This window comes from Xiphophorus hellerii, chromosome 18 (assembly GCF_003331165.1).
Source record: "Xiphophorus hellerii strain 12219 chromosome 18, Xiphophorus_hellerii-4.1, whole genome shotgun sequence".
Classification (NCBI taxonomy): domain Eukaryota; kingdom Metazoa; phylum Chordata; class Actinopteri; order Cyprinodontiformes; family Poeciliidae; genus Xiphophorus; species Xiphophorus hellerii.
In genome coordinates, this window is record NC_045689.1 from 16225017 (window position 1) to 16513374 (window position 288358).

The window sequence follows — 288358 nt, forward strand, 5'->3', positions numbered from 1 at the left end:
AGCGTGTTGTGTGTCTGTGGGATGTTTTTGAGTTTGATACCCGTCACCATCTCATCTTTTTTAATTGTCAAACATAGGTTTTTGTAAAGACGGTCAAGGTTAACATCATTGCCTCCTCTGTGTTCCTCAACCTTTTTTTAAAAATTTTTTTACACATTTTCTGGTCGGTTAGATCTTCAACCTGGTTGGACTCGATTCTGGGTTTGTACCTATTTGGTGAATCACAGCAGCTATCAGTACGCCTACTGAAACTTAAATTACAATTGGGAAACTCAGAGGTTGCTTAAAAACCTTGAGATAATTATCCAATATGCAGCGACTACAGAATGCTGTGAAAGTGGCTAATATAAAGCATTCAATATTTATTAGCACTTCTAATAATTGTGGCAAACTCAGTGCTTTAAAATACACTATAAATAAAATCTGCTGGAAAAAAGTGAAAGCAGTTGGGAAGAACTTCAACTCAGCCACAAAGTGAGGTGAGTGGACCTTGAGGGATATATCTTGAAGACAAGAGCAAGTCTGGTTGTTATGTTGGACCTCTGTTTCTCCAGACTTAGGCTCGGCTCCTTGGTTTCAGTGAAAGAAACTCTCACTGCTGCAGGATACCAGTCCATTTTGAAAAATTCCCAAACTTTGTGGGAACGGTTCCATAATGATTGTGAACTCGTGCAAGACAAGGTTCATCCAGACACGAATAAGCAGGTTTTGGTTTTGAAGAACCTGACTGGCCCAGACAGAGTCCTAACCTGAACCCAACAGAACACCTTTTGGATGAATTAGAGTGGAGACCGTGAACCGGACCTTTTTCATCCACCAATCTTTCCTGGACAAAATGGTCAAATAAAAAAAACGTTGTGGAAAGTGTAAATCAAACTCGAATGTGTGCAAACAAGACTAAGGACTTTATTAACCAAATCATTTTCCCCATAATATCCACAAATAAAAGTGTTCTCTTTATATATATTCACATTGTATAATTTCTCAGAGTGACAAAATTATCTTTTTTTTTTTTTTTTTTTGGATTTCCAGCCATTCCTAGTAATTGTCATTTGATCAGTCGCCATGCAAGTTGTCAGAGAGTCTGAAAAACATTTCGATTGGTCAGCATTGGCGGTCCTGTCTGGCATCACGCTTCCTCCTCTTCTATCGGCTCTTCGCTGTGTTAAAATCTTCATTGTTACCCAATCACATATTTCATTACACTGCAACAATGAAAAATAAAAATAAATTAAGAAAGCAACATTCTCCTGCAGAGTGCTTCAGAGTCCTCTTCAGTTTCCCTTTCATATTTTTTAGATATTTTCTGTTTTTATACAATATTAATAATATTAATAATGACTATAACTGTCCTTGATATAAATTCAATATTATTTTTTTTACCTTTCTCAAATTTTAAATAAATCATTTTGGCCATCCTCTTATTTTGTCACTTTAGAATAAAAGAATACTCAAGTAGAAAATAAGAACTGTGAGAGAAAACCTTTCTGAAGAGGAGCAAGTTGTGAGAGAAAGAAACGTGTGAAAGCATCAGTGAAGAGCAAGAGAGGACAGAAAGAAAAGAGTCAAAGAAAGAAAGACAGACTCAAAGAAAAGCATCCACTTTAGACGCATGTCAGAAACAGCTCTATGTACAACAGTTTCTGTTGTGGTAATCTGTCCTTCCTGTGCCGGTCGTCTGTCTTTTGTTCTTCCTCTCAGATTGTGTCTGCAGCAGTCCTGTTTGTCTGAAGCAGTCCTGTGTGTCCCAGTGTTATACCAGAGTGTAAGACTTGGCATAAGGGTTGTTGCTCTGTTTCAGGTGTCCTCTGGAATCCAGCAGTGACTCCTGTGAGGTGCTGAGCTTGGCAGCCTGTGCTTGGGCTAAATCTCCTGAGGGGGGCGCCTCTCCTCGGACCTCGCCCCGGGCTTCCCCCCTCTCCCGGACATCCCTGTGTGGAAGGGTAGAGGCAGTTCCTGGCTGCCACTGTTGCACCTCCCTGGGAGAGGGCACTTCCATGGGTGTGGGCTCCATCGGAGGAGGCCTCTTTAGGGTACGACTCCTCTGGGGTTCAAGGCAGGCCTGACCCATGGCTCCTCTTGATTCCCCGGCAGCACCAACACCACCTCCGCTCGGTCCTGCAGCTCCTGCACCGCCTCCCCCGCTGCTACTGCTGCCACTACTGCTGCTGACCCCCCCTCCTCGGGCTGGCAGAGGCACGCCACGGTTCAACAGGAAGTCCATACGGAGGTACGGAGGTAAGTGGACCAACTCTCCTCCTGGGAGGCAACATACAGAGAAGCAGGAAGTAGCATTAGAAATAATGTTTGGGAAAATTGAAAATACAATAAAGCAACAACATATAAACATTAATGGGGTTGATTATAATTTTTCTAAGTGAGATTCTGGTAAATAAGTTGGTCAGGAGGCTGAAACTAACGGCTAGCGGGCAAAGCAAGCTTGTACCTCAAAAATATGATGGGCAAAACACTATTTTATAAACTTTTGTAATGTCGCTCATTTACATAGTGTTGGTATTTGAAGCTGATGATTACATAGATTGTACATGGCGATGGGAGGTAGTGCTCAATCAATGATCTTCCTGTCTGAAACATTTACTGAAAACTAAACATGTAGAGTGTTTCTGGTCAGAGAAACAGATTAATAGAAAAGTAAGGCAGGACAAAATGTATAGAATAGCAATCACCTAAACCTACACAGTCCTAACTAGAGCCTGGTACTGAGATACTTCTGGGTTATTGGTGCCTGACTGGAAGAACCCATATGAACTTTGAGCAAGTTTGGATGTTTCACGTGGACACAATTAATCTTATTCCTTGCTGTCAGTTTAAAATATAAACATTTGTTTCACACAAATTCAGCTGTGACACTTCCTGTCACTCTGGTTGTTATAACAGAATAACATGAAAGACTTAATAGAAATGTTATATTTTCTGTAATTATCAGAAACTGATGTAGCCATGACGGTCAATGTTTTGGATTAGAATGGGGCTCAGGAAATGAGCTTTTTTTCTAATATAAATCAATGTGTACAACTTAGAAACTTCATTGGGTTCATTTTAACCCTTCTTTCTGGTGACATGTTGGATGTACTGGCTAACACACCTCAGCCATAATTAGCGGGGTCAAACTTAAAATGTGTGTTAAATCAAGATAAGATTTTATTTTTTTAAAAATCTCATCAGATACGTTAAAGGAAAAGAGGATGAGTAGACTTTCCTTTTCCTACATGCATTGCCTTCTGTATGTAATTCAGCACAAATATAATTTCAGATGTCCAGAAGCACTTGAATCTCTCTGTAGCATCTGTGCAGCTCAGACAGAATCGACATTTTACCATTTCACAGATGCAGAGATCGGCACATAATTAGAGAGACGTCATTCACTTCTAAAGTTGCTCTTAACGCATTATCTCTCCCACACATGAAGACCCTCACACACACAACCCACACATGTACGAATATAATGTCGGTGTGCTATATGTGCACAGTCACAGGTCCTGCCAGAATCTCTGCGCTAATGCAAGCTCAGACAAGGTCGCCTCTGCACATTCAGTTACTGTGTGTGACCTCAGGGGATGGATTCCAGGGTTCACAGGAAGAATGAATAAATTACTCTGGTTATGGATAAGCCCCATTAGTGCCGGCAAGCATGATGAATGGCTTGAAGTGTTAATTGAATTAAATATAGATTCAAGTGTTTCCCTGGGAGCTCATTAGAAATGAAGTTTGAAAATTAATCAGTTCGTAAACTGTGAATGGTACAGCAGTGAGACACCAAAGTGCATCATCTAAACAGCATTTAGTATCTGAAAGATATTTACAGGCAATGGTCACATTTGTGTGTCATACAACACATTTACAGGACTACCTAAAGGTGACACCTTCCTCTGTTGTGCCGCAGAGGGAACTAAGTTTCTGAACACAGAAACTGAATATGCATCTCATAGATCTCATAGTCATGTGAGCCTTTCTGACTCAAGCATTAGCTGTATTCCTGTATCTATAAAACGTTGCATCAGCTTAGCTCACTCAGTGATGTAATAGAGATGATAGTAAAGCTGAAGGTGCATCATTCACTTAGTGTGAGGCACATCAGCAGCTCTGCTGGCTCTGGATTTCACACTGTAATTCACCCAATTAGGTTCCTCTGGTTGGGATATTTGCAAATTCACGATCTGGCATTTGTTACACTAATTTTGTTTTCACGTGTAGTAATTTTGTAACTTCCTATTTACATTTCATTCCTGTACACAGACTGCCGTGTATCTAAATACTGTTGGATTTGATCAGTTTAACATTATCTCTAGTTAATCATTTTCATATATTATTATTGAGATGGATAGTCCAAGACTAAAACCTCACATTTAATTTGATTTAACTGCATAGTCATTCCTATTTTCATTTGATTCTGGTTCGAATCGGAGCAAGTAGACTTTTGAAATGTGAGACTATGACCCCTTAACTACACAAATTTAACATGAAGCCAGTATGGGTGTCCAAACCTTTGCCAAAAGTACTATTGGGCCACAAAAATGTGATTTTTATTTCCACTTTTTATTATTAGAAATAGTTTTGGGCTTAAGAAAGGAAGAGAGGAGGAGCAAAACATTAAAGGGAAAGAGGAAGATAAAAATAAAGGAAGGAGGAAAGAGAGAATACAAGAAAACACACGAGTGTTTTTACACCTGCTGTACACATAATACTTAAAGTGTTTTGTATGTAGCGATACACAATTATTCAGTTTACATTGAAGTAACCAAAAATATACAGTGCAGACCAAAAGTTTGGACACATCTTCTAATTCAATGGGTTTTCTTTATTTTCATGACTATTTATAAGGCAAGAAATCCCACTTATTAACCTGACAGGGCACACCTATGAAGTGAAAACCATTTCAGGTGACTACCTCTTGAAGCTCATCAAGAAAATGCAGAGTGTGTGCAAAGCAGAATCACAGCAAAAGGTTGCTACTTTGAAGAAACTAGAATATAAGGGGTATTTTCAGTTGTTTTACACTTTTTTGTTTAGTGCATATTTCCACATGTGTTATTCATAGTTTTGATGCCTTCAGTGTGAATCTACAATGTCAATAGTCATGAAAATAAAGGAAACTCATTGAATTAAAAGGTGTGTCCAAACTTTTGGTCTGTACTGTATATATTTTTTGTAATATGTGATTAATTAACACCACAAAAATGTAACAGCCAATTAAGATCCTAAATCTCTGCATTGTATTCCCAGTGTAAGTGACACCACAGTGTTCGCAGTCGTCACTCTGGTCTGATAAGCAAAGAGCCTGTGGTTATCCTGATAGGTCTCCCCTTTATCAGCAAAGTGCTGTTTTGTACTCAGTTACAATACTTTGAGATCAGGTTGACAGATAGCCTTTACCTGCCCTCTCTTTGCTAGACATGCCTGCTGTCCTGTGCACAGTACTTCATGATATAATGAGACCTGAAACTTAAGAGGGAGATCTGATGTCTTCGGCTGCTGTCTCACGGGGAACCTCCGGCACATTTGCAGACCCAAAGTTCTTCCTTTGCTCCTCGTAAGAGGAGACCTCCAGCACCGCTAATTATCAGCGGTCCCAGACAGACTATCACATGAGAGCAGGACGGGTGATGGACGAGCTGTCCACATGTGTCAGAGAGCACAGTGTTTTTCAGTTTGGGCCGTCTGTGCATGGCGTGTGGTCAGCTGCCTCCGTGGGGCTGCCGGATCAAGTAACTGATGGGTTTACAGAGAAGCTAAGGTTCATATAAGGTAAGCTAGCAACCACACAGCATATTCACAGTTTGAAATGGCTTTTGAAACAAAGCTTTAAATGTGTAGTTATAATAAAAAAGGGAATAATTTCTGGAAAAAAATTCCCTAACAATAAAACATATGCCAGGGGTGCATTAGGAAACCTCATGTACTAATTATGATTTCATGAAGTCTGATGGGCTTTGTTTGTCTGTTAAGATGGAAAGCTCCAGATAAACAAGGCAACTGAAGGCACAGAAAGCTCTTCTAATATAAATCGAGTGATGGTTAATGAGACTACCTCATTTTCTAGCAGAAGTCTAAAGACTAATGAGACACACAACAGAATGCAAAGCTAAACCAAGTGCAATTAAAAGAGGAGCTGGCCAAAAGATAATTAAGAAGCTGTCACAGACAGGCTATTAACTAGCTAATAAAATGTGTTTCAATCTATTTTCTTCCTTTAAAAGTACAAATTAAGGAGGATTACTGTGCAAAGGATATATAACATAAAAGAATAAGGGTTATTGTCAAACTGTTCATACAAAATATACTTATAAATGGTTAAATATGCTGTTTTATTGTCCTGAGAAATAGGTTCAGCTACAGCTATAGCTATGTTGGAATAAGTCTCCAACAGCTGGATGCTGAACACTTTTGATCTACGCCACTGATTCTCAGTTGGACTTTAACTGGGCCATTCTGACAAACGCTGTAACTCTGTGTTGTTGTCCAAGCTCCACTTCCTCACCTGGTCTGTGCGCCTTGGGCACGGCCATGTTCATGACCCTGCTAACATCCTGAGGTTTGGGCGGGGAAGCGGTGAAGCGGCAGATGCCCGACTCCGATGGTGTGCTGGAGGTCAGGCTGTCGGTGTAGTCGTTGGTCCCTGCTGTCATCTGCTCGGACGACGTGTCAGAGATGAAGCACTCTGTGATGGTGAACTTTGCATGACGGAGCTGCTCCTCCATCTTGGCGTGCTCATAGGCTCTCGCCAGCTCTTCGTAGGTGGAAGATGCACTCTCTGTTGAGACCATGCTGCTCCGTGCGCGATCTGATAATGAGGAGGAGTGCATTTCAACACACGTCTCGTGTTGCATTGGATTTCTTTAGAATTAAAGGTAAATTTTGATTTATTGTTCTGCTGATATTGTGTGTTTTTAAAGGGATTTTTGACTTGTTTTGACCAGTGCTGCAAAACATATTGGGAAAAGTAAAGATAAATGGAATGGGTTTATGATGGATTCATAATGTAATAAAATTAGGTAGGAATGGGCTACACAGTCTGAGTTTTAAAGAAAATAAAGTACCAAGCCAACGTTTTTGGATTAAAACATGAAAAAACAAGAGTTGTTTTCTTCCCTACTAATGCATTTTGCAATCTCACAAAAGCAATACAACTTCTGACATATTCCCAATACTTTCCAGCTTTAAAAATAGACTGAGTTCATGTTGTTTGTGTATTTTTGGTAGTATTCCTATCCGTCTTTTCTGGCTCTACCTGTGTCCTGTGAGGGGCTGACGCTGTAGCTGTCACTCTCTTTGTCCACAGATCCAGTGGCGCGGGGTGTGGGGAGTCTCCAGTCAGTGGTCAAGGTGTGTGAGGAGCTGGTGGGATGCGGCCGGTTCAGAGTCCACTGGCTGGCGTAGCGGCTCCGTGCTGCAGCAGGTCCAGCTTTGGCAGTGCGTCTGGCAGTGGGGTCTAGCAGTGATTAGGGGGGTAAAGGTCAGTTGTGTTGTTCAGTGTCATGAAGTGCGGGTGGTGTTGGTGGTGAGGCAGACGCAGCGGACCCAGGTAAGATGAGTTATGATGTTTTTTTTAAATGAAAATAACTAGTCCAAACAACGAGCAGCAGGCACAGGGAAACACTGACGACGAATAGGCTAACATTGACGAGGACCCGACGACGAACAAGGAACACAGGTGGAGTTAAATACATGGGAGGGTAATCACAGAACGAGACACACCTGGGAACAATCAAGGGGAGGACAGGACAACGAAGAGACTCAAGGACACAGAACACTCTAAATGAACACAGAAAACACAGATCCTGACATTCAGGCTAGCAGCTGTCAGCTGAAAATCATCGTACGTCAACACTTCAGGAATAAATAATCAATCAGTAGATATGCAAAAGTTCAGGACTAATTTAAATAAGGCAGAAACAATAAAGTGCTTTGCCCGGGACATTTTAGTGATGGAGCTAGATGTGCAACCCAACTATACAAATATACAAATATAAACTATACAAATTTGAAATATACATTATAAAACTGAGTCAAAATTTAGGTCATAATTTTACTTTAATTTTGCTGCTTTTGAATCAAAATCCTTGCATCTCCGTTTTAATCCTTTAAAATGGAGATCTGCGTTAACTCGCATCCATCTTTAGATTAATTTAGTGAAAAAAACTCCAGCAATCTATCAAATATTTTAAAACTGGCAAGATAATTTCTTATTTCCCCTGATTCACACGGACTGTCAAGTTGGTGTGCTCAAAAGGAGCACACCAACTTTTTTTAACCTAGATACCATAAACCTTTGTTGGACTTTTAGCAGTAGTGACCAACTAGTTAATAGTTCCAAAACCTTAATTGGTCAATCTGTTTCAACAACTTGTTTGGACTTTATTTTACTATGTTTGTAACTTTATTGTTTTCTTAATATATTTGTGCAGTTAATTTGGCAACAGGTCTACCACAGTTTTTAAGTTTCCGTGTTTTCAAGAAGCTATTTGTGAAAATCGTAACTTGGTCTGTTGGAACTTCTTCACATTCACTTACAGGATATTCATGAAACACTGATGACGTGCATTATTTAGAATATTTAGGCAGTAGGAAGTCTTGGCTTCTGTTTTGATACAGTTCATTCTTTTTGTTTGCTTTCTCTGCCCTCAGCAAATATTGTTTTTATCACTGTCAAACTCCAGAAACCTAAAACCTTCGTCTCATTCAGCTTGACCCTGGCATGCTGCAGGTGCCTCATCCTCTGCCAGAGCAGATGATAATAAAACCATTTAGAAAAGGTCTGAGGCCAGATCCATGCAGAGAGAAGAATAAAGCTGGTAACAGTAGTCAGCAGAGATGGAGGGATGAAATGACAGAAAGAAAGAAGAAAAGCTCTGAGTCAGCTATGAGTTCACTCTGGTCAGGTCATGTGACTCATTGCTTGTGTGCTAAAGGCCATGGTTAAGACTAGAATGGGTGCCAGTGTTTGTGAGTCTATTTACAAAGATTAAACATTGTTCTGTCTCCTGTCTTCACATTTGTTTATTTACTGGTGAACTGGCAGATCAGCTGCGAAAAATTATAGAAAAATAAGAAAGAACTAAATGTTCCTAATCAGCTTGCAGAACTAATTGTGTACCTAAATGTGCACCTTATGCTGTTTTAAACAGAGTGCTTTGTGGGCATCAACGGGAAGCTTTGTTTCAAAAAAGAGAAGTGAAGATCGCTACTCTTCATCAGTTTGGCTTCAGAAGAGCTTAAACACCAGAAACAACTTTGTCGTTGTAAGACAACTCACCGTATCAGGGCCATTTTAAATAAAACGGGTGGAGAGGCTTAATGCCTTGCATATATTTCAGATGAAAATGCAGTAAAGCTTTATCACCTTTGTGTATTTTGTGTAGCTGAGCCAAGTTACTACAGCACTAAAGTCTGCAAAAGTGTATAGAGCTGTAAAAGCATTGATACACCTTGGGATTTTGTCACAAACGTAAATGTGTTTTATTCAGATTTTTGTTACAGACCAACTCCAAATAGTGCAAAGCTGTGAAGTGGAAAGAAAGAGAAAGTTTTCAAAATCTTTTATAAAAAAAGAAGCGAAAAGGTTGGACAACACATAAAAGATTGGTAGAAGCACCTTTCTCTGAGCTACAGTTCTTTTCCTGTGTGTCTCCAACAGCTTTGGACATCAGGAGACATTTTGACTCTAGCCCAGTCAGTTTGGATTTGAACACAAAATCAGTTTTAGGTCTGTACATTGACTGGGTCAAGTGTAACACATGGATATGTTTTCTAACAATCCCCTTGTAGCTCTGGCTGGACTTTTTGGATAATTGTCCAGCTGGAAGGAGAACCTCCACCCTAGAACCTAATCTTTTCCAGCCCCTAACAGGTTTTCTTGCAGTATTTACTTATATTGAACTCCGTCTGTCTTTCCATTACTTCTGGCCAGCTTCTCATTCATTTCTGAAAAAAAGCTTTCTGAAAGCATGATGCTGTCACCGCTACATGAGGTTGACATTGTGTTTGCAATGATGTGCAGCAGTAGTTTTCCACTGCATGTTTTATTTTGCATAAAGGCCAAAATACTAAAGTTTGGTCTCGTCTGACCATAACACTTTCTTCTGCATGTTTGCTGCATAAACTGCATAGCGTTTCACAAAGACCATATTTATTGAGTGTGTGAAAAATAGTTGGCCAGTCAATATATTCTCCCACCTTTGTTGTGGATCTCTGCAGCTTCTCCTGAGTTACCGTGGGCTTCTTTCCTACTTCTCTAATTAATAATCTAAACCAGTCTTAAAACCTAAACTAGCTTTAAACTGCTCCACAACGTCTTACCTAACTTGCTGGTGTTATTGTGTCTGTATGATATTGTTTGTTCACTAATGTGTTCAAATGAGCTAGTGAGGCTTAGTTGTACTAAAACTTATATTTAAATTAATTTACACACTGGTGGACTCTGTTTACCAATTAGGTGACTTCTGAATGCACTGGTTTTTATTTAGGATTATCAGAGTGAAGAGGCTTGAATGAAAAAAAGAACACTTGTTTTTTCAAACTAAAATACAATTATTAGTTTTTTAAGTTAATTTTGCCTATTAGTCTTCAATAAATTTGAGGTTGTGGTTGTAACATGAAAAGACTGTATGCTAGATTCATAGCTACAAATCAAGAACATAGAACAAAATCGCAGCATCACTTGCACAACCGTTTTGTTATTGTCATTAACACATAACGACACATTGTTAGTAGTAAAGGAAATAAATGTTGAGCACTGACGGTGGTGGGACTCACTGGTTCCAGGCCTGGCATCGGATACGTCCACCAGGGGCCCAGTGGCCTGGGACAGAGACTGGTAGTGGACTGTGTGGGTCACCGTGGAAGACTTCTGCTTATTGGTCTCCCCAAAATCATTGTCTGTCAGCAGCACAGTGGACCTGTCGTCTAACAGAGAGGAAGCAGGGTTTAGGAAACTGTGAGAGTGGAGAACATGGTGACTGAGAAAAGCAGGTTCCACCCCGAGCGTTTTACCGATTGTTTCCATTGTGTCCCTCTCTTCAATGAGGAGCTGCGCTCTGGGGATGTCAATGTGCATTCTCAGTGTCTGCTGCTGCTTGTTCACCGTGTCTGGCGTCCGTGTGTTTTTACTGTGAAGGGAAAAAAAAAAACGCCAGGTAATCTCCTCAACTCTTGTGTTGCAGAAATGCAAACTCAGTTCCACTTAAACTGACAAGAAGTTGAATGAAGGTGAAAGGACAGCACCAACAATATATTTGATTTTTACTGAACGGGGTTGTAACTCTGGCTAGCAGAGTGATTTATGTTCTGTCTGAAAGCAAATGAGTGTGCACAAATCAAAATTAAGAATACATACCTCATCAGCATTTCTGCCAGGCTTTTGGCATCTGTGAAGTCAGCAAAGAGGTGGTTAATACCATATACAGCCCCGTCGGAGTTGTGAAGGTACAGAACTGGTAATACTTTACAAGCATTGATGATTCCTCTCACTGAAAGGTACTTCAGATCTATTAGAGCCTGGCACAACACGCACTCAAACTTTCTTAATACAAACTTACTTTAGCATCATTCTTACCTTTATTGCAGTTGTTTTTATAGACTTGAGCATTCTGAAGATTTTAACAACATTCTGTACGTATCATTTGGTGACACTTTATTTGAAGGGCTGTGTATAAGACTGACATTACACTATCATAAACACCACATAACACCTGTTGTGAACATGAAGGAGCCTTCATGAATGTTTATGACTGTTGACATAAAGTGTCATTTGGTAAATAATGACACATTTAATGCAAAGTTACACTAAAAGTTGCATTAAAAGTGTCAACTTTACATTAAAAGTGTCATTATTTACCGAATGACACTTCATGACAACAGTCATAAACATTCATGAAGGCTCCTTCATGTTCATAGATGGTGTTATATTATTTTTATGACTATTATGTCAGTCTTATGCACACCCCTTCAAAAAAGGTGTTTTCTATCATTTTGTGCATCTCTCAGTTTGTCTGCAGTTCATATTCATCAGGGTTCACACACAGTTTCTATTTTTCCAGAATAAAATGCAAACGAATGCAAAAAAAAGACATTATTGGGTTTTACTATGTGTAACAAACAGGTTAGCTGATCTGGAGATGTGGTAAAGAACACTGCTTTGTGAATTGAATCAGCTCTTTAACAGTTAGATTTTTCAAATCTGAATGAAGTATCAAACATTAAACATAAATTAGAGCACAATTTGAATTTTTGATACCTATAATCTGTTTAAGGCTTAAAACAATGCAGTGAATTGCAGCAGATGATACACTTGTCCACGTATTTATTGGTGAATTATTGGTAAAAACTTACCTCTGAGTCTTTTGAGCCTTTGCTCCCTCCGTCTCCTCTTTAACACCATTAGCATTATAAAAACCAGCACAGCCACGACTAGAACGGAGGTGATGGTCACCACCATCTTCAGCCCTCCGCTGCCTGACATGTTGTCTGAGATGGGATCTCCTGTCTTCAGCAGAGGAGGGATGGTACCTTGGCAGAAATGAAAACTGTTAGATATTTCCTGTATAATTCAAACACCATCCTCATCAGTGTTGACCTTAAAACCTGTGGAGGAAAAGAGGAATAAGTTTTATGTATCACAGTAAAGCATCATTAGGATCAAAAACTCCTGGGAAATATAGTTTGATAAGTAATTTTCCATTTGCACAATTTTTATGTGCACTTTAAAATCTAATCATTCCTGGATATTGAAATATTATATGTTCTTTATTACACTGCAGATACTATTGAATTTTCCTCCTGTCCATTACACAGTAGAGTGCACTGTTTAGTATGCAGCGGCTCAATTTCTCCCTCCCTTAAGACGTAGGATTTGTAAGATTATTAGGTAAATGTGCACTGAGACTCTAGTGAAACTTTATTTTTCTTTTTTTTTTTCACACTTTATCTAACAGCAATCAGACAGGAATGGGGGAGACGTGCAGCAGAATAACGGTTGACGAGAGTCCAACTCGGGGCCGGCTCTTTATATGCAGCGCCCGCTGCGCCACACGGCGTCCCTGTAGTGAAGCTACACTGAAGCTACTCCCTAATGACTTGTCCAAGTAAATTAAATTACTGCATTAAAACCAATGTGCATCAGAAACAGTAGAACCTTCCCCATTCTTTCCTACCAGTCACACTAACTGTTAGTATTCAACTGTTAGAAAACTGTTAGAAATATTAAATAATATTAAATAGTACTAAATATTGAGTAGAACTAAAGCTATGTTCTCATTTCACTTAGATGTCTGTTTTATGATTTCTCAGATCAAAATATTCTGACTTGGAAAGTCTCAGGTCGCTGAGCAGCCTCAAGTTGAATATGTAACGGCAAACAAGGCGGCACTAGCTTAAACAATCACTTTCATTATCTATGTGTATGACTCATGACCAAGTCCTTCCAAGCTTGGTAAATCTGTCAATAGGTTGTTCATAAACCTAATGGACTCAGTGAAAGGTTTCTCTTAAGTTGGTTGGTAGAGAACTTGAGTTTTTCATGTATTGTACATTATTAGAAGTATGGTAGAAGGTGTCCATACACAGCAAAAACTAGAGAGTTAAAATTTCAGGGTTAAACGTGTCAGAGTTAATTTTAACTCATTAAGTGTTTTTTTAACATTTAGCGATTTAAATGATGCCCAGTGTTGGAGTTATTTCGCAGAGTTAATTGTGTTGGTGTTGAATCAACTCTGCTGGGAGGAAAATAAGCTCCTCCCCTCTGCTTCACAGTCTTCGTTTGCGTTCAATCTGAACACGGCTCCATTTTGTTCATCTCCTGTTCTACACGGTAAGTGTCCAACTTACTAAATCTTTTGTCCAGCACTATTACATTGACAGAGTGAGTGATTTGACTTTTTCTACTATACCACATAACTGAAAGGCAGCTGAATATATCCATTTTGCAACAATTTCACACAACGTGTTAGCTAGTAGCCCACGTGGTAGCTAGTAGGACTTACACCTGATATTATTATCATGGTAATTCTTACAAAACATATTTTGTCGGACCATATACTCGTGAAAAATATACTTTTATTTTTTTGCCGTTTAAAATGATAATTTTGGCCTTGTGAATGTAAGAGGTAACGGCTATTAGCTTCCGTGGAACATCAATGAGCCGAAGTCACGTGCCACAAATAGCAGAGGAACTACAGTGAGGTGAACTCTTGACCTATATCTTATTTTGCTTTGTCTAGGTTTATCCCATGCTTAAACAAAATGCTGATCCATGTAAAGTATGGCGACCTGCAAAAGTATGTGAAGTTGGAGGAGGTCGAAGGGCTGTTTGACTTTAATCAGTTTCAGGAGAAAGGTTTGTTATTTATTTAACATCTGTGTGGGGCATGGGCATTATTCTTTTCAATATATGTCTATTTAACACATATTTTACACATTTGTGGTAAGTAAAAAGAGTAATCAATTGTATTTTCATTAATATGTTTCATTCAAATCACATGATCAATATCAAGTAACTGTTAGTTTAAAAAATCCAGCTAATTACAGAATTGGGCTCTAAATCTTGCCTCGTTTTTTCAGTCATTGAACGATTTTGCCTGCCACCTGATGGCAAAGTTACATACAAAGATGCAACAGATACTGAAGTTGACGAAGAAATATTCAGTGACCTCCTTAGACAAGGCAATGTGGTACTGACGGTTTTCTGCTATGATGGTGAGATAACAAAGCAAATTAAATCAACTGTTATACAGATTTTACCAAAGAATGTCACTGATGTCTATTGTCTCTTCCTTCAGAGTTCTCAGAATGGTCATCTGCTTCTGAGTCTGACTCGAGCTTCAACTCAAATGCATCAACATCAACAATACTAATGGATGAGATACCACGCAAGAAGCAAAAAACTGAGAATCCTAATAACTCAGTGTCTGCTAAGAATGTAACAATATTTTTTTTCTGCTTCTAAATTCTGTTTTGTATGCCCAGACATGTTTTGTCCTATTTTGGTAATCTGCATATTGCATATTTCCTGTTTTGTTTTCCTTTTTTTTATTATTAATTTTATAGCTGGTTGAAGGTGTCCTACAAAGCAAGTCTGGTGGTGAAGAAATTTTGCAGGAGTATGAAACTACAGAAACCCTAACTGATGCCACAAGAAGACAAATGGTGAACATATTGGTGGCTGACATGATTGATAAACATGGGTATGTTTGTTTTTACACTATTTAATTTATGTATAATAATTGAAAAAAATGTTTAATCACCAATTTAAAATCTGCTGTTAGGCACCTCCCTACTAAAGCAATCAGAGAGAAGTATGCCTTTGGAATAGTGACACTCTTCCCATCCCTCAAGGATCCATACACCAAAAAAGGCTATGTAATGTTTTTTTTTTGTTTGTTTTTTTTCTACAATCAAACATGCTCTTTTATTTTGTGACTCAAAACTGTGATTTTGCATTTAATTTTTTTTCTTTTTTTTAGGAGCACTTTTATGACGCAGCAAGCAGCACTGGGTACATTTCATGGCGTCTTAAAACGGTCCAAAGGAAGATTCAAAGAGGATCTCTTGTGCCACTAAGTAGCACCAATTACATTTCATCTGGAGGTCCAAATATACAGAGAACTGTGATTGTTGAAAATCAGCTTGATGGGAATGCCTGCCAGGAGGCCATATCTCTGCTTAACCACACCACAGACAGGTCCGTGATCTTTCAGAAGATGAGAGAGACTTTTGAGCACCGTCACAAGCTTATTTAAGATGCCAGTGGAACAAATGATATTCTGACAGCGTTCAATAGGTTCCTGGACACAAAAGGATTGGTAAGTGTTCAAGTGAGTTGTTAAAGTCTTTAAATGTGGATTTTTACCTTGTTATAATGGTTTGATTTCTACATGTTTTCAAAGATTGATCAAGACTTCAGTCTTCTATTCAATGAAGAAACCTCATCCAGACTGCTGCAGAAGTGGGATGATGACCAAATGTCATCAAGGAGGCTAAGCGTTTCACTTCTACACCTGAGTTGAAAAGTTTGGTGCAGTCAGCGGAAAGTCTTCAAAGTGATGACCTCGCTAACACATCTAGTAAGTACCTAGATCTATCTAAAGATAGTTGACTGTTCAGAGTACTCATAAAGTTCTGATATTATATCTGAAAACTTTTATAAATTTGTCCTCAGGCTATGACCAAGAAATGGCCTCGCTGTTACTTCTCTTACATCTCCTTCCACCGCAACCAGGAGGACAGAAGTCTCCAAAAATCAGTGCAAGTGATGCAGTTGAGAGACTTGTTGTCTTTCATAAGGTAATTGAAATTTAAAATATGCAAAATTATTTGTCTTTTTCCTTTTATAGACATGCATAAATACAGATGTTTGAATGACAGCTTTGAAGATGTCTGGGCATACTTCAATTTATTTTTTATGTAACATGTATCGTAAAGCTGTATGTTTTGTTTCTTATGTTTGGTGTATATTTTTTTAATTTTAGTCATGCTGCAGTTTAGAGGAGCATCTCCGGGGTCAACGGGGTCTGCAGCCATACCTCCTTGCTGTTGGGCGTCAGAAGAGCAAGATTGACAGCTTCTACATCGTCATGGATAAGTGCCTCATCCCATGCCAGACAAACGGTTCTCTTGGAGCATTTGATGAGCTATTCAAAGCACATTTTGTGTTTAATGTCTCTTATGATGCTGCATTGATGAATTTCTACACATTTCTGCAGACAACAGTGTATAACATTGACGTGGGCAAAATTAAGGAATCGCCCAGAGTTAGGGACATGAGAGCAAGGCTGCTAAACCAGTCCCTTGTGCTCTCTTGTGAGTAAGTCAGGCTAAAAAATGTTGACCTGTTTTATGTGTCAAAAACTGTATCCAAGCAGCCAGAAGTTGATTTCACATTTAAGACTTGAACATAGTTATTGTCCTGGACCAAAATTCAAATTGTTATGTTCTCAGCGTGGCTGCAGGCATCAGTTTCTGACATACACAGGTTTTCGAAAGCATCTTAATAATGTTCATAGCACTGTTCAGCAAATTTCACAAAGTTCAGCTATTCCAAGTTCTTCATCTTGTAATACAGTTGTGACATGTCAAACAGATGTTTTGGATGACCAGTTAACCCCTTTAAATCAATGCTGTTCTTCTGATTCTTCTCATGAGAGCATCTCCTCACAGATTTCTAAAGATCAAACTAAAGAGATGTGTGCATCAATAGTGGCTAAATTACAAGGCAGTGGAATCTCTGGCAGTCTAGTGTCGTCAATTGTGGGGGATTTAGAAGAACTAACAAACAAGATTCACTTAAAAGCAAAGGAAACGGCTATATCTGCATTACCCAAAAGTGATCCCAATATTTCTGTGATAAATGAGTCATTTGAACAATTTGAAAACCCATTCACAAACCTAAATACAGAATGGAAGCGAAACAAATATTTCAACCTTAAATGGGGTGTTGTTGAGCCTGTGGAGATAACACTGGGAGTAAGATATGATAGTAGGTGGAATCAGAAATCTGGTACATATGATCAGGTACCTGTGAAGGATACGTTTGTATATGTGCCGATATTGGAAACATTGCAGTTCATGTGCAGAAATCAAAACATTTGTGCTATAATTAAGAAAGAATATGGATCAGAGAAAAACACTTACACAGACTTTTCTGATGGAAGCTATTATAAAACACATCCTTTGTTTTCAACAAAAAAAGCTGCATTACAAATTCAAATATTTTATGATGATTTTGAACCAGCCAATCCCTTGGGCTCAAAACATGGAATTCACAAGATTGGCTGTCTCTACTTTGTTCTAAGAAACCTGCCTCCTAAATTTAATTCAGCTTTAATGAATATTCATTTGATATCGCTATTTCATGCACAAGATCTTCACAAATATGGTTTTGATTCTATTCTGGAGCCATTAATGAAAGACCTAAAAAATCTGGAAAGCCAAGGCCTTAGTCTTCCATTTTCTGATGAACCAGTATATGGCACAATATCCCAAATCACCGGAGATAATTTAGGGATGCACACAATTCTTGGTTTTAATGAATCTTTTAGTAGTCACTACTTTTGTAGACTTTGTTTAATAGAAAAAAGTGACTGTCAAACTGTATTCAGTGAGGATGATCCTAAGATAGTACTTAGAGAAAAGACACATTTTGAAATGCTTTATAAATCTCTTAAAGAAAACCCACAGCTAAAGTCTTTGTATGGTTTGAAGAAAGAATCTTCACTGAATTCATTGAGTTATTTTCATGTTTCTAACAATTATTCCTTTGATATAATGCACGATCTTCTTGAGGGTGTTGCTCAGTATGAGATCAAATTACTTTTTGAATATCTTACTCAAAACTTCATATCACAACAAGATTTACTTTCCAGGATTTATAGTTTTGATTATGGGTATTTAGAAAGAAAAAACCGTCCCACAAAAATTATTTTGGAGAGTGCTGGAAATAGTATAGGCTTGAATTCTGTTCAGACATTGTGTCTTGTCAAAAACATTCCACTTTTGTTTGGGGACATTATTCCTACAGGAGATAAAAACTGGTACTTGTTACTGTTGTTACTAGAAATAATGAACATTGTCTTTTCTTCTATTCTCACTATGGGTATGACGATATATTTGAAGCATTTGATTGTTGAACACCATAGACTCTTTAAGTTCTTATATCCACATCGAAATTTGATACCTAAGCATCATTTTATGATCCATTATCCATCTTCCATTAGGAAAATAGGTCCATTGTTACATATGTGGTCTATGAGGTTTGAGGCTAAACACAAAATGTTTAAAGAATATTTTAAAAACTTTAAAAATATAACCAAATCACTTGCGAAAAAGCATCAGATGGCCATAGCTTATCATTGGGAAACAATAAGTATTAAAGAAAATGAGCATGGGCCTCTCAAACCATTTTCACTTAAAGATGAAGATGTGGTCAACAAAGAAATGCTTCAAATGATTTCATCAGGAGATGTTTTTTCAACCAGCTGGGTTAGAGTTGAGGGTGTTGAATACAGACCAGGACTTGTTGTTTGCAGCACAATTCAAGATGAGATGCCAGTGTTTTGTCAGATAAGTGATGTACTTTTAGTTGACAATACCTTTCTTTTGTTATCTAAACAGCTATTCACAGAAACATTTGATGATCATCATCATGCTTTCAGGATTGTTCAAAGTGAAGAAAGGCATTTAGTAAAAATCCCTGAACTTAAATTTCACAAGCCTTTTGATATTCAAAACTCTTATGGCGTTTCAAATGAATGTTTGTTCATCGTACCACAATTTAAAATGTTGGAAACACAGCTGCAAAAATAAAGTGTTCAAAATTGATGTACTTGTGTCAATTGTTTTTCTTAATAATTATTATAATTAATCATAATTATAAAGTAACTTTTTTTGGAGTAAATAACACTTGAAAGTGTTAAATCAACACTAACAAAGTGGTACATTTTGTTCTTGGATCAGTGTTATCCATTATATCCCACAGTGTTAAATGAACCCTGTTTTGGGAGTTAAATAAGTAACTCTGATAAAGTGTTAAAATTTTAACTATATTGAAAGTGTTAATTTAACTCTGAAGAGTGTGGACTATATAAACACTGAAAAAGTGTTAAAATCAACTCTGTGGGAGTTAAATTAACACTGGACTTTTTGCTGTGTACCGGCCTGCGGTTCTTCATTTGTATAAGCAAGTCTTCAGCAAACAACACAACCTGTCACTTCCTCATTATTTGTTTTAGCTGGCAGCCTTCGCAGGTTGAGTATACTGACATCAAAACCGTAGAACATTCATTTTACAGCATCACAGAAAAGTGCTGTGGCTAGTATGCAACCTTTCTATATAAAGGACAGAGATTTTTTGTCATGGGGAATTGTGTGCTACACTTATGAATTTTTCTGAACACCCATATTTGATCAGAATCTTCCACAGACCTTCTCAATTAATTGGGTCAAGTGGTTTGGTTAGATCTGATGTTATATAAAAATCCATGTTTGACACTTTGTTCCTGACATTTTTTCTGAAGCTGCGTGGCAGTTCCCAGATTTTATTTGAAACCGTTTTCTTGGACCTTGTTTTATCTTTATAAGTGGCGTAATTTTTAGTCATCACATGTGGAAAACATTCCTCCAAGGTTTTGGTTCATTTTGCCATGATGACATTATGCAATTGCTGCAGATTGTACTCTACTTGAATGAAATCTGATGAATTCACTGGGATATTCAAGAAACCAATTTGAGAAAACTTCAACTTTGTGGCATGAGCATTATTCGATGGGAGGTAGACATCAGAAGATAGGAACAGCATAGTGTTTGTAAAAACCATGCTCATTTCAGTCACTTTAATACATTTTCCACCATTCTGATGCTCAACTGAGCTCAACTTTAGCAAGTTGTCTTCAACGTGTGTAAATCCCTAAATGCCTTGACTTAACAAGCATAGTAGGTGTTCCTAATAAAGCGGCTAGTGAATGTGTGTCTTTCTGGTTAAAATAGAAAAGAGTTAAGTCACAATATTTGTAGGAGAATGCAGAGTTTGTGTTAGCCTGAGAAGCAGAGCTATCGATTCACTGTCAAAGTGACAACAATATCCACATATATGCCTTAGCCTGGAGACACAAACATGCGCTCATGACAAACTAACAGACAGCATACACAGTTCTGCAAATACACAGAAACAAGCAGAGAGTCTTGAGTGCACCTCGGGGGCGTCACCAGTTCCCTTCATTCCTGACAGGTTATATGGTTTTTTCTTGCTGAGCTAACACAAAATGCAGTCCTGAAAGGCATATAAAGCAACCCAATGGCCTGCAGAGACTCTGATGGTCACCCGAGTTTTCTTTCTGCACTTCCAAGGCTGGATGCAGGCAGAAGTTTGCAATATAAAAACTCTAAGCCTGTTATTGATCTATAAATTAGACTCAAACAGCCTATAGATTTATCTTGGCTGCTAAAGACACCTTCCTACTTTCGGACTGCTAATGCCTCGCATTAAACTTTGTTTAATATCACATGGAGAATGGTTTTCCCTAACAATGCTATACTGTATCAGGAGCTTTTTTTTTTTGCTACGTATCTTCCACTGCTTTTAAAGAGTTTGTGTCAGTATTTTCCAAAACGTGATTTACAAAAAAAAAACTTCTCATCTCATGTTCTCAAATGAGTATTGTCTCCTCCAGTTGGACTAGTGTTGACACTTTTTTACTTTCCCACATCCCTGCTCTTCATCATCATCATCATCATCATTCTGTATATCTATTCCTGACTTTTTCCAAACCACTAATTGCACAATCAAATTTTTATGAATATCACTGAGTGTTGTACAACAAAACAGTTTCTACTTTAATTGTTGTTCACTGGCTCAGAGAAGAAGGATCGTGAAACACAATCACAAACTTTCCTCCTAACTTACTTCCATCGGCATTTAGAGTAGCGAAGGTGACCCGTTTCTCCGCGGAGCCAGCGCTGTTGGTGACCTTCATCTGCAGCTCGTACCATGTCGCCTCCTGCAGGTCGTACAGGATGTAACTCTTGGTGAGCGAGGTGCGCTGGGCTGTTGTCCATGTGGCTGAATCCACAGCGCGGTATTCCAGTATGAAGGAGGTGATTGGACAGCCGCCATTGTTCCAGCCAGCCAGGTTGAGCCTGGCCCTGGTGGAGTTGATGCTGGTGAAGATTTCATGTTCTTTGGCAAATTGTGGTTCTGAGGAAATGACAGAGAGCAGAAACTGCTTTACATCTCAAGTTTTTAACAAAATATTGATTTACCTAATGTTTGATTGTAATATCATTGTTTTACATTAAATCAAAAATGTTTTAAATCTGTTATAAAAACTAAATGTTCTCAAATCTGCAAGTTTTACCCTTGAAGATCATAAATGATTATTATGGCAATTTGTTTAATTTGAATCTTAAAAACTAAGGAAAAACTACAACTGCACTGTTCACCTTTCCCGTGGGTTTTTGCTTCAATGATCTCGCTGATGCGCCCTGGGCCCACGGCGTTCTGGGCCGTCAGGGTGAATTTGTACCATGTGCCACACTTCAGGTTCTCTAGACGATATGACCGCTCACTGGGGCTGATGGGAAAACTGCCCCATTGTTCACTGTTGTCCTCTGAGTACTGCAGAATGTAACCTGGAAAAATGGAAGGGGGAAAAAAAGGAAGAAAGTTTAAATAAATCAATATTTGGTTCAGAATAAATATTATTTTTTATTACTAATTTGAATGTGAAAGAGTCTTATTGTGTTTGCAGAAACATGCAGGAAACACTGAGGTGAAAATCGCATAATTAAACCGCTATTTACAGTTTTATGGTAAAAGTCAAAATCTTAATTAGAAAGGGGATGTGAGGTGTCTCTTGTTTCTGAAAGAGAACTTCTCTGCTAACAGATTAAACATTAAACTTTGACACAATATGTGGTAACCTACTTTATTTCAAGTGAATTGCATTAAATTCTACAAGCAAGTAATATATTTGCTTGTATGGACTTTTAATGTCCTCACAGACCGTTGTAACCAAGATCTTTGTGGATTATATCCAAACAGCCATAACTTGATCTCCTAGAGATTTGTATAGTAAGTTCTGGTGAGTGTGTTCTGGTGATGGATGATGTTATGTGGAGGAAAGCAAAGCAAATATAACAGAGAAAGCATCTTGAACAGCTGCTGTGGTGACTACAACACAAAAGAAAGGAGCAGTTTGGTTAGGAGCAATGATAAATCACCACAAATAGTCTTGTTGTGATTGCGCTGTAAGATGGAACGCTTTAATCTTCCTCTAAAAAGAACCTAATCTCTTCTCCTGCTTTTTAATCTAGCTTTTAGGACTTAACTGTTGTGCTGGAGCAGCAAATAATGAGACCCATTCATGGAACAGCAGAGTTAGACCAAAGTGCAAGAGGAAGGGACAAAGGCTATCACAAAACACAGAAGGGAGATGATTGTTTTCACATTTGTATGAAGCTCCTTATTAATGGCTGCGTCCGTCACATTCAGTTGTAACAAACTTAAATTTTGCTTCAATGGTTGTAGATGATTATGTATGAGTTTGCTCAAGGGTAACAACGTCACCTCTGATAGAGCTCCCGCCATTGTCTCCAGGTATCCATGACAACGTGATTGATGTGGTGGTAGTCTTGGTAACCGTGAGACGTGGCTGGTCAGGGGGTACTGTGGATGACAGGTCAGTATATTGATCAAGTTTCGGGTTATCATTCTTTTTTTGTGGTTTTGAAATAATATAAAACAAACTACACTCAACAATTATAATATACAGTGATGTTAAAAAGAAAATACATCGGCTTTAATTTCTAGTGTTTCAGATATTTTGACTGACTTTTTGTTGCACATGTCACACCAACTTTTTCACTTTGGCTGTATGTTTGTTCAATAAATGATAGCATGGTGCAGTCAGAAGTTTGTGGTTTCTAAAAATCCATGCTATATTTTTTAATATGTTTAAAGCCTGGAACTGGCAGAACACAAACGTTCTTTTATCCTGACTGTAGAGATGATAATAATGATTTTCTTTTTTTTAATGACAAGCAGCCTTATGAAGACAGAAAGTAGAGGGTTTATGGCTGGGATAACTTTCATCAATATTAAATCAACACCAAAATAGCACAAAATAATACAATATCTGCATAAGTTGTTTCCAAATGAGAAGTGGTATTAAATTAATCACAAGAAATCCTAAAACCTTTGAGTCAACGAATAACAGAAGTTTTTAACTGCTACATTTCTAACTTCCTGTAGCAAACACCAGAAACAATTAAATTAAGTTTAAACTTATGAGTGCTACTCCTAAACATATTTTTGTTAGCATCTCTCCTCATGATGAAAAACTTTGTTGACTTAAATTGTTGTGACTTTTTGTCACCACAAGGAGGCTGCCGGAAAGTGTGATATTTAATCCTTATAATAATAATCAGCATGAAATTTCCTCAAACTCCAGGTGTCTGCTGATGCATATTCTACAAACACCATGGGTCATAATGGAAACACTTTGCTGGCATCCACTGTCATTTGGCTGTGATTTTACAGTATGAAGCTATATTTAAAATACTGTGATAATAACCAGAAGGGAATGAACCGAAGCTTAACATTAGCTTACAGTAGTAACAGTTCAATTCAAAAGCCACGGCTAGCAATAGCATCAGCAAAAGATGATCCCAATAATTGAAACTGTTTAAGTAATATTATGACTGATAATGTTTAAGATTTGCACCATAAATAAATTTATATCGATCACATGGGCAATATTCAAATGAACAATTCAATATCTGATCGACAGCAAAAACACATTTGTATAAAAGTAAAATCATACAACAAAAGGTTCAACTGGTATGTTTGAATTACCCATTTTTGACTGCCTAATGACACTGTTTCATTTTAAATGACATATTATGATTAGTTACTCAGTACTTGAGTAATTTTTTACAAAATACTTTATTACTCTTAGTTGAGTAATTTTATGATGGCTTCTTGAGTACAGCTTTCAGTACTCTTTCCACCTCTTGTTTTGTTCATCTTTCTTCTATGTTTTACTCCAGTGTAAGTGTAAGCACGTTTTTTATTTAAACTTAATTTATTTAGATCTTTGTCTGACTTTATTTTCTTTATGGAAATATTTTTGCATTACATCAGTGGTTCCCAAAGTGTGGGGCGCGCCCCCTGGGGGGGGCACAGTGCCATTGCAGGGGGTGGGGGCTGCGGGAAATGGTATGAAAAAAAAATCTTTGGGAACCACTGCATTACATAAACATAGCTCTGTTTTTCCCAGTGTTTGAATATACTTTCTTAAACTATTTTGATTATAATAAGGACATCCCAAACATTTTTATAGAATTTCAGAATTTACTTTACAACCGGTTATTGTGCAATACCTGAAAAATATTAATCACATCTGCAATCTTTATATAAGACATGTAAATCCAGTCATTTATAAAATGGGATCTTTAGATTGCTTTGTAGATTGAAATGTTAATCTTAATCATTTAATTTTTACCAAGGCATGTTTAACCACTTGCCTTGGACCTGCAGGTTCAGTGTGATCTCATCTGACCCCCAGTTGTTACTGGCCACACAGCTGTAGTTCCCAGAGTCCTCTGCTTTCACTATGCGGATAATGAAGCTCCCATTCCCCTGGACGCTACGGCGACCATCCACAATAACAGGTGTAGGTGTCCCATTTGTGCTGGAAATAAACAGGAAAATTCAACACTCCAGGAATAGCTTAGATTGTGGCTGTAATGTGACACATGAAGGCTCCTGGCTTACTTTCCCTTGAGCCACTTGATGGTGGGAGGAGGGTCCCCGACAGCTTTGCAAGGTAAAACAATGTCCTTCATCCAGGGGGTGGTGACTGTGCCATTAAATGTCAGAATCCTAGCTGGAGCTGAGAACAACGGAAGCAAAAAGATACTCACAAAAATCCCTCAAATCAAACACAATTCAGTGGAAATCATTGAGTCGGTCTTTATCCGACACATATTATCAGCAAAATCAGTGGAGGATCAAGTACCTTTAGCCAGAGGCTCTACTGTGATCTTCTCACTGTTGTTGCCATGCCCCGCAGCAGTCACTGCCACCACCCAGACGCTGTACTGTCTGTTTCGAACCAAATTTGGGATCATGTAAAAATATTTATCGGGAGAAGCCTCAAACTCACTCATCACCTGTAAACCCAAGAGAGGATAAAGGATAATGTAAAACAAGGCTGCAGCAATATTTAGCAATTTGGAAATTTGCCATTATTGTCTTGGACAAATCTAATCATATAAAAATGCTAATACCATGGGATGCAGGTTAGAGCAGAAGACAATGTATTTTCTGATGATGCCATTAAGTTTAAGTGGAGGTAGCCAGGAGACAAACACAGCCGAGCTGCTGTTAGCCGCAGCCTTCACTCCTGCTGGTGGGCCAGGAACTAGGGAAAAACACAGACATTTAATAATTAACTCCCCAACAGTAAACAAATTAAGATAGGTTTCAGAAAATGTTCTTTTTCTCTTACCATCCTCTTTGGTTCGAACATAAATCTGTTCACTGCGGACTCCGTCTCCGGCGTTAGTGAAGGCTAAGACCTGGATACTGTAATTGGTGTACTTCTCCAAACCATTCAGCTCCAGAGACGGCTGATCGGTTGTCACATTCCTAATTTCACCCAATTCTGACACAGACAAGGAGATTTGATACCTTAAGGTGTGGATCTGCTGCTGCTTCAGGGAATTAGTAGCAATTAAAATAAAACAGCTTTGACTGGTTTGTTTTACTTAAGCCACAGAGCTGGTTTATTCCAGGAACAAACTGAACATATATTGTTGTAAGCATCAAGATGAAGCTGGCATGTAATGTCACTTGTTATTACTGCCTCGTCATCTTTCCTAATTACTTTTATGCCCTTTCCCTCAGAAATTAAGCAAACGTTGCAACAGACTGGACAGACAGACAGAAGTGTGATCATCGGTACCTCCATCAGGCAGGTTGGCCCAGTAGATTACTCTGTAGCCCTGCAGGTTCCCATTGAGAGATTCTCTGGGCAGAGACATCCAGGACAGAGAAATCACCTCTGGAGACTTGGCCACTGCCAAGACGTTTTCAGGAGGTCGAGACGGCACTATGAAGGATAAAAGAGCAGAGTTTAGGTCTAATAAAGTTTCTGAATGTTTGATCAAGTACTTCTGAAGAGACAGTTTTAGTCACTGGATGGAATCTGATTAAAAAATCAGTTACATAAATAACTACAGATTAAAGATACAATTTGAGGAGTTGATGTTATAAATGTGAACATTTTTTACAATAGGCATCTAAGACAAGGAGTTATTGAAAAAATAGTTGAAAAAAAAAGCAGATTTAGTCATCTTGGTTCTGAGCAATTCATAGAGGTCTGTGTGATCTTAGTTATTTGATCATTAAATAAGCCAATATATCCAAACTGCTGCTTGCATTCGATCAGGTAAAACAAAATTGAAAAATAAAAAATCACACAGTCAGCTTTCTCTTTCTAACCAACAGTTTCCTACCTTATAATACTTTAAAATAATTCCCTTATTGTTGGTAAACTGCATGTTTCTACACAATTTAAGAGCACATATCTTTTTAGTTTACTGTGTTTTTGTTGCAATTTATTTCAAAGGCTCAGTCTCAATTTATGTTTTACATTTCTGATTTGATTAGTCATGGCATACATTCTTCACTTGGTTTATTTCAATGTAGCACACAGGCAGCAATACTTTATGTAAAACTAATAACATTTGACATGTGAGACAGGAGAGCAACAGACAGAAAACTAAAATTGTGAAAGCTGCACTTCTGTTCAAAAAGTGTCCAGTAGATGGAGGCCTTACACAACAATCTATGCTGTATAAACTCAGCATGCAATAGTCATGAATGAGATTTCTTACATTAGGTTTAAAAACAGTGTCTACAGTGACATTTTGATTTTCCCACATTCACATTAAATTTGTTTTTTAGGAGCTTATGTGATAGATGTATTAGATTGTATTTGTAAAATAACTAAAACATTTTTGTCCTTTTCTTTCCATGCCATCAAAAAAATCAACTTCTCTTGAGCAATAACCTACAATCCTAAAGAAATGTATCTTTTAGTGGCCGTGTGGCAAAATGTGAAAAGAGCATGAATATTTTCCCCAGGAACAATAACATTTTAGGACCTCCTCATCCCCAGCTCACCATCCTCCAGGGTCTTGGTTACCACCTGCTGTGAAGATGGTCCTGTTCCAGCTCTGTTTGCAGCCTGGACCACCACACTGTACTGAGTGAACTTCTTCAGGTTGTCCAGCACGATGCTCTCTGTGGTGTCTCCTGTCGAATCCACGCTGATAATAGTAAACTGGTGACTCCCACCAGGACTGTACTCCCTGTAGCCCACCTGGTAGCCGCGAATCACACCGTTCTGCAGATGCTTCTGGGGAGGCTGTGGGTGTGGAAGACATGAGGTGAGGAAGCACAGACAGGTGAGCATCACATCTGATCATGTCTTTTAACCCCCCCTGTTTTTATTGTCAGATAGTGGAAAATAATTTTAATATGCTAACTCTTGCAATAAAAAATATTTAGTATGTTCTATCATTCTCACATAGTCAATATATCCAAATATAACCATTACGAGCCAAACTCTAGCTGACAAAATGAGACATTAATTTATGAGTGTACCTTCCAAGACACTTTGATGCTCTGTGGGGACGTGGGCTCCAGAGTGACATCTTGTGGAGGGCCGTCAGGAGCTGTGAATGACGCACATTATTTACCATTACCACAACTCTGCACAGAAAATAGGAAAGACAACAAAAACACATTTTCCCCACTAGATGGTGCTCTTGAGCTAAGAATCGCTCCCTTCAAGGTCTCACTCTGTGATAAACATTAAAGCTTTCTCCACAAATCAGTAAAGATTTTTTTTTTAAATTCCAACATCTTCGATTTACCATTTAAATAATGAGACAAAATGATAATAAAAGCTCTTTATAACTACAGTTCAGTTATTAATTAGACCAAATGTGCCATTGCAGCAAGCCATAATGCCCAGGAGGAACCATTATAAGCAATTGAGGATAAGTGAACACTTACAGGACTAACTAAAGGCAGTAGTGAATGAGTATTTTTCTCATTTTATGGAATTATAGGCTCAACAGCTATGCAGTTATTATTTTTAGTAGGATCATAATTCCTTGGGAAATTGTCTTACTAAGCATCCATCTAAAAGCTGTCAAAACCGGAACCAATTTTGGCCAATAACCAAAACTTAAAAACACATAATTATACATATTAACTTTCTCCAGTAACAAATAGTTTGATTTACTTTTGCTTGTCTTCAATGTAATAATTTACATAAATACTGTTTCTTTTGCAAGATGCAGAACAATTTTCTCCATTGAAATAAGTGTTTATTTTAACCCTATTTTAGATGTAATATCTACTTTATCACAGGAGCATATTTTGAAATGACCACTAACACACTGGTAACTTATGTAAGTAAATGTCTATTTAAATGTATTTTAATGAGTTATGTTGTTTATTAGTGCTCATGTGACTCCTTTCATGCAACCACATGTGTTTATGTCTTTTTACCTGTGAGTGTGTATCACCAGTTTCTGTGTAACTTAAGGAGTGTTTCCTGCTTTGTTGGATAATGCAGTACGACCATCAAACCTCCCATAACTCGAGTCCCTCTCCCAGACTGGTAGTGGAGTCTGTGATGACTCCCTGTGTTTAATAAACTACAGGAAGGCATTTTGACTCTAGATCAGGTTTATGGTAAATTATGCTATTTTTTTTTATCTCCACAGGATCATAAATAAAATATTTAGATTTTTTTTTTTGCTTGGTTTGTGTAGTTGATCATCTCTGGTTTTCAGAAATGTCAGAGTTGGCAGTCGTATATGTAGGATATTTAGTCAATGCTAACTAACCTGCTTCATCAGTAGTGATGGTGAGTTCGTTGCTGGGGTTGCTGTTGCCAATAATGTTCTTGGCAACCATGCGGATGTTGTAGGTGGAGGAAGGATGGAGGTCTATAATAGTGGCTTGGTTAAGCTGTGGTGACACATCTTTGGTTACCTGGGCTGACAACCAAGAAGCTGGAAGAAACAAAATGGGAAATTGTGAACATACGGTTAACTTTAGTGTAGTTTTCTTTTTAATCTCCTTCTTTTCTGTTTGTACCTGATTTATTCTTGCACTCAATATCATATCCTGTGATAGGACTGTTGCCATCAAACCCCATGGTCCAGCGGAGAGCTATGGTTCGATCTTTCACCTCCCGGATCTCCACCTCTGGAGGATCAGGTGGTTCTGAGGAAATTTAAACAAAGCAGTATGCTTAGAGAGAAACAGGAAGATGTAAGCAGATATCCGCAAGCAGACAGGCACAGAAGAAAGACAAAACTAATGGATTCATTCGTTGTAATATTACCAGTGAGATCATATAAATACCAGTAAGTATGGCTTAAACTTTAATAAGAAATAATAAGAGAAATCCTTTCTACTATGAGAAAAGGTTTTATTCTACATCTCCTAAAAACAACCTTCATGAGCTTAAAGGAGTCAAAATCTTACCTTGCACTGTCAGCTGTATGATGCCTCTGTCCTCACCGAAGGAGTTGATGGCATGACAGGAGAAGAACCCTGAGTCCTCACGAACAGTTGGCATGATCTACAGAAATATGCAGTACACTCTGCTGGACTTTCAAAAAGGAACAGTTCGACTACCACTTCTAAATATAAACTATTCTAGTCACTCAATCAGGTAAGACTTTTCCCTGCACTTTACTTTTGTACAGAAATGAAGCAAAAATCTTCATTTAAAAGCTAAAAAGGAGAATTTAAACTAATATTTTCTAAACAAATATGTGCTGAACTAAAATATTACACATTGCGCTCACACCTGATTACAGGTTTCTTCTCCTTTTGCCTTTTTTGTCACTCAAAGTTTTCAGATCATTAAACAAATTAAATTATAGTAAATACATGAAGCATTTACCAGAAGATGTTTTTTTATTTATCAAAACAAAAAACTGCCAAACTATATGTGAAAAGGTCAATTTACACTTTTTAATATAAAACAGCAAAAAAAATTAAAAAGTCTTCATTTTGACAGTGTAACATGGTCTGCTCTTGCAATAAGGCATTGAGCATTTGCCCTAACTGATGACATCATGCTCTATAAAAAAAATCTTGAAATATTATTCTAGGACATCAGTTTGTGACTTTATACAGGCTTCAGCAACAAGTCCGCCTCTAACTGGGTCAAAAGAAGAAAAGATTTTGGAGTCCAGATAGGAATCTGATTGACATGGTGTGGCACAAACATAAACAGGCTGTTCATACTTGAAAACACTCTAATTTGGCTTCAGTGAACTAAGGAGGGCCAAAATGTATCAGCAGAGAGCAAAAACGTTTTACCAGGTATCACATAAGCTTATTAGCACCAATAAGCACCAAATGGTGGTGCACGCCATTGTTTGACCTTTTCACATTTTGTCCCCTTAATTAAAGAAATTATCATTTGAAGACATTTTTTTTGCATTTACAAGTCCTTGGCATTAAATTTACTGAAAGATTTTAAACTTTTGAGTCAGACAAAAAAGTAATATGAGAAGAACTCTGTGGGAGGTCAAATACTTTTTCACAGTGCAGAGTTTTTTCAACTCCAACCCAACTCTTCTTCTTTTCCTCTTAGAGCAACATCACTCCCCTCACATTCAGTTTCACAGTCACACTGATTGCTCACCACCAGTGTTGAGATGACGTCGTCAGCCACCTCCTTGACAGTAACCACGTATCGGCTGGTCTCGGGGTTGATGATTCGCTCCTCTTTCTCCCAGCGCACCATGATGGGTTTCTCCCCGTGAGCGGTGCAGCTCATCTTCTTCTCCTCGCCTTGTGTGGCCAGAGTGGTGTTCGGGTAGGAGGTGATCATGGCTGGTACTGGGGAGCAGAAGGTGATGAAATAAAATTAGAAAGAAGTGGCGAATAACATAACTGACCTACTACACAAAATAAAAGAAATGAGATAAATCTGTGTGAAACGCTTAACATTTACATCTTGCTTTGTGCAGAAAAAAATCCACGGCTTCACTTTCTCTGAGATAATCGTGACAACCATTAAAACACTCCAGGGACCATCATGAAGTCATGTTTGAGTCTGCCTGTCTTCCCCAATGCTGAGAGATTGAAAAGGAGCCCTTAAGGTGAACCTGCGACTGCTTTGATAACGACAGCAAACGGTAACACGCTGCTTTTCTGAAGATGAGGCAGAGGGATGGGAAAAAAAGATTCGACTACTGTGTGAACTCCCATCAGTCTGAGATGGGACACACACCGAGCTCATTAGCAGCAGATCTAGTCAGTGTGTGAGTGTGTGTGTCGATCAGTGACATGAACGTATGCTGTGAACGTTTCACCTTCTTTCAGTTTGAAATCACTAAACACTGAAACACATGCATACTTCTTACTTCATCTTTTTTTTTTTTCTTTTTGAAGCTGACTTCTGATCATAACACAGACTGTTGGATGATGCTTTCAGGTTTTTTTTCATTCTAAAATACTGAATTGGATTTGTGTTTTATGTCCTTGTGGAGATTGATGAATATAAAAGATTTACTTTCTTCATCTTGCCATATCTTCTCTTGTCAAATTATAGCCAACGAATGTGATCACTCAGACATCCATCTGTTCACAAAGAATGTGTAAAACAATATAGCATTCAAAACATTTGATCCATTAAAATACTTTCTTTTTTTCATCATAACAACTTTGACTTACATCATCAGCAAATGTATAAGTAATATGTCTGTCACTAGTCGTAATTAACTTTGAATATCACAACTATTTTTAAGATCTAGCTCTTTGCAGTAAATCATTAAGAGGAATGATTCGATTCTTTCTTGCATTTCTGTGTCAGTTCACTTTAGAACATTTTGCTGCGCTAAGTGTTTGCTGTATTTCTTCCAGCTTACACATCTAAACACTGATTTTATTTTATTTTATTTTTTTTACAAATTCTGCATTACAAAGAAGCTCAAACTTGGACAAGGAGCATCTATCAACAGCAATATCTAAGTACTTTGACTAGGTCGTTCTAACATACAGTAATCATGCTTTGATCTGACTCTGTGTTTAGGATAGTTTTCCTGCTGGAAGACGAACCTCCATCTCAGTGTCAAGTCTTCTGCCACCACAACACAGGTTCTCTTCTAGGATTATTTTGTAATGAGCTCCATCAATCTTCCATCTAACTGGGATCAGTTTTCCTGTCTCTGCTGAAGAAAATGATCCCAGGAGCATGGTACTGCCACCACTATGTTTTATGTTGTGAAGGATGCTTTCAGAGTGATGTGCAGTTTTGTCTTTGTTTTGTTTTTTAGCCACACAACATTTTGCATTATGTCAGATTGTTGTTTTTGACCGGACCACCTTCTTCCCCCCACGGTTGCTGCGTCTCTTACATGCTTAATGCTAAGCTGCTTACAAGTCTTCTTCCTAGTCTTAAATAAAGCTCAGATTAGTTGAGCGCATGACTAATAAGTTGCCCAGTCAAAATATTCTCCCACCTGAGCTGCGGATCTCTGCAGTTCCTCCAGAGTTACCATATTAATATGTTTCTCAGATTAATAAACTACCTGACCAGACAATAAGCCTACCTCTCCTCCAAACTTCTCCACAACATTATTCTTCACTTCTCTGCTGTTTGTCTTCATAATATCCCTGCTTGCTAATGAAGCCTTCACAGAACAGCTGGATTTGTCCTTTTTTAAATACATTACACACAAGTGGAGTTCCTTTATAAGTGAATAACCTATGAAGGTATTGGTTGCATCGAGTTTTATGTAGAGATTTCAGAGTATAAGTGCATGTCACACTTGAATTTAAAACCATTAATCATTTACTTTTCACTTCCCAGCTATTCACCTGAAACTGAGTCTAATTATTTTGTCTTGGTCTTCATAAATTAAAATGTTCCTCATTTTGTTCCCAAATGATTGGAGATTAGCTCAGTAAAACAGTTGCAAGTCATTGGTTATGACACAAATAATATTTTTTTGTTGGTTTGATGTGCAAAAGCTTCTGCACAGAAAATGTATGAAACTTATTTGGTGTTTGTGCTATGAGAAGTAATTTGTTTTTTCTTGATTAGATATTTTTCAAAAAAGAAAGTTTCACAGTTATTGGGAATTTGCAGGGTTTTTTCAGTTTGTTTGTTTTCTATCAAGCTCAATGCAATTTTTAAAAAATCCTGAAATGCTAAATTAGACTTCGGGTCTTCTAGGTTTAGGAAAACTATGTATTCCTTTGCCAAGTTACACGTAATAAAAAATCATGGCTCATCTATTTTAAAAAAAGGCTCCAGCCAAACTCGTTGTTCACCTTTATATATATTTGTAAAAGACAGTCTGACACTTGATTGTTATAACTTGAATATATTATTATGATATCCATTTAATGTTTATGATATCTGGGGAGCCAGTGTGATGTAGGGAACACTGTGTCACTGAACAGAACAGTAATGTCAGCTACATGTGGCAGATCCTTGTGCAGCACTGGTTAGAGGTCTTTGCTTCCTAGAAAAGATGCAGTTTGTGTGTCTGAGTCAGTGTAAATGTCTGTACACTCCTGAATAACATATCAGGTGAGCAGGAGTGTTTCACTATGTGTGCATATGCACGAGCAGGGGTGTGTGTGTGTGTGTGAGTGGCTGTGTCTGGGGGAGCTAAGTGGGCGAGCAAAGGGAGCAGAAAAGACTTGTGCTCATGACACATCTCAGCCTCGGTACACGATGGAGAAGAGGGAGAGAGCATGTACCCCTGCAGCGTTAACTATGATCCCTCACTCACTCCCTCTATCTCCCTCCTTAGGCTCCCACCAGGACAGCCATGATTTAATGATGAGAGAGACCACTTTGATTATTCGTACACAGCAGACTAGTCCGCTGGCCGTGCCGTTGTCTCTCACAAGCACAAACACGGACATGCACGCACGGAGACAAGCAGATACTTTCGCATTCAGAAACACACAATGACAAACAAAGACTTCCTGGGCTGCTCTGTGCTGTGCATCTGTATGCAATGATAAAGAAAGAATGCATGCAAGTAAAAAAAGTAAAATAGAAGTAGAGACATGCTCACACTGTCGAAGACACATGCTGTACAGGAGTTTCATGGATCAAGCTGCATTTATTTTGACTCTACACATGAGCTGCAGTGAAGTGTTAGTAAGGTTGCATAGTTTCAAAAAATTAGAAAATAATGTATTCTGAATTTGTTTGCCTGACGTAACATCTTTCATTTGGCCAAATAAATGCTGTGGATTATTTTAGTGATGCTACAGTAAACACAATTTCAAAAGACTTCTGATATTTTAAAGATTGTATTTTATCCCATATTTACACACAAAAAAGATACTAGGTTAGTTCTTTAATTCACATATAAGGTTTATGATGTTTGGACTGAAGCTGGATAGCTTTAGCTAATCACTGACTCCATTTGACAGTTTGTTATGATATGAAGGAGGACAGAATGAGCCTCATTGTTTTTCTCCAGCAGCCATTTTGGACTTGGCAACACCCTGATCAGACTTCACTGAACCTCTTCCACAGGAGGAAATGAGAAATGATTGAGTGGTAAAATTATGCTGTACAATAATGTTAACCTTAGTAGGTTTTCTTTATGACCGTAGTTCACACAAAATAAGAAAGGTGGATGACTTAAGCTAACATTAGCATTTTACCAGATAAGTGACTAGCAAAAGTTAGTGCTAGGTTTTTTTAATTCTTCACACTTTGACCAAAGCGTTAGTCAAAAATAATTGTATTATCTAAATTCAACTCTAATTAGACACTGTAAAGTGTTGGTTTTTCTTTTTAAACTGTTAATTTTAATGGAGAAGTTAGGTTGACTGTACTCGTTTATAAGGGTTTTCCGATAATAATGGTTACATTGTCCCTGCATTTTTTTAAGACCTACTTTTTTGGGGCTGTAAGTGTGAAGTGTGCAGAATCAGGTTGGAAACGCAGCATCTGAAGACAGACAGTCACTGGTTGCCTCACAAGAGCAACTCTACAATAATCCAACCCACCATTTGTAAAAACTCAAAAGAGAATTAGTGTATTTGGAGATTTAAGGACAATGTCAGACTGAGCAGTATGTAAACATACCATGTCTTCCATTATTGTTTTGCAGTATTTTTAGGGGTTTTTTTTTGCCACATACAGATTATGTTGCACTACTTTTGATTCCATGGAACCGCCCAACCATATGACAATCTACAGGTCACCCTTCCATCAATGAGGAAACATTGAGAGATACAAGACTAATACCCAGGTGTAGCTTAGAGTTTGCAATTAACCTAACAAATGTGTTTTTGGACTCTCAAAGAAGAATAGTGTCCTTGAAGAAAAACAACTCATTGAGGAGGAAAACATGCAAGCACCACACAAAGTTGACTAGATTTGATCACAATGGATGGACCGGTGCCTGCACACAAAGAAGTTATTGATAACAGTAAAATGTAACAGTTGGTCTCTACTTTGTATGCTAAACTCAGATCAACAATTTGGAAGCACATGTTGCACACACACAAGCACACATCCTACGCACAACATCCACCCACACAAACAATCACACAGATCTGCCTTTGTTTCCACACGCTACCTTTCCATGCTAGAAGCAGAAAAAGAACAAAATCAAAGAGTTGTGCTATGTTTATGTTTATATTTACATGTGAGGTACTTGTATGTTAGTGTGGTTTTTGGTTTGTGTGTCAGACTTGGGACTGCCTATGTTTAAACCTCATTTCTTATTCCTATCCAGCCCCGCCCTCTCCCTCGATCCCCACACCATCATTGCCTTACTCACTGCCCCCGCCGAGAAAGCTGTTGATTTATTTTGCATAGCAACTATGAATTTTAAGTGAGTCCTATAACTGTAGTTTCCTCTGCCCCTTCTCTAATGTTATTGCTCCTTAATGGGAACTTATTTCCCCATCCAAATCTTAGACCTTGGCAAAGCGAGTTTGCATCAGTGAAGATCATGTTTGCTCATTTGAGCAATTTTAAAAATAGCACCAATGAAAATTTTCAGTGTTTTGCTGCCTACATTACAGTGTGACTATATTAATTTATCTGTGCAATAAGAGACATTTCAGTCTCTCTTTGACCTTGTATCAATATGTTTGTGCAAGTGTGGATGAATCACATATAACATGTTATCTGATCTTTACTGATCTTAGTTGTGCTTCAGTGCCTCACGCTAAGGTGAGGCTTTTTCATCTTCTCATCTAATCTCCCTGCATCTACCAGGCAGCACTCATTTTGCCCCAGGCTAAATGTTTTCATAGTCTGTAATTGCTCCGTTGATGTGTATTTTTTAAAATGCAGCAGTAATACAGGGCTCTGATAATAAAAAAAAACAGATGGGAAGAGAAAAAAGTGAGTAGGAAGACAAGAAAAAAAGGGAACGGAGAAGAGGTAAAAATGAGACGGAAGTGCTGAGAGGTATGGAGGGATCAGGCCGGAACAGCAATTGGGGATGAGTTTGGGTGTTCATCTCCTATGACCGCGCAGTCACCTCATAGTGTCAGACATTGCCATTTTTTCTGTAGCACAATAGAAGAATAACGCTTGAAACATTTACTTAATACCAAAAAACATCAATTATCTACAAAACCATCTATTTTATAACATAATTAGTTCTATAGATCTCTGGAGCAAGTAAATTTTTCACTTCTGATTTTTGTTTTCACAAATGGCTATAATAGTAGTTTGATCAGTTTTACACATGGTTTCTTACACTTCTTTTTGTCTTCCAATAAAAATGAATTTAATAGCTAAATTAGATATAAAAACGTTAATGAAAATTATACAAACTTCTTCACCTTCCCGAAAGTATGAGAAAAATAAGGCAATGATCAAAAATTAGAAAGTGTTTCACTGGCCTAAAGAAACTATGCAGTAATTTTTCATAAAGTAGAATATTATTGGAAAGTTCACTTATTTAACTCAGTTCAGTTTATTTAACTAAGTAAAACAAATTTTATAGCTTAATTATACACAGGGTGATGTTATTTTTGTTAATTATGACAATTTTTTGCTTACAGCTAAAACAACATTCAATAGCTAAATATACATCAGATCAAAAAAGAATAATTCAGAAATGAGGGCTTACTGAAAAGTATGCTACAGACTGGTTAAAGGTTGAACTTTTAATCTGACAAATGAGCCCCATCAGGACTCATATTCTAATTTAGTAAATATGGTTTGTTATTGGTTTCTCCATTGGTGACTGTATGATGATTTTTATGACTTTGTATTTTTATATTTTTATGATGCAAAGCACTTTGTTGCTGAAACGTCTTGTACAAATAAACGTGTGATTGATTGACTGTAGTACACAGGAAAAATTATAATTATAACAATAATTTAGGTTTCTCAAACTGTATTTTTTTTTACTTCACACATTCTGTTGTGAAGGTATGAAGGACATAATGTTCACAAATCTACCAATACTCAACTTGACTCCCTGTAGGTCCCATAGTAGAAAATGTTTAATTATTTTTGAAAAAAATCACACTGATGTTTTTTTATTATTATTCCAACAGATAATTGCAGACATATTTATAATAAAGATTCAAGCATGACCTAAGGCAATTTCAGTTAGCAATGAGTATCTATATCAGATTACAGTTTAAAGGAAGAAATTTACATTAAAGTAATGCTTACTCACTTTGAGAAATGTTGCAATTATTCAAAATCTGCTAATTTTGAATATTGTCAGCACAGCAATCCAAAATTTTCCTTTAGATATGAATATCACCATTAAAAAACAAACCTTTAAACTTTTTCCTCAAACAAAGCAAGCAATGTGTTGTTTTACCTTTTGAATCTTTCTGTACCAGATGGTGGTGTATAAACAGAGAAAGACAGAGTGCAAATAAAGCAGGGAAACATGCAGACTACTCTCCCCTTGAGCCCCATGGCAGCTTCTAATTGAGGTATTGACTGATTTAAATGAGGCAGAAATGCACTCAAGAGTTCAATCGTCTCATGCTGGCATTCACAACTGCACACACTGCATGGAGCCAGAATACACAGATTGCACCACGCATGGATACACCAATATCCTCAATAAAAAAAACACCCTCAGTGAGTATAAAGACTAAAATATGTCCATGCAAGTAATGTTTGTTTAAACATGAAAACAGAAAAACAGACATGATAGTGTTGGTGACCAGGAATACAGTAATACATCTTGTATTAAATAGTACCACATGCTTTTTAGTGATGTTGTTTATGTTACATATCCATATGTTGTTTTGTCCCTGCAATTTCACGGCTATTTATCCTTTTCTCTCTTTCTGCAGGAGTAGAAGCAGACTTCTAGAGGGTTTTCTCCCTCCTCTATTCTTATTTCCCTCTTTGTCTTTTCAGTTTTGTCCATCTCTGCAAATTGCATTTGAAATAAACACACATATATAAAACAGTGGAAAAAATTAAACCTCATGGTTGTTCCACCAAATATTGATTTTTGAACTCTTCCTGAGTCAAAACATTAGTATTGTTGTTTATAAATGTATATGAACTTGTTCTCTTTGCATTATTTGAGAACTGAAAGCACTGAATCTTTTTTTGTTGTTGTTGCCATTTTGGCCATTTCTCATTTTCTGCAAATACATATTACATCTTTGCTTGGAATTTCGGAGACATGTTATCAGTAGTTCATACAATAAAAGAACAATGTTCATTTTACTCAAAGATATACCTATAAAAAGTCAAATCAGATAAACTGATCATTTTAAGTGATCTGTTAATTTTTTCCAGAGCAGTATAAATCTTTGTTGTACTGTTGTGAAGGTAAATGTGTCGGGTTTCTCCTGGGCACTCAATTCTGAGTGCTACACTGTTGGAAAGGACACACATGAAAAAAAAAAAAAAATACAGTAATGGTCTCCACTTTTCAAACCGCTCATGTGAGTAAGTACTCCTTTATTGAAAGCATCTTGAATACTTAAGTACATTTTGGGAATTGAAATGTGAAATGTGATCTGCTGATGAGTGAAAAGAGTGTGGCTGAGCCAGCATGTAATGACTACAGACACCAATAACAGCAGAGTTAGAATAGCACATAGAGTATTATCTCAGGGCAGCAAGAAAATAGGGCTGCATCTGAGCTAAACTAACTCATAAAAGACGTAATATTGCAAAAAAATTATTATTCAAGTCTAAATGCAGGGCATAAATTGCAACATTTGATGAAATTTGATAATGTACTTTTATGTGTAATTAAAGGACAATTTTAGTTTTGCATCTATAAACACAATTAATGTAAAACTAAATTATTAGTAAATGACACGTAGTATCATCTCCACATGAGCAAGCAACAGAATTTAATAAAAGTAAGAGGAAGACAAAATTTTATTAAAAAAAGATTAATTTAAATTAAATGTTTTTTAACAGGAACCATAATGATTCTAAATAAACACAATCAATATTACTTTAATTATACAATATGCAGCTTAAGTTATCCATACCCCAAAAACAGCATAGAAACTGAAGCAAGCAGCTGCAGCAAAGTGCACTTAAATCTTATTTCTGTTTAATGATGCGTAAATAACATAAACAGCACTAAGATCAGAGAAGTTTTACCTTAAAACAGATTTTTTATTTAATCATATATTATATTGTATGCAATATTTAAAATTCTACAACAACCTTTTCTTTTAATGCTTATTTTTATTTATTAAATCTTACTTAATGTTGAGAATATGTGAATATACAGTATATATACTGTATATTCTGAAGCCTTGTTGTAAGAAAATGTTATTTGAGTGGACCATAAAAATTTAACTAGATCCCTGCTAAAGGTTTTGTTCAGAGATTACAACACTGTTGAAATACAAAAAACCCTAACAGCACTTTCTGTTGCCCCTCATAACAAATAAACCTATATAAACGCAGAGATAGACACATTTTCGCAGCAGAGATACTGTTTCAAGTCAATGGAGCAGAGTGAGAAAAACATATCGTCATATCCACCCTCCTTACATGTGTGTGTAAACTGCATGTGCATTCACCAGCAGGAGGCAAACAACACCAGTATGAATAAACTCATGAAAAAACTGATGTGCTTTTCTGACAGTAGCAGAAAAGCACATCAGGTTGGTCTATAAAAACCAACCATGTGCCAAGAATATCAGGGCTATGTGACATTACAGCTGCTTTTTGTAATCCTACTGTTAAACATATAAAGTATACTTATTTAATAAGCATGATTTTTCAGTTGCAGGTCTTTATGACCTTACATCCATTTTGTGTGTATAATTTAAGCTTGATATACAACTACAAGTCGAGTCCACAGCAGCTTTCTTTCTCTGTGTGTGGTAGAAAGTAGATAAGTAAGGTTAGCACAGCCATAGGTCAGCTTGCTGCATAGCAACTGGATGCCACAGTCAGAAAACTGACCTATGAAAACACAGTATGTTTGTTTCTGAGTGGGCTTCTGCAGTGCTGACAGCTTCCCAGCCTTGAACACTGGGAGACATAATCACAGTGACACATAAGCATCTACAGCATGTCAACGGATATTACTGATATAAAAATGCAGATTTACCCACGAGGAAAGTTCCAAACATATTCTCTTCTTTCAGAGTGACCATGCACCGGGTCAGACCGAAACCCCTTTCTTAAACAGATAAAATCTCTTCTATTGTGGTGATGATTAGTAAAACATACGCGCTTCCATATATCAGACGGATGAGGGGAGAAGGAGACAGAGAGGAAGATAAAACAGAGACAGGACTGCCCATCAGCAGGGAGGCTCATACTCCAGTTTGATGACTGTAAGTGAAATAAGCTCTCCTCACATCTAAGCACCATGAAAATGTGCAGCCACTCCTGGCACTGCAGGGAGGACTGGGGGGGACATGCTGCTGCTTAGTAGAGTCTGTGATTTTTATCACATAAACTACTGAAGAAAGAATTGCTGCGCTTGCCATTGTAAAATTGACAGTTTTTCAAAACCCTGAATTTGAGTCTTAGATTTTGTTTTTTCTTTTTCTACTAATATGCTTAAAAGTGGTGATCATTATCAAGTTTATTTTTACTACATGGCATCAGAATCCCATTGATTCTGAGCATTTAAAATATTTGTCTTAAACTTTATACTCGTCGATAACAATTGCAAAACACACAAACTCCTCAGATTTTACACTTAACCAACATAAAGCTCATTACTCCTTCAAAATGTCCAAACAATCCTAAAATTAGGCAAAAACTAAAATAGGGCATAGGGCACTCTTTTTATCTCCCACCATGATATTCTGGTGCCAAAGCTGGTTCTGAACTATAATCATCTCTTTTTCCTTATTGTGAAAGGAAAAAGAGATTATATTATCTAAAACCCCTTTCTTCAAGATAATGAGTAAAAGATGAACTTCAATCAGTTAAACTAGTATTTTCAATTAACTAGTATTAATTCCCAAGTCTACCCCTTACAGTCCAAAGTAGTAGAGCAGAATTAGTTTGTTCTTCCTTGTTGTTATCCAATGATCTATGAACTCCAATACAGTTTAACAAGGCTTACTCAAACTATACCACATAATCTAATTTTGCCAATGGAGGTGTGATGATTATTATGAAACAAACGAACAGAAACTACAGCTCATGATTAAACACAAGTTCTTACTTTTGACGGTGAGGTACATGGACTTGCTGACATCAGCTCCGACGTCGTTGCTGACCTTACACAGGTAGAAGCCACTGTCGTCCTCCAGAACATGTTTGATAAGCAGCGAGCCGTTGCTCAGCAGCTGGATTCGAGAGCCGCTGTTCAGAAGGATGGGCTGAAACTGGGGGACGCCGGCACCTGATGCAAGGAGAACATTTTTTTTAGGAAAAGAAGATTTGTGTAGCTCATACCGTACATAGAACATATCTTACAGATTTCCTGTTACATTTAAAAGTTTTATATCATCAGACAAACTAAACTAAAAAAGCTATTTTCAAATAATGATTCAAATTATTAGGGGAATCCAAAACACCTAATAACTGGCTGTGCCATGTTTGGTAGCAACAGCTGCAATCAAGCGTTTGCCAAAACTACCGATGTGTCTTCTGTGTGGAGGAATTTCTGGCCCAATAAAGAGTTGTTTCATCCAGCAACATCAATGATTTTCTGAGCAGAAACACACAATCTAAGGTCACGCATGTTAATTGGATGTAAGTTCAGACATAGGCCACTCCAAAACCTCAATTTTCCAGAGGTTGAATTCCTATTGTGCTTTGATCATTGTCATAACCTGAATTCATTTGAGCTGAAGCTCATAAAGTGATGCCTGATAACCTTGCAAAATATCATATCAGAATACATATTTTTAGCCCTAAAACACATTCTGTTGTGTACTTGGAGTCTCCATGAGTGCAGAAATGTTGAATTTAGTCTCTTCTGGTGCTGCATAGATGTACTTATATTCTGACTGGGTAAAATTTTTCAATCAGTTCAGTGTTTTCTATTTGCATCACAGTATTTGCTGAAAAACTGACGAATGATATCAAGGACTTCCGCTTACCAGTTTTACAAATCTGCCATTTTTATTTCTTACAATGATTTTCTAGTCAAAGTCCAAAACTGCCAAAGTCAAAATGTTGTTCGCTGTATTAACACACAATTCCTCACACTGTCCCCCAACATCAGAACCTTTTCAAAGTGCCTGGTTAAATGTATTTTTTCTTGGAAATGTAGCCACATCAATGAGGAAAGTCCTCTTTGTTTGAGTGAAGCACTTCAACGATAAGTGCTTCAGCAACTTCCGCCAGTATTAAGACGGAGTTGCTGAAAATCTTTATCTGGTTGAGGGGTCAGTTCCTTCTGTCTATGGAAACAATGGACACAACAAAGCGGTAAGCAGCAAGTCACATAGAAATGACAAACTTTCTTTGTCCTGACTGTTTGTTGCTTTGATAGCAGTAGCATCGTGCCTTCTGCTTATGTAAGCGCTGTGAGCTCGATTTCAGGTCCTTGAACACAAAACCGTAGCGCCTGTTTTCAATAGTATTATTACATAAACAGGTTGGTATTGTTTTTTGTCTCGGGGAACACATGCTCCAAATTCATTTAGTGATGTTCTTAACGCTGGTGTTAGATAACTCACTAAATATGTTGAGATCTGGCCGTCAAGACATATTTATTCATATTGTGGTAAAATTTTCTGGTGTCTTTTAATCAATTTGGGAATAAAAACTTTGTGTGCTGCTAAATAATCGTATTTTTGCTGTCATATTATAAAAATGGCTGAATTTGTCAAAAGCTTTGCTTATTTACTCAGGATAACTTTATCTCCTTTGAAGATCTAAAGCATTTTAGAAGAAATATGAAAGAAATCTATAAGGGGGAAAGACTTCTCGCAGTCCAGTATTTGCATTGCTGCCATGTTTATCTGCCCATATAGAAATACAAACCAAGTTATGCCTTTCATTTAGGTGTACAATGTATAATGAAAATGTATGTTAAGTTGGGTGTTTGCTAATATATTATTGAACTATTGAATCTATAGAAAATATGATAGACATTCCAAAGAACACAACTAAAGCAAAAAAAAAATTGTAATAATTTCCTACAGATCTTATTTTAAATATTACAAATTACTTTACTAATTACTCAGTCAGCTCTAACCATTCACTGTGATCCAGAGTAAGCAAGGCCTGACGCCTGCCTCTCATGAATTCACAGACAGACAGACAGACCCCATCAAAGACAGAAAAACACATCTGATTCTTTTATTCCTTTGATCATTGAAGCTGGCCGGCATACACACACACACGCACACCCCCGCACACACACTTATTCAAAGTCACTCTACTCTGTTGTTGTCCTTCTTTCATCCCAGGTTATATGAATGATGAAGCAAACATCTGGGCCCCCTCTTCATCTGCACTGCTCAAGTGGCTGAACGCACCTGCTGCCCTGCTGTTTCCCACTCCATCTGTTCAGTCAGCCTGCGTCTCTCCCTGATTTTCTGTTGATTAAGGTGAAGACTCTGCGAACCCTCAAATCATCTGTGCTTAATGTACCTTTGGAGTGTTCCCAAACAATAGTGGGTGGCGGATAGCCTTCAGCAGAGCAGTTAAGGGTCACAGTTTTCCCGTAGATCCCATCTTGATTCTCAGGCTGAACCACAAACTGAGGTGGAACTATACACAGATACAAACACAAACGAAGAACAGTTTTTTATTGTGCACCACACATTTGATGTCTTTAACATAGGGAAGAGTGTATTTTTAGAATATTTGTTACAACAAAAGACTTTCATTGGGGAAAGTGAAACAAAGAAATGCACAGACACATGCTATTTTTGTTTGCACAGATTTGATCAAAGACTGGTCAGAAACTCAAAATTATAATATTTTTTGTTTTTTAGAATTACAGAAGTATTTAAAAATTAAGTCAAAGAGAAGAAGAAATGTGTTTGAAAGAAAACTACTTCCTCTGAACATGTATGCTAAGTTGGGTGCTTGCAAATATATTATTGAACTTGAAATTCATAGAATATATGATAGACACCCAATATATTTTGTATGTTTGAAGTTCAGTCAGAAAACGATAGAAAACTTAGTACACAATAGGAACGTTATGTGGTAGAAAACAGCGCTTTTAAATACTTTTGAACTTTAAACCTACTAAGAAAGCAATGTGACACAACTTATGCTCTAATATAAAATAACTATCACTCTTAGGAAAAAAATATTTCTAATTGTCTACAATTGGCAGCAGAATGTAAACTCTCAGAAATAGACTATACAAGACTCATTGGTGAATCTCTGATGAAAGTTGAGGGTCATACCAAGGATAAAGTTGGTTTGCTTTCTTACCTCGAACAATAAGCTGACTCTGATGCTCCACAACGGCGGCCTCGTTTCGGGCGATGCAGGTGTAGTTGCCGTTGTGGTCAGGTGTCAGGTTGTTTATTCGCAGTGAGCTGGTGAAGTCGATGTTGTCGACCGTCACACCCAAGCTGGCGGGGATTGGCCGTCCATCTTTCTGCCAGGTGATATCCAGCGGCCGGTCGCCCGACATGACCACGCAAGGTATGAACACACGCTGACCGATAGTGAAGCGCTGAAACTCGAAGGGCTGGATGTATGGAGGGACTGTAGAAAAGAGGAAAAAGAAAACACCAAATGCCATTTTTAGGTGCTGATCTACTGTAGCTGCAGAAATAATCTTAACCGACTCATTTATTGTTTTGGCTATTTGAAATTGGATCATTTTGACACAGTGTAAAATACTGTGTGAAGCCTGATGTCTGTGAAAAAAATCCATGTCTGGAGCAAGCAAGTCAGGTCAAAGAAAGGGATATGTTCGTTAGAAGATAAAACGCTTTGAAAAGGACTTACAAACATTGAACCTTCACACATTTTTATTATGTTACAACCAAACTTCAACATAATTCACCAATGTTAAGTGGAAGAAAAATTATAAATTCTGTTTTTATATATATATATAAAATGTGCTGGACACAATTTTCAATAATTTCACATTAGATTTTCTTTTTTATCAGTTCTCCCCATTAAGCTCTAAACATTCAAAAACTCAACTGGTTTATGCATACATTTTGTTTGTTCATTCATCATACAGTAATTGAGTCTAATGTAGATGTAAAACATAATGGTCTCATTCCAGTGCATATACTCAAGTCTTATAAAGTAGAGGCTGATTCCTAAGATGACTCCACTGCTGAGTGGGTCAGGAAACTGAGTCTGGCTGCAGAATCACACAGTTATATAATAATAATGTATTCAAATTGCTTGCTCTGTATTCACTGGGAAATCTCCGACCATCGCACAAGTCATCAGCTACTGTGTCCAAGCGAGTTCAAACAGCACTGAAATACTCAGCACTTTAGCAGCTTATTTAATTCAAAACAAAGTGGAGATAATGGACTCCAGGGATTCCCCCAAAACACTTCCGTATTTTAAGCATGAGCAGAGTAAATTAACAAATGCACTTGCTCGCTACAGCACCACAGGGAAGGCTTGCTTTATATCATCACTCTCTCCTATGCTATCAGTCTCTTTTTGCCCCGGTTTTCTTTGCTCCACGGGAAAGTGTTTTATAGTGACAACAAGGCACCTTAATGGAGGCATAATGGGGAAGCCCTTTTTAGTATTACCTATTACAGTTGTAAGATCTCAGAGGAGATCAGTCATTCAGCCCAGTAATATCATGAATGAATTAAACAACTTTATATGCATTGATACAGTGAGTGTACTTGCCTAATAAAGTCAACTTCTTCCCCTGGGAATTTTATCCCATAGATTTTAATTTACAAATTCAATCATGTCTGTTTATTGCATGTTGCTGCTTTTGGGAGTAGAAAGGTTAAAGACCACTGACACGTGCTCATCATAAAGCTCTATCAAATAAAGCAAGTGAATGGAAACACATGATCTCATACCTACCTTAACAATTTATTCAAATTGTTGGAAATACAGTGGGGTTAACAAAATGTTGTGCTGAATGATCAGGCTATTATTACCAACACAGGTCAAAAACAAACTATTTTGTTTCTGGTCATGTTGTAGGACCCTCCACCACCATTTAATGACAACAATATTGTTCAAAACAAAAACAATTTGGATGATAAAATAAACCCCCTCGGCAGGATATAGTAAAAAAGAGGGAAATAGTTTGCTTTACACTCAATTGATTGTATTTTGACTAAAAACAAAGCATTTTAAAAGCTCACCAGTGCTTTAATGCACAAATGTGAAATAATAAATTTTAAAACAGAATTGCTTTCTAAAATATGCTACATCTTTAGGTTAATACCCTCTTGATAAATATATAAAAATGTCCCATTAAAACTATAGAATCTAGAGTGGACCTTTTTTACTGATGTTTACCTTACAAATAAATCCCACTTGAACTAATACGTACTAGATAAAAAATGAATCTAATATGAACAAAAAAAATAGACTAAATAAACAAATCTCTCCTCAGCTTCACATATGTCAGCAAGGTGGTATGTGCAACAGAAAAAAACAAGGGTAAGGTTTTGTTTGTATTGAAAAGTTAGATCCAACAGGATAAAAAATATTTGCGTCACATTAGACCTCAAAAACACCTGCTTAAACCACTTCATGCAAGTTTAAAGGCAGCATTGACAGATTACGTAAAGGGGTTTGAAAAATTTGAATGATACCTTTTCCAGGTGAGATTAGCAATTTGAGATACAATAGCCGAATTAAAACCTTTTGCTTTATTAAAAGCATCACACTGAAGCCTCCTACATTAACATGAAACTGAGCAAACCTTTTCACCTGTAAAAGACTCACCTCTAACCCGAACATGGACACTTTGGTTTTCCATCTTGTTGGGCTGAACCGTCACCTTGCAGTAGTACTCCCCAGCATCCACTTGCTGCACGTTGCTCAACTTCAAGGTACCGTTATTCTCAAAAGCTCGCTGTCGGTGATTGAACGGGAGCAAAACTGAGTTTTTGTACCACTTTATGGAGTAGTACGGGTAGCCAATCACACGGCAGTGAACAAAGGCGTCCCGTCCTACAATCGCTGTGATGTTTTTCATTGGGCGGATGCTTGCTAGGCCTACAAATGGACAGAGAGTGAGAATTGGTTCTCAGTTCAAAAATACTGAAAGAGACTGGAGTATTAATATCACATCCAACTAGCTGATAAATTGGCTCTGCCTTGTTATTTTATTTTGTAAAATAACTAAGTATACTGGGAACAAGTAATTGTCCTACTTACAGTTTTGTCACACATGCCTCAAATCATCAAAAGACTCTAATATCAGACAAAAATAATCCGATTAAATACAAAATTCAGTTTTTGAAATGGTATATTTAATGAACAAAAAAAGGCTACCATTACCAACATGCCCCTTTGATAAGTCATAAATTAATTGTGATTAATCATATTTTTCTATTCAATTCCATTGACCACACCTTGACTTGTTTCATCCTAGCCCTGAAAAATGAGAACCTGACTGGAAACATGAAGAGGGCTGAAAATTCATGAGATGAAACCTAAAGAAAATCAAGACCGGACAAGGAAAAAAGGCATTTACATCAGTCAGTCTGGAACATGTTACAAAGATTTTTCTAATGCTTTGGCACTCCAGTGATTCACAGTGAAAGACATTATTAACAAACCAAAATGACTCCTAGAGCACATTAACGACTCATCACCAAGGTCACAACAACTAAGTCATGGGAGGCCTCACCTGCCTCAGTTAAATTCATAATTGCACAATAAGAACAGTGCGAGACCAAAACCACGGCTAGCCATAAAAACCATCCCAAAAATCATCCTGATGAAAACATGTTTTAGACTGAGGAGTAAAAAATGAAATATTTTGAAGGTAAGCATCCTGGTATATTTGGTGTAAAACTAACACAGCATTTAAAAAAAAGATCACACTGATAGTCAAACCTGTAGGTAATAAGATAATAACCTGAAATTTGCTGCTTCGCGATCTGAACGACTTGCCCTTATTGATAAAGCCATCAATTCTTCTGTCTACCATTTAAATTCATGCACATACCAGGTCTAACTGTGACAAGATCACAAAGAAGCATGAAAACCTTCCAGTGGGAGTGAATCAAGACAATTCTTCAAAAAAGAGTTGGCCAAAACTCCTTCACAGTCAAAGATTTACTCAGGTTGGTTTTCTCTTATGCAAAAACGTATTTGATGAGAAACATTTAGCTGTGTACCTAAATCTGTAGGTGGGAAAATATTTTGACATACCACGATATAATTTCTGTGTAGTTTCACTTTTGCTACTTGCCACCAAATATACAGTAAATCTGCTGTTTTAAGCTTCTGTTGCACAAGCTCTAAGTGTAACTATGCAGAGAGGCGGTGAAATGACAAGCAGATTAAAGTACGCTAACTATCTCAAGGAAATATAACATTTAAATAACACTCGCTCTTTAATACACTAAGCGTCAAATAAAATGTAAAGCATTCAGAGTCTCATCCTGTATCTATTAAAATGGAAACAGAGTAATCTCTTTAACATCTGTTAGAGAAAAGCTGGGCTGGCTGCTTGAGTAAATACATGCAGACACAGACACACATGAATAGTCACTTGTACTCACAACCACATTGCAGATGAATGTAGTCAGACAGAGGAAATATATTTGTCTTCTGGCTATTTACAAACCATATTCAGATAAATTTATGAGCTAAAAACCCAGATAATTACGTTAACTTATGAATACAGCTGTGATCAAACTGTAATAATTCAAAGAGACAATAATATTATATACTATTCAAGGCTGAAAGAAACAGAAAGAGACAAACTAAGGCTATTGAGTGAAGATTTAAAGGGAACACCACGTAATAAGATTTAATAAGGCAAATAAAATTAATGTGCAAAGTACTGCGCAAACAAACTCAAAGAAGCCTTCAGACAAGTGCCTAGGGAATTAGAGAACATCAAAAAATTAAAAGGAAATAAGCTACAGTTCATATTTCAGACAACCGCATTTGTTCCTTCACTGCAGACACACACAAAGAGACACACAGTTTGTGTATTGTTGTTCTTGGAGGAGCTGATTTGACAAGCACCTCTTACGTTTATTCGAGCCTGGTGGTACACGACCCCGGCCGAGTTGCTGCACGTGCACCGATACAACCCGCCGTCCGGCACCTGAGTGTGGGTCACGTTGAGCTGGCTAACCACGTGGCCCTCATGGGTCTCATAATGGCCCAGGTGGTGATGGGCATCTTTGATGACGGGGTCATCATCCAGCGACCAGCTGCACCTGGGAGGCGGCGTTCCCTTCACGTTGCAGACTAGAAACAGGGGTTCGTTGGGGTTCACCACCTTCTCGCTGAAAGAGGATAAAATTTTGGGGGTCCCGTCTGCGTTGGGGGATGAGGCAGAGCACAGTGGGAATGAAACAGAAGGTCAGTCAACCAAAGCATTGTGTTTGGCATCTGTCTTTTGACTTGTCTCCAGATGGTACAGTATGTTTTGACTTCAACAAAATTGTTTCTAGATCCTTCTGCATGCTTAAACCACATAAGTGTAAAACTTAGACACTCAAAGACCCAAACTGTTTAATTTAATTTTAAGATAGTTTCATTTATTGAACACAACTCTTTAAAATTATTTTAGCAAAATCCCCTTCAAACAAATCAACTAAATCACAAGCAATTAGCAGCGACCTGGTTTGTCAGATCATCTTCACTATCTCCAGTGTCAGTATTTTGCTTGAAAAAAGTCAGAAAGTCTTTCTTCTGAAAATAGGAGATAGAAATACAACTTTGGAAATATTGTAAAATTGCACCAAAAAAAATATAAATTAATAAAGGTGTAGCATGAATTTATTCATATCTGACTGTATTTTAAAGTGTGTAAACATAGGATATAAAGAGCAAATTCAATAACTTTACACATGTACAGTACATGTCTGGTCAGAAGTGAATATAAATTCTAGATAATGTCTTGGCTTTTGATGATGCATTTGAGCTCCTTTTCTCTTTTCAGGATGGACTGATTCCATCCATTGAACTTCAATAAACTTTGTAAGTAAGTCTGAGAGCACAAATTTATTGTGGATTTAGATGAAGCTATCTTCTTGAGCTGTATTTATACAACTTGTATTTAATCAAACCCTCTTTTTTTCTTTTTTGTTCCAGGAGTTTTTCCTCTCACACATTCAGTGTAGTTGGCTTTTGAATTCTCTCTGCCTACCTGCAGTTTCTCTCTGGTAATCCAGGTTTGTTCTATGTGATTATAGATGATCAATATCTTCTTCTCATGCCGGCCCAACAACAGAGGACAGTTGCCTAAGCAACGGCACCAAGGTTGATCATGAGGATTCACGTGCATGTGCTTTTGTCTGCGTTTGTGTTAAATCTAGCGTGATCGTAGTTGTGGTGGATTGGAGTCACTGCTGCATAAACTCTAAGTTAATATCCAACTCATTGATTATGCATAGAGCAGCTGCTAATTCGTTTGCACACATGGGTTCTTAGATTAAAGGGGCATTTTACCTTCGAGAATAACCTGTACGAAGTCTTGTGCCGACATCTTGACCTTCCTGGCGAAACACTGATAAGCTCCGCCATCACTTTTCGTCATTCCCTCGATGATTATGTTCTCCCGGTTAAGCCCCATGAAGCGAACATTGTTTCCAGGGTAGATGATCTCTCCGTTGCGATACCAAGACAGCTCGTATTCATCGGAACCGCTCACGCTACAAGACAGAGACACCTTGCTACCCACACTGCCTTTCACTTTTCGAGGACTGACCATTGCCTTCAAGGGCTCTGCAGAAACAGAAAACAGAATTACTGTTGCAGAAAAGTTGTTTCCTATCACTTTGATGGTAAAATTGAAGTGTTAAGAAAGATTGTCAATAAATAAATTTGATAAGACTTACGCTTAACATACATGCGTCCCATGACCTCTGCGTTGCCATAGCTGTTCCAAACTTCACATACATACGTTCCCGAGTCACTGGGCTGTGCATTCTCTATGAGCAACCCTGAGATGGTCTGGCGAAAGCGACTGTCTGGCTCCAAGGGGCTGTTGTCCTTCAGCCAGCGGTATTTGGGTGTGGGGAAGCCTGAGGCCTTACATGGCAGCTCCACTCGATGATTAATCTTCACCTCTTTGTGGTCAAAGCCATCCAAGATGGCTGGCTCAGCGTTGGTGGGGTCTGGACAGAGGAGATAATTTGGGTTAATTAGTTGTGAGCGTCGCCAAATCAGAATGTTGGACGCTAATACAAATAGTTGGGGTAATTTTTTTTTTTTTCCAACATCATCTGTGGCACTTTGAAAAGGTATTCACACCCCATTGATGTTTTTCACATCTTATGTTACAACCATTCATTTCAACAATACACATTTTTTTTTTTTTTATCGGAGAAGCATAATGTGGTTGTGAATTGTGTCCACTTGTAGACAACAGTTGTGATAGAAGTCCTCCATCCTCCTGAGCATAGCATCAACCAATCCAGGGTCAAGCAAGATGGTATCATGCACTAGAAGAAAACCTACAGAAGACTTGAGATGAAGAAAAGGGTTTGCCTTCCAGCATGACATCTCTAAATATGCCACCAGGAGCTGCAATGGGATAATTCAGATCAAAGTATGTTCAAGTTTTAAAATGACCCAGTTAAAATCCAAAGCTAATCCTAATGCAGACTGATTGGTTCACAGATGTTGTTCTCGCTAACTGAGCTTTAGCTATGATGCAAACAGAGGCAACAGTCTCAGTTCATTGATGCACAAAGCTGACAGACACATAAAAGCAAAGAATTGCACTGATAGTGGCAATGGCAGGTTGTTCAACAAAGTATTGACTCCAGTAGGATGGGTAGAAATGCATGCCGCACTTCTCAGATATTTCTTAATTTTAAAAAAATATAGAAAACTATTCTTTTACTTTCTTTTTGCCATTATGCCCTACTTTCTGATGGTAATGTCCTTGCCTCTGTGGTTGTGATGTGACAAAATGTTCAAGGGGTTTGAAGACTTTTGCACTTTCAATCTAGTAATAAATCAAACTAAGACACATTTTAATTTATTTGGTCAACGTGACTGAAGGGTGAAACCAGCATACTGACCTGACACAATGAGACGCGCGCTGTTGCTCTGCCGTGACTCACCGGTGTACCGGTGGCGTGTTGTACAGCGGTAGTTATTTAGGCCATCCTCAGGCAGGACGTCCACAATGTACAAGGCTCCCGTAGATGTGATGAGATATCTTTGTCCTGGAGCAGATAGGAGAACAAGGTGAGAGACATGAAGAGCAGCAGTTGTTAGACTGCTACACAGTATCAAAGCAACTTTTTAAATCATAAAACATTCATTCACTCAGGCATATCTCAAAGATTTCTTTCTCCATGGGATACCAGTTAAGAATAAATCTCAAAGCAAACAAAACCGTTAGGAAGCTTCTTTGAAGACAAACAGAGTTTGTTATGTACATATTTAAACCAGTAATGTTAGTTGTGTTGGAACATAAAACACACACTCTCTTCGTAGCGTACCAGCAGTGTCAGAGCAATAAATTCAGATCTGCATATCTCACGCATCTCTGATCTTTAATAGCGTTCATTGTCTTTGTGTTCTTGCTTACAGTGTAACCTCCCCAGTGTCACCGTTTGATAAAGAAAGCCAATTTTTCTTCGGCTGTCACTGCCAGTTCCTTAAGTGCAGTAACATTATGTTAATTCAACAGATCAAACCAGGCTGAGTGGGGTTGTCAACATCCATGAAGAAATAAACTTTCCTCTGCAGCATCAAATGGATCCTCACATTCCCATGGGAGCAGACTGATGTCAGAACTGATTGAAAAATGCAATTTTAAGGAGACTGTCAGTGCTTTGTAAAGGTGAGTATTATAAGACAGAAACTGCACAAAAGGCCTTATAGCACAGGTGTCAAACTCCAGTCCTGGAGGGCCACTGCCCTGCAACTTTTAGATGTGCCTCTGCTGCACCACACCTGAATAGAATAATTAGGTCATTAAGGCTCTGGAGAACTGATCTACACAAGGAGGAGGTAATTAAGCCATTTCATTCCAGTGTTTTGCACCTGTGGCACATCTAAAAACTGCAGGACAGCGACCCTTGAGGACTGGAGTTTGACACCCCTGCCTTATAGGCTGGAGAAGGGACAGTTTCAGAAACTTTGATAACTACAGAGAAGGTGACAGATTGAAGCAGTAGCACACCACTTAGAGCAAGGCACCTAGTTTTATTATTCCATAAATATAACAGTCGGAGCATCAAATTTCATGTTTAAATAAAAAATAATAATAATTAAAAATCACTGAAATAACAGCATTTTCTGATCAGTTTTTTTTTTTTTTTTTTTTTTACTTTTTGGGGGGATTTTATATCAACAAGTTGTTTCTCCAATTAAGTAAGCTTATTACTGTAAAAAAAAACAACTTAATCTCTACCTAAAATTTTGAACTAGTAGAAGACCAACACAAACAATGGATGACAGATTAGGATAATAACTGGTGTTATTATACTGAAACAAGTAAAGTCTATACTGATTGCTGAAGCATCAATTTGAACATAAAGACTGGAGGTATAATGTATATTCATCTTTCTGCGGAAAGATTTTTGAGATAAGAACAAACATGCATCTTGTAAAGTTCTGTACAATATAACATGTTCTGCATCCTTATTCTGCAATCATCTATATTTTTTTTTTCCTGACTGCACTCCAGTTAGACATAAAAAGGATGAACAGTAGACAGCATTAAAGCAGTAATAATTAATTTTATTTTCTGTGTAATTTCCAACAAGACACCAAAAACAAAAGCGAAAATTAACAACATTTATTGCTTTAATCTTTTTTGTGTGCGTGAAAAAAACCCCAACATCTTCCAAACAGACATGAACAAGCAAGTGGATGGTAATCTTGTCTCTGTGTGGGTGACCAAATTACATACAGGCTTATTTAGGCCTTGTAACATCATCCCCTATAGATCAGACCATATGTCAGGCTGTAATTACAGTCTTTCTCAATGTTTCATGTTTCTGAGGCAGGCTGCTGTACTGCACTGCATTACAGCATTTCAGGAGGGATATGTCAATTTATGACACCGTCTGGACAAATTTGCTGAAATAATAAAAAGAAAAACACTGAAGGGTTTTGCACCTTTTTTAACAAACCGTGCTTTACTTTAATATTCATCCGGAGACTAATATTTACAAAAGAAGCAAAACATGTTTAATCTGCTAGCATTTTATGTGCATTTCTTTTATGTTTACACAGGCAAAATGAATTCATCCTTGTGGGGTTCAGCAAAGTGGGGGGATTGGTGAGGCGGGGGGTACACAGAGGGCGGGAGAAGCGAGACGAAACTGCTCAGCTATTGTAAGGACTGACCTAGATAGAACCGACAACGGATTCCATGGATATGATGTCCTAAAGGGGTTTCACGGGTTTTACATACAGGGCTGTTAGACGGGCAACCAGCAAGTGAAATCTATAAACAGAGGGATGGAGGGTGTGACTGAAGGCGTGGGTGTGTGGGGGGGTATGTGTGTGTGTGTGTGTGTGTATCTGTGTGCCCAGCAGCCATGTACGCATACCAGAAAGCCATACAATTGGTAAAAGGAGTCATTTTCACTGCTTAGGAAGGCTTGTTTTTAATAATTATTTTTGATATTCTGTTTTATTCCCACCATTTCCTTCATGTCTGCTCTGAAATAACTACATCTCGAAAGAGCGAAATCCCTAAAAAATACACATTGTGATTCAGAAGCAAAACCAAAATTTAGGCATCTCCTCCAAATCTATCCCCATCCATGCCTCACTTCTCTTTCTCGCTTCTGGCTTCTCCATTTTGATTCAGTACTGGCCCTCTGAAATCTCACTGTGGAATCCATCTTGAGTGAGACAAAATGGTATTTCACTCCAGCCGCTGTGAGCTGCAGCAATTTTCTCGTCAAGCACCCCTATGCTCCTGCAATACCTTTTAAGACAACAGAGCTCAGTTATTGTGTTATGACAAAATAAAGTGCAGGCAGAAAGGACACTGCAGCAGGGAAAGAGATTCAAAATGTATGCTATTGTGCTTCTCTTCTTTAATTTAGTTGCTCTTTCACCTGCTTACAGCATCAGCTTTTAGTAGGTTTTTTCTTGCACACAGGAGTAGGTGTTGGAAAAAGGTACAAAGTAATTTAAACACCTTAAATGCACTGTGATGCAGTACGCTGTATAAACTGCTTTGGCTTAACTAAGGAGCTAATAGAAGTCCAAGTTCCCAGATGCATTAAAAATCCTCTTAGAAGATATTTTGGTGATATTGTCAGACAGTGGAGTCCCTCTCTCCATTCATACACAGCAGCGCCGCTGCAAAGTGAAAAAGTGCTCCACTGCACCAGGCACACTTTATCTAATCATCTCCACTTTGCCAGAGACAGGATCTAATACAAACAGCGGGCTCTTCTTCTCAGCAGGCTAAATAAGCCCGGACATACAGATGAACTGGTGTCACACTGCCAATGTGCGCTCTGATGTCTCTGTGATTCAAATGAATGTCAAGCTGGTTTGATCTCAGCTGACAATTTTAAGACTAAATTAGACAAACTACCAGCATTTTTAGCCTAACTGGCTATGCAGTTTGCATCTGTTGCTCTGCATGACCAGAAGTGATTCATAAGTCTCCCAAAATGCCCCAAAATAAACATATTTTTAGTGTTTATCCTGGCTTTAAAAAACAGCTTGGCAGGATGTGAAAAACATATTTACTTGAATAAATATATAACATTATTTTTCAAGTCCCTTTACAGTGCTTAGCAAAAGTATTCCCACCCATTTAACATTTCACATTTTGTCACATTACAGCCTCACCAACTTCAGTGCATTTTACTTCAACAAACACAAAGTATTACATAGCTGTAAAGAGGAAGGAGAAGGATGGTTTTAAAGATTTTCTTTTACCCACAAATGTCTGAAAAGTGTGGTGTGCATTTGTATTCAGCTCATCTAAATCAATACATTGCAAAGTGCTCTCAATTACAGCTGTATGGTTCTGAGTGCAATACAAATACGTTGCAGATCGCTGCAGGGTCTCCTTGCTGCTTTTTTGACTAACGCTCATTTTTCATTAATAACTGACTAAAGCTGGTCTATTAGTTACAGTGAATGGCAAGTTAGGCTTCATATTTTTAAGGGACCAAAGCTTTGATATTGTTTTACAACTAGACCTTGTTTTAAACTTTCTCACAACATTATTCCTAAGTGTCTGCTCTGTTTCTGGTACATTATGATGCTGTTTGTTCTCATTAAAACTACTGAGGCCTTCACAGGACAGCCATACTTATTACTCATTAACACAGGTGGTCACTTCTGAAGACAGTTGGTTGCATTGGTTTTTATCTACAGCTATTAAAATTTTCAATTAAAGACATAATGTCTGTGGCTGTAACAAGACAAAATTCAAGGGAATTTAAGATATTTCTAAGGCACTAAGAATCCTATTAGAAAGATCGCATTGAACTTTGAAGGTTCAGCAACTCCAGCCCTCAAGGGTCTGTGTCCTGCAACGTTTGGTTGTGTTTCTGGTAAATCACATCTGAATCAAATGGCTGAGTTACCTCCTCAGTATGCAGTCAAGTTCTCCAGAGCTAATGACCTGATTATTCGAGACCTGAAGCTGCAGACTCCTGCTCTATAGCAGCTCTACAGGCTCGGTATGAAAGTAACAGGTTTAAAAAGTTTAACAACAGGAATTCACTTCTGTAGAGGCTTGGAGACTTGGTGAGTTATTGCTGTTGTTTAAAGACAATGGCAGCTTTGCTTCTCAGTATATTGTGTACATAACACAGTGAGGAGGGCTCCAGTTCCAGTCGGGCCAGCAAAGCCACAGAGATGATGAATGGTCTCATGAATGTACCACGTCTGTGCAGCGACTAGTTTTACCCACTTCAACTTTTCAGTGTCCGTTTGGACAAACCAATTATTTACAAGTAGTTGTCACTGGCTCTCATCAAGCATAGAAGATGTTAGAAATATCCACTTAATTTACCCTCTGATGTTACTCCTTCTTTGAAAAAGCAGCAGAGGAGATACACCGCTTTGAAGGAAACAGTTTTTTAATTTCTTCCAGCTTTGAGTTACATTGTGAAACAGGTCACAGGGGGGCAACAAGTCAGATACCAGCTTTAATCTGCTTTGATTGAGGTCAGATCCCTGGACTGAACTCTTTACCTTAAGGCTCCTCTGGTTGATGCAGAGCTGCATGCAAAAAACTGAAATCAGTCCAATGACTATTCTGCAGGCAGAACATGCTAATGTTAAACTCTGACTTTCTAATTATTTGAATATTCAGCAGCAAGCCATATTGATAGTGACAAAAGTTAAGTTAAATGTAAATCATTACGTAGCCATGCATCACCTGCCATAGTTGTTTGAAATGATGCTTTCTCATCTTTTCATTTTATCATTATTCAGTTCTTTTAATGGAAGTCCTGGTTTTGCTAATAGACCCAGGATATACTCTGTTCTCACCCAATGGCTGCTGGAGATTGCCACCAACCACCATGACTTTACAACATGCTAAACCTTGTAGCATGTTGAGTGCACATACTCATTCACACCTAAGGGCAATTCAGAGTATCTACTTAACCTAGAAAATTTCAAGCTTTTGTTGCTTTTTAGAGTATACCTAAGGTATTTGCTGTAAACAGTTAGTCAATATGCAGTAACACTTCTGGTACTACATCATCACAAATCTGAGTAAACACTATTTGAATCTATTGTTTGTGTTTTAAAACACCTTAGAGAAGGAAGAATGTCTATTCACACAATTGTTGACAAAATGTCAGACAAATGCAATATATACTTTGAATGAACAGTAGATAAGCAATAATAATGTGCAGAAAGTTCAAATACAATTTAGGCTGCAAAAAGCACCTGTAAAAGTCATCTGAAAATTTCTTTTTATCAATGCACCTGCGCTGTGAATAGATGTCCAAAATACAAGTAAATGACAGAGCTGCCATTGAAGGCCGAATGAAGAAGGCATCCTTGGTTCAGCGAAAGTTTTGGCATCAGAGCTAGAATGCAAAGAGACTCTCTGTCAGCCTCAAAACAACTCTGTGTTCCTGTTTGGCTCATTTTACTTCCTTCTCCTGAGCTCTCTTTCTCTCTCTCTTTCTGCCTCTCCCGTCTCTCCCTCTGTGTGCTGAATCCTAAAACAGAGGCTGGCTGTGTGCGAACACTGCAATGAAATTCTGCAGTCTCAAAAGTCCTGCATGGAACAATCACCTTGTCTTACCAAAACAAAATAATAATAATCAGGCTACAAATAAGCAATGTTGTCCAACATTTTTCTACTATTTATATTAGAATTATTAGAATTTAAATATATTATATATCATTTTATTTTATATAGTATTATATAGCATAGTATTTTAAGTTTTATAAATATGTAGTCCCTAAATAAAACAAACCAATAAAATACAGAGCATGAACCGTTTTTATAAATTTCCCTAAATAAACATGTAAAATATGTGCAATAGTATGACATTCCCTCGAACCACATTCATATTATGGCTTGGTCCAAGTTTTCGAAGCCGTCTTATGAAAATTTATATCAAATATATAAGTCTAAAAACACATATTTTTGTCCATATTAATGAGACATTCTTCTCAATATTTAATATACACAACAGAATACGAGAACATAAAAGTACTTTTTTCCCCCTATTTGTATGAACTGACTCTATTTTGCAATATAACTGAGATTGTATTCACAATTATTTACTTTGTACTTAAAAATATTACATAAATCATATGACCTAAACTAAGGTATTTTCCTATGCTTTTAGGGAGAACAGTTTCCAAAAAGGCAACAGAGTGAAATACACTGAATGGTATTTTAAGGCCACCGTACTCAGAATTTCATCATTCATTTTTCATTTTTTATGAATAATTTGTGCTTTATAATTCATGCAAAAATGTCCAACTGTCATGAGATGAACAATAAATTTTTAATGAAGTACAAAAACAAGTGAAAGATGTCATTTTAATAAATAATGCCTTCCACTCCTTTATTTAGATAAATGCATCTGAAGTTGAGGAGGTGGAGCCTGTTGACTGAAAACAGAGTTGTAGCTTCACCGCCTGGCTTAAGTGTGAATTTTATAGGGTTCTCAGGAAAAATATGCAAATAAATAAATATATTTTTGTTGTGTAAGATTGACTGTGGAATAATGAAATAAACAATTCTACCAAGAAATTGACTTTGTTCAGGGGTTTGCTGAATTAATTAGTGTTTTTTTTAGTCTTATTTTTTAAGTGAGATTGAGCAGATTGGTTATAAACAGTCACTTTACCTTCACATATGTCACTTTTTAATCTAATCCCATATTAATTATTTTATGAATCACTGTTGCTTTAGAATAGGTTTCTCAACCGAGCAATACTCGTTTTGTTATTCTGCCTTATAAAAATCTGCAGTGACCAGCAGATATTCCAGTTTAATACTCAAAATTCTACAAACTGCAACAGTATGTGAATTAAATAAGAATGAAAGCACAACAAGATACTTTTTCTAAGAAATGTCTACATGAGTCAGATTGCACAGCAAAGACCAGGTACGATATTTGAGTATAAAAACAATGGTGTCCAGCCACAAAAAATACAGGCAACAAAAATGTATCTTAGAAAAGTGACAGGTGCTTGATGCCACTGGAAAGTTTAAAATTTGTGCTCTTTAACAGATATTGTTTAGATTGATGTTTTCTATTGTTAAATGTTGACTGCTCAAAAGTATCTCATAAAACAATACTGAATGAATGCATCCAGATTTAAGAGAAATAATCAAACTATGTAGAACCAAATAGTATTTAAAGTTCTAATTAATATAACAACATATCCATTGGGCTAAAGAAACAAACATCTTTTACCATAATGTTTTTTTGTTTAATTTAAAAACAGATTTTCTTTCTTTTATGAATGCTGTAAAAATGACATTGTGGCTTGTAGCCTTAAATTCTTTAAGAACTCAGAGACATAAAGTTGAGCATGCTACGATGAGGAAGCTAAAGAAAAAGCAACACTGCAAATAAATTAAGAAGATCTTTGTGTTCACAATGGGAGGGCACCTTTGTACAGGACCACATGGTGAGAGGATTAATTTTACATTTATGTATAGCAGCTTGCCGAGGTGGACTGCAGGCGCTCACCTGCACACACATACAGTACATCACAAGAACTGCTGAAAAACAGAGTCAGGTCTCCAAGGTTAAAGAGACTGGGGGGTGCTGATGTCTTTGATGAGGTTGGCAATCCAGTAATCTCTGCTGAAGCCCAGAGCCATTAAGCAGCATGTTGATGAGAACGTTGGCACATTAAAGCACGTCAGGACAGGTGCATCAAAATAGCAACACGACTAGCAAGACAGAAGATGCTTTCAGAAAGTAAAGGAATGTTACAGCGTATAAAAAATGTTGTATGCAAATGTGAACATTTCTCCATGTGTCTGTTTTAGCATTTTGTTAGTGCAAAATCAATGACTCCTTCAAAATAGAATTTATTTTTACAGTTTACTGGTACCCAAAAAACTGGACTTGACTGGTTTTATAGTAAAAGGAAGGAACTGAATTGGCTTTGAATCTGTCTACATGATTGGATTGGCTTGAATTATATTTCTGTATATAAACTGGATTTGTTTTTCTTGTAAAGAGCCTTGAGACAATTGAGAATCTGCACAATACGAGATGAGTAAATTAAAGTGAATTAATGCTCAATGGAAGTAAACTTGTTAATTGAAAAAAAATAAATAAATAAATAAGAAATGCTGAGGGCCACTGTAGCTCTGTACAAAATGAGTTTGAAAACAGCTCACCAAAACAACAGTTTTACTCCAAGTCTGACACTGCTGGAGTTCCACTAATGAAGTAAGCTTACTAATTGGAGGAGGGAGGCACACAGCTGAAGTAGATCCACTTCTACCACCCTGTCTTTGTTCCCATAAACCTCAAGAAAGGGGGATTACCAAAGCCCTTATTACACCAACCGTTATCCTCTTGCATCTGTGCTTTGTCTTTTTCATGTTATTAGAGAGATATTTCACAGCCAAATGGCCAGATAACTAATCTAATAATTTGCCTAGTCTTATTTTTTTATTTTCAAATGGTAAAAGAATAAAAATCTCCCTAAGCTACAGCAGAGAAGTTGCTGCACTCTGTGTTGACTTTATGTCTGGAGGATTATTATACTCTAAAATGATTAATTAAATATAGCCCCCCCATTTCCACTATACTGCAGCATGACTGTTGGCTTGAGGCTGATCAGATGCACATTCGCGGAATAAGGCATGTGTTATATGTGTAGTTGTGTGCACGTGTGCCTGCATGTGCAACATGTGTAGCAGTCTGCCATCATAACCTAATTATTGTAGCGGCTTAACAACAGCAATTAGCACATTTCCATCAGACGACACTAATTTGTGAATTCCATTTCAGCACCATTTAGGACGAGCGCAGTGCAAGAGGGAGAGACTTAATTCACTGCTGAGCTAAAGGCAAAGCTAAATCCATATCTATACAGCTGTGAAAATTGCTTATGGTAATTCCAGTTATTGTAAAACTAGGCTGACGCTTTAATGAAATTTCAAATTTTAATCATTTGTTTTTTGTATAGTCCACACAGTTTGTCCCTTTTGGGAACCATTGTTTCTTCAACCCAACATGATTCCTCTCCCGGCATCCCTCAAAGACAAAATTGTTCTATCAAATAAAAGTTCCCACTTTGAGGGAGCAGAGAATCTAATTTTTGAAACAGCTTAAGTGAACCGTTGTATAATGCATATTCTTATCACAAGAAATAAATTATGACGAGTGCTACATAATATCAGAAAAAGGGGCAATTGGCAAATTATTATTTATAATGAAATCAAATGTGATTATTCTGTCTTTTCCCCCTTTGCATTTTTTTCCATCATGATTGATCTTCTATTCAAACCTGTCTGCTTCTCACACCCTTTGGTGTTTTTGCTCCAGAGTGTTGGCTTGGTTCAAGTCTTACTTTTATTCTCCATTAGGTTTGGGACTGACTGTTTTACTTGATACAAAAGTTTAAGATTTATGCTTTCTTGAACATTCATACCTTAATAGTTTACCAATGCTCACATCCTGTGCTACCATCACTGTAGTTTATGATGTTTGGTTAAACTTAATTTATCAAAACATATTTAATTGGCTTCTGAAACTGGTGAGTCAGTTCTTTGTATTATTATCACATGAGCCAAGTTGTGACACTAAATATTCATCAAACTGGACAAATTAATTTTTTGGCATGCACAGTGTGAATGTATGGCCCTTAAAAATGCAAAAGTGTATGAAATCTTCTTTCCAAGCAGGTATTTGTGTTTGTGATATAGCAGATAATACAATAACTTTAATTAAATGTGTTCTGCATCGCTAATTAGGGTCAATATTGTCTAACGATTTATTTCTTCTATTTTTCCTAATTTACTCCTTCCTTTCTTCCCCCCTGGCTTCCTTTCAAGTAATTTCTTTCCAATGCATCTACAATCAACAAAGCCCCAAACACATCAGGTTTTCCATAAAATCTTCAAATAAATTATTTTACTTCACTAATACTGTTGTCATAGAGTTGCATGTGAAGATACAGTACATCCAGAATATAATGTTTCATCATTTCCAGCTCAGTCAGACTGCCATGGACTGTAAATACAAATAAATAAGCTCTGGCATGACCATAATAATTTAGAGAGGCAACACATGTCAGTCATGATCAGTTACTGATTTGAAATAAATTTAAATGCTATTTAAATGTCACAGCAATCACCCGAAATTTAACAATGACAAAGATTTACTAAACGTAAGCTGAAAGTTTGAAGCTGCTCAGACAGTAAGAGTGCTTGCCCTATTTTATGATTATTCAGGTAATGATTATTTGACCATTTGGGGACTCTCAGAGGTCATGTATAGAACTTTGAATTTTCAGCCAAAAATTGTAAAACAGTCAACAAGAATAGAAAACACCTTTCTATATGCATGCGATTCAAAATGAGGTTGGATCCATGAGGGCATGCAATTTATAAACATCATATCACTTGACTTTTCACAAAATACTATGAACTTTTTTATTTTTAGACCCAAATGGGGAATTTTTATAAATATGCAAACATAAGTGGCAAGGTAAGAAACAGTGTGACATCAATTTAAAAGTGGGATGTTTTAGCAATCTTTGTGCACACAAGTGAATCAGAAAAAACATCCCCAGCTCTTTTTCACCCCCCTAATTTCTTCCTCCCCCAGGCTCTCTCTCTCTGCCCCATCACCCTGCATCCCTTACTTCTTACGCAGAGATGCATGTTGAGTGATAGGCCTGCGGATGAGTCTGGACAGTGCGTCTGAAGCCCTGGTTTTTAATAGGGTCTGTTCCCAGTAATTATGCTGACACAATTTGATCAGTGCGGGGCTAAGTATCTTCATCTGAGGGAGATCGGGGGGAATTAACGCTGATGTAATAAGGACAATTTGTCACTATTAAGACGGAGGTGTTGACAGGCACTGGTGTTGTCAGGGCAACTGATGGTGCTCCCCTGCTACAGTACGCATTCTGCTGCATCCGGCGGGCAGAGTTGTCAGCCCCCCTCACTAATCGATTCTTTAGGTTGCCTTGCAAAGGAAAATGCACACATTCTGGGACAAAGTGAAATACACAGAGACTATAATAAAGACAGACTGCACCTGGAAGTGATCCAGTGCACAACGACATGCGAGCCCACACTACCAAACATTCAAGACTAACCCACCTACACAGCCGTCCACACAAAAACTATAACAAAGCACAGAGAAAGGCGTGTTCTGCTGAAAAGATTCAGCAAATTAAGCTAACGACTGTGTATCTTCTTCACCTCCAGCACTCAGTCTGTAGACACTTACAGAGCTCGATCTTACCAAAGAACCACTGAAAATCATTAGTCTGCAAGAGTGCATGGTAGGTGGGGTAAAAAATTTACTAACGAGACACAAGTTCAGACGTTACTCATTGCCGAGGGGGCCAGCCAATACCAAGATCTTCTTGCCTTAATCTCTCTTCTGAGCCATTTTTAAAGTTGAATTCACCATGCAGTGAGGAGCAAACTGTGATGCTTCAACATGCTTTAGGCGTCTAACCTCAAAAGCATCTTAAGTCAATGTTTAAAATGCACTCATCACAATTAAAACAGTTTTCACATCCAACTTCTGTATTACTGGACGAATTCAGGCGTTGTTCTGCACCCATTTCAATCTGTTCATCGATCGGTTCTTTGAGAAAAGGTGGAATGTCGCAGGTACTGGACACAGTCGCTCATAATATAGCCCCAGATGTAACCCTTCATTACACTGGAGGGTTACTTTTAATGTTTTAATTCAAATGTACCACCACCTTTGTGTTGTTCCATTATATAAAAATTTGTAAAATACCAGTAAAACACATAGAAATTTGAAGTTGTAATGTGTCAAAATGCGAAAACGTTCAGAAGTTATGAATACTTTTGAAAGGCAATGTACTGTATGTTAACACTGAACTTAATAGAGAGAAAATAATTTCATCTGTCTACAGAGGCTTTGTAGGGCTTTCTCCTTCTAGTGTTGAGGTTTAACATTTCAATGTGGTGGTTAAACCTTTCTTCACACTTTGATTAAAGTTAAAGGGGTTGGTTCCCGGTAATGTACCTCTAGACGATACATGTCCAAAAGAAAAAAAACAAAAGTACAAGTTCAGATCAGTGTGTGGTTATAAGTCAATAAAACATATACAATGCCAAAACTTTAAGCAAATAAACACTTACAGAAAGATTACAGTATAATAATACAAGGGGGATTTCACTTTTATTATAAAAAAAGAGTGAGAGAGCACAGAGAAAGCTAGTGTTCCCCACCAGCTACTCCATCTGAAGTATCATTGTGAAAGAGACACACTCCAGTCAAAGATTTTTGTCAAGTCACGTTGTCACGAGGGTTGAGATAAAAGTCTGTGTGACATGTGACATTAACCAGAGGTCACATGTAGACTACTGCCACAGCAGGAGTGGCTCTTGAGTCATACAGTGATTCTCCAGTAGTGTGGCAACTTTTGTAGCCAAACAGGAAGTGAGCTGTGTTGCTCCATTTCTCCGTTGGGTGCTGTTGTGACATAATCGCCTCTGGCAACTCAAATCTGGATTTGGACAGCGAGCTCTCACGATGATGAAAAATGTTAGGTTGCTTTATTTGACAGGGGGCTTGTTAGCGGTCGGAAAGCCATGTTCATCTGGGAATGTGACAAGGAAAAGATGCTGTGGACTGCAGAAGATAGGGAGCAACAGCACGGATAAGGACTGAGCTCTCATTGGATGCTATCAGCTAGGGCATCTGTTATTTTGGAGCCTGAGACATAGACACGCACACCCCCACACATACACAAACATTTGCTTGATATGCTGTGATGTACAATATTCAGGCATTGTCTTGGCAGGCATTTTCTCCTTGTGTGTGCGTGTGTCTGAGGCTCAGTCAGCACTTCCACAGTTTGCTGTCCAGCTGACGTCAGGATGGCAATAGCTACTGTACCAAACAGCCAGGCAACCTCCATCTGCAGTCCCATGATGGCTTTGTGTCTACGCACCCATATGGTCACGTCCTTCTGTTTTTGTCTCTTGTCGTTGATATTAGTTGCTATGTTCTTCCCTTTTATTCCGACATCATCTGTGCCTCCACAACAGTTTTATCATTCACATTTTTTGTCCTTTAATGTCCTCTTCTCTTACGGAATATACTCTCTCTGTGCTTTCGTCTTTTACCTCTTGTTATTCTCTCCCTACATCTTCCTCTTTCGCTCTGTCTCTCCTCATCTCTCTCCATCCTTCACCCTCCTCTCAGCAAGCGTCCCTTCCTCTCTCCTTCCTCCCATTTTCAAAGCGAACACTGCCTCTCCTTGTCTACAGTCAAAGACTCTCCTCTGTCCTCTATGCACTGTGTTGGAAAGCCACTGCAGGCCTGCCACTCAGTATGCACAGTGGCCACGTGGCCTGACAATGGCTCATTTCAACCTCAATTTCCCCCGAAATGAATGGGAGTGCACCCCAGTGCACGCAGCGTGCCTTTTAATTGGCCTAAGTTAGATTCAAACCATTAAACCACTGATGTCGACACATCTTGGCCGCACCCATTGCTCCCCCCACCTCCACAGCCGAATTCACACAGACACACACACACACACCCACGCCCCTACACACTCTTTCCCTCTTTGGCTGCCAGAACATAAATGTCTTATCTCCTGGCCCTAACCGAACAGGGAGCTTGAATATTCAGCAGTTCCCATCTCCGTTTCAGCAGACAACAGTAAGCACATGCACACAACTGCCAGTACACATGCAAACACACCAACACACGTGGGTAAAAGCACAAAAATATATAAATATACACATGCGCATACACAAACAGGGCCTTTCCCCATCACCCACTGTCTCAAAATGGGTATTGTTTACGCTTTGCTGAGTTTGGCTCATTTGTCACTTTACCTTCATTTGCTCTGGTATGAACAATGTATTTCTGAGAGTAATTGATTAAAATCCAAGGTGTGTCCATAGATGCACACTGTGTAGTTATTAAGCTTGTTCTGTTGGCTAGCAATGGACTTATTTTCATCTTAGAATACCTGAGTCTTACCTGAATCAATCAAAGGAAAGCATGAAACAAGGATTTTACTGTAATGGATGAACAGAAACTACTGCTCAATTCTGAAGTGAAAACACACAAGGTTTTCTTTTTTTACAGAAACTTGTAGTGAACATTTATATTCACTCAAACAGAGTTTATACTTTGTTGAGCCAATCTTAGCTGCAAATAGAACAGCAAGTCTTTTGGGATATATCTCTACGAGCTTCATTCATCTAGACACAGAAATTCTTGCCCATTCCTTTCTGCTCATAACAAAGGCTCAAACAAATCTCTCAATTAGATTTATGTTTGGTCTTTGACTGGCACACTGTAGGGGGTAAACAAAAAAAGGAAGCAAAACCCATTCGAACCACTAGCTGGTTCGGTCTGGCACAGACCAGCCTTTCAGGAAACCAAATGAACCTCCTGATGGCAAACCCGCTCCTGACATACGCTGATTTCCTGTAGCTCAGAGAATAGACTTTAGTTAATAAATCACTGAATGGTTTAATACTAAAATACATTAAAGATATTTCGATATTGTATCAAACTGCCATTCCACTCAGATCTTCTGATTAAGTTAACAAACGGGTTTTTAGCTTAAATTTAAAGGAACTCAGTGTTTCTGCAGTTTTTTCCAGATTAGTGGAGCATAAAAACTGAATGCAGCTTGTTTGGTTCTGGTTCTGAAGAAGCAATAGAGTTGCATTGATTGACAATAATTGGAACACAGATTATTTCTAGTCTTCATTGCAATATTTTCTGATGAATTTTTATCATTTTGATGGGGACATTTGCGAAAATGCAAGGTTTGTTGCTTGTTTGCTGATTTATGTTGTCATCATGTAAAGCACCTTGAATTACGTGTTGCTATACAAATAAATTTGCCATACCCGTCTACTGTTATACTTCATCTTCATTTGTTCAAAAATGTTCTCTAACAAACATCTGAAGCCTTCACAGAACACCTGGGTTTATTTTGAGATAGTTTTACACAAATGTGTTTAACAATTGCTGAATGTCAGTGCTGGATTTCATTAAACTGTATCATAGCAAAAGACTTATTATAAATGCCAGTCAGTCATATTTCAGATTATTTTTTGTGTAAAGCTTGAAAACTATTAATCTTTCTTAATCTACTTTAAAAAATGACATTTTGTTTCTATCTCATAAAATAGAAATGTGAAACAGCTCAATATTTCACAGTATATACCAGTGGTTCCCAAAGTGTGGGGCGCGCTCCCTAAAGGGGCGCCGTGCCATTGTAGGTGGGGCGTACAAAGTGGTATGGATGAATGAAAAAAAAAAAACAGTAAACTGTAAAAACTGTAAAGATGGTTTGTAGTGTGTTTTGTTGCAACCTGAAATGTGAAATAAACTTGGGAGTTTGAGAACAAAATATGTGTATAGGTTTATGTCTGGTTGAACGATGTGTGTGCCCAGTTGATTTAATTTTTTTATCTTTTTTGGGGGGGATTTTATTGTAATCCATAGGCCATAGCCCAATCCATAGCCCGGAAGAAAATCTTTGGGAAACACTGGTATATACTAGCGTAATAATGTTTTCTCGTAAAAAATAATAAGCTGCGATCAAAATTGTTGCTTAGCAATTGATCTTTTGATTCAACCTCTGGCTATATCCACTGATCAGAAACCAGACTAAAACAAAGTGTTTAAATTGCATCCTTGAAAAACACAAACTAATAAGAAAAGTTAATGTAATTAACAAAGAACGATTCAGTGAAAAGTAGAATGATCTACCTTTTAAGCTTTGCCAGATATAAACGTGGTTATAGGATATGATCAGTCAGAAGTTAAATTAGGAGCAGATTAATCAGTGTGGCCCTGTGGCATTGGGGGACAAGCTGTGGTCTAATCCAGGAAAGGGCTGGGAACCAGGTGTGTTTCATCTCACAGCCTGAACCAACTAAAACAAGCCCAGCCCGCGCTCTGCGCCAGCATCCCTTTGAAATATTTCACTCCAAATTCACAATAGCCCAATCTCCCCATGGATGTTGTCAGAGATGAAAGAGGTAGCATGCACTGGTGCTCTGTCCGCACCGCTCTCTCTTTCTCTTTCTCTTTCTCTCTCTGCTCATTCTCTCTGGAACAGAGAGGAAAAAAGAAAGTGAATACTCAAGTAGCTCCTGCACGCTTCAACCATTTTACTCCACCTGCTTTGATCTCCGTAGCATGCTGCAGTCATAGTAACGGATCAAAATCTCAGTACCTTCATATCTGAAGCTTTTCTCCCTCTATTGCTATTAGTTTGACTTGTACACATTTATTTGCTTGTCTAAACCATCCTTCTCCTCTCCCTTTCTCCCTCTGTGTGTCTGTACTTCTCTTAGCCTCCAGTTGCTGGGAGGGTTTTCCTCCTCGTTTGGCTCGTTAGTGCGAGGCAGCCGGCAGGATCAATTACGGGAGAATGTGAGCTCGCGTCTCTGTATCATTACCCAGCAAAAACTATATTAGTTCAGTCTGAGGGGAACACATAGGCAGAAGACAGTCGGATTATTATAGCAGCCTGCTGCTGTCTCTGCTCTTAAGGCAGCATCTGCATCAGATCACCAGCCAGTATTTCCCTGCTTCACTCCTCTGTTATCTTCTGAGGCGGAGAGGGTAAAATGTTCACTTTAATGACAATCAAACCTTCCTTAGTATTCAACTGATACTAAAGGCCAGGAAATCTTCCATGACAGAGTCGTTACTGGAATAATTTGGGGGTTATTCTCCAGTCAAATTCTTGAATTTGATCATTTTCAGGGGAATGTTTAAATTTGTTTTTGTTTCACTATAAGCCATCCAAGCATGTTACCCAAACGTAAGGTATGAACTAAAGTAGTGTCACCAGTCTTCTATTTGTACCCATAGAAAATGAATATTTGCTATAAGTAAATAATTCTCCAGCATATTCCTCTACCTCTGCACAAATAATGCCATCTGCAGCTCAGACAGGCTTTCACCAATATTTTGAACATGTCAAATTTCCTTGGCATGAACCTCAAAGGTGCAAGAATTACTGCACCTACACAGCACTACTGTAAAATCTACATAAATGTCACAGTAATAATCTAATAACAATGTTGCCTGATCTATTGTAATCCTGTTATTCAAACGCTCTGTCTGCACTGACAAAGGTGGACTCATCCCAGCATTCCAAATGCTTGTTGATGCTGCCATCCAAAACGTTTTTCATTCAATTTTGCTAATAATAAAATCATGTGCCATGTAAGAGATTGTTTTATTGACCATTGGAGTTTTCACTCCGATGGTCAGGGGATCATTATTGGGCATTTATAAAACCATTATTTTATGTTTTTAGCTTTTTATTTTTATGAAAGGAGGTGGACTTTGAATATCTTTTTAATCCTGCTATATTTTTGTTGATTAGTATTTTTTTTTTTACATTTTAGTATAGCATACTGATCATCATGCTGAGGAAATATTATTAAAAGCAGAACATATTGTTTAAAAAATTTAAAGAGCTTTAGAAAACTTGTAAAAAAAAAAATACCAAGAAGGCCTAATTTTAAAGGCAAATATAGGAAAAATACTAATATTCATCCATTAAGCCTTAAGGTTTTTTGTTTCTATTTTGTTTTCAGGGCTCAACATAGAGCTTCTGTCAACACTCTTAGCTTTATATACTTGTCTGACTTTGCCAGATATTCCCTGAACCTTAAGGTAACGATAACAAAGAAAAACATAAGCATAATATTTTTTTAAAAATCAATACTGTACATATAGAGGACTTTTCAGAATTTCTTCACACTCAGCCCATCATGTTTGCCTCACACTTCTTATCCATCTCATCAACGTCAAACTGTTTTTTTTTGTTGTTGTTTTGAAGTGTTTTATTTACCTTTAGTAGTTGCTATCTGTGTAGTGTTTTTTCCATTTTTCACAGCTCAGTCTGAATTTTCATCTCTTTCTTTTCTTTGAGCTTTATTCTTTTACCTCTCGCCTTTCTCTGAAACGTCAGGCTCTGGGGAGTAATCCAGCCTTCCAGACAGCTCCACATCAACATCTGTCTGAAAAAGCTGCACAATCTCCCCATTTTCCTCCATCTGCCTCCTCTCCTGCGCCTTTGTCTTCTTTCTCTCTGCTTCTCTAAGCTCATCTGAATTTAAAGAGTGGGCACCGGCTGATGTGGTCTGTCACTGATGTCAGATTGTGGCACAAATTACCTCTATTTGATGGGTAATGGGAGCTATTTAGTGTCAACTAATGCCTGACTGCTGCACAAGAAAAGAGTGGTTTTACTTAAGAACAAACTACTGTAAAATCTCACTGAAAGAAGATTTACCACATCATCATGCCACAACTAAAGTGTTTCTTTGGCTGTAGCAAACATAATCAGTAGAAAACCTTTTAAATGAAGTTGTAATGCTTCTTGACCAAAATATATGGGAGACATATAATCAAGAACAGAGTTGCTTTATTTACTCCAATCTTTGTAACCGTAGCATAAAAGAGACTGTTAACTTAGAGTAATATTTGAAGAAATGAATATGACTAACCAAACTAAAAACAATTGCATTTACCCATAAAATCAACATGGATGGCCTCTGAGCTCAGTATTTCTGCAAAGGACTGTTTAATTTATAAGAATTTGTTCAAATAGATAACACATGTTCATTCATGTCTTTCTTACAGTTTAATTCATAATGCACACAGTGAACACAAAACTATTGATTCTTGCTGTTGTTCCAGAATGATTTGCTACTCTGATCATTAAGCATCCTCTTTTTATTTCAGAAATTTAGAGTTTTAGCTAAAGAGACGATGTAAAGGTTTTTCTTAAATTAAAAACGAATCAATGAAAGGTGAATTTATTTCAGTGATTTTATCCTAAAATAAAAACGGAGACTCATTACAGAGTGGTATATATAAATTATTTCAACAAGTAATTTTAAATTAACCAAATACAGTTTTCATACGAAAAGTAAATGTAGAAATTAATTCTCTTAAAGAAATTGGCAAACTCATACCTCAGCTTTACGTAACAATAGATCACTGGAAAGACACTGACTGTTCACATAGTGAGTGATGCATCTGAGCATGAGAAGTTGAGTGGAAGGAAAAATGTTGGTAGAAAGTGGTGCATAAGTAACAAGAATATCATCAGCATTTAGAGGACTGCAAAGTAAAACCTATAAAAGAGTTTGAAGTAGATTCTATAATGAATAATGAATCTATACCAGGTTTACTTTTGAATTCAACTAAGTAAATAAAGTTTTGGATGATGTAATTTATTGTGATAAACTTGCAAATGTTAACCGGCTTCTCATCTTGACTTATTTTAAAAGAGACAGAATTGTTTGCCACAGGGTTTGTTTTATCATGCTCCCTGGTGTAGGTTTTTCCTGACAGTTTTATGTAATGGTCTGCAGGGGGGGTTGATTACTGATGCCTTGGATAATAAACTGGAGGTGTAGATTGCAGAAGAAAAGGAGATTTTGTAAAAAAAAAAAAACATGTCCCATATGTCTTTATTTTTAGATATACTGTACAACATCAGTGTTAAATGCTTCATCTGTTTTATTGTGAATTTGTTTCTATCATCTTCATACAAATATTCTTAAAAGATGAGTAAAGTAAAGTCAGATGATGTCCTTTGCAGTAGCTCTGGTGCAATAATGTTAGCACAGAAACACTGCTAACCTCCTGCTGAGTTTTGTGCAGCTGGCCAAATAATGCATTATTCAATGTTGGGGATCATCTGGGGAACAAAGCAAACAATGGCTAGCTTCTTCTATAGAGGGCCACACATAAAATTGTAATTTAAAAAAATGCCAGAATTAAATCAGAAATTAAACATCTGGTTTAGCATAAAGAACACTATTAAAACTTCACATATAATCTGAACATTAATAAATATTTGCCACTGAAAGTTTAAGTTGTTTTTTCAGGCAGTGAATCTTTAGTTTACATACACAATAAATGAAACCACGTTCATTCGATCTATCCATATCTAAATTTGACATGACATCATAACAGCAGAAATAAATCAGTAATTACTGACTGAAAGGAAATAATAAGATGAGGTTGCTATAACTCAAAAAGAAGCATCTTAACATGCAGTGCAAGGCGGCAAGGAACTATCATAATTGAAATCGTCCTTCCCAGGTTTAGTTTTACAGTCTCTGATGGCAACACAAGGTTACTTCATTTATCACATGTGTGGGGGTAAAGAACTGAGAATAGGGTGAGGCACTAGGAGACTCTGGCTTATACCTTGACTGAAATCTTAATGATGGCACTGATGGGACACAAGGTTGAGACCGATGAGAGCATCACGCCTACAACAAGGTCAGCGCGGGTGTTTGCTTTTAGGAATTCACAATTAGAGGTTCCTCACTGTGGAGGATCTAAATGACACAGAGGTCAGTTAGCATTGTTCCAGTGGTCTATAATTACATTTGTATGACTCACATTTAGCTTAAATAACCAACTTTTTTCAAAAAATAAAACTGTTGATTTAAAAAATTGTCTGATTTTTCTCATTTTGTTTTAATCGACTACTATTTTTCTTGGTTCACCTATCAAGTGAGCTAAATCAGGAACAAATAATGTTATGAAGATACATGAGGGTGTTCAAATATATGACATATTTATTTCTCTATATAAATATGTATGCATTGTCAGACAAAGAAAAAAGGTTACATGTCTTTTGATTGTGTATGTAAATATCTGATTTCAACTTTAAAGTTAACTTTTATCATTAACTACTTGCATGAGGAGTCTGATTCATTATTAATTTCCACAGGACTATCCAGAACTTTGCTTTTTTGCTTCCAAAATAAGACCTGATTTGTTCTTAGAATGTACCTGTTTCTCAAACATGCACAGTCTTAGTGAAAATTAGTCACTTCTCTCTGGGAACTTAAACAGACAGTCAACCACTTAACCAGCCTAATAGGGGTGATTTCCAGTGTAAGATTTCATTTAGCAACTGATGACGAGCCTTATGTGCGTCCTCCCAACAGAAATCAGTGAGATAGAGACATTGTTGCCACAGAGACCTGGAGCAAGACACTCCAGTATTTGCATAGAGCTTAATTTGATCTACTTGAGATTGCAACCTCCTTCTACTTGATGTAATTAAACCAAGAGATGTGACTAATTAGGCCGATGGTGAGAAACGAGAGTGAGGCAAAGACAGCAGACGTAACAGCAGAGGCAGATGACAGTAAATATTGACAGGGGAAGTTGATTGGGAGCGAACACTATGACAGGGTGAAGATTGTAAGAGCTGGAACAGTGTCAGGATAATGAGCTATCATGACTGGTAAAGAGGATGTCTACATTGTGTTTAGTACGTGCAGCGTTGGGCCCAGGAGCACGCTAATTCAACGCAGCGGAGGTGGAAAAAGCAATGATCTAAACTCACATATGTGGTTTTAATCCATGAAGTGACAAAGTTACAAAAAAATTACAAAACTTCAAAAATCTTGTCGGTTTCTGGCACTGAACCCAGTGTTTTATTTTACATTTTATCTGTATCACTGCAAAACCATGCAATTTAAAGATTTAAAAAATCTATTTTTTTTCCTTCCCAAACCTCAAAAATAAACAGGACAAAAAGATTTTCATATTAGACTATGCCCTCAGTCTAACATAAATTATAGCAGCCTCCATTGTAATATTTTAAGCTGCAAACTCGAACTTATTTTGTTGTAACAAAATTAATTTGCAATAAGAACTGTTAAGCAAGTATTTATTTTTGTCCGAAGGTCCCACAAAATGAGCTGGTATTATATTACCTGCGATATGAAGAGGTAATATTGCAGGTAATACCCAACCCAACCCAATTACTAAAGATCCTGAGAGTGATAAATATTCAAATGCATTTTTTTTTCAATTTCATTTTGTTCTTAATACAATTCTTGTTGAAATTCTTCATATTTCATTTATTTCATTTCCCCTTTTATGAAGGGGAAATTATCTGTTTAATATATCTGTTATATTAAACAGACAACTTTAAAGATTCCTCTCTTAGTAAAATGTTCCACAAATTAAATATCTTGTTATTTCCTTGTGTTTCCACTGTATTTACAACGAGAAAACAGGGTAGAAAGTTACCGGAAGGTAGTACTTTTTTAATTTACAAAGGACCTTTGGATTGAGTTCTGTGGAGCAATAGTGCTAAGCTTTTTACATTAGCTGAATTTCTGTCTTGGAATATTTGTCTTGTCCTACAACCTCTTCTCTATCACTCAGCAAATTGTACCTGAAACAACTATCAGTGGAAATGGGCTTTAACTGTACCAGGAAAATAATATATACATCTGGTAAAATGTTACCAATCCTGTGTATCAATACATACCTTTTACGTATTCACCAGTATTAGAAAGCCTCTAAACCTGTTGCTCACACTAATAGTCCAAATAGCTTGCCAGTTAACATCTGGTAGTTGAGTTTCTCAATATGAAGTAGTCAGCTCTGAATCAGTAATTGCCACTCTGTTCCACACCCAGAGGACTCATTAACTCCTTTTAAGGTTTTTATAGTAACACAGGCAGCTGGGGAGACTTTAAATGTACATAAAGGAACAGATGTCAATGTAATTCTGGTTGTCTGCTCTGGCTTGCTCTTTTTCTTTGCATCTGAATGCAATGAGCGTTTGGATCTATGTTTGTGTGGTTTTTGTCACAGTTATCCTAATGAAATTAACAAGTATTCTAATGCAGCTGTCACTGAATAGACATATTTATTATTGTTAAGGTGCTTTTAAACTGGCCATGCGGGCCACTCTGGAAAAAACAAACAGGCGAATATAGCAATTAATTTGGTTGATTCTCGTGTTCTACTTTGAATGCTTAAAGTGCTTGAAAGCATTCAAAGCCTCAGGAAAACATAAATCTGTCAAGACCAATCAGCCTGGATCCAGCTCCACAATTATCCTTTCTTCCAAGTATAAGAAAAAGAAATTAGACAGTGAGACATGTAAGGAGTGAAGCTGAGGTGTGAAAATCACTTAAAGATTGCAGAAAGACATAAAACTCAGCAACTTGAACAGCAACTACGTGACTGCAAAGGCTGTTTAAATTCATACTGTATCTCTATAGCATAGCTATATAATAAGAGTGGCAAAAAGATAGGTTATTTTGTCTTGTAGAAATATTTAATATGATTTCATTGTAGAAATCAATGAACAGGTTGAAAAACTGCAACTAACTCTCCTGCAGATCTAAAATATGGGGTTATGCAGACCCCACAAGCTTTTCACTCCGTGCACCTTTACAAGTTTTTTCGTGTGGTTGTGCTTCCCCGGTTCCCCCTCGTCCGACTGTGACATCTGAAGCGCTTCTCCTGAGCATGAGTGCTAACATGGGGGAGCGTTAACAAAGGGTAAAATATATGTAAAATAAACGTTTTTGAGCTTTACATCATGTAATAATGTTGTCTAATCAAAAACATACCTGGATTGTTGCTTTGATTATTTCATGCATGTTTGAGAAATCCTTTAGTCTCCTGTGGTAGCCATTCTGGGTGCATAAACACTTATTCCCAAAAAGTGCCGCCATTTCCACAAAGCTTCAGTCTACGGTCGAGTTTCCACCTCACAGACCACCCGTCCCCTGCGCCTTCCCCGCCAAGCTCCACCAGACTATAGGGTAGCAGCAATTAGCGAACACTTGGTGGAAATGTGTGCATAGCTTTAGAGCGCTTTCAGGTTAGGAGATCACACTTTTCTAGATTTTGGAAATTTTGGAATCAAGTTAAAAAGTTATGTCAACATGCTAAAAATGCTATAATGCTAAAAAGTTCACATTTGTTTTCATGTTTCAAATTCTCCACAATCAAGTCAGACCAGATTATATGTGCCTATGTCATGGATGCACTGTCACTGTTGTTGAAACACTCCACCATGCTAAAACCAAAAGAGCGATACACTGCCGCAACAATCATAAACAACCACGATTTTGTGATGGATGTGATTGTGGTCTATCCTGTCAAATGGAAAGCTCATTGTATTCTATATACGCCACAAAAGAGCTTACCAACAATGTGCAAAAGATAATGCCAATTGTGACAGTTGTGACAAAACAAGCCCTTTTTATAAAGGGAGGTTCTCCTAAAACGGTCTGGTCTTTGCAGAATTTTACAAACAGGATTCTTTATGCTAAGAAAGTCATAAGATTCTGCTGCATCTTAATGAGAAAGAGTGAAAAGCACATGCTTGGAATAACAGACAACTGATCAACATTGCTGGTTGCTTATGTCAACATTTCACTTACAATTGTGGGTACAGTTTTCACATGAAAGCTTAAGCATTTTTTTTCACAAAATTGAATTCTGAAGGTTAGATTATTTATATGTATATGTAAAATATGTAATTTTCGGTAACAGAAGCTGTCGGCAAATCTCTTCTAAGGAAAAAATATACAACAATTTAAAGCACATTCTTCTTTTGGAGTTAAAATAATCCATTTACTGTTCTTCCAGCTTTTAAGCTACAAATAACCCAACCCCCTGCTGAGAATGATGATGAGTCTGAAATTAGACACACTGAATCTGACTGCTAAAAGGAGATAAACAACCACAGAAAACAAGAAGGTAAATATAAGCATATACACACTGCTCACCAATGGCTTCTACTTAAAACTGTTATATTTTGACATTTAGATTGAACATTCAAAAGATAACAAAAGCGTTTATGATTATTAGAATAAGCGTATTCCGATAAGTTCTGGTTGGACTTTCGCATCTATAATTTAAATTTGCACAAACAGAACTTATTATAAGTATGAGATATTAAACTGTTTTAATCCTTATTTTATTAACTCACTTAAGTGGTCAGTGTGAGAGGCTTCTCTCTAACAAAGCTTGTAGAGAAGATGTTAAAAAGCTTACTGACTCAGGAGCACTCAAAGGCTTTAATGCTAATGTGCACTGAAAAGAAAAAACCCTCAGAATCACAGACAATGTGGCCGAAAACAACAAAGCTCCAGAAATTGTTGTGACTGAAGTGCTGTCATAAGTCCTGTGTAAACATTTTAATCTCTTTTTCAATTTGTTTGATTTCGCTCTCTTCACAAAAAAAGTTCACTAATCTTGAACTTCCGTGCTGAAAATTGGTTGCTCTCCGGCCTTGGCCTTATTACAGGCTCGTGCATCAGATATAATTGCTGAACGTGATTCATTGAATTTAATAGGAGCCACTCAGCAAAGCAGAGCTGGCAGCACCCACACACACGTTTACCTTTAATTGAATTTTAATCTCTGTTTACGGTCACAAACCATGTAGCGTAGAGTAATTATCTGTTAACGATGTTATTGGATTTATATGGAAATGCCCAGGCAGCAAACTGTGGTGTGATCAGGAGCAGACAGTGTAATCAGCAGATGTTGGGCTGGCAGGATGGCGACTTTTGTTTCTAGAATGATCCTGGCAGTTTGATGGAGAGCGAAGCTCGTGTGCAAAAAGCAGATAGAAGGCGATGGTGATTCTGCCTGCGTGCTGCTTATCTCCCCAGTGATATATCTCTGCTTTGCAATGTGCCTTATTCTCTCTTCCACTCCCCTGCTCCTCTTGCTGTCCCCCAGTGGTCTCATTCAGGCAGGACTGCAAGGGGAAGGTGAGATGGTTACTGTGACAACAGTAGGGAATGACGGGCAAGTGCAGCATGTGTTTGTGAGCAGATGGGCTTGAGTCATCACGAATGCATTTTTGTTCTTTAATTGTATTTCATGTTAGAAGAGTTGGACATGTACAGCAGCTAAACTTTGCTCATATTTTTCTAAAAAAATAAAAATAAAAATAAAATAAAAAATTGGACAGAGTAGAGGTGAGCAGTGTAAAGCGGCTCAGCAAGAAAGATGCAAGACAACAAAACACAGTTGCATAATTGAGTAGGCCATCCATTAAAGTCCTTATCTGTTTCAGGGGAATTAGGCACACTGGATCTGCTCACTGCTGCACAGTGCCAGGAAATGATGGGCAGCACTGAGGGACAGAGCTAAGATTAGACCCCAGTGATTGACAAGTTGATAGAGCCAACTGGAAACCTGCCATCCCTCTCTTAAGATAGTCTCCTTACAGTAATGAAGCAGAGTGCACCAGCTCCTCACAAGGGCATAAGCAGCAAAGATAATGACAAAGTTGGGGACATTTTATGCAATCCTTGCTCTTTGTCTGTTTGGCTTGCTCTGTGTTTCAAGGATGTCAGTAAACAAGATGAAGCGTCATTTAGCTATGCTGTCTACCTGTGACCTCTATTGATTCTTTTCACAAATTAAACAGATAAAAAAAAGAAACAAAACAAAGACAGAGATTGTAGGGGTCTGAGTGGGGCTGAAGAGATAGGGCACTGTGGCAAGTTTCTTTCTACTGCTTCCTACGGTGTGGATGACCTTTGCAGCCCCATAAAACTCTGCAAGACTCTGATAAGACCAGCTGGGTGGTGACAAAACGCCCTTGTGGGAGACACAATACCCACACAGGAGACTGAGACAGGGATAAACACACAGGGGCAACCAGCTGGCCTGGAAATATAGTCTGACTGAGGTCAGTGGTTCACATTCAGTTTCTGACAGCAGGGCATATTTACAGTCATACATGGCAGCAGGGACTGGGCTGGGAGAAGATTTGTGATGCCCTGCAACCATGATGGGTTATGAAAGGTGCTTTAACAAGATTCTTTTTTAAGTGAGGTCTTGGTAAAAGGTTAAAAGTAGTTAATATCAACTAATCCAGATTAGTTGGTCCTGAGAGAGCGGAAACTAATAGCTAGTCTGGGGGGTGAGAGAGCATCGAGTCATACAACACAAACTAACTATATATCAATAATGTGTGTTACCACTCAGGTATATAAAGCCTAAAAATAGGAATAAAATAGTTATTTGGCGGAAAATTAAAACGGATTTCCTTTAGTGGCTCTTCTTTTTTAATCTCATGTAATATTTGCAACTCTAAACCAGTTTTCTTTTGGCTTTGTCTCTTTCTCTCCTTCTTTACTAATTTATTTTGAGAGTGCAGTTGTGCAGTGAATCCCAACAGTAAAAAATATACTTGGTTTATTATCAAGAACTCACTTATCTCAGGTTTTGATCTGGCCCACAACAGGAAACATTGTTGCTCTTGTAATCCTTTGAGAAAATTAACTGCCAAGCCCTGCTTAAAGGCATAAAACTGGACCAATGATGATCCTTTATTAATGCATTATAATAAAAAAAACAGGATGTCCAGAACACTAAAAAAAGAAAAAGCAGCTACACATGCAGATCAGAAATCATTCAGTATTTTACCTGACTAATACAAATGACTAACGCAGCAGTAAACGCTGAAAAGACAGAACTTCAAACATACCCTAGTTAATTTTTGTAAAATCTGAATCTGTGATAAGATGGCCTCAGGGGAAAGAGAAAACACATTTCAAGGACTTTGCTTAAAAAATTGTCCTTTTCATCATTAATTAGATTTTGGGAATTCTACAAGAGTTGGAGAGCGAGAGGAGGAATGTAGAAAATTAAAGATGAAAGGAAAAGATGAGAAGGCCTCTGTGTCTGCAATAAATGGAGCAGAAGATGTAAAAGCACAGATTGTGTGACACACTGACACGCTGAGCTTCCTTTTAAGCTCTGCTGTTCTGATTCAGATACCTCCTGTGAACTGACCTGCCGCCACAAACATCTAACAACACACACACACACACACACACAGGCACAACAGCACTGGCGACATCATTAGAAGAACAGAGAAGGAAACAGGATCAGACTGAGTGACTGTGGCCACGTAGACAGACCCACCATGCAGACAAAGCCAAATTGAAGCAGTAGTAATTTGATTATGTAGCAGCTGTCACAGATGGCCTCCACAGCCATGCTTTATGAATCTCTACACACACGATTATAGTCACAGACTCATAGACAAGCATGTCCTAAAGGGAACCTATCAAGCAAAATTCACTTTCTGTATGTTTTTGTTCTTCCATTTGGGTCTCTACTGCTTCTAGAAACAGTCTGGGCCACTGAAGATCCACATCTGGTGTAACAGATTGAGTCTGTCCAACTGGACAAACATATTGCAAATCTGTAGAGTATGAATGCATGACACTCAAAAAATTATATCCTTCTGATTACTGTGCACAAGCTTGTAGTGTGATGCTAATTGTGACAATTTTGCATGAAGTTATCTACACAGAGGTAGATGATTGTTTACATAAGAAATAGAAGAAGAACAAGTTTAAGGGTTTCCAGTCAGACTAACTGTCTGATTGAAATTAAATGTAATAATCAATACAATGACCTTCAATTAAATTTAAACATTTGGCACTTCTTCAGTTTTATTTCTAAGCATCACTCTGATGCGAAATGCTTTAAATAATCTCTGTAAAGTTTAAATAGGACCATTATTACTTGCACACTGCTTCATACCTTCATTTCCTGTGTAAATAATCAACAGCTGTTTTGTACATAAGTTCTCTGTGCAAAAATGACGAACTGTCAAAGGTTCACAAGGAGCGCACTCAGATAAACTCAATTTTTGTAGTAGGAGTTTTTTAAGACATTAGAAGTCTGTTTTGGTTTTGTCCAGTCTCAGACTATCTGTTAGCTGTATTAGCCTCCAGGACTGATCTGGTTTATGCTAAATGAAGACACTATGAGGGTTGTTTACTGTGGTTAAGATGTTAGGGTGATTACAACATGTTAAGAAAAAATATAAAGTATCATTTTGATGTAAATTCTCCAAGAAACAGTCTTAATTATTGTCCAGAATAAATTATATTTGCCCCTATGTCCTGTCCAAATTTAGCCTAAATGACTTAGTTAGCTCACTTGATCAATCCCAACCACCTGCTAACTACATTTGGGCCTCGAAGCATCTTTATCTGGGCCTCTTTTTATTGTTCACGTTTCAAACCCAAACTAAAATTAAACAAAGTGGCCAAGGGAATTAACTGGAAAGATTTAGAAATAAAACAGACTACAGGAAGATAACTAGTAGCTAGAAACTGAACATGCAAATCACTTTCAGCTCAATATCAGCAACTAGCTCCAAATCCCTTTTACACTGATTCCACATTAAAGACAAATGCAACAGAGCCAGGCAGAACTCTGTCAATACAGATGAAACTGACTGCAGGGTCGGAGGCTTCGTTTCGAATAAACACACACACATACACACACCAACAAAGAGGCAGAGCAACCGGTGCCAGACCATTTTCATATCTCATCATTTCTTCACTTTACTTTTCATATCAGACTTAATGGGGAAAAAATGGAAACAGGCCCGTCACTCTGACATTCCTGCTGATGCGAGGAGCGAGGCTACCCTCATAAAAGCGATGAAAACATATCCAGTGATAGATGAATCAGCGAGACAGTCACTTGGTCGTCTGCAGATAGCAGGTCAATCAGTCAGTCAGGAGAGAGCCAAGACTTTAGTAGGTCACTCAGTTAATTAGTGAGTCAGTAAACCAGGCATGTGGCTGTGTTAGTTATTAGACAGGCCAGCCAGTGAGTAAGGCTGTGCTTGAGTCTGTCATTTAGATGTCCAGCCAGACAGTTAATTAGAGTCAATATGTTAATCAGTGACTGTCGTCTGTCAGCCAGTTGACAGAATGATGAACCAGCAGCTCACGAAGGGTAATGACAGCAGGATCTCACAGCCAGATGTTTCTTTGGATCTTCTGTTCCAGTCTGACAACATGTGAACAGATCAAGTCTACTGAACTGTCAACTGGAAATAAAGATGTTCAAAATCTACAGTGAGGGAAGAAAGGAAAGTTGAGTCTGCAGCTGGAGGGGAAAGACAATATTTCCCTGGAAAACACCTGTTAGCCATCCTAGAAAGATCAAGAATTAGCAACCACTTGGGAATCGTTTCTCTTCGTCTAATGCAAGTGTGCTCCAATTCGACTGGGAGGTGGGACAGACAGCATTATACTGAGAAAGGGAGGCAGAGAGAGAAGAGTGGCGATGCGAGGCCTTTCTGATCACATCCACGAAGCACATCAAAAATCAGAGGCAAAAAAAAAGCTCACTTTCATCATCTGAGAGCCGTTTGCTGAGGGGAATAGCAGTTTGCCGTTGTCTTTGACTGTGACTGAAAAATTGTGTCTGTGGTGTGTGTATGTGTGTTGGGGTGCACGCGAGTGTTTGTGAACGTAGGTGTGTGTCTGTGTCAGCGTCTGTGCTGAGAATGAGTGTGTATTTAAGATGACACAGGAGGTGGTCCTGCTTACAAAAAGAATAGCATATGGCGCCTTGCTTTTTGGCAATCATGAGTGACAAGTGAGCAGAGGGATCACTAGTGAACGCAGGGTGTGTTGCTGGGTCGGGGGTAGCAATGGGAGGGCTACGCTTAACGATCTCATCTGCGTGTGTCTATTTGCCTGAGCGTGAACGTGTGATTGTGCGTATTTCCCAGCCCAAGGCAATACAGCGCTGCTTTATGTAGATGAATGTGGAACAAGTCTCGCCATTTAGCAGCATTATATAAATACATTAAAACAATACTGAGCCCAGGCTCAGCACACTGCAGCTCTGTATGCAATGTCAACGGCCTTAGGGCACATTTTTCTTTCTTAATACATTCAGATTGCAAGATGTAAATATTTCCGAAAGTCCCACCAACCCCTTCCACCCACCACTATCACCCTGACACGCAAACACAGTCCTTACAGTGCTAATTGGGAGGCCTTTTAGATGGGTATATTATAAAATCTCTTTTAGAGATTTTATAATTTGTTGACAGGGCTCTTATAGGTTGAGAAACAGCTAACTAACAAACTGTGTGCCCCCGTGCAGCCAGATCACAATTTTAGGTTGTCATGTGTTTCTAATTAAGATGTGAGATATTTCCAAGAAATGCTGTTCAAAAGACTATGAGCATGTAAATATTAATGTTGTTTTTAAAGAAAATTTAAAGCTGCTTTGCTATGCCTAAAGTACTCTATAATGAAATAACTGGGACATGTCAACTCTTTCTTAAGATGAAGCTTAATTTTCCTTTAGTCTGACTGAAAACTGCATATCTAGATTTTTGTGGAAATATTTTGAACAAAGAAATAAACAAAATCAGAGGAAGAAAAACAGGAAGAAGTGTTTGTTGAACAGAGTTTTCTTTCAGACATTTCAAATCTCTGAATGAACATAACAGCAAGCACTTTATTCTGACTTCAGTGCAGAAGAAAAAACTATATATATTGTGAATATATGTCAAGCTCTTAAGCCATAGCAGGCTACTTTTACAAAAGCAAAACTAAAACTAGACAACTTTAGTCAGTGACCTTTATTAATATTCATAATTCTTTTGTGTAATATATAAAAATAAAACTAATACAAGCAGTAAACTGCAATTTAGAGGAAACATGTACTTACATAATAATCTGTTGTTTGATTAAAATATGCAACAATAATAATGAGAAATGTATTCAAAGATTTTTTTATCTGGTTAAGTTTCTGTATCTCAAACAAAAAGCTTTAGGGTAATTTGACAGAAAATGTGAAACTGGTTGAGCCTTGAAAACAAGGTTGATCAGTGCAAATACCCAGTACTGCAGAAGTAAGAAAATGTTGTTTACTCTATTTGGTTAATTTAAATTAGTCTTACCCCCTTTTTTAATACAAACATGGGCCATGGGTGGCAGTAAACCATCTAGCAAACTGCTCTTTTTAATGTAGCGCTGTTCGTCTCCTAGTTCCAGACATCTTGAACTCAGCATATCTACATTGCACCAAAGTGCCAGCCAGCAGCGCCAGGTTCATTTTTGAGTTGGGGTTGGGGGCCTTGTGGTGTTTCGTCAACTCTGTTACGCACTTTGAATGTCATGCGCGCGCACTTGTTCAATTGATATGATGGCACCTGTCAATCAATTCAGTGGGTTTGTCGCAATACATGACAAGAATCACGACTGGTCAAATATTTGGAACATTAAAGAAATAGTAATAAAATAGATGTCAAATATCCTCCAGCAATGCCAATTTAGAGCAGCAGGACAACCTGATGGTTACAGCGCATCATGTTACGGCGCAGCAGCGCTATCTGGATGCTCTGGGTCTAAAACCAAAAGGCAGCGCAGATTATATTTGCTGCATGTTCCACAAATTGTGCAACAAAGAGATGTCTGAGTGGGACAGATAACCAGCCAGACTGCTGACAATCTTTTTGCATTAAAAACAAAATGAAAAACACCATGAATAAACTTTAATGTGCTTTAGAGGACAAAAATAAATTTCAAAAGCCAACAGAGACCTGAAAACCATCAGTAGCCATCGATATTTATGGATACTGATGGCTGATTGGCTTTTGGAAGAGCAAAGAGGGAAAAAAAAAAAAAACAAACAAGTTCACGCAATTATTTTTTGACCTGAGCCAAAATGATCTGCTCTGGGCAAAGTGTGGGTGAGCATTTGGTCCGGATCCGTAAACGGACATGGGCCCGATGTCCTTTTTTGTCATCCCAACGCCATTAGAAATAAAACATCGCCACAGTTCTATAAATGGTGACAAATACAGAAATCTCATTTAATTTTTAGGCAGAATTGGTTCAGACCTGGACCGGATCGGAGTCAAAGCCTTTTTTCAGACCTCAGAACGGTTCATGATCCCAGCCCGACCCGGAGCTGCTGCATGTGCGTAAATCTTTGGGTGACTGTTATGCAATCTGGAACCTTAGATTTGGTCCAGATCTCAATGCTGTTGGTTTTATCTGTATCTCTGTCTGCATATAAACACAGAGAGATGTCAGTCACGAATTGTCAGAGTTGTGTGCAGCCTGTGTAAATGTCTGGCGGGACCAGCGGACGGGCAAGGCAGGGCCGTAAAGTGTGTGTGTGTGGGGAGGGGGAGGCGCAAGGCCCCTTGGCCCCCCCTGTTCCGGCGCCTATGGTGCCAGCTCTGCTAGACAAAAGGACAGGTACAATAAATGTAACATTTGTGAGATATTTCTGACAACTTAGGAGAGACAAGACCTTTAAGACCTTTAATTAGCCTGGCTTATCACCTCGTGTTCCCTTTGCTGGGGCTTTGAGTAATTCAAAGAAAATTAGCTAGCATTAGCAGAATGATGGCTATTGTGAATCTTCCTGTGCATTGCCACCATGCTGATTGCTGCCTCACTGTACCTGACCAAGGCCTCCTGGACAAAAATTTGCTATTTTTAGACTACCAGGGAGAGGGTGGGGTGAAATGTGTAAGGATAAAGCGGAGTGAGAGAACGGGAGGCGAGACAGAAAGGAAGATTGCATTGACAATCATGCAACACTGTAGAAGCAGAGGGAAGACAGGAAAATGTTATGGGCAACCAAGCAACTAATAAGCTTGAACCTCAGCACTCTGCATAATGCGACAGCTCATTACCGCCCAATTAGGCATTACAATGCCTTGCTTACTGAGGTTTATTGATGCAAATCAACCAGGAAAAGATACCCTGGTGCCAAAGAAAACAGGAGGTGAAATTGGATGAGAATTTGTTGAAAGTACAGGCTCTGTGGCAGTTCAATCAATTTACAAAGTCTCTGTGGGGCAGGTTATCCAAATTAGTGTGTGATTTTGACAATATGGAGCTGATTTTCTTTTTCATCAACTCCTTATCAGACGTTTGAGGTTTCCTCTGATAATATTATGATGACCCTTTTAGCAGCGTGCAGCCATGTGCTCAGTATTCAGTGATGTCACTAATAATGCCATCTGTCTAATACTTATACATCATCCTGCTTTAGTCCTCTGTTATCCTCATTGCAGATTACATACATGACTGTTTGGATGTACATAAACAATATGTATCACCTTTATTACCACATGCGTAGATGTACTCAGACACACGCAATCCAGCATTGGAAAGACACCGAAAAACATCATGTTAATCCACAACTACCAGAATACTTTAATTTCTTCGTGTATTCTGAACTTGTTCTTTACCTTCTTCCATACACTGATTACACAGATCATCACTGGTTACTAAGCAGATAAGGCCTGAGGCAATGACTGAATACATTTGTGCTTTTGCTACAGCATTTAAGTGTGAGCTTGTCTGAACTGCTGAATCTACAAATGTGTAACTCAGTTTTATTTTTGTTGAGTCGGTTACATTCAGTCCCCCCAAAAAAATTAATTCTATGGAAAAAAGGGTAGAACATATTTTATATCTTAGATTAGTTTTCGTTGTAATTTCAATGGTAATGGTAAAACATTTACCAAAGATCAGAGGCTAATTAAAAAAAGAAGCTGACATGAATCTAGTCTTCAGCTGATAATGCAGTGCTTTGTAATCTGATCTCTACTTAAGTTTGATGGAAAGTGTGGGATGCACTGATAGGTTTCCCCCCTGTATCTCTTCATTCAAATGCAACCAAAACATTCTTATGGATTTTAAATTATTCTCATATCAATTTAAATTGGATAATGCTCAGAGAGCAGTGGAGTAATCAAAAACATACATTTTGTTCTGTTTCCTTTACTACTGCCACATTTAGCCTTGAGATGTTTATATCAGTCCATTTTTAGATTAAAAAACATCAGTGCTGCATTGCTGATGTATGGCCACAACACTATTTGCAATTGTTCCAATATAAATAATTTAACAATCAATTACTCTCACCATGCAGTTTATCTTTAGGTGTAGTTCAGGTTTTTAAAAGATTCTGTCATGCTCTGTTTCTGTAAAGCTACTTGTGGAGGGATCTGAGTTTCTTCGCTACATCATTTTGAGCAGAGGGAGACAAAAGCAGGAAAAAAACAGTCTCCATTTTGTTTTTTTCCCAAGGACAGGGAGGAGGGAAGACACTTGCAGACAGCTTCTCCCCTTGTATGTCCAATTCACTGAGAGATTTTGCCAGTCAGTCACACTCATCCACAGATGCAGTGCACAGAAGCAGTATTCAACACAGATATTCAATATACACAGAGGAAAAAAGAGGACACACACACACACACACCCATGCATGCACCCTCAGCCTGGGTCGAGGTAATATTCACGCGTGTCAGGTGGAACGCTCCATTCAGGCTGAGCACACAGGGGTGTGTGCAAGCAGGTTCTCTCTGGTTTCTTTTGATGGAGTGGTGGTGTAGTCCGATAAAGGGCAGCCATCTATCTGCACCCACCCAATCAACTCTGACACTGTTTCCAAGGAAACGCCACCCATGGGAGCCAGAAGGGGAGGGTGGGACCTTGAGGGTGCATATTCTCCTGTGCTGTCACAGTGCCAGGAGGAAGGAGAACAGGGATGGAGTGATTGAAGGGTGCAGGAGCAGAGGCGTGGGGGTAAAGAGGAGAAACAGAAGAGAATGGTGGATACAGAGGAGGGGTGCACCAGCCACTTCACAGGGGTTAACTTTAATCAGACATGACACAGACCTCAGGAAAAAAAGAGGAACAATTGCAACCAGAATCTCATATTTTCATAGATACAGTTGCACAGGGAGAGGCTGACTGCCAAACACATTCTATACACATAGATGACAAGCAGCATTATGCGCACATACACGTCTTCGTCTGGAGGCCATGGTCGTGCATGTATGCATCATAATATAATTTGCAAAATGTGCAGAAATTAAAATTCTTTGTCATATTTCATTTTTGGATCACTTTTTTACACTTCACCAAAAACTGTGAGACAGAGAAACGAACAAATGAGTTTGTGATGCATTCCCAGGATCATCCCTATCACCCTGACATCTCCAGGATTACTATATATTAACAACTTATGACTTATGTCAGATGTTTGAGCAGCCTGATTAATTTTTTTCAGCATAGTGAACACAGATACTTTGTGTTTGCAGAGACAGTTCATGTGCAAGTGCTCAGTAAATAGAGACAGATGACAGATAGTTGAAAACATTAACAAATCTACAGTTGTATAGTAGCCCACAACAAACAAATCCGGGATAAAATATAATAACAATCTAACCTCATTCAACAAAACACAAAAACTATAAATACAGAGAAATATCTGACTAAATTGATGCATATAACCACAAATGCAACACAAACAATAAATATTTGAACAGCAGGATACTGTTTAATGTTGCAACAGTGTGATTTGCTCCGTTCTGTTTCTACTAAAGTTAGTCATTTTTTCATTCAACATAGAAGGACCAAATCATTTTAAATATACACCAAGGAAATAATTTTTTGACTTAAGCCTAATTAGCATTTAATTTAATGTTCTCAATCTTCTTTAAATAAGTCTAACAAATAACAGTAAACATTTGCCACATTTGGTCTGTTTAATTTTCTCTTTTTGTAAATAATAATGATAATTCTGACTTACTCTCTCTTTTTTTTGGAACCTTTGCTTACCACATACATTTACATGCTTTAGTTCACCTAACGGCCACACAACAAACACACTATTCAAAAGCCATTATCATCATTACCACTAACCCACAATGTATAAGAACCTGTCTACGCAGCATTAAACTACAGTGAACCACTCCGTCCCACAGCCACTAGCACCAATTAGAAGGTGTAATCTCTGCACATCTATCTGCCAGGAGCCCTGAGCACAAATGCTGAGCAAAGAGAGAGCAGGAGGAGAAAATAACCATAATTATTAGCAGGCAGGCCTCTCTGTACTGATCACCTTCTTTGCACAAGCTCAGTTTGTCAGACACGCACACACAGACAAACACCTCCTGTCTTCCCTTGTAATTTTGACTTCATAGCGACAGCTATGAGCAGCAGTGGAGCTTTTGTTGTCCTCTGTAATTGGGAAGTTGTAAAACTGAAGGATTTCTCGTCTGTCCATGTCTTAATGCTGTCATCTTCCTTCTGCTTGGCAGCTGATTACAGTCTGTGTACTGTCTTGCTCCGTAACACTGACTTAATGTTATTTCATGCAAGCAGAGCCATCGCAGCGACCCAGATGTCCATATACTATAATCTAATCTAAAATGATTCTGGCTCAGGATTGGCTAATCCAACACCAGTCTCTCCTTAATCTGATGTCTAATAGGCGACATCTGGGCAAGAAGACACAAAAACACACAACAAGGAGACAGTCTTTGACTTGTTTGGGAATAATCATCTTGTCTGTTTAGTGAGTTAGTTCATGTATGCATTAGTTTATCTTCATGTTTCCTAAGGAATAACACTGGAAGGCTTATTTTATAGACAATGCTTAAAAGAGCTAAATACAAAGAACAAGTGTTTAATCAAAACACTTCACCCTAACCACACTGACATGATTTTTGCTCCAATTTTTTCAAATTACAACCTTGCATGTTTCTATAATCTCTTTTGTTGTTCCAGACAAAGATAGCCTGAATTAATTTTAAAAAAATGCAATTTTCAAGTGATTATTTCAGTTGTGAAGGGAAAAAGTTATTCAAACCAAACCAAACCAAAAAATGTGAAAAAGTAATTGCTTTCAAAACCTATCAACTGATGTTTATTGCACCAACTGCAATCAAGTGTTGGTGGTAACAGGCAATGAGTCTTTTACATCACTTTAGATGAATTTTGGCCTGTCCATCTTTGAGGATTTTCTGGCATTTACTGACTGTTTATGGTCATATCAAAGTATCGACATTAAACCAATCCCAAAAGAGATTAGAAAGGGTGCTGGTAGCACTGTTGCCTTGCAGCAAGAAGGTCCTGGGTTCGATTCCCGGTCTGGGGTCTTTCTGCACAGAGTTTGCATGTTCTCCCTGTGCATGCGTGGGTTCTCTCCGGGTACTCCGGCTTCCTCCCACAGTCCAAAAACATGACTATCAGGTTAATTGGTCTCTCCAAATTCTCCCTAGTTGTGAGTGTGTGTGTGCATGGTTGTGTGTCCTGTCTGTTTCTGTGTTGCCCTGCGACAGACTAGCGACTAGCGACAGACTAGCAAGAGGTACCACACCTCTCACCTAAAATGTTCACTGGAGATAGGCACCAGCACCTCTCCTGACCCCATTAGGGACACTGGTGTTAAAAATAGATGGATGGATGGATGGATGGATGGATGGATGGATGGATGGATGGATGGATGGATGGATGGATGGATGGATGGATGGATGGATGGATGGATGGATGGATGGATGGATGGATGGATGGATGGATGGATGGAGAACCTCATTGCGCTTGAGCTCAAAATTTGAAGTGGCTGGACATTCTGCTAGCATTTTTCTGGTTGAGTGCAAAATTCATTGTTCCATCAGTTAAGGCAAATCATTGAGATCATGACAAAAGATTCATGAAGAAATAAAGCAACCCCAAATCCACCATCACGTTTGATTGTCAGTCATTATTCTAAAATGCTGTGTTAGTTTATATAACAGGAAGCACACTCCAGTTTTGCCTCTTAAGTCTATATATTATGAATATTCAGGAAAAAGTGTTCAGGATGATCAAGATGTAATTTGAGAAAATGTGAAACAAGATTTTTTGTTCTCTTTCCTCAATAGTTGTTTGGACCTCTGAACTGTACAGCAGAGGCCATTTCTCCCACCATTTTTTAATCTTAAACACTTACTTTAACAGACGCAAATGTGAAGTGCAGTGGTGTAGAAGTCCTGTTTCTCTGTGACGACTTCAATGAGTTATTGTATGATTTGGAGTAATTTTGGCAGAGCAGCCAGACCTGGGAAGATTCTTGCATGTCTCCTCAATTTCTCGCCGCCTCTCACTTTTTGTTCACAGAAATAGCAAAGATTTGAAGCCATTTCATGGTTAATATATGCCACAGATATTGTTTCACCTGTGCTTGATTTTCTTTAGCATTTGGCTTCCTTTTGTCAAGCCAAGCACAAATAATAATTTAGAAAATTGATTTTGGTTTTGGTTCAATTTTTAAACAATAAGAAAAGAGCTAATAAATTGTTAAAATTCAGTCCTAATGTGTGCCTCGTCTTTTTTTCAGACAGCTTAGGTCTCAGTGCATTTACACCTCTGTCAAAACAGAAATGAAAGTGTGCAGTCTATTTCTGCTGGTGTCAACACGTTGCTTTAATGGTTTAATGGATCAAATCATCAATAAACAATTGAATTTGTGGGGCTTTAGAGGCACCTTGCCTCATTTCGGTTGCTTTCCTTTTGTTTCGTCCATCCTGGAGGTGTGACATGAACCCTGAGTGTGAGTTCTGTCTGCTTCAAGCTGCAGGAGTCCTTCTCAGAGAGCATAGCAACAGACCTGTCTCCGCTGTCAAAATAGGATTGGCTTGTGTGAAGCCGACTCAATGCCACAGATACAACACACATTTCACTTCATTGATTATGCGCCAGAGCCCCCTCAGAGTCCAGGTTTACAAGGAATGTCTTCCCGTCTTTGCCTTACTCACTCTCCTCATAGTTCCCATTTTCCTCCTCGCACTCAGATTTTGAGTCATTTACCAGCTACTTCATAAATATTTAAGCCTCAACGGATGGGGAGGCTACCATTTTTCTATTGTTTCTCCTTCTAAAGTTAATGTTACATGGGCATGAAAGGTATGCTGTAACCACAAGACAACCAAGATTAAAAAAAAACTAAGGTGTTCTTCTAGAGGTAGCTCCTTTCATAGAGAGAAAATGAAGACTTGGGAAGCTCTTATCTTGTTTAATCTTTGTCAATAGTTATAGGACATATAAAGACCTGTTGAAGTTTCAAGTAATAGCATTAAAGCTGAAGAAAAAGAACGGTGTTAGTGTTGCTTTATCTTCAACAAGATCAAGAAAATGTCACAGTCCTGTCTGCTTTTCAAAATAAAATTAAAAAAAATTATTATATTGTTATCTTCCTGAAATAATGACCTGGGTCATTTTTTGCCATAAGTGATATTGGGGGAAAAAAAGAAATCTCTACCTCTTTTTCCAAACGATGTTTTAGGCAAAAAATAAATAAAATCACCTTTGGCAAAAAATGACTTGGACCACTATTTTAAGATGGTGAAAATATTGTGTTTTTATGCTTTAAAAAGTTAGCTCAGTACCATATAGTCCCTCATTATCTGTTGAAAATTAGCTTTATTATTTTTTACATATATATGTAGTAACTTGAGTTTAATAGAAATATTGCAAGTAGGACCAGATCCACCGCAACACAGCCCACGAAATCCTTAGTGCCCACAGCTAAGAAGCCACTACAACATCTAATCTTCCTTACGGCTGTAATAATAAAAAAATATATATTGTATAACCTTAGCAGTAATTTCATATAAAAACAAATCAATAAATTATACAATGTAATACATCTCATCTCAAATGTCTGAGTAAACACCATCATATTGTGAAACTTTGCTGTTTATTCTCAAGGTTGAGATAGAATGAGAGTCTAATTCCAGGTTTTCCCTAATATAAATACATATCACCAACAGGCAGACTTTGTAGCTAACTATGACATCAATTTGTTCATCAAGAGAAGAATTAACAAAGCTTCACAGATACAAAGTAAATCCAAAACCCTGACAACATAAAGTGCCGATTTCATTGAACTTCCCCCCACTCACCCTCAACATCAGCAACAGAATGTGCTGCATTAACAGCCTAAAAACACAATATAATAATATTTAGTTTAAGTGGGTCACACACTTCAGGAAATATTTTTAGGTCTTTAAGTATGTAAAGCTGTTGTGGCGGATCTAAACGGCAGAAAACGCTGATAGCAAAACTGCGCCAATAAGGGGGAAAATTTACCAGTTTATCCTTCAGCTTGGTTATCACATCCCACATCCTTTAGATGTGAGAGCTCTGTGGATTAGACAACATGGGGTCCACACACTGTAGCATGCAGGCAGTATTTCTTTCAGCAGCTGTCTATTACTGTCCAATAACACTTTGGCAGAGCTGTAAAATGCCGGTATCAGGGCAGACGAGTCTAAAGAAACAAATACCCTAAAAGGTGGGGAGAGAAGGGATGGAGGTATTGAAAGCCGTTGAGTGATGTGGGTGGGTTTCTTAATGCTGTGAACACTTTTGGCTGAGACACAAGGAAAGAAGAATATCAAGCAGATAAAAAGGAGAGATGCTAAAGTAAGAAAAAATCCTTTCAACCCTCTCATGTGACTTTTATTCCTGCTGTGTTGACGAAAATATGCATACACTTTTATTTATGGACTATTAGGACAGAAACAGTGTCTCCATGAAGATTGCATTCAGAGCATGTGTCTGAATACAGGATATCAAGACCTATCTCTGATTTCAGATTACCTCAAATGCTTGGATTATTTTTAGAGGAGGCAAATGTTTTGAAACAGCATGCTCTCATTAACGGTTCCTCACCACATCTACTCCAGAGTGATTTCAGACTACTCAGATTATGGGTTATCCTGGATTATGCAAAGGACCCTGCACACAAACACTTATCAGTTTCATTTCTTTGTCCTCCCAATGATATTCATGCCAAATCCCACAGTGCCGTATCTTTGCTCACAGCTGGCAAGTGTAACTAAAGGATTATGCAAGCAGCTTCTACAAGCAAATAGATTTCTCCGTACTTCAGAGGAGAACTGCTAGTTATGCAGCGCCTATCTATCCGCCAGGCATGCACAGAACCTATGTCTCCTCCTTTTTTTAATTTTTCTTACTTGTTTCAACACAGGTGCTTCAGAAAGAGATGGAGAAGAAAGCAAGGAAACAGGAGACGTCACAAAGCTCGTACCAAACCAAGAGGCCTTCAGGTGTGTGGATACTGCCAGTTTGTGTCTTCCAACAAATAATGTGAACACTTCTGCATCCAGGTGTTGTGTGTTTTTGGTACAAAATGGTTGAACTTTGAACTTGACCTTGCTTGCAGTTACAGATGATGATTAGTAAAAGGCCCCATCACAGTTCTTCATAAACCAAACACTGTTCAAGAACGTGAACTTCGTGATCGTTATTTGTTCAATCAGAAACTGAACCTACATGCATAATTCACTGTAAGAAACACACGACACAGACCATTTGCTTCCTGTTTGGTCATATTTTACGTTATTTCTTCTGCTACATGCAGTAAAGTTCAGGTTTATTACAGCCTCTAATGGTATCTCTGATTCTCAGTGTAGCTTCTTCACTGTCCCTGAGGGATATGTGCATTAATTAGCATTGATCTGGCACCAAAAAACAAGGAGCAGATTGGTGCAGGTCCAAGGCTATCATAGATGCAAGAGCTTACTTTAAACACAGCATGGGATCCACTTTACACTTCAGGCAACGGACATTCCTAACCAGACTTTTACAAAAATGCAAGACAGTTCAATTAAATGTTACTTTATCTTTTGCTATGCACTACCTTATATCAAGGAAATTAGTCTGATTTTCTGCTTCACTCGTGTTCTCAGTCATGATCTAAGCTTTCTCTCTTAGAACTTTTGCCACATTTCTTCTCCAGTATTCTGATATAATGTTAATATTTTCAAATCAATAGCAACAAACACATGTATACTTGCTGAGTTGCTGCAATCTTACTACACCAATAAACCTATATTTGCTATGAATGGCTTTTGTATAGTAGATTTGCATGTTAATTCTGAGAGAAAGAAAATGTCGCTTAGGGATAAGGCTGTATAGTGTTAGAAAAACATTCAATAAGTGATAATGTTGATCAATGCAATAAACAACAATAACTAAACAGTGCTAATTTCTTTCTACTCTTGGTTCTTTCAAACATTGGGCCCAGTTGCTGGAAAAACATATATAAATTCATTATGGACACATATGCAACATCAATTAGTTGCCTCCTCTTCCCCATCATCTTTGCGAATTTGTCTCGGATGCAGAAAAACTAAATTATGCTTAATTTCAAATCATTTCAGATGAATTCAGTTTCTTTATATATCGCTGAAAGGAAAGAAAAGGAAAGGAAAGGAAAGGAAAGGAAAGGAAAGGAAAGGAAAGGAAAGGAAAGGAAAGGAAGCTTGCCAGGGAGAAATAGACAATTACACTTGCCCTAGGAGGCCGAGGGAACCTGACCACGTTGCTATGGAAACTCAAGTACAGCAGAAAGTAACACAAAAATCAATTCAGATTGAGCTTATCTCTCTCTCTTACTCGCTGCCTTCTCATTTCACAAGGGCTACGAAGCATGCTTCCACTCTAAATCACATTCTGACTATTGCAGTACTTTGCAGCTATAAGTGTAACAAAAACAAAACCTGCTCTTTTTTATTAATTCTAAATTACAAATGTGGATTGTGCCATTTAGTTTAAAAAAAAGGCTTCAAATCCACTTCTAAAAATTATCTGAGAGGTGCTGCTTTGACTGTTCAACAACAGAACATAAATCAGCCTCTGTCTTGGATGCACCATTCATTCTTATTCTTTCTCTCCATCCCCTTCACTTGCTTATTCGCTCGCTCAGAGGGGCAGCAGCAGCTGTATGCAGGTGATAAGCGTGTGCAGCGATGGGTACTTGGCTCTGATTGGCCAGCTCGACTCCTACGCCGATGGGAAGATTGCAGGCTGCGTCTGTCAAAAGGCCACATGGCTGTCACCTCATGACGTCACTGCCGCAAACAATCAACCGACCACAGTCTGAGTGCAAACACTGATTTAAATGTTTCTTGTATTAGGCTCTATTTCTATATTTATGAGCCTAACAGGAATAGCGCTGGTAGGTCCTCTCATAATAAATTCCTTGTAAAATAAACACAAAAACAATTATGAGGATCTCAGGCAAACGGACTTGCCTACTTACATAGGAGCAGAGCAGATCTAAACTCTGAAGTGAGGATAAGGCAGAAACTGACTCCCTGTTGCCCATCCAGCTCTGTTGATTTCACCACAGCCACTTAGCAGCAGTCTGCTGGGAGTTCTGGTGTTTGGATCTAAGTTGTTGAATGTGTGATGGGAAGGTGAGGTCAAAGACAGGCTCCAAGAATACTCAGTGTGTGGGACTGAGAGTGTATGCCAGAGAAAAAGCAAAAAGAAAGAAATGAGCCTTGAAAAAAAAATAATGATGCTTTGTGCCTCCTGCATCAAAAATTATATGGAGGGTCACCTTGCAGCAAGTTTAGCTGGTCATTTGCTCGTGAAGAATTCAAGCAAAGGCTATTGTAACCAGCTGGCAGAATAAGACTTTAATATTTTAGGCATAAACAATAGACAAATAAATAGGTTTTCTTACCCAATAGCATTTACTGATAACATTTTACTGCCAGAAGCAGCAACATCAGTTATATCACATTATTTTTTATCATTTCTGTTTATGTAGCAACTAAAGTGCTGGACAAAAAAAAACAAAGGTAAAAACAATTAAAATCCTAAAAAATAAGCAATTCGAGAAGCAGTAATGATGATCTCAAGAGAGGAAGACAGACACTGAAGTCCCATTTGCTGTTCAACACGAGACATGTAGATGGCACAGCAAACAAAAGAAGTTTTTCTGCTCAGAGCAGACCAAATGTAAACTTTTTGAGTCCGATGGGAAGTATTATGTGTAGCAGGATAACTAGTATTCCAAATCACCTGGATTGGCTTCTTTACCGTGAAACATGGCAGTGGCAGCATTATGGCTTTGAGATAATTTTTTTCAGCAGGCACAGGGAAGGTTGTCAGAACTGATGAAAAGATGGATGGAGCTAAATAAAGGGCAACACTGAAGACTGCAGAAAACTTGATACTGAAGCAGAGAAATAAATATTTAGCAAGCCAAGAAACCTAAACATAAAGACACAGAATCTATGAAATGGTTTATTTTACTCATTTGTGAGAATCATCCAGTCAAACCTAAAGGCATCTGAGAATTGAAGACTCAAAAATGAATGTTAGCATTATGAAAATACTATGTATAAAACAACTTTTTATATGATACTGTTCAGGTCAGTCTTATGCTGTTACGTTAGCTCCCTTATATTTCAACCAGTGTTGGTAAAAACAGTCTGAGAGAATATGGTTGTATTCACACCACTTGATTGATTCGCAGGAAAAATTGGGCTGGATGATAAATGTTATCATAAGTGAACTGGACATTCAAATAAAACGTCCAGGTTTAAATGTAATATGAGCTGATCTATCTCGCTGTTCTGCACTAAAGACACCCAATTATATCTCCTCCTCTGATTGGTGTCCAGCAGGTGTTCTAAAACCATACTCATGTCTAATCAGTGTTACAGATGCTTAGCATGGGGCCGTCGGCTCCGAGGCTCAGTGTGAAAGTTTAAAGAGGCTCAGTGTGATTTACTGTATTTTTCCAGATTTACCACCCTGGGAGCGGAATAAGAGCACGTATTAATCCTTGATTGGATAGACGATGAGGGAGAAAAAACTGAGCGAAAAATCCTTATTAGGGTCAGCAGGGTGAGTTCGGTTATTAAGTGCCTTTTTTACTCTAATCAGGCACTTTTAAGATGGGATCAGACGTTGTCGCATTATGTGACTAAGCATACCAGTATGTCTCCATTTATCCCAGTTATTCAGCTGGGAACACATGGACCTAAACGCCACCACCTGTCACAAAATAAAATCTACATACAGGAGAGCTTATAAACAGAAATATTGAAGGTTCAGGGTGTAATTAGCTCACACTATGCATATTACTGATCTGATGCCAGGGAGGTACTGGCCTGGTTCCAGTCCACAGAAATCTTTAAACTCTGGCAGACCCTCCACTGTAACGGAGCTCTTCCCCTGATTTAAATCCCTATTTCAACCTTTCTCTAAACATATTTCACATATTACCATTTGGAATTTCTTTATTCTACAGTATAATGTTTCATCTAATTCTCTTCATTATGTTACTATGATTGGTACCAGATCTTTACAATATCAACTAGACCAAAATTGAATTTAGTCCTCATATTCTACACCTCGTTTCAGTAAAACTCACTGGTGCGCATCCTATAAATTTACATCACTGTAAGCCAGATTAGTGCAGCGCACTCCTCCAAATCAGTGCTCATTTCAGCTGCGTTTATTCCAAGTCAAAAACAAAGAGCCATCCTTCACAGCCAAATTGCCTATTAAAGATGAGAGCGTGTTCAGTCTCCCATTGCGCCCAGCCATCACCACCCTAATCATTCCCTGCCTAAACAACCTAATGGCTGCCATATTGCCACTGTTTATTAGTAAACACTGATGGAAGGATGCCCGGCTCAACAGTTGTTGATTTTGTCTATCCGTATGGACTATCAGCTGGGAATCACAGCCACCGTGCCAGAATGTTGTCTGCTGTTCAGTCTCCCGTCACTAAACAGATTGCCTTATTGTTTCATGTGCGTAATGGCTGTAAGTGAATGTTTTAGAACACATAAGCCTTAGATAAAACATTAAATAAATCTGAAAACTCATAAAAAGCTTTCTGGTCGTAAAAAAAAAAAAAAAAAAAAAATCCCCACGAGGATATGAAACCAAGGCCTACAATTTGCATTGCATTTCAATAAAAATTTACAAGTCTATGGCTCTGCTGCTGAGCCAGAAGGATGCTCCGAAGATCACCTTTGCTTTAAGATGCTTTTGGGAAGCCCAGTCCAAGATCGATTTCCCTCCATCTCGGTCTCAGTAACCCTGCAATCGATCCTTATCAAATATGTATCACATCCTCAAACCCTCAGCCCGGCTAAGACGGAGACTTCAAACACCAGCGGCTCAAAGAGAAAGTCAGAGGAGAGCACGGTTTACTTTTTTTCCAAATAGAAAACCTCATTACTGAGTAAAGATGAGAAACTGAAAGATAATAAAAGGAAAAAGGGAAAGCCACATTATCAAGAAAGCACAAGTTTTACACTTAAAATGTAAGCTGTAAGAGCAAAGCTTTTAAAATAAGACTGAATAAAGTAAGTAGTGAGCTTTGGAAATTACAATAGGTTTAATGTCACAATTGAAAGGAACACCAAAAAAAAAAAACACCACCCAACTCCTATCTCCATTTTAATGTTGCTTCTTGCTAAAAGGGTCTTGTCTTGTCCTCCTATTCCCCAAACTCCCCTTCACATGGCACTCCTATGTTGCAAATGCAGAAAATGCATCCTTCAGCTCACGTTTCCATAATTCTCTGTGGCAGCAGCGTGATTAATGCACACAACTATTGATTTTTTATTTTTAGGGGGGTGGAGGGGATTCTTTTCCCCTTTCTGTTATAGAACTCACCCCATCCCCCAAGCCCCAAAACACCTCCGATTTGTGCAGCTGTGGATTATAAATGCAAAAAATGTCAACTTTGGAAGAAAACACGAAGAACTAGCCTCCCACACCTTTTAGCTTTAAGGCAGCTCTGTGTGTGTGTGTGGGTGTGGGTGTGTGTGTGTATTTGTTTAGCTACTCTTCTTAGAACCATTTCTGGCATTTTTACAAACCTTCTGAAGACCGATGAGCCTTATGGGGATCAAAGGCCGTCCCTAATTCAATGGACCCCCCTGTTTATCAATAAGGGTTAGGTTTAGAGGTATGGTGTGAATTAAGTTTAAGCGAAGGTTATGGTTAGAGAAAATGTCTAGATTTGAAATAAATACAGTTACAAAAATGAATGTAAGTCAATGCAATGTCCCTGTGAAGATAGAAAGACACACTATGTGTGTGTGAGTGGACAGGGAGAAGGGGTGCAGTGAAAGACAAGGGTCAGCATTTCACTAACTGCTGATCTGTGTGGGAGGAGGAGGGATGGCGGGGGAAGTGAAATGATATGCTGTGTTGTTTTCATAAGGTTTCACTGCAGGAAGGGTGGAGTAGTGCAAAAAATACTAACACACACTCAGAAACCTATATGTTCAGTACATACACTCACGTTTACGGTGATACTCAGATCTACCGTCCGGCTGGTATTTATTTACATGCAACAATCAGCCATTTTTGCTTGAGCCATGACCCAATTTTCAGCCTCCAAACAGCAAGATCAACAAACCACAATTTGAGCAAACAGGACAAAGTGAAGTCTGAGAGTGATGCAGGAAAGATAAAATTACAATTTATGTGGTTAAAACAAAGGCAGTTTACCAAAGAACTCCCCTTTTTACCTTTCAAGTCTTTTGCTTTTCATGTTTTCTCAATCTGCTCTCTCCTTCTCTAAATTTCAAAGCTTGTTCCCACCACTGTGCCCTCCTTTCAAGGTTGGCCTGACATTGGGGGTGTTGAATTTACAGCCCTGTCCCTGCCTGCCTTCTAGTGTCTTCATTGTCAATCTAAGTTTAAAAAAAATGGAGGCGGTGGCACATCACTGGCATGACGAATCCCTGCCCGAACAGCAACGCCTCAAGCCAAAGCACCTACAGCCGCACCTATGAAGACAACTACAACAATCACGCAACTCGGCTTGTGGATGGCTGTGACTGTAATTCTATTAGCAAGCAAACTGTTTAATTAGTCTCTATATAAGAACTCACACAAACCCATGACAGAGGAGATTGCAGAATGTGTGAGAGTTGAAGAGAAATTAACATGGCTGAAAAAGTGCTTGCAGATTTATTCTTTTTTTTTTTTCACTGAATGCTTTAGGTACTGGATTTACTTATTTGCATAAAAGAAATAAATCTTGCATTTTTCTGTGAAGCTAGAAATTGACTGGGGCACTGGGACAAGCAGGTTATGTAATGAGATGGGAGGAAAAAACTGAATATGAGTAAAATTCAAGGCCAGAGAAGAAGGATGGAAAGGACTAAGAACCTGAGAATGAAATGAAACAGGTATACAAAGAAAAAGGTCAAAAAGCAAGGTTTATATTTTCTAGCCAATAGTTTAATGTTTCATTTCACAAAAAAATATGAAGACACCAGCTTTTATGGTGTAAAATAACATGCTTAACTGGACTCAGATCTTTGATGTCAGGACACATTGTATAATGCTGCGTAATCAGTTCTTGAAAAATAATTTCTTGTGTTTCAGGTTGCAGGGACTTGTCTCAAAAGAAACCTTAGCCAGGAGGTGTTTGCTGTATATAACAACATTAAAGTTCAAGGAACCACTGAGAATGCCTCGATAGATTTGGGGACGACAAGGATTTTAAGTTACTTTAAATTTTAGGTGACTGTTGGTGTCAGACACAGTTCAAGTGGAATATTTATACACAGCCATCTCTAAGGTTTACCAAGAATGGTCTGGGGAAGAAAAAAAAGAAGCAATTCAGTGGGTCACTGTTGTGTGGTCAGGAATACCTCGTTGATGTCAGAGGATCATGGGCAGACTGGCTTGACAGAGAGGAAACAGCAACTCAAAAAAAAAAAACTCCTTAACGGCAAGATAGGCAGAACACCATCTCTGAACACATTAATGTTCAATCTTAAGGGCTACTGAAGGAGAAGACCACACATGGTGCAACTCCTGTCAAGTAAAAATAGGAAATTGAGGTTACATTTCACATATAGGCTCACCAAATCTCGGCAGTAGCAGATTGGAAAAACCCTGGTCGGTCCAATAAGTTAGTTTCAGATTGCACATTCAGAAGGAACGGTCAGACATTGATGTAAACATCAGGGAAGCATAAGTCCTCATATTAATGGGTCAGGCTGGTGGTGGGTTATTTTCTCACTACACTTTGGAAACTCTAGTACCAACAATGCCACAGTCTACCTGAGTATATTGAAAAAACTGGTTACAAAGAGAGTTCATGTAAAGTAATTTCTGCAAAGCTATCATCAGGAATTATGAAATGGTGTAAAGGACACCATAAACCTTTCTGTCCACTGCTAGCGCTCAAATCTGAAGCTGAAAGGCCAGCGTGTTAATTCAAGGAGGAGACCTTTCTAATGACAAAGGAAACTTCACTTCCCCGTCACTCAAAAGTGAGTTGAAACATAATGTTTTCTTACCTTGGGTTCAGTTAATTTGGCCAGATGGTTTCAGTGAAATGAATCATGCCATTGTGTCATCCTCATCATACGGTTTGTCTGTTTTAATTCCTCAGCCTGTCATGTTTCAGTCAGTTTATTGGTTATGCATAAAATATGTGCAGAGCACCTCAGGTGATGGTGTGTCTTTTTCAGATAACAAAAGAATTAGATTTATTGTCACAGGCATTGCAATGTAGAGTGGGTTGACAAGAAAGCCTTAGTTTATAGAATGTATTAATTTTCCATTAAGCATTACTTGACATATTTTTGTCTAAGCAAAAGCATTAATTACTATATGTTAATTATTCATCTGTGGTTTAAAAATTGACATTTAGATTAAAAAATATATACCTATTTGGATGGAGATGCATGAAGACTTTCAGAATGTTGCAGACTGTCTCAAGATTGTAAATCAAACTTAACATTTTTGCCATGTTAGTGTAGTGTTGTTCTTTCTGACCAGTTTTTCTTTTGCCCGTGAAGAAAAGCATCCCCACAACTTGACAATACTATGTTTCTCCATGGAGATGGTGTGTTTAGTGGTGCCACCAGTTTTAGGTGTTTGCATGTTCAGTTTTGTTGAGTCTCAACACTGCCCCAAATTATATGTTCCTATATTACCTTCACTGTACATTATAAATCACAGTATTAGTATTGGTACCACAAGTCTGAGCGCAGTTTAAAAAAAAATATTGACAAAAGTGAGGGATATTATTGCAGTTGTCCTATTGACTTTTTCAGAAACTTCTACCTAAAGTTTAGGTGAATGAAATCCTGGTTAACAAAATTACATCAATCGCTGGTCTGATAATTTACAGTGTCCATCAGGACGACTCGAGCATTTGGGATGTTTCTGCAATCAGGCATCTAATTTATGCTTCATCTGCACAACATTTACAAGTAGCACAAGGTTCCTGCAGCAACTTGAGTTTGCATCTCATTCCGTATCTGAGCTGTTGTGTGCACCCAAGGCCACCAAACTCATTACTCCTGTCTTGTATCATGAATGATGAGAAACAAAGGGAAGTAGATGGTAAACACAAAAACACACACTGTGCCAGCTCCATCCCTTTTTAAAAGCAAAGACACTTCACATACAAACAGACAAGGGCATATGAACAAAAGCAACCAGCACAGACACAAACATGCACACATGAGCTGTCTAGGTCGGCCATATAAAATCCTGGCATGAACACAGTAGGCTACAGCCCCCTCCTCTGCCCCTACTCTGCTTTCTTTGTCTTTTTCAATTCCCCCTTTCATGTCTCTATTAGCTCTGTCAATTGTTTATTAAAAGCGGCAAGGAGGCGATCGGAGCCGGGCACTTGAAAAGCTCGTGCAGAGAGATGCGCTTTAAAATTCATGACGAGTTAATGGTATGTTAGTGGCAACATTAGGACCCGGTGAGCCTGCATCGTGCTCATTTACATTGAAGCAGGCCGCTTCAAATGACTACTAAGCAGTCCTCGTTCTGAAAGGTAATTCATATTGTAATTAACTTTTCAATCACAGCTGATTAATTAAGACAAGCCCTGGTCTGTAATTATGCATCTATTTTTACTTCTAATGTGGATCACTTGTTAGTCCAAGATTTTAGCAGCCACATTCATTTTTTACGAGTTAGTGAGTCACAGACTTTACACAAACACACATTTACAACTCATAATAATACAGTGGTGACCTAAGGTTTAGTTGTTTTAGAGCATCTGCTCTTATTTTCATTTTATTTGAGCAACATCTCCCGACCTGTTTTTGCTCTTATTCTGATGAACAATGCAAGTGTAGAGGAGTGCACTTGACGCTACTATTCCCAACAAAAAACCCAGATTAATAATTTAGTGCATCTGTGGGATAGCTTTATTTTGTTTCCACTGAGACTGAATCTTCTTTTATGAAAAGAAAAAGAGGCTTTAAAAAGTCAGAGAACTAGGATGGGTCAAATTGCAGGCTGCCACCATTGTCAAGTTTCTTCATGAATGTGTCTCTCCCTAGTTCTTTGCTTGCACACACACACACACACACGCCACCACACACCAATAGACACCCCCGCACACTCCTTGAGTCAACATACCCTCTCCATAACAGTGCGAGGTGAATCCGCTCATGCATCAGAATCTCCCATCAAATATTTATCGCCGAGCAGCAGTGATTTTGACCGTGTGCTCATGCTTTTGACAGCACTCGCCTGCTGCGGCGCTTATTGGAGTAAACACGGACAATCCAATATTGTTGTTCTCTTGTACACTTGCAAAAATAAATAAATAAAAAAAAACATGCTAGAGGAATACAGTAGGGTTCATTAAAATACCTCTGCATTTGAAAAGATAACACATCATTAGAGGGGCTGATTTAATTGGTAACAAATGAAAGAAACAGTCTTCTTTGTGTTTAATTTGGGATTTTGTGGCAGACCAACACAAAATACAGCATAACCCTGAAGTCGAGAATAAAATTATACAAGTAGTTAGCCATTCCAAGTCAATGCTTTGACTATATGCAACCTCCATACCAATAGCAGTCACAAGTATTTCAGGTTGCATTTCTACAAGTTTTGCACATTTAGAGATAATATTTTGCCTATTTGTCTTTGCAAAATAGGTTTTGGCACAGTTAGACTGGATTGGAAGCATTTGTGAGCATCAGATGTCAAGTCTTGACACAAGTTCTAGCTTTGGTGGTGTGTTTAGGGTTGTTGTCATGTCGCAAAGTGAACCTGCATCCCAATCTCAAGTTTTTACAGATTATAACAGACTTTTTTATATAGCAGATTATAATGGCTTTATTTAGCTCCATCCATCTGTACTGTGGGGATGTTGAGTCAAGGGTGATGCACAGTGTTAGTTTTCCTTCATATATAGCATATATAACATATATAGGCAAATTGGTCTCATCTTACCAAGTATCTTCTTTTACATATTTATGTCTGAAACATGGTTTGTAAAAAACTTAAAAATGCCTTTGAGCAGACCATAGGCTTGACACATGACACATATCCCTGACCTGTCTGCTGTGTTTCTGGGTCTTCATGATGCTGTTTGCTCACTAATCTCCATCAAACCTCAGAGGCCTTCACAGGACACAGCTGGATTCATACCCAGATTAAAATACACAAAGGTAGACTCTATTTGCTGACTTGATGACAAGAAAAAGTAATTGTTTTCACTTTATCTTATTTAGTGGCATCAATTTGAAGAGGGCTGGACACAACCAATTTTAATATTTCTACATATTTCTTTTCCACTTCAGAATTTGGCACTTCTTAGTGTATGCTCTATAAAACACGTAAAAGTTTGTGGTTTCAAGACAAAAAGGGGGCATGAATACCTTTCCAAGGCCAAATTTTTAACAACAAACTCTCATTGTCTTTAAAGAGCTGAAATGCAGTTTTGTATGCTACAGCTTGACATTGGACAGTTTTTTCCACCTACTTCAGAGCACAACATGAAAACCTTGTCAACATGATTGATTTCATTTGCAGAGCATAATCATATCTGCATGCTGCATATTTGCTCAATCTCCGTGACATCAGGCGTTGTCTTCAACCTGCAGTTCTCTGCGAACAGCTGGGGTAACCTCAAGTAAATAAGTCTGCAGTATGGATCAGAAGACACATCTTCATGCCTGAGCAGACACATTTAAAATGCCACCAAAACGTTGTCCCAGATTCTGCCCTCAGTCAAATGACATTAAGGGCTCGCTTACAGGTCCCCGAACGCCTCAGTATGGAGCAGGAATCAGCCAGCGGGCAGCACATGGAGCAATCAAAGAGATATGCATCCCATTTAAGATGAGTAAAAATTCAACCAGCTGAATGTTCTGGTGCTCTGTGTTATCATGCTGTTTTGCTGGATTCAAGCAAGGAAGGTAACTAGGTCAATGTAATGTAACGCTATGTAAATTGAGCCACTTTACCCCCTTGCTGGAGTCAAAATGGAGTTGGCTGAGAGGGGAGTGTGTACAGGAGAGAGAAAGCCAGTGATTCAATCTGACAGTTATCAACATCCTCTGGCTAGTGTGGAGACTGAGCTGCAGAGCCTGCAGAGCCCCGGCACACAACAACAACAACCAGGTAAGAAGAGGATTTTCAGCAAATATTGCTCTAATAGCAGAGACCAATAAGAGATAAGTCAGCTATTCCTTTGTCAGACATTAATACCACATATAGCAGTTTACATGTTGCCCAGTTTTATGTTAAACTCCCTACAAAATTTACAGGACTTTGCTTCCATTTCATTTATTTTATACCTTCAGATTTTGCAGATCACAATCAACTTTTTTCTTCCTGTCACCTCAGGCAGTTTGCATGCAGCTGCAGAAGTATAACCTGTCATACCTGAGCTGAGTGAAACTGTGTCTTTCTCCCATGATACGACGGAGACATAGGCCTCCACAGAAGCGGGGATAATGCACTTGAAGACGGCCACACTGCCTCGCATAGCCTTCTGGTCAGCCACTCTGACTGTGTAGGGTTCCCGTGAAACTAATGAACGAGGGAAAGAACAAAAACATGTTAGTGTAACTTATTGATCATTAAAGACTTGTTTCAGTATGCTACGACAATGCTGCATTATTAAAGATCTTGTGTCATCACTTATCCTTCTTAGCAAAGCAATAGCTTACAAATTAGCACTTTATAAGTACTTAAGCATCGATTGTGACTGAATTAAATGGTCATGGTTGAGTTGGAATGAACTGGATTTTCATTTGACCTGTTTATGTCTGTAAAGAGGTCATACATGTGACATCATCAGCTATGTTTAAATTGGCCAAAGAATTTTGAAAAAGCCTACACGTGGTATACAGATTTCCCTTTATAAAGTTGCTTCCACTGAGTAAATAATTTCATCATCTGCATAGAAGTGAACCACAGCTGATGGTTTCGCCTAATGGTCCAAAACTGTCAAGTTGGAAGTAGTTGAGGACAAAAATTACAACCTTCTTTTAAGTGAGACATTTAACAATTTTAGAAAAGGAGTATAACTTATTGTAGATGTAAAGTATAAAAATATTATTCCATGTTGGCCCTGTTATAAAAGGGACTTATTTTTTTGTGTGTAGTTTTAGTTTTAGTATGAGGAACAAGATATGAGCCGTGCTTTCTTCAAAAAGAGAAGATCCTTTTACCATCCGGTGATCCTGGGTAGTTTGGCCACTGTCATTTATATCAGATGTGGGTGATCTGGACAGCAAATGTCTATCCTAATTGGACAAATTCACAAATTTTGTGAGCTTTCATCTGGGGTAGCAAGATTAATAAATTAATATATTTAAGTCAAATTAACCTTTAAAGCAGCAGTATGTCACATTTATTAAAAATATATATATATTTTTATATTTGTTAAAACTATCATATGTAGTGACAGTATGATATGAGACTGATAATCTGTGAAAAAAAAGTCAAGCTCCTCCACCTTTCAGGGTTACTATTTCCATCTGCAGAAATGCATCACTCTCAGTCAGAAACAATCCATCAGAGCCAGGATTAATCCATAAATCATGCTTGTGTATGTGCTGCTCAATATATTAATGGCGGAAAAAACTGCTTATCCTCCTTCGATGGTGGCCATGCCAACAAACCTGAACATTCACGGTAAGTTTCAGTGTGGGGAACTGGCTGTAGTTTAGCAGAGAGCAAGAAGGAGGGTTGCGAGCAGCATGTACACAAGCATGACTGACAGCACTAGGACCCTCCTCTTGGCTCTGATTGATTGTTTGTTACTGTATTGTATTTCTGTAAGTAGCACTCGGAGTACTGGGAGAAGGCAGAGGAGCTCATTTTTTCCCCCAATCATCTGTCTCATGCTACACTGTCAGGACATAGTGACAGTTTTAACAAATATGCAAAAAACATATTACTTTTATAAAAGTTACATACTGCAGCTTTAATTACCGGTAATATGATGAAAAGCAAAAAATGTGCAGATAATTAAAATCTCTCTTCAGACTGCTACAAAATCTTGGCCATATGCCTTTTTTTCATTTGGACCACAACAAAAACTAATTACTAATTTATTGAGTAAAGCAAGTAAAGCAGCAACTATAATACGTAGATTTATTGTATGCATAAAGTCTGCAGTTTCTACTCCCTTTGTTATCACTGCTTCATTTACCCTACCTTTATGAAAACTGCCCTCTCTTGTGTCTCCTCAGCAGACTCACCAGCTTTGATGTGGACATCCTGGCTCCTGATCTTGCCAGAAGGATTCTCGGCAGTGCAGTAATATGTGTTATCATGGATCAGCTTGCTGAAGCTGGATGGCAGGAAGTTGAAGATTTGAAGAGTTCCATTAGGATGGACATGGCGGATGCCCGGGACATCATAGATCTCCTCTCCGGTAGCCAAATACCACCGCAGCGAAGCGGGCGGCGCTCCCCCAGCAGGACAGGGAACCGAAGTCCCCGTTGTGCTGGCAAATACTACCTCTTGCAGAGATGCATTGACAAAGTATAGGCTGGAATGCAGATCTTCACCGAAAACTGGAAGAGACAAAACACAAAATTAAACAAAGACTCTTTTTAACCCCTTCTATGGATAATGTATTTTTGTCAAGTTTATTATTTGTATTTCTGTTTACATGGGTTATATCTTGGTTTTGTTTCCCATAATAGCAAGTTTAAAAGCACCAAACCAAAAGAAGATGCAATCCCAAAAATTTGAAGCATTTTCAATTTGGACACATAAATAATTATAAATTAGAATTATTTTTGAGTATTCTTCAAAATCATTTACTGCACAGCCAGGTACAATCGGTTAAGATCATTTTTTGGAAGTTGGGACCATTAAATTAACAACAAACGATTATGAGTTATGAGTTAGGGCCAATTTCCTTGTTCATATACAAGTTTCAATTTAGTCCTACATAGGCCTATCGCGATAAACGGTAAATCGATTAATCGTACGATAAATTAAATCGTCTCTTCCAGTGCTCTCCACTGACCCCCCTCCTCATTTTACTTAGTGTAAAGCCCAGCGCACACGAGCTGTCGGCCGATTGTCGGCCCATTTTCAAAACCTGACAGATCACACATTACCCGACAGAAATCCTAGGTATAACGGTTCGTTCCTGCCGTGTGGTGTCCAACAATGGCACAAAATAATGGCTACAAGTTCAGTGAACTAATTTTAAAACCAGGCATTAATCAATGCTTTACTACAATCTACCTGCAATGCATGTGGCTAGTGTCAGCGTAAAGTCCTGACTGAATGAAAATCATTATAACCTATTTACGTCACGTTAACGAAGAACAGCTGAAAAGTTACCGGGTTTATCAACTGCGGTAGCAATTTCGCTCCAACTCCTCCTCTTGTCATTTCTATATTCTTTGCATGTTGAATAAACATTAATGTTGTTTCCACATATCATCTCCAAAGTTCGCTGGACTTCGTGTTGCGTCGTGTCAGCTGTTTGGGATTCCCCGACGTAATTTCCCCTCAGAAAACACTGCGGAGAATCCGTGCTTTCTGATTGGCTGCCTGTCACATTCAACAGGTTTAGTTAAGCTGCCAGTCGGGGAAAAACCCCTGATTTAGATCAGAGCGGCAACGACGATCTACAGTAACACACCACACAATCTTAGAAAGACCAAGGCTCTAAGATTGTTGTAAGGGGAAAAATAGGAGCAAAAAATCATGTAGTGTGAATTATTGCATCAGGTAGTCGATGTGCCCATCTTCTCTATTTAAATCTAATTATTACTGAAGGGCAACATGATATACAGACTTCATATCTGCCCTCTTTTGGTTGAATGCAGTATTTATTTCCACTTTGGCTTTATGTTGTTTAGTTGTTTTTTTCAAGTGAGTTTTTTGTTAATGGAGACTGAGAATACATTTTATTTTTGTTTTTGGTTGTTTTGTTTATTTTGTTCATCAGTTGCAGTGTTACGTGTTCTTTTGAAAATAAAGTGTATGTATCTTTGGCAGGAAATCGCATGCATTATTACGTCATTTCCATTAAATCAGTGTAAAAAGGTCTTCAAACAATATTATCGTTTATCGCAATAATTTTTGAGACAATTAATCGCTGAGCAAAATTTGCTATCGTGACAGGCCTAGTCCTGCATCAGAATAAAGTGAATGCTACTAAATCCATCCATCCATCCATCTTCTTCCGCTTTATGCAAGACTATTCTCTGGAGGAACGGAGGGAAATAAATGTCAATGTTGGGCCAATTAACTTTGTAGAAATCTACAGCTGTTTGATTTTAAATGAAAAAGCTAGGCAAGCAGACATGAAAGGCTGAGTTTGTTTGCATTTCAGGCAAAAGCACAGTGACTGTGTGCATCGCGCTTGCCATCTCAGCCTGGTGACGAGGCTCTGCACTAAACGGCTCACAGTGGCACTAGCAGCTGGCTTGGCTCTCAGGGGAGAAAGCATTTTAGCACTTCATAAATTCCTAACAAGGTTTCAAATTGCAGACATTTCCATCCTTTTCTCTGCTCGAGCTGCTCTGTGCCAGCAATGAGACAGTCAAGTGACCTCGTCATGTAAGCAGGCACGTCCCTCTACTTTTATTTGTTGTTACAGATTAGAAAGGATCATTTACAATTATTACAATGCTGCTCCTGATCGATACACCAGTTTTTTCCTTCTTATAAAAATGGTTGACTTATTGCTGCTGTAGAAATCCGGAAATAGCGCTTTTAAAAAGCTGACATATGCATTAGTAAACTCAAGGAAATAAATCATCAAGTAATGTGAACTAAGTTATGGGCCTGAAAGCAGAAGGCAACATCTGCAACAATTAATGTTTGAAGTAGCTGCTGCCAGGGTTGCAGCGCCCCTGCTGGTGTCTGTGATGGAGGATGTAACTACTTATCAGTTATTCCCCCCAACATATGCTAATTTTAAACATAAACAAATTTGTACATCACAAATTCTTCCATTTTGAATTCCTTTTCCATTAATCAGAACATGTGGTGACCTAATTTCTTGATTTAAAATGATCCAAGAGAATTGTGACTGTATTTAATTTTGACTGAAGGCATGAACTGTTTCAAAACCTAAAATGTTACTTTGAACAAAGGCAATTTCAAAACAGATATCAATGATTTAAAATTATTTAACACTAACAGAAAAATTAGATTTAATTTTTTTTTAAAAAAAACAAGAGGTGTGAAATATTTTTAATTTGATCAAAATATGTCACAGCTTTGTCACATTTGGATTATTGGTTTAATCTAAAACAGTTTCTAACTCAAGTCCTTGAAAGAAACAGACCTGCTTTTTTTGATACATTCCTGGTCCAACACACCTGAATCAAATAAAAGGCTCATTAACAGGCCTCTGCAGAATGCTGAGGATGTAATTCAGATATCTGAAGCAGGGGATGCATGAAAAAGTTGCAAGACAAAAGCTGCTGAGGACTCCAGTTAGGTACAAAAATGAAAATCTACAGCCTGAAACTTTTTGGGTGTCTTCAGTATTTCTACTGGGAAAAAAATGAAGCACAAACCCGGTGTAATATTTTAAGGCGAAATTCTGTTATTGAAAAATAATTACCCTCCTCAACATGTCAACTGTGACTCAGCCTTCAGGCCAGCCTGCAAGGGTCCTGTAATAGGGTGCTCTGATTATCTATCTATCTATTTATCCATCTATCCATCTATCCATCCATCCATCCATCCATCCATCCATCCATCCATCCATTCATGATGAAGGCATGCAGAATGTGATTTGGCAAAACCCAAAAGAGCAATCTAATTGTGACAGCTCTCTCATGTTTTAAATACATGACTAATATCCACTGTGTCCTCACTACTGAAGGTTGCTTCTTTACCATGAGATTATTTGAATAAGAGCAGAACACTCAGGGTTGTGGAAGTTAATGTATACAGTCCTGTCTCCAGTCTCTTAAATCAAAAAAGTTTTTGCCAGTGTGAACAGTTTAAAATGCAGCAGGATGGTGTTAAGGGTTCTCAGCGGGCCTGTGGCACTGGCCAAGATGAAAATAATACATCAAAGTCATATTAAATTCAGATTCATTCTCTTTTTTCCCATCAGCCTGGGGGAGTATCAATCTTCTCCATGCTGCGTAGATAATGCAGACCGGAGGTGGGAGGGGTTGAGGGGTCAGAACTGTACCGGTTGATGAATGGTACTCAGGATGAGTGTGAAGGACAGCACATTTTCAGAGACTCAGATTTAAAATGTACTAGTTTACCTATTTGTTTAAATAAAATATGCAATATTATGCTTAGCATTACTTCAAACCTTGATACAGATTCTGAGTTAAATTTAGGCCTGGACTTGACTAAGACATGGAAGGTGAACATAATTCTAACTCTTTCATGGCCTTCAGAAGGTTTTTTCCCCAGAGTTTCCATAATTAGCTCCATCCATCTTCCCATTGATTCTGACCAGATTCTCTGTTTCTGCTGAATAATAGTATTTCCATAGCATAATGCTGCCACCACCATTCATCACATTAGAGATAGTATATTCAGGGGGACAATCAATTGTGGTTCAACACTTTGAAGTAGGATAAAAAGTTATTTTGGTCTCATCTGACCAGATCACTTTTTCCACAGCTTGGCTATGGATTTTATTGAAGTGAACCACTTCTCTGTTGCTCTGACCTCAGAACTTCCCACTTAGGCTCTTGATCTCTGCAGCTCCTCCAGAGGCACCATGGGCCTCTTGGCTGCTTTTCTGATCCATGTTCTCCTTGTCCTTCCTGTCAGCTTAGACAGACAGCCATGTCTTTGTAGGTTGTGACTGTTACTCTATTTCTGGAGGATAGATAGAACAATGCTACGTGAGATGCTCAAAACTTGTTTTATAACAAGTATATTTTGTTTATTTTTTATATTTTATTTTTATTTAATATTCAATTTCCCCTTTGGGATTAATAAAGTATTTTTGAATTTAACTGGATTGACTAACACAACCTGCTTTAATCTTTAAATCGACTGCATCCCTGACCTGTCTGCTGTGTTTCTTTGCCAACAAGATGCTTTTTATACACTAATCTTCTCTATAAAAAAAAAACCTGAGCCTTCACAGGACAGCTGGATTTACACAGAGGTTGAATAATACACACGTAGACTCCATTTAATTATTTAGAGACGTCTAGAGGCAAATGGTTACACTGATTTTTTTTTTTTAAAGGTATAGAAGTAACAATGGCTGGATACAAATGCATGCCACAGTTGAAAACAGTGTATTATTTTTCTCCCTCTTCAATGAAATATATTGAATGTTATTTTCAAATGGACAGATGGATGGATGATAATTTAGTTAAAGAATAAACATAAAACAGTTTGATTCCCATAAAACTTTGTTTCTTGGTGAATATATACTTCACACACAACGTACTACTTCAGAGCAGCAAAGGTCAAAGAAATGTGTGGTTGCTAAGAAATCTTTATAAAAGTATGAAGAAACTAGACCAGGATTAAAACGACAGCAGTTTCCATATGCAAGTATGTCACATATGAAAAAGAATATGAGAGCAACTCAATTTAGACTGATTGAGTAATAGCTTGATTGATTTAATTAAAAAAGAAACGGACTCTGGTGAAAGAGAGCAAATCAGTTCACTACCCAATTTACTAATTGACTAAGCCCAGAAGCCAGAGAGCAAACGTTCTGATGACGAAGGTACAACGCTCCCTCCAACCTCACAGAAAGCACCATGTCATGCCCCAACAAATGACCTCGGGGCCCAACCACTTACTACATTGCCTCAGAGAAAATCAGTAATTGACATCATTTTTCATGAGCTCAACTGTAAAGGTTAAATAAATGACACTGTTCAATAATGTATCATATGCATCTATCACTGGTTGAGATTTTTTTTTCTAAACCAGGATATACTCAGAGCAAAAAGAAAAAAGCTGCTTCACCTAAAAGGTGATCAAGAGAGGTGTGAATATGCCTTTTTTTTTATCCGTTCTTGTTAAATAATCTGTTTAATCCTCTTGTTTTCATGTTTATTTCTCTTGAAAAATGTTTGTAGTTTACCCTGAAGCATATTGGAAATGTACTTGAAAATGTTTTCTTGGTGAAGTGCAACTTATTAGATTTTCATTGCTAAAATGACCTGTGTCCCAGCAGCAACAATACATGATTTAAAATACTTTTTTAACAATCAAAAAAAAAAAGTAATTACCTTTTTGAAAGTGCAGAATGACTCATAGTGTTCTATTAAACAATTTCCATCAAAATTAGAATACAAATGGGAAAAGAACACTTTCACAACATATCCATGTAAAATGAAGATGGAAGACTGCATAACGAAAGAGCAGAATGATAATAATTTATCAAAAATGGCTGATTTGGAGCAACTCGTTTGTTGTATTTGTCTTATTCAAAATTTATCATTTGGGATAATTTAAGTGTAAGAATCATGCTCAATAATATAGGCACAAATTCACAATTTCCAGACATATTTGGCATTTGTAAATCGCAATACATACTTGTGAATTACGTTTTGTAAATTTGTGGAATAAAATGGCTGGGAATTTTTGTGCATTCATAGATAAGAATTTATGTGTGTCAAAAAGATTTGCATTTGTACAAAATAGTTACACAAGTTCCAACTTTTTTGTTAAGGTCTTTTTACAGATACAAATGAAGACACTATGTTTACAGGTAATTACTTGGGGTGCTGCCTTGGCATACAGTACAGACCAAAAGTTTGGACACACAGTTGTGTCCAAACTTTTGGTCTGTACTCAGTTCAGACCAAAAGTTTGGACACACCTTCTCATTGAATTCAATGAGAAAGTGTGTCCAAACTTTTGGTCTGTACTGTAGGTGTACAGCACAACCCATGCATGGATTGGGTTCAAGTCCGAGCCTGATAATCTTTGCCGCATGTCATCCCCCTCTCTTATTTCCCACATTCCTGTCTGACCACTCTCAAACAAAGGCCATTAGAGCCAATAAGAAAATGATTTGCTCAAGTTCTCTTGCTTACATGTAAATTTCAAGCTGCAAAACCAATTTTCACAAAGCAAGATTTTAATTGTGCAGCTTATTCCACCTTTGTTTGTTTTAGTTTTTAGTTGTTTTGTTGTTTTGTGGTTTTCTTAAATGTAAATGTCTACACTAAAAATACATAATGTGTAGGAAAGATGATTCTGTCTTGTCGTACATAGCAAAATGTACTTACACGATGCATTTGTACCCAACTTGCCTTAATTAAAGCACAAAGGTTCAGATTTATATTAACCTTTTATGAACATTTTTACTGAATTTTAACTGGGCTGTGAACACTTTATAGTTGGTGATCAATCAGTTGAGTGACAAATTGCAAAGATTTTATTTTCCTAGATTTTATTTGATAAACTAGAAATCAGTGCTGTGGAAAAATGGTTGCAGAAGAGCTTCAAGCAGTGTCCCATGCTTGAATCTGGAATCAAAGTTTTTACAGCTATTTTCAAAAAGCTGGCTATGCAAACATGCCAATGTCACTTCAGGTCTGTATGATATGTAACCCATATGCTCATATATCGTGACCATATTTCCTACTTTCACTGCGCTACCGACTTTTATTACCGTACTCTTTGATATGGAAAGGGGGGACTAGCAAACAAAAAGAGGCAAAGAGGGAATCAAAGAGACAGTGGGCGTGACTCAGCCTGAATTAATCCAGAGAATGAATGTGTTGCATCTGTACAGCAAGCAGATCCATTGTATGAGTTGTCATCGCCACCTCAGTACGGGAACTCGGCACTGCTTGGTGGCACCGGGCGCCTTGTGGTGACAGCGTGACAGCAGGATCCTTGGGTAATTAAAGCAGCTCTCTGCTTCATACCCGTAGGGCAAGTCTGCCGGGGAAGTAGAGATCATACCTGGCCCACTCACACTCAGCAGAAGCTGAGGCAATTTTCAACCTCGACAAATATTCTTTTCCCACTGTGCGTTTATGGATAACAGCATTAGTGTGATATATGCAGTGGATGTGATAAAGCTGTGTTCCCAGCAGCTAAAAATAGCAATGACCTGTGTATGACCCAAATTTAAAATACAGGCTACACACACACACTCCTGTAAAATTAAAACCTATATTTCACCAAAATAAATGTCATTTTACGTGAAAGTCAGTTAGAATGAAGGTAATTGATCAGTTTGAAATTCTGAAATGGGCAAACGATAACCAGTCAGGGCCACAGAGTGCAGTATGAGTAAGCATTCCCCTGAACTGATCTGCCCAGAGGCAATACACCATGCACGCAAGTTAAATGACGGTCTACCAATTTGCTCTCATGAATATTAAGCAGGGCTGTGACAGTAGAAAGGGCTGGCTGTACGCAAGCTGCTGATCCACACCGACAGATCTGTCCTCTGATGTCTTGGAGGGGCGGGTAACAGTAAAACGAGGCCTCCACGCCAGATGAGCCTCTTCCCCCTCCTCCTCCTTTTACCTCAGTCTATTTCATGTCTCATATGAACCAGAGTGACTGCCCATCTCATCAATAGGGGAAGCTAGAGACCCTGGACTGTTTCTTAGTGAAACTGAGCAATAAAGACATTGATGTCTAAATTATGCTCCAGCAGCTGATGATGATGATAAGTGCAGAAGATTGGATCTGATGAGGGATTATATTGTAGCAAATTATAGCAGCTCCCTCTGCTGCTGATGATGATGAATAAAAACCTCCACTAGTGGAAATCTAATATTGCTGTGTGATGTAAGAAAGTCGCTGAAAGGTGGAGGGAAATCCGCGGCTGTGATAGAGTAAATAAAGCAAATATTGCATTCAAGCTGCAGCAATGATTCCCTGCATATTTATTCTGGGTTGGATTTCAGCATGAAAGAAAAGGCTGCTACTGAACTGCAACAGCTAGTGCAATGACAATAACCTATTTCAATTTTTTTTTGTTTGCCATACATGTAGTTTTATGTATCAATTGGAACATATATCTAATATTACCAAGAAATTGGGAGAAAAGCATTGCTTTTTTGCCTTGATGTAACCTACTTCTAAACAATAAAGCCAAATCTACAGGCAAATGCATATTAGAGGCGCTTTATATTTCATTTAATCATCTGAGCCATAAACAAGATTTAGTGGCAGCTGACAACTTGTAAATCTGATTGTGAAGATCAGAAAAAACAGCCATGAAGATATTTAAGTAAAGATTGCAGCATCTTTAATGCATCATATTTCTTAGCGTCCCTGCTGTGTAAAGGATGAAGCAGTGTACAATGAAAGAAAATCCTCACTTTGATAGTGCAACCGTTTGAGCAGTAAACATATTTTCTTGCAGAAATGAGAAAAAATCTGCTCTCTCTGTTTGTGTTGCAGTGCCTTGCAACAGCATCTGGAATTGTTAATTCAAAGAAAAAATGTACATGAAAAGTGTGGCGTGTAATTGTATTCATCAAATCTAAGTCAATATTTTGTAGGAACACCTTCAGATGTAAGTCTGCTGGGTTTTGTCTCTTCCAACTTCACACATTTAGAAATGCTATGTTGCCTCATTTTTCTTTGAAGAAGTGCTCAAGTTTCTTCAAATTGGATGGAGAATGTCTGTGAATATCAGTATAAGGTCTTTCCACAAATTTTCAATTTGCTTTAAGTTGGGGGATTGACTTGACTATATTCTAACACATGTTGTGTTCTGATCAAAATTCATTCCACTGTAACTCTTGCTGCATGTTATTCGTCTGTTGGAAGTTAAACTTTCATCTTACACTTTTATATTTAACCTATTTTCTTCATAAATTTTCCGATATTTAGTTCCAGTCTAACAGAGTAAACAGAGTTTGCTGGAGAAAAGCGCTCTCATATCATGATGCTGCCACTGCTTTCTTTTCTTCCCGCTTCCATAAAGAGCAGACCTGAAGTGAACACCTGATAGTGTCCTGTCAACAGATACTCTCACCTGAGCTGTGGATCTCGGCAGCTCCTCTAAAGATACCATAGCGACCCAGGCTGCTTGGGGAATTAATTTTCCTCTGAACTATTTTATGTGTCTTGGGAGGTTTGTAGTTGTGTCACACATCTATAAATCTATGATAAACAGTACTACAAAAAAAAAATAACTTGAAGTTTGTGTTTGCAATGTGGTAAAATGTGGTGTGAGCACTTTTGCAAAGCAATGTACAGCTCATTAGATCACTACTGTCCCAGTTTAACCTGTAATATTATATTGAATTCCATTTGTACTCGGAAGTGGGAAAGTCCAACTTCGCAGTTGGAAAAATCAACTGGAATGCCCTCTGAAGTTGAATTTTCCACTGGGAATAAAATGATGTTTATAAGAGTTATTGCAAACAGTGTGCATAGGTTTAACAGTGTCGCCATGTTGAAATTCCAAATTCTTAACAAGAACGCTGTTACCGCAGGTCTGACGTCAAACCCAGCTCTGAGTTCTTCCTTCTCAGGTAACTGGAACTGAGCGTAATAGCAGAACGGTTGCACTTGCAGTAGTACAGTCCTCTACTACGTTTAAACAACTCTGATGGAGACACAAGAACCTATATACAATTAAATTGCCTCAAAAATAATCTAATGGTCAGCTTGCACTGCCTGCCTTTATAACACAATTAGACTGCAGCATTCTTGCTGAACAGATGCCCATTAGCAAAGGCTCTCCTTTAGTTAGACACGTCACATACCGGACGATCAACCTTATTATGTCACCAGACATTGGGTTAAGGGCCGTCAGAGATGCTGCAGTCGTGGGTGTCTGCTGAACACCTGCATGTTACAAAAGGTAAGAGCATCTCCACTGAGGTTTCTGAGAGGATGACCCAGCTCTTTCAGTTTAGTGATATTTTTACTCATTCCTCTATGGAGAAATGTGGTACAAGGAAATTTAGTGTGCTTGCTTGAAGGCTGAAGTGATTGCTTCCTTTGAAAGTAGAACTGTGAGCTAAATGAGGCAACTGATTCACTCCAAATAATTCAGTGTTGCAAACGAGCCTCTATCATACTCCTGGACAGAGACAGTTCTTCCATGAAAGCTGCCCTGGGCAAGTCCAGTTCTCAGTGCCCCCAGAAAAAACTGTTTTGTATATGCATCTTGTTACAACTGAAAACATATTCACAGCTACATCTCTTTTTGACAAAAGGAAGTGCAGTGTTTAAATACCGCAAGTGGAATAAAAAGGCCAGCGAGGAGTGCACAACTGCAGACCTTGAATTGTGAGCTTATCCAATTAAGCAGTGCCAAATGCAAAACTGTCACTAAAGCAAGAAAAAAGGCTAGAGTTTTTAGTTAAATGTAAAATTACTATTAAAACAGCCACAGCACTGACTTAGGAAACTATTTCATACTTTTATCATCACTCAAAGGCATAAAATGAACAACCATGGATTTGATGTTGCATTAATTTTTTTTTTTTTCCTATTCGGTAAACTAAACAAATTTTTCACATGAAACATTTGATTCAAATTTGTGTTTTTTCAGGTTCTCCTCTACAAAGCCATACTGACAAAGTTGCTCAGCTGCTCAAAGTAAAAATATTATTTTTGGTTCCACTTAGTCATTTTTTGGTATTTTTTATTTTCATAAATAATAATAAACCGGGGTGGTGGTTCTGTTTGTTCCGTCCTGACAGGCCATTCAGTGTAGAAAGTTAGCAAGAAAATTGTGTCACTCAGTTTCAGTCAATAATCTGAACATGTCATTTTTTTTAAAAATTGTGTAATTATAGAGCTTAGAGCCACAGCTTCAATATTTCTGCATCCATTAGTGGCTGATGTGAATTGAATTTGACTCCACAGCACCGCACCTCGCTTAGGCAACTCTAAATATTCTCCTCCTTCAGTTTATTTTAAAATATATTTTGAACACCTTGGAAGACCATCAATCTTCTATTCATCCACCAACCTCTATATCTGCTTATGTTTTCAGGGCCAAAGGGGGCTGGCACCTAACACCAGCAGTGACTGGACAAGAGAACACACTTCCATTAAAATTGTAAGACTAATTACAGTTTAGCCGAGCTGAAGCATTACAGATTGAGTGGAGGATAAACATTTTAGTTTGCTAATATGTTCAAAGACAGACTCTTACCATTTCAGTTTTATATGTTTAATTATAACTTTCAATGTACTTTATGACTAAATGATCCTATATTTCTCTTCTAAAAAATGTGATCCAGTTGGTGCATATTGGTAGCTCATAGCTCTGTGAAGAAATAAAATAAATCTCATCCAAAAACAGAAAATCCCCAGACATTCCTAAAGACACAAAGGATGTCAGATATAGACTATATTGTTGAAAGTATTTATTTCCTCCTCTAAATCACTGTAGAGCAAATTATTACTTTGTACCAATTACTTTCATGGCCACAGGTGTGTAAAAACCAAGCAAAGGCATGCAGAATGATCCTGCAAACACTCGTGAAGGAGTGGATCAGACAGGATGTTACCTATCTAGTCATAAAAACTTCCTCTCTACTAAATATTTCACAGTCACTTGTTAGTATTATTATACTAAAGCGGAAAATATTTGGAACAACAAGAATTCAACCACAAAAGAATATTAAGTCACATACGATCAAAGAGCACGGTCAGTGGATGTTCAGGTGTATAGTGTGCAGAGGTCATCAGTTTGTAAACAAACAGACCTCTAAAATTAATTTGGCCTTCATATAAGTTTAAATAGAGAGCAGAGAACTGCATGGAATGAGTTCATATGGCTAAGAAGATGCTCTGTAAAGTTTGGGGCACAGAAAAAAAAAGAAAAGAAAAAAGGTTCCACTGTTTCAAGTTACATTATTGATCTTCTCATCTAATATTAGACACCTAAACCTCATGAAAATCCTTCCCAAAAGAGGAAGGATGGACTAGATGGACATCTTATTGCACCTTATGGATAAAGAATGAGATTGGCATGTTGTATTACGTTGTTCTCGTCATATATCTACTTAAACTGTTTTTGAGTAGTTTGATCAATTCTAGCCTTGTTTTCCTCCAGGTTTCTTTCTCCTGACACCATTCTGTAATTTTTGCTGCACTTCTGGAGTCTGTTACAACTATGCAGCTCTCAGTGCAAATGTCTCTCAGGTAATAATAGAATTACAGGTCCGCTGTGGCCCTTTGACGATCCAGCACCGCTCCCTGATTTGTCCAGGAACCGTGCACAACGAGCAGCTGGCCGGGTGTGTTAATGTTGATGTCACAGCAGCTGGCTTTTCTCATCCTGTTAGCTCTGCCTGCTATTATCGGCCCCCGCCCCCTCACCTCGCTCTTTGCTTCTGTAAACTGCCGCTGTGTGCCGTGCTCATTTTAATACTCCAGACTCATTTGATCGTCTTTATGGACTTATCATATTAAACATTTATCACTGCAATTTCGCTAAACCAAGCATGTTTATTCAACACTTAAGGGACCACAGCACGGCTCCTTTTAGCACCCCCTCCCTATCCCCAGCGTAAGACGCTCTTATTTTCTCCTTTTCCTCCGTTATCTCTTTCTGTTCCTTACTCCCTCAGTTCCTGCAGCTTGCTTTATATAAACTCCATCTTCTTTATGTGGCACTGCATGAATAAAAAGATATTTATGCACAGTTTCTCTTCTCTCATTTCCGGTCATCTTTTCTGTCTGTGACTAGGCCACCAAGGGACTAATGCCATATGAAGCTTGGCAGTGAATCAGGCACAAATGTATTCAGGGCATTTAGTGCTTTAGATAAATTGAGTTTCAATTTAATCATCTGATCAAACACTTATTAGCATAATCACTTTTGGGAATGGATGGTACAGATAAAAAGACCCATGAAAGACCTCATCTATGTGTTGCCAAGTGTCTTGTCAACACTTAGCAACACAGACAATGTGCATCACTGCTACATGCTTCAAGAGACCCCTGCAGGGCCTTGTCTAAATTACCTTTTTTGTACAACCAATAGCACTAGTTCTCTATTTTTGTCAACAGCACAGCAACAGCAAAACGATCTTTTCAATGCTAGATTACCCAGCAATCAAACATACAGCTGCCTAGCCCCATGCCCTTTTATTTGATCTTGCACAAGATGGCTTACTGCAGCATTGCACCTTGTGCTGAGCAGAGGAGGTCTGGGAATCTAGGAATACCACAAAGTGCTAAGATTATTGACAATGCACTCAGTCTCACACCGGGCTGAGGGATCGATGGGTGGCTGGAAGGGCATAAATCAGACTCCTGTGGCTCCAGTTGATGTCACACCCTCACCCGCTCTTCCAGGTCCCCAATTAAAAGCTCACATTTACAGCAGCATGTACACACAAGAACACACACCTCACAATATACAGTTTAAAAAAAGTGTTTGGAGAGTCACATAAACAGCAACAAATACACAAGTAAAGCACCTAATTTACACTTCTTCTATATATATACACACACCCTAATCCACACATCCTCACACCTCACCAACAAGATGACAGCACTTTAAAAATGGTGGGCTAAAAATAACCGTCACCAACTTGGTCTTAAATCTTAGCATCTGTGCCAGGTTTAAAAATAAAGAGCAGTGTCGAGAAACCAAGCTGGACTCATTTGTCTTTCTGTCACACTGTCTATCCAGCTTTGCCTCTTCCATTATCCCTTAGCCTACTTTAATATCTGGAAGTTGGGCAGACGTGATGGTGAAATGTCCACAGGAAAAGCAGCCCTGAATATTAGGATGACAAAAGCAGCGATGATGACAAAATGAATGAAAACTTGCAGTGAAGTTATGGATAAATGGATATTTGCACACAATATACAGTATGTGGTGTGTGTGGAAAGGCTCACTTAAATTAGTGTTGGAGATGCTGGATTGCAGAACTGGCGTCGTGCATCATGCTCAGGCCTGAGTGGCAGAGATCAATTCTGCCTTTAGGCCGCTGAGTTTAAAGCCTGGTCCTGCTATGTGAAGGACTGGATTAAGAGGCAGTATTTATGAGGTGCAGCGCAAATGTTTGTCTGTATGGTTGATAGATAGGAAACTCATAATACTTTCATCTGGTGTCCTTCACAATGAATGGTGAAAAATAGGGGTATAATCAGAAATCTTTGGATATTAAAATGCCAAGAGAGCTCCATCCAGTTGCTGTCAATGTGTGTTTAAACTCAGTTTTAAGAGAGATTTTTGTGTGCTCCATGTACACACAACCACTATATAAACAAACCATGGGAAAAGCAGATAATCTAAATGAATAAAAATAAAAATAATAGTAATGACAGCTATAATAGTATGACAAAACGATGGTGCATGTAGTGAAAACGCATTTGCTCTTACAGTATTCTTTTTTTTATCTTCAACTCTTTCAATCAAGAAATATTCTTAGAACCTTTGTGGCAAAATAAAGTAGAAAAAAATATGCCAACGAAACTGAAAAATTAACATTTTGAAATTGGCTTACTCAAAGTCTGGACCTAAATCTAGTTGAGATCTTAAAAAGCCATTCATGCTGGAAAAACCAGCAATTAAAGTGCTAAAGTAACTCTGCAAAGAGTGGGCGAGAGAAATGTGAACACTGTTTACATACATTCCAGGTATATATTGTTCGTCATTTAAAGCACCAGTTAATAAACCTTTCTGACAAAAGCAGGCTCTGGTCATTTTACCTCTTCATTGTGGTGCAACAAAAACTGCTCTTGTGAAATAAAAAACTACAGGTTTATCATTTACTTTTTAAATGTTCTATTCTGCTTCTCTTAATTTGAATGTATTTTGTATTTAATGTCTCTTTTGTGCTTACAAGAGTGGCAGTAACATAAGCAATAATAATTCATTGCTAACCTGTGGAAGAAAATCAAAGATATTACAAACTATAATACAAAAAAAAAACAATAAAATGTGTTTTTACTAATCCGTGTTTGTGTTCATCATGTAGTAAAATAAGAAGGCAAATTTTATAATTAAAAAAAATTAAGTCAGTTGACTGTCAAAAAATTACTATTTTGTACTGTATTTGTTTTTATTTATTTTATTTTTTATTTTTTTACAAACATTAGTGGCAGTGTCATTTAACTCTACACTATTTATAGTGCAGACATACCAGGCATTCCAGAGACTAGTAAAAAATTTTACTCTTTGCATGTGGCTGCTTTAAGGTTATTAGAAAATATATCAAAAAGCACTTGAGCTGTACAGAGCGGCAGTACATCTTCCTTGATCTGGACTGTTCCTACCTGTCAGATGATGCTTTTTACTGGATTCCTCCACTACAGTACCTGTGCAGCTCAGCACAATAATATAACATGTCACTTTGACAGGTGCTGAGTGAATTAAAAACATCCTTTCTGCTGAGGAACCCTGTCAGAGAGGGAAACCCACGCCAGATGTACAACAACCTCACTTTGCACGCATGATCAAACACCTACATCTGGCTGCCGAGGGCTTTGCCGCTCTTCCCCGCAGATGCTAAATGATATCGTTAACATTTTAATGCAAGAGACATTTACACACGGGCTTGCGCAATTACACCTCTGATTCAGTGAAATCCAGACAGACGCAGTGTGATCAGCAATTAGATTTTACATTGGGTGAGACATACACACACATGCACACGCACACACAAAAACCCACCAAAGCTTGCTCCTAATTGGAGAGCTAGACAGACTCAAGGATGAACTGTACAGTAGAGTAGCCCTCATTACTGAGCTAAGATGTATGAACTGGGGGATATCTATTATGATCACACATCAGGGTGTCCATTATCCAACATTAGCAGCTCTTTCAGCTGGAATCATGCAACGTAACCCAACAAACCATCGTATAACTCATTCAAGTGAGCAAGAGGTAAGTGTGCTTGTAAACCTAATTTAGTCCATTAGATATTGATATTGAAGTAAGACTGCACAACTTGACTGTACCCTGTTTGTTTTCATGGGTAAATTTAATTTCAGTGGGCAGTTATCAAAGTCCAGTTGTTAATTATTTGGCAAACAGTCTAATGACGGTGAGTGTGGCTGTAAAGCAGCAGTCTAACTATGGGCGCTACATATCACTGTGCATCTTCACACAGACTTGAGAATCACCTTTAAACTCCAACAAATGGGCTTTTACAAGTACACTGCCTTCATCACCCTCATGTAGATTTATCACCTTGCAAAGTCCAGCTCGCTCCTTCTACTTGGGGCCAGATTTAATCCATCTATCCCACCCATTCCCTCCAACATCTCCATCCATAGTTTCAGGTTGCTAATAATGTGAGGTCATGTAAAATTGGCAAGCTAACTGGGGCTGGCAGCTATTTAGTGTGCTGCAGGCTGAACAGGACTGGATGTTCTGGAAGAGCTCCCTTAGTTCAGAGTGTAGGCGTGTATGTGTGTGTCTAAAGGTCAAAGCTAATTGAGATCAAAATTTGATTGTATGATTTCATGACCTCTGCATAAATGCTCGTTTATTGACAGCAAAAGAGATAAGTCCTTTTTAAACCACGAGAAGCAGGGCTGAAGCACCGTGTATGTGCACAAATCATCACAGCCTTTGTGGGGGCTCTGTGAAACGCCCTGTCTCATTATAGCTTTCCAATGAGGGTCTGAATAGGCCAGTTTAGCTTGCTGTGCTTTTGCCTAGAGGCAGCTTTCAGGCAGCTATTTTATGTTTTTTTTCTGTGCTGATGACTACATTTGTAGACTCAACTTTGGTGAGAGCAGGCGACAGCACAAGTAAAAATGTGACATATTGTGAATGTGTGTCAGATAAGACCCAAGCCTCAAAGTTGTCTTTAGATCCATTTTCGTAATAAAATGCAATCCTGTCATGAGAATAGAGCTAATACTAACAGAAAAAAATAGTCAAGTTCCAAGTATCAATGTATACACCAAGGTTTGGAAAAGTTATTGTTTCAAAATCGCACTTTCTTAGTTGAAAATTCTTTCTTAACGAGACACCAGAGATGGTGTCAGAGTGAAAAGAGTTTTCCCCGGCAGTGCTGAGCATAGATTGGTGCACCACTGCCTCAGCTCCACTTGATGCTGCAGGTTGCAGGTCAGCTAAGTTCTTCATCTTTTCTGTGTTTACAATTAAGACAGAGTTGTCTGTTTGGTTCCAGTCACTGAAATCTTTTGATGCGCATGATGTGAAAACTAAAGGAGCACCACTCATCACTCTTATTAAATTGTATTGTTTTAAAACCATTGATGGCAAGCTTTGTGTGGCACATCTTTACAGTAGACAGTTGTAGTCTGTATATAACAGCAGATAACCCAACTAATTACCCAATAGAGAACTACTAAAATTAATAGTTATTAGCTTTATTACAAGCAACTAAATAACGTACATTTAGGACAATTTGCATTCTAATACAACAGCCTCATATGAATCTCTGCCTATTTGTCAACATTGTAAATGTATTTTATTTTTATACAAATTTTGATGATTGCTTATTCATCTGGTTTAGGTAATTTACAAAATGCTGTTATTAAAAATTATTCTAAGTAATCTTATCAGGCTACGAAACATGTTAATGCAAGAATATAATAAAACATCAGTTTTGGTCTGAACCAGTTGTGACATTGACATGACAGAGTTAGAGCACCTGTGTTTAAAACACTACATTCTGTGCTATTTAAACTTTAAGTAAGGGGTATTATAGAAAACTGACTTTTTTGGGGCTTTATGTCATGTTATGTTATTCCCTCCTTAAAAAACATACCTGGAGTGTTGCTTTGATTCTTTCATGCATATTTGAGAAATCCTCAAAGCTCCCATGGTGGCCATTTGGGAATGCCTAAACACTTACTCTGCAGTATCCAGACAAGCTTCCACCTAACAGAGCAAAGCCCCTCTAGACTAGTGCCAGCAACAGTTAGCAAACACCTGGTAGAAATGTGCGCCTGCTCAGCTCATACAAACTACTTCTTAGTCCAATGATCCTAAGAACAGGTGTAAACAGCATCTAGAGAAGCATTGTTGTGATGACGTGCTGAAGGCGGAGTGTCAGAGACAGAGGCCCAATTTCAAGGTGTCAAATTACAAAGTCAAATTTTCATGTCTTGTTTGATATATACAGCATTCTTATAACATCTGAAGATAACATAGTTACTTGATTGTGCTTCAAAATGGTGCTACGTGAATCTTTAAACAACAGATTGAAGTGGGTAATAGCTGTTATTTCTGTAACTGGCCAGTATTAAATTAAACTGCAGTATAACACAGAGAGCTATTGGAATTTTTAGTATGCGAGGAATACGTAATATCTGAATTACAACTGTGTCTAATCATTGAGCAATAAACCTGATTTCAATGTTGAGGCAACACAGGGTTTACTCCAGAAAACGTAATAACAATGGTGGTAGGTCAGTCATTCAGCGGCCTGACGTGTTTTTGAGTTTTAAAAAAATGTTTAAAGTTGACAGGAAATTTGAGAATATGATCAGGTAATTTTGTACTATTGGAAAACATTATTAACAATACCCAAACACCAACTGAAAAGTCTCAAAAAATGGCAAACGTGAAAAAATAAAATACATTTCAAATAAATATACATTTTTTGCACTTCGGTTGTTTCACCCTCATTAAAGTGTTCAAAATGTTTTGATTCTTTATCTGTGTTTTGTCACTTTATTTGCTGAAGCTGTTAGCGTCCAGCCCAGTGAAGACAGGAAGTGGTTACAGTAATCCTGTGAATTAAAAAACACACCTGACCTCAGCTTCCCTGTGTATTCACATACTGACCATACTATGTTACCATTGTGCTTCTCACCAAATTGATTCTTTAACCCGTCTTTGCTATCATTGTTCCTGGTGTATAAATAAACTTAGAAATAAACAAACAAATCTTAGCCTGGTGGGGGCCCAAATTAAGCCTGGTGGCCCGCCCGGCTTATAATACAGTGTGTGAATCCCTGCAACATATAGCCTTCATTCAGACAGGAGTCACAGCTAACTCTAAACATAATCCAGATTTAGTAGGAGATATTTTGTCTACATTTAGAACACATATAGACCAAGCAGTTTTGCCCTCGGTTCATTTTAATGTCACCAATTCAAACTCCACAAAATAAAGTTTATCAAGTAAAATCAAGATGACAAGATGCTTTCTAGGCATCATCAGAGAGGAAGTTGATTGAACTGCATTTTCCAAACCATACTTAAAAGTCAGACATTTTTAACACATAAAACTTAAACTCCATTCTCTGGATGCCTAAGAGACCTCCTGTCAGAGATGTAGCATTTCTACCTAACGAGAGCAATTCACACAGACAATCTCAATGGCTGATAGGACTGTAATCTTTTCGATTGGAGATGATGGTTCACACTGAACACATCATGGTTTGTCTTTGTAAAATGAACTCAACATCTACTCAAGTGATGTCTAGACATATTTTTGTCATAGGAAAGCTTGTACAACTCAAATTTTAAATTGTAAAATGTCCTGTTTCTACCCGCCAAATATATAGCAGTGATATCTAAGTAAGTATTTATATTCACCATTTTTCATTACAATCCATAATTTTCTCAATTTTAGCTCCAATATAAACCAATTCAACATCGGAGTATCACATTTTTCACACAAAAAAAATGAATTAGCTGGTTTCACTTTGCGTTTCCTGACTTTTCTCTATTGTTTAGAATTTCTTTATGGTTTTCATGAATACTTTTTCCATTGTGTATAACTTTTTTAATAAACCTCTAACAGAGCACAACTGCCTGGTCACAAGATGAATAGATGTAGACAAGATTTCTGAACTCTTGTTTGAACATCACCGGAATTTAAATATTTTGCTATTTAACATGCTTGGCTGCAATTTGCCTGGGCAACATATTTAGTATATGCTGTGATTCATAGACTTGCAGAGCAGCTTTTTGTGCAGGCATCTGATTAAAGCTCTTCACAAGTTGGGTACCACAACAAAATGGCAGAACCAGATCAAAGTACGGAGCGTCAAGGAACAACTTCTTAATGCTCCGTGCAAGCATCATCAAATGCACAGCAACATATAGGTTTTCTAGACTGCATTGTAAGTATAGAATTTGGTGGGGGGTGTGGGGGATGTTGGACGAAGCTCCCAACATCCATTACACAGGTTACCATAGAGACAGGCCAGTGAGAGCAGGCCCAACTAGGAAACAGCAAGAATTGTCTGGAATTCAATCTCTGTGCTGGCTTCAATCTGCAAGGTCATTCATTCATTCTGACAATGACTGCTCAGCCGATGAACACCTCCTTCTCATGATAATCAACAAAACATCCAGCTGCAGAGGACAAAGTCTTACAGCCAGGCTCTGCTACAGTGATGGAGAATTCAAGTAAAAGCAATGGATGGAAATGCGCTTTATACAACATCTTAGGACACATTAGCACTGGAAAAGTACGACGTCTGCCACTGAGCGCTGTCTGCGGCTTAATCCCTATCAGTTATTTGCCACAGGCCCCCTCAATAATCCCTTACGCAATAAATGGACACAATCTTGCATGGTGGTTGATCTAATGTCAGAGCCAGATGATTATGATTAATGAGGATTCCTTATTGTTCCTTTATGAGTTTCAGCACAAGCTGGGCTGAGGGAGATACCATTTTATATGGAGTCGGTGTCAATAAACAGCGCCGACCAAGGGCTGCCTCGGCTCCGAAAAAGAAAGAAAAAAAAACAGTCGACACAGAAACAAAAATCAATTTCGAAGCCGTATTTTATCATTCCGGCTAGAGGGGAAAATCCATTTTGGGGGACACACATATCGCAGCTCCTTGATGCGGTAAAATATATTCATACCTGTAATTCTCAGTTTTGGCAATTCTTGATTCGTAAATTCATCTTTTCATTTTAGCCCTTTTTTCATCCAAAGCCAGCCAACCATTGGCTGGTTCTCTTTCGGTACAGGAACGAACCCCAAGATGTCGCCCGTGTTTTTCTTATGGATGTGTTTCCATTTTCTTTCCCTTCTCCTTCATCTAACACTCCCTTTGCTTTCCCCCTGTTTTCGTACACACCCAGGCAGCCATAATCCCTCCCTGTAGAAGCCACTGTGGCCAGTACGTGAATGCAATAAACTGTATCAATTTTCCACCATTGATTGTGGATATACTAGATGGGTGCACAAAAATTCTGTGCTTACTAACAGCAATGTGCAGTGCTGCACAAAAGTGCAAAAAGAGCATGAGTTGTAAAAATTACTCATTATTTGAAGAGAAAAGGAAATCTGATACCAACATTTATTGATGTAGGATCTCCTTTAACATTATGCTTTTGTACTTGCTAAATTAACTGTCTTAATTATCCTAAGGTAAGATCTTTAAACGGCATTTTGGAAATAATAAAACTGATCAAATTAATGTGAAAATGTTTTGAGGAAAGGATAGGTTACAAGTGACGCATGACTTAAAAATAATCTTAATGCAAAAACAAAATGCATGCTCCAGGTGTCTAATTTTGCCATTTGAACACCTTTTCATTCATTCAAGCCAACATGAACTTGAAAAATATGTTCACAGTGGGGGAGGGGGAAAGGGTTAAACCAAGTGTCCATTATATTAAAGACGTCACTTATTACTAAGGGCCACAGTGGAAGTAAGCTGACAGGATGAGAACTGTTTTGCATTACAAAAAATCAAAACAATAATTTGATGCAATTCAGTTCATCAAAACTTTAAAGAAATCACCAAATTTTATCAGTGCATTTACGGTTTTATCTGTGACATAAAGCCCACAAACAACATTGTGGTTTCGTTTGGCTCAGAATGTGCCTCTGAAGGCCATAAAATGTGTATTTTTTGCAGGAGAGCTTGAGGGATTTATCAGTTCAAGCCTCACCCATTCTCTCTCCCTCTCCATCAGGGGTGTCAAGCCTTTTGACAACCGTACAAAATCCATTCCATGTGGGTCACAGGTGACCTTCCATACTCCCTCCTTCAGTCATTTAGCAGTCTGGCACTAATTTGTTTTTTGTTTTGTTTCTGTTTTCTGCATAAGGTGACAGACATTTAAGTGGCATGTTAAAAACTTACCATTCAAGATGCTCTGGAGGAAGATAAAAGCCAATATCCACATGCCCTGCTCCGTTCAATCCCCCTAAAGCTACGCTTTCTCGTCTTCCTCCGACCGGTGCCTCCCTGGGTTTCTCTTCAGTGCGCCTAGTGTAAGGTTAAACATTTGCTTGTGTCTTGAAGCGAACCAGTCCGGGTCTCTATACTTTTTTAATTTAATTTTTTTTTTCTTCCCTACTTTTATTTCGCGTCGCTGACCTATGTCTTTGCTTTTATTTTTTGCGCTTGGACAGAATGAGGCTCTGTGATTGTCTTGGGGAGAGCGCTGCGCGCAGACTCTCCTCTTGTGCTCCGCGTCTTGCTGCTTCTCCCTGTTATTCAAAGGGGATGCTGAAGTGGTAAAGCCCAGGTGTGTGTGATGCTGAGTCAGAGCCGGGTCCTGGTGCCAGAAATAATTTCCCAAATTAGCCCCGAACTAAATCTCCAAAACAAATAAGAAGAAAAGGGAAGAAAAAAAAAATCAAAAGCTTCGATTATCTAATTTAAACAAAAACTCTCGGTTCATCCTTGAGAAAAAAAATAGTTTCAGACAATTAAAATTAGTCCAACTAATAGAGCAATGAAGCAAAAAAAGTGGAAAGAGGATAAGACAATGAAAAGGACGCTGTTTTTTTCTGACTCCAAAGTCACACCATCTTCACCGCCTCTTTGCGTCCAGCAAGGAGCGACCAAGCACATCTTCCCCGCTGTCGATCTCTAATCGCAGCCTCACGGAGTCTCTGAGCATTACACAGAATAACTCTCTCCCCCTGCCCCTGTAGACGCTTTAATTCCTCATTGCCTTAAAGGAGCAGAGGCGGCTACCGGTCCGTCTTGAGGGCAGGACACCAGGAGGAGGAGGTGTGAGAGAACGCGCTGAGCGGGGCATTTGCATTAAGGAAATAAGGCACCTGACGCACCGAGGCACCAAGGATTTTTACGCACGGGGTTTTATCAGCTCACGGAGAAGGCGGTGTCTGTTTCTGTGCAGGTGTACTCATCATCCAGATCTGGCATTGATTGATCTAGATTTCCAGGGTGTGTTTTCTTTTCCTTTCTTTCTGTATTTATTTTACCTCAGGGGCGTCTCCATAAAGTTTTGCAAGGGGTATCTAGATGGGGGACACCAATAATCAAGAGCTGGCGCACAAAATAGTATGTCTATGGTGAAACTAATATTTATGTTCAGTCATGACATAAGGGGAAAAAACATCCTGTGTAGGATTTTATAGTCCTGTCTAGGTCATGCTTCCAAACACCTATCAAAAGTCAGCTGATTTGATATTTTATGTGTAGTTCAAGTTTAGTTCTGGAGCTACTATCCTGCAACTTTTAGACGCAGTCCCTCTCCAACACACCTGAATCACATGAATGGCTCCTTACCAGACCTCTGCGGGATTCAATAGCATGTGGATGAGGGAATTCAGTGATATTATTCTGGTGCATAAGAGAAGGAATGCTTGTAAAATTACCAGGATCTAGAGGACTGGTCTTGGCACCCCTGTTTTAGGACTTGCATTTTTAGCCCCTTTCTGTCCGTGATATAAGTGCTGTGTTGAGAGACATGAGGAAAATAAGCATAGGAACAATGAAGTCAAGAGCAGCAGTCACATCCAGCAAAGCAGAAACAAAACTCAGGAGATTAAATATATTGAGGCAGGGGTGGAAAATGAAAATGGAACTAGATGAACAAATCAGAAGAGATGTGGTACAGCGGTGACATAAGGCCAGCAGGAAAACCAAGAGAGGGGAATCAATTAACACAAAATGAGCTGGACTTTGTCTATATCAGACTAAAACTGATTTAAGATAAATAAATCCAAATTGACAAAGAATTGAACAAATTCCTTTGTGAATCTGTTCATTCACAGCGGAATGAACACGTATGGAAACACTTTACTAATATTAATGAACACAGAGAAATAAAAAAAATAAAAAACATTTTATTTTAACTTGCTGATCTTCAGTTAGCTGCAGTAGATGAAAAACTGACTGGTTTTGCTCTCTGGCTCAGGTTGATGAACCTCAAACTGTCCTAACTTTCAGCTAATTCCTAGAGGTGAACACTGAAATATGATCCTCATCCGCTTGGTTCCTCCAGCTTTACCCTTTGTGGTCAAATTGTAACAGTGCACGTATTTGTGCCAAAAATATCTGGAACAGCCATGTCAATTCGGCGTACCAAACAAGTACACTACTGTTTTATACATGAACACATGCAGAGTGCAGGTGTATAGAACTCAGTGGGCTTTGTAATGCTTTGTAGCAACAAGACTCAGACTAGATTTATTTTCGATAAATGTATAACATTACAAAAAAAAAAAAAAAAAATGAAACACTATTTTACAAACCAATAATTTACCAAAAAAGGAATAGGCTGAAGCCAAGGTTTACATTTGCCTACCCTATAGAAGTTTGAATCTGAAAATGAAAACAGATGGAAACTCATAGATAGAAGCGTCTCCCACCAGATGCTTTAGCACCAGCTTATTAATTTGTTCGAACATTGTGAATTTAAAGCAATGTATGAGCCAATCATCAGTTGAAGTGTTTTAATAGGTGACAGCTCCTTATTCATTTTCTTTTGTAATAATTTCACATCTTTTCAATTGGGGCTCAATGAAGTTTGGAAAAGGAAAAATTTAGATCAGATCTCAATGTTGACAAATCAAACAACAACAAAACAATTTCTGATAAACTTTCCATGAGAACTGAATAGAGAAGGTCCTCATCAGCAGTTTACTCCTCAGGATAAACAAAACGCCCGTTCTAACACCTCTTTGTAGAAATGCAAACCTTCATAAACAATTAATGCACATTTTTGGGCAGCTAAAAGACAAAATATGGGAATGTTTTTTTCTTTTATTTTGCTCAACCTCACTTTTAAATATTTTTTAGGAAAAGACAAAGAAAATGGAGTGTTCAGGCATAGTCTGAAGAAAAGGGTTAAACAGTATTTTGCAGCCCTAAAGGCACTTATACACACACACACACTCTCTGCACATCGCCTCCCTGAACCCCATAATCCAACCCGCCACCACCCCTCCATTTTAATGCTTGCCTTGAAGTCAAGGGTATTGCTGTGGAAGGCTGCAGAAGCCTTGTGGGCCTGTCCACACAGTCGGGTTACACTGAATGTGATTTAACCAGCAGCACAGTTTGCAGCTTACTCCCTATCCCACATGACAGGACGCTACTGAGAGTGAAATCTCCCGGCGACTCATTTTATTTATGTGCTTATACCTGATCTGAGAGGACAGGGTTCTTTTGTTTTGTTTTTCTTGTTTTGTTTTGCTTTTCAATTCTGAATGTAGAAGAAAAAAAACTAAAGCAAGATGAAGATGTATAATGGTGACAGATTTTTACACAGATCACTCAAAGGGCTAATGTGTGTGTTTGCTGCAGATGTTGGATAAATTCTGTGGCCGTGTGAGTGCAGGTGTTGTGCTCAGTGCATTTTTCTGTTTAGTTGGGGCTTCTTGTCTACAATATCTGCCCACTTGTCTGCTTGGCTCTCTTGACGCCGGTGCAGCAGACAAACAGGAGTACCGCTCTGCATTTGCTGATGTCTGTACCAGAACACACTGTTCCAGAATGCCTCAAATGCTTTTTTTTGTCTTTGTTGTTTTCCTTCTTCTTGATGTTTTTCTTCAGATGTTCAAATAGGACATTTCCTTTATTCAAAAAAAGAAAAATACTGCCTGATTTTTTTTTCTTGCTTTTGTTGCTCCAGAATGCATGTTTAATTGAGTAAGAGGATAAAGTAACTTGCTTATTTGCTTAGGCTGTACGATAAATCCAAATAAGTTTAAGTCTCTGTGGTGCTAAGGATAAAACACTGGTGAATCAGGGCAGTGGGTCAGAGATCCTGCCTCAGTCAGTTAACGGGGGATTAGTAGGAGCGTGCTTCTGCGTTAGCTCTAAACTGTTATAAACATACAAGCAAGTTAATCAAGAATCAAAAATTTTAATTTTATATATGTGGATGTTTAAACGTTAAAATTCACTGTCAGTGTTGCTGAATTTTCACAAAAAAATAAATCAATAAATCAAGAGCTTTTGATTCCAATAGGAGCTTTTATCCAGGGAAAATTACCAAAGGGCCTTTGTGATCCTAATTTCTCTGTTAAGGACTACATGTATGTGATGCATGAAAAAGAATGTCAAAATAACAAATGTGACACATTTTTCCATAGCTCACCCCTCAACAGTGTTAGGAGAATTAAAATTTGTTTTCTTTTCAACTAAAGGTGACATTCACAGCCTGCAAAGGCAAACAAGCTCAAAAGACGGAAGAAGAGAAAGATCTGAATGTGGGTTCAAGGGATTGACAGAAGGATCCATGGCATTAGAGCGTGCCATCTGACATTTTCAGAGAAATTAAGCATCAGCGTAATATAGCTCAGCAACCAGGATTTTATGGGAAGCTGAAATGAATACATTTGGAGGAATAAATAAAGCAACGCAAATAAAAAAAGGCTAAGTTTGTTTGCATGAGACTGTAAAACTAAAGTATTTAGGCATGGAGTCACACAGCCGAATGAACATTTCCTGGGGGTTATGTGTTGTGTGTACAGTATATACAGTCTCCCACCAGTGTACACATGCATCAAGCATATAACTTGTCTCAGTATAAGAGTGTGTTTGACAGCAAACAGGTGGTGACATCAACACTGACCAACTGACCTAACAGCATGCAGATGTCATTTACTGAGAATAATTAACTAATAATAGGATACTCTGAATGTCTATTTGCAGTGATTATTCTATTATTTTGTCACCTTCCTAAAATAATAGTCAATTTTTTGCCAAAAATGATTTTGGCCAAAAAAAAGCCTCTTTTTGCAATAAGATGACTTTGGCAAAAAATCACTTTTGGTAAAAAATGACTTAGCCCATTATTTTAGGGAGGTGGCGATTTGTGGAATGACCCATGGCTGAAGCTTCAATGTTGGTTAATGTTTGTATGTTCTGATGCTGTTTGGTCACACCTGATTTAAACATGATATTCACTAAGGTGCAAACTAAGTCCTGAATCTCATGTTTTGCGTTGTTTTGTTGGGGGGTTTTTGTTTTGTTTTTGGCCTACAAGAAAAATGCTAAATGTGCTGGAGTCCACCACAGGAGTTAACCCTGGTTAGGGTTGGTGAGAAGACAAATAATGAAGCTAAATACAGGGCTATCCTTGAATGAAACCAGTTACAAAAGACAAGGCTGGTGCAGGATAATAACCCTGAAAATACAGCCAGCGCCAGGAAAGGGATCTTATCACATTTGCCTGTTAGAATGGTCCAGTCAAAGTCAAGACCTAAATACAAGTGAGAATCTTAGGTAAGACTTGAAAATAATATATGTTTGCACATGTTTCCCATCAATTTCTCCTGAGCTTGAGCTATTTTACAAAGTTAAATGGACAACATTTTCCACATTTTGAGGCAAAAAGTTGGTAGAGACATAAAAAATAAAAATCCACACCGCAATCCTTGGGTTAGTACTTTAAAAACCTATTACCTAAAAACAGTCCCTATAATAATGCACAAATTGGAGTTGGTGTTTAAATAAAATCCTAATTAAATAAATTGAATTTTGTGGTTCCTATGTGACAGAACGTGAAAGAAATTGGAGTGATGGGAAACATTTTATAGCACTGTACCTTTTGTAGTTTTGGTTTGAAAATTGTTTTTAACAGACATTGGAGTTTGTTGCCGATAAAATCTTGCTAGAAAACAGGTGCTCATGTTTATCTCTTACAACAGTCGAACAGCTGTACAACTGATGTGAAAGACAATACGTTAATTTTCACTCTGAAGGCAAGAGCCATGACCTTGTGGTCAATAAGCTGAGTTATTCAGCCGTGAACCCTAACCCAATTATCCTTAGGCACAGCTGAGAAGGTATAGACAATGTCATATCTCTAAAAAACAAGATGCAGTCAAAGGACCCAGCATGTGGTAAAATGGTAAGCAGTTCCTTTCAGTTCCCTGCCCCACCCCGCTCCTGCTATGATGCCTAAACAGTGGTAAGTGATTGTGACAATGGGGCCCTGGGCTGCTGCAGACAGTACTGGCCTTGCTGTGTGGCCATGTGTGTCTGCATGTGCGTGTATGCTAACAGAAAACAAAAGAGCACATATGAGGCACTTCATGAGCCGAGGACATGAATCTGTATGCCAACACTGAATCTGTTGGTCCACTTTGTTTTAATTCCCACTTTTACTGTGAATGATAAAATTAGAACAAAGGTTGTTGTCGCGTTTTTACAAGTTCCTCTTATATTGTTTATCTATTCATTACATGCTGAAGGAGAACAGCACAGTGTTTTGTTTTTTATTGAATAAGAAAAAAGTGAGCAAGCTGCTGAAATGTGGGCAAATCAAACAAACATACTTTGGTTTTACTTGCATAAGCGATGCCCTCATCCAGTCCTCATTAGCTAATATCCTGCAACTTTTAGATGCATCCCTTCTCTAAAACACTTGAATCATATGAATGGCTCATTATCAGGCCTCTCCAGAGCTAAATGGCTGTGCTGATGAAGTCATTCAGTTGACATTGACGTGTTGGAGAAGGGATGCATCTAAAAGTTGTAGGACACTGTAGTACCGTAAAGAAACCATTCATCCTCAGGGAGAACATTGAAACTCCACATACCCTTCCCTGGAGGCAAATAACCCTAGTATAGCACCAATAGCTACCCAAGTTCTGTTACAGGGAGCAACTTAAATGTTAGTGTGTGAAATCCAGTACACTTATGCTGCTTCTGTAGGATTTTAGATGTGAATTTGCAGTCGGTTGCTGCTAAATAAATGAAATTGACTAACTGATGATCTGCAAGTTAGCACCTCTGTTTAAGCAGGATGTCTGAAAGTTGCTGGTTTGGAGCAATAAAGAGCATGTTAACACAATGCCAGAGAGAAAAGAAATCAGTAATGATCTTTAAAAAGCAATTCTTGCTACTGATCGATATGCCAAGGGTCATGAGGTCTAATCCTTTTTTCTTCTTTACCATTGGAGAGCACTCAATATATGTCAATCTTTTCAGGAGTTCTCCCAAAGATCAGATAATGACTAGACAATCTTAAAATTGTCCACAATTACACTTAATTGTAATTGTGGACATTTAATTGTGTAAATGTCCACAATTACATATTAATAATAAATATCAGTTGATTAAGTAAAATAGGTTTAAAACATTCACTTAGGTATAAATTACATAGATGTTTTATTTGGAAACATTAATTTAATTGACACACAAATATCCACTTGCGTGATTTGTTGTTTATTATGATGTTGACCTGCCCTTTGCCACTGTAACTACTTCAGCTCTTTTGGGAAGGTTTTCCACAAGGTTCAAGATTATGTTTTATTGGTAAGGAAAGACAAGTTGTTAGACTAGGAGAGGTGGTTAAAATTTTCCACCCTAGTTCATCCGCATGTGATCTATCAGTTTGAGGTTACAGTTGTGGAGAAGAGTCAACCTGTTCCAGATCAATTTCAATCATCCAATCCGTGTGCTTTGGTGCACATATTGGAACAGGTGTTGGCAAAAGCTTTTCTCGCAAAGCTGGAAGCAGGATTGTCCAATATTTTCTTGCCCAACTTCTGAAAAACATAACCACACCATAATTTCCTTTGTGCCAAACTTTAAACTTTAAAATGCAATCAGGCAAACACTGTTCTCCTGGCAAATCCCAAACTCAGACTCATACATTGGATTGCTATATAGACAAGAATGACTTTTCATTGTGGATAATCTGTCTGTGTTGTTCTGGAGTCTACAGGTTGTGGTCTTTATACTTGGTGCCAGAAAAGGTTTGGTAATTTATAGCTGCTGACTCTGCAGAAAATTGTTGACCTGACCCCACTCTGTCATTTTACGTGACCTAAACTTTGTGGCTAAGTCACTATTGTTCCTAATCCCTTCTGCTATGTGTTAATACCACAAACAGCTGACTGGAAAATTTAGTCGCAAGGAAATTTTATCCATTGGACTTTTTGCACAGGTGTCATCCTATGATAGTACTGCACTGAAATTAAAAGAGTTCATGAAAGCAACTTTCACAAGCCTTTCACAAAATGCCTGCATGCCTGTGTGCTACAGTTTTATACATTTGTAGCCATACATGTGATTGGAACACCTACTTTCAATGACCTGGTTCATTCTTTTATTTTACTCACTTTTGTCCAATCACACCTAAATGTTTATTAAATCATTGGTTTTGTTAAGATTATATGCTGCCCAGTTTTCTTAGTTCTCTACCAGATTGTTATCTTGATATTGTCTTGTCTTGCCAGCTAAATGGATAGGTTTATGTAAAGTTGTGACATCTACAGGTATTTTATTTCTATCATCCATTTTTGTTAGTTCTTTCCGAGTCTACCAACTCAAGTAACTTTGACTTAACATACCGGTTAATGTTTTGCAGACTTGTTGTAGGCTACTAAAGTGGGCCATCCGGTTTAAAACTAGACTGATGCAAACTAACTTTAAAAATTAAAATAATTAATTATAGACGTTCTTAAAACAAAGTAATTCCATCAGTGTACTTCTTCTGTTTTGCTGTTTCCCAAGCCAAGATAAAGGATGTGGGCTGGAATTATTTTTAAAAGGGGAAACAGCAAGAAAGATTGATAATAATAACTATTTTTGTTCCAAACGTACTTATTTGCACATTTTTTGTTCTCCCGTAGAAATATACCTCTGTCCAACAGCTTCCATTACCCTTACATCTGCATGGATTATTAAGCAAATTATATGATTTGGTATCGTAGGGGCTTGTCAAAATTCCAATTTCTATTTTTCTTACAAGAATTCGGCAACATGATTGCTACTTCAACAAAATACTGTCCTTGGCCTGAAGAACTATTTTGTAGGGGGTGCACAAGAAAATTGTTCATTACCAGGCAAAGTGAACGAATAAACTCTTTTCAACTACTGCAGAGAATTAGTTAATAATGATATTAGACTGAAACTTTGCTCACTGATCTGTTGTGATATTTCGTAAAGGTAAAACACATTTGACTTCAGTAGTCATTTACTTGTAGTATTAGCTGAGTGAAGTGCAGCTCTTCTGTCATTGTTGATTGAGTGGAACATAAACCAAACAGGCTGGTATTTATTATAAAAATCTGTAATTTGTCCCAATCATGAAGGACATTCTCATTCAGCTGTGGATTCTTCCATCCTGTATCGTCTTCCCAGCAGGTCACTGCCTCCAAACACCTGCTTGTGCACACATACATCCGTCCCTCCTTGTATGTCCACTGGTCGACTCTTATTTTACCGGCGTGTGTGCAGACGGGTGGGGTAATCCCTAAGGATGGGGCCACTTGTTTTGACAACTCCTGTGAAGACCAGTGTCTCTCAAAACAAAACATAGACTGGCCAATCACCAGCAAAATGTCGGCCCTTGGCTCACTCTTCCACCACCCAGAGGAGGATCAGGTTGCCTTTACAATATGCGGCCCATTAACTCAGAATAGAAACATCCTAAGCACAGCTATGATGATCCCCTTTGTTTGCTAAGACAATGACATTGATAAAAGACAAGCCACACTCGTGGCTCCTGATACAAGTGAGTGTAAGGTTACAAGTTGCCCAGTCTAGAGTGATGGGTCCCCTAAACAGACTTCTGTGTGGTATAGCTTTACACTGCACAGTCCCCTAGGGATGAAAAGACACCTGCAGGTCAATCAGCATTAGGACACATGCACACTCTTTAAATTACAACCAAGAGGGTGCCAACTGGATCAAGTCAATCAAGTCTTTTGAAGTCATCATGCCACAGGTACGCCTGACAAAATACTGAAAATGAGATGCATTTGTTTTGATGTCCATGTAAAGAGAATATAGAGGGGTTCTTAGTGTGGTTACATCACCTGGTAAAATCAAGGAGATCAAGAGTGTATTCTGGAAAAAGAATCAAGTAGTTGTGGCTGCACAGTTATGCTATATATACCTGTGTGGTGGAGCTTTTCACAAAATATTACATTATTATAGAAATTAAGAAAATGTATTTAGCTAATGTATATTGTTTTATTTAAAAAATAAGTTAAATCGTGATCTAGCTATTCCTTCTGCAGACTAAAACCACTTAGGCCTTCTTTTTCAGTGTTGGAATTGAACCGTCTCAGACAAACTTCCTCAGTATTTTTCCGTTGTCGCTTTCAATGCCATTTTTGTTAGCTCTGTTGCATTGTAGCAAGAAGGCTTTGTTCAAACCCTGTGACCCTATATGGATAATAGATAAAATGGCTAATAAAAGAAACTCACCTTTGTCCTTGTAAGAACTGGAAATCTTCATTTTAAACCATTTTATGTGTCTTTAGAATTAACCAAGTAATGGCATACAGTATAGATGAATATGAACAAAGATCATCACAAATGGCAGGACTTCAGTTTGTCCAGTACTTTTTTGACAATGTCAAATTGTAGGAAACCAAAGTCCTTGACATAATTTGTCAGGTATTGGACAAATTAGATGCAAAGAATGTAATTTTAATACAAATTCAAAAGCAACCCTTTTTTTATATACAACCTAATTTGAATCTCCATTCACACAAAATGCTGGTTTTAAATTTTAAAAAAGTGTAGCACTTTTCAGAAGAAAAGCGAATGAGTCATGATCTAAATTCCCCTGAAAACCTTTCAAGAGAGCTGAAGTCATCCCTATTTTATAAGGAATTCAAACTAAAATGGCTTGAGACATTGTGGAGTGTAATTGCAGATAATCTTTAAATAATTCTGTTAAATCATCATGAACAGAAATGACAGAATATAAAAGGTATACTTCCAGGAATTGGTTTAAACATCTTTTTTTTATAATAGTCTTGCACTATATTTCTTGCATTATAGTTTCTAATTTAATACGGTGATGTGCCAATGGAAAACCAAGAAAAACTCACCAGAGCAGAAACTGGGGGGAAAAAATATAAAAGCTACCAAATTCTGAAAGAATACAGATTTTTGTTTTTTGCAAAATATACTAACTGAAGTTGTGAAGAAACAATCACATGCTTTAAATAGCTATTTAAATAGAAGCTGAATTCAAACTTTGTGTTTGAATTCAGCTTGCGTACAGAGTAAATTTGAGCTGTTTCGGGGACTGGGGAAACTCACAGCTGATTAACCTACCAGGCTTTATCGGCTCTTCACACACTTTTGTTATTGGTTTCGACCAATAAGATGAACATTGAAAGAAACACATGGCTACTTAACATTACGACAACAATGCAGTATTGCATGTTTTTGTCCTTTGTTTTAGCCTATCTTCAAAGATGTCCTATATATGAACTGCTAACACAAATCAGTCTGAAAGATTACATTTCCGGTCTGAGGAATGGACCACAGACTTTGCAATTCAGTAACCTTTCCCATCTCCCACAGTTTCTGCAGCAAACACCCCAGTCTACTAGAGCAACCCAAGCCACTTTCCCATTGGTTAGCCCCAAGGCACAGAGGAGCATATCTGTAGCCAACCTTGACGTGCTAAACTAGGACGCTGAAGGGGACAGAAATGGGAGGAGAAGAGTGCAGGGGAGTGAGAGCGTATGGAGGAGGGAGAGAGTTTGGGGGGGTGGAACCAAAAAACGTAATGAAAAGCTGCTGAAGGTGTGGCAGGAATAAGGAAGTGAGGCTGATGGAGGAGTGGGGGCAGAGAAAAACGGGAAAGGGGGAGCAGTGGGGGAATCTGAGTTAAGATGGAAAATAGAAGTATAGGGAGGGAGAGAATAGGGTGGATTTTGGTCATTTGTACTCTAGCTCTATCTGCGCCTGGTCTCTGTCTCCTCCTTTTCTCTGTTCAAAAAAATTGAAAAATCAATACACCCAAGCTCTGATATATCCCCACATGAGCCGAATCATTAAAAATATATAATCAAACACCTTTATCATCATTTTTTACCACCGTTACCATCATCACGAATGACAACGGCCACAGACATCAGTATATCCTGAACATGGCTGTAACATAATAACCCAATCAATGACCTTCTAATTATTCCAGTGTCGCAGTCGATTGTCCAGTTGAAGAGGTTCTGCAGCCTTGACTCACAGAGCACACATGGAGGCAGACGGGCTGCTGTCAAATGCACAGAGCACAACTGAAGCGGGGCTGTTGTTAGAAGAATATCTGACTTCTCAGCTTCACAACTCAATCCAACTCAGGGTCGCTGTGTTGCCTAGTAACGATGGCACACCACTGACCTTATCTATGTGGTCATAAAAATGTATGAAGGAGCCCCTCCTGGCCCCCCACCACATTGCTGTCCAACCTCCTCCTTTCTTCCTATCGTTCCTGGCCTTCCTACGACCTCTCTACACCCCCTACTCTGGTGGGTGGGTGGTGGGAGGCTGAGATGATGCAGATTGCATACTATGAAACTGATAGATAGCTGTAAGAACAGAGGGACACAGTCAAGCGCAAAGGAGACTCAAGAGCGCTCTGCAAGGTGAGCTGGTGCACCAGCCCTCATCGCACCATTCATTCAGTGTGGTGTCTTCTCAGAGAAACAGAACTGAGTATGGGAATAACGTAGAGGCTCCTGCAAATTTTGCATGGCAAGTGTGTGAGAGCAATTTGCTGGTGAGAGATGAGGTGTACCTGATCTCCATTCACTCATGGGACCAAAGAGCCAGGTTCAGTGCGTGTAATTGGAAAAACCTTGGAGATGCCCGTCCTAATGAGGGAGCAAACTCCAGGTGTCGCATTGGATGCAACCTCTGGGAGTCACACTGGGAATGTGACACACACACCTGCTCCATCTGTCAGTCCTGTGATAGAGAAAAGCAACTTCTCTTCGCATGGCAAAGCGGGAATGAAAAGGAAAATAGATTGAGAATTTAACTGCATCAGAGAGATTTAAAAAATAAAGTATCCACACCACTACTGGGATATGTAAGGTATAAGCAAACAAATTGTGCAAAATCTAACACCTCTTAGTACATTATGAACTTGATAATGAAATATTTTGTAAGATCACACTACAAATGCCCCAAATTTTTGCACTTAAGCAAGTCCAAGGACTTCAGAGCACGTTATGCTACAATCTGTCCTTCATCGTTTCATACATACATTCACACAATGATAGTAGTAAGCAAAGAGACTGACAGAAGTCACCTCACCCCCACCAGCAGACAAGGTGAGTGAAGTATCTTGCCCAAGGACAAAATGAGCTGGACTGATCAGCGTTCAAGCCGACAACCCTCCGATCATATTACAGCACAAACACCTACCCTCTGAACCATAATCTCTCATTTCACAGAAATGAAAACATTTACAATGTCTATCATGAACAACTGTGGACAAGACGCTTCCATCCATGTTGCTCTGTTTACGTCACAAACTCTGTTCCTCCAGGAGCAGAAAGGGATCTTTATGGCCCCACTTAGTGCAGAATTAAATTTAGGGGAACATGCTATTTCGCTCAACCCATTTCACTCCAGTTATTAGACAGTAAAGCAATCAACATGGCGCCACGTGCCAATTCAAATATTCGACCTTAAGCGTCCATCCTACATAACACAGAAGTAGATCACATATAACTTTTGTGGAATATTTTATTATTTCATAAACTAACGTTTGCACTGGGAAATAATGAACAGGAATGTCAGTTTGTCTTCAAGCCTATCGAGCCTCAGCAGACATCATAGCTAAGGCTCAGGTTGTAGCATGGTTCATGCTGGGTGAAATGATCCAGCTTCTGGACTTCAATCTGCATTTGTTGTCCAAAACAAATGCAGATTGGGGAAATTGTATTAGTTTTCTATGTGGCTATTCTTACAGTTAACAATTGCAAGCTATTGTGTGGGCATAACTTACTCTTAAATTTACATTTAACTGACGAACAAACATAAAGTATGTTTCAAGTATTTTTCATTTAACTTGTCATAGTTTTTCACAGCATATACAGCTCTGAAAAAATTAAGAGAACACTTAAAATGATCAGTTTTTCTGATTTTACTTTTTATAGGTATATGTTTGAGTAATATGAACATTGTTTCTTTTATTCTGTGAACTACTGACAACATGTCTCTGAAATACCAAGCAAAGATTTAGGATTTATTTTCAGAAAATGAGAAATTATTAAAACAATAAAAAAGAGGCAGTGCTTTCACATCTCAAATAATGCAAAGAAAACAAGTTCATATTCATTTAGAAACAGTAATACTAATGTTTTAACTCAGGAAGAGTTCAGAAATCAGTACTTGGTGGAATAACCATGAGGTTTTCAATGGGGTTCAGTGCAGTGGTCTCTTAATTTGTTCCAGACTTGTATATGGAGATCATTCTAGTCTCATCCCAACATTTCTTTTTTTGTCTTTCAATTATTTTTTATAACGTCACCTACATATTTTTATTTTGTTAATTGATTTTAATCAGATTTTTCTATCTGTTCTTGGAGGGTCTAACCAAAATGTAGTTGTTTAATCTGACTAATGATGAAAAGAATAGATTTTATTTTGCAGGTTTCTATATCTCCATTTTAGTTAGTCCTTAGTCTACTCCACAATAGGCATCTGTGTGAATTCCTAAATCACTTTAGTGGATTTAGACTGATTTCTACAAGTTGGGTTTTCACAGGTTCCATGTGGGCCTCGGTGTGAATGATTACAGGACCACTTCATTAAGCATATCCCACTCGAGAGCAGTGCCCTAACAGCAACTCGGTAATGAGGATGTCCACAGCCTAACACCGCTCTCCCGCCCACAGCTACAGCAACATCTGCTCTGTTGCACCCAGAGCATCAGGTGGGATCCATGGTTTTTGAACAAACACAGAAAGCCCATGTGTGTCTCAGTTTGTGTGTGCAAACTGTGGAGTAACTAGGGAGACTGGTGTGGGTATGACTAGTGCCTTGAGGAGAGCAAATATGGGAGAATGTAACTCCCATCACAGCCTTTTTAGACGCTAGCCTATATGACTCACATATGTGTCAGTAAGGCTTTTCCTCTGAATGAAAAAACAGATACCCTGCAGAGGGTAAAACTACCACCACAGGGGGAAGGGGAAGTGGGAATAGCCTGTGAGAGAGTGCTATCCCCTTCATCATGCTTCTGCCTGCCTCAAGACTGAGAGCACAAATTCAGTTAAAAGTAACAATCTTAAAAGACACATAATCCAAATCATCTCTTCTTCATGAAGTAAGAATCATGCAGTGAAAGTGTCTCCACTAACTCACTGTTAGTCCATTTAAACCTCATCTACACTCTCATCTTTTCTTGTAGAATCAGATGTGAATATGAACACCTTGTTAGAGAGCTGACAGGTCTGGGAGGGAAAGAATTTGAAGCAGCTCGTTATGAAAAGCAGGCTAGCTACAGCATGTAAAGAAAATGTCAAAACCATAAGAGTAATAAACAATGGCTGTTATTTAAAATATGAAAGTGCTAAAGTTTTTATCATTGTCTTAATTTGAAAATCAATTAGCAAAGAAAAGCTAAAGCTACAATTTATCTGTTTAAACATTTGAATAAACCGGTGTTAAAGCTAATTGACCCCATCCACCCTGCTAATAAAACAGTACGCTAGATTGGATCCCCAAATGAGATTTTCCTCAGAAACATGTGGACAATCTGCCCCACTGTGATCCCCATTTACTGCTCATCCAGCTCTATCATGTCTGTGCTGTAATTACGCCACATCCTAAACGGCAGCAGATTCAGCAAATCTCTCATCGGCATTATAGACTTACAGTGATTGGGCTACGGGGCTGATTATCGTGAGGCTCAGAGACGCTAAAAGGATGGGGAGGTGGGGTGGATTGCTGGAGCTGCAATACTGTTTCCGTAGTCAAAATAGTACTGAAAGACTTCACTTTTTATCATTCTGCATCATAACATAAAAATGTCCCTGAATAAAATCCGGTAAAAAAGATTTGCCTTCCAAAATCACCAAATTGGCAAAATCCAGATTGAAATCCAACTGGGAATCTGATTTGAAAATAAATTTTCTCATTTCGTGCTTTTGCATTCCATATTTTTCAATGAGAAATGGGTAGGAAGGAAAAGGTGGTTCCACAAAGTTTTGATTCAAAGTGCCGATTACAAATCCATGCCACACTTTTCATATTTTAATTTGCAGAAAATCTTGTTGCATTTTCTTCTATGTCGCAATTATGCACTATTTTATGTTGGCTTATCACATAAAATCCCAAGAAAACACATTAAATTCAGGGGTTGTAACATGATTAAATCTAACAAGTTCTACTTTTGAAAGATTACGTATGACCTACATTTCACCTCTAAAACATGGATTAATCCATTTTCAGTGAGCAAAAACCTGCTCACTAGTATAAACATCTTATGATGTTAATATTAGTCTTAATAGTTTAAACATAAACAGAAGCATGACTAATAATCACAGACAAATAGTCTCAAAGCCAAGCTAGAAAGTTTGTATCTTTGTTCACATGGTAAAGACAAGAAAAGAGGGACCTGGGAACATATGTGATAATGTAGAGTGCTCTCCTCCTCTTTATCAGCTGTAATGATCAGAGCTGTGAGGATTAGGTACCAGTGTCCCAGTAAAGAAGCTTTGTGATGCCAAATGTAGGACCACTGGCTCCCTTAATCTGCCTTATTTGTTCAGCCACAGATGCTACAGCTTCCTCAGATTGGATTAAATGCGCTAGAACGGTGTGGAGCGCCTTCCTGTGGCTGCAGGAGGAACTGCATGGGAGACGCTGGGTAGCAACATAGGAAACAATGGATAAGCAGATAAAAGGCCTAAACATAGAATAGAACTCCGTATCAAATGTCCTATGAATTAAAGTAATGGAGCAAAGCTGTGACAAAATTTATATTGGTTGACAAATTTGTTTGAATCAACGTTAAAACAATGATAAACAATGCAAGGTTTGCTCATTTACATCAGCCTTTAATACCAACTGTGGATAATCACTATTTTATTTTCTTATTGTGAAAGTAATTTTATAGGTTTGGTATGTCGCACTATGCAATAATGTATTTGAAGTCAGACAAGATGTATGCATGAAAACTCACCAAGCCTCTGACTCTTCAATTCATAACCTTTCCTTTTCTGAAAAGAGAAAAGGAATCTGAGGTTTGATTCTTACTGTCACCTACCAAGGAGGTCAGGAGACAAAAAGAGTGGAGAAATCTTGTCGCCACAGGACACTACACACATGATCACCCACAAGATTCACGGTGCTTCCCCTGTTTTTATACTCTCAGGCTATGGAACTAACACAGCCAAAGGGATGAAGAAACAGGAATTGTGCCTAATTGGGTCATTCACAAGACCCAGTGCATGACAGGCGGAGCACCGGAAACCTATCTGTCACAGTCTCTCCCCACATTATACAAGTTATCCAAACTATAGGGATTAACTTCAATGAGAGAAGTTGAAATCATGTGACAGTGTATCTAGGGACTCATGCGGCTATCAGTGTGAGACACCGTTGTCTCTGTGTGAAACAGGCAGCATGGAGAAGGCCTGTAACATTGATCTCGCCTTACCACTGGGATCTTCTTCTTCTTTCTCTAAATTTTTAGCGTGGGAAATGAGACTGTCTAAGGTAAAAAGGAAAGAAAGAATGTCTTCCACATAAAAAAGAAAATTCAAAGTTGTGCATATTAAATTGAGCTGATGATGGAGAACATTGCATTCGTTTAGTGTCTTGTGCTCTTATGCAGCTAATAATTCCTGGATGTTATTTAAATAACCATCTTATGCAACTGTAACATGCTGTATTTCAATGGTTTGTTAAGAGTAATGCGATACCTCATCAGAAAAATACATATCACTTTTGTTGTAAAGGTTGTGAGTATATACAGTATAAATATACTAAAGTGGATTTAAAAAAAACTATTATGAAAACATTTCCTTTAAAAAATACACTGCATTAAAAAGGTTAAAAACACATATGCCTTACAAATAGATGAATCACATTTTCTCATCTTACAGCTATAATTTTTTATGTATTTTAATAATACGCAACAAATTCCATAATTGTAAAGTGGAAGGAAAGGCATACAAGGTTTTCTCTACAGCAAACTGCAAATACTTACTTTCAACAGTGACTTATTTTAGATTAGATTAGATAGAACTTTATTCATCTCTCATGAAGATTCCTCTGGGTCTTCAGTTTCCAGCAGCAGCATACTGACAGAAATCTTTTTAATCTTCTGTAAAAACTAAAAAAAACATTATTGTGACTTGAATGTTTATCCTTTCATCAGATTCTCCTATTTGATCTGATGCTCTCTATAGCTCCTCTGGAGTTAACTTGAGTCTCTGGTCTTCCTTTCTGATTGGCTTCACAGTTTAGGGGGACAGCCATATCTTGATAGCATGAAGTTGTGTCCCATCTTTTCTATTTTAGTTTATGTTTTATTTTTGATATAGTTTTGGACATTTTTCAATAATTCTGTTTTAAGCTTCCCCACAACTTTCTCCCTGACTTGTCTGCTGTGTTTCTTGGTCTTCGTGATGCTGTTAGTTCAATAATGTTCCCTACAAAACCTCTAAGAGTAAGGGCCTTCATAGAACAGCTGTAATTAGACTGAGATTACATTATACACCGGAAGACTGTTTACTCAGTTTACTAATTAGCTGACGCCTAAAGGCATTTGGCTGCAGTAGATTTACTTCATGAATATCAGAGTAAAGTGGTCTGAAAACAAATGCACATCACACTTTTCAGATTTTTGTTTAGAATCTTTTTAAAAGGATACATTATGTTCCCTCCAATTCACAATTACATATTACTTCTACCCTCAAGGGAGAACAAATAATAACTCATAACAAGCAAATTAGAATTGTGACCAAATCTGCATCATCAGTCATTTTCCTGGATTATAAAAATGCATAATTTAATGCTATTTCTGTTTGCTTAATCTTTTCAATAACCAAGACAAGACCGTTTGATAGACAGAAAATATTATTTTAACCATGCCAATCTCAATATTACAAAGAGCTTTTTGCTATAACATGACATACAGAAAATGTAGTCTGGATGATACATCTGTCAGGCTGTGTGTCCAATTTTGGCTGATTTTTACATATATTGCTCAGTGACACATGCACTTTGTACCTACAAATGTATTTTAGACTCTACACTTCTTCTCTGACCCACATTACTCAGTTAATATTATGGACAAATATTTTAACATCATCAGGAAAAAGGTTAACATTTAAAGAAAAACTTTGAATCGTGTGCTGAAATAAACACAACTTGTAAATATTACTACTACCACTACTAAAAGTGATAATAGTTCGTTTTACATTCACATACTTAATACATAATTACTGATGTCTTAATCTGAAATAAATATAAAAAAGATACCTTAATCTTTTTTAAACTTTGTTTTGCCACTGAAATTCTTCACACTTTGATACAATTAAAGAAGCAGAGTATATTCAATAGGAAATAATTTTAGTCAAAGTAAATGACAAAAATCAAAAGAAAAGCCATTAAATCAAAGCCAACACTGATTTTGTTGTGTGCGTGGCCGTTCACACTTCCAAATACAGTATATGCGACTTGTGAACCCGCATACGCAAAAACGTCAAACATATCGTCACACAGTGTTTTGTTAAGCTCTAAAAAAGAAGAAGTGCTCAGTGTTTGCGGAAGTAACTGCGGATACTAATAGTGGAGCATATCTTACGATTTTAAAGTTGGTGTCCGACAGGAGCCAGCTCATTAGCTACTAAATCCTCATTGTCGTCCACCATGGCTGATGATTTCTTCCCGCTTGCGCGTATCAGGACGCAGAATAGTGACGTTTGTCGAGTATCAATGACGTTCAGCTTGGACGAATACGATCTGGCCATACAGATTCAGGCCACATTTGAAAAGATGTATCGATTTAGAACCACATATCCAAGTATCCCGGGTCGCATTAGAACAAGTCCGATCTGTGTTGTTAAGACTGTCATGAAAATATCATATACAGGCACAAAAAAAAAAAAAAAAAAAATCGGATTTGGGTCACTTCAGGCTGCAGGCTGCTTAGCCTAATTTTCAAGGCATCTATGTTGGATTTTGAGTTCAGAGTTAAGAACCCTCATACTTTCCAATGCTGAAGTCCAAATTTCAGGTAACATTTGTCCTGACTAAAAATGTGTAGCCTTTAACCAGTCACACAGACAATATGTTTAAATGGTGTGTTTTTCCATTTCTTCGGGACACAATAACAGAACGACAACGACCTGTTCTACTTAAAGGAAAAAATTTTAAAAAAGAAAAACACTTTAAAACGTGTTTAATGAAGTGGTGGTTGTTATTAAATAAGCGCCACTGCGCAAGGCAAATAATAACATTCGATATATTAGTTTATCTTTTCCGAAAACAGCCTAGATTAGTTTGTTGAAATAATGTGTCACCAATCTCACAAGATAAGGTGGAAACAATGGGATCAAGACTGTAAAAATACGATCAACTGCCCATTTAGTTGAATTTCAAAATAAAATCTAAATATTTCAGTTTTAGAAACTTACACAAAGTGCGAAAGAGGTAGCGGTACAGTTTTAATATTATTAGAGTACACATGTGTGTCCGATTTGTCATATCAGAAATAATATTTCTCAAGGTTGTTTTTTTTTTTTTATCATCACGTAACAGTGAGCGTTGTGTTTTCTTTACTTTGAAAGTAAAAGAACGGAAGCCACCTCTTCCGTATTATCAGACTTAACAAGGTTGGAGGTGTGGATGGAGGCGAAACTTTGATAAAACTAGGGCCGTCGAGAAGTTTCTCTTTCTTTTTATTGCCAATCATAATCTTCTGGCTTGGGAGCATGTCCGGTTTGTTTATGACGAAGAAAAGGCTCCGTTTCCACAATGGCGACAACAACACCGCTTTTGTTCCTATGACATGACAGCAGAGCCGAAAACTTCAGGAGCCAAAGTTTGAGCAACAACTTCGTCCTAAACTATTTCAGTTATTAACGTTAAAGGGGAAAAACGGCCGCAACAATGGAAAACATTGCTTTGTTTTCGATTTGGGCATTTGTTTTAAGTCTCAATTTCGGAGCGACGGACTGTTACTTTTCAATACCGCTGAAAATTTACCCGGGGAAATATAATTTCACCACTGAGGCCAATTTGTCTTCTGTCCGGGTGGTAGCGCTGAAATCAGATGGAGAAGGTCTCTCTCTGGCCTCTGATCCAAGCGGTACGGTCAACTTTCTGGACATGGTCGACAACCTGCAAGGGGACTCTGGAAGAGGCTACTACATAGAGATGTCTATTGGCACTCCTGGCCAAAAGGTACTGTATCACCTTCACAAAATGTAAATATTTGTTTAATGCCTCATTTTAATTAACAGTTGTTGTTTTTTTTTACTTTATTGTACTTTGCTTTTAATGATATCATGCTTGCTTTCGGTCCATTCACTATCTTATGCGAGTTAATGAACATACTTGAATAATTATTTCAGTGTAACATGAAGGAAGGGAATAGTTTATGATAGGAGTGACGTAGTTTATTATGAGACTTTATTAGCCTTTTTAATCAGGGACCATTAAGGTAAGACTGTGCCAGAGCTGAGCTGAAGCTGGCTTTACCAGCCTTGGGGTCTCTGTAAGGTAGGCTACAGCTTCCCACTCACATGCGCTCACATGATGCTGCCTGTGAGGACCAGTGTTTCTTTCCAGGCAGCTGACTGGGATTATGAGGCTCCCATGGAGCAAAGAGCAGCCCCAGACTTGTAAAAATAAAATAAAATAAGAGCTATTCCCTTGTTTCAGGGGGTAGCTCTTTTTGTTAGCTTGGTAGGTAAGCTAACAAAATCTTGAAAAAGATTTAGGTGTCAAAACAGACAAATTCATCTGAAATGATACCAAGATCATTTCTGCAGGTTTTAAATGAGGAGTGTTGCAGGATTATAATGCTAAAATTTGAATGGATATTTCTCAGTCTATATTAAAATCTGAGAAACTTTATGACACAACAGTCTGCCTAATTTTATGCTTCGTTCAAGGCATTGACACTGAATATTCAATAATTTTGATCAATGTTATGCGTTTTTAGGGATTAGAATAAGTGTCCATTGACTTTGATTTATCAAACCACATTTGCTATTGTAGAATATAGTTTCACCATTATAAACAGCATCAGAGGATATTCTGCCTTAAAACAAAAACACATTAAGCTTGCAATATTTTTCAAATTAAACATTTATGCTCAATCCTGAAAATAAGATATAAAATATTTCTAATCCTTTTTTATCAATTCTGGACCTTGCCCAGGCTAAATAACTATGTCCTTACTGAACAAATCAGCTGATTTTTTTGTACATTAGCACTTGAAGACTCTAAATGTGTTTGGTTGATTTTTCAAAACAAATCAATCAAACTTTGGACCAACTGTAGCATTAAGCCCCAGTTGTGTTGCTAAATAAAATGAGAAATTCAAGGTAGGTTTACTTTACATTGTAATTGGACATATTTTTTTAAATTGGAAACAAAAGAGGCAAATAAAAGCTTTTTTTTTTGGTTACGGTACAAGCACGGACATAATCACCAATCCACCATTTTCAAAGAAAATAAATTAAGGGAAATGCTTTAAATGTTTAAATGTTTTTACATGAAAAATACCCTCAATTTTTAGCTGTTAATTGTAGCTAGCTACACGTGGAGTCCCACAGAAATACACTATTGTAAAAAAGGGACACTTCATATATTGAGCAGTTGCAACTCTGTTGCTAAACAGAACACAATTAATGTATTCATTAATATTTTGAAAAGTAAACAGCTTACAATAAAGATCTCATTGCACCACTAGCGGAAAAATAGTCCAAACAACCACTGCAGTAATCCAAAACAAGATTTAACCACATTTTTTGGGGGGGGGGTTTACCAGCATTATTTGCAATTTATTGTGATTATTACGTTATTGCTGATGCTAATCATGATTCTTTTTTCCCTGCGATACCAATAAACTGTGTGGTAATTGGCCATTCCTACCTCCTGCTTCATTTCTTTGAGTTGCAAAGAAATTCTGCCAGGGATAATCTGTCATCATTTTATTCATCTAGTAATGTAAAGTGCCTAACAAGATCATGTTAATGATTAAGAGGGGCTAAATGTGCACGAGTGAGGAATTAAGAATACATGAGGCCTTAGGGGTGGCAGCGATTTGCCATTGTGCTCTGAGTGGAAGCGTTTGAAGCAGAGCTTAAACCAAAGGTGAATTATCTCATTAGTAAGTTGACCTGTTGCCCCCGGGCCTCTCAAGTTAAACAGATCAGAGCTTTTAAGACTCCTGTGGTGAAGCTTTAGTTTCTCAGGCTCGTAGAGGCTTATCAGTTCTACATGGTATGAGGCTACAGAGAGCATGACGGAGAAATCAAAACTGTCCTTTTGGAAAATATGAGGAATATCACAGTTTTGGACATTTATCTGAATATACAAAGCATTTATAATTAATGTTTTTCTCAGTTTATAATCTATTAAAAGCAACGCTGAATTACTACAGGGCTTCTTGGAGTGAATGAAAAGCAAAACGTTTTCTAGTTGAATTACGACGAGACAAAAGAATAGTTATTTATAAGCAGTTATCACATAACTGGAAAAACACACTTACAGTACCGTCATGTGAATCTTTCATAAAATCCACAAGTGTTCCTCGTAGTTTCACATTCCACTTAATAGGCAGGCGCTGCAATGATAGTCAGACATTTAGAGTATTGCTCTGGATGTCATACCCGATGGCAATCATGGCACTAAATTCAAAGGCATAAGAACTTCTGCTCTTGACACCGCTTTGTTAAAAATGTAAATTCTGTTGCGACACCTCCAGGCGCTGCAACCATCTTCTGATGTCTATTTATTTCTCATTTTGTACTATTTATTTCTTTATCTTTGTATATTATGAATATACACATAACCTGCATCTTAACTCGAGTCGAGCAAATCTCAATCTTGTTGTAATCTGTTGATGACAATGACAATAAATCTTATCTTACCTTATCTTATCTTATATGCATGGATTGGTAAAAGTTACTCCCTGTATGATAACCTTGAAAAAACCACCACAACTTTATGGTATTACACTATTTCTATTTCTGTAACCAGCTAGCCCATGCTTTTTCATAACAGAAATCTAACAATTTGATTTAAAATATGTTTAACAGTCTACATTTGGATGTCATAAGCATTAAAGATTTCATGCAGCAATTAATTGACCAGGGATTAAAATCAACCAGCAGATGATAAAATCACAAAAAAAAAAGAAATCAGGTTTTGATTTGGTTGTATTTCAGTTAATTTCCAATTCATGGTTAAAACTTCAACTTTAAACCTCTCAATAAACAGCACTTTCTCCGATGTGATGCACTTTTTATGTTTTGAGTATAGCTAAAAGAAAGTCAGATGCTGCGGGTTAGAGACATTAAAAGGGATAATCTTATAACGTCTTTTCTTCGATGAAGGCGTAGGATTAAATACTACTACTTCTAAAAGAGGAAACCTGCAGCTGGTTTCTCTCTTTATAATCAACAATTGTTATTTTATTAGTTTATTTATTAGTAGAAATAAAAGAAAAGACCACACAAATTAGTTCCTATGTGTCACCGTGGGCAAAAAAATTGAAACCATCAGATCATGCTGAGGCCCTATGAAATCAGATTTGTTTTTTTTGTATTAATTACATTAGCCAGTCCACCTATGTAGAGACCAGTCAGTGTGATGTCAGTAGTTACACCTATGTGTTATGTGATGTGACAGGTGAACAAACACCTGTTTCAGGTTACTTTCTCTGGACGCACACCCAAGGAACAGAGTGAAAAGTAAATACTGCTATGATAGTTTTAGGAAATTAACCCACATGACTGGTTTGTGTTGTATGGTCTTACAGTGTCTCTTATTGGCAGTATTTATGTTTAATGTTAAACACAGTTAAATTGTAGACATGACCATTGTGTAGTGTGGAAAAGTTCAGAAAAGTATTTGTATTTCTTGACTTTACTCCTTATTTTGTTGTGTAAGTGCTACAGCCTTCTGTCCTTTTTATGTGTCCTTTCGATTTTTCCTTATTTCCTTCCTTTCTCATGCACTCACCTCCTTTCCTTGTGTCCCTCCTTTCTCTTTTTCCATCTTCGTATCATACCTCTCTTCTTCCCTTTGGTCCCTTTGGACCTTTCTGTTTTTTTCTGCTAGAATACATATTTTAACATGTTGTTTTTGATTAATTAATTACATAGATTTTAACTCGTTAAGAATGTTAATTCTGGGGCGTGCTGTGGTGGTGTAGGGGATAGCGCGACCCACATTTGGAGGCCTTGAGTCCTCAACCCAGCAGTCGCGGGTTCGATTCCCGGACCCGGCAATATTTGCCGCATGTCTTCCCCGCAAAATAAATAAATAAATAAAATAAAAAAAGAATGTTAATGCTATTAATCAGTTGTTTTTTGTTGTTGTTGTTTTTTTTTTTACATACAAAGGTTCTAGTCAGAACCTTGGCTTATGCGTGTTCGTGATGCTCTTGTAAATCTGACGCAGAGGTGGCATTTGCAAATAAAAGTAATGATCGACAAATCCACTTCTCTTGGCCGACTGGAGGTCAATTTTTGCTTCAAACAACGATCTGATAGGATGCTGGAAAATAAGATTTTTTTTTGTGCAAGCCGTACCAAAAAGAGGTTTTTTATTTTAAAGAAATTGCATGAATGATCAAGGGTTCTGAAACGCTTAAAAGCTGAATGGGTATAATTGCACTTTCCACCATACGGATGTCTGAATAACTAAAAACCAATAAATATGGTATTGAGCTCATGTCTATTTATTCAAATATTTTTTTTTTAGAAAAAATGGTTTTTGATTTAAAAATTTTGCTTATTCAGTTGGTTATAGTTATAGATTCCAAGCATTTGTTTCTTGTAATTGGCTAACAGACAATGGAAATCCAAGATTCAGTGTCTCTGAAAATCAGAATACTGTGAAGATGGTCATTATTATGTGACATAGATGGAATTATAATGCAAAGAAAAAAGCAGTTTCACCACCTTTTGATGTTTCTGCCCAGATGAGCCGACCATTAAACTTTGCTTCTCTTGGCATAATTACAGCAAGTCCATTAACATCAGTTATTCACGCCAGCGAAGCTCAATCCACTTCGGTTTAAATTGGCTATTTGTTGCCAGAATGTCCTGTAATTCAACACGATTGGGCCACGCTCTCGGTATTACACTAACTAAATCATGATGTGATTACAGGGCCGCAGTGTTAAACAAGGCACTATTCAAATCAGCCTCTAATTGCTGCATCTGTTAACATGTGGCACAGCCGGGCGGAGAGAGGCTGCGGAGAGCCTCACATCTGCTAATTGCTACAAACAGGTAGCAGATGCGCGTTGACACCACGGAGCCGCTGCCAATTAGGCAGTGAGTGTTCAACTGCAGGCTGCCGCGATGAGAGAGTTAGAGAGAGATTTGCCTCAGGCTCGGGAGCTAGACCAGAAGAAGATGTGGGACATGGAGACGAATAAAAATGCCCTTACTGTCCATCCTCACAAGTATTTTCCAGTCAGGCTTGTTTGGGCAGTGGATTGCTGCCATGGACAAGGCGATGATGGGAAATTTTATGGCAATGGGACCAGAGCCAGCCCAGTAAGGAGAAACACATGAGCCTAAACAAAGCCTTACAAGAACAAGTTAATAAAAAAAATCATGATTGATCTTTTATGATCTATCATCAGTCATTGTTTCATAAGGTATGAATACACACCTTAGCTTAACAATAAGGAAGTGTTCATGAAACAAGTTTTGGAGCAAAGCATGAGGAAGTTATTTCTGGCATATAGAAATAACTTTATTTATCTGATAGGATGCAGAAATAACATTTCTGGCATATAGAAATATATGCCAGAAATGTTACACTTTTAACATTTCTGCACTTTTAACATTTTTAGCTCCTTCCTGCTAGTCCACTCTGTTTACAGTAAAAGAAGACTGATCTTAGTTAGATTGCGTCTGTTTGCTGCTGATTGAAGGACTAAAGATTTCACAGCCCGTAGAGATCAGCGATTTTGTTTTAGATGTGGGAGGAAACAGGTGGTTGTGGGACCTTGTCATGGCAAGGAATGGTTTTCAGTGACTGTGGATTTGGCCTGTGCTTTAGTCGAGGAGGTGACAGAACTCTACTAGCTAATTAGTTCATGCTCGCTGACTTGATGCCTGGAAGACAGAATTATATCCACTGCTGCTCGCCATTCCCCACATGACACATACCCAAACGGCTGGCTGGGTCATACGGTCATGTCAGGCGCTCGAGGCTGTCATGTTCGTCTCCCAGATAGCACATTAGAGAGTAATTATGTCACAGTCTGAGTGCTGTATTTTGTGTGTGTGTGTGTGTGTGTGTCTACGTGTGGCTTAACAGCAGTTTGTGTGATTGCGGAGTCTGCAGGAAGAGTAATGTGCCAAGTTAATCTTTCTTTTTCCACCCAACAACAAAAAGTCAAACTTACAGTAAACTCTTAAGACAGGGTTTTCTTTTTCTGTTTTAATGCCTCTAAATAAAATATAATGCAACTTAAAACTGTCTGCTTGCGTCTGCTGTCGTTTTTTGACAGTGTTGTTTTATGAGTTATTTATGTAAGGACGTGCAGCTTGTATCAGTTGTTAAAGCAAACTCTTCCTTGTGTGTTTCAGCTCAACATCCTGGTGGATACAGGCAGCAGTAACTTTGCTGTGGCTGCTGCTCCACACCCATTCATTACGCGCTACTTCAACACTGCACTGTGAGTGGCACAAACACGTTGTGTGGCAAAACTCACATGCTCCTGAAAATAACACGACACTACAGTTGTAGATCACAGAAATAATACATGCACTTCTGAGAATTATTTTGGTAATTCAGCGGAAATCAATTGCTTTCTAGATACATAACAAACAGAGAGCTATATTTGCAGACTCTCTTTCTGTTCATTTTGATGATAATGGTTTACAGCTTATGGAAACCTAAAACTCAAGTTCTCAGCAAGAATAGAACAACCAAAATAAACATTGTTTTTAATACAGAAACTTTATGTTACATCCATTTTATGGCTTGTACAGTACAATGACTTGACAATTGTGAAACAGTCATTGACTCCCACCAGAAGGAGACGGTAAGCCACAAAAGAGCATAGTTACAGAAGCTGAGTGCTCTATCCAAGTATATTAGTGGAAAGCTCAGTGAAAGGAAAAAGTGTGATCAAAAAGTAGACAAGTAGTGGGACAACAACAGCCTAGCAAGCATGGACTGCAGTGGGAGTCAGGACTTTAAGAGCCACCACACAGATGCAGGACATGGGCTACAACTGTTGCATTTATCGTATTAAGCCACTACTGAACCAGAGATATTAAAAGCATCATCTGGTCTCAGAGAAAAATAAAGATTGGACTCAGTAAGCCAAAGTCTTAATTTCAGATTTTGTAAAATTTTGCATTTCATTTGGAAATCATGGTCCCAGTATTTGGAGACTAGAGAATCCAAGTTGCTTGAGCTCAAATGTTAAGTTTCCAGTCAGTGATGATTTAAGGTGCTAAGTCCTTTGCTGGTGTTGGCTCACTTCCAGGAAATGTTTGAGCTCTTCATGGTTTCTTCTGCTGAAAAGCTTTATGGAAATGCTAATTTCATTTTCCAGCAGGGTTTGGCACCTGCACAGACAACCAAAAATATGAATACGTGTGTTGATTACCATGGTATCGCTGTGTCTAACCCCTGACCTAAGCCACATGGAGAAAACTATAGTGTGTTGTGAAGAGGAAGATGAGACACCAGCGCTTCAGCCTGATCGACTCCATGCGATGCCACATTGATTAATAATTCATACAAAAGGAGATCAGATTAAGTATTGAGTTTGCATACTGTAATACATGGACATACATTTCAGTAGGACAACACATTTTTTTATTGGCTTTAATACTGGAAATTTTCTAAGAAATTATATTTTGGTGCTTTCATGAGTTGTAAGCCACAATAATAATCAAAATGAACAGAAATAAAAACTTTAAATTTTAAATTCTTAAAATACAACTGCAATCTTTGCTCTTTATCTTATGTATTTTTTTTTCCATTGTCTTAATGTTTTCTTTTTGTCTAAAAAAACCCCCCACTATTTTATTTCATGTTTGTCTCCTTCCTCTCCCCAGCTCTAGTACCTTCCAGTCAACTGGTCGCTCAGTAGCTGTCAGGTACACACAAGGCAACTGGGAAGGTGTTCTGGGAACTGATCTCGTCTCCTTGCCCAAAGGCCCAAATGGAACCATTGCTATCAACATTGCCGCCATCCAGTTATCAGACGGCTTCTTCTTACCTGGAATCAACTGGCAAGGCATCCTGGGGCTGGCCTACCCAGTGCTGTCACGGGTGAGATGCAGACTCTTTAAACAAGGAGATTAACAGCAGGCAGATCACAACAAGCATACAACTGTCCCATCAGGCTCGGTCCTAGCTTCCAGGAAGACATAAATGCACACAATGTTGAGTTAGATATAAAATGGTCAGAATCAATTAAATTGGACAGTGCAGCTATTAGCAGTACATTGTCTGCATTAATATTGTGATTGTGTCCAATTTAATTTACTCACAAGGGCTGTTCTGGACGCTGTGGCCTCTGTCGGTTTCTCTTGACAGTGAGAGATACAGTTTCAGTATGCTGCTCCAGCTAAATAGGCTAGGAAAGATGCCATAAAACCTTTACAATGTATGAAATGACTTTAAAAACAGATTGGTATTGTAACAATAAAAAGCTGTACAAAGGAAGATGATTTGCTTGATATAATGTTTTGTCTTCCATGCAGTACTGTGTAAGATCCCGCTCTGCATATCTTTTACGATTCCGCATAACTTCAGTGTGAGATCTTATCTTAATGTAGTCACTGATGTTTCACATGACAACAGAATGGTTCCATTTTCTTAATTCATTTTCAGCAGCCTGTACTGTGATGCCTCTGCTTTGTTCTCTTAAAAAACTTTTTTTAAAATTTGATTTAATCTCATTTCCTCTATATCATTATGTATTTTCTGAATGAATTTGATACAGATAACTTGCTTCCTTTTTGAGACATTCAGGTGTCTAAAATTTGCATACAGAGCTGTGAAAAAGTATTTACCCTTATAGATTTTTTCTTTTTTTTTGCTTTCTTGTGTCATTTGTGCAAATGTTAATGTCAGACAATAATTTGTATTAATACAAAAAGCAGTTTTTCAATGATGGTTTAATTAATTAAAGGAAGAAAAGAAACTATCCAAACCAATCCGCCTCCTTTTGAAAGTAATTATACTCTAAATCTAGTAACTGGTTGTTCCACCCTTTGGTAGCAACAACTATTTGTGATAACCAGTAATTAATCTTTTACATCACGGTGAAGGAATCTTGGCCTACTCTGCTTTGCAGAATTTGTCATCACCATCACCATCTTTGTCTGATTTTCATGCTTGTTTGATAATCTGAAGTGTAAGTGATACACAAGAAAGTAAAAAATTGGAAAAGTTTAAATGGGTAAAGACTTTTTCACAGCACAGTAAATGTGAAATGTGACAAAATCCAAATTACTTGACCTTGTTGGCTTTCTTCGACATGATAATTTAGTTGGGACCAACACAAGAGATTCTTTCTACCTGAGCTGACTGCAGTAACCTTTGGGATCAAATGCCAGTGACTAAAGAGCAGATATGCTCACACTGACCACTTTGTGCTTTTGTTGACTCTGAAAAGATCAGGTTCAACTTGCCTGAGAACTATTAGTCATGCTTGGGGTAACACAAAACTGACATGAACAACTTCGTCACCAAAAGAGAGAACATTGTTTGGTCAAAGGGCAGAACTCTTGTTTTGGACCTGCAGTTCATGCACACACTGTGATTGTTCTTTTTGGTCAGAACATTTTTTAACAATTACTTTCTTTCATTACTACGTGTCTCGAACTACAGTGATCTGCTATTGATGATTGTGTTTTTCTCATTATGTATTCTAAATGGAAAAAGGCCTGTTCCCATGACAGGTGGAAATTTCACTAATTAGGTAACTTCTAAAAGTAGTCTATTGCACTAGATCTTTTGCGAGTATTGGATGTAAAGGAGGTTTAATTCAAATGTGTTCTATTCTGTCTTTGTTTTTATTCAGTAAGAAAATAGAAACACCTTCATTTTCTATCCATTTCACGATTATATACTATCTAGTGCATTACATAAAACCCCAGCAAGGGGTAAGACGATTCTGTCCAGACGATGCATAAGCTCATGTTCCAGTGTTTAAATTGACAGATGGTGATTGATTATGCCTTTTTTGTCTCTTGATCAGCCCGACTCCTCCGTGGAGCCGTTCTTCAACTCTGTGGTGAAGCAGCTGGGAATTCCCGACACGTTTTCTCTGCAAATGTGCGGGGCTGGACTGTCAGCCAGCAGCGCAGTCGACCCTCCTGCTGGCAGTCTTGTAAGTATCCGGCACGACTCCGGAGAAATCTGCCTAAATAATACTTTATATACTAATTAATTTCAAAATCGGATTACTCTTTAAAATATTTTTTGATGTCACCTTCGAGTTTGCACTTTTGAGTTGGGGTCTTTGTTCTTTTAACATAAACATTACCAGTTGCGCTGAAACACTGAAATGCTGTTCAGCAGTTTCTACTCACATGATGATTTAACACTAATTGATCAGAGCAGCCGAGTGCGTCTTAAAAACATAATAGTTGATGTGGTTGTGTGTCAGCATATTTTCCCTTTGGATGCCCACTCTGGTTAAAGAGTGACTCATTAAATTAAGATGGCTTCCTGCTGAGAGCAGGTCTGTCTCTGTTGCACACACAACCTCACTACCTCACAAGCTGCATCTCCATCATGTGACCCTCTGATACTGGTGGATTAGATGGCAGGATGTCCCTGTGTGTTTATGTACTATGCTGTGCCAGAGTGTGAGCAGATGGATAAACCTGTGGGGTTTTTTTTGTTTGTTTTTTTTGTAGATAATGGGTGGAGCTGAACCAACTTTGTACCAAGGGTCAATTTGGTACACACCTATCGTAGAGGAGTGGTACTACCAAGTGGAAGTTTTGAAACTGGAAGTTGGAGACCAGAGACTGAATCTGGATTGTAAGGAGGTAAACATCAAACTCTGTATTGATTCTCTAACTGTCCTGTCGCTGACTTTAATATAAAGTGCCACCCACGTTTATTGGCACTCCTGGTAAAGATGTGTTAAAAGCCTAATAAAAAAGCCATTTTGCCTTCTAACAGCATGATCCCACACTGAAAAAATCTGAAAAATTCCTAACTTTAATTTCAGTACATTTAATGAATAAGATAAAAATATCTGTTGAGAAATAGGTTTTTAATAAAATCCCAATGCTCTCGTCACTATCTGGCATATTCTTCTTTGGAACAATGCTCTTATTATGCATTTTCTGTGTACTTTGACCCATTTCGAAGAATAAACTCATGTCTTAAATGGGCCTGTTGTCAGAAAATTGCTAATAGATTAGAACACTAGTCGGATAAATCGCAGTGGTTAGAGACAACAAAGACAGAGTCGGTTCACTTGAAGTGAAACACTTTGGATTTTATGAAACAAACTTGGGTTGTGATACCCAGATTTGTTCTGTGACCTGAAATTTAAGCAGGGCATGATCTATGGGCAACTAATACTGAAAGTGACTTAAATTTATTGAATATATTTTACAAAAATGCATACACAAGAGCTTTAAGTTAGTTCTCAAAATGTAAGCAAATTTGTTTGGTCAAAATTAGCGTTATTACTAGTAATGACATGTTTTCTATTTTCCTTATAATGTATTTATATCTTATTATATAATCACTTTTTAATTCTTTTATAGATGGTATAATTAATTTTCAGCTTAGCATTTTGTTTTCTACATACTGTGGAATAACTCTGTTGCTGGTAAATCATTGTGTTTAAAAATGTTCTGTTATTCAAGTGTACATAGTAATTCTAATAATAATAATAATAATAATAATGAAAGGGATTTCAATAAGTACCATAAAAATCAGAACTATATTTTTCAAAATTAAGCAACGCTTCTATTGGGGTTCCCAGATGTTTTGGGAGAGAAGCAGGCCCACATCATCACAGCTCCTCTACCCTACTTAATAGTGAGCATTTCTAAATGTTAATCCTTGGTTTCACATTAGACCCACCAGGAACCTTGGTTGGTGAAAAGTCTCACGTGTCCAAAGCACATAGTTCTCAGTCAAGGTCTCAGTAGAGTTTAACAATCTCCACATATTTACATTTGTAATGACAGGATATACTGTAACTCTCATTGGCATTTAGACTCTGTGTAATAATTGTTATGGAGACCTAGGATCTCAAAGTTGCAAATAGAGAAAAAAAAGAAAGAAAAATTTGTTTTCAACAGCTTCAGCTTATTTTTTTTTACACATCTTTATTTCAGCATATGATCCCACACAATAGTTGTCCTCAAGCTTCAAAGAAACCGTGTTTACATTTAAAATAGAAAAAGATATACTACTTGGACGATGTCAATGGTCATTTTTATTCTCGGTAGGACACTTATAAATGTAGCTGACTTGCAGTGCTGTTGAGAAATGTGATCTGGTTTACCTACTTGTGAAAATTTGTCCTTGTATTTTATTCTGTTTTTTCAAGGCATTCCAGAGAAGCCTGTTGAACTAAGAAAAAAAACACTGTTGGTCTCTTTCTTTCAGTATAACGCAGATAAAGCCATAGTTGACAGCGGGACGACAATGCTGAGACTTCCTATCAATGTCTTCAATGCGGTGGTTGAAGCCATCACACGCAGCTCTCGGGTACGCTGCCTTCTTCTCACAGACAATGATGAAACATGTTGTCAGAGCAAAGGGATGCTGAGGAGGATAGCACACACTCACTGTTTAAGGATGCAGTAGTTGTAGGTAGAAGAGTTCATTGTTTTTCTGCTAGGAAAATAATTGTCTTGCCTTCCTGCAGACAGCCATTTCCAATCCTTTTTATGTGTTTTTTTTTTTTAGCCTTTTGAGACTCAAGATCAACTTCAACAATTCTTCAAGTATACTCTGATATAGATGAAAGACAACATCAAAACCTGCTTTGGTGCAGTAGTGACCTTCTGTTCTGTCTTCCTCTGTCTCTGTGATTTAGATCGAGAATTTCTCTTCAGGGTTCTGGGATGGCACCAAGCTTGCATGCTGGAAGAAGGACGAGAACTCCATGGAGCTTTTCCCAAATCTTTCAATTTACCTGAGAGCCACCAACACCAGTCAGTCTTTCCGCATTACCATCCTGCCTCAGGTAGATATGCACAGAAATTGAAATCACAGCTCCACCTTTCGCCCATGTCAGTCTCAAACTGACTAACGAGACATATTGTTTTGCCTTTCTGCAGCTTTACATCCAGCCGATCGCAGACACAGAAAACGACCTGGAATGCTTCCGTTTCGGTATGTCCCCATCATCGAACGGCCTGGTGATCGGCGCCACTGTTATGGAAGGTTTCTATGTTGTGTTCGACCGCACCCAGAAGAAACTGGGCTTCGCACTCAGCAGCTGTGCAGGTAAGAAAATTATGCACTTAAGACTTCCACTCATTATAAATAGAATCACAGCTTGTTAGGAGAAGGGTTTTTTAGTGTTATTTAGATGTGAGAATGAAAATTTTAGCATATACTGTACCTGTATGTCGAATTGGTAATCATGTACCAGTGGACTTATTCTTGGTATCTCATTTTTATTGATCATGTGTGCTAAACTTCAAAGTCAGAAGACGCATGTCTGCCCTCTGAGTTTGGTATAATCAGAACAAGTTGATATGTTTGGAATAAAAGTTGCAATGTAAACAAGTGCACTCATAATGGTTTTTACACTCTTGAAATTATTCAACTTATTTGTTTCTTCTCTAAGTGTGTTTTAAAAGAAAATTTAAAGACTAAAGGTTAATAAGTAGCAACATTTCAAAAAAAGGTACAGTGGCAGCCTAATGATGCAAAACATTTCCGCACAGAATTTCCCCACAGTGACTTTAAACTAGGGCTGTTGTAAACGAATATTTTAGTAATCGAGTAATCTATTGATTATTCTTATGATTAATTGAGTAATAGGATTAAAAAAAGATGAAGTAAAACATTGGTAAATCTAACATATCAACAGTATTACTATTGTATATTAACATCAGTCCAATTTTTCACAGTTGAGTTTCTCTAACAATAGCTTTTCTGTAGTTTAGAAAATTAACCTGTAACAATAGCTCACTTTCTTAGTTAACCTGAACAACTCAGGCAGAAGTGAGAGCGCTGTGCAATGCAAGTAATAACCCAGCCAGAACACGGTGCGCTAAATAATAAAGCATAACTTAACAAAACTTCGAGGCAGATGCATTTTCCTCGAGGAATTTTAATAATCGGGGCACTCGAATCACTCGAGGAATCGTTACTTTGAACTTTCTCCTCTTATATCCTGTTGGAGTCACAAGCTTGTAATTTATTAAGATTTTGTAGACCGATGCAAGTTAGTCCATAACTGTAAAGTGGAAACAGAAAACAATAGTTTTCAGCATTTCCTACAAATAAAAATTTGAAAAGTTTTTCATGCATTTGTATTTAGCCTTCTTTACCCACTTACCAATAAACAAACCTAGTGCATCCAATTACATTCAGATGTCACCTAGTAACTAAATTAAGTCATCCTGTGCCCAAGGTAATCTAAGTATAAAGTATAAAGCAAGCCACACAGAATAGTGGACCATAATCCTCAAATCTCCCCAAGAGATGCAAAAGATTTTCTTCTTATTGTGTTCCCACACAATGAATTATCAAGTACATCTTGGTCTATTTTACATACAGCCACGGTGATAAGAAATGTCAATATAAAGTTGCACATATGTACGAAGATCCTCAGTGGAAACGTGTTTCCAATATATATCAGGTAATTGAGTGTTCATGTTTGTATAATATATTTCGGTGGACAAATAACTGATAGCAGGAAATGGGACTGCACATAACAATGGGGCCTTTCAGACTACAAGCCTGCTTAATAATCAGACCCTCTACTGACTAAAGTTGTCAGTAGAGGGTAGTATTACCCCATAAAGATAATTTAAAATAGTCCAAATAGTTTGGCTTTTTTTTCCTTCTTACAGAAACTTTCTGTCGTGTTTATGTTTCAGAGCAGGGATGGAAAGCTCATGTTTGGCTGGCACTGTTTTCTCTCTGGCATTTGGCACATAAATTTAAGGTGTTTGTATTCCATAGAAAAACACATAAAACTTAAGATATCTCACAAATTAGAAATTTCTTTATTGTTCCATAATAGGGAAACTTTGGTGCAACAGCTGCAAAGTGACAGGCTGTTGAAGCACATGGATTCACATAAAGATGAGAGAATATAACATACATGCACAGAATAAAATGTAGTTATTAAAAATAGCTTACTCCATTTCAAATTAATGTGCAATAGGTAGGTTAATTTAAAAAAAAAATTACAAAATGTGCAAATGTGTGTATTTAAAGACAAACTATTTATAAGAACAATAAAAACTTTGTAACAGCAGAGATGTGCAGATATTATTTAAAATTAGTAAAATCTGCAAGTAACTGTGTTAACGTACATGTTAAATACTCATATTGTAACTTTGGACAGTAAAGCTCATCTTATCTTACGAACTGACTAGTAAATACAATATTATTGCAAGTGGATGCAACCTATTGCGAGGAAATGCAATAAGAAAGAAAATTCTTTGTGTCCCCTACAAGACTCCATATATTTCAAACTTTTATTTGTAAATTTTAAAAAAAAATCAAGTTTAATTTTCCTTCCACCTCACCTGTTGCTGAAGTCCAGAAAGTTTGAGGGATATCAATACTTTAGAAAGACACGGAATAGACTTGGATTAATTAATAACCAGTCCACAAGCAGACTCTAAGTTCAGGTTGACTGACCAACACTTTGTAAGACTTTGCTGACCTGAAGATCCTCAGCCAACATTGTCTCATGTGCAGAATCCACCTCAGGTGTTTTAAGCAAGTTATGCTCATGTGCTGCATCAGATATTAAATGAGTTGAATAGTTTGGTTTTGTGTTTGTATGAGCTTTGGAGAGGTCTCCTGTTCACATCGTAAAGTACAAAGACCAGCTTGTTGAAACTAAGCAAACACACTTGAAACAGATGTTGGCTTAAGGCTGAAGATGCAGGCTTGTGACGTTTAGTTGCCGACTTTCCTCTCTGTTCTGGAGCGCAGACAAACGGCCTATTGATGAGCTTCTGTGAAACCAGGAATTTCAGTTTTAAACGTGAACCTAAGGATATTACCCTCCAGCTGACAGCTTTATTTAAGAAGCTGCATGAGCACTATTTGGTACATTTGTTTATCACAATAATCTACTAAAAATCATATAGTTTGCAGAGGATATATAAGGGAATCTCCTTTTGCATTTGTTTATAAAATGCCCCTTTTCTCTTTGATCATTGGATCCTAATTTTTTTTTCATCAGTAACATGTTTAACTTACATTGACTTGCAAAAGCTTTCATGCCCCTTGAATTATTTCTACATTTTGCGACATTATAACCACAAACTTCTATGTATTTTATTAGGATTATGTGATAGACCTACACAAAGTAAGGCATGATTGTTGTAAATAAAAATCTGAAGAGTGGGATGTGAACACTTTGTAGAGCCACTTGCAGTCTCGTGGGGTTTAACTCTGCCAGCGTTGCACATCTGGAGTCTGAAATCTTTCCTTATTATTCTTTTCAACATATTTTAAACTCAGAGTGGATGAAGAGAATCAAGTTTTTAAATACTTGATACAGATTTGTAAGTGGACGCCCCCTTTCTAACACATGAATATTGTTTGATTTAAACTATTATCTGTGTAGTTGTCCAGCTGGGAGGTGAAACTCTCTCAGTTTCAAGGTTTTTTTTCATTCATCTCCATCTTCCCATCAGAATTGACAAGCCCTCTGTTTCTGGTAAAGAAACACCAGCTTCACCTGGTTCAAATTTTGTTAAAAAAAAAAAACTTAGATTAAGCACCTTTTGCTATCTAATTATTTATTGTCTAATTGAAAAAAAATAGTAAGCAGATCAGCCTCACACTGAGGTTAAGTTGAGCAGAAAGAGCTGAGCTTTTTCACATGTAAACGTTGGAAGTATTTTTAAGCTGCAGATGCATTCTACTACATTTTAAATGAAAGATCTCCAGATTATGCCAATTATTTTAGTAACTGAATAATTGATTACTAAAATAATCATTGGTTGCAGCCATAAATTTGCAATTTTTTTGGTGATAGTAGGGTTTCCTGCTTCTGAGCTGTCTCGCCTTTGTTTGCAGTGAGTGACGGAGAGCCTCTCTCAGAGATCGCTGGGCCCTTCTCAGCAGCAGACGTGGCAGCAGACTGCTCCGGCGGCATGCTGAAGGAGCCCGTCATGTGGGTGATCTCCTACGCCCTGGTGGCAGTCTGCGCCCTGATCCTCATCGGCCTGCTGCTGCTGCTGCTGCCCTGCAGGCACCGTGACCGCGGGGAGATCACAGACGAGTCCTCACTGGTGCGGCATCGCATCAAGTGACTGCGGGGAAACGGACGGGCGAGCACGGTCAAAAGACTGGGAGACAGCGGACAGAGCCCGTCCAGAGCTGTGGAGTAGAGGGTGGAGGTCAGTTTGCACTGATCAGCCATGCTGAATAAGAATGATTTTAGGCTGGACTCATAAGCTTATTAGCCCACGGAGGTAGACGGACAGTTGAGCTGCCTCTTAAAGGGAAATTCCACCTAAAAACAGCTGATAAAAAAAAAAAACAGCTGCTAGAGCTGAATGTGTGCTCCAATGGTTTAATTTTTCTTCCTCTTACTTCTAATCAAACAAAGTGAACAGTGTCTAGATGAAAGGAGGACTCACTGACTATGGCTTTTATGAACCTCAATGCAGTGAAGTCTTGTGGTTATGGCTCATTTTTTCCCTAATGGGAAGATGAATACACTAAGAGTGTGTTCTCACCCTCTATATCTCAAATGAACCAAGTTATTTGGTAAAATGTAGGACAGAAAATATGAAGCTCCGCCAAACTATAAAGTATCCTGTCTCTTTGCTGCACATCAACACAGCCATGAGTATTATCAGACAAAAGTAAGGAGAACGAGGAGCACCTTTAGACCCTTCGGCGTTTTATTATTCAAGGGACGTATATTTTAAAATTCAGTGTCGATTATCTACAACAAATCTTCCTTTTTGCAGTTTACAACCCTTATGCCAATTCTTTGATTTGATTGTTGGGGCTTTTGTATGCTGACTCTCCACTCTTAAGTGGGGCAAAATGAAAGTTTGTGGAAATAAAGCTGCTCAGTTAACCATTGGTAGTGCTATTAATACTTTAAAACAACAGGTTTACGTTGCCTGCAGTGCCTTTGTTTCTTAGCTCTCTGCTCAAACTGATAAATCGTATCAGCAGGTTAAGATTTACTCTGCTGAAGTGCACTTTGTTTCCAAAGCTGATCAACAGTATAATACAAAGCGACAGATCAATGTCTATGTTATACGATTTTTTTTGTATTATGATTTGTGTAAATCTGTACATTTTCAGATTTATGTGTTTGAGTTTTTTTTTTTTTTTGCGCTATTATTTCTAATCCCGTAGCCTAATATCAAAGGCTGTTTCTATACAGCACATTTCGTTTTACAAAGCAAGAAGTATATGTGAAGTGCATAAGTTGGAAAAACATCTCATCATTCTGGGTAGGACTATGGTTAGCAGTCTTGTAAATCTAACTGACTTGATGGCTTCCAAATAAAAAGTCTTTTGCACATCAGCCAGATTAATGCTACACAAGACGTCTCACCAGTAAAGCTGGGGAGGGAAAAAAAAGCAGTGTGGAATAATGTAGATTTAAACTTCAGTGAGTTGTCCTGAGCTGCACACTCTTACTGTCTTACTAATGTTGCCCAATGTCTGAACCCTGAACATGTAAAACTTTATTTCGACATACACATGAACTGTTCATTTATTTAACTGTGTATGCTTTTAGTGCCAAACGTTGTAACTGTGTTGTACATAAAATCATTTAAGACAAATCAATCATTTTAAATTAAAAAATATTTTGGGAGCCAAAGAGAAAAAATTTATCTCTTGTGTTGTTTTTTGGGTTTTTTTCCCTTCTTATATCTCAATCCCACCATTGTCCAGCTTATTTGGGCCTTAATAGCATATGAATTTACCTGATTTTGTTTTGCTATTTTTAAATGTGCTACACAAGTACATTATTAACAATACTTAATTCTATGCGGCTCTATGCAGATGCTCTGTCTGCACTGATGAAGATTTGCTTACATTGGCAAGCTGAATGCTTGCAGTGGCTGAGATGGCAGAGGAATTGGGCTCAGTTTCATATTAAGCAAATAATTAAAAGACAACTTGGGGCATCAAAGACTGTGAGCTGTAAAGGCAGTCATTAGATAGTTGAGCTCAGCTTACAGATTAGTTATGTTTTTATTTTGTCTCAAATAAATAAATGTTCAACATCATCAAGCTAATTTTAACGTCAGGCAACCTGAGTGAAAATAAAATGCAGTTTTCAAATGACTTAATATTTACAGGGGAAAAGATTATATAAACCAATGGGACCCTTTGTCAAAAAACTAATCATCCCAAATTATTAAGTTATGAGTAAAACTGCGATTGACAATATCTTTATGGACGGCTGGATTCGTTCGCTAGCCACACCGTGGCCTGATTATTGCTTGTCCTTTAGAATTAAAAAATATTTAAATAGAACCAGTCTGATAATATGAATTAGATAAAACATCCAATTTCAAATGGCTCAAATAATGAAATATTTTTTTATTTATTTTTAATTTGACCTGTATTTAATCATTTAAATAATAATAATAAATCATATTATTATTATGATAATAATAATTATTTGTTTATTTGTGTAGTACTTTTCAGCATCGGGGCAGTTCAAAGTTCTTTACATGATAAAAACATAATACACTAACTTATTATGAAACAAGCAATAAACATATTTTCTCAATGGTCATCATCAAAATCATCAGTAATATTCAAATATACATAAAATATATTGCCCAATATTATAGTTATTATTAATCAAACAGGTAGTTTTTACCCCTTGATTTAAATAAAGACAGAGAGACAATAGCTTAATACTTTCATAAAATACATCATCGTTTTATATTCTATATATCTCTTTTTAGAAATCCTTTCGCTGTTAAAAGACATTTGGGACTTTCTAGATATGGGGGTAAGCAGAGATGTGTTAATATTGTGACTGATCTGTTTTTTCTTTTAGGCTATGAAAACATTTTCTTTAAGGAAGTAAAAAAAACAAACAACAATCTGCATTATAAAGTATTATAGACAAACATGAAGACAATGTTACAATGCAGATAACTTGTCTTGCTGATCGCCTTTGGTCCTGTCGTCAGACATCTTGATGCCTCTGTAAACGCAAAATAGAAACATCACTATGAACCTTGGTTTCACAGGAAATGGTCTTGGTTTCACAAGACCATTTCCTATTATTTAAATCAGGGGTTTTCAAAGTATGAAAGGGTGAGCCCCCCTCCAAGGAGCACAATGCCTGCTGCGCCCCGCCTCCCCTCCCCCCAATAATCAACCCACACACAAACAAATGCCACTACAAAACACCTTCTAATTGCTTTTATTTTAGAACCATCTCATCTTTTAAAATGACACTTTATCTGAATGAAATTTAACACATGAACATTTTAAAACATTTCCTCCCATTTTAATTATTTTATCAGGGCCTTTGTATGGCAAATACGCCCTTTTTTCATTTTTCTAATGATAAGAACAACCCCAAACTCATTTTTTTTTTCCATTTGTTTTTTTCTGTGTGCACAGCTCCTTCAGCTTCCTCTCAAAAAACTCCCGCGGCTTGGTCACTAAACTTGGGTGCTTTGTTTCAATGTGACGCCGGAGCTTACAGGGTCTCATGCTATCATTAGCCAGAACCTCCTTGCAGATTACGCATTGCGGCCTTGGAGCATCATCGGGAGCAGTCCAGGAAAATCCAAACTTTAAGTAGTCGTGGTCATACTTCCTCTTTTTTCTACTTACGCCAGAGCTTGTCTCCCCTGCCTTTTTCTTTACTAAAAATTTGTCCATTCTTTCTCTCTCATCAGTAGACAGCAAGCAGATAGCTTCTTTTCCGGTTTATTTTTTCCCTCGCACCGCGCCTCCCCTAAAGTGCTCTGGCGCCCCCTAGGGGAGGCGCGCCTCTCACTTTGAAAACCGCCGATTTAAATAATAAGTAATATTTAAATAACTTCCAAACAACATTTTTAAGAAAGCAGGAGATCAGAAAGCCAATCTGCATTATTTATTGGCAGAACTGGGTCAACTGATTAATTGTGATTAAATCACAGCAATGGCCACATGTTTGCATCTTCTCCTACTCTACCGTCACACACTTGTCAAACAGTTGAATAAATGAGAATAAAAAACACCCAACGAGAGACTTTTACCTGCATCTGTTGATGGATCCAGTTCAGATGGTGTTTGATGTTGGTGTAGACACCTGGTTTATTCTGTCCATTGCAGTGTTCGCCCCATACACCATCACCTGAGAGCCACCACAGTCCATCCGTCTGGGAAACCAGGTGACCGCCACTGTCAGGCTGAAGTTCAGGACAAATACAGCAGACAGCGGTCAACTAGAGATTCATGCAAATCATAAACAATCAGTCTGTGATCCGCATGTGCAACACAAAGACTCAAACTGATATGATTTTTTTCAAAAATGTTCTTTGAGGGATTTCTTTTATCAATGAAGAGGACTGAATAGTTTCAGTAATGTGACATCATGGTCAGCTGAGCTATAACTGAACATGCCTTGTAGGGTTGGCTGTATAAATGGTTTGTTATAAGACACAGAAATGTGTTTATTTTAATCTGTTGCCATGTGTGCCGCATAATGCGGGACTTGTCCAACTGTGCCTTAAAGCAAATTACATAAGAGCAGAAAAATGCTTTAAATTCCTCCCTGAACAGAAACCTATCTGTGGTTGAAAAAGCAGGCAGTCATTTGTCTCTTTTACAGCATCAGGTGAGTTTATATCGACACAATCTCAGGAAATGCACCACTGATGCCTGAAGACAAGGCAGCGACTGTCTGGCTTTGCTCAGGGCAAAGTTGTGCAGTAAACTCTGTCAGCTGTTTGTGATACATGTGCATCATGTTACTGGTGAGTTACTCTTACATGGCACATGCCGGCTCCGGGTTCTGACTCTGCGGCACAGAGCATATCCTGCGATATCCTGCCGCTGGACGCCTTGGAGCTGTTGCACTCTGCAGAGGGGATGAGTGACACCGCAGCCTCCATCAGGTACAGAGAACCAGAATCTGAAAGAGAAACCAAACAGGTGAGCTACTCATCACTGCCTTTCCTCTCTGAGCGTATCGCTCCTCAAAGAGGCTTTCCTACAGTGGTTTTATGTCCTGAACTTTAGCGCCATCTAGTGGATAGCTTTGATTATTAGAACCTCTGTCTCACCTTTGTTGTGGAGCCGAAGTATGTCACCCAGCTCTTCTCGGGGTCAGTGATGTTTAGACCAGCTTTAGGGAGACACACGGCTCTGACTTTACTGGAAGCTGCAACAGGAAGGTGCTCAGTTTTAGGTGTAGCAGAGAAAATATTGATGCTGCGTTGATCAGAGTGACTCTTTAGTGTTGGCTTTCTAAGAAGTGAATTTAAAATGCTCTGTCTGGAGCCACATTTCAACCATAAACTTTGATTTATCTTATAGATTTATTGACAGACGATTACGAAGTGAAGGAAATGGAGATGGTTTTCAAAGGTTTTACAAATAAAAAGTGTGGTGTGCCCAGCATCCATGACTTTGTGTTAGCACCAACCTGACCATGCTTTAATGATTTGAAGGATGTTTATAATGTTTTTTATTATTTCACAGAATTTCTTTCAAACACATAATTTTTTAAATGTGAATTTTATTTTGAAGATACAGCTTGAACAATATATATATATATATATATATATATATATATATATATATATATATATATATATATATATATATATATATACTGTATATATACAGGGGTTGGACAATGAAACTGAAACACCTGGTTTTAGACCACAATAACTTATTAGTATGGTGTAGGGCCTCCTTTTGCGGCCAATACAGCGTCAATTCGTCTTGGGAATGACATATACAAGTCCTGCACAGTGGTCAGAGGGATTTTAAGCCATTCTTCTTGCAGGATAGTGGCCAGGTCACGACGTGATGCTGGTGGAGGAAAATGTTTCCTGACTCGCTCCTCCAAAACACCCCAAAGTGGCTCAATAATATTTAGATCTGGTGACTGTGCAGGCCATGGGAGATGTTCAACTTCACTTTCATGTTCATCAAACCAATCTTTCACCAGTCTTGCTGTGTGTATTGGTGCATTGTCATCCTGATACACGGCACTGCCTTCAGGATACAATGTTTGAACCATTGGATGCACATGGTCCTCCAGAATGGTTCGGTAGTCATTGGCAGTGACGCGCCCATCTAGCACAAGTATGGGGCCAAGGGAATGCCATGATATGGCAGCCCAAACCATCACTGATCCACCCCCATGCTTCACTCTGGGCATGCAACAGTCTGGGTGGTACGCTTCTTTGGGGCTTCTCCACACCGTAACTCTCCCAGATGTGGGGAAAACAGTAAAGGTGGACTCATCAGAGAACAATACATGTTTCACATTGTCCACAGCCCAAGATTTGCTCTCCTTGCACCATTGAAACCGACGTTTGGCATTGGCACGAGTGACCAAAGGTTTGGCTATAGCAGCCCGGCCATGTATATTGACCCTGTGGAGCTCCAGTTTTGGTGGAAACAGGAGAGTTGAGGTGCACATTTAATTCTGCTGTGATTTGGGCAGCCGTGGTTTTATGTTTTTTGGATACAATCCGGGTTAGCACCCGAACATCCCTTTCAGACAGCTTCCTCTTGCGTCCACAGTTAATCCTGTTGGATGTGGTTCGTCCTTCTTGGTGGTATGCTGACATTACCCTGGATACCGTGGCTCTTGATACATCACAAAGACTTGCTGTCTTGGTCACAGATGCGCCAGCAAGACTTGCACCAGCAATTGTATATACAGTATATATATATATAACCTTGAATTTGTTTCCTTCTACTTTACAATAAGGTGTAACTTTGTCTTGGTCCATCAGGAAAAATACACTGTTTGTGGTTGCATAATGATAAAATGAAAAAGAGAAAAATTAAAAGTTGCACTTTTGCAAGCTGCTGCGTGTTTTAGTACATGTGGTGTCCAAAGGCTCAAAGAGTTTCATCAGAGCAACATCATTTTGCCAAGTTTGCCCATTATATTGTTCCCGACTCACAGCGTAGGCAGGGTTAAACAGAGGACCTAATGGTACACTGCCCAGTCTTCAGGACTTGGAGTCCTGGAGAGGGAGAAAAACCAGCAGGGTCAGCATGGATCTGACTTTTAGGACCTTCAGCATCTACTTTCTGCTCGGCCCTGCAGGATTGTCTCAGTGCAAATAATCCAATAAAACAGTTTGTGTTTTATTTGAGTGGCCACTCCTGCACTTCACACACAGTCCCTTTTAAGCTTCCCAAATGAACACACAGCGAGCAGAACAAAGGCTGGTAAAACACACCGAGTCTCTCATTGGGGCTTCTCAGATCGCACACCAAATGTGTGAGGAATCCAGGTGAACACAATCAGATCTTCAACCAGGTGTAGAAAAAAATGGAGTTTCTTACTCTATAGGTAAATTTGCTCTGTGGAGTTTTTAGTTGTTTTTTTGTGAAACATGTTCTCATTGCTGCATCAGTGATGTTACAGCTGTCAGATGTATAGCTCCACATAACCATTTAATTCATAGTTTTTTGTAAATTAGTAATATTCATAAGGACCCTAACTAACTAATCAGACATTATGCCCCCGATTAGTTAATTATCAAGTGAAATAAAAGAACCTCATCATTCAATGTGGAAATCTAGACTCACAATCATTACAAATCACAAAGCAATGAAGAGTAAAAATAAATTGTAGCTAGCTTCAAAAGGATCTAAAGCTTGTTAATAATTATAATTTTTGATATTCATATTCCTGCTCATTTTCAGGTTATATTGTTGTGTTACATTCTTTTCCATGCTACAATTTTTTAAAGAGTTTTTCCAGTATTTTTTGCATTTTTTAAATTTATGGCAGATGTGGTCAAGGTTTAAAAATAGAGAGAGAGAGAGAGAGAGAGAGGGGATAAATAAAATGATGGGGAGACTGAGTGAGTGAGCAGAGTGAAGGATGGATGAATGGATGGATGGAGAACGTAAAGCCAATTCCAGACTTGGACACAACTTTCAAAGATCTGCAAACCATAACTTTCTTCTAAAACAGATATGAACAAGACAATTGTCTAAAGTAGCTCTTCTGAAGGACAAACTGATGACATCGTTCTGTTCCTTTTAATTACTCGATGCTAGAAATAAAACATCAAAAATCCAATAAAGTAGAAAGAAGAAGGCAGAAGTGAATAAAAATTCCACTAAATAAGGAATGCATACATTATACAATCATAAAGGTTGTTCTTTGGATAGTCAATGGTATCAGTCTCTTCATCATGCTTTAGAGAAATGAAAACATTCACATCAAACTGGGTCAATCACAGGTACAGACCATCATTTACAAACAAAATCAAAGGTCTTTTGCAGAACTCTCATCAGTTCGTACATTTGTAATAAAGTGCAACAATCTACAGAGACTTTTTTCCAAAACTAATACAGTACTGGTCTGCCGAGTCTTGTTGGTTCCCTCCAGGTTTAGACCCAGGCCTGCCACCCTGGAAACAGTCTGCTGAGGTTCTTGGGGTCCATGGCTTGTTGAATGAGCAGGTTGACCTGCCCTCCCACGCTGAGCACCGTTCCCTCCTCCACCCCTTTCAGCTTCTCCTGCAGCCGCAGCAGCACCCGCTCCGCCACTTTGTTGAAGCTCTGACTGTCACTGCCGGAGGACGAGAGAAGAGCTCAAAGAAAGGTAGAAAAATAGACGACGACTCTGAAATGGAAGATCATCTGATCACCTGGATTTGCGGTGGTTGTCGAGGTCTTCGCCTCCCATTGTGGAGCTCAGGGTGGCGTTGAGCTCCTGCTGCTCGTCGTGCTGCAGGTAAAAAGCTTTCAGAGGGCTCATGGTCCAGTCAAACAGAGGGTCATACAGCAGCACCTGTCGGCACATGAGGCAAACATCAGCTTTATATAAAAGCTTTGTGCTTTGCACCAAGAGCTGATGGAGAGTTCTCGTACCTCCACAATCGTCAATAGAGCTTCCTGGGAGCTCCTCATCACCTCCATCGTCTTCTCACAACATCTGAGCACAGAATCGGGTCGGGGTCAGCTCGTGTTCTGTATTTACAGTACCTTACAAAAGCCTTCAGATCTTTTGTATTTTTTTTATTTTGCAACCAAAAATAGCAGGACAGAAAAGTTGTTGCTTTTATGGACACAAAACTGAAAAGTGTGGCCTCATGGCCTGCATCTGTATGTATTTACCTTGATGCCACAAACTGAAACTAAATTGCTGTGAACTAAATTGTCCTTTATGGGGAGAGGGGGGATAAAATAAGGTGTTTTATTGGATTTGAAAATCCAAAATACTCTGATCCCAATAAATACAAAACACCAGACAAAAACCAACCTGGCTTAATTACACTCCACCTTTGTGTCATTTAATGTCAGTGTAAATGTGTGTAGGCCTCAGAGATTTGTTAGAGACTCCTTCCTGATACAATATGTAGAGACAGTGGACAGCTGCTTTAACTGTGGCATTAAACCCCTTATCCTGAGTATGGGTGTAGCGGCAGAGAAATGAAAACTTCCTCGTCTTTCACTGACAATTATGCTCCGTTTTGTACGGCATAGAAAACTCATTAAACACATTTACGTTTGTTTTTGTAGCTTGACAAAATGTAGCAAGGTTGAAAAGGACTGAACATTTTCGCAAGGCGTTGTACAGCCGACACACACCAACATAAATGTGAGAATGTAACATAGAGATTCTCCCAGATGCTGATCTTTACCGCCTAAAGACGCCCTCCACTCCAGTGATTCCCATCCCGTCCACTATGTCTCTGGAGAGTCTGAATGGGACGGTCTCAGGGGTGGGGAGGATCTTCCCCTGCTCAAAGGCCACACCTTAAAACACAAAACATCAGATATGTTACAATTTATGAAGCTTAACTATGAGTCTGCAGAAATCAAAGGGGTGAGGAGAAGGAATACCTAAGTCGATGTGCACTAGTTCAGCGGTCTGTTCATCGATCAGGATATTCTGGATGTGTCTGTCGCCCAGGCCAACAATGTAGCCAACTGCAGGTGAAAAAAAAATCATAAAATCCAGTTATGTGCCATTTTGCTGTTTCACTACAGAACTCCATCTTAGCCAACATCACAATTATACCTATGGAGGATGTGGCAACACTTCGTGTGTAAGCCAGCCGCTTCTCCATCCATACCGCGGGATCCAGGAACCTTTCCATGCAGAAGTACCTGAAGACCGGTCGAAACTTCTTGCACACCTCACTGTAGGCCTCCAGCTTCTCATCGAAACCCTGCCGCTGAGCATCCTGCAGCGAGCCGAGAGATGGAGACAAACAAGTTGGAGTCTTTTTCCAACCATTTCAAAGAAACATGACTGAATCTGCTACGTAACAGTGCACAGCTGTTCTTAAACATAAACTGAAAGAGTAACAGTGATGAAAAGCAGTTGAGTTGAAGTGTTTCATGTCTTTAACAGCATATTTCTTAAGCACTTTACCATCATCTTCCTCCTGCAGGCCAGGTTGGTCCAGTCCTGAGGCCGGAAGCGTTTATGAGCGCCTTTACTGGGATCCACCAGGAACTCCCCGATGGGCACCGTGCCCGAGCACCACTCCAACACGCCGCTGCGCTGCGAGAACGGCACCACCTGGCACCCGAACCAGGCAATTAAGTCGACACCAAAAACACCGCAAACACATGTTCACATAACTCTGAGAGAAGCGTCTTCTTTTTCCCTTGCTTGATGTCACCTTGTAGCGCCTGATGTTCAGCTTCCTTTTCCGAGTGTCTGTGTTGCGCTGCAGCAGCATGGAGCACATGCTGAACACTTGTTGCATCACCGCGTCCTGCCGCAGGTCGTCCTGACCCTGTTCACAAAGAGGACGCTTATGTTACTCTGCCCTCGGTGACATGAAGCTTTTTAAACTTCTTGAGGATCAACAAATCTCTGCATAGTTACATTATCATGAGAAGCTAATTGAAAATAATCACCTTTATTTTGTAGCTCATCCTGATCATTTACTAATATTTACTTTATAGGTAAAGTTTTAAAGAAATCAATTTCCACTCTAAATATACAGCACTGAAAAAAATTACGAGACCACTTAAAATGATCAGTTTCTCTGATTTTACCTTTTATAGGTACATGTTTGAGTAAAATGAACATTGTTCTTTAATTCTATGAACTACTGACTGCAGGCATGAGCAGCTAGCTACTTTCTTGTAGTCATTTCATTCTTAAACGGCTTTTTACTGTAAGTTTTTATGTGTACGTTCCAGGAAGATTGCAACACAGTGCCAACATTTATTTAGTTATTTTTATTGATCCTGTAAGATATAAACAAAATCACTGAAATCATAGGAAATAAGGATTTCAATGTCTTTATTAATTCATGATATTTATCAAGTCTATATTTTTCATATTTCAAATGTTGTCAATCTGAAAGTCCTACTCACTCTTTTAATGGAGCAATTGTTGCCTAAAAATTAAAAAGATTTATTTCATCTCAGTGCGTAGGCAGTAAAGGGGTTTTCTTTTTTTTAATATTTTTTTCTGGTGAAGCTAGCTCTTTAGATCAAGAAAAAAAAAAGCAATATTAGGGTAAAACATGATCTCAGCATGACTCAACGAGCAGGTGAATTGTTAACCTTTAAGTGTCTTTCAAATGCTTCTGCAAACACAAACACACTTTCACACACATGTAATCCAACACACCTTCCCCACTCTCTCTCTATGAGGATTGTTTCCAATATGAAGGTGTGAGAGTCTGTTTGTTTTTATATAAAAACTTGATTAATTATTACCTGAAACCAAACCTAATGGAAAATAGCCAAAGCTTAGAGCGACCAGCTTCTCGTCAGAAAGTGTGTGTTTGCTTAGTTGAGAACTGGTGTGTGCCCGTGTTGGTGCAGGTCACTCTGTTGCACCAACCACAGTACCAAAAGCAAACTTTTTATCAGTTGATGACAGATTAAAAAACACACACATACACACACAGAAGCTTACTTTGACTAGTTGCCTCCTGCTCTTCCCGTCAGAGCCCACACAGTCGATGATCTTCGGCAGGTTGACTCCTCCGGCCAGGTGATACTGGGGCATGAAGGATCTAACAGTCACCAGGTTTTCATAGCAACCCGTCGGATCAACCTGTCCACAACCCGAACAAACAAGATTTTTTTTTTTTAATCCAGCCAACGTCGTTAAAGTCAAATGTTTGGTACGTCAGTGACAGTTAATCAAACTTGTTTATTCAGATCAGAGTTGCAAATCTATTAACCTTTATCTCCATGGTGGGGATGGCCACTTCGTCCAGGTCTTTGAGCTGCATGATGGGCTGATCGGCAGGGACGGGAATGGCCTCTGGTGTGAGAGATGGACACACAGATACACACGCATACCTTTAAATGTACAGCGATTTCAAATGTGTGTGAGAGGGTAAACCACTAAACAAGGAAGCAACTGACAATTAATTTAGTAATCGATCATTCTTTCGATTATTCTGATGAATAATCTCAAAGAAATTTGTACAATCTGCAGATCTTCTTTTTAGCCATTTGAAACTTTTACATACAATATTAAAAATACATTAAAAGATTCTAATTACCCCCCCAAAATTTAACTCCCTTTCTAACTAAGAAAATAAACATCATATTGCATGTTTTTCTACAGTTTTGGCTTGACTGCTCTCAGCATGAACTGTTGAGGTCCCGTTAGCAATTAATTGATTACTAAATGAGTTGATATTTCAATAACTGATTCATCTTTTACATTAAACACCAATAATAACAAAATAATATATTTATGTGGATTTGGCCGGTTTAGGCCCAGGATTTCTGAAACCCTTCAATGCCATTTTAAAATCAAGACCAGAAATAGAGATAATTAAAATGTTTCATATCTTAGTTATATGTTGGGGTTGCTCAATAGATTAGATTTAACAAATGAAAACCATCCATAAGGAAGTGGTCAAGAACTGCAACAAAAATTAAACATGAAAACCTCAAAGAAGCACTTAAGAAAATCCAGAGAGCAACTAATTAAGGACGTTTTATTACAATAAAGTCTGGCTCATTGGAAGCAAGACGTGACAGATGATTTAGGAGTTTTGCACAATAGATCATTACTCACTCTTCTCGGTTTTGTGCCGGCTAGCATCCATGTAAGCCAGAGTGATGTAGGCGTCGCAGAGGTGCTCCATCCCTCGGATCAACCTGCTTCGCTTCTTCCTGATTACAGAAATGATCTTTTGAGCCACATCTGAACGCTCCTGCAAGAGTTAGTAAGACAAGGCAGATGTTTAACAAAGCGTTTCACTGTAAATACTCATAAAAAATGACTTGAGGTCGACTCTGATAAGCTTGTTTTGGTGTTTCAAACTCAACCAGATCAGCACAGATTATGAGAATCAGACTTTTTTTAGCGAGAGACACGTTGATTCTCGAACAATTTGGACCAAAAACAGATTTATGAGAGCTGATCTTTTATTCTAATGTCCAGTGATGACATTAAAATACGTAACTAATGTACGTTAGGGTTTGACATTTCCTGTTATGGCCAGGAAGGACAATTGCAATGACTTAACGTGAGTCCAAGGAGATTATGGTAAGATTTTTGTTTCCTTTTTTTTGACTTTCCTTTAAAACAAACAATTCAAAATAATGAAGAAATAAACCAAAATTTCTAAAAGAAACAACTCATCAATGAAAGTCGCACCAGATCAAACTGCGATTGTTGCCGTGGCGCGCTCTTCGACGGCCGTGTCCTGCAGAAACTCTCGTCTTTGTTGGCGTTCACCAGGGCGAAGATGATGAAGAGCGTGTGGTGAGGATGTTCCAAAGACGCCTTACAGATGAGCTGAAGGGGGAAACACAGATAATTCATAACTTTATCTGTGTAATAAAAGTTAAATAGTCAAAGTTTGACAGCTCAGGTGTAACGCTTTTGCATGCTTAGCAAACTTTGCAGCAAACTCATCAAGTAGTGTTGAAACCAGATATTTAGACTGGAAAACAAATCTAAAAACCATTTCCTTCTGCTTCAGTTGTCCACTGCTTTGTGTTAAAGAGACAACTAGACATACCAAAATAGGAAAGAATCCTAATTTTTCATATAATGTTCTGAGAAAAGAACTTTATATGAGAAGAAAGGCAAAACGTTTCTGCTTACACCAGGTCTGAAGAATGGGCACAAACTCAAACAATGAAGTTTGTGAAAGGAAAGCCAGAATGTGTTTGCTTTTTGTTATGGCATTTAAAAAAATAAGAAATATTTTGGATAATCCTAAGTGACCAAAAACATTAAGCCTGAGCCAACGTCGGTCATACAAAGCATTTAAAACACCTGGTTTCAACTCTATGTGTGGCGCTGACAAACTTGAAGAAAAGACAAACTTCTGAGTTACATCATTCAGGACTTCATGGAATCCTGGGTCCTCAGAGACGCCGGCAGCCATTTTGGTTCCCATGCGGGCAGCCAGTTGATACATAAGAGGCAAAAACTTGTAGGATGGGATCTGCTTCACGCCCCTCTGGAAAACAAGACAGCTGTAACAATCAGAAACATCTGAACTTTATCAGAAAAAAAAGGCAGTGACTGGTGGAGTGCAGATGTTAACTCACCTTCATTATGTCGTTGATCTCTTTAATGTCAGCGCTCTCCAGCCAGAGCGAAGCCAGCCTGAACACCCAGGTGTCATGCTCCTCACCTTGTTCCAGACACTGGATGTAGTTCTCCACCGCCTTGCACAGGAATCGCTGTCGGTCCGTCCGCAGATTGGACAGCGCCGTTTCATCCAGCTCCAGCTCTCTTTGCACCTTTACCGTGTACCTGAGAAGCCATTTCATCTGTTAAAGACGATTCTGACCTGCCACTGTGGGGTTTTTCTCTGTACACATGAGAAAACCGAAGGTGGGAATCAACCTGTTAGAGATCACTTTCCGCTCCCTCATCAGGTCCACTTCCTCCTTGGCCTTTTCCAGCAGGGCCTGCTTGTTTTCAAACTCGGATGAGTTCATGTACTTGTCGATGCTCTGGTACTGAGCATCAGAGAAGCGCGCCAGAGACAAGAAAGCTTCGGTCCGCTGCCTTTGGAGCCTGGGGTCCCGGCCCCCCGAGTCCCTCTCTATCACCTCCACTGCCTGAAGAGAGAACATCGAGGAAGAGACTCTGAAAGACCTGAATAGTTATGGACTAAAGAAAAGGAGCCAGAAAATAAGCACTCCATTTCCTGGAAGGTCTGAAAAAGAAGAAAACCAGCAGCAGAAGCACCAAATCCTAACTGTGGGAGACACACAAACATGTATATATGAATTATTCCATTTGGTCTACATTAATCTGCCACAGCCAGGGGACATGAACCATAAACTTCCAGAAATCTAATATTTATGCCATCGCCTCCTTCTGATTTATCTGGACATAAATAAATAATTCATGTGTGTGCGTAAGCCAGTTATTGCCTGGCTGACGGGTAATGAGTCATTCATGTCTCTCAGGGAGGCCTGCTGTTACTTCAGTAAGGGCAAAGGGTAACATATATTACACCTGAGACTCATCTGGTTTCATGTTCACTTATTAGAATAGTCTCTTTCTTTTCTCTTCATGTTTACATACAAGGAACACTGACGTTTCTGATTATTCTGAGCCTAGAAAGACAAACATCCTAAAAGAAAATACTGTAACTCTGAACTGGTGCCTGTTTACTCCATGATGAGGTCTTAGAAAATGATTCACTCATCATGTTAAAAGTGGCTGGGAGGGAGGGAGGGAGGGAGGGAGGGAGGGAGGGAGGGAGGGAGGAAGGAAGGAAGGAAGGAAGGAAGGAAGGAAGGAAGGAAGGAAGGAAGGAAGGAAGGAAGGAAGGAAGGAAGGAAGGAAGGAAGGAAGGAAGGAAGGAAGGAAGGAAGGAAGGAAGAGGGAGGGAGAGAAGGAGGAAGGAAGGAAGGAAGGAAGGAAATAGATGATTATTGGTAAAGTTATAGATTTTGGTTTCTGGTGTCTCACTAGTTTTACACATATTCATTTTCCATGAACTACGGATAGAAAAAGGAGCAACATTTGAATGCTGCCTGCAGTCTAACATTAATTCTTGATCTCTAAAACTTTTAAGAAGAAACGCTCAGCGGCCCCTTACCCTCTCCAGGTACTTTTCCAGGATAACTCCAGGACTTTCCAGGCAGCTCTCAGCCAGCCAGTTCCCACAAAGCCTGAGGCACTCGGTGTAGAGCGGAGCCAGAGCTGGATTAAAATCAACCTGCTCGACATTCAACACAACAATATTTTAATTCACTCATGTTGGATCTTCCTTCACACAGAATTGAACAAAACTTATATGCAGGTAATTTTTCATAATTCATCCATGCAAAGCTGTGGTGGTACATCTTTATCAGGCTGTGTGTTTGACCTTTTCCTCAAGTCTGTGTATCATCTGCCTCAGCAGGCCCAGAGCCAGACCCTGCTCTCCCTTCGCCCAGAACACCTGGGCCTCCTCCAGCTGCCATGACAGAACAGGTGAGGACGCCCAGCTCCCTCCGTCGCCGTGCTGCTTCATCTGACAGACCGCACGCTCCGCAAGCTTGACAGAGGAGACAACGCTACAATTAGGAAACGTAACGTAAATGTTCAAACAGACGGAGAAACCTCAACTTGCCTTAAATCTGCTAACATATGAAGCCTTGCTAAAGAAACGTTAAAAAATTTTAGCACATTGCAGGATTTTGATCCCATTTTCTATTCCAGCTGAAACAGAAAGCATCCCCACAGCATAATTCTGCCACCACCATGTTTCACAAAGGAAGTGGTGTGCCAAGCTGCAAAATGGACTTTCTTTTGTCAATAGCTTTCTTTCTATAAAAATTTGTAATAAAAAAAATGGATAAAGTAAAGAATTGGCACATTCTGCAGAGTTTTCATTTAATCACTTAAGCGTTTTTTATAGAATACTAGAAAAACAGTTGAGAAATGCTAATAAATACACATAATTGAATTATTTCTTTAAATAAGAAAAATAAACATTTTATTACCTAAAATCCAATGACATAGCATTCCTTTAGTGGACGTTTGGCGCAAAGGCTGCATCTGCAGCTAAGAAATCACTTCTAATATCAGTGAGTGAAAAATTCAGTTCAGGTCTTTCTGCTCAACTTAACACAAATACAGTTCAGGGCTGATCTGAATTTTGAATTAAATGACTGATAATTTGTTTAACCAAAGGTCATTTTTAAGCAGAATTTGAAGCAGGTGAAGCTAAAACTGTGTCACTTGAGGAGTTCTGGGTAAAAATATATCTACAAACAAAGAAGGTTTTTCACCTTAAATGTTAAATTAATTCATTTTTTGGACAAGTTTGGCTTAATTACTGCTTTGAGTTTGTTGTTTTTTCAGAGTCTGTTTTCTCCAGTTAATGATTAATCAATTACTCTATTAGTTTACGATTATTTTAATAATAAATATCTGATTCATTGTTTCAGCCCAGACAGTTTTCCATTACTATGAAACAAACGAAAAACTGTTTTGACGCTTGATCACCTAAAACTTCAATGAAATATACCAAAATGATTGATTGTAATGTAAAAAGGTTTTCTGAATGCTTTCACCAGGCAGTGCAGTGATGCATGTGGAGGCTACCTGTGTATTCCCGGCTTTGCGGGCCAAGCGGCAGAGCTCCATAAGGTGGTCGGTGAGCACAGAGCTGAGGTGACGGTTGTTTTCTGGCTCTTCCATTCTGGATAACAGGGTGAGCTGAGCTACGGAGCGCAAAGCCAGGATAGGCTCCACCACGGTGAAGTCACTGTCCACCAGCAGCTGGGAGTGCTGCCGCCACTGGCTGCAAACGTCCCTCAGAGTCACATCAGAGAGGGATCTGAAATACACAAAACAGCTTAGGAACGTTAATCTGACTCAGCTCTGTTTCACTGCTGCTGATGACGGTGAAATCACCTAGCGAAAAGCTGCTTGACGCTCTCCAGCTCTCTGATGCTCTGCAGGTTCTTCAGGGCCGGATACAGGGAAGATACGGCCTCTAAAGTGCCTCTGCAGAGCTCCTCCACCTCCGCCGCCCTTCACACGTGGACATAGTTGAATAAATAAATAATAAATTGGGCCAAACTTTGACGTTTCAGGTGCCCACCTCACCTGGCACGTTTCAGGGTGTCATCAAATATGGAGAACTCTTTGTCCCTCAGTGCTTGCAGGGAACAAAACACAGACTCGTGGAAGCCGGGGTTGGATTTGTCACTTCTAAGGAAGAAAATAAAGGTGTAGGTGAAAGATGAAGTAGATGAGACTTTCTTTGGTCATGCCTCATCCTCACCTCTCCGACAGCTCACAGTCCCACTGCGTGTTCCTCCACGCCGCCTGAAAGCGGAGCTCTCGCAGCTCAGCCCCCCACTCCACGCCTTCGCTCTCCAAACCCCTCATGTAGGTGGCGAGGATGCTGCTCAGCCCAAAGTTCTGCATGCCCTGTTCGGACAAGGAGGGTGAAAAAAATCACCATAACAATATATTCAAAGACAAATTTTCCACCCCAGTGTGAGACATTATTTTTATTTAGATCAAATTGAAAGAAATAATCTCATCATAGCTTGTTCTCTGGTTTCGTAGCATTTGAATATCATAACAAATCACATCAATTCATGCAGATTCAACCATTTTACCTCCACAATTCCTACAAGTCGGGTAACTTCAGGGAGAGTAGAGTGAAGATCATATGAGGTCAGGGCCTTCCCCCACATGGCTTCATGTTCGTATGTTCGTATCCTGCACCAAAAGTGCAACAAACCAAAAACTGTAGTCTGCACAGCAATGTCTGCATTCTACTGGGAAGATACAGCGCTTTGCAAAAGTATTTGTACCCCCAGAACTTTACCACATTTTGTCATATTGTAGTTACAAACTTCAATGCAGTAAAGACTTACATTTTTATGCAAGAAGGAAAATGACACAACTCAAAGTGTTCACAGTAAAAATCTCAAAAGTGTGGCATGCAGTCCTCCTTGAGTTTCGTTCTTGGTTGCTAAACGCTTCAATGTCAGTCAGAGTGGATGAGGGACAGTCTGCAATAGGGCTGCACGATATTGGAAAAAACTGACATTTAAATGTTCGCTATCCCTATGACGTATATTACAATATTAAAAATGCAAGAATTTTCGACAGATGACTTGAATAGCACATTGGGTTATTCAGCGCTTCTGTCATCTTTTCTATCATCAATTAACCTGCACTGATCTCACCTCTTTTTGTGAATCTTACAAGTACAATTTTTGTCTGTAATTGAGAAATATTCCTATTTTCCGGGTTGCACATTACTGGAAAATCTTCAATCTTATATTGTGCAAACCCAGTCTGAAAACATATTTTAAATGGGATTTGAGTTTTGGTTCAACTTCCTGCTGGAAGATGCTCTGTTCTCAAGTCTTCAGTGTCCTCTGACATGTTTTCTTCCAGTTTAACTTCGTCCACCCATCAACTATAACCACCTTAGAGTGGTTTCTGGACAAGAAAAGTATCCCTACAGCATGATGCTGCCACCACCAGCATCGTTTGAATGTGCGAATGTGAATGTAAAGTGTTACGTTCCACCAGTTTGCCGTGTCCCTTAGGTAGTTCATAGCAAACTGCAAATAGCATTTCTTGCTAGTGTTTCAGAAATGTCATTTGTGGAGTGAATAACTAAAACTTAAGAGTTACACATTTTATGTTTGTCTAGCACATAAAGCCTCAATAAAACAGACTGTATTTGTGGTACTTAGATGGCAAAATGTGAAAAACGACTAGTGGGTATGAATACTTTACAAAACACTGCAGTGGAGAGAAACCTACCTGGTGAGTGGACTTGTCATTGTTTCTCCTCCACAGCCATAAAGACTGTCAGGTTCCCCAATACTCCGATAGACCTCAATCAACAGCTCCTACAAACACACCAAAAATTTAAAATTATTTGAGTTTAAGGATGTACAAAGTCAAATGAGATGAAAAAAATTATACAAATACAATTGTTATTGACATAACTCTGACATGCAAAGCAGACCTGGAGGCTGATGTTGGTGTCTTCCATGCTCTTCTCCGTCAGACCGGAGATGGTGAAGTTCTGGCTGTTCTCCTCGAAATTGATCTTGCGTGTGGCTTTGGACTTGGTTCTGCACATTTGTTCAAGACGGACAAATGAATAAATTGTTAAATTAACTGCATTGTAAAAACAAAGATCTTCTTGGAAACCTGCAGTTCTCCTCCATGTTGGCTCGGATCTTGTCCACATAGATCTCAGCGTACAGCAGAGCGGTGAAGTGAGCCGAGCAGGACTGAGCGGCTCGGGCCACCTCCAGGTAGTTCAGCTCCAACCAGAAGTTGGAGTCGCACACAGTGCCACAGGAGTTACTGCAAGAACGTCAGCATTTACATTTTTATCAACATTGCAAAAAATATGAAGACTCTCTTCTTTTGTGCTATGAGTTATTGTGACACACATCTTCTATTCTATGTCTAAATTAACAGGAGGAAGCTGAAGAATAGACAGATATTAAATAATAACAAACCTGTCATGTTGCACTTGTCTCTGTTGGTGTCTCAAATAGTCAATAACAGTCAGCATGGTTCGAAGGGAGGTTTTATCATACAAACCCTGGCTTGCGGAGTCAGACTCTGTAAGAAATTATAAACATTTCATCACAAAACATTGAACAAGACATATTGTACTGGTCTGTAACGGACTCAAACTCACCGGAGTCGGAGTTGAGAGGTGTTGCGGATCGACTGGCGGCCTGAGCGCTCCTGGAACAGAAGCTGAAGAAGTCCTGAATGTGTGAAGAGAGCAGCTTCCTCCAGGAGCCGTCAGGGTCGTCCAGAAGGATGGAGTGGATGATCAGGGGCAGCAGCTTCTGGCAGCAGTCCACCATCACCTGGAGTTGGATTTCAAACTTTAATGTCATGGAGAACTTGTGACTAAATGACACTGAAAAACCTAAAGCTCTAGTTTAAGAGGCAGTTCCTGTGTAAACAATGCATAAACCTAATGAACTCACCAGACACAGAGGTCGTGATAGCAGCAGTGCCTCTCTTCTCACCCCTCCGCTGTCCAGCAGTGCTGTGCACAGAGCCTTCAGCCAGGCCTGGTGGGCCCCCGCCTGCGGGGTCCAAAACTCCTGGCTCTCCAGCTTTCTCTTGGCCTCTGAACTCTCCTCAGCAGTCACAGCAGCCACCTGGTAAAGATGCCAACATAAAGGCAAACACACACAACAAAATGTCAGATATGCTGTAAGGTTCATTGGCATAACGTCGTTCACAGAGAGGGAAACTCAAAGTGCTTATAGGACAACGAAATTCACCTTGTTTTTGGTTGTTCTAAATGGATTGAGGTAAGCCAGCATGGGGTCCCGGTTGTCTTTATGTCGGTCCCAGAAGTCAACGCCAGACTGAGTTGCGAGGATGTTCTTCACACACTGAGCTGCAGCTCGTCTCACCTCAATGCTGGCAGATAAGGGTGAACACCATCATTACCCAGACATCTTGAGATAAACAAACTGATCACAGAGCCGGAGCATTTATCGTACCGCTGCTGTATGAGAGCATCGTTCATGCAGTTCAGGATGATGTAAAGATGCTGTAAATCGTTGGAGACGAAGAGAGATGCGGCTCTCTCGTAGAGGGGGTCTCTACCGTGAAGGAGGGCGATGGTGGAGAAGTCAATTGGACCCAGTTCACCAAGACAGGAGCCAGCAGCCTCTGCAGCAAAGGGTAAAAGTACGACCCCACAAAAATATAAGAAACTGGGAAATCACAACTGGGGGAAAAAATAAAAATAAAAAATCACCCAATTTTATTTTACCCAGAATGTCGATTCCTCCAGGGTGACTGGCAGCCAGTTTGCAGAGCTGCAGCAGACTGAGCACCAGCTTCACCAGTACACTGTCAGTGGGGTTAGCTGCATCCAGAGAAAGGCAATATTTATAACGACAAGCATTAAATTTTTTTAAAGCAAATGCTGTTTTGCAGCATCACACCATGGCAGTCTTTGAGCAGCTCTCGGATCTGGTCTTTGTTGCGATGCAGCTGCCGAGTCAGCTCCTTTAGTCCCTCCAGTCTGGTCAGAGGTAAAGAGTCACATGATGATGCCAATAGGAAATGAGTTATTTCCTGTAAAAGGATAAAGGAAATACAATGCCTAAGAACTTTATTGCATTTTCTTGCATTGCAACCACAAACCTAAATCTGTTTTCCTTGCCCTAAATGTTTGTGGTTTATATCAATAGAAAATCACATTGTAATGTCGCACATATGTACCTGTCTCAGTGTGAAGCTGCCGCTGTTATATTTGAGTTTGTGCTGCACTGAGCGCAGCTCTCTGAACTCAGGGATGTCAGGAAACGGCTCCAATCTGCTGATGGCTCCTTTTAGTTTCTGCTGACTCTCTATTACCAGAAACTGCAGCAGACTAAGCACCTTGGGGACAAAACAATTCAGAACTATAAAGTACACAATCTAAAAGGAGGCGACAGATAATACTACTACAGGAATGAGCATTTGATTTGGCACATCCTGATTTAATAAACAGGTTTAAACTGCAGCATTGGGAAACAAATGCTCCTATTAATCTGTGTATTTTATGCATTGTAATACTTTTTCAGTACTTTACTTATTTTGTGATATATAAAATAACTCAGGCATGTTGAAAACATACTCATAGACACCATCAAATTTAAGAGAGACTTACATAAGTGAAGAATCAGTAACACTGGGTCGCAAAAAAATATCTTTGGAAGTTGTCTATGTTTCTTCAACTGAATTAGGACTGAATCCAAAAATGGCATCCATTTTTCTCAATCAAGTCAGGTTTTTATTCTAATTTGATTTAGAAAATCTGATCTTCTGACTAAATTGATGACGTTTTTGTGACATTATCAGTTAATTTCCGTTAATATCTCTCATCCAAAGAAGGTTTTAGGAGAAAAAACGTGTTTTCTAACAGAGTGTATTAATGAAATGATACAAACTTGGATTTCTGTAAACTGAATAATAAATAATAATAAGGGTAAGTGCATGTAAATTGAACTTTACGTCTTCATTGTGCAAAATTCAGGGCATGAACTTCCATTTCTTCGAACGCCTCGTATGCTCAGCAGCAGGGATATCTCTCTTCAGCGCCCAACAGTAATCAGCCATCATGACTGCATCCCAGCATCCCAAACTAATATGTAGCTTAGTTCAGAAAGTTGACCTGGTTGAGCAAGACCAATGTCATTTTTGGTTTCAGCACATCAGAATTACCCTAAGACAGTTGAAAAACCCCAGACAGTTTTTTTGGCTGTTGACCAGAGCAATGTGTGACCTACCTGCTGAGAAATGAACGGCTGACTGGTGACCTGAGCAGTGAGAGTCCCCACAATGACCTGCAGGTGGCAGTCAAGAGCGTCATCACAGAACTGCAGTGCTGCCTGACACACAGAGCTGAGCAGGTCGCAGCACAGAGACAGGCTCCTGTTGGACACCTCGTCACAGTGAAGAGGTCTGTGGTTCAGGAGGAATATGAAGCTGTTCACTTTCTCGGTTTTAGAAAAGCAAATGAGTGTTGGTGTTCACTAACCTGCTGTTGATGTGGTGAATGAGAGAGTAGATGATGTCTCTGAGGACGAAGGCCCAGGCTCCTCCCAGACCATCCTTCACCTCCCTGAGCAGCAGGCTGACAAACAAATGGTACATGAGGAGGATGCGGTGGCGCTCGTAGCTGTTGCTCGTCTCTGCTGCTTTTTCACACACTGCCAGCAAGATCTTCTGGATGGAAATCTGCTGGCAACAGACAGGGGAAAGGATTAACCTTCTTTACTATAAACAGCTAAATTTTACTGACATGGTAAATGAGGCGTCTATACCGGGGTTTTAGACAGAATGGCCACCAGAGACTTGTGGCTGGCACTGTGGCATTTGCTGAGGTAGTCCAGAGTGGCTTTGATGACGTACGAGCTGAAGTGAGGTGGGTTTGGTACGGGATCCAGCTCTCTGTGGGGCATAAAACTAATCTCCTTCAGGTGCCACTCCAATGCATAACAGAATGAGACATAGATGAAATGAAGTAGCAAAGAAAAATTACAGGAAAGTGTGTTAAAGTGTCACTACCCTGTAAAGCGTTTCAGGTCTCCAGTGTCTCCATCTGCTCCACAGCCTTCATACAGAGTCATCAGCAGCTCCACTACAATGTCCGCCAAGTTACTGTGAATCAGGCTGTCGATTTGCTGTGGGCAAATTTCCAAATATGGAGGAGAGTTTATGACTCCAAATGGGGTTTTTGCAAAGACCTCCCTGATATTTATAAAATGTTCACATGGAAAACACTTTATCAGATCAAGCCAATTATCCTGCCCACAACATATTCCAAATTTAACCATTTGGAAGACACAGAAGTTGAAGGAAATCTCTACCTTTTCCTGCTTTCAAAAGTTATTCTTGCTTAAGAATTTGTGGTGTGTGTAAATCTAAACACTAAACAAAATGAGACGTTTATTTTTCTGTTTTACACTCCACTTCACCTGTTTGCCCAGACAGCTGGCGTCTTTGAGGAGGTCGTACACTCGGTGTGCCTTCTCTCTCTTCTGTGCCACCTGAGAGTCCTGGCCTTTTAAGGCGAAGTATGGCAGGATGTTCACCATGATCTTGGGGAAACAGTCGGCTAATAAGTGCCTCCAGTCCCTCTCCAGGCACCGCCCGATGGACCTCACCTGCTCAAAGTCGTCCAGAAAGACCAGGTGAGGGATCAGCACCTGGTAATAAGAGCTGAAAGTGTGGATGAGGAGGTAAGTGTGAGAAAACCTTTGTTTAAATTTAAACATAAGGGGAAACAAAGCTTTTCTGACTTGTAGAAATCTTTGACTGTGTTCTGGTCCAGCAGGCTGTAGGGGAAAGATCCAAGAGTGTAGCGGTCATCTGACTGCCTCTGTGCGAGCCACTCCGCTATCAGGTAGTACAGGTGAGAAGTGACGAATGCTTTCACACTCCTGCAGCTCTTCACTTTGGACACACTGCACAACATCTGCGATAGAAAACCAAGCAGAGCACGAGATCCTCTCAGATATCAGGAAGGTAAGAGTGAAACGAGAATGGAGATGATTTATTTCAATCTGTTACCTTCTTGACGAGCTCCTCCTCAACATTGTTCTCTTTGTAGGACTGAAAGAGCGCAAACAGGCACTGTTTCTCACACACAGGGCTACAGCACAGCACCACAGACAGACTCCTCAGCAGAGTGGCTTTGCGATTCAACACTTCGTCCAGCTGATCCTCTGAGGAGCTGCCCCTCTGTGTGATCACCCACGAAAGGAGAGCATGAGAAAAGTTTACATTAAGCAACAAAAGTGAAGTTCTTGGAGCGCAGCAATGCTGCATGACCTCACCGGGAGCCTCATGCCCTCCTGAGCCTTCAGGTAGATGTTCTCAAATGCTGCTTGCTGGTGTTTTAGTGGCAACATCTTCCTCTTATCTGAGCGATTTGGTCTCAAATCAAGGAACAGCCTGGTTAAAGAGCAGAAAATACCAAAGATCATTTACATTTTGTTTAGGAAATTGTGCATTTTATTTCTATAATTTACTTTTCAAGTTGATCAGTGTTGAGAGACGCTTTGTTAGTTTTCCATGACTTCCTGTTTTTATGGGGTTAGACAGAGACCAATTTCTCTTAGCCACTCTTCAGAATGGAAAAGACAGGAAAACATGCATCAACCACGTATATGACCTTCTGTCCAAATAATTGCTAGAAGAGAATAGCTGCTCAACTAAACTTGGTTATATCAAAAGTCAGAGCAGTAATAAAAAATATACAACAACTGGAACTGTGGCAAAGAAGGTGGGACAAGTTTATCTTGCAACAACACAGAGTGGAGACAATGGTTAGGAAATTAATACAAAGTTCACTGAGAAATTGGACAAAGATAGAAAATGTTGCATCAATAATACGGTTTACATAACTTTATCTGTTGCCTATATTTGTTCCAAATCTCTTAAGCTGTACATTTACATCTGCCTGTTTTTCCAGATTATTCAGATCTGCCTCTAGTAGAGACAAGGCTCATGAAGCTGAAGCATACCTTTCCACAGACAGAGCTACCAGCATGCGGACTTGGTGGTGTGCGTCTGCCAGATGAGACGGAAGAACCAGCGATCCGGGAGAGTCCTTCCCTGTTTCGGCCCCTCTGAGGGTCAGGACAGCCCAGTGGCACAGAGGGTCAGCCTAAGTGTAAGACGATGTCAAAATTCAAGTCGCTTTCATATGTTTTGTACTGAATTACATGTATAAGAGAAAAAATGTATCTGGCTGAAATGTTTGAAGAACAAAATAAACTCTTCCTAAGGGTTTTAAACTTTACCTCCAGCAAGGCGACAAGACACTGAACCAACGCAGCTCGGACAGTCGCCACACATTTTCCCGTCTGGCTCAAGTAACTAAAAAAAAAACAAAAAAAACAGCAAAGTTGTAGCAGAGAGGAACACAAATATTAAAGCTCCATGTTTGCAACACTTATAAAAATATATTTATATTTTATATTTTTGTTAAAACTGTCGCTATGTTGTGATAGTGTATGAGAGATAATCTGTGAAAATAAAATAAAGTTCCTCTGCCTTCTCTCTGCTGTCCTACTGTCACCTGCAGAAATACACCGCCTGGTCAGAAACCAATCAGAGCCAGGAGGAGGGTCTTAGGTCTGTCAATCATGCTTGTGTACGAAATGCTAGCATCTACAGTTAGTTAGCATAGCCACCAATGATGGCAGGTAAACAGTTTTCCTGGAACAGTAAATTGTTTATTCGCCGTTAGCACAAGTAAATAAAAAAAGCTTTAATTACATAATTTCTCTATACAGATACATTTAAATAGAAATGTGTTTGTGGTGCATAAAGTGATGCTTCTTACCAGAAGCCAGACAGAACTTGCAGAAGAGATCCCTGAACATGTTTCATCTCCTCGGGCATGTGACGGGTCTTCCCCAGGCTCTGTATGGACGGTAACAAACTGAGCAGCACAGCAGCACAGATCTCCTGGTCCTGACGATACAAAGAACACAAGTCCCTGTGGATAAAGAAGGACATACAGCTGTTCACATCTGGTCTGCAACCTCAGGAAAAAAACTGATTTGTGTTTTGAGATGGAAACTTTTCCTTACGCAAGAGGACGGAGCAGAGCGTCAAACTCCTCCGGAGACAGCGAGTCTTCAGCAGGAAGCTTCTTCAACAGAACGAGATACTGAAACGGAAGCAGAGTTCAGCTAAAGCCGGCTGAGCTGGAGGTTATCGTTCAGGCCGACTGTTGCTCACCATGTTGAGGTGCAGAGCTTTGCTGAAGTCAATCTGATCCAGCAGGAGCAGCAGCCTGCGCCGCACCTCCTGAGGTTTAAAAAGGAGGCTGTGGAGAGGCGGAGCAGAGGCGCACTCACACAGGAAGTTCAAGACAGCAAGGAGAGCCAGGTCCTGTTTTCCCAGATAGTCCTCCGTTAGCAGGCTTTTGGCACCTGTTTGAGTTAGACCAATGACCAATCTTAAACTTTCATTTTATCAAACCTAAAAAAAAATACTCTGACTTTTCTTTAACTTAGTCTTCTCCAACACAGGAAAGAGGATCGCACAAGAGCAAATCTACCAATGTATAAAAAAGGCAAATTTCAGGTGTGCAAGTTGATAAATGCGGCTGCTATAGGAACCATAGAAACCACAGAATCCAAGTTAATTATAGGACAAATCCGGAAGAAAATTTTTTACAGGCTGCAGACCTTCAACTTTCCAGCAGCTGCTTTTACACTTTTAAAACCTGTAGAGTTCTGCCTACAGGTCAGGTCTCCTCTTACCCGGTCCACAGGAGTCAGCGTTGTCCTCTTTCTGTCTGTGACTCCCGTTGGAACTGCTGTGGGCCTCCTCGACGTCTTCAAACAGGTCGATGCCGTCACCAGCCTGAGGATGTTTTGTCATTTCCCACTCATCATCCCCTTGTTCATCATCATCCGTGACACTGACTCGCTTAGAGACGTTGTTCAACTGAAGTGGAGAGTTGAAAAATTCAGAGATCTGGTTCCAGTTTGTGAAATCCGTGCGACAAAAATCACCTTAGATGAGCCACATACCACATGCAGTTTGCAGATTTCTGCCAGCTCACTGAGCAGGCTGGCAGGCAGAGTCATCAGGAATAAACCAGAGGAGATCAATCCAACTTTGTCCTGCAGAATAAATGATCAGTTTACTCATTAAAACCACTAATTTATTAAACTTTTTGATCAAAACCATCAAAATGGCAGGTGATGTCACCATGGATGCTCTGTTGGTACACTGTGTGCAAAGCTTCATGAGCGATCTGAGCGCTGACATGGCTTCCTCCTCGTTCATTTTCACTTTGACGCTGGAAACAAAGCCACTGAGGTCCTGCGCAACAGCCTGGCAGCAACGACATTAAAACCTTCATGTTAATATTTGACTATACTGTTTTACCAGCATTGAGGGAAATCACTTGAGGCTGGATTTTCCAAACTGATGTGAGTGTGAACAGACCTTTGCTTTGGTGAAAAGCGGAGAGCGGCAGGCCTCCTCCTCAGTCACAAGCCCTGCCGCGACAAAACCTGCCAGCACACCCGTCAGCTGGCTGAAACAGCGCACCAGGCACTCTGGAGGCGTGGACTGAGACTACAGAAGATCAATCAGATCATGCGTCAGTTTCAAACTTGCGAACAGGTTAAACACTCCAGGACAAATCAACCTCTGCTCACATCAGGGGAGTAGCAGCTGAGCAGGCTGCCGGCCACAGAGAGCAGGTTCCGCTCCAGCTTGTTTCTGAGGGCGGGGACGGCGGCCAGCTGAACGTCAGCTGATGCCATCTTTACCGACTCATCGTCTGTCGCTCTGACCTCTGACGGCAGCGTGTTGAAGCTGAACTGCTGGTACAGTCTCTCTATGTCTTCCAACTTGTCTTTGGCATCGGAAGAACTGTCTTGAAAAACGGCACTAAAAAAAATAAAGCAGGGAGATTAAATGGAGTTAAAGTTTCTTGACAGGTACTGGTTGCTTGTACACTAATTATGAGATTATAATCCCTTCTCTTTTTTTTTTACCCTTTTAGTCCTTCACTACCCAGCAGGAACTTCAGCCCAGCACTGGTGTCCTTGAAGGTCAGTGAGACCAGGATGCTTGCAATAAGATTATGAGGGAAGTCGCTGCAGAAAAGAACACAATAACCCATAAATACAACACAAAAAAATGATTTCAAAGACAAAAAAGGGAAAAAAAACATCTGAACAAAAAGTAGTTTATTAATATCCACTAATCCTTTCATATTTTGTCATGTTACTACCACTCAGTGTAGTTTATAGAGATTTTAAGTGTGATACTCTAAAATAAAATTCGCCTTTAGAGTTAATATATGGCATCATTTTCATGTGACGCTGAAAGCAGAATTAGTACGTAAAACGCTATCCCGAGAATATTATTATGTCCAAAGCTACATGCTTCATTCAGCTCAGCCCATCATCTTGTTATGACAAAACTCCAACCTGTCAAGGTGGGGCAAAGTATAATCAAACAAAGAGCCACCAGACTCCTGGTACTCCAGAGAAACATCTACAGGGGAAGCACTTTGCAAATTTTGCTTTTAGAAAAAATGTAACGATTGGAAAGTCTCAGAGTCTCAAAACAAATAAAGTTCTGTTTAAAGTTGTTTTATAAGAGATGCAAATCACCATGTGAGGCAGAGCTAACATTGCACCTCACCATAAATATAACATAATTATAATAATACAAAGTGATTGCCAAACAAATAGTACAAAAAAAGCAACCTGCAGATGATGGGGTGGGGCTTGCAGCTATCCTCCATCTCTTCATTTTGGTCACTCATCAGCAGCCAGGCTATGAGGCTCTCCTTCAGGTTAGCGGAGGGACTCCCCTCTGAGGTCACCATGTAGTCAAAACCTGAGCTTGAAGCAAAAGTCTTTGGGATTGAGCATGTTAGCATGGCCTGGGCAAGACAGAGAGCAGCACTCCTGAAAAAAAGAGGACGAGACAAACGTGCAGATAAATTAACCTACATAGAAGCTACAAATCCAGATTGAATGCAGCAATGAACAAAGCAACTGCGACTCACTGGGTGGGTTTACATGCAGATGCGCGGAAGAGTTTCCAGAACTCCCTGTCCATATCGATCAGCTGCCTGTGTACTATGGAGGCCAGCAGGTCTAGACTGAGGGACTCAGTGTGAGGTGAACTGACCCCACGCAGTGCGAGGGGCCAGATCCGGAGCCACAGCCTGCCCAGCTCCGCCCTGTGGGCCTGAGCTCTCTGAAGGATGCGGGCCTGGCAGTGGGCCATCTCCCTCAGGCAGCGCAGCACGTATGACCCCCTCTCTCCTCTACGCTGCTCTGACAGAAGCTGACACAACAGCGACAGCAGCTGGACCAGCTCCTTACCGGGCACCATGGATGGGTACTTGGAGACAAGCACTGCAGTTATCTGCAGCCTGAGAGAAGAAAACGCAGGTTTGAGTAAATGTGAGGTAACTTTTTTGAATGCTTTTTGACTTTCATACCATGGTATGACATCAAAGTCACTCTGCTGGGGTTGCAGATGGTCACGGAGAACATCCCAGCCCATTTCTATGCGGCGCCGCTTGCTGGCTGCTCCATGGCAGGGACTGTCCATCTGTGTGGCTCTGTGTTGGGGCTGAGTGACCTCCAGCATATGGGCATCACTGTCAACACTGAAGAGCTGTGGCAATCCCACACAAGATGTAAGGGTGTTAAACATACATTAGACTGCAACTTCAAACTCAGACCTGATCTGCTTTGCATTTATGCAAACGTTGGGAGACCAGGAGTTATGTTTTCTTACCTGGTGACAGATGTCAGCAGTGAGTTCAATGAGGTTATCTTGCACAGCAATGTGTCTGGTCCCAGTGACGTACTTCCCTCTGCTGCCGATGTGGCTGATCTCTCTGACTAAACCGTCGTACAGGTTGTACAGCAGGCCGCGCCACCTGGACCAGTCCTCTGCATGCGCACCTAAAAACAAAGATCATCATTTGAATTAAGGTTAATTTGGGGCAACTTTCAATTCTTCTAAATCACATTCCAACTGCTGTCAAACACAAATTTAAAAGGCAACCTACTATGCTTCCTTGAACAGATTAGGGTAGGTCTATGGGCAAAACATGTTTATTACATTTTCTGTACAATGTAATTCTTAGATATTGACATTTTAGTCTGGTTACTTCTGTCTATTTTGAGCTCCTTTCAAAACGAGTTGTTTTAGGGTCTTAACACTTTAAATCCAAATAAGTTGCTGCTGACCAGTGTTGTAGTCAAGACCACCCAACCCGAGACCGAGACAAGACCAAGACTTTTAGGGTCCGAGACCAAGTCAAGACCAAGACCGAGGGAAGTCAAGACCAAGACCAGCGCCCCATCCTACATGACACATTAAAATGTGAAATATGATCAAAATTGCTAATCAAATTGATCTGAAAGATTCACATTCCCATAAAAACACCTAGATATTAAATACTTAGAGCTGAAATAAATTTAACCAATATTAAAAGCAAAACAAACTCTTCGTTCTGCTTATCTAAAAAGATAATGCCCCGGCAGATGCCCAGGTAAAAAAACACTATATGCTGAAAAACCAAGCTGGGTTGCTAGGTAACGGGGCTGGGCTCGGCTAAGCTTGTTAGGTAATGGCGCGGTGACCGTCAAATGTGACTTAACAATAGAAAGGTCTTTGAAATAGCTAATTTTCCAGAAACCAATAAACATTAACTTATTCCCAAAAATGTTTGGGTGTTTTTTTAAGCAATTGGGTTGTTTTTAGAAGCAGTTGAGATCCAAATGGAAATGCAAAGATGCACAGAATGTAAATGTTACGTAATAGGTCCACTTTAATGTAAATCCCACACAGGACATCGTTTTTGATAACTCAGCATTCTAACACCAAACCTGTGTCTGGAGACTTTGCTCCCTTTGGGTGGTGAACACGGAGCTGCAGGTTGAAGAACTCCACAATCTCCTCCTTCAGGTTGGCACTCGGCCTCATGTCCGCCCAGACGTTCAGTAAAGAGGGAAGAAGCTCCTCTCCGAGACGACACACTCTCATCCGGCAGTTCATGGCGGCAGATCTCAGGAAGATGTTCAGAGTCAAGACAAGATGCTCCAGGACACTGAGGTGTTTCTCCTGCCTAGGATGGTGGCAGGAGAAACAGGTGCATGGGGTTTACCACAGCTTACAACAGAAGCGAAACAATTTATCCGACAATGCATATAATGATCACGGTTTCTACCTGGCATTAAGCATTGCTTTAGAGAAGAAGCTGAACAAACAGTCATTAAATCCGTCAGTTTGAGTGCAGCAGCCCTTCACCACAGCATAGATGACTCTGCTCAGCAGCACACGGTTGATGGATTTGGATGAAGAGTTGAACAAGCTGCAGTACAACTCCAAAAGGCCTATAGATGAAAAAAATAAAAGTACAAATACACCTAAGTTATCAGGATGACTTTTAAAACTTTCTTACAGTTCCAGTGAGAGGCGTCCTATGTTAAAGTGGTAATAGAAATCTTATTCATCTGGGTTTATATTAGTTTAGTAAAACTGTGCAGCAGATGAGACTAATGTAGCTGGTATGATTAGAATTTATATTAATAATAAATAATTGAAAGCAAACAGAGCAGCAACATAAGAAAAGTAAATTAATAAAATCCATCTTAAAAAAAACATGTAAATCTAATCATTTAAATTATTATTTTATAAAACTTGATGTACAATCAGATCAGTAAAGTATAAGATTTGTGACAAAGTTTAAGTTGTTGTCACATCACAAGTATGAGACTTCTAACTCTAACACTTATAACATTTTATAAAGGTTTGGAATTGCATATGAAAATATGTGAGTGGGCGCGGATATGTCGTGTGCTCCTATGGAAAAACTGCAGTAGTTTCACTTTTTATTATTGCAAAAGAAATTCAAATCTGCTGTGTCAGTAATAAGGTCAACAGAAAATAGCGTTAGAGTGATCAGTTTTAGAGTTTTACATAAACATATCAAAAGTCAATAATTAAACAGAAATATGATGCAAACTTGACTCAAGCAGTTTTGACAGTTTCTCATATTTTTCATATACATTGGTGATGAGAAATCAGCTTTGTGATACTAAAAACCCAACGTTGATCTTGATGTTTTGACTTGTCTCTTAGTAAAGGCCCTCAGAATAAATGGATTTTTGAGTTTACACACCTTTATACTAATTAGCCACTTACTCTGCCACTGCTGCTGAGTGATGTCACACCAGTACTTGCGGACAGAGAGGATGTCCTTTAAAAGAAGGCTGCTGTAATTCTCTCCATATGCTGAGCAGCAATACGAACTTTGCAGCACCTCCATCACGTGTTTCAGCAGCTCGCTGCACTTCAGACGAGGCCCACCTGCACAAATCAAGCCTTAGACATGGAGTTCACATTACATCTTCAAAGATTTTTGTGTTGAAGAGAGTTAAAACCAGCCCAATCCTGTAAGTAGGGTCCAGAAAGTAGGTGAGGTAATAAAATATTGTTTTAATGTATGTAACCATTTTTTTTCATATAGATAATTTTATCAATCTTGCATTTTCTTAACTTAAGGTGAAAATCTTGCCCTTACGTTTGTTTGCATAGCGAATGAAAAACTTGACTAAGCTGCACGTTTCAGCCATCTTCTTCTGCCGTGTGGCCAACGTAGTCGCCGTGACGTTGGATTTACTCGACTGCATGCTCTCAGTCTCCTTCTGGACAAAACGCTGCAGGAATCTGATGAGGGGGGGAAAAAAACTGGACTGAGCAAAACAAACATTAAAGCTGTCATTTCATAGAAGCATTTTCCTAGAGTAAAATATGACATGTAATTCAAGGCCGTGCCTAGATGAAGAAGATAAAATTGGGGAAATGATTTAAACAAGGTGATCAGTGTTGTAAAATTATATTAGAAGAAAAATAGGATGAAAGTTTAGCACAGTATCTCAAGAAATGGTCTAGCATAGATAAACATTTATAACATCTGTGGAGATTTACCTGAAAACAGCATCCCATGTGAGCTGATTAGAGCCTTTAGCTTTGCTCCCAGAGGTGCGATCCAATTCTTGCATAACCTCATTAGAACGAATGAGTCTTCTAAACCGTTCAATTTCTTTCTGGTTCCACAAATCGGGACACAAAATAAGTGATAAATTGACAGGTGCTAAGGGCTTAAATGTAATCAGATCTTTTTAGTTTGCTTACCTTCCTCTCTGTAGCTTTGTCATTTTCCAACCCTCTGCAGCAGACCAGGAGATCATGAAGAACCAGACTCATTGTGGCAACAGCTTATAGCTGGTTACACCTGCAGGAACAGGCAGATAAACAATACCAACATCCTTACAACCAAAATACAAATGAACAGACCACACTAGGGCATTTTGCTGAAAGATGTACTCTTTCCACAAAAACGGAGACGAAGAGGAACCAGAGAGGATAAGCATGGATTATTGCTAACAACAGATTGATGTGAGTTGACTTCCCACTGCTCTTCTGACTTAATTAGAAGAGCAAAACAGTTGCTTTAAAAGAAAGCGGAGATGTGGTTATAAGCAAATATTTGACCAGACCTTGTATGGACAACTTATTAACCCCAATACAGGGAGAACACATACACTGATCTCACACATATGTACCTTTAGTGTGTCATAAAACAGCAGGGGATCCTTGATTCTCACAACTAATCCTTGTTTCTTTCTAAAACATCAACTAAAAACCTTCCTTTCTAAACCAAGACAAAAGGCAACTCCATCTGTTCTAAGATCAGTAAAATAATTTGGTACATAACAGTCCACAATGAAACAACTTCTATACATAGCTCAATCAATCCTTCATTAGCAAACACTCACAAATAACAACATTGTATTATATTATTTTCCCATTACAGGTGCTTGAAATCATTCTTTAGTCATAAGCATCCAAAAGGGGTTACTGATGCTAATGAGACCACACAAAATCAACCATTTCTTCAAAGACTTAAATGGGATTCAAATCAATCAGAATGCATGGGATGCTTATTATTAATCTTTAGTAGACAATAGATCTAAAAAACCGGATCTAACGGGATCTCTTTTTGGCCATGACTGTATAAAGCTACAACATCTAACACAGTAGGCGTCAGTCCTCACACAAACCCAGAAAAATCCCAAATGAGAAAGTTGGAATTGAGCAAAAATATTCTTTGCACCTAAATTATAGGACAAAACATAAACCGGAGTTATAACGTGTACAGAATATGAACACTTCACTTCTGACATTGGGATGCAACAAATCTGTGGAGCAATGGGTACAATCTGCTGTGCTGTGGCCCTTTAAGTGAAGTGGAAAACACCCCGGCCAGAGATGGACAATCAAATCATAGTAATTTAGTAGAAAGCGGATCTAAAATAATCAATCAGTAAGCGGGCAGACAGGTATCAGCTTTATTCTCTAATGTCAAAGCACTTAAATACGCATAACTTCCAATGAAATACAATATTTGCACGTGTAATCTGATCATGCATGCAGACTAACAAGAAACGAAACCAGCTCTGGAGTTGATTTACAGAGCTTCATTTAAACTTTCACTAAGCATGCTCACCGACCTCACTGGTCTGCACCGACTGGAGTCAACAACCTGCTGCTGGACCAGGTGCAGAAAATACAAGAGGTTTTACAGTTCATCCCAAAACAACTTTGCCATCTTGACGTGCAATAAAGCTCACGCACACTCACGCACACCACGCAGAAATATTCCCGCCCCAGGATGAGTGCTGTGATGTGCCTTTCACTTCCTAGTTTCAGGAAAGACGGAAGTGAGTTTATTCGCTTGGTTTTTGAAATCAAAAAATAGAATGAATGTTGTTTTGAGAACGAAACTGTTCAGAAATTAGTTTTAGTATTTAATTAAGTTCCAACATACTGCATGTTTGTATGTTCATATACCCCTTATATTATATTTTTACGTGCACAGATCCAGAATGGACTACAGTTACCAGAAATCTGAGTAGAAGGTTAAGCTGTTACTTCCGGGTTCTCGAGTTCCCCGCCGTTTGAGAAAGCAGGAGTTTATTCAGGATGTTGCCCTCATTATAACACCAGTGACGTCCTTTATTCAGGGGTTATGTTGCGACTTTTATTAGCAATTTATCGAATATGTAGCCATTTATTCGTTCTTTACTTTAATTTATTACACTTAAAGCTGTCATGTTGCTGCCTTCTGACGTCGCTCGGCTTGTTTTGGGTAAGCCGGACTTAACAAAGCCACAGCTGCTTGTAGCTTTAGCTGGTAGCCATAACGAAGTGAGAACGGCGCAGATTTATTGTGCCACAGTGCTAACTTTTTAATGCCTGTCTTTTTTTTTTTTTTGCTTTGTGCAGGGTACCTCCAGGAAGAGGGGCTGTCAGCTACAAGCCAAGCCTTCATCCATGAGAGTCCAAACCTGAAGGAGTATGCCGAGCACACTACAGGAGACGGGGTGATCCCTGCCTGTGTTTTTGTGAGTCCAAAGGCTGTCCACACATGTTCCTGTCTTTAATTGTTAAGGTTGCCATGCAAGGATATTAACAAACTCTTCCCTCACGCATGCACAGTCTGTCTTTGGGAAGGGCTTGACAGCCATCTTGAATGAGTATGTGGCTGCGAAAGCAAAAGGTAAAAGTGACTTTCATGTTTTGCAATATGTTTATATGTGTTCACTTTAAGCAGATTGTAACAACTGTGTTGTAATTTTCTAAAAGACTCTGGACATGAAGTCCCTCTTGTGATGACGTCTTTGTGGAAAAAGCTGGATTTCACCCTCAACCAAATCAAGTAATATTTGACTACTTTCAACATTAAAGTCTGTTCATGTTTTGAGATTAACTATTGTTGATCTGATATTTATAAATTATTTTCCAGGTCATTGCAGAATTCCCCCGCTATATCTGCAAGTCAGAGGAGTAAGTGCTTTCTAATTGCTGTTAGATCAAATATTTATTCATTAAATAATACAGAACAGATACGCATCAGTTGCTGATAAAGGAACATAAATGTTTCAAATTTCCTTATAATACCAGTTTTTAAGAAATGAAAATTTGATATGTTCTGAAATCAAGCTGATGGATTAGGGGGGAAAAAGTTTAATTGCAATTATTTTTGCTCAACATTGATTGTTGGTCATTTATTAAGTTTTGAGAAATATTGTGTTTGTTTCAGTTAAAGAACAAAATAAGTATGTGCATTCCCTTTGAACTGTGGCATAATTATTTTAAGAAAAGTCCTTCTTTTGTTAATTATGTTGAGGTTTTTTTTAATGCTTTACCTTTTTTAAAATTAAAATAAAATACATAATTGATTAATTACACAAAGGATAACTTTATAAATATTATTCTCATTTTTTGGACTTGTACATTTAAAAGGTGATGTGTTTTTACATTTGTAAGTAGTGTGTAAATCGTATGTTTCCCAAAAGCATATCAGTGATCTAATAGCATGCACTGACCAAAGAGTCATGTAGTGGTTTTCCTGCAATGCACCTGTAAATACTGCATTAAGTGTACGATCCAGAATTTTACCAGTCTCTGTCTGTTGCAGTACGTTCACGCGTCGGGGTGGCAAACATGGCGAGGCAGCGGGTCCTGACAGTGGCGTCTCCAAGCGGTGTGGTCTGCTCCTCCGTTTCTGAAAGCAGCTCCTTCATCAGCCCCACCCACACCACCCACAGCATGCTAGGTCACTCCACTCCTGTTTGCTTCACCAACCCTCAGATCAGACCCACAGCCAGCAGCGGGGCGCAGCAGCCGGTCCACGATGGGAGCCGATTACTCAATACACCCCGTCAGTATTGTGGTGGATTTGTTTGGATGAGTTTAATATTGTGCATTTTGACTTGGAAAACCCTTTGTCAGTTTGGGTCAAACTCCGTTAGCTTCTGTTTTTGCTATTAAATCAGTCGCTGTATTTGAACATTGTACCTTGTTGTTGTATTTCACAGGAGATTCTCCTGTACAAGTTATTGTTTCAGAGCACCGCCTCACTTCAGGCCCAGTTTCTCCTGGTCGAAGGAAATGGTAAGGATTGGAAAGAACAACTACATAATGGAGTTGTATAAATACCTATTTAATATCATAAAGACTTACTTTTAACTTGCACCAAGATCAGAAGTTGTTTCTTCTGTCTCTCTCACTCTCTCTCCCTCTAGAATGCAAATAAGGGAATTATAAAAACATTTATTTTTTTTTCCACAACTGATAATTAAAACAAACTTTGATACAAAATAAAAAAGTGTAGGTTTTAGGATGTGTTACTGGACCAGGGCTGGATACTAGTCCCACATTAACACACTGATTACTAATTACAGGTCACCATTATTTATTTCCATCAATATTGTCACACATGACATATTTCCTAATATTATGCTGCCCTAGTTTGTTACCAGATAACAGATGATCTATTAATATATTTGTCCACGTATCTTTTTGTGTCCTTCACTACAACCCATCTTCTGCATTCAGGGACACGCCCAGGAAGAGAAGTGGTCTGACCGGGTCAGGTGGTCCCAGCAAATCTGCCATAGCTGCCACTAACGTAACTGCAGACGCCCAGCCTGAGGAGGTCGTCAAGGAGAATTTTCCAGTGAGTTTACGTTTAGAGGCTTGTTTCTTCTTTTACAAAGAAATAGTTAAAAACTGTAAATAATAGAATGAAGTGGGAAAAATATTAGTTTTTTCAGATTTTTGTTCCATTGTCTAAATGTTTTTCTCCCTCTCTCTAGCTATCTCTCTCTTTGTTTCTCTTTTCTTTTTTTCTGTGACATATTATATAAAACATTGATACATGTTGCATATTTTCCCTGTGCATGAAAGCCCCAGTTGAAACATCACACGTTGAGCTTTTCCTAAAGGTGTCTAACTTTTAAAACATTAAAATCTTCACAGCAACTCGTGATACAAAATGCACGTGACAAGATTCTGGGGGACAGGGCACTGCAAGAAAAACTTGCTGAAAACATCAACAAAATCCTTGCCAGGTATGTTGAGAATCTGTTTTCAGTATTTTGACAAAGCTGATGGTGACAAAAATACCTATCAAACAGGCTTAAAATAATATTTCTGTACTAAACATGTTTTTTGTTCCTGATGCCAGTGATGCAGTACCACAAACATCCAAAGTTTCTTCAAGTGCAGTGGAGCCAGACCAGTCTATAGATGAGATTCTAGGACTAGAGGTACTAAAACATCTAACAGAGCTCTATTTGTTCCTATAAATACTCCTAAATTCACACTGTCTTCCTTAATTTTATGCGCATTATTATTATCAGGGAGAAATCCATATGAGCGATGATGCCATCCATGACATTTTGGAGCAAACTGAATCCGACCCGGCTTTTCAGGCCCTCTTTGACCTTTTTGATTACCGTAACTATCCGCTACGTTGTTGTTTTTAAGTTGTATCACAATCAAAGTTTCTAAATGGATATGAAAGTCGTATTGAGAATTCTTTTGTAATTTTGCAGATAAAACTAAAAATGCTGATGGAGATGCAGGGGATGGCAGCAATGCTTGTATTTCTGAAGAGAATGAGACGGCTGGACTCTCACCTTCTGTCCAGGTCCTCCAAAGTAGCAATCCAGGTATTCAGTCTCTTTCAACACAGGTCAATATAGATGTGAGTGGGTGGTAAACCTTTCAGAACTTTATCATCATTTATCCATAGTTATAGCTCTTCTCCAAAGTAGAATCTGATGTCAAGACTATCTTTCCTCTTTTGAAACTATTTTATTCCTGGCTTTTACTGACCTGTCTAGTGCACAATTACAAGAACATGGACAATCGGTCAGGTTTGGTTTGTTTTATTTTTCAGGTCCTGTCCAAAGTGACGAAAATACTTTAGATGCAACATCAGGAGCGCTGAAGGCGAGAGCTGGGCAGGAGCGTAAAACCAGAAAATCCCCTGCATCCACCTTGTTAAGAAAAACCGTTTTGGACTCGAATGGCAGAACGTCTAGAATTGAGAACAGCTCAGCCAGACTGTTAATCAGCTACTCACCTGCTGCTGGGAACTCCATTAGGAAAGAAAACCCATCAACGAACAGTGGACCACAAATGGAAAGTGATGAGCCTCTAAACACGCCGCCCCCACCTGTGGACAGTTTGTCCACCCCAGTGACACTCTCAAATTCAGGATCTTTATCGAGAGACCCAGCTCTGCTCGCTGAGGAGAGACCAGCCTCAACCGTTGACGGAAACCCTGAGCATCCACAGGCAACAGGACTAAACAAGCCAGCTGATGGAGTTGATGGAGCAGCAGCTGCCGATGATCAGCGTGAGCTCCAGGTCAACAACACCTCTCCCAGCCAGCCTGATGTGTGTGTTTCTTCTGGAGACAGTCTAGCGGTGCCTCATGGCTCTGTTCCACCTTCTTCTTCATCATCTGTTTCTGCAGCTGCTCCAGTTACAGCTGCTTCCACTCCTGTTTCTGCCTCGTCTGCATCCTCTTCCTCTTGTGCTCCAGTTACCCCAACGCCAAGTCCTCCTCTTCCTCTGGCCACCATCCCTGCTCTTCCCCCACTCAAGCCAGGAGAGCCCAGCAACATTGTGTCTTTGGAGATTATCGTCAGTGATAACCAGGATGGAGATTCTTCCAGAGACGCGGCCTTAAATCAGGCGGTTTCAAGTATTTCCGGAGACAAGATACCCACCATCTACCTTTCCTCGCCAGCAAAATCACCTGCATGTCCTGCTACTCCAAAGGCCAACTTTGATGAAGCCGCGCAGGCGGTGAGCAGCTTACAACGATCAGAGGGATACGGTAGTCCTTTCGTCAGTAAACCTGGAGGAGTGTACACGTCTCCAGTCAATGCAGCTTCGCAGGCTCAACAGAGATACGTGTTTCAACCCGCTGTGGACCCCCCACCCACCCCAGCCAGCTATTTCTTGGTGGTCCCAACTCCAGACGTTCAGGCCAGACCGGTGCTGCTTCCAGCTGGAGTCCCAAACGGACAACCCTTACCCACCAACCAGCATGGAGTCACTACACCGAGATACTCCACAGGTACAGCAGAAAATACAATGTGTCTACATGTGCTGCTTCCTGTAATCAGGAAGCAGCACAGTATTTTTTACTGTGCGAGTCTATGAACTTTAGTCTTTTTAAAGCATTCATTGTTTTGCCGTATAAGTTATTGACAGAACCAACAGCTAACGGCACATTAATTCAAAAACCAAACAAAATAATTTCATCACTTTTTGGACGTTGGAGCCTCTCAGACCAATGTTTCAAACCAGACTATGTTCTATTTTCTTTCTTGGTGTGTTACGCCCCCCAAGGTCTAGGGGTTCAGGGGCAGTAACATAAAAATGTGTCCAGAGAAAAAGTGGAATGAAAAAATGATTTATTTCAAAAGATGGTTTTCACAGAACCAAAACACAATACAACTTAACCCAATTAAACAAAAGTAAAGGACCAACAAATTCAAAAATCTCTGAGTGCAAATTAAATAAGATGTTCAAACACGTCCATCTAAAGAAACTCAAAACAACCCAAATGAAAGGACAAAAGGGAGCACCAAAACCTCCCAAACACAAGCCTCTAGCTTGTTCAAGATTTATCTAAAGCAGATTCACCACTTAGCAAAAGAAGCGAGAACAAAATTGTTCAAACTGTCCGAAAACAGTCACCAAACACAGAAGGTGGGGGTCAGCTTTACACAACCTCTTCCTGCTAGCTGCCCCACTGGAGGATTGAATTCAGATGTCTTTTATATGGTGCAGGTGGGCCTCATTAACGTCTGATTGGCTTTGCTGATCCAATGGGGTGGCTGCTCTCCTGCAGCCTCTAGGCAGCCAATCAGAAAGGTGTGTCCACACAGCTGATCCTGCATAACAGAAAAAAACAAGGAGCCTGCACAGCCTCAAGAGGCCAGGGGCCGTAACACGGTTAGATCCTAAAGCATTGACTGTCAAAATTCTGTTAACGTTTTCAAGTAAGGTATAATTAATCACAAACTGTGATTTAAGTAACCTGTACTTGGTGTATCAGAATAATCCAGTCCTAGATTTTGAAATGTGACTTCAGTGGCTTAGATACCAGCACATTAGTGAACATAGCTTTTTACTACACCACATAGTCTAGGCTAACGTGCCAGTTTTATTTGTTTAAAAAAAAAAAAAAACAGATCTTAAAACTGCATGAAGTCAAACGTTTTGTACTCAAATTTGCAGCAACATCAAAATTTGAGTTTTATAATGGAAAACTAGCAGTAATTCTGAAGGGAAATTAATGTGTAGCAACATTTCCGATCTAAAAAGCCGTTCTTGTCCCTGCTGCTACAAAATAAAATTGGTTTTGAGCTGCAAAATTGTCAAGAAACTTAAAATAAGAAAATATTCATAAAAACCTTCTTTATAAAATGTACAGATTTTTTCAACTTTCACAATGAAAGAATGAAAACATTTCCTGGAACAGAAAATAATGAAATGATAATAGAAAATTTACATATAGGGATGCACCTCTGAGTTCTTTATCATTATTGGCTTGAGTTTTTAAAAGAGCTTAAAGCACCATAGGTTGCAGACTCCCCATGTAGCTCATTACTTTAATCTTTGTTTTCTTGCTGTAGTTAAAACCCTGAATCCGTTTGCTTTCTTTGCAGGACCAGCACTTATATTACCATCACCTGTAAAGCCCGTTGTGCTTCCTGTCTCTGTTTTGGGGCAGAATACGATGGGAAGTATCCAAGTGGTTTCCAATCAGGTAACACAACTTTATTTTTACCATTTCATCAGGGGATTTAAAAAAAAAACAAAAAAACTTTAATATTCTGGTTATTCTTATATATTTACAGATAGTTGATGTAACAACCCCAAAACCTACAAAGACAAGAGAAAAACTAAAACCAAAGCCCACGACTATCGCACCTAAACAGTCTACAAAATCAGGTAATGTACAGCTATAAGTTTCTGGAAGAATGCCTCCAGCTTTAATGTTTCACTGTCTTTCATCTCTAATATGTTGTTCTTATCTCAGTTGCAGGATGTGTGAAAAATGTGTCTGCTGCTGCTGTTCAGCCTAAACCTTCAGGCCAGAAGGATGCAGCTAAAGGATCCAGTGGATCCAGTCATCGGAGGATTTTACGTTTTGACTCCTCCTTATCAGAGGTTCGATCCCAAACTACCAGAACAGCTGGGACTCCAACAAATTCTGCTTCAAACACATCACAACATACCCGTTCGATAGAGAGCGATAATAGACCAGCAGGCGGTCGAACAAAACCGGCTATTTTAGGTAGCAGCAAACCTAAGAGGAGAGTGGAGACTGTTAGATGTTCAGCAGATTCCAAAGGAGGAGCAAACTTGCTAAAAGAAACTGTTTCTTTACAAACGCAGCAGAAAGACTCTGTCAAAAAGACGCCTCGCAAACAGATGCATATAATTCATGACCAAGAGTCTCAAAATCCAAGAACAGACAACGAAGCTGAGAAGTCTCAGTCACGGGAGGCGTCCGTTGATGGATTACACAGACCTCATGATGATGGATCAAAAGCTGAAGATGCTTGCAGTTCCAAGTCGCTGTCATCCGATTCTTCATTCAGATCAGAAAGCAGGAAGGACAACGAGGAGAGCAGCAGGAAGGAAGCTGGAGAGAAGGCTTCTTTGAAATCACGTGAGGGACGAATGGAGAAGAGGACTTCCTCTCAGGAGAATCCAAACATCCGAGCGAACAAGGAGAATGAAATGAAAGGAGGCTCACAAGACAAACAGCAGTCATCAACACCTTCATCCTCAGCATCAAGAGACTTCAGTCCTCCAGCTGCCCCACAGGCCAAGCCGACAAAGGCTGCTTCAAAAACTGGCTCTCTGGCCAAGCAGGCCGCTGAAATGCTGCAAGGCCTCAGCTCTCCTCCACCTCCAGTCAGAAAAGCTGTAGTTAGCAGTTCAGACCATATGCTTTCTGGGACCGACCATATCAGTGAGGCGACTGCTGATTGTCAGAGGACTCCTTCCCGTCAGAAAAACGCTAAAAACGCAGAGGGGACTCCGAAGCAGCTGTTTCCTCCCAACACCCCTGATGTGCCGACCTGCAGCCCTGCCAGCGAAGCTGGGAGTGAAAACAGCATTAACATGGCTGCACACACCCTCATGATTCTTTCTCGTGCCGCCATCGCCAGGACGGGCACGCCGTTAAAAGACAGCCTGCGCCAGGAGGAAGTTGGAGAAAAATCACCATCAAGCTCAAAGAGTAAAAAACGCAAGCAGTCTCCAGTCAGAGAGAGTCCGTCCGCCAAGAGAGAGCGGAAACGATCTCCCAGCATCAAGAAAGACAAAGTCAGTAAAATTTCTTTCTATTGACATTTACTACAACTACATTTGAGATGTATCTGACTTCATAAGATGTTTAAATGTATACTCAGCAATTTATCTTTTATGTGACAGACCAATAAAATGTAGCGTATAACAAGGGAAAGGATTCAAGGCATCCATAATTTGTGGAAACAAAAAAAGTGTAATTTTCATTATCAGTATTTTCTGATAATCTTTTGAGAATTGCCTCCACAGATTTGCACATTTGAACACTGACATTTTTTGCCCATTCTTTGTAAAATAACTTTAAGCCTAAGGGCATATGTGAAAAATAATTTTCGAGTCTAGGTCTGGTCTTTGACTAGGCTAAATGCTGTTCCGTGAACCAGAAAAGCTCTAAATAACCTTTAGGAGCTGACATTCTGGCTCAACATGGCTGAAAGAAGAAATGAGACGTTCATGCAAAGTTAGGTAACAAGCTGAACAGGTAATTCAGCCTTTTAAGCGAGTTGAGTCTGAGCAAGAGCACCTATAAACCCTGCAGCACACTGAGCCTCGACAACTTTAGTTTGACACCCCGACCTAAACCCTATGATTGTATCTTTAGCATGCTCTTCAGGGTTTTACTTATTAAAAATAAATCGAAAAACACTTATCTGCTACTTTGTGCGGGTTGGTCACATTTACAAGTTTGGTTGTAAATGTCTATATATTCTTCCTAGCTCCTCCTCAAATAGTTTTTCCTCTTCTTGAGTCACTATGTGCTGTGTGTTGACTAGTTGACAGGACAACAAAATCAGTTTCTCAAAAAGGTTTTATTTTCCTATATTTTGTCATGCCATTCTTATTTTATTTTCCTTTGCTTTATTCTCATCCTTATCCAGCCTTCTTATCCTGCACTACCCACCTCCCAGAAGAGTATAATATTTTGTGTGTAACCAACCCTGATGTCTTTTTCTATGTTTACTTTTCAGGAAAGAAAGAAACTTATTGACTGTTTCCCCCACGATTTGGATGTGGACAAGTTCCTTTCCTCTCTTCATTATGATGAATGAAAGTGGACACATAACAGAGGAGGATGAATGTATCACTACCAACTTGGACGACTGTCCAGGAACAGAACAAGCCATCTGCTGAACGAGTGTTTATGGTTCCTACAGCTCTTAATGCCTTTAGACTTTTAAGCAGCAGCTGTTGTGAAACTTTGATTTTACTGTAGGTGATTTAAAGTCAAATCTAATTTTATGCAACATTAAAGCAATCATTGCACTTTTTGTTTGTTTTAATCATCAACACCTTTTTCCAGTTACAGTTCAATTTTGGAGGCCATCTTGACAGTTGATACTTTTTGTTATTGAATAACTCAAAACATTGCTTTGGTCAATATTTGACTTTTTATTTGGTAGATCTGATTAGTATTGAGTGACAAGTTTGTTTGTCAAAATATATTTTGAAAAATGTGTGTATCAGTAATTTAAAATTTTGAATTGTGTTTCATTTGATTTTGTTTTCTGAAAAGTCTAGTTAACGGATAAAAATTAAAAGACAGATAAACATATGAAATGTACATTTTTACTGTATACTTTTGTACAGTAATCTTGTTTGTGAAATGAGACGCAGTTTCATCTGTCTGAATAAAATGTTAGAAGAATTGGAAGGAGGCTGATTTGAAACACCACTGCGGGGACTGTGTTGGTCTGTCATAAATTACATTATGCCGTTATAATGTAACAAAGGTGAAAAGCCCATTAGAAATTTGTAGCTGGACTTTATTTTATTTGTGTCTGTGTGTGTGTATATATATATATATATATATATATATATATATATATATATATAATTTATATATTACTTGCACTAAGCAAGTAGGGGCACACGCCAGTTATAAGTTACACGAAGCTTTGCGTTGCCATGGTTACACTTTCCAACTGTAAATTTGTCAGCTTCTTATTGGACAGCAACACGCTTATAACGGAAACACTTCTATCATTTACTTTGTAATATTTGCAGTTTCAAGCAAAATTGTCCCACCTGAAAAATCAAAGATCTTAAAATCAAAAGACAAACGGATTCGTTTTTGATAATATTCATTATTTAACTGGTTGAGAATCAATATAGTTTAGCTTTTATTTTGACACGTCTACGTTTTATGTGTCCGGGTGAAGAAGACAGGAAAGAGGTACGGTGGTACTGATTTATTTAACCAAAATTAATCGGTTATCACCTTTTTTTCTTTTGCTTTCTTGTTATTTTGGTGTAGTATAAGTTTATATATTAATCTACAAACAAGGTGAGTAGTAATTAATGTTAGAGCTCGCATTTAAATGTAAAGGCTTCCGGTGTGCCTGTTGGCTAGCCGGTTAGCATGTGGACGGTTGTGGAATCAGCGCATTTGACTTCGTATCCTGTTACAGACTGACCTACAAAGAGTCATTTCTTCCACTTGGCTTTATTCGTTATTTTTGTAAGTCTATTGGTAATATTTTTCCCATCTGTCTTTATTTATGTGGCTTCTCTCTTTATCTTTTTCGCCAGGAAGAGAAACGTGAGCTACCCGGCTTGATATTTTTGACAGGTTATTGCTCAAGAGCCGCAAATAATGATGTTATTCCTCCACGTAGTCCCGTGACAGACTATTCCTTTTTACTCCTTGGACAGTAGGAAGCAATTGGACACACAGAGCCCGGATGAATGTAAAACTAACAGCTTTTTGTTCGTCTTTTTCTTTGTAGACTGCCTAAACAGCTAGAAACGGTGACAGTGATGGCAGCCAATGGAGCAAGCTGTGAGCAGCCTCAGAAGCGAGCAGGACCCAAAGATAAGCAGAACGGCAAGTCCACAGGTTAGTGTGAAAGGTTTAAGGGCCGAAGACAACCTAAAAAGTTCAGCTCACTTTAACACTGATGTTTCCATTGCTAACAACAACCTCATGTCGGTGTCATAAAATTGCTTCAGCAGTTTCATTTCGGGCTGCTTTCAGTTTTAACCCGTGTTGACAACTCACCGCATGACAGCAAACGAGACAGACCTCTGGCTACAACCTTTATTATGTATTTGGCATTATCAGTTCCACAGGATGTGGTAGTTAATGAGCCCATTAGTTGTACTGAAACTCAAGATGATTCCTGCTCTGTTTGCCCTTCAGACTTGTTATTGAGAGACAGACGGCAGAAGGACAAAGAGGAGCGTTTGTCTCTAGTGCTGTGGAGGAGGCCGGTTGTCACTCTACACTATTTTCTTCTGGAGACCCTCGTGAAGCTAAAGGAATGGACTTTTGAGTAAGCCTCGAACAGGTTTTGCTACTGGATCTTTGCTTTTGCACTGCTCTGTTGAGGTTATGCTGGTACATATTCATAGTTGTGATATATTTGTTGTTTCCTTTTCAAACAACTCGGAAATTTCCTGCTGATAAGTCAGTCACACATACTGAAGACCTGTACTATTTTTACCTTTTAGACAGCTCAAAAATATTTATGTCAGATAAAGTAATTGAGAATTATTGAAAACAAAACTAATGTCATAAGAATATTTAATAGAGACTAGTTATATTTAATCAACCAGCATATTTGGCAGCTAATCATTTGGTTTTCTTGTTTTTACACACAGGCTTTGGCACCGGCGAGGCACAGTGTTTGTATTTTTGTTGTTATGCTTCCTGTTCTCGATCACATACTCCACTGATGGATCACACCAAACGGTGAGGCTTTACTTTTTGTTTTTAACAAGATAAATGAACACCAATGCCACTTCGAAAACTGTGAAACAGTTGATGAAAATTCGGTTTTTATCATCTTAGACTTTGCTTAGAGAAACCTTGTGTTGATAGACTATGCACTCTACACTGTTGGCACATAACCTTTGATCACACTTTCAGCTGGCTGGAAGTTTTGTTTATGGGTTAATCAGTGCAGTTTGCTGTCAAGGTTCAGTTAAAGCAGAGAAGCACTGCATCGAATTTCTGACTGATTAATGAGTTAAAAGGAGTGAAAATCAAGTAGTTGACAAAGTAGTATAAAGTTACATCCAGCAAATCAAAATAGGATTTGAAACCTTGTTCTAAAAGCCATATAATTACACACTGTGCTATTGCACAATCATAACTTTAAGTTTTTTCCTGTATGTCTTAATCATTCTCTCACATCTTTGTTGAGAAGCTGGTGTTGCAGAACCAGCTTGCAGAACTGGAGGAATGTAGTGACACTCTGAAGGATGCAATTTAGTGTCATATATCTCCCGGCTCTAAAGAGTTAAAACTTGTCAATTTCTTGCAACATTAGTTTTGCTTTATTTCTAAGCATCACAACTACTGAAGACACAACAATTTCATGAAGTCCTGTGATCTTTTCTGTCTTACGGAACTTCAGCACCATTCAGTGTGTTAATAGTGAGAAAGCAGTTCATGAAATGTGTTTTTGCTGTAAAATCCCCTGGCTGATCACTCTGGCCCTCTGTCATCATCACACAGATGAGGTCTCACCCGTACGTAGGTCAGCTGATAAAGGTCTGCGATGCCTTCGCTCAGTCATTGAGGTGTAACAGCAGAGTGTTGACTTGAACCCTGTGGTCTTTTCAGAAAGTACACAGTTAGCAAATCATCATTCACCCAGCATCATGCTTGACGGTTGATGTGAGGTTTATTTATGGGTTTGTTTTTGTAAAACATGATGTGTGTTGTGTCCAAACATTTCTGCTTTTACCTCACATATCCCACAGTCGTTGTTCCAGGAGTCCTGTGGTTCATTCAGATCAAACTTTGCAAACTTAAATTGTGTTAACTTCTTTTTATGAGGGAGAAAACACCTTCACTTGAGAACCTTTCAGAAAAGCCATAGATGTTCCATCTGTTTCTAAATGTACTGTCAGGAGTAACATTTTACATGTAGAGTTAAGATGCAGCTCTTGCATTGCTTACAATTTCTCTGAGCGATGCACTTCCTGACATTGGGTGAATTTGTTGGGATGTCCCACTCCTGGGTACTTATAGAAATGTCTTGAATGTAATCTGATTATATCTCGTTTTCTAAATGGACTTCACATTTTGAAATGTCAAACAGGAACACTAAAGTTAACCATTTTTTAAAAAAAATTAATTTCATTTGTATTTATCTAAATGAAACTTTATCATTGAGTAAATAAATGTATGAAAATCAAAGCATAATAAATCCTAAATATGTCATGTCACAATCCTACATTCAACTGACTTTTCTATTTCCTCAAATATTTATTTTTCATTCTCTTAACATTCCCTGACAGTATGTTCAGTACCTGGAGAAGAAATTCCTGTGGTGTGCCTACTGGGTGGGCCTTGGGATCCTGTCCTCAGTGGGACTGGGAACTGGTCTGCACACGTTCCTCCTTTATCTGGTAAGAGAACATCAATGGCATGTTCCTGGTTATGCAAAACATGTTTAACAGAAATCGGCTCCAAAGAAAAATGGGCCTTTCTTTTAAATTTACATACACATGTAAAGATAACAGAAGTCCTTTAGGCTTTACTGATAACAGTTTAAACTTTAAATACCTATAAGTCCATATTTCTAGAGAAGTTTATTTCTATTTTGTCAGATTCACTGATGAAAAAGTTAAATAAAGTTGATGTGTAGAGGGCCATTTCTCAATTTTGATATTCAAATATGCATTTGCTTGAAAAGCATTGTAATGTTATCCTGAAGGCCAATAAAAGATGTTACCTTTTCAGCAACTAACTTTAACTCTAACGATATTGCCACAATAGTCTTTATGACGTCCATTTAGTATCAATTCAGTATTTGTGAAACAACTCAGCATTCATCAGAAGTGAAGGGCTAATCTGCTTGGCTTTGCATGTATACTGTTTCTATGTCCTACTCAGTAGTGGTTTTATTTTGGACTGAACAAGGTAACAAAGCCTGGAGATATTTGAGTATTTGAGATTAACCACAACTACTACTATTATAGGCCTATCCCTGTTGTTGCCAGATGATGGCGCCATCCTCCAAACCCAGGAATAAGTCATTCTTGTTAAACATTCTAAGTCAAAATACCCATCAATCTAAGGTTAACCAGGAGTGACCTTTGGCTTGCCCGCTGACGCTTGTCTGAGAGTAACTACATTGACCGAGTCACTGAAAGTGTGTGTCATTTCTCTTAGATGTGGTCAGAAGTAGACTTTAGCTTAAATTAAAGAGTGGAAGAAAGTCGGCAATGCTTGTCCACTTTGAGGTGTTCAGTGTCCACATGTGGGCCTGCTGAATTCCCTTTGCCATTTCCACTGCAACTAAATCATAAGAAATGCATATAGGTGTGACCTTTCATTTTTCAGAAATATCCTAAACATGAGTATTTTTTGATCAGGATCAGTTGGAATTTGTTTCACTTTATTCTGCTGTCTTGGTTTACTTGGGTTCATCATTCAGATGCTTAAGGTTTTGTGTTGGGGATTTTTGAATGCCTTTGGTTCTTCAGCTGTTCCATAATAAAGAGGATGTGTGACTTCAATTCTTCTTCTGTTTTATTAGTTATATTATCACACTAAAAGATCATAACTTACCACCAGGGCCTAGGCTCAAAGTGTGGGCTGTTCCACTGGAATTGACTCATGTTTCCACTGCACCATTTCTCCAAAGGTCATAAAGTCTGTCTTTGTAACTTCTGAGTATTGTTTTTTAACAAACAAAAACAACTTATTATTCTTAACAAATTTTCACTATTTGTCCTTAAACCATTATTTATGGTACACTGTGACCAAAGGGTAAAAATAGAAGTGGCAACAGCTCTATGATGGCATCAACATCGTGATGGTACAGAGACAAAACACATTTGTCAAGCTTTACAACACTATATAGATTATATCATTTCAAACTCTTACTTTTTATCACTAAAATAACATAAGTAGTGTTCTACTCTGGTAATTAATTAAGAAACGTTCTAAGTAAATGTTGATTGCTAACACTCAGTTGTATATAATTATAAGGGAGGCACAGATGATGTGAACTGACAAAGATATAACAGTATTTTTCTGGCAATAAAAAAATCTTATTCAAGACGGTTTATACTTTTCACACAGCTATCAAAGCCTTCAGTCTGGAGCTTTTCAAACATAAATGTTGCTCTAAAAAAACTAATTCAAATGTGTCCTACAGCAGTTATAAAGCAACTGCATTGATACATACTTGGCAACAGTAAATCCAATCAATCATATTGTATTATTGCATGTACTTGGTTTAATAAAAAAAAAGAATATATGGCTTCATCTTGATCATTTTCTTTGTCCAGTTATGTCTTTAATTTTCTGCCAATTCTCGTACATAAAAATATTAAGTTTTTTTAAATGTTCATTTTATTCTTATAATTCAATCTCCTTATTGGAGCATCAGCTTTCTGATGTGCCTTTTATTTTTGGTAGAAAAAAAGATTACAGTGAACCCTCGTTTTTCGCGGGGGTTAGGTTCCAAAAAGAACCCGTGATGGGTGAAATCCGTGAAGTAGTTACCTTTATTTTTTTTACAATTATTATACAGAATGATTAAATACTCTACATTGAAACCAAAGAACAAAACCTCTTTTCAGGCCCAAGCATTTTTTAAACAAATTTAACGCTTTTTTACAAATAACTACAGTAAAATAATCATTTTAGTCATCAATACGAAGTACAGTAGGACAAATTGTGACTCGTATTTCACTGTTCCTCTGAATGTGACGCTGCGGCCTGACTCCGCTCTCTAGTGTCTTTTTCTTCTGAAGCCTGTGGTGCAGGTGTGTGTTTTTTCGAGAGAAGAACATAGTTATCGGTAGTTGTTGTCACTCTTTTTTTCTTCTGGGCAAAAATATTTGCCAAAATTTGCCAAGCTGTATTATGTACATTTAAATACCGCAACGTTATTGGCACACGGGTAGAGAAGAAGCGCGGAGACCGTTTAGCCAATCAGGACGCAGAACACAATGCACTGTGAAAAAAAAAAAAACTGCACAAAAAACTCCGCAAAGCAGCAAAAGGTGAACCGCGTTATAGCGAGAGTTCACTGTTCATTTAATTGTATTGTTTTTATACAGCTTCTGGGCTTAACCTCTTCTGTTGGAAACTGTTTGAAAAATCACTTATGGACAAACTGATTTGATCCATTTAAATGATTCTCACTGTATATCCTGATTTGTTACACACGTTCAACTGTTCCCAAATTACTGCAACTACTTAAATTCTTCACTGAAAAACTAAAAGTTTCACATGATACAAGGCTGCTTCTCACAAGGAGACTAGTTCCCATTTTTCTTTGCACTAGATTTACTTCATCTTGACAATGCACCGTGTTCACTGTCACAGTTATTTATGTTTCATGTGACAATCTGAATATAAACCACACACAGTTTCTGTGGATTTGCCTCAATCCAGGAGCCCCAGGGAGAGGATTAGATCATGAGGTTCGGTCATCACCATGGTGATTCATCATGATGTTTCAGTGCTGATCCTCTAGTTTCAATTTTCTTCTAAAATTCAACATCTTGTCATTTAACTTCTTAATCTGTTTGTGTAAGACATATAGCATCTTATTTTTTTTGTTGGTCTTTTACACAAGCTTAATTGACATACTGTCAGATTATCACTACAGTATACATAAATGTATATATATTTAAAATAATTACCAAAAATATTACAATAAAAGTTGTAAAAAGCAAAAAAAAAAAGTTGTTAGAATACATACATTATTTATAAGATATGTATACCAGGACTTTTCACCAAAATTTTAATAAAAAGGCAAAAGAAGAGTTCTGTTTAGAGATGAAGAAGAATGAATATTTTCTCAAGGCCCCTTTAATGTCTGTCAGTTTTTTGGGTTTTTTTTTTGCAGGTCAAACATTCTTAATGTACTTTTTTGTATGTAAATTGTATTGGGAAAGTAATTTTGTTTTAGCTTACCTCTTCAAAATGTCTGTTTTCTTTTGTCAATGCTTCCACAAGTAACTTGAGTTGAAGAAAACTGACCTTTTTATGAAGGTTTCTGCAGGATCAGAAAGTCTCAAATTAATCATTTCCATTTTAGTTCCTTAAATGTCTTCTAATCTACATCATATGTTAGATTCAACTTACTACATCTTAGATTTCTGCAACTGTTTCTTAACTACTCTTTACCTTAAATTGTTTTAAATTTTCTTTTTTGGTAAGATTCATTTTCATGTCTTGGGGCGTCAGAGGAATTCAGATTATGATAAAACTACCAAAGACTATAATGAAGAATCTTTCTCCAGACATTCCCTGGGAACCTGCAAAATACTTTTGCTCCTGCAGCTGACTCATTAGTCTAAATCAAAAGGTTCTTGTTACATTAAACAGCTTCTTGGTCAGCAGAGAGTGTGTTTAATCAAATTTGTATAAGCAAAATAAATCATCTGTTGTTAATAACAGATTTTATCTGACAGTATCCTGTGTTTTAAGGCTGTAAAACAGTGTTAAACCAATAGACATGCATGCTAGAGCACAGAACACAAGGATAAGTGTATTAACTGTGTTTTCAAAGAAGTTGAAATGATTAATGAAATAAGTTATTAAGATAAGTTAATTGTAAATAATAGCTCCTGAATTTAAATTGTTATTCCTTTTATATCAAGATGTTTTTTGACTTGTGAGACGGCTGCATTCAACACTTGAATCGTATTGTAGGTGCAGTTAGATGAAGCTCATTGCATTTTCACCCTGTTAGATAAGGATGATGTTCTCCCCGAGGGTCAAAGTTTGGTCTTTGTCACCATTCTCAGAGTGACATTGCTGCTAATCCAATACAGACAGTTGGTTGCCCCCCTCAGGGGAGAAACTTCACGTGAGGTCTCCCAGCGTTAACGCTGTCATGAGATGTTAACTCTGTTGGCCAGTTAGAACAGGCTGAACAGACTCTGAGTCTCAGTGACTCACATCTGCTTTTCTCTATCTTGCAAGAATTAATAAAGTACTGTTTTGAGTGTAAATCCCGGATCTATGCTTGGTAACTAGGAGTGACGGTTTCATTAAGGGAAACTCCTTTCTCCTTCGTGTTCATTTTTTTCCTTTTATTAGAGTCAGACACTGGCTGCTTGTGTCTTGTTAAAGCCAGTGTTAAACCAAGTCTTTGATTTGAAAAAGTGTGTTGTGAGAACTAAGAATCATCATCTGTGTATGCAGTTGGGCTAAAGAAGGCTTTTTTGTTTGTGTTGGAAGAAGTCTGTCAGCACTGACTTATGGTGGCCTGTCCATTACCTGTCAGTGTTGATACCATAAAGGATTATCTGTGTTTTAGCGGCAGCTGGGCCAGCTGCAGGCGAGGCCAGGTGAGCTAGTTTAATCAGAAATCTTTAAAGATAAATGATGATCTTCTGGTCAAGAGACACATTGTATGACTCGGCTCCAATCTGTGTCTCTCTGTGGTAGGGTGGATGTTGTGTTAGCTCACCATTCCCTTCATCAAAAATACTAAGAGCCTAGGAAGCTGGGAATAGTTAAATTGCTGTTAGTGCCTGCTACTTATTTAGTGCAAACTTACAAATCAAAACAAAAATACACTTGGAAATCATTTTTATGATGTTTTAGCAGATGCAATTGTTCCTGTGGTTATTTAAACCCCAAAACCAAAATATATAATATGAATAGCATCATTTGTGCAGCCATATTTAAGCTTTTCATCTTTGCTGACATTTTCCATGTATGTCGAAGTCTTGGTCTCATGGATTTGATTTTTCTCTCTTGTTGTCTCTGTGCGCCCAACCTCTGTCTCAGGGTCCTCACATAGCTTCAGTCACCCTGGCAGCGTATGAATGTGGATCCATAGACTTCCCAGAGCCTCCGTACCCCGACCAGATCATCTGTCCCAAAGATGGAGGCCTGGAGGACAGCATCTCCATCTTCTCAATTATGTCCAAGGTTCGGCTGGAGGCCTGCATGTGGGTGAGTGGTGGACGCGACAAGAGAGACTTGACAGTTTCACTGGTCAAATATGCAAACAAATTAGAAAAATGTGAACATATACTGACTACAGCTGTGTCTGTTTAGGGTGCAGGGACGGCCATCGGAGAGCTGCCTCCGTATTTTATGGCCAGAGCGGCTCGTCAGTCAGGAACTGATCCAGATGATGAAGATTACGAGGAATTTGAGGAGATGCTCGAGCAAGCAGAGGGTGCACAGGTCAGAAAGATCAACACTCACGTTTATTAAGTGGTTTTTGATTGTATAATTAACAAATATTCTCTTTTAGAATATTGTCTTCATTGTTGATTGAATATTAATATTTTGTATTTTATCCCAGTTTAACATTTAAGTGGATGTATATTATTTCTTACTCCGATTTCCAGAGATTTTATAACAGTTAATGGTTTTCTTTTCTTTTGTCTTCATTTATGAAGCTCTATAACCAAACTGATGTTTAAGTTTTATCTTTGTGGCCCCCCCCCCCATCATAGTTATTTACTCATTACTCATCACCTCAGTAAGATATGATTCTTATTTTATTTGCCTTAATTTTCTAAATGAACAAAGCCAAGAGCCAAGCAGGCCTCTGATTGGTCCTGAGTAAGCATGTGACTTCAGCGCAGCCCCTCCTTCCCTGCACTTCCAGTAAATTTGTGTGTTTGTGGGTGAGTCACCCCGAGCTCAGCTCCCTCTTTAATCATCCCTCGGGCTTCGCTCTCATTGCCTCCCTCCATCTCTCTCTGCTTCTCTCTTCTCACCGGCCTCTAATTTGAATGACAGACAGCTCTGTCAGGAAGAGAGTTCACATGACTGGAGAACGCTTGGATCAGATGCTGAGTCAGCAGGACGGAGATTACCAAAAACTGGAGACATTGTCTCCATCACTTAGTCCCACTTCACCGCTTGGAAGGATCTCTGCACCTGCGTTTTTCTCTGTCTCCTCCTTTTTATAGTGTCAGAAGTGAAGAGCTGGCTGATGAACCGCTGTTGAGTAAAATTACAGAATAATAATGTTCTCTGTAAACAATAGAAATACATTTAATTAGAAAACAAGCAAAGAAAGTTGGTAATATTTACCATGCATTCTGAATTATGGCGGTAAATTCTGTGAGAAACCAACTTTATCAACTGACCCACATTAAAAGTGTATTTACTTATATTGGCATGTGTGCTTATTATAAAGCTGAGTCAAAACAAAATCTTGTTTTTCCAAAATAATGTTTAACTGTTCCAGCAGGTTTTCAAACAGCCTCTTAATTGCCTTCCTGCTTCTGCGGTGATCTTTACAGAAAAACCACAGAGTTTTACCCCCCGGTAGGAATACAGATGCAATCAGAAGGGCTGTGGCACTTTTATACCACACAGATTTGAGCAAAATGCCAGAAGAGTCACCAAATGGAGAGAAGAAAAGCAAAAATTACAAAGCTCTAAAATAGGAGATAGTTCACCACAGAGTTTTGACCAGGGCTCGTGTTCCTCATTATGCTGTTACAGTAAAATGGTGTAATAAAAACCACAAGAAAGTGCATTGATTTATTTATACAAAAAAAAGGAAGGGTGATTATGTTTTCAAAGATCTAAAATTATATGTTAAATTTGTGTGATTGAATAAAAAGATTTAAAATAGCATGGTTTGTGAAAGTCTTACAAATTTATCTACCGGTAGTTATGTCTGACTGCAATCCCACATTGAAATGCATTTTTAATTTGTTTTGCAGGATTTTGTTACAAGAGCAAAGCTGGGAGTTCAGCACATGGTGCAAAAAGTGGGATTCTTTGGGATCTTGGCTTGTGCTTCTGTAAGTAGAGAGATTTTTTCATCTTTTAGTTGACATATAGTGACTTTCCAAAGTATTTAACCTCACATTTTGTCACATCACAGTCAAAGATTACCAGCAACGACCAACAAAATTAACACATAATTGTCAAGAGGAAGGAAAAAGATGTACGGTCTTCTCTTTTTGGCAAACATAAAAATATGAAAATTGTGGTGTGGATTTATATTTAGTCTCTTTGTGTTGCACTTTTTCATTATTTAAGTGCTTCTTGAGATCCTCAGACTTCATCCCTAGTATATCTGCTGTGTTCTCTGGTCTTATGAAGTGGTTTGTTGACAAACCATGAGGCCTTGAACAGAACAACTGATTACACACACAAGTAGGCTGGCCATTACCTTCCTGTTCAGTTATTGCTTACTGTACAATCTGGGTTTTCTCCCATTCGCTTGGATTCTGTCCAGTCGATTATTGACCAGGCCAATCGGCAAACAGAAGGAGAAGTCATAAAGGATGATGTCCATTTCCTATGCTGTTTCAGCCTTGTTCGGCTCAGCACTTCTCTCTTCGCAGTGGAGAGAGATATTGAAATTTGGATTTTAATTTTCAGATATGGTTGTTTACAGATATTGAAATTTGGGGTTTTTTTTCATCATCCTTGACAATTATGTGTCACAAAAAATCGAAAAAAAAAAAGCATTAAAGCTTTTGGTTGCAACTTGACATAATATGAAAAGGTTCATGAGTTTCTTTTCATCATGTCACTCTTGCTGAGCTAATTGTGTTGACAGGAAAGAAGCTCATTTTCTTGTGCATTTTTCAGATTCCCAATCCTCTCTTTGACTTGGCGGGAATAACCTGTGGGCATTTCCTGGTTCCCTTCTGGACTTTCTTTGGAGCAACTTTGATCGGGAAAGCCATTATCAAGATGCATATACAGGTCAGTGGAGCAGATAAAAGGTTAATCTAAGGTGGTTCAGAGTTCTGGCTCTACTCTCATGGTTTGTTCCATTTTTCTTAAGAAACGATACTGGCACACATTCACACCCTCATAAAAACATCTTCTGATATGACTCATTCTCTTGAATCATTTCATCAAGGTTGTCTAACCACAGCACAATACAGCATATCAGAAATTACACTTTAGCAGAAAAGGATTCACTGCTGACTGGTGTACTTTGATGAATCTCCAGAACCTCAAAGGGTTGTGGGAAAGATGAAGCCATGTGCTGAGATCATGAGATGGTTACTATGAAACTCCTAATTGTGCACTTCTGGTTGACTCTCACCAATGGCTGAGCTGCTCCTCTGGGTTTTTCCTTCGTCTTGTTTTAGCTGTAGCAAGTTTCCAGACCTCTTAAAGAGGCTCCAAGATGAAAGGAGGTAACCTTCGGAAGAAGTTTTTAACAAGAGTTGGTAATGACACAAAAAGCCCAATCAGAAAATACAATTTTTAATTATACAGAGTGGAGTTGTGACTCTCACACCAGTGACTAATATAAACCTAGACAATGAGGGGCTGACTGTTTTTCTAAGTGACTCGCTATTTTAACTGAACAAGTCCATCTCCTGGAGGTACCAGTCAGTCACCTCTTCCTGTGGGGGGGGTCCGGGCCACACTGAGTGGACATGAGAAGTTAAAAGGAAATGGAGCAGACTTTAAAAGCTGCAGGGGAGACCCATTTCTGTACCTTGAACTTCTCAGACATCACATGATTTATCCTGTCTGATCTTGTCCAGGGGGGCTGTGTGTCATGCTGTTTAAAGCTGATCAGTTTCAGAACCGGAGGGGGAAAATAGTGTGGTTTTGGGCCCCCCGCCCTTCTGCTTTGGTTGTTTGCAAACCACACAAACCCCCTCACAGCCTGAAATTTTGCTTTAGTGCCAGGTTTGAGTTTTCTAATTGGTGTCTGTGAGCCTCAATGACCCTCGGCTGTTCAACAGTTGTTCTGTCAAAAAGACGGACTTTAAATTTTTTATTTTTTTTACCAGTGAATTTTTTTCGTATAAATCTTTGTAATTTGTCAATCAAAAATGCTAATTAATATCTTTTCCTCCACAGAAACTTTTTGTTATCATTACCTTCAGCAAGCATATAGTGGAGCAAATGGTGTCACTCATCGGGTAAGTGTGTGAGAACCTTATTTCTTTGTAAAACCAATGTCTTTTGGTTTGGTATTTATGGTTAGGAATGCGTTCTTCAGCATTTTCCCATGCATTTCTGAGTGCTGATCGGTCGAGGGGGAGGGGGTCCCATATGAACAAATGCTTTCACTGCGTATGAGTAGAAATCAAGGTATTACCCCCACACACACATGCAATCCATCTCTGCTGCACTGCTGGCCAAAAGTATGAGGTCACATTCAACATTCAAACAGGGTGATTTGACTCACGGGGTTCAGCTCTGACTGACAGGATGATCGAACAGGGCAGGAAACACAAGCACAGACTTGAGCGACCCGCCTGATGCCTGATGCCTGCTCCTGCTGTTCAGGCAACAGAATCAATAGAGCTGCTGGGATTAGCTGGGATTTTTTTTAATGAAATAAAAGCAAACGTTATTCATTTTTTTCAGGAAGTTCTGTTCATGAAGCAGATTTCTCTCATATAACTTTAAAACTATGATCCAACATTAAGAGATAAAGTGCTCTGCTACAGTTGACCACAACTCTTGATCTTTGTGTGAAAAAGAAACATAAAGTGACGTTAGATTGTGAAATATGATGCATGGTTTTAATGTCATTTACAAGTAAAATCTGAGAAGTGGATTTAAACTTCTTAAACCATTACAACCACTTTTTATTCAGCTTTCCACCTCTATATTTTGAATCTTTGTATAATGGATTGAACAGTGTCCTATGAGACGTTTGGAATATTGTTTTATATCTAAAAAAAAAAAAACTTCCACTTTAAAACTATAAACTTTGTGAGTCTGCCACTTAAAAACCCATTAAATGGGGCGTCACATGCGTCAGTGGTTCAATTCCCTGCCTGGGGCCTTTTGAGCTTGACTTCTTCCTGTCAAGCTTGAATAAAGGCCACTAATCATATAGAAAAACATTATAAAAACCAATAAATTATATTGAAGTTTGTGGAATTTCAATATAATGTGTATTACTGTGAATTCGTATTCATATGGAAAACCATGTGAATACAAATTCACAGAACCGTGGTCATCAATATGAATCACCAAGCAAGTAACTTTGACCATGTTTGGACAAAAAAAACATTTTCTTTCCTGGTCTAGTAGATTCCAAGGTTCTTTCCCATGAAGATCACCCTTGGTGACTCGCTATGATTTGTACAAATGGAGCCTTTTGCTGATTTGGGTGTTTTGTTTAATTTTATGTCTGTCTAAAATTATGTTTGTTTGTGTGTAAGGATGGAGAGATAACCCTGAGTCACTCAAGTTGAGTGTTAATCAGCAGCAGGAATTACCCTCTCTGCATTTGGTACTTGTTATCGCTCTTCCTTTTGCTTAGTCTAGTCAAGTCTAGACAACATGTTTACATCCTGGCTGAATTCAGGAGGACTGTCTACTGCCTGCAGTATTTTCTTTGTGTTCATTGTAATTAGAAGTTTGACATTATAATAGATGTTCCATTCAAGCTCTGTTTCACTTTACCGGCATGTAGAGAGCCACATCAACAAAACCTACCTCTGACTTGAGAAGCGTTAAAGCGGTGTTCGTTATGACTGGCCCCCGGTGAACTCTTCCACTCCTGCCTAATAGGGAAATTAGCAGACACTGATTGGCTGTCTTTCCACCATGAAAGCACCAGTGGTGGTAAAGGTGATGACATCATGTCGACTCACTTCCTGGTTGAATGGGGGCTGACACAGACTCTTATAGAGAGCTTAAGAATATAAAAGGACAGAGGAGTTTCTGCTTCATTCCTCTCTGCTGCCTACTCCTTCTCACAGTAACAATTAGAGGTGGTGGCTGCTGCAGCACAGGGCCCATCTGTAGGATGGGACCTCGGATGCTGCTGGTTGGCCCGGTGGATCAGGACTTTATTTCCAGCTTTCAAAGCTTTTATTGGGACTGCTTGGTTGGTGAGTTATAAGTCTTTTTTTTCCACTTTTGCTCTTCCAGGTCTGTTCCTACAATAGGACCATCACTCCAGAAGCCCTTCAGTCAGTACCTGGAAGCCCAGAAGAATAAGCTGCACCATGCTGGAAAGAGTGGACCAGCGGTAAGAACATTAGCTTTTACTTTCATAATCTTTTCTTTTTATTCCCCCTCCATCTGTCTATTAATATGAGAAACCTGAGAGGCTTTGATATGACAGATATAAGAAGTTGAGAAATGTTAGGACAGAGTAGCTATGTCAGAGTTTAGAAATGTGCATAGTAAATGTTTCTAAACAGATTGAAGCAAAGAATTTCAAATCCAGTTTCTGATCCTAAACATATCGCCCTCTGGTGGGCAAATTGTGTAACTAAAAACAACTTCCCCCGTATTTTTCCTTCACACCAGCATTTTGTTTAATATAAGTATTATAAAAGAAATTATAATTTACTTGGAAGAAGGTACAAACACATAGTTTTACTAGCCTAGCCTCATAAACACATATAAGTACAGCACCAGCTGGTTTTGTCTACTCATTATCTGGTTTGCAGAAATGAGTGCAACTTATACCATATGTTTGTTCATTTGGGGTCTTCCAGGATGAAAATTGGCTGTCGTGGGTGTTTGAGAAGGTGGTGCTTGTCATGGTTTGCTACTTTGTCATCTCCATCATCAACTCCATGGCTCAGAGCTACGCCAAGCGACTGCAGCAGCTGAGGCACTCCGAAGAGAAGAGCAAGTGATGGCGAAGCAAAGCGCCTCATGCATCCAAGTGACTGTGTTTCTGCAGCTGCTGCTCACAACTTACCAACAAACCTCACCCATCTTCATTGCTCAGAGAGGCCGGAGGCATTAAGATGAAAAAGAAACGGGCATTTAATGCTTGTGTGTGTGTGAGAGTCTGCGCACGTGCTATCAAGGATGTATGTGCTGTGTTTTGTTTCTGTCGAGTTTTATAGTTCTTCTCATCTCACTCTGCGTGAGTGTAGCGTGACTGACTCCTGCTAGCGGTCTTAAGATGTTACTTTAACGTTAAATTAATCCATTCATTAACCTCAGAAGTAAAGCGGTGATTTGATGGTAGCTGCTATGCTGAGGGCAGCGCCCATCAGATACTATGCCTTATGCAAGTTGGGAATGCCTGAATTCCCTTGAATATAGCTCTTGACTTAAGGACTTGATTTTTATTTAATTATGTAACATGTGTGGATGGGAGTTGATTTTATTTTTGCGATGTGCTGCCAAGACAACTGCAAATGGATAATGTTTCTTTTCAGTTTTTTCAGGGTTTTCATGGTAAATATTCAGACATATTTTTTCTTTTTTTTATTTCTTGTACTGTCAGTTGAAAGTGATTGGGAGGGTTAAAAAAAAAAAGCAATATCAACTTATACAGTGGGGTATGTATGGTTTGCACATTGTGTACATATGTTTTTTGACTGTATGATCAGATGTGTTTCTATTCCAGTTGTTGCTGTGAACAAGAACCAAAATACTAAAAAAAAAGTAAGGCAGTAACATTGTAATCTCAGCAAATGGTCCCATTTCTATTCTGTACATTTAGGTCAGATCATATATAAAATGTGGAATTGACATTTTTTTCAGTCTGAGTCTTATTTTTTTTTTAATGTATTCTCTCCTAAGTGTTCATCCTCAAAAACTGCACTATTCCTGTCATAATTTTAATGTATAATTTTCTCAAAGAACTGAGCATCTACAAGGTAAGTAGCCAGATCAAATTTAAGTAATATGACTGGAACATTTCCTTAATACTGTCAGCCTGATTGGGCTCTTGGTACTAATTAATCCAATAAATAACCTTCAATTTATGCCAGCTAAGATGTTTCTGACTCTTGATGCATGAAATCAGTTATTTTCTTTTAAGACGCTCTGTAACTATCCCCCTTCACCCAAACTACTCTCCCACCCCGTCAGCTAGCTTATCAGACTGGTGTTGGCGGTTACATTTCCATGGCAACAGCGGTCTGTAAGCTGGCTGAAGCAGTGGGCCTTTCAGCCGCTCAACCTATGTTGAGATGACGCATCCACTTGTTGGATGTGAGGTGACCTGCCTGTCACATTGTTGCTCTGCTCTCATGTCTGCCCAGTTCTACTGTGTAAAAATCGAATAAAATGAGTTACCAAAGATCCTGACTGTTTTGTTTATGTCCACATTTGCCTTTCAGGTTGATCAGATTTAAAATGGGAGAAGTGGTTGTCAGAACTGCAGCTGTGATCCAGTTGTTTGAGAGCAGATCGGGTGCACAAATTTTAACTAAAATATGACTTCTGCCTCTTTTCTGTTCATTATATCCTCTCCATTTCTGAACTCCTTCATTTAATAAAATATTTTACTGCTAAGATAGTTGCCAATTACTCTTAAATTGGAAAACCAGTGTGTTCACAAACACCTCATTACTTTACCATATAATGGTGATAATGCTTCTGATCTCTACATCTGGTAGAAATGGATTGTCATGAACAGAGAGTCACTGAGAAGCTTAGGACTGTCAGAATAAAAACAACAAAGGGAAAAGTTGCATATCAAACGTTGTGCCTAAATTCTTATTTCAACATGGTTTCCTCCAAGATCAGAGTCTCCTACCTGCAGTTCCTAAGTTGTATTTGGCTCCTATTTGGCTAAAATTGATAAAGAGCACACTGATGTTTTTAAATGTAGATTTTTTTCCCTTATAATATTGAAAACTGCTTTATTTTACATGATTTTCCACAAATATCCCATACAGAAGAAAACATATACATTCTCTTTTTCTATCATTTAAAAATTAAAGCTGACAGCAAATTTTTCTATAGTACTTACAATTTTTTAAATAGGGATTTGGGCACGGTTATGTAAAATCATATTTGCTGAGGTTTATAACATTTTACTCCCTCATCAAAAATATACCTGGTGTGTTGCTTTTATTCTTTCATGCATGTTTGAGAAATCCCTGAATCTCCCCTGGCAGCCATTCAGGGGTTAATAAACCCTTGCTACCACAAAGCGCCGCTTTATTCCTCAAAGCTCCACCTTGGAGCTTCTGCTTCACTGAACCCCTCTCTTCCACACCTTTCCCATTTATCTCCTTCAGACTAGAGGCAGCAGCAATTAGTAAATATCTGGCAGGGCTGCACGTCTGCTGAGCTCATCATAGGAGCAACTTCTCAGTCCGACACTCCTAAGAACAGCTGTAAACAGCACAATGAGGGAGAATAGTTGTGATCATAAAGAGTGGGAGTTTCCTGAAGAGAGAGAAGCCAAATTTCAAAGCATCAAATTGAACAATTTTATTTTCTTTTAAGTTATTTTTGATATATACAGTATTTTTATAACTGAAGGTAACAGTTATTTGTGCTATAAAATAGCAAAAGTCTTGAAAATTAAAGGTCAAAGTTTTAAATACTAAAAATTTCATTTCTTGATTTTATATATATATATATATGTATGTGTGTGTGTGTGTGAAGGAGTAAAGATTGTGAAAATCAAACCTTTCAGCAAGTCACAACCTTTAGCCATGAAGGTATGAAGAAATAAACTCCAACAGTGTTCCTAAAGCAAATTATTTTATTTACACAATTTTTTAAAAATCTACCAAAAATAAATAATGTAGTTAAAATCAGTCCACTGTGTTGCTTGGTGTCGTCTCTCACAGCTACTCTCAGTTACTGAAGCTCAGAGTAGCTGGAGATCACCTGCTCAAGAGATGTAAAGCTGTCCAGAAAATCCTCCTCTGAGATCCCAAATTTAACATACTGATGGATGTAGGCCCTGCAGGAAAAAATACCATTGATCCACACTAATTATTTAACCTAATTAGTCTGGATTGAGATGAATAGAAATGATGAAACTGAAGTTTTTATTCAGTCAAGGCTGCTCTAGTCTGACTTACCTGGAAGCAAACATGTTCCAGGCTTTTCTCACCATGTCATCCAGAGGTCTGAGCAGAGCCTGGCTGTTACTAACCAATGTTGCAGACTTCTCATACTTATTGAAGGGAACGGGGGATTTCCACAAGCTAAGTGCTTCATCTGGTGGAAGCCATGAAGTATAAATAGCTGAGTCTTCAAATCCCCCTGGGGATAAAAACAGAATTCACTCCTGTTAAAGATTTGCTTATACCATTACTCAGACACTTCTGGATGCAGTGCTGTTCAAAACTATTCTTAACTTTTTGTCAATTTACGTACGCTAAAAACGTAAATGGAGTTTATACGATACACACACCAAAGCTAAATGTTGTAGAAACCCCTTGCACTCTGATACCTTCAATTCAGGAGGGTATCAGTATAAGTTTGCTTAAAATACAAAAAGAATGAATATAATGCAAAAAGAGAACCTAGTTTGATGAAAAAAGTAACTAGATTGCAAAAATGAATCTTCAATATTTTCAATATTGACAAATATTGGAAGGACTTGATTGGCCTCAGTCTAGTTAAGAGGACATTTTCATTCTTTGCACATCTAGACCGATATGTTGGCCCAGACTTCTTTGACTGAACAGTTCATCTGTGAACATCAATTTTAAAATGTACCACAGAATCTTAATGATCCCTCACACAAACATTATGTTTGTATTTTGTCTGGAGTATTTCAACACAGGAAAATGCTTTGATCCAGGCCAGTCTGCTGTAGCAGTGGCTGTATGTTTAGGTTTGTGTTCCCACTGGAAGGTCCGACCGTCATTTTTAGGGAATAGAGTGTTCAAAGAGGACGACCATTTTGTTGCACTTTGGCCAAAAACCCTAAATTTGGCCTCATCTGACCTAATCTCACCTTGCAAATATTGCAACTGCAAACAGTATTCTCTTTGAAATATGGCTTCCACAAAGATGGAGTGTCTTTAAAAACCAGATGCCTTCTGGAGTGAACTGTTCAAATATCTAGCAATGTCTGAGTTAATGGGGCTCAACACATGGACACAATACTTCAGGGTGAAAGAAAACCATAAATATTTTTTCCTTCCACTTTATGAATCCGTATCAAATTCAGCCGTGTTCTCTGACCCGTCTCTGCACTGTAGACGTCCTTCCCCCTCAGGATGAGCAGGTTGGCCAGGGAGGTGTTGAAGCTCCCAGCTGAGAGACTCCTGGACCGCCCCGCTGAGGCTGGAGGTGGACAGACCTGCCAGTCTATACCTACAACAACAAAAATCTTCAGCTCAGAGATTATAGACTTTCCTTTTTATACTACTAATGGTGAGTGAACTAGCTATAATTCTATTTTTGGACTAAAATCTCACCTCCTTCCATCTTGCTGTTGGAGATGAGCATCTGCCGCAGGTGTTTGAGCAGAGCCGGCCAGCTGAAGGTGCTGAAGGGGATGGAGGAGCTGGCCATCTGGGGGATGGTGCACACACTCAGCAGCTTGTACTCTGGGTGGCAGGCGAGAGCGCTCATCAACTCACCTGAAAATCGAAAAGAGTTACAAGTGGATTATGGAGCAATTTACACACGATTTAAACATTAACTAGTAGAACTACAACTGAGAAAAACATGCACGGCTCTAAAAACTTCTTTCAGGTAAAAATCCTTACTTTTCTGATCTCAACTTTCCAGAGTACTTAGTATTTGACATTAATTTCAAAAATATAAAATACAAGAGCTGATTGTGAATTTACAGCAATTACGATTACAAGAGTAAACTTTTATCTGTTAAAAAGACGACACATCAGGAACGGCGGTAGGATTCAAGGAAAGGAGAACCCCGGGGTGGAAGGAAAGAAACTGAATACTGAAATCAGACTCCCAAGCCTTTCTGACTGCGTATAAAACTTGAGTGTTCTGCTCTTACCAACAGGATGCCTACTGTAAGCTCCACAGGAAGCGGGAGTGAGCGTGGGCTGCAGCACCCCACCCAGCTGGTGAGCAATGACCCTGTTGATGTCACTGAAAGAGATCTGCTTGATCTTCAGCAGCTGACTGCAGATCTTGTGCACAATGTCGTTCTCGTGCACCAGGATGGCATCAGAGAGCTGGTAGAGGTGTGCAAGCGTCAGCACTGAGTTGTAGTTCTGGACAATCACCTGGAAGAATGGAGTGTGGAGAGATGACTTCACGAAAGACTCTACAGTGTATGAATATGGATGTAAGGCTATGATTTCAGTTTTCTATTTATTTCCACTTTGTACATAGCTACCCCCCGGGTTAAGACAGGGAGAAGTTATTGTCAGTCAGGTTTTGACACTAAAGGTAACATCCAGCAAGTCAGATTGAATTTATTTACTAATACAACTAAGCCTTGCTCTTGTCCATGAATGTAACAAATAAAATAATAATGCCAAATAATAATGACATACTTCCCCAGTCCCATATGGCCAGGTGAGGTGGTTAAGGACAAACGACGATGGGTAGGCGTCTCTGAGACACTGAGTGACGAAAGTACCGACTCCTGAGCCTGTCCCCCCTGCGACACTCATGATGGGGATGAACCCCGCCAGCATGTCGCAGTGCTCCACCTCCCTCCTCATCAGCTCCTCCAACGCGTCTCTGTGACGAGGGCCATGGACGCAATACCTGGATGGATGGTAATGTGTGTATGATGAGAAAACTTCCTCTTGTCTGAAGATGAAAGGCCAACTATGATGCTTTGCAAAAGCATTTAAAAGCATTAAATGTGTGATACCAACACCTAGGTAGTGTATTGTTTTGAAATCTAAGGAAAATTAAAGTTTTTAAAATCTTTGTATTCATAATGAGACACCTAAATAAAACACAAAGCCAGAGCAACGACGAAACACGTTGGATCAAATAATGTCCATATGTTACAACGACCTGTCAAACTCCACAACAAAATGCAGTTGATATCTGTGTTAAAATGTGAAAATTGAGGTTCAGATATTCTCCGTCCAACCTAACCCACTTGAGTTACTTTGCAAAAGGTGAGCTTGCAACGTGTTGATTGGTAAATAAGTAGATAAATGAAAACCATGCATCATGTCCAGTACATTTCACAATTAAAATCCCAGACATTACATAGAACGGGGTTTCCCCCAGTGTATTACAAGCCTGGCGGACCACCAGGCTTTACTTGCACCCCCACCAGGCTTAGCATTGCTTATTTATTTAAGTTTTTAAAAAATGTTTACATTTTTTAAAAACTTAAATGTTTACATGTTTCGTGAAACTTAAATGTTTACATTTTTTAAGACTATGTAGTTGGTGTTCAGATATCAATCATCCAATAACACATAATCATCAAGTGGTATTTTCAAATTTCCTCTCAATTTTAAACACTTTTTAACTCAAAAACACAGCGCGCCCCTGGATGGATGCCTGCCTGAGCGCCCAAACCACCGAGCTTAGCGGGTTTTCTGGGGGAAACCCTGCATAGAAGTTTGTGTTTCAAACAGGGTAATGTTGAAGGGTGTGTTTCTGTTGCAATGCACTGTATGGTATTCCAGTTCATGTGGTTTGTTAACATCTCACCCATTGGCCCAGTTGTTTCCAGAGCCCTGTTTCTGGCTGAAGTGGGAAGTCTCTCCATACCTCCACCTGCCAGACTTCGCAGCCTTGCTCATGCTGTGGTTGATCACTTTGGGCTCCATATCAATCAGCACCGCCCTGGCTTCGAGGTCTGACGCACACAAACTGTATAAAAACGCGCCCACGTCACAGCAATCATTCGTATTAAAGTCATCTCGGAGCCTTTGCTTACCTCCCTGTGTGGTCTCGCGGAAGAAGCGCTCACAGCTCACCGTGCTGTACGTTTTCCTGTGGACGTCGCGAGCATCGCTACAAATGACGTCAAACAGCTCCTGTCCCACCTGGTTACCGCACTGACCCAGCTGGACTGTCACCACAGACATGATCAGACCTGTGGGATGTCTAAATCACTTAATGATGCCATTTTTTGGCTCCATTTGCAGACTTCAGGCTGTGTTTTGGAAGCGGCGCTCGTAGTTAAAACGTCATTTCCGGCTTAAACTGTCAAACGTTTTCAAAATAAAATACAGACTCAATGCCATTTGAAGTACACGATGTTTTTGAGTTTTTTTAAAAAGTGTACTTCTTAGCATAAAAACGCACGACATAACTAATTTCCAGCTTGTTTGATTGAGGAAAAAAAACGCCCCACATATTGTATTATTAAGTGTTGCCCCTCATTTAACCAGTCCCTTACTATTATTATTCTGTTTATAGCCTTACAAAGAAACAAAAAAGATTCAGTGGAAGAAAAAAATATTATTCTTTGGCCAAATATGGAAGGCAAATTTATCGTTTCATCAAGACCATTATCCATATTTAGAACATTTGCAGTCAAAATTAGCATTGTCCAGAGAGCCTTTCTTCCTGTCTATTTATAACGACAATTTTCAAATGTTTGATGCCTGATTATGTTTTTAACACTTACATTTGCATGAATGCAAAGAAGAATGATGGATTTCCGATCCCAGTCTAAGCATGCTGTGCCTTGACACAGTGATGGTTTGGGCGACATGGGCAATCCCCGCGGCAGCATCTAATCAGAGGAGGCATGAGACCTCAATACTTGTTTGGGTCTCCTCTTGTATAAATTACCGCATCATGCACCATGACATAGAGACAATCAGCCTGTAGCACTATGTGGATGTAATGGAAGCCCAGGTTGCTTTAATTGATACCTTCAATTGGACTATTATGCAGCAGTCCAGTCCCTTTTCTCCAGGTAAGACACCTCTGACATTGCCTCTGCTTCAGGAGTGACTTGACATGGGAAATGCAACATCGGTAGCCTATGTCTAGTATTCATCAGAGTGCCTGGAATGGACACACAGATGAATACTCCTCTCCAGGCTGTGGTTCTCCCTGTTGCTAGTGCACCTTTTCCTACCACACTTCTTCCTTCCGCTCAATTTTATTTTAATATAAAGGTGTGACACCGTGAGTTTCTATCATGGAAAATTAGAACCTTCATAATATTCAAATTTTCTGAGACACTGGATTTTTAGTTTTCATTACTTGTAAAGCCACAATCACCACAATTACAAGAAACAAAAGCTTAGAATATGCCACTCTATGTGTGATCAGGGTTTCCACAGGTGTATTATAAGCCTGGCAGGCCACCAGGCTTTACTTGTGCCTGCACCAGGCTTAGCATTGTTTATTTATTTTTTGTCATTGCCTTTTTTAAGACTATGTAGTTGGTGTTTAGGTATTAATCTTCCAGTCTTCCAATAACGCATGACTATCAAGTGATATTTTCAAATTTCCTGTCAACTTTAAAAAAACATTTAACTCAAAAACATGGCGGCCGGCTGGATGAATGACAGCCGTAACGCCCCAAGCTTTCTGGGGGGAAACTCTATGTGATGATTCTATAATATAAGAGTTCCGCTTTCTGAGATTACTGGCAACATTCAAGTGTTTAGAGATGTACTAGCATTCAGTGCAGCGGTGCCTTTGTATATGAGACAACACGTTCCCGCCCCCTTGTGGAGCATCGCAATGCGCCTGCTCGGTGTAGTAGCCGGTTATGGCGGCCGTGCGTGTTTGTCCATGAGGTGGGGGACGCCTGCGGTCTGTGACACAGCAACCCGAGAAACTCGCTGCCATGGCCGGAGTGTTTGACATTGATCTGGACCAGCCGGAGGAAAATGTCTCCGACGACGAGAACGATGAGGTACTTTACCAGAGGCTGTCAGGAGAAACTCCCCGCCGTACGGTAGCTAGCTGCGTTAGCCTGGTCGTCTGCCAGCAGCCTCCGCAGGCCTGCAGGCTGCAGCAGCCGGGGCTGTCAGGGCCTCACAAACTGTTTGTTACTATTAGCATGGCCGCAAACACAACAAAACAAGCGCCTTTCGTTTTTTATGGCACTGCAACCCGGTTCAGGAGTGAATTTTATGCGTTGTTGAAGCTGTCAGCGTTGCTGTCACGCAGGGGTTGTGCAAAACATCCTTACTTGGCCAAAGGTGCAGCAGTGATAAATGTGGCTCCGTGTGCAACAGTTTATTTTGGCGAAATGTGACAGAGTGGGACTGTGTGGGCTGAGGACTGGCTGCCCGGTAGCTTGTGTTTATACAGGGATAGGAAAACAGCTATTGCAGAGTTTTAGAGCACAAATTGATCTCCATTTAAATTGTCAGTCATGTCTTGTCCAGCCGTCTAAGCCAAAAAGTGTGACATTGTTTGTAAAAAGTTGTTAAATGTCATGTTTATTTTTCATTGAGATGAAAATAAGGCTAAAGTTTAGCATTATGAATGTTTACCTAGTGTGCACTGTCTCACAGCAGCTCATGTTTATGTGATTCTCTATGAGGAAAATAATCAGAATCAGTCAATATAAACATTTAAAACATAGATGTGAAGAATATGGTATGGTAACTTTTTTTGCTTCACATAGAAAATAATGTTTTGTTTTTTTTCTAAAAGTATCTGTTATGGTGCATCAACTACTTCACAGTGAAATTGCATAGAGCCAAACTTTTAACAAAAGTTTTAAAATGCCCTAATGATTTTATAGCTCAGAAAATAATATACATTTTTGATAAAGTAAGTATTTAATGTCTCCTTTGCTGATCAGTGTTCTGCTCTTCCTACCAGACTCAAAACATTGACATCATGGATCAGTGCAGTGGGTTTGAGTTGTAAGTATTCAGTTTTGTCACCGCTTTTAAAATGGTCCAGATAAGAAGCCTAATTCTTTACATTTCTCTCTCTGCAGCAATATGGACGACTGTGAGAAGATCGAGATCTCCGAGGACAACGTCAATCAGGGGACGGAGAACATCAGACCAGAGTGCTTTGAGCTGCTGCGGGTGCTCGGGAAAGGCGGCTATGGAAAGGTATGGAGTCCAGTGAACATGCCGTTTGTCTGAGCGGCTTGTGTGGTGAATTATTTTGCCTCTATAATGTTATGCTGACCCATGTTTTTTCCCCCAAACTGCCTGTGTGACTATTCCGAACACTTAATTTATCTTTTTTCCTTGCTCTGCAGGTTTTCCAAGTTCGGAAAGTTGTCGGAGCTGCAGCCGGCAAAATATTTGCCATGAAAGTTTTAAAAAAGGTATTTCATTTTTTTCTTTTGCAGTCTGTCTCTGAGTTGTATGTTAGCAAAAGCGCAGATACAGTTTTGGTTATGTAACCACGCTGTTTGCTTTATAAATTAACATTATATTGCTTCTGTCTGCACATATGGGCTGCTGCTGAAGTCAGTGGTGGGGTAAGATTTCACTGCTAGTTGGTAGACCGCCAGCTGCTCTGCTGCAGCCTCGGCTCTTTAAACGCTCCGCTCGAGCCCATTAGGTCCAGCTTCATGTCGGAGGGATTGCCTTGCACGACCTCGGTGACACATTAAAGAGCTGCTACGTCACGCTCGGGCAGTTTTGGTGGCAAAACTTAACAGTGGAAAGCATAAACGGCATTTTTGGTAAAGATCTGAAAGAGGCTCACAAACGTGGAGCGTGTGAAATTTTAAGTTTGTCCAGACTTGTTCAAAAATCCCCAGCGACAAACACTGAATTTATAGCGGAAATGAAGCTTCTCAACTGAGCTTCATAATGTTTTTCTTAGTTTTCCGGCAGTTTTGTGCTGCTTATAATGTGTTTGTGTAGTAAAAATAAGAACTTTAATCCATTGCCCTCTGGGTGTTTGTGTATTTTGTGAATTTGGCTGAAAATTCAGAATAAGAGCATCAACCCTAATGTTGCTGCCACCACAGCTCTGAACGCTCGCTGCTGAGACGACAGAGCTGTTGACAGGCAGCTCGTTAGCTGTCAGACAGAAGTGTTTAGTAAACAGAAGTGAGGAAAGCAGCAGAGAGCAGAGGCTGTCGACAGATGAAAATTTAGGACACTCTGGACTTGCACGTCTCCAAAAAGAGGCTGCAGAGGCCTGGCAAGGAGCCACTCTGGGGTGTCAGAACCAGGATGCATTTAAAAGATGAATCCTGTCTCAGGCCACAGCTTCACAACATTTTTTTTTTTTTGGAAAAGTCAACCTTTGTCTCATCAAAAATGCTGTGATGCCTGTGCTGTCCTGTCATAGATTCTTTGATAATTCTTTAACTCACATTTAAAATGTAATTAAAACAGCCAGAACAACGATATCAACAGATGGTAGACCTCCATAGAGAGAAATTACGAGCTTGTGAAAACAGGACGTTATCGCTTGTAGCAATTTCTGCATCAACAGATGGAGTTTTTATAATGATCGCTTTGCAAAATGTTTTTAAAAAAAATCTGCTCATGCAAAATAAAACTCAGCATGTGGACAGGAGGCACTAACACAGAAGAGGAGAATGGGAGACAACGTTTAATCCATTTAGTTTGCAATAGAAATTATCCAGTGGCCATGCTGCAGTGTGTGTATCATCTTACATTTCTTTATGTAATTAATATTTTTATTGTTTTTTTTTTCTGATTTTATTTCCCTGTGCTTCCGGCCTCCAGGCTATGATTGTTCGTAACGCTAAGGACACGGCTCATACCAAGGCAGAGAGGAACATTCTGGAGGAAGTGAAGCATCCCTTCATCGTTGATCTCATCTACGCCTTCCAGACGGGAGGGAAGCTCTATCTCATCCTGGAGTACCTCAGTGGTCTGTAACACTAAAAAAAACAAAACGCAACACATCAGACCTGCTATTTTTGTTTTTAACCATATAATCTATAACATTTTACTCTTGTAAATGAACCTAAGTTTGTATACATGTATTAATAATGTTTCTGTGACATCAGTTGCTTGCAACCATTTTATTTTCAGCTTCAGTGTAAACAGAGAAAACAGAAGTACTCAGAGTACATATTGTTCCTGGGCAACAATCTTACACTGTCTCTTTAAATGGCAGATTAATGCAGCTTGAAATAGTAATGCGTTTCATAGAGGAAGATGCATTTGCAGCTCATAGGCTGGGTTTTGTTTGTGTTGTTGTTTCCGAAACATTTTACTTTTTGGATCGTTTTAGAACTTGTATGTTGCTTATTTTAGATGCATGAAGATGTTGTTCTGCTGTGCAGGAGGAGAGCTCTTCATGCAGCTGGAGAGAGAGGGCATCTTCATGGAAGACACAGCCTGGTGAGGATGGTTTGGCATCAGATGTCAGTCATCAACTGTTGACATCATTATTGATTTTATTTTATTTTTTCCCGTTCTTCTGTTTTGCATCATCTGGCAGAAAGTTGCCTGTTAAGATTCTTACTTGTCCAAGCAAGTTGTCTTGCAGAAGTGTTAATCCAACTTGCAGTAACAACCTCTTACTGGAAAATTTAAGTCAAGTAAATTTGAGTACATTTATTCAATGTTCTGTAATAATTAAGTGGTTGTTTTGATGCGTCAGGAAAAAGCATTTTTGGTGCTGCTGATCAGAATAAGATTCAGCTCCTCAGCAACAAATACTCCAGCTGGATTTCATGTCAAACAAAATGTCTGCTGTTGGGGATACTAGAGGATCTGTGATGAAATGGGTCAATATTGGGTTAGCTTGTTAAACATCATGGCATCATGAACTCCTTGAAACTCCAAGACATTTTAGTCTTTCAAAATGATTATGATGGCCAAATTGGATATGGTTCAGCAGGAACAAAATGAACTTTCCTCTAAGACGATGTAATTTTTCTGACCTGAAGCAGAGGAGAATGTGAAGTGAGCTGGAGAGAAACGAGCATAAGGGGGAACACTGCAGTCTGGATGAGCTGCAGAGATTGTGTAAAGATAACTGGTCAAAGATCGTTCTCTCTGTATGCGCCATTCTGGTGAAATGAGAAGGCTGATGCCTCGTTTCCACCGAGCGGTGCGCCTCAGATTGGTTCCATACACAGAATACCCTCTGGCGTATTCAGGGGTGCGAACCGACCCGCATCAACCAAATGAGGCACAAGTGTTGTCCTTTTGGCAAGTTTTAACACTATGGGTGCCAATAGCATCTGATATTTAGTTTTAAACGATTGATTATAAATTCAGAACTGTGTTTAGACCGGAAAAGATGCAACAGTCCTTCTTGCTTTCATGTCACATTGTTGTGATGTTTGTCGTGATATTATTAGCTCTGAAGCATAATTTTATTTAGTCTTTTGTTGCTTGTAGTTTTTACCTCGCAGAGATCTCCATGGCTCTGGGTCATCTGCACCAAAAAGGCATCATCTACCGAGACCTGAAGCCTGAGAACATCATGCTCAACAGCCAAGGTTAGTCCGTCCTGGATGATGCGTAATATTTAGAGCCTTTTGAAGTATTCATGCTTCTTGATATTTTAATTTTTTTCACATGACAACTACAGACTTCAATTTATTTCAGCAGGATTTTAAGTGACAGACCAGCACCGACTGGACATGAGACGAGACAAAGTATTTGTGTTTCAGTGATCAAGCATTTTGCTTTAGTTTTAAATTAAAAAACTATTTTCCCCATTTGCCACACACCTGATTTAAATTAATGGGTAATCAATGGATGGGGTCATTTGAATTAGGTGTGCTGGAGCAGAGCTACATCTAAGACCTGCAGGACCTGGATTAAGAACTGCTGGCCTAGTCAAAGTCCAGCCCTAAATTTAATAAAACTTCTGAGTCAAGTAATAAATATTTGCTAGAAATGCTTTCCATCAAATTTAGCCCATCTGTTGAACTACCTTAAAAAGCTACAATTCTCTTAGACGCTTTAAACCCCCAAATATCTGCCGCTTTAATTGTTTTACAAAGTATTAATTCTCTTGCGTTGATTAGAAATGCATTCTTCAGATTTTATTTATAAAAAGTGATGAAAACCATGTCTCTCTTTGACTAATTTGAATTTTAGTAATATAAACTGTTAAAAACATAAAAAAAAACTTCACACAACGTGGCAAACTTCAAGGGGTGTGAATACTTTTCAAATCAAAGTTTTATTTAATGCTGAGCTTCCAGCAGGTGTAATTAATTCATGCAAATGTTGGTATCTAAATATTTCTTGATTTTCCTCCAGGTCACGTAAAACTGACCGACTTCGGTCTTTGTAAAGAATCCATTCATGACGGGACGGTCACTCACACTTTCTGTGGAACCATCGAATACATGTAGGTGTTTTTTCTGGGACCTCTGACCCAGCTGCACTCTTCATCACTAACGGCCTCGGATGCTGTGGGCTCTCTGTGCTTCAGGGCTCCAGAGATCTTGATGAGGAGCGGCCACAACAGAGCGGTGGACTGGTGGAGTCTGGGCGCTCTGATGTACGACATGCTCACAGGAGCGGTCAGTGAAACGCGCTCAGTTTCATTATTATTGTTGTGAATCAACATAGGTATTGTCTTAATAACCCTGGTCTTTCCTCTCTAATTGTAGCCCCCCTTCACAGGTGAGAACCGGAAAAAGACCATTGATAAAATCCTGAAGTGTAAGCTGAGCCTCCCACCCTACCTCACACAGGAAGCAAGGGATCTCCTGAAACGGGTACGGTCTCCTGCGTTTGCTTGAAGCCGATTATTTGCCCTGCTGGTTTTCTCTTAACGTTTGGCCGCTGCTTGAACAGCTGCTGAAGAGAAATGCTTCGTCACGGCTCGGAGCCGGAGCAGGAGACGCCACAGATGTGCAGGTGAGAGCAGTAGATGCAAAAGAATATTCTCAAACTTCAGCCGGTTGTTATGAAATTTGTTGTGAAACCAACTTGTTTAAATTATAATTTTTTTGTGTGTTCAATAGGCTTATCCTTTCTTTCGACACATCAATTGGGAAGATCTACTGGCCCGGAAAGTGGAGCCTCCCTTCAAACCTGTCCTTGTAAGTAAAACCATAAGCAAACATTCATTACCTTTTGGTATTTGGTGGGATGTTTTGCTAATGTGCCTAAATAACGCTACGTTAGAGGCTGAGGTCCAGGAAAACAGCCAAGCCTTCTACTGTGTCGGATCATCTCCTGCTTGCTTTGGCTGAAACCTCTCATGTTGCTGTAATCCCAAACTTGTGTTTCCTCTCTGATCTGGCCAGCAATCAGCGGATGACGTGAGTCAGTTCGACTCGAAGTTCACCAGCCAGACTCCGGTGGACAGCCCTGACGACTCCACCCTCAGCGAGAGCGCAAATCAGGCCTTCCTGGTAATACCTGAAGACGCTTTACTTCACTTCTACCTTGTTTAGTAGCAAGTTTAATCTGAACTATTAAAGATGCAGTGATTCCACTTTATTTATTCCAGTGTAAGTTTTTCACAATTTGTCACATTACAGCCATAAACTCCAATTGCTTTGCACTTGTATTTTACTGGATAGAAGGAAAAGGACTTTAAATATTTTGTTTATTGTGAATATATACAAAAAAACGTAAAAAGTGTGACGGGTATATATAGTCAGGCCCCTGCTCTTAAATAAAATCCTGTGCAGCACTACTTGCTAAATGGTAGCAAGTAGTGGCATGAAAAACATGCCAAGCTTTGAACATCTGATTCAGTACTGCTCAAACAACCAACGACAAAATGGAAAGAGTCTGGCACAACTGCAAACCTACCAAACAGCTAAACTAAAGCTAGCTATATTGTAAACAATATTACAACTACCAGTCGGTTCGAAATCGATCTAAATGCAAAACATTTAATGCCTGTGTGTGTAAAGCCGCAGCGATGTGCGTCACCTTGAACACACCACTCCCCTCTCTGGAACATGGCCATGGCAGCATCATGTGACGATGCTGCCGTACTAAGAGGACTCCAGCAACACTCGACGTTCTGAGAAAGTTGTGACAGCTTGTGGATTATTTTCTGGGACAGGGCAGTGGATTAGGATTGGTGAGGAGATGGATGGAGCTAAACGCAGAATGATCCTGGAAGAAAACATGTTCAAAGCTGCAAAAGATTTGAGACTGGAGCAGAGAGTTGGCTTCCAGCAGGACAATGTCTCTGAAGATCAGCTCCGAGCTACTTTAGGGATCTCAAGCTCTAGTCCGCGTCAAGTCAAGAGTCATTATCAGAACCCTCTTGAACTTGATTGGATTTTTGGAACAATGACCCGTCTAAAAAATAAAAACATTTACATGTGTTAAAATAGCCCAGTCAAAGTCCAGAGATAAATTCACCTGAAAATCGATTTACAAATTTATGTCCAGATTCCTTCCCCCCCAATCCAACTGCTAAATTCTAATAAACATTTTAGCATTCATAGATGTAAACAGAAGAGAAATGATCCAAATCACTTGCAGGTGTAATTACAGTGAAAGGATATAAATAAAAAAAAATATGAAATGCTTCTTGGATTTTTATTGGTAAAAATTTGCAAACCTTCTGTGATTTCCCTTCACATTTATGCGCTCTGTTGTGTTTGTCTTCCCAATGGGATGCATCTGAAGTGTGTGGTTGGAATGTTGCAATATGTGGATAGTTGATTGCAAGGCATTCTGCAAACAGGATTGTTGCTCAGCAGGTAAATGTAACAAAAAATGACCATAAAAGATAAATGATGTGAAGTTGTTGACACTTTCTGTATGTTTGTGCTGTATAATTGCGTTAAGATTAAACCTAGAAATGTCACAATAAGAGCCCAGAAAAGTATGGAAGTTTGGGGAAAGTTGTGCAAAAAAAAATCTCCATAATTAAAAGGTGCGTTCCTTGTTTCCTTCCTTCGTGGTTTTCCCAGGGCTTTACATACGTCGCGCCATCAGTTCTGGAAAACATCAAGGAGAAGTTTTCCTTCGAGCCAAAGATCCGCTCCCCTCGGCGCATCATGGACAGCCCAAGGACTCTTCTCAGGTTTGTCGGCTGGTTTGCAGCAGATCTGATGTGAACTGATTATTTGCATGACACATTAACCTGCAGCCTCTAACCTGTAGTCTCTACTTCCCTCTCAGCCCGGGCTGGTCTCGCAGTCCCCTCATCCCCGGCGTGGGACGGAGTGTCCTCCCCTCTCCTCTGGAGCAGCCCATGGATCTGTCCACCGCAGAGCAGATGGACATCACTAGTAGCTCTGAGGCCTCGGCCCCCCTCCCCATCCGACAGCCTGCGGGGGTCAACCTCGCCCAGATGAAGCAGCAAACCTTCCCTGTCGTGGCCAAACGGCCTGAGCATCTACGTATGAACCTATGACCCCTGACTTTATTTCTTCTCCCTCTGGTTTGGTGATATTTTTTTAAAGGCAAAGAAACAGGAACATATGCTAGAGACAATGAGAATCCAAACTTCTTGCACATCTGCACACCACATGTACTGTCACAACCTGGAGTGTGCTCTTGGGGCTGACACTACGGCAGACTACAGTTCAGTGCTGAAGGTGATGTCATCGCCTCGCCACCTCAGGTCTGTCGACCTCCCGCCTCCGGTGATCATTTCTCACACTGAGGTATGATTGGAACTGAGACGCAGTCAGTCTGCTGGACTTTAAGATATCCAAAGTGCTTTGATCTCTTTTAGTCGACACCAGTAAGCTCTACTGGATGGATTACTGACATGGTTCCTGGTTCTGGATTATGATCTGAATTGGGATTAATATAAAAAAAAAAAGTGGGTTGTTCCGATCAGACAAAAAGAGGCTCTATAAACGTAAGGTTTTGCTTTGTTTTATGAAGTCTTACCAAGTGGATCCATTTTCTGTGCTGTGCATCAACTCATAGAGCCTCCATTAAATACAAAAAACAAAAACTATCAATTCTTTAAGCATTTATGTTGTGAAATGGCTTCATGTGGAATCCATACTTGAGTTATCACTCTAATTCAGCTCCATTTTCTCCTGATCAACGGCAACATATAACTGGTCTCTGTGCTGATTGCGTAATACCACCTCCGGCTCTCCTTCTGGCTGCTCACAGACGCTCAGGGCGTCAGAACCTGGAGTGGGTCCGAATCTCCAGAACCAGTTGATCTGGTCTCACCATCCACAGCTCTGTGAAGATTCAGAGCTCCAAAGACCCGGAGACGCAGCCACAGCCTCCTGCCTCAGCATTAACTTGTTCAGGAAAAACAATTTTACAACTCTTGAGACACTAAAAGAAATTATGAATAAACTGTAAAGAAAACATGCGCATCATGTCTGTTTGTTTTCCCTCCAACATTCACAGAAAAAGAGATGAAAACCTGATGAAGTGTTTTTAATTATGAATATTTATTGAGATCTCAATATTCAATCACTTTTAGTCATTCTTTTCCTTCAGCGGGATTCCTTTACAGTGTTTTAAAACATGGGATTTACTTTGAACTCAATTTATTTATGTAGCATCGTTTCACTCATTAACAAATGTCATCTCAAGGCACTTCATAGGACAAACCACCATCCAGAAGTGTATGATCAAATTAATTCAACCATTAAGATTACATACATTCCAGTCTGTTCCCAGTTATAATACAAGCACATGGTGACAGTGGAAGGAAAATACTCAGGGTAGTAAAAACGAGCAGAACTAGGTCCAGCTTGAGAGGGCAGAACAGACACAAAAATCCCAGAAGATCTACAGAGTATTTATCAGGAGAAGTATGGTAAAACCATTTTTAAATTTAGACTTTCCAGGTTCCACGATGTCAAAATTTCATTTTGTTCCATCCCATTGAAATTAAGTCTTTAGAACCACAGTGGCTGATCCTCAGGAAATGATTTGGTTTTATTTTATTATTTTAAAGACTTTGGAATGTAGAAAAAAGTAGGAACATTTAATAAAACAATTTAGTAAATGTTTCAATTCAGATGTCAAACTGGTCTAATTATTCCTGGAGAAGTCCATAGCTTCCATGCTTTGGCTTCATTAGTCGGATATTAAAAACAGTTTGTTGTTTGTAAGGAAAAGAAAAAAAAATCTCAATTCACTGACTGACAGTCTGACAATAAAAACATCTGTCAATAAACCTTTGAAACCTTTTTAAATCTCAATTTATTTGACCACAACCTTTGTTATTGGGTGTATAAGAACAAAAGATCAGATGTAAATAAATGTAGACGGGGCCTGAGTCTGGAAAAACTTGTGAGTTTTAAACACAATGTTTTGGCACCCCGTTATGGAATTTGAATCGCTGTAAACTAAATCTGTGCAATAACTAAAATATATATATTATGAATAGAATAAAACAATAAAACTAAGTAGTTGCCCACCACCTGAAAAACACCAATTATTAAATTAAATCAGTAAACAGTGTCAATGACAGAACTATTGAAATGGATGATCTGCAGCAAGTAAATATAAAACATTCTCATAATATTGCTATGAGATGAGTTTAATGTCTAATATAAAAGGACAGTTACACATTTAAAAAGACCAAAGGCTATTCGTTTGATGTAAATGATGCTTTCAGTGCATTTATTATAAACAACGGGAAGTACCAGATCCTCAAATCAATATATTTGATGTATTTCACAAACTAAAAATTCCCCTTATCAATGTTTTCACCAGGGAATTTTGGTAACCACCATTCAGACATTTCACTCACACTAATCTTCCCTCATGGCTGGTGTTTACATGATGTGAAGGTATCCATGACATTATCCACTTATCTAAACAGAGTGAATAGATATTAAATGTTTCCTGTAATAATATGAACTTGTACAGTATATGCAGTTACAATGCAACCAACAAACTGGAAAAAGCTGCATAAATGGAGAGCAAAGAAAAGATTTCCTAAACCAATATACTGACCACAGTTTGTAATTGCTCATGGAAGTTTTGTATTATATTAAGAAGGCAAAATGACGTTTAGGCATCTTCATTCATTTAACCATAGAAATCGAATCTTCATTAAGGAGCGCACAGAAATAACCGGCGGATTAAAGCTCTAGTGTGTTGAGAAACTTAATGAACTTGATTACCCTTCACAATTATTTAAGGGCAACAGTGTAGTGTTGCCCTTCTCTATCACAGGATGGCAGCATAACTTAACTTAATTTTTCAAATTCAGATAAAAGTTTGGACAATGAACTGACCTGAAGACACTAAACAAGGCACAGTTTAAACAAACAAAAACAATCACAATAGAAATGACGAAAAAGGTCAGAAATCTGAGTATTTTAAAATCAGGTGGGTTTATCCACTGGTTGAACTTGGGAGTTGGGCAACATACTATGAATGGGTGGGCGTCTCCCACTCTACAGTACTTCAGTCTCACACCTGGCAACACGGCCACTAATCTGTTTTAACGTCCTGAGTTGGGATTACAACACCATCCACCGTTATGATTCTATCTTTACAGTAACATGAAATCAAAGTAATATTTTCAATCAGCTGAAAGCAACACAGTCAAAATATGCAGATTATTTCTGTGTAAATTACTGATCCAGCTAATATACAGCTAAGCAATAAAAGCAGCTGTAGAGCTGATTGTTTACAATTTATTTAAATGTGTGCGTTTTATCTGGAATGTTTTGAAATAAATAATCAAAACATTCCTTTACTATTTTCAGGACATAAACATATGAACAACCAGCAGATACTTTAATGCACCTTTTCCGAGATTATAAAACAAAATCAGATCAATTTTGGGCATAATTGGAGATAATCGAGCAATTCCTTCATTTTCTTTTGAATTCAAAACTACAACACCTTTCAAAGAACTTGCCGCCCCTGTTTTTCTCTTATGTACTACAGTCAGAGGAAGAACAGAAACCGGCAGGTCAGAGGTCAAAGAAAACCAGAAATTGTCAGCGGCCTGATTGGTCCAACTCTATAACTAATATGACCGATATGAAAGTACAAACAAATATTTAATGCAGCACCCTTTTACACTGGAGGAGACAAAAACTATTTGATTCCTTTGTATGGACTTAAATTAAAATAAACATCAACTGCTATAAATATTATAGTAAGATGTCTCCCAAAATGTGCTAATTAGTAAAACTGAAATAGGGACAATGAAGAAAAGATATTTCTGCATACTGTAGATATTCATTTTTTTCTGTTTTCTTTTTAAAACATTTATATGTAACTCTGTCCTATTTCTCTAACTGTTTCCCTCTGAACTGCACTGAGACTCTTTTCCTGCTTCGTGGTTCAGGCCAGGGATATGAGGAGAAATCTTCACATGTGCTTTGAGTTAAGATTAGTGAATTTGTTCTCTGAATATTCCTTTCATATAAGAAAGATATATAGGTTTGAAGATGAAGTGATAAAATCCAGAAAGCATCTTAAAAAAATCTTTTTTCAGATGAAAAAAAAATTTGTCAAGATCTTCTTTGACCCAGCCTTTGTTTGGTTTTGCTTAAGCAGCACAACATGGTAAAAATCTACTAGGACACTTTATAAGACGGCAGCAATAGTTTAAAAAAAAAAAAAAGAAGACAGCAATGGCGGCTTACTTCATATGTGTGTACATATATGTGGCATGTTTAATGGTAAGTGTTTCCTCAATCTGGCAGCAAAAAAGCCAGACCAGAGCAAAACGTTGCTGTGTGGGAATGACTGTGAGTCCGGCTGGTTTTGGAGCAGAAAATGAAGGTGCAGCTCACTACTGAAATGTCTGTAGGATTCATATCACTGGTTCACCCTGCATCTCCACGCAGAGGAGCTCTGCTCCTGCAGCCGCCTCATTCTTTTCCCCAGCCACACCCACCACAGTAAACCGATGACGACACACACCACAGACTCCACGTAGTAGCCGTCCATGGTCGTCACACAAACGCCTCCTTCCTTGACGCACAACTGGAGGGGAAAAAAATATAAAAAATTAGGGGTTTACTTTATAAATAAAAACACACTCTGTGGTTTTCCGCCCTCTCCCGTTCCACTCACCCCTGCCTCCAGTGACGAGCTGCAGCTCTGTCCCACGGCCCCGTGGCACTCCTTAGAGGTCAGGGGGTCGACCATCCACAGAGCCACGGTGGAGGGCCAGTTTCCTCCCAGGTTAGTGACCGTATTCAGCAGCGTCATGTAGGTCCCTCCTATGAGGGGGTCACTCACTTTGGCATGGAAGGCCATGCAGGCCACATACATGCTATACAGCGCCACCTAGGGACACCAAAATGGGGCCGACTTCATTAAATGTATCCACAGTCAAACAAGGTGTTTAAGTGTTTTACTGTCAGAGGTTTGTGAACAGGTTCCAGGAAGTCAGACTGGATTTGATGGTTGTAGTTAAGCAGGGCAACCAGCAGAGAAAAGGAGAAAAACAACAAACCTGATGCAATGCATAGCTGAGCAGGACTATGGCGTAGTAGTAAAGTGGGAATCCTCCTTCTTGTTTCAAATGGGGGGTCCACCATACCAGCAGAGCGTACTCAAGCCCGATAAGCAACCTGCATAACAGAATAGGACTGTGCTAGCTCTTTGCTTACTGCATGCAAACACAAAGCGAGTTCATTTCTGTGTTTACGTGAGCACTTACCGGAACGGAAAGGCTTTATAAAAGACATCAAGGGGTCGCGGCCCCGCCGTGTATCTGCTGATGATCACTGGAAGAAGGATCTGCAGAGGCACCATGGGAACCGCCAGGAGAGCCAGCTGCTCTTTGGGGACTCCAGCCTCCACCAGCTTCAGACCTGTAACAGCATCTGCTGCAGAGAAACCGATCTAAGGCAAAAGAAAAAAAAATTAAGATATTTTCACCATGAGTTTTCTTCAGATACAGACAACACCAATCATCTTGCTGTTTGCAGTTATGTACTTTAGCTGTGAGGAGCAGGGAACAAAAAGTGAAGACTGTTGGCATCTTGACGATGGAGAACAGGAGCTTGTAGGTTTCCGTGACACCCTGAGTCTCGACCGGGACGTTGCTCCTGCCTCTGCTGTGATCGTTCTCCCTTTTAAGGATGGCCACCAGGGTAGTGGAAACTAGGAATATCACCCCCCAGAAAAATAAAAAATCTGCAACAGAAGAACAAAAGATTGGCTTAAATCATCTCCCTAAACCTAGCAGAAATAAGAAAAACAATCATTTTCAATACATCACCAGATCTTATACAGCATTTCCCAACTCTGCCTTGCAAAGGTTCTTCAAACCTTTGCAGTGTTAGACATATGCTTGGCATAAGAACAGAAGTTTGGTTTCTTCAGACCATGATACATTCTCCCACAAGGTTTGGGAATATTGTAGTCAGACCAGGAGGTTTACTGTCAGTCTTCAAACCTCCTTCCTTACTGAATTTCTTCTTCTAAAATCAGAGATCCCAACAGCCTCTCCTGTGTTGCTGTTTGTCTCTAAAATGATGTGCAAGTTTAATAATTTCACCTCTGCAATACATTCTTTCCAAGTATCTGTACCCGCTTTGCCTGTGCTGTGTTAGACATATATCTCTGTGGAATGGTTAGATAGTCTGATACATTTGTATGTTCAGATCATTGAGTTAAAAGATCCAAAAGAAGAGCTGGACAACTGAGGTTTATTTCAATTCAGTCTGATTTGCCGTAACTGATGAGAGGTTTGTACCAACAAACACTAAATGTTGAAATTGAGTCAAAGGTGTGTCAAAGAAGTATTAGTGTAAAGGTGGGCCCCTTATGCAACCAGATTACTGCAGCTTTTTTTAAACCCATTCCTAGCAGATTTGTTTGACTTCAATTTGACTGGTACAGGAAAAGTTCAAGTAAAACATTTTAAAATCATTTATTATACTTCTTTTTTTACACCACACCTCGGAATTCAACAGTGGTGTGTCCATGTACCTGGCAGGGTGACGATGCCGGTGTCTTTGGGCACTATTCTGAGGTACTTGTTGCAAAATTCAGCAGACTCCAGAGCCAGAAAGAGCACATTCCCCAGGAAGTACCCCGCCGTCTGGCCTACGGAGTTGCAGGTAGACGCATAGCCCACATTTTCTCTAGATAACATGGTGAGGGCCCAGCCATCCACAGCTATATCCTAGTACACAGAGAGAGAGAAAGAAGATGTTTTAAGTTTGCAGGTTTGTAAGGATTTTTTTTTATTATTTCATTGATTTTTGAAACAAAGGTTGCACATTGTATCCTTTTCTTTCCACTTCATAATTTTATGAAGCTCTACCTTTAAGGTGAAACAGTTCATGGAACATGAATACATTTGCAAAGCACTGCATATGTGTGCTTATTAATGGTTACCTGTGTGGCTGCCAGGAAGGCAAGCATAAAGAAGACTGCAGTGAGTGTGACCACCTTGGGTCCCTCCTCGCTCTGCAGCAGTGAGGTGACTGTTGTTGAAAGATAGAGCATGAACAGCCCCAGCAGGTACTGAGTGGGCACCAGCCACGACTTTCTGCAGAAACACATGACAACAGTTCAGAGACAAAAACAAAAGCATATATAACAGTATCATCCGTACTTGGGTTTCCGTCCTACCTTCTCCCAAACCTGCCAAAGTACAGGGCATCCACCAACGGTGCCCAGAAAAGCTTCAAACTAAACGGCCAAAAGACGAAGCTGAAGAAGGCTTGGTCTTTGTAGCTGACACTCTTGCTCTGTAAGATTAGGGGGATGCTGCCAGCCAGTCCCAAGGGAATCCCCTGCAGCACATAGAGGAACAGGAGAAGTAATATATTCCCCAGTTCGCCACGGATACCCGGCCGAACCCGGTGACGCCTCCTGTTCTCTGTGTCTGAGCTCCTGATGAGGCTATCTGCCTCCTCTTCCATCTCCGGCTCAGGAGAACTCGTCTCCCCTCTGTCCATAGAGCCGATGTGCTCAGACAGGATGGAGGCGCCTGGTACTCTCCTCTGTCGCCCGTTCCTGCGTGTCATCAAATCTGAGGGCTCCATGATGGAGCAAAGGGCATCAAACCTGCTGTGCCCACAATAAATCTGGAAGAAGAAAATAAAAAATACCGGTAAAACATTTACATGGAGTTTCTAGTCTGTTTTTTGAGGCTTCTGGGTAAATCAGCTATGTCTTCTCCAAATGTGCTATGGCTGGAAAGGTAAATGTAAATAAATGATTGCAATCCATTGAAAAAACGGCGGAAAGGAAGAAACACATTCAGAAGCAGGTTGGATTTAAGGTGTGAGAAGAATCATCAAAATGTGCTACATTTTAAAAATGTCAAGAATACATCCATTGATCTCTAACAGGAAGTATAATTATAAGCCAAGTCAGTGAAAAATTAACATGTCAGGTTTGCTGCTTTCACTCTGGTGTCGTTTAAAAGTAAACAATATTGTACGCTCACAAACAACCAGAATAAACTCAGAAACAGCTAAAAATCAAAAGAAAAGCGGATGGGTTTGTGCATACCTGGTTATGACAGCATGCCAAAGCAGAAATAAACACGCAAAATTAGAGGAATGAGTGAGCCAATCAGAGGCTTGTTTCATAAGATTGTTCGGCTAAAACACGGTGACGTCCTAACAGATTAAATGAACAAAGATAAATAATTAGACTACCGTTTAACTTAAAAACACATCGGTGGACAAAAACACAGGACAGCCAAAAAGAGCGTTGTGTGCAGCACGGAAATGTGTCCGGGTAACTTTAGCTGACGTGTCTGAAAACGTCACTGCACGAAGTTCCTCTTCAGAAGCAATGAGTAAAAAGACGGAAGTCTTTTGTTTTTGTTTTTCTATGGAAGGAAACAAATCCAATGCCTGTCTTCCGAGAGGGGAAAAAAAAATTAAGATACATTTGTCATCATTTTGATATTGATTGTACTAATTTCTTCTAAATAAAAACATCCAGATATATGGGACATGTATTACATAAACTGATAATGTCGTCTTAAAGATGTTAATTGTTTTGCAGACGGAAAAAAAGGACAAATTAAACAGAAAAACTAAATGCAAAATGGCAAGCTGCAATAAAGTACAATTGGCTCTCATCCATAATAAATGCATTGCAAGATAAGAGCAAAAAAAATTACTACCAAAATAAAATGTTACTACAGTAAAATACAATGGAATGTTAAAAACTCAGTTTTATTGGTTTATGAGTTTGAAGTCTCCAGGATGGATTGTCAGACTTTTGAGCATTAACAACCACACTTTTCTTTATAGCAACAAATTGGCTGGTGGAGTGTTGCTTGTTTATACAGCTGGTTAAATTAAAATACAACAGGAATGTATGCAGTAGTAGACATGATCCTGATGAAGACTAATCTTGATTACAAAGTCTTAAATGAGAGTGACTTCAATCGCCATAAAATAAAGGCAATTTAAATAGTTTTTCCTCCTTAGCCATGCTCTACCTTTGTTTATTTTATGGCCACACTATATTTTCAGATTAGAATGTTTAAATTGCAAGCTACAACAAATGAAAACACCACACTATTAAAAGAAGCCATTCCTTGTATATATTAGAGAAGGCATTTTACTTCATAACTGTTAATTAAAAAGATAATGACTGCACAAATTTTATTCAAATATAACATGGTTGGAAATTATTATTTTTTGCTTAATCTAGATCATTCTTAGCTGTCTCCATTTCCTCCTGTCTTAGTAAGAGGCACCCTTGACCCCACATTAAAGACGTAATGAATAACGACATGGTCTGGCTTGTGGGTTGGTTTGAGCCCATGTGAAGTTGCTTATCCCACCCGCAAACATATGACAAGACGGAGGCTTATTTTAATGACACAGCATGTGATGAAAGGACCGACGTAAAGCTGCCATTACCACCACTTACTGAGATATAGTTTGAGATGAAGGGATGCTATTACAAGACCATATTTTCACCCCTATTTCACTAGACCTCCTGATAAACCATGCTTAAATTACTTCATGTCTGAAGATATCTGTTATATATTTACCGGGTGCATCTACCAATCTGCAGGCATTTTTGTCTATGACATAATTTTGAGAATAGCTGTCAGAACATTTTTCTTTTTTTTTAAAGTGGTATGGATTAAATTTTAAAGACTAAAGATTAAATAAATTCCAACCCACAAATGTTGCTTGAATAAACACGCATGGTAACTAATTGAAGGTCTTCAAACATCCATATTGCAAACAGATTCAATGAATCTGATCCAGTCCTGAACCTCAGAGGTCAGTGTTGAAAACCATTTGACCTTCAGGTGAGATTTTGTTTGATACATCCTTCCACTTGGATAATATACCTATATGAGCTAGTTTAGGGAATGTTTTTTCTCAACATAATCTAATCTGCATTAGCTCTGTGCAAAAATATATACCTCTTTTTTCCCCCAAAGGTCCTATGAGGTCAGATTTCAGCTTCCTTCTAGGTAAAAATTTTTTTGCTAGAATGAAGAGAAGCACACTCTCCATACTGTCTTAGCAGGAGATAGAAAATCATTCATCAATGCTTCATCTTAAAATGCAAATGCCTCGTTGCATCCTCACGGGCTAAGAATTGGGATTTTGGAGTCAACTCTGAAGAAATTTTGATGAGTAACAAAAACACTTAATTTAAAAAAAACAACAAAAACTTATCGAATTGAATAAAAGGACAAAGCATCTGTTGGCTAGCAGTATACTGTATATGCTCCGTGTATATACAAATCCACAGTTTATTATTGTTGCTTAAAGGTAATTAAACAGGTAAATAACACAACTGTTAGTTGTAGGCTGATTCTCAGCCTCCAACGCAGACAGTCCTACCCTTCCCCTTTACTATCTGTTGAATTTCACTTTGCGCTCCACCCATGAGGGGAGAAAGAGGAGCTTCACCAGACCCACAGCACAGTCTGCCTCTCCAGCAGTAGTCGGCGTGCTGATCCAAGAGCTAACCAGCAGCCCTCTTTCAGTGTGAGACCTGGGACAGTGAGGCGAAGAGGAGAGCTTTCTACACTGAACACAGCGGCAGACCCCCATGGCTCTGTGCAACGGAGACAGCAAGGTCAGTGGATAGGTTACTCCGCGCCGCGACTCTAGTACTGAGTGGCCCGGGTGACTTGATCTGGAAGCCGTAGTACCCGCGGTTTAGAGACGGCCTCTGTGCACCTCAAGAGGTGGGGGGGGAAAGTTAGTCAGCATGTTACCAACAGCCCCGCGGAGGTGCGGGTAGTCCGCTGTGTGCCTGTTGCAGTTTCCCATTTACGTGTTGCTCATAACTGCTAACTAGCTACGCGTCATATATCAGATTCATCTGACATGAAGCAAGTCTGTCACATATTTTTCCCACCATTTGCGTCTTCGTCGAGTAGGTGCCTGCAGCTGCTGGCGCGACGTGGGTTTTTAGCATAGCTCTGTAAACCGTGCTGCTAACAGGCTAACGCTCCTTGCTGTGTGTTCTTCGCTCGCTAGCGCGCTACCACTAGCTAGCAATCGTTAGCCGGGGTGAATATGTTAGGGCAGCATCGTTAACAGTGTAATAATGACATCATATTTATTTATTTTAGCCGCAGCATCGGCTTCGAAACTAAAACGTTAACTTGTGTCAGTCTCGTTTACTTCGCAAGGCTGCTGTCACTCAGTTTGAGCTAAAATAACGTCACTTTAAGTGTCAGTCTGCTAACAATCTGACGAGGCTAGTTTGAGCAAACTTAAAACTGACACCGACTCCTACTGCGATGTTAGCGGGTCGTCTGGTAAGTACTTTTCCTGAACATTCTTGGTTACTAAATATTTCTATCCAACCTCTAGGTATTAGAACAGTATAATGTGCATTTAGAAACAACTAAAATATGCTTTCACTTTTCACATGGGTCGTATTTCTGGTCTTACCGCTCTTCGTGGGATATTTTGTTGTTGTACATTGGTTGACTGGCACTTTCATTAATACAGGTCCTCAACTGATGTGTTTTGTCACTCAAGCATATGCCATAAAACAAATGGTCCAAAATACCTTGACATGGACCAAGATCCTAGAGTAAACACGACTCAATCACCTTTTAAATACTCGTAGTCCATGAACCTTTTTCCTTGTCAACTTATAAAGGGGTATATTTCACTAGAAAATTTTATGTGACACAGAAACATAGACTCTGTCTAGGTAAACAGAGGGGAGATGTTACAAAAAAGACGCCATGCCCAGCTGGATTTTCTATTCTCTCATTATCTTCTGATGATGATGATGATGAGGGATAGAACAATGCTCTGTGGGATGTTTAATACTTTAGTGTTTCATAAACAGAGGTTTCTGATTTTTTTTTAATATTGTCTCTGTTTTTGGTAATCTCTTATCAACATCCTCCCCTGAAATCCAGGTTTTTCTCCTTTAGCTCCAGTTTCACTGGACCAAAATGTCCATTTAGGAAGCTGATCAAGCTAATAACCCTTGACTAGCTTGAGGTTTCACGTGATTTTTCTGAATGGTTGCAGCACATTTTCAAAGAGTGCCTGTCTGTCTAGATGTTGTAGCTCACATGTTCCTAATCACGTTGCGCCTATTTGTGAGTCACATTTTCCGCAAGGAGGTTAAAGATGGAGCACAGGAAAGTTTTGGAGAAGTTGACTTCACTGTGCTGGCTCTCATGCAGAGATACCAACTTAGCATTGACATTTCACTTTTAAGTCTGTGTTTGTGTAACTCTTGCCTGTGTTTCTCTTTTTAAAGACACGAAAACAGATTAAATTTAATCAACATGTTAATGTGTCTGTGAAACTGCATCCACAGCTGGATATCAGCACCTCTGCGCAGAATGGATCTTGCGAGGGGGCGGTTGCAATCCTGGATGCAGGAGCACAATATGGGAAGGTGATCGACAGACGAGTGCGGGAGCTGTGTGTCCGCTCAGAGATTCTCCCTTTAGAGACCCCTGCCTTTGCCATCAGAGAACAGGGGTACAGGTGAGAATCCTGGGGTGGGGAGAAAGTGCCTTTATTTTATAGTTTTTCTCCCTTTTTGTATGCTTTCTTTAAAATGAAGTATGAAGGTGTTTTGTGGTTTTGCATTGTCTTTATGATTTTTTCTCTGTCTCTCTCTTTCACTCCTTAGAGCCATCATTATTTCAGGAGGTCCAGCCTCTGTTTATGCAGAAGATGCTCCGTATTTCGACCAGGCCATATTCACCATAGGAAAGCCCGTACTTGGCATCTGCTATGGGATGCAGGTAGCTTTATCCATGCTTCACACTTGAAGTGTCCTAAGAGGCTGTTTGCCTCTTAAGATAAGGAACAGCAATATTTCCTCTACTCTCTGAAATGATTTACTGTATTTCAAGCACACCATAACTAAGTCAGTTTGTAATTATTAACTCTGAGTGTTTGCCATAGATGATGAATAAAGTTTTCGGTGGTACAGTCCATAAAAAGAGCGTAAGGGAGGATGGAGTGTTCAACATTGTGCTGGACAACACATGCTCCCTTTTCAGGTATTGTAGAAACTTTTTATACATTGAGTATCTGAAGTATTCAAACATAATTGTTGCAAAAATATTAGTTCAAAGGTTGTTGATATTATGAAATATGTACTTTTTTTATTCATGTAAATGCTTCTCTTGGCTTTGGGACTGCAGCGAACGATTATTTTAGTAACCGATTATTCTGACAATGGACCAGTTAAATAGATTTTAAAAAACCTGCCACATTCTGCAGATTTTATACAATATTAGAAATATTTTTTTAAAAATGCAACTAAACAAATAATTCCAATCCTGTCTTAAATAAGAAAAATATATTTTCTTGCCTAAAAGAAAAAGAACATAGCATTCTATTTATAACAAATGACGCATTTGTAGTTCAAAAATACTTCTAACATCAACATGTTAAAAATTCTGCCCTTTATATTTTGTGTTTTCAACAAATGACCTTTTTTGAAGTTTGTATGTTCTAGTTAACAATTACTAAATTAGTTGATTATTTTAATATTTGATTCATCACAATCCAGTTCAATTGTTTCAGCTTTACTTGGCCTGCAGCACATTTCACTCAACTTTAAATTTAAACTAATCTTAACTACATTGCAAACTTTCTTATTTAGATAAGTTTAACTTTAGGTAATCTTCAGAATCACATTTATTCCTATACATTTTATTTCTTCTTGAAAGATGCAATTTCTCACACAATCCGAAAAAAAAACCCATTTGATCAGAAATATGTAAGTGTCAAAAACCTTTTCTCTCTAATATGACAAAAAATGTCACATTCATTGTTATTCTAGACTCCTACCACAAACACTGGGGGTACACAATAACTATCACCCGACAGATCAGTAAACACTTCATATCTTCATTTGACGTTTGTGTGTGTGTGTGTGTGTGTGTTTCTTATCAGAGGCCTTCAGAAGGAGGAGCTGGTGCTGCTGACCCACGGTGACAGCGTGGATAAAGTGGCTGATGGCTTTAAAGTGGTGGCTCAGTCAGGGAACATCATTGCTGGTGAGAGGCACTTTAGATAATCTTAGATAATCAGAGTTTTGCATATTCTGTATTGTTGTCATAAAACCTAGAAGCATGCATAAACTCCTGTACTATTTTAAAAACAATATGCAGCGTATTCTTTGCATATTAGAGTAGTTTTATTCAAAAGTTTAAATGGCACATGTTTGGTCATGATTTGTGTTAAAAGCCCTGTTTTCAATCTAGGGATTGCGAATGAACAGAAGAAGCTGTACGGGACCCAGTTTCACCCTGAGGTCGACCTAACAGAGCGAGGGATGGAGATGCTGCGCAACTTCCTGTTTGAGATTGCGGGTTGTACAAGTAACTTTACCGTGCACAACCGGCAGCAGGTTTGCATCAATGAAATCAGAGAAAAAGTGGGCACATCTAAAGTTCTGGTGAGTGAAACTGCCTAAAGTTGGAGGGAAAAAATGTTTTGCTTTGATTTCCTTCTGGAAGAAAGAATATTTTCTGACTATTGAACTTGGTGTGAAGTGCTGTTGCTGATTAGGAGGTGGGTACAGAAGTGGTAGTTTGAAGATAAGTAGCAATATTTGTATTCACTCTGTTGAATTAAAGTCATGACTTGGCTCTGCGCTTTAGCGGGAGTTTTAAACGTCACTTTTTTCACAGCGGACTAGGTGGTTAAGTCATAATGATTAGTTGGTTAAAATAACATTAAATTGATAAAATATTGATCTTGGTTAAACTCAAAAGTAATTTTTTGGTTCAACAGGTTCTTTTGAGCGGTGGAGTCGACTCCACAGTTTGCACTGCTCTCTTGAACAAAGCTCTAAACCAGGAGCAGGTGATAGCAGTTCACATCGACAACGGCTTCATGAGGAAGAGAGAGAGTCTGAGTGTGGAGGAGGCCCTCACCAAGCTGGGCATTAAACTCAAAGGTAGCAAACAAGTTTTTAGTTGTTCTGTAGTTTCTGTAGAAGTATTTTTATGTGGGAAGCATTTGAAGATTTTTTTATTTATTTATTTTTTTTTTATAAAGAAAGGTGGTTAAGTTGTGACATTTACAGGTTGATAAATGTGAAAACCCCATCAAATTTTCAGCCACATCATTCAAAAGTGAACCTTGTGTATTTTTTTAAATTTATTTATTTTAAGAAAATTTGAATAATAAGACCAAGAACGTTTTATTAATACAGAAACATTTGGCAACTGAAAACTATGTAGATGTTCTTGACAATATATCATCTCAACAGTTGGTGTTAAGGAGATCCAGGTTCCTTTAACGGTGACCTATGAGTTGCACTTTCAGTTGAATTACTGGAAACACCCATGTTTATTTATTTAATTTACTGAGTTGTGCATGTATAACCATTCTGTATAAATTAACCGTCAGTATGTTCGTTTCTGTAGTGGTTAATGCAGCTCACACCTTTTACAACGGAACGACAACTCTTCCAATCTCTGACGAGGACAGAACGCCACGGAAACGCATCAGTAAAACCTTAAATATGACCACCAATCCTGAAGAGAAAAGGAAGATTATTGGAGACACGTTTGTCAAAGTGAGCAGCAGCTTTTTGACAATTCTATTTAAAATTGTCCTTTACGGTTTTCGCTCTTTATAGAATAAAAATACTCTTTATTGTCCCACATTGGGGGAATTTGGGTGTAGCAGCAGCAAAGCGACAGGCAGAAATCTAAAAGAATATGTTAAAAAAAACAACTAAGAATATACTGTACTGTATTGATAAAATTACAACATAAAAATAATGTGTAGTTATTAAAAATAGCTCCAAGGATAAGGGATGTGAGACTGAGTAAATATTTTTTAAAACTGTGCATGTGTAATTTTGTGTTAAAAGGAAACAGACTTTTTACAATATGTGAAAAATTAAACTGTACCGTACCAGCAGAAATGTTATTTCAATTAGTAAAACTGTGGAAATAATTGCGCAAATACCAGCAAGAATGTAAACACTTCTTGAGTTTTAGTTTTGACTTACTAACCGATTGCTTTTAATGTTATAAGTTCACTATTTGATCCTCTGTGTCACTTGACAGGTGGCTAATGAAGTGCTTGGAGAAATGAACCTCAACCCTGAAGAGGTTTTCTTGGCGCAGGGCACCCTGCGCCCTGATCTCATTGAGAGTGCCTCTCATATTGCCAGCGGAAAGGCAGAGGTCATCAAAACACACCACAACGACACCGAGCTCATCCGCAAACTCAGAGATGAGGTAGGTACTTGCTCACACAAACTCCTACTGTCACCTAACTTGGACTGTCTGGTGTGAGTTCTTGCCATTTACTGAATGCAAGTTGGATTTCAGAAAGTAAATTGAAAAACAAATTAGTAAAGAATTTAAAACTCAGTATTTCAAAGAATTGTTTGCCTGCTCTCATGCTTAATCAGCACAGTGTAAATACAGGTTCTGCTGGATATTTTGCATTTATAGATACATTTTGTAGATATTTACTGATTGTGCTTATGAATTAGTTTGTCTTGCTTTTGCCCTTTCACCTAAATCCACAAATATGTGAAAACTGTAAAAATGCTGAATACATTTTTATTTCCGTCCAGGGAAAAGTAATCGAACCTTTGAAAGATTTCCATAAAGATGAGGTGAGAGCGCTGGGGAGAGAGTTGGGCCTGCCAGAGGAGATTGTCTCTCGGCATCCTTTTCCTGGTAAGTAAACATACACATGTGCATTCACTGTCACTATAGTATACAGTTGTTAAATCAATACAGTCCACACTAAATAAGCATTTTAAGCTTTTCATCTAATGTGTTTTCTCTTTTTTTCAATCATATAAACAAGTACTGCTCACATAAGTGTCAAGTGTAAACATTATTTATTTATTTTTTCCTTTAGGTCCTGGTTTGTCCATCAGAGTGATTTGTGCTGAAGAGCCTTATATTTGTAAGGACTTTGCTGAAACAAACAACATCCTCAAAATTGTCACAGACTTTTCTGCAAGTGTCAAAAAGGTCAGTGAAAAAGTCAGACTGTTTTCTTGGCTAATGGTCTTTTTGCAATGCATGAAAATACGATAACCATCATTAACTTTTATGCTACACTTTTCTCTAAAGTGTGCATGTTCTGTTTTAAATCAACTAAAGATCCACTTCAGTTGAACAAGTTCATGTCTGATAACTTGAGTCTCTTTTGTTATTCTGATCAAGCATCTCAAACTTTGTCTGCAAAAAAGTATTTGAAATTTGCAGGGACATAATTGGTGTTCGAGTTCATTTCTTACTGTGTAGTCCGATGACAACTCCCTGTTGCTTTCCAGCAGTAATATAATTTCTCACATGAAAGTTTGTAGGAAGAACGAACTGTGGAAACATTCAGGATGGAGACAACATGGTGCTGCGGACAGCTTTGGACACACTGAAAAGTGAAGACTTTAGTGGCTGTTTCTTCTCTGGGTGCTTTGTAAATAATAATGAGATGCTTCTGGTTGATTAGTCACTCCAGAAATTTCACCCTTGTAATCTAGTTTTTCCATTTTGCCCTGAAAATATAGAATTTACCTAAATAAAATTACTAACAACATTTAAGCATCTTCAATTTGCTGATAAAAGAATTTTATGTTTATTCAGAGGTGGCTTGTTTTTCTGTTTGTTGGGACAAAGCCAGCTGCATTTCGTCATGTTGCATGTTGAACCTTCTTGTGTTTCCTTGCCGTCCAGCCTCATGCCTTGCTCCAGAGAGTCAAGTCGTGCATATCAGATGAAGAGGAGGAAAAGCTCATGCAGATCACCAGCCTTCATTCACTTAATGCCTTCCTGCTGCCCATCAAAACTGTTGGTGTCCAGGTAAACCAGAACATCAAATGTATTCAAACTCTTGAATCAGGGTCTACACTTTAGTTTGTCATAATTGTTACAATTTTTAATTTTCAGTGAATTTTCATCTACAGATTAGAGGACCTTGAGACAGAAGCTGTAGAAATATTTTATGCTTAACCCAAAAACACCCTGTTGTTCTGGAAGATGTCAGCTGTTTCACTTATGTGGGAGAAGTAGCATCGCTTCAGAGACAGAGCTACTCTGACACAGTGTCTGTCTCCAGCGGTTTGCTTTTTGCTGGGCAGGGACAGTAATTTAGATGTTTCCCACAAGACACACCCACACAAAAGCCACCACATTTTTTTCCATTACTTTTGTCTTGGAAAATGTTCAGAGCAAGTTCTTGTCTTAAGTGTTTGGATCAGCTAGAGATGAATGGCTCTAAATTCTGACAAACATTACCAAAGTCAGTCAGTGGCAGAGAGTTTGCTGTAGGTGTGCCCTGTGACTGCCTGTTAGAGACCAGAGGTTTAAATTTAACTCAAACCTCAATCTGTGGGCCAGACAGGACACCGTGGCTAAACATAGACGGCTTTTGTGTGCCTAGTCTGAAAACGAAAACAGGACTTTATGAATCTTAAATGTCTATTTATTACATAAATGTCCTGAATTAATTCTGAAGACTTTTGTTCCCATTTATTTGATAGTGTTTTGTCTCTGTTGCAGGGAGATTGTCGGTCTTACAGTTATGTGTGCGGTGTAACGAGTAAAGAATCTCCTCACTGGGAATCACTGATGTTCCTGGCCAGACTCATCCCTCGCATGTGCCATACCATCAACAGGTAACACACACAAAAAAATCCCAATTTATCTTCAATCAGCAGAAACATTTAGAGCTCAGTGTTGTTAAAGACCTAACCTCAACTCTGTGACTCATGTGTTTCTCCAGAGTTGTGTATATTTTTGGGTCCCATGTAAAGGAGCCGCCAACAGACATTACCCCAACTTTCCTGACCACCGGTGTTCTGAGCACGCTCAGACAGGCGGACTTTGTTGCTCATTCTATTCTTAGAGAGTCTGGTAAGTTTCGATTTCTTTAAAAGTTAAAATTTTTGAGATGTGTGTATATATTTTTAATTTAGTAAATAAATAATGTATTGGATGCCATGAACTAAATCCATCTTTTTTCTTTTAAATCTAAGCAGTAGTATTTTTTTTTAAAAGCCTTATACTAAGTGTTAACTTGAATGTGTGGAAAATCTTTATTTATTCTCATTAAAGGTATTTGCTTATGATATAAGCATATATACAGTACAGACCAAATGTTTGGACACACCTTCTCATTGAATTCAATGAGAAGGTGGTCTGTACTGTATATTGAAAAGAAATATATCATATATTTCATCATAATATTCCATATTATGATATGTTTCCTTATTTCATCATAATATAAGGAATTATTAATTTTTACTGTTCATTTCTCTCATGCTTCCCTCATACATCTTCAAAGGAGATTAAAAATGGATCTGTATTCCTCCCTGTCAGGCTGCAGCATTAATTAGTATTCTCTGTGACAAATCTATTGTCACAGGTTTTATTATCAGATGTTTTTGAAACTAATCAGAAACATTTGGTTTGCCTTGGATTCTCTTTGTTTTTATTTCAGGTTATTCAGGCAAGATCAGCCAGATGCCGATCATCCTCACTCCCCTGCATTTTGACCGAGACCCCCAGCAGAAGCAGCCTTCCTGTCGGCGCTCCGTCGTGGTCCGCACGTTCATCACCAGCGACTTCATGACGGGCATCGCTGCCATGCCTGGTAACCATATCCCAGAGGAGGTAAGATAATACGATGTAGTTTGCCACATTATGTACTTTCAAATTAGGGAGTATAAACTCAGGATTTTACTGATTAAGGCTGGTGCCGGTAGTTGTCATCATGACAACTACTGGCACCAGCTCAATAAAATAAGATAATAATAATTTAATAGTAATTAAATTTACTTTAGTAGATTTACTTTAGTAAAGTGTGACTTTTAGTGATAGCTTAATTGTACAGACTAGATTGTAACGGTGCTCCATTGTGATTTGACAAGTTGGACTCAGCTGACCAAAACTTGTGAGTAACTAGGAAGTCCATGTCGAACAATGGGGGCGAATACATTGTCACATAGACACCAGTTGGTTTGAATGGCTTTTTTTTTCCCAGTCAAAAGAATTGGTGATGACAAAAACCCCCAAACAAAAACAAAACACTCCCATGATGCAACTTGGTTTTGGTCACTCCACCAGGTGGTGCTAAAGATGGTAAATGAGATCAAGAAAATCCCGGGCATCTCCAGAGTGATGTACGACCTGACTTCCAAGCCACCCGGCACCACAGAGTGGGAATAGAGCCACATCATGACTTCATATCAATAGGACACACATTCACACACAGTGCACAAACACTCTCCGCAGACACCGGAGGGCCGGTGAGCCGCTCTCTCTCTGTCCTTCCTCCCCCGATCCCCCTTTACTTCCTCTTTCTCTTCGACATTCCCATGGAAGGCAGACCGTACTGTGACGAAGCCCCTCCGCTCTGCACTCCCCATCACTCCCACTCCTACTTGGTCTTAATTTGTTTTGTTTTCTTTCTTCGGACGTAGGGATCCAGTAGTGTTGGTCATGGTTAATATATTATTTTTAATTCATGTACATGTTCTGGCTATTATACAAAGGTAAATCGCTGCTTCCTTTTATGAGCTTAACCTTTAAAGGCAAGCGGTAAGAAGCTGTGATGTTGACTCGATGTTGTGCCTAAAGATTAATTGTGGGGTGGATAAAATAAAAATGAGAGAAGCAAACAGTGTTGTCATGAACAAAAATGCAGTAGTGGGTTGGGGATGAACGTCTTCAGCTGTTGCTTTGTATTTTTTTTTTGTAGTACAGAATGTTTTCAGACTATCCTCTGTTTGAACTCTCTCTCTATCTCTCCGCCTCCATACTGTGTTACAATTGAGGTTGTCTGAATCAGCAGCCTACATGACCAATCAATTTTTAAGCCCTTTTTTTGTTGTTGCCAAAAGTAGAATATGCTGTGGTGGTGTTGAATATTGTGGGCTCCTCAGATTGTTTGGCTGGAGCTGTTGTGTTGTTTCTGCATCCTTCCTGGACAGCAGTCCACACCGCAGTGGCTTCGGAGTAATGACTCCTGGGAAAGAAGCCAACAATACCGTTGGTAACTTTGTATGTGCCTGTTCTGTATTTTCATGTTTTTTTTTCCTTTTCTGGTGTGAAATGAATGGACTCTGTCCAGAGAGGAGAATGCCGTTCTCCTCATGCTGCAGTATGTGTGCTTTTTTTATGAAGAAGATTATAAAGGCAAAAGGACTAATATCAAACCTATAAGTACAGTAGTAAGAGCTTTTAACCACATCGTGTCACTTGCTGTTGTTTGACGATTTGGCTGCTCCTGCATTGTGCAGAGGCACGTTTTTGCACATTTTTCACTCATGAAGCCTCGGTGCTACATCAGCATAAACATCAAGTAGGAACTTTATCTTAACTGTGTCCCTCTTTAGTGTTGAAGGTCCATTTAAGGGAGTTGGCTCGAGCTCCTGCCTCATTTCACGTTGTCGCGCCTTGTATACATGGTCACTTTCACAACTGTCGATGCATCATTTCCGGTCTCCCGTCTCATCATTTAGACCTCAGTGAATACAGTGCTCAGGTTTAACTGAGTTTTTAAAAGCGTGTAGTCTCCCGTTAGCGATATTTACCCTGGATGTGACACCTTCATCTGTTTTTGTGCCTCTCATCCTTCCGTTAGCTCAACTCTTTGGTGACCTTAACTGCTGTTTGTGATTGTCCTTCTGTTTTGCCTTTGTAAGCGTGTTTCTATGTTACACAAGTCCCCATAAAACAGCTAAAGTGGATTTTTTTTTTTTAAATCTCAATAAGATTAAGTTATGCAATATTGTCCTTAATTTTTATTTCCTTCAAGTTTGCTCAGCGATGTTCATTTTTCCTTAGTAACGTGCCTCAAACCAAGCCACTGCATGCAGTTTCAACTATGACATTTGTACAATGGAAAACTGAGCTTTAATAAAGATCTCAATGTTAAAACTTCTACTATTTGTCACTTTTTGTTCCAGAAATGGCATAACATTATGACCGGTGATACTGCTCTGATATTAAATGAGTTTAAACTTTCCCTGTGTTTGGTTTACCAACATTTCTATTTGCTAAATACTAATTGAAAGAAATTTTTTTTCTAAAGTTTTATTGGCTCTAGCCTTTGTTTGACAGTAAATTGGGTAATTGGAGAAGGGGGAAGACATGCAACAAAGGTCGCCAGGCCGGGAATCGAACCTGCGACAGCCGCATCGAGGACTAAGGCCTCCATATGTAGGTGCTTAACCCCTTCACCACCTCGGCACCCTTGAAAGAATTTCTTAAGAGAATTTTTTTCTTCATATTCAGAACTCAACATTAATTTTCTTTAGTTCCTTGCACATTTTTACTAAATACTTATCTCCTCGTTGCTTCCTGAACTATGCATCACTGAATATATGCACTTTAGAGCAGTTGGATGAATGTGAGTCTAATGTAAAAACATCAGAAATGATCTTGAAGAATGGCTGCGCCCCATCAATCTAGGAGAATTGATTATCCTTGGAGTGAACAGCCTAGTACCATCACCAGAAGGTCAGACTGACCAAATATGTAGGGAAAGACTACAAAGAGAAATTCGAGGATGATTTAGGTTGTATTTTGATGAATCAAAATACTTTTTGAGCAATTTGATTTAAATAAAACTAAATTTGAGATGCGTCAAGCCACAACGACTTCTTTGGAGAAAGCTAAACAACATAAATCATACACACACACAAAAATAAAAATCATACCAACTGTCAGACATGGTGGTGGAGGGGTGATGATGTGGGATTGCAGCCATAAAAACTATTCAGCTCACAGTAATTGAGCCTTCCTCCATATATCACAGTATTCTAGTCAAAAGTGAGACTTCAGTCTGATTGAAATCCTGTGAAAAAGTAGGAGGTAAAATTCAGCCACGGTGATGGAAGATTAATGAAGTCAATTAGAAAACTATTAGAAATTAATGCTGTTGAATTTGTCCCTGCTGAATCATGGGGAACGATGAGTTTTTCCAGTGACTGTATTGACTTGTCACAGCAAGGTGAAATGTCACAGGTCAAAGATGTTGTTTATTTGTACAATTAAGAAAAATGCTGTGTTCCTTTTAAGCTGATTTTTCTTTTTAAGTTTTTGTTCTATTTTTAAATTCAACTTTTTCTTTGCAGGATATATAAACTTTTGATTTCTGCCTAAAATAAATCACGAAACCTACGAACGCCACAAAAGACGTTAATCGTTCCTTCAGTTTATGTAGACGCTTTCTGGCTGAAAATATCAGACATCATGATGTTGTTGAATGTAAATAGTTTAACAGATTCAACAGATGGATCTTTGGCTGCTGGAGGTTCAGGTGTGTGTAGCTCCCCCCAGACTGAGAGACAAGAGCAAACAGGTCCATCACACTGCCAACCTTTACTCCTGGGACAAGGGCCGATCTTGGAACAGTTAGTGAAATGTAACATTGCATGTAACTAACAAGTCAGCACATGCACCTGACAATTAACTTGTAGCCTGTGGCAGTTTGCGCAGAATAATGAAGCATATTTACAGGAGACAAAGGATGGGAGACCGGGAGATGAAATGAAGACATATATCGTTTCTTAGAAATGATCGAACTCTGAAGTGTGCATCTATGTTAATTCTCCTCAAAGTTCAGCATTTAGTTCATATTCATCAAAAGGATAGCAATGTACTGGAACATCTCTTAAAGATGTGACTTAGCAGCTATTCTTTGATTTTGAGTGGTTGGATGTCAAAAAAATGACAGAGGCTCTACTTTTTGAGTCCCAACATCTAAAGATAAATGACTCTTCAGTTATCTGCTGTCTCTGTGCTTTGGTTGCACTCGGTTAAGTCTGTCAGGCTACCTTTGCAGCTCTTCTCCCCAGAGGACGGATGAGACACCTGTCACGAGACGCTGCTCACTTCTCTGTCTGTTGTAGAGGGAGAGAGAGAAAGCTTTTCCGACTGTTGAGCATTGACGACGCATAAAAATGAGAGGCTTCTTGCTCGGATTGTTTAGCTTTTTCTGCGTGTACGGCTCTCTTTGGGCTGAATCCACTTGCAAGCTAAAGGCCAAGTTCAACCTGAGCGGCTACAAGAATGTAGAGAAGAAAAAGGTCGTCATTGGGGGAATGTTTCCTGTTCACATGAGTGTTGCTTCCAGCAACGGCAACACTTCGAACCTGCCTGTCTCCTCTGGTTGTGCTGGGTGAGTGGGATCACTTTAAACCTTTTCGCTGTTTAAAAGTTTTAACAATATTCTGGATCTGTCAGAGTTAATTAACTTGAGATGCTAGTTACGAATAATTTGACTTTATTCTTGGTCACTGCTCCCACAGTCATCAGGACCCCAGGGGCCAATTAGCTACTGCAGCCACTCTATTATGAAAACAAGTTTTTATAGTGTAATACGAAATAATAATCAAGTCTGTGAACTCCTAATTGGAACGATGCTGCCGAACAACTAAATTACTTGGTCTGAAATATGGATTTGTACAAAATAGGACAATAAAAGTAGCCTCTATATTCCATTGTGGCGTTGGGACTCAAAAGAAAAAAATTGATATGGGAGAATTTCACCCCAGTCACCAGAGCTCAACAAATATTATCTTTACATAATCTACCCTTAAATATTTTATTCATTATACATCTTACAATTAGAAAGTAGTATTTATCACATAATACCCAAATATTGAATCATATTCACAATAAAACTGAGGTGTGAGAGCACTTGGGATAAACACAACATCTGAACACTGCAAAAAACCAAAATCTTACCAAGCATTTTTGGTCTAGTTTCTAGAGCAAACATCTTAGTACACTTGAAATAAGACAAAACTAACTTAGAAGTAACTTTTCAGTAAGATATAGAGGCTTGTTTTAAGTAAATAATTCCTTATTATTAGGGAAAATGTACTTGTTCCATTGGCAGATTATTTAACTTATAACACAAAATTTTTTCCATATTATAGAGCAGATAAATTAACTCAAAGCAATGTGTTTAATCATCTGAAACATTTAAGTGTGACAGAAAAAGCAAAACCAGAAGTCTAAAGGAGCAAATATAGTTTAACAGAGAACTACATGTAGGATTTTAAATATCAATGTAGCTATCTTTAGTTACGTAAAAAACAAAATCTAAAGGTCATATGCCATCATCATTAGCTTTGACACATTACAGATCAGCACACTAAATATATATGTTTAAAGGCTCCTTGCTTTAAAAACAATGAAAAAGCTTATTGTGATTTATTTATGATTCATACTGTCAGCTCAAAATTGGCATTTGGCTCCAGATTTAGGAGCCAGACATATAGTGATTTTTGAACTTCTTTGACCCTCTCAATAAATCTGTTACTTCCTTATCGTTCTTTCTTGATTCTGTAGATTTAATTTCCGTACCTTCCGCTGGACACAGACGATGCTGTTCGCCATCAATGAAATCAACCAGAGGGAAGACCTGCTCCCCAACACCGACCTGGGTTACGTTATCTACGATTCATGCTTCACCATCTCCAAGGCCGTGGAGGGAACCCTGACATACTTGACGGGACAAGATGAAGCAGTACCTAACTATCGCTGTGGCAACGGGCCACCTCTTGCCTCTCTAGTGGGTGCTGGGGGTTCTGATCTGTCCATTGCTACAGCCAGGATACTGGGACTTTATCATTTTCCACAGGTAGGCCACACCGATGACTGTCAGAACAGCAAATGAAGATGAAAGAAATGGATAACAAATCCTTGCAACTTGTTTCTTTAGGTCAGCTACTGCTCAACATGTTCTGCACTGAATAATAAGTTCCAGTTCCCCACCTTCCTAAGGACCATCCCTAACGATCTGCACCAGTCTACAGCTATGGCCCAACTGGTGCTGCACTTTGGCTGGACCTGGGTAGGGACCATCGCTGCTGCTGATGATTATGGTAAATACGGCATCAAGGACTTCAAGGAGCAGGTGGAGGAAGCTGGAGTCTGCATTTCCTTCTCTGAAACTCTGCCTAAGGTAGACTGTATTCCTACACATCAGACTCTGTACCATCAGATAATTCACCACAAAACCCTTCAGTGAGATCAGCATGGTGTCCTGAAATCAATTGTGTGTGTAAACTTTAGGTGAGCTCACCAGAGGCCATCCAGAGCATTGTTCAAACTGTAGTTGAGTCCACTGCCAAGATCATCGTGGTCTTTTCATCAGATGTAGACCTTAGTCCTCTCATCGGCGAACTTCTCCGCCACAATGTGACGAACCGCACCTGGATTGCCAGCGAGGCCTGGGTCACCTCTGCCCTCATCAATCAGCCTGGGGTAGGACACATGGTGTCCTCATTTAGTATAAACTCAGATTAGCTGGTCATGGAGAATGAAGCCAACACTTTGTCCAAAATGAGGCAAAGAGCAAAGTAGACTTCTTTTGTCTTTAAATAACTTCGATCTCAATATGTCATAACAGTTTATGCAAATGTGAAGATTAAATCATCACTAAGTTAGGGTGGTTATTTACATAGAAGTTGATGATTTTCTACATAGGAAATAAAGAGGCGATGCTCCACCAATGATTCTCCTGTATGTAACACAAACTCAGATAATAGTGAAGTGAAGTAACAAGCAAAAATGGATGGATGTTCACTTCGGAAATACACTTCAGGTGATTGAAGACCAACTTTGTAATTGGCTTTATATGTCTCTGAAGGATCAGGTCCCATTCCATCACTACACACACATTTCGGGCCTGATCACTAGTTTCTAGCTGTGCTAAGTCTTGATTCTTCCTCTTTTGGTCCAAAAATAATTACTCCAATTTTGTTTTTATTCAGTTGAAGGACACAGGAAGATCATTGGTGGTGCATGGGCTCCTAACTTTATTTTCCATGTAAATAATTATTGACTTCTTTTAGTGACTGCCCATTAAAAACAATAAAATGGCTTAAAACAGAAGCATAAAACAATCCTGAATGTTTTGGATGTTTCCTCTGACTCACTACACCTCAATCCAAAGAGTTTCTTAGGTTTCTACCAAACTTGATGACATGCTAAGGAGGTAATTCAGCCATTTGAATCAGGTTTAGATTATCATCTATCCAAATTGCTATAATATTTATGAGATTGGAGTTGTTATAAGATAGAAATCTGCTTTGGGCTTCGACCCTCTCTGACTGGCCATTAGCTTTAGCCTTTGTCACCAACCAGTCTTAACTTATACTGAATGAAGACAATGACATAGTCCACTGCTGGCAAGATATTAACTGAGACACAACCTCACTTCAAAAATTAACCTGAATGTGCATGCTGTTTTCTTTTTCCAGGTGAACTCACTCCTGTCTGGTACCCTTGGTTTTGGGGTGAAAAGGGCTGACATCCCTGGTCTTCAGCGCCACCTACTGGATCTGGATCCCTATGCAGATACCCTCACTGAGGAATTCTGGGAGACTGTGGGTTTAAATGAATTTGACCCAAGAAACTGGAAAACGTGGCACATATTAAATAGAAATTTAGAGGACATAAATGTTGTGAATTTATTTATGTTTTTTAGCTGTTCAACTGCACACTAGACTTTGGCAAAGCGCTGAGAATCGCCAAAGAGGCGAACGGCACACTGTCCAGAGCAGTGAGGGGGTTACCATATGGTCTGTGTACTGGCAGTGAGTCTGTGGCTCAGCTCAACAACACCTACTCTGATGTCTCTCAGCTACGAATCACTTACAGGTCAGTACCCACAGCTCAAACAACCATTAAAGAAGTCAGTGATGCTTGTGATGTCCTCACGCCATCTTTTTACTGCTATTTCCACATTATCTAACCTTCTGCACAAACATTGTTGGGAACCTATGAGTAATAGTATTTTAGGGACAGCTAACCATAAAAATTTATTTTTTGAGGTGAGAGCGATAATGACATTGTTAAGAAGAAAGTGGTTTTCACAGTGTTTACAAAGCAGTGTATGCTGTGGCCCATGCCTTGCACAACCTGGAGCACTGTGAAGACGGAAAAGGCCCCTTTGTTGGAGGCAGCTGTGCCAACATCACTAATTTTGAGCCTTGGCAGGTAGACGTGTACAGATTTTACAGATGGCATTAGTTTGTGGCGCTGATTGTCCTCATAGCTCCCCGACTTTGTCTTCCGTAGCTGATGTATTATGTGAAGAACGTGCGCTACAAAATGCCAAACACTGGGGAGGAGATCTTCTTTGAAGACGGTGATATAAAGGCCTTCTATGACATCATTAATTGGCAAGTTAGTGATAATGGAGAGATATCTTATGTCACCGTGGGACACTACAATGGATCTGCAGCTGCAGAGGAGAAGATGCACATAAGAAATGAATCTATTGTTTGGAACAATGAAGAACTGGAGGTCAGACATTTTATTAGAACAGCAATGTTTGTGTCATGTGATGGTATGTATAGTTATCTCCTGTTTATTTCTAAGCCTCCTCGGTCGGTGTGCAGCGAGAACTGTGAGCCCGGCACCAGGAAGGGGATCCGGCAGGGGGAGCCGGTCTGTTGTTTTGACTGCATCCCCTGTGCTGACGGAGAAATCAGTAACACCACAAGTCAGTGTACAGCTTTCCAATTTGCTTTACCATTTCAAATATCTAAAAGAGATACACACTCATTGAAATACATACACATACCCCAACTGATGCTTGGTTAAAAATCAATTAGCTATAGACATGTTTCTGGTAGGGTGCGCTGATTGCAGTTTTCTGGCCGATCACAGGATACCGATCTTTTAAAAAGCTTAATCTGCCGATTCCGATTTTGGCCGATACCAATTTTTTAAAATCTGAAATGTTGCTCAATATAGCAAGAAAGTTGTTGAGTTGGCAACTGTGAGGTCACTATTGTTAATTATAAATGTGTAGACATAACTTGGTGGGCCGATCTGTCAGTCAAAACTTTCTCACTGGAGAGCAAAAGAGAACAGTGGTTGATTCTTAGGCCTTTTCCAAGCTAGATAAGATAGGTGGATAAGATTGGCTTTCCTATGTAAAAATCGGCCGATCACCAATCTCCCAAAATTAATTAAATCGGCCCCGATAAATTGGCTGGCTGATAAATCAGTGCACCCCTAGTTTCTGGCATAATATACTCCTATAAATAGACTTGGTAATTTATTCAGACTGGTTTCCTTGCAAAAACTCAACTTTTAATGTAGTCCATATTTTGATGGGTCGGAGTCAGGGCTACAAGAAGGCAGTTTAAGTAGCTTAATGTTAGCTGTTTTCATTCTAAAGCGGTTTTAGTGCATGTTAAAACCCACTATTTGTGGATTACCCATTATGTGTGTTAAATTTTAACAAGCATTGTATCAACAGACATTTATGTCTTATTACAGTTTATTTGTTTTTTGTGATTCTTTAGACATGTTTATACCTTCCTTATGAAGTTTTAAATAATCGTTCTAAGTGCCCTACAAGATATCTATTAAGCTGAACATTTCTGATTTATTTTTTCTGAGAAATCTCCATTTTTTTGGTGAAATATTGCTCATGGTTCTCTTTACCAGAGACGAAAACAGTAAAAACACGAAAAAAGAGTGTGTTCACACCTACATAGGAGAATGCAGTTTTTCACTTTCATTTTGCTGTATAAAATTAGGTTTTTCTAATGAACCCAATGCATATTTCCCTGCCACTCTCATACCTGTTACTTAATAATTGTCCTGTTCTCCCTCAATGACAGATGCCCGTGAATGCATCCTGTGTACTGGAGATGACTGGTCTAATAATGCTCATGATGCTTGTGTGCCTAAAATCATTGAGTTCCTGGCCTTTGGAGAACCGCTGGGAATCACCCTGATAGTCATCTCTGCCTTTGGTGCTTTAGTAACCATAGCTGTTGGGGTGAGATTCATGCAACAACAAAAAATCTATGGTCTATAGTTTAGAAAATGCATATTTCCATACACTGTAAAAAGGGGCTTATTATGAAGAGCTTAAAAGTACATATTTATCCTTACCATCTGACACTAAATCAGACTAAAACTTTTCCTATTTTAGGTAGGTAAGGATTATTGTTGCCTGACAATAAAAATGAGAGATAATATTTTAGGGAATATTTCCATGCTTTCTTCAAATTCTGAAGTTTTCCTACATTTCCTAGTGCTTGGTAGACTGTCTTGAGTTTTCTATACACTAATTTCTGACAATAGTTTGCTAAAATTTTGGCCAATTCCTCCTGGCAGAGCTATAATAAGCTGCATTTTACACACCTTTCCCCCTCTGTCCACAAAGTCTCTATGAGACTGAAATCAATTTGTAACTTATTTAGCTGAATGCCAGGAATCATTGTCCATTAGAATACCCTTTGGGGTCCAAAGATAGCATGGTATTCTCAGGCTTTTAAGCTTCCTGTGTTTCCCTCAAAATTTAACAATTGTAATTATAACCAAACACTTAAATCTTAGTTTCATTAGACCGCAGCACATGTCACCAGAAATTAGGGGTTTTGTCCCTCTGACCAGCTTCACCCAGCATCTTCATCATATATTTTGCTTTTATTTTGGGATCAATACACTCTTCTGCACCAAAACACATTTATCTTTGCAAGACAGAACTCATCTCCTTCATGAACTGTAAAATGGTTGAACTTTCCCATGCTCTTTATTCTTAAAATACACCTGCGGGTTTGTCTCCTGTAAAATTGAATGCTATGAATCAACCTTTCAGAAGCTCATGAAGGCATGACATTATCACCTGGGCTTTCCAAAATTGCTCTAGGGCCTACTAATCTTAGTGTATGCACACTTCTGAATTTGCAGAAAACAATAAAATCTCTCCAGGATTTTCTCTCACATCATTCTGCCATTTAGCAAAACAGACTAGTTAAGGTTATAATAATTTAAGGAAAATGAAAAGTTGTATTTTTATCCACTGTATGTAACTGCTGAAAAATACTAAAGCAGCTAAAATATTAGGTGTTTTCTTTCTTCTTTTTCCAGGTGGTGCTTATTATGAACATTGGAACGCCTCTGGTGAAAGCCAATGATGCCCTGTTGAGTTTCTTGCTGCTCTTGTCACTTGTTGTAACCTTCCTCTGCTCTATCGTCTTCCTTGGTGAGCCACAAAACTGGAGCTGCATGACTAGCCAAGTAGGATTAGCTCTTGGCTTTGCTCTGTGCCTTTCCTGCATAATGGGTTAGTTAACATTAGAAATCAAAAATAATCTTCTCATCTTAGGATACCCTGGTAGCCTGTCTGATTTTCTTTACCCCAGGTAAGGCAGCTGTGCTGATGCTCAGAGCTCGGGCTCTAAAAAAGGCCAGAGCCAAAGCCAAGGCAGCTGCCAAAGCTGCCAAGGCTGCAGCCGAAGCAGCAGCTAACAGCGGCAGTCCGGATGTGATAGTATCCAGCTCAAACATCAATGATGCTGCTGCTTTGGATAAGCCTGAAGTTGACATTCTTACCTTCGGGCAGCAGAGGGCAATGGCTGCCGTAGCAACATTGATACAGGTGAGAAATGTGAAATTAAAACAGAAAACTAGCCACTTGAGATCACAACAGGTGTAATAAAAACCTAAATTAAAACTGATCTCTGATCGCTATCTAGGCTGTAGCGTGCACTGTGTGGCTCATCATCCTCCCTCCTCACCCGGTTAAGAACACCTCTGCCCAGAATGTAAAGATTATTCTCGAGTGTGATGAAGGTTCTGTGGTCTTCATCTGTTGCATCTTTGCATATGACATCCTGCTGGCTCTGCTGGCTTTCATCTTTGCCTTCACAGCCCGCAAACTGGAAGACCACTTCAGGTATGTCACATAAGGTTCTTTGCATAGAAGAATGAACAAAATGTCAGTCATTTAATGTGGAAAGTTGGTGGAAAAATTCGCCAAAAGACCAACAGCTGTAATTGCAGCAAAGGCCGGTTCAGCATGTCACATTTATTTATTTATTTTTTGTAAAAATGTTTAAAAACGCCATAGGAGTTGTGTGGATTATTTATATAAAATTCCAATAAAGTACATTATAGTTTGTGATTGTTACAAAACAAAATAAGAAAACATTTGAAGGAGGTTGAGCCTCTGGATGTTTTTTTTTAAAACTTCAGGTTGGTATGTATGTTTTTTATTTATCTTCTAGTGAAGCCAAGTCTATGACCTTTGGCATGCTGGTCTTCTTCATTGTCTGGATCTCCTTTGTCCCGGCTTACCTCAGCACACGAGGAAAGTTCATGGTTGCTGTCCAGATTTTTGCCATTCTCGCCTCCAGCTTTGGCCTGCTCACCTGCATCTTCCTCCCCAAATGCTACATCCTTCTCGTCAAACCTGAGCGCAACAAAGAGGAGCTGATGAAGCCCAGGCCCAAACCCAAAGATGGCTCCTCCACTGGGACATCAGCATCTCTTGCTACAGCTGCTACTGATGTCAATGCCTCATTTGCATCCACTGCTATTGATGATCACCCTGAAAACTAAGATAATCCAGAAAAAAAAAAAGAAAACATCGCATCAAATTGGTCTTCCTATTCTGTTTGTGTAGGTTTTTAAGCCAAAAATCAATGTATATTTATCTATTTTAAAAAGAAAATTGCTGTGGTATTTGCCTATGCAAAGACATGCTACATGTTAACATGTAGCTTATTTAAAATTGAAGCTATGTTTTCATTGCCTTTCTATTGTCAAAGTATGTTTATTTTAATTGAAGTTATGTTTACATCCCATTTATCTTTAAATTATGTTTCAGTACAAAATTTAAAACTATATGTTTTAGTTTAATTTTAAGATCTGAGAAAATATTTTCTGTAAAATGTTTGACTTTACATTAATTCAGTAAACTTTGCTAGGTTTAGCATTGCTATCAGCACAAGATAGTTACTTACAATGCAATAAATAGTATTCATAATAATTGTAATATGTGTATTTCATGTAAAGGAATAAATATGTTTTCCCTTATTCTTTAAATCTGAAACCAAAACTTAGTAGAACTATGTTAAAATAATTTTAGACACAGTAGGCTATTTTGTTTTGAGCAGATTAATTATTTTTAGCTTAAGACTGTTACGTTCTCAAAAAAGAAGAAGCTGTCTAATGTTTATAATTGGGTAAAAAGCAGTTAGGGAACCATTACTTGTCAAAACAAAAGTATGTCTAAAAGTAGAGATGTTCTATGACTTTAGAGGCTTGCAGGATTAGTAATCTTAAGATTCAATTTAAGAAACGTCAACAAATTTCTCTGCAATATCTTCCATGAGGAGCTGCTTTGTGGCGCTGTTGTTAGCCTCGTAGCAAGACAGACATTAGAAATTTCTGTGTTCATCTTACATCTATTCTTCCTTTGCAAATGTATGATCTCTCTGGGTTTTCTGGCTTTTTGTCATCATCCAAAAACATGCATGTTAATTCACAAGGTGATTGGTGGCAACATACTGTATGTCCCTGCAAACACACTTTCCACAATCTTCCATTGAAAAGATCTTTGAATCATTCTTACTCCTACCTCTTCCCTGACGTCATTTTGCTATGCCGGACTGTACCATGGGCTGAAGGCCCGAACAACTCAACCCTCAGGGTCAGAAAGGCTGCTCAAAGCCCTCCATTATGTTAGAGAGGGGATGGTTTACAGCTGTATTATTCCCTTCAGGTTAGGGGTCACTCTTTTCCTTAAGCAGAGAAGTTTGAGTATGCTGCTGTCCTGTTCACAAGTAATAGTAGAACAGAGTAGAAGATGGATGTTAGTTTATTTGGCTTTTGATGGTTACATTTACAGATTTACCTGCGGAAAATTGATGGAACGGGAGCTTTTAATTCAGAAGTCTTACCATTTTGTCTGAAACTTGTGTTTGTATTGTACCAGCAACATACTTCTGTTACATGACAGTTTACTGCTCTAATGTAATGGGTTTTAAACGTTTTCTTCTCTGAAAAAAACACCAACAATAAATCTCAGGCTCTGAAAGGAGTGAAGGGATTATTTAAATCCACAAGGGGGCGTCCCGAACTGTCTTACACTAAAGACTGAGCACGAAAGAGAATTAAACCCAACCATAGTTATTGTTTTAGTGTATAATGTAGAAAATATGTGACATTAGTTACACACAGAAAATGTACATTTTAACACTATTTGTGACTTATGATGATATAAAAATAAATAAGTTCTTTGCTTGCTTATATTCTGTGTTGTTCAATGGACTGAGAGACTGCTATGATTTTTTCCCCTCCATGTATGGGAAGCACTGTGCTGCCATGACGCTGTGACATAATTCAGCATAACAGCCGACAGCTGATAGAAAGTTATTAGGGGGTGTAGCCACACTGAGCTGTTTCTATGTTGTTTTATGCAACCACTGCATATTATCAGTTCAGCTTTACTGCTATTTTAAGTAGATTTTTTTTCACATCAGAAAAAATTGAAAAGTGGAGGAAAATTCTGTTTTTATTTTGTAATTTTACAACTTTTTTAAGTATCGTAAATGGTTCATAGTTAAGGGACTTGAAAGGTAATAAATATGGTTGACGTTAAATGATTTTACGACAGAAAAGTGAATCTGACTGGTTTAGTTTCTAAACACCATAACGACAAGAAGTTCATCAATTGCATTTAAATTAAATCCAAACTGAACATTTAATTAAGATATGTTGACTTATATTTGCAAAAAAAAATCAAATATAAAGAAAAAATTATTTTACAAAACTTTATTTTTTTTCTACATTTTTAAATAAGCAATTTATGAATAGACTTATATTATTTAAAGATGGATCAAAAGACACAGATCTATGGACAGTGAAAAGTTTTAACAAATTATTGGCACACTTAAATAATTATTACATAAGTTATTTATTGTGACTCTCCATAAGCAGTTTGATACTAAGCTCTGAAAATATTAAAACAAATGTATCCCTCATATATATATATATATATACATATATATAAATATATATATATATATATAGTTTCTCAATTTTTTTCTAAAACTGTATTAGTTCTTAGAAAAATTTACATTTTGAAATTTTGTAAACTTAAAAAAATCATAAAAATATAAATATAACACTTTGCTGTTTCTCTAAATTATTCTAAAAATATATTAGGGATAGATTATGAAAAAAGTTTTATTAGAGGTTTAGATTCGTACTGTCTCTTTGCAGTTGGGCAGGTTTTTACAGGTTTAATTTTACCCTGTGTTTGGACTGGAAAATTTCAAATCTGGCAACAGTGGCTAATGGCGCCATTTTTGTTATTAATGAGCGTGACGCGCATGCGCCATTCTGGATAAAAATATGGCGCAGCTTCCACGTGATCGTTTAAAAAAATAGATGCAGCTAGCTCCTGGCCGCACGGAGACACGAAACTGTTGGTCTGATATTCATGAACTTTGAGACCTGGATTAACAGTGATATTTTCTGATCTCCCAAGACGCGGAATCCGAGTGGACGCCCAGCCTTATGACTGAAACTTCTGTGGATTCGATTGAAATCGTGTTAGTGTTTGTCGAGGCCTAGCTTGAGGGCTTGTGCTTGACCTACGAGTACTCTGCAGTGATGGCAAGTAGGCCGCGGGAGCGCCATGTTTGAAGTCGCTGTGTTGGTTATTCGGTAAGTTACTTTTCGGAAACCTTATTCTAAGTTAGCATTTCTCAACGGGGCGCGTTCAAAGGACGGCAGGAAGCGCTGGCAGAAATATTTACAAAAGGGGGGGCGTTTGCTCGAAGGTAAACTTGACGCCTTATGCACAACAATAGAGCTTTGAAACCAAAGTCACTGCGTATGACGTTTAAGTCAGTCGCAGTCGCTCGGCGCCATCTTTAAAAGTCACAGACAAAAACAAACTTTATTCCGGTGTTACCGACCGCAGTGAAGTCGTTTTCAAGTTCGATTTTGGATATTCGTGCTCCGCGGAGCAAGCGGCGTTCAGCTCAAGGTTAATCCGATTTATGAACGCTAATTTCGGCCAGCTGTACTCTACCGCTCCCTCCTCAATCGCTTGGAGGTTCACTTAGGGACGGTCAATTTCCGAACCAAACACTCATGTCAAACAAATGTAAAGAAATGCCTTCCCTTGTGACGAACTGACAAAAAAGTGGTAATTCATGCTATTACATGAGACTCGCTATATTCTATTAAAATTTTAAGTCATATTCAATATTTTAAATAATTTTAATATTAAATCTGTTTTCTGCCAAATTAACTAAAAATCAGTGTAAAATTGTCCTATTAGACTGTATAGATTAGGCAGACTCATCCTTATTCCATTTTAACCATTTTATTTTTAGCTATTTTTTTTGTTGTCACAATTTAATATTTTTCTTCAATAGATTGTAGGTCATATGACCTATAGAGTGAAATTCAGTGTGAAAAAAATCCTTCCATGGGAGGAAGTCATTATAATGACAAATTTTTGGCATGACTATTTAGAGTGCCCACCAAAGAGAGCGTTCATTTTATAGAGTTAACATCTGTGCTGTATGTGGTCCAGTATGCAGCTGTGCTGCCAGCACTTTTAAATCTCACTTATCAGTATACCAGGATGTTTTCCGTTGTGGTAACAGGTTTACGTCAGTCTGCTTTTCCCCATCAATACGCTCCCTGACAGCGCCTCACCGTAGGAGGTTAAAAAAATAAAACAAGAAAAATAAAACGACACGCAAAACTCAGAAACAGGAGAACCGAGGCATAAGACGGAGCAACAAAATAGATATGGGTGAAATTTTATGGTTGATACTTTGATGTCCCATTCTCCTGAAGGCAGCACAGAGCTTCACCACCAGAAACTGACAGAAACACTGAAGAGAAGAAGAGTTATGATTAATATAGTTGCGGTTTTATCCATGTTCTAATGTTGCAGAGCACTGTGTTTTGGCAAAGTTTAAACTGGTATTGTTGTACATCTTTTATCTGGCCATTTTGTGCAAGATTTAATAACTAACATCAGAAAATGATGGCACAGAACAGGATTTTTTTCTACTCTGGCTTGTGATAAGCCTACTGATTTTAAGTGGAATGTCTATTCATTGCATTTTTCTTAGATACCTTTACAAATGATTTCTATTCAAATGGCTTGTTTTGTATTTTGGAAACTAATAATTCAGTAAATGTGTTTCTTTTTAAGGATTTTTGATGATAAATGCAGAAGCAATAAAAATCTAGATGGCAACAATAATGATAGTAATATTAATCATAAAATTATATTCTGTCTAAGGGGTCTGGATAATGGATAAGGGGGCTCTGGCCCAAAAAAGGTTGAGAAACACTGTTCTAAGTTTTGTCTTTTTCCACCGATGATGTTAGTGAAGCCATTTTTTTTTTTGTCTAAGCAGAGCAGCACACAAGGAGAGACCCGACCATGGCCTCTCAGCAGTGGTTTGTTAGGTTGCTGGCGTCCCTGAAACATGTGAGGAGATATAATGGCATCAGGAGCTAGCAGTTGATCGATTATGGATATACTACAATCAAGCTGAGGATCGCTAGCAGTTGATCGATTATGGATATACTACAATCAAGCTGAGGATCCCTTCAATCAAGCTGAGGATCCCTTCAATCAAGCTGAGGATCCCTTCAATCAAGCTGAGGATCGCTTCCATCAAGCTGAGGATCCCTACAAGGTGCCTGGCGGATCCGCCCGACCCATCAAAGGTTGGTTAAGTCAAAGAACTGTTCCAATGGCGGGTCCAGAAGACATCTCAGGGTAGGAGCTGTTGCGGGTTTTGCTACGCTGCTGATGCTAATGTTGTTTGTTGAAGGCCAACGCTAGGCCTCTTGGTGTGCTGGTTTGATTCTCTGCTGAGAGTCATTGAGCTGAGAAGGATTCTGCTGTTGTAAATCCTTCAGCCTTTTTAATTTTTAGTGTTGTTTGAAGCAGTTGCTATGGTCTTGTGACCTGTGGAGGTTTAGGTGTAACTAGAATCTGATATCTACAATCTGAAATTCCTAGCTTAAATTCAGTTGTGATGTGAAAGAAAGATGGCTGCCAATGACTTGGCAAATACAGTTGAAAGGCTGTGATAACATACCTACTTATTAGTACTAATATAATGTGGCTATGTTGACATTAGTATAGTTGGATTTAGGATAATAGTTATCTTTCCAATGAATATCAAATTGTTTTTGGGTAAAGATGAGGTCTTTATATTCAACATACATAAATATTTTTTTGTACCTGTTTAATATTTAGTTTGAAATTTAGGGTCCATACTTTAATAATTTAATAACTCAAATAAATTCAATTTACGTTCAATCTAAACACGAAAACCGATTAGTTTTTGCGCCGTAACAACACGTGGCCTCGTGCAATTTCGTCATGCAACTTCATTTCTTCTGGACGACGACGATGACAGACAACGGAGAGCTCTCCTGGAGCTGCAGGCCAGAGGTCACAGAGGTAATGTTGACACTGTAATCCACCATATCTTATTTACAGGTTTTCAGCTGAACTCCATGTTTTCCTTCTGGAGAGAATCGACTGCGACCTGTTCTTCAGTGTTTGTTTTAACCCATTTTTTTTCTCCTAGACTAAGCAACTGGTGGACTTTTTGTTTCAAATAACCTTTTTTTTTTTTTTTAGATAAAGCCACCAAAGGAGCTTCTACTACTACTAATGATCTTTTCTCCTATAGAAACACTCCTGGAGCAGCTCTTTTTCTTTTTCTGTCTCTCTCTTTATTCTGTCCTTTCAAATCCCCCGGGGGTAGTGACAGATGGCTTTCATACAGAGCCAATTTCTGGTTCTGCTGGAGGGCTCTTCCTGTTAAAGGGAAGTTTATCCTCTCCACTGTCACTACATGCATCCTAAATGTGAGGCATTGATTTAGCTTATTTAACTGTTAACCAATTAAAATAATTGGTGCAGTGTTGGCCTCATTCTGGAGAGTCTTCCTGTGAAAGGGATGGTCTTCTTTTCGGAAAGTCTTCCTGTTAAAGGGAAGCTTTTCCTCTCCACAGTCACAACTTGCATCCTCAGTACGATGCCTTCCTTAAGCTTACTTTACTTTTAATGAATTTAAATACTTGGTTCAGTGTTTAATTATTATTTTTTTAAAGTCTTCCTGTTAAAGGGAAGTTTTCCATTCTTGCTACAATGTGAATCCTCAGTAGGAGGCATTGCTTAAGCTTATTTAAAATGAATTTACGTAATT

General features: G+C 38.8%; 11 protein-coding genes across 18 annotated transcripts; 6 read left to right on the forward strand and 5 right to left on the reverse strand.

Moving 5' to 3' along the window:
• Nucleotides 1-884: 884 nt before the first annotated feature.
• dscamb (Down syndrome cell adhesion molecule b) lies at nt 885-133022 on the reverse strand. 3 transcript variants are annotated; one of them, XM_032545408.1, is made up of 33 exons: nt 132109-132979; nt 109440-109757; nt 107614-107760; nt 53123-53269; nt 51932-52210; nt 51543-51818; nt 50109-50405; nt 47847-48119; nt 45381-45659; nt 44583-44702; nt 42199-42378; nt 31254-31450; nt 30080-30176; nt 29687-29815; nt 29434-29601; nt 28178-28248; nt 27695-27938; nt 26472-26618; nt 26016-26171; nt 25795-25928; nt 25524-25677; nt 25280-25397; nt 25030-25196; nt 23072-23170; nt 21946-22134; nt 21410-21700; nt 12349-12525; nt 11354-11384; nt 11011-11126; nt 10759-10923; nt 7250-7450; nt 6500-6802; nt 885-2259 (listed from the first exon to the last, which is right to left on the reverse strand). In XM_032545408.1, the coding sequence occupies exons 1-33, from the start codon at nt 132149-132151 to the stop codon at nt 1754-1756; spliced, it is 6219 nt and encodes a 2072-aa protein (XP_032401299.1). In that variant the 5' UTR covers nt 132152-132979; the 3' UTR covers nt 885-1753. The 3 variants fall into 3 exon arrangements, with proteins under 3 accessions (XP_032401299.1, XP_032401300.1, XP_032401301.1); XM_032545409.1 differs by having other exon boundaries at nt 10774-10923; nt 132109-132977; XM_032545410.1 differs by lacking the exons at nt 885-2259; nt 6500-6802; nt 7250-7450; ... (20 more) ...; nt 44583-44702; nt 45381-45659 and having other exon boundaries at nt 48013-48119; nt 50116-50405; nt 132109-133022.
• A 19763-nt stretch (nt 133023-152785) lies between these two features.
• bace2 (beta-secretase 2) lies at nt 152786-171906 on the forward strand. The gene is made up of 9 exons (XM_032545909.1): nt 152786-153360; nt 159744-159832; nt 161229-161445; nt 163382-163513; nt 164046-164180; nt 165766-165867; nt 166199-166348; nt 166443-166611; nt 170386-171906. The coding sequence occupies exons 1-9, from the start codon at nt 153067-153069 to the stop codon at nt 170619-170621; spliced, it is 1524 nt and encodes a 507-aa protein (XP_032401800.1). The 5' UTR covers nt 152786-153066; the 3' UTR covers nt 170622-171906.
• On the reverse strand, nt 171798-175805 carry LOC116708120 (transmembrane protease serine 3-like). Its single transcript, XM_032545910.1, has 3 exons — nt 175290-175805; nt 174555-174707; nt 171798-173506 (listed from the first exon to the last, which is right to left on the reverse strand). The coding sequence occupies exons 1-3, from the start codon at nt 175410-175412 to the stop codon at nt 173489-173491; spliced, it is 294 nt and encodes a 97-aa protein (XP_032401801.1). The 5' UTR covers nt 175413-175805; the 3' UTR covers nt 171798-173488.
• A 2715-nt stretch (nt 175806-178520) lies between these two features.
• atm (ATM serine/threonine kinase) lies at nt 178521-206157 on the reverse strand. Of its 2 annotated transcripts, XM_032545174.1 has the most exons (63): nt 206014-206157; nt 204635-204734; nt 204428-204546; nt 204021-204166; nt 203642-203806; nt 202665-202830; nt 202324-202562; nt 201224-201393; nt 200922-201100; nt 200481-200852; nt 200176-200379; nt 199456-199557; nt 199114-199348; nt 198899-199030; nt 198659-198784; nt 198478-198570; nt 198205-198391; nt 197678-197871; nt 197527-197606; nt 197277-197432; nt 196732-196807; nt 196453-196595; nt 195763-195880; nt 195497-195667; nt 195226-195401; nt 194902-195145; nt 194492-194607; nt 194248-194374; nt 193962-194161; nt 193711-193885; nt 192662-192820; nt 192382-192514; nt 192207-192302; nt 191932-192103; nt 191707-191848; nt 191404-191580; nt 191103-191280; nt 190918-191023; nt 190601-190759; nt 190413-190521; nt 190205-190293; nt 189040-189142; nt 188697-188845; nt 188519-188623; nt 188324-188443; nt 188012-188246; nt 186789-186959; nt 186519-186638; nt 185309-185526; nt 185008-185215; nt 184791-184916; nt 184103-184243; nt 183518-183656; nt 182667-182749; nt 182396-182536; nt 181140-181256; nt 180887-181036; nt 180530-180695; nt 180352-180438; nt 180150-180264; nt 179377-179440; nt 179154-179296; nt 178521-179074 (listed from the first exon to the last, which is right to left on the reverse strand). In XM_032545174.1, the coding sequence occupies exons 2-63, from the start codon at nt 204704-204706 to the stop codon at nt 178894-178896; spliced, it is 9285 nt and encodes a 3094-aa protein (XP_032401065.1). In that variant the 5' UTR covers nt 204707-204734; nt 206014-206157; the 3' UTR covers nt 178521-178893. The 2 variants fall into 2 exon arrangements, with proteins under 2 accessions (XP_032401065.1, XP_032401066.1); XM_032545175.1 differs by lacking the exon at nt 206014-206157 and having other exon boundaries at nt 178894-179074; nt 204021-204192; nt 204635-204731.
• Nucleotides 206158-206430: 273 nt separating this feature from the next.
• On the forward strand, nt 206431-216368 carry npat (nuclear protein, ataxia-telangiectasia locus). The gene is made up of 17 exons (XM_032545176.1): nt 206431-206651; nt 206789-206907; nt 207002-207062; nt 207149-207221; nt 207309-207349; nt 207984-208226; nt 208384-208459; nt 208904-209024; nt 209327-209418; nt 209535-209616; nt 209710-209806; nt 209905-210021; nt 210252-211442; nt 213043-213143; nt 213235-213328; nt 213417-214714; nt 215665-216368. Exons 1-17 carry the CDS (start codon nt 206615-206617, stop codon nt 215743-215745), a joined length of 3924 nt encoding a protein of 1307 aa, XP_032401067.1. The 5' UTR covers nt 206431-206614; the 3' UTR covers nt 215746-216368.
• Nucleotides 216369-216744: 376 nt separating this feature from the next.
• Nucleotides 216745-233594, forward strand: vmp1 (vacuole membrane protein 1). 2 transcript variants are annotated; one of them, XM_032545544.1, is made up of 12 exons: nt 216745-216869; nt 217423-217532; nt 217836-217968; nt 218297-218387; nt 219944-220054; nt 225411-225578; nt 225684-225815; nt 227318-227398; nt 228198-228314; nt 229437-229498; nt 231471-231570; nt 232046-233594. In XM_032545544.1, the coding sequence occupies exons 2-12, from the start codon at nt 217454-217456 to the stop codon at nt 232187-232189; spliced, it is 1218 nt and encodes a 405-aa protein (XP_032401435.1). In that variant the 5' UTR covers nt 216745-216869; nt 217423-217453; the 3' UTR covers nt 232190-233594. The 2 variants fall into 2 exon arrangements, with proteins under 2 accessions (XP_032401435.1, XP_032401434.1); XM_032545543.1 differs by lacking the exon at nt 216745-216869 and adding an exon at nt 216917-217154.
• A 1397-nt stretch (nt 233595-234991) lies between these two features.
• Nucleotides 234992-239376, reverse strand: tubd1 (tubulin, delta 1). Its single transcript, XM_032545542.1, has 8 exons — nt 239101-239376; nt 238872-239019; nt 237743-237959; nt 237238-237469; nt 236687-236851; nt 236451-236582; nt 235337-235520; nt 234992-235215 (listed from the first exon to the last, which is right to left on the reverse strand). Exons 1-8 carry the CDS (start codon nt 239249-239251, stop codon nt 235110-235112), a joined length of 1335 nt encoding a protein of 444 aa, XP_032401433.1. The 5' UTR covers nt 239252-239376; the 3' UTR covers nt 234992-235109.
• Nucleotides 239377-240864: 1488 nt separating this feature from the next.
• rps6kb1b (ribosomal protein S6 kinase b, polypeptide 1b) lies at nt 240865-249824 on the forward strand. Its single transcript, XM_032545095.1, has 15 exons — nt 240865-241044; nt 241965-242008; nt 242086-242206; nt 242359-242427; nt 243812-243959; nt 244378-244435; nt 245444-245544; nt 246317-246407; nt 246492-246582; nt 246673-246780; nt 246860-246922; nt 247030-247107; nt 247315-247422; nt 248950-249062; nt 249161-249824. The coding sequence occupies exons 1-15, from the start codon at nt 240976-240978 to the stop codon at nt 249393-249395; spliced, it is 1497 nt and encodes a 498-aa protein (XP_032400986.1). The 5' UTR covers nt 240865-240975; the 3' UTR covers nt 249396-249824.
• A 564-nt stretch (nt 249825-250388) lies between these two features.
• slc33a1 (solute carrier family 33 member 1) lies at nt 250389-257660 on the reverse strand. Of its 2 annotated transcripts, none has more exons than XM_032545094.1 (9): nt 257566-257660; nt 256529-256986; nt 256292-256445; nt 255881-256076; nt 254883-255082; nt 254604-254788; nt 254397-254514; nt 254012-254227; nt 250389-253921 (listed from the first exon to the last, which is right to left on the reverse strand). In XM_032545094.1, the coding sequence occupies exons 2-9, from the start codon at nt 256942-256944 to the stop codon at nt 253754-253756; spliced, it is 1653 nt and encodes a 550-aa protein (XP_032400985.1). In that variant the 5' UTR covers nt 256945-256986; nt 257566-257660; the 3' UTR covers nt 250389-253753. The 2 variants fall into 2 exon arrangements, with proteins under 2 accessions (XP_032400985.1, XP_032400984.1); XM_032545093.1 differs by having other exon boundaries at nt 257417-257647.
• Nucleotides 257661-259779: 2119 nt separating this feature from the next.
• gmps (guanine monophosphate synthase) lies at nt 259780-271263 on the forward strand. Of its 2 annotated transcripts, none has more exons than XM_032545074.1 (16): nt 259780-259972; nt 261692-261864; nt 262013-262127; nt 262291-262388; nt 263290-263393; nt 263601-263794; nt 264133-264298; nt 264771-264922; nt 265422-265595; nt 265940-266045; nt 266233-266348; nt 267054-267179; nt 267879-267994; nt 268102-268232; nt 268819-268991; nt 269445-271263. In XM_032545074.1, the coding sequence occupies exons 1-16, from the start codon at nt 259946-259948 to the stop codon at nt 269544-269546; spliced, it is 2073 nt and encodes a 690-aa protein (XP_032400965.1). In that variant the 5' UTR covers nt 259780-259945; the 3' UTR covers nt 269547-271263. The 2 variants fall into 2 exon arrangements, with proteins under 2 accessions (XP_032400965.1, XP_032400966.1); XM_032545075.1 differs by lacking the exon at nt 259780-259972 and adding an exon at nt 260115-260663.
• An 83-nt stretch (nt 271264-271346) lies between these two features.
• vmn2r1 (vomeronasal 2, receptor 1) lies at nt 271347-283185 on the forward strand. 2 transcript variants are annotated; one of them, XM_032545073.1, is made up of 14 exons: nt 271347-273504; nt 274683-274974; nt 275056-275298; nt 275409-275600; nt 276599-276724; nt 276826-276998; nt 277217-277337; nt 277419-277646; nt 277722-277845; nt 278978-279138; nt 280236-280431; nt 280511-280746; nt 280844-281043; nt 281375-283185. In XM_032545073.1, the coding sequence occupies exons 1-14, from the start codon at nt 273287-273289 to the stop codon at nt 281706-281708; spliced, it is 2844 nt and encodes a 947-aa protein (XP_032400964.1). In that variant the 5' UTR covers nt 271347-273286; the 3' UTR covers nt 281709-283185. The 2 variants fall into 2 exon arrangements, with proteins under 2 accessions (XP_032400964.1, XP_032400963.1); XM_032545072.1 differs by having other exon boundaries at nt 277419-277845.
• The last annotated feature ends 5173 nt before the right edge of the window (nt 283186-288358 follow it).

Bases quoted from the DNA above. Each gene is read 5' to 3' on its own strand.
- dscamb (XM_032545408.1), bottom strand. From the start codon at position 132,151: ATGTGGATATTGGCTTTTATCTTCCTCCAGAGCATCTTGAATG. The intron at 53,270-107,613 runs GTATGACAGGTT...TATCTGCTCCAG, and splicing joins CACAGTTTCACTCAGCTCAG to GACAAAGATATCTCATCACA. The intron at 25,678-25,794 runs GTATTAGCATTT...TTGGGTTTACAG, and splicing joins GCTCTAACCTGCATCCCATG to GTGATGAGTGAGTTTGAGGC.
- bace2 (XM_032545909.1), top strand. From the start codon at position 153,067: ATGGAAAACATTGCTTTGTTTTCGATTTGGGCATTTGTTTTAAGTCTC. The intron at 163,514-164,045 runs GTAAGTATCCGG...TTTTTTTTGTAG, and splicing joins ACCCTCCTGCTGGCAGTCTT to ATAATGGGTGGAGCTGAACC. The intron at 166,612-170,385 runs GTAAGAAAATTA...CTTTGTTTGCAG, and splicing joins CGCACTCAGCAGCTGTGCAG to TGAGTGACGGAGAGCCTCTC.
- LOC116708120 (XM_032545910.1), bottom strand. From the start codon at position 175,412: ATGGAGGCTGCGGTGTCACTCATCCCCTCTGCAGAGTGCAACAGCTCC. The intron at 174,708-175,289 runs GTAAGAGTAACT...CCTGAACTTCAG, and splicing joins CCGGAGCCGGCATGTGCCAT to CCTGACAGTGGCGGTCACCT.
- atm (XM_032545174.1), bottom strand. From the start codon at position 204,706: ATGAGTCTGGTTCTTCATGATCTCCTGGTCTGCTGCAGAGGGTTGGAA. The intron at 202,563-202,664 runs GTAGAAACCGTG...CCACCATCCTAG, and splicing joins AAAGCAATGCTTAATGCCAG to GCAGGAGAAACACCTCAGTG. The intron at 194,608-194,901 runs GTGAAGTGGAGT...ATTTGCCCACAG, and splicing joins CCAGCTGTCTGGGCAAACAG to CAAATCGACAGCCTGATTCA.
- npat (XM_032545176.1), top strand. From the start codon at position 206,615: ATGTTGCTGCCTTCTGACGTCGCTCGGCTTGTTTTGG. The intron at 207,063-207,148 runs GTAAAAGTGACT...ATTTTCTAAAAG, and splicing joins TGTGGCTGCGAAAGCAAAAG to ACTCTGGACATGAAGTCCCT. The intron at 209,419-209,534 runs GTATGTTGAGAA...TCCTGATGCCAG, and splicing joins ATCAACAAAATCCTTGCCAG to TGATGCAGTACCACAAACAT.
- vmp1 (XM_032545544.1), top strand. From the start codon at position 217,454: ATGGCAGCCAATGGAGCAAGCTGTGAGCAGCCTCAGAAGCGAGCAGGA. The intron at 225,816-227,317 runs GTCAGAAAGATC...TTTGTTTTGCAG, and splicing joins AGCAAGCAGAGGGTGCACAG to GATTTTGTTACAAGAGCAAA. The intron at 228,315-229,436 runs GTCAGTGGAGCA...TTTCCTCCACAG, and splicing joins TTATCAAGATGCATATACAG to AAACTTTTTGTTATCATTAC.
- tubd1 (XM_032545542.1), bottom strand. From the start codon at position 239,251: ATGTCTGTGGTGACAGTCCAGCTGGGTCAGTGCGGTAACCAGGTGGGA. The intron at 237,960-238,871 runs GTGAGATGTTAA...CCATCCATCCAG, and splicing joins GGAAACAACTGGGCCAATGG to GTATTGCGTCCATGGCCCTC. The intron at 237,470-237,742 runs GTATGTCATTAT...CCATTCTTCCAG, and splicing joins GGCCATATGGGACTGGGGAA to GTGATTGTCCAGAACTACAA.
- rps6kb1b (XM_032545095.1), top strand. From the start codon at position 240,976: ATGGCCGGAGTGTTTGACATTGATCTGGACCAGCCGGAGGAAAATGTC. The intron at 244,436-245,443 runs GTGAGGATGGTT...TGTTGCTTGTAG, and splicing joins TTCATGGAAGACACAGCCTG to TTTTTACCTCGCAGAGATCT. The intron at 246,583-246,672 runs GTCAGTGAAACG...CTCTAATTGTAG, and splicing joins ACGACATGCTCACAGGAGCG to CCCCCCTTCACAGGTGAGAA.
- slc33a1 (XM_032545094.1), bottom strand. From the start codon at position 256,944: ATGGAGCCCTCAGATTTGATGACACGCAGGAACGGGCGACAGAGGAGA. The intron at 256,077-256,291 runs GTAACCATTAAT...TCTGTGTACTAG, and splicing joins CCTTCCTGGCAGCCACACAG to GATATAGCTGTGGATGGCTG. The intron at 253,922-254,011 runs GTGAGTGGAACG...TTTCCCCTCCAG, and splicing joins GCTCGTCACTGGAGGCAGGG to TTGTGCGTCAAGGAAGGAGG.
- gmps (XM_032545074.1), top strand. From the start codon at position 259,946: ATGGCTCTGTGCAACGGAGACAGCAAG. The intron at 262,128-262,290 runs GTAGCTTTATCC...TGTTTGCCATAG, and splicing joins GCATCTGCTATGGGATGCAG to ATGATGAATAAAGTTTTCGG. The intron at 265,596-265,939 runs GTAGGTACTTGC...ATTTCCGTCCAG, and splicing joins TCCGCAAACTCAGAGATGAG to GGAAAAGTAATCGAACCTTT.
- vmn2r1 (XM_032545072.1), top strand. From the start codon at position 273,287: ATGAGAGGCTTCTTGCTCGGATTGTTTAGCTTTTTCTGCGTGTACGGC. The intron at 274,975-275,055 runs GTAGGCCACACC...TTGTTTCTTTAG, and splicing joins GACTTTATCATTTTCCACAG to GTCAGCTACTGCTCAACATG. The intron at 277,338-277,418 runs GTAGACGTGTAC...TGTCTTCCGTAG, and splicing joins CTAATTTTGAGCCTTGGCAG to CTGATGTATTATGTGAAGAA.